Source organism: Mastigoproctus giganteus, chromosome 13 (genome assembly GCF_048544385.1).
Source record: "Mastigoproctus giganteus isolate SK-2022 chromosome 13, ASM4854438v1, whole genome shotgun sequence".
NCBI classification, from domain to species: domain Eukaryota; kingdom Metazoa; phylum Arthropoda; class Arachnida; order Uropygi; family Thelyphonidae; genus Mastigoproctus; species Mastigoproctus giganteus.
In genome coordinates this window covers 149,225,316-149,501,316 of record NC_143587.1, presented here as the reverse complement: position 1 = coordinate 149,501,316, position 276,001 = coordinate 149,225,316, and the positions used below count along the sequence as shown (strand labels likewise).

General features: G+C 38.4%; 1 protein-coding gene across 7 annotated transcripts; it reads left to right on the top strand.

The window, feature by feature from the left end:
- The first annotated feature begins 68,791 nt into the window (after positions 1 to 68,791).
- LOC150076515 (carboxypeptidase D-like) lies at positions 68,792 to 187,333 on the top strand. 7 transcript variants are annotated; one of them, XR_016547828.1, is made up of 11 exons: positions 134,265 to 134,359; positions 144,879 to 145,071; positions 150,227 to 150,324; positions 160,921 to 161,093; positions 165,011 to 165,198; positions 168,144 to 168,317; positions 169,243 to 169,395; positions 169,561 to 169,703; positions 170,184 to 170,378; positions 180,160 to 180,288; positions 187,056 to 187,167. XR_016547828.1 is itself a non-coding variant. In XM_090387792.1 (10 exons), the coding sequence occupies exons 1-10, from the start codon at positions 134,309 to 134,311 to the stop codon at positions 187,182 to 187,184; spliced, it is 1,497 nt and encodes a 498-aa protein (XP_090243918.1). In that variant the 5' UTR covers positions 134,265 to 134,308; the 3' UTR covers positions 187,185 to 187,333. The 7 variants fall into 7 exon arrangements, 6 of the variants coding, with proteins under 6 accessions (XP_090243914.1, XP_090243915.1, XP_090243918.1 ...); XM_090387792.1 differs by lacking the exon at positions 180,160 to 180,288 and having other exon boundaries at positions 187,056 to 187,333; XM_090387791.1 differs by lacking the exon at positions 180,160 to 180,288 and having other exon boundaries at positions 187,053 to 187,333.
- The last annotated feature ends 88,668 nt before the right edge of the window (positions 187,334 to 276,001 follow it).

Below are 276,001 nucleotides of genomic sequence, written 5' to 3'. Positions count from 1 at the left end.
AGACATGACTCATTTTTTAATGATAGATTATTGTTATCTCAAAATTGCAAAGATCTGAGGGAGTTAGGGATGATTTCAGAAAATGGAATATCTGTTTAAGTTAAATTGATGAATCAGCATTTTTCAAAAGAAAGTGTAATTTAGGACGACAATGGTTTTTTGGTGCATTCGAAAGAATTATCAAACGATATTTTTTAGTTACAGTAGAAAATAGAGATAAAAACAACTATCAATTATAAGAGAGGATATTACCAGGTACAAGAATCATCAGTGATGGATGGCCTGCATATAAATATCTCTACCGATACATTAATTATACCCATGATGAGGTTATTCATTGTTATAATTTTGTTTCTCCAGATGATTCAAGTGCTCATACTCAAAATATTGAAAACACAGGATAGTCTACTAGAAGGTTATCTGTATGAGTTTCTATTTAGAAGAAAAATTATCTTATTTTAGAAATAAAAAAAAGGTAAATTTTTGATTTTCCCAGCATATATTTTTTACGGCACCCATTAATAGGATTTAAAAAGTATATTATATATTTATTTATAAATAGAAGCCTATGGTAAGATATAAGCTGGTCTATAATCAGATTGGTCCAACTGTTGTTTCTGCTCAGGTAGCTAACAGTATTATATTTACACAAAGTTATTCAAGGAGGGGAAATTGTTGAAGACAAACATAAGGAAGAACCCATGGACTGGAGATGTACAATTGTGATCCTGTTTCATAAAGGAGGATCAAAGGGTTACACAGGTAATTTCAGACATTTGTTCTGGAGGCACTTGCAGGATCCTCTAGATAAGACTGCAGTAATAGTTCAGACAAATTTCATTGGATACTATGATGTGGTCACAAAAGAACTGGATCTTAGGAAAGCTTTTGATACTGTTGCACATGGAAGACTACTGTAAAAATATGGCATAAAGGCATGGTTGAGTGGAAATCAATGGACACTGCTCTTTGTGGAGTTCAGTTTTCTGATGGTATATCAGGGTTAATTTCTACTACTGCAATAGAATCTAGACAAGTTGAGCAAAGAGGTGGCAACTGAAGTTTGACAAATGTAAATACTATGTATAGGTAACAGTAACCCATCAACTTTGTGGTACAGCTCATGGTGTCTTGTCAATGATATTCAGGAAGAATGTAGAGCTAGTGAAATGAGTAAAGAGAAGGGCACAAAGGCTTAAATTTTGCAAATTAGTGTCTGCAGACTAGGCACCTGCAAAGTTTTTTGGCTGATGCCACATCATATGTGTGCTAAATTCTTGGTTCTCAAACAAAGAGCTATCCATACAGCCCAGTTCGACTTCAAGATAAATACCTAACTCCTTTAAAGAGCAACAGCCATGATATGTAGAACACTCTCCGGCAATTAAAATGATTTTTGTACTTCAAGTGGATGGGGCTGTGTGATCTTAAATAGAGATTATTTGTCTTTGTAAAAGACCACAAACATTAATAGTGTAGTATATAATTACATTGGCCTTGTTTAATAAAAATGTATGGTTTTTGATGTTACTATTGTTGGCTATCCTTAGCTTGTACCAAGGGGATAACTCCTGTTTAAGAAATTGATTAAAAATAGGCATCCCTAGTAAGTGTGAAATTATGTCTTGAATATTGCAACTATCAGTGATAAGAACATTTTCTAAATATCTCCCATAATATGGGGTTGAAAAGGAATCAAAATGTAGACCTTTGATGTTAACCCACACCAAGAGTTTAATTAAGTAAAAAATTTCTTTAATAGGAAGCTTTGTATAAAACAAGGTGACATCCAGTGAGAATAAATTATTACTGCCTGTAAGAAACATTGGGCACATGGGAAATCTGGTTTCGTGCAGTTTTACTTGACTGAAAAGTGCTGGCCTTCAGTCAAGTATTACAATTGTACCTCCTCTCTGAATAAAGTCTTTTCCTGAACGTCACATGCATTTTATGTTATTCACCACTTGGTTAAATAAATGTTTTTGTAGAATATTATGAAGTCCAAATTCAATCCTGCGATAGTGTATACAAATAGAAGTTTATAACTGTTTGATATGTAGGCACATTGTGCCTACAGAAATGTAGCTTTTTATGAATCTGGTTTGATACCCACAATAATGTGTGTTTTTATTTCTGTGGCCTTCAATACAAACCATAATAATTTAATTTGTAGTGAAATTTCCTAACCTGGGTACTGTTGTCTCTATTAGAATACTGAGAAGTGGCAAGTGCTAGTTACTTTATGCCCAAAATTAACTGTCAAGTTCTGGAACAATGAAGGCAAAGTATTTTAGTACCAAGATGTTATGCTATTAGAGGAAGAGAAGTGGATGAAATTGGCAACAACAGTTTAAAATAGAGCTATAATGCTGAACGTGATATGTAGAACACTTCCTGACCATGTCTTGGTCTTAGGGAGGAATTCGTTTTGCAAAATTTATGTTAAACATTTTTTAATTGCTGGAAAGTGTCACACAGAAATGCTCTATGTATCATATAGAGATAAATTCTCATTTTTCTACAAACTGCTGATCATGGTCATAGATAAGTTGGTGCAGCAAGAATTGTCTCTACTGCTACTTGGATGGAGGTTTGTCCAAGTCTTAATTCAGGTGAGGTTACTCTTGTGGAAACCCTCATGTTGGTTGTAAATAGAGTGCACTGTTTACAGTGAGAGGTTGCTTGGTAATGGAGTTTACTTTAAATGGCAAAAGGACAGTGTGAATCCTACTTGAACTAAGAAAGAAAACCCAAGTTGTGTCATATGCTTTTTCCATACTAGTTAAGTGGACCTGTTACTTCGGAAACTACTTGTTTCAAATACCGCACCATAAAAGAAGAGCATTCACCATTCTCTCCAAGGCAAATACTGTTGTATAGAAAGAACAGGTGGGTGATGTTTTCAGCTTATAGATGGTAAACACCCTCAGATGTAAAATTCAAGACCAGAAACTAAGATGATGCTGCTCGAATTTTTAAAAATGTCTTCCAAGACTGATGACAGGTATACCATGTATTTTCCCAAACCACTTTAGGGCTGGTTTTCTTGGTAATAGAAGGTGTAAAAACAGACCCATGGTTCCTTTTGGGCTCTGAAGAAATATCATCAGCATATCCCCTAGGCTTTGTTCTCTGACTCAACCTCACTAAAATGCCCAAGCAAGAAAGGGAGGCAATTACATGACAGGCTTGGTGCACTGTTAAAATGTTTTACATTTAACATCATGAAACAAGTAAATACATGGGCTGTGTTAAGGTAACTAAGAGTAAGAACAGGTGCACCAATGCTAGGAATACAGTAAATAAATTGGAAGTGCTAGTCACAACATCAGAGAGGCAGAATTGGAATTGCTGTTAGTTAAGAAACATAAAATCATTTCCCAGTGCATATTTCGTCAGTTTGGTGTGAAATAAGCACTGGGAAACCAAAAATGAGGGTAGGAGTGTGTTACAAATGACTGATCAACTTCTGAGATATCGAGTGATGCTACTGCAATTATCACTCACTAGAAAGACTTGTGGATTTACTGGAGCATGTCTGCTGATGAGGCTAGTGGGAGCCTCATCAGCAGACATTCATGAGTAACAAATAAATGAACATTTGTTACTCAGCCTTTTAATTGCATAGAAAACCACAGTTGATTATAAACTATAGCACTGCTTATGTGTCTTTATAATTTAAACTTGTATGACAGAGCTTTTAGAATCAATGATTTGGCAATAGATAGTTAAATACAAATGTAATATTTTTAATTGAATCAAAATCATGCCTCAAGGTAGCGGTTGCCCTCTGAAATGTACTGCTTGTTTTATGTAATTAGTGTTAGGAAATTAGGTGCCAACTCAGCATTATGGGCCTTTGAGAGCTTGAAGAACAGGGTAGATGCCCACAGGAATTAGTTGTTGTCAGGTGACTATTGTGCAAAAAGGATATGTGGAACAGGACCAGAGGCAAAAGTTGATGACATTGTTTTACATATTGCCAGAGAAAGGAAGAATTACTTAGCAAGTACAGGCCAATGTTGAATTTGTCTGCAATTCTGCCCAGACACGATAGGAAGGAGTATATGAGGAGAGCCTTATCAATTTGGCCCTGGCTCATGGGATAGAATTTTTTTTCAGCCTGGTCTGTGCTTATTAACAGGATCTATCCAGTTATATTTAAGGAGGCACCAAAGGAAGAAAGCATAGTTGGACTAAGGGGAGGTCCACATTGACCGAAGATGTGCAAATGTCAATGAGTAATTACAGACCTGTTACTTTAACTTTGGTTCCATGGAGTCATCAGTTAAAGAAGCATTACAGGATCATCTAGACAAGACTGCAGTAATAATTCACACAGCATGGGTTTGTTAAGAGGAAGTCTTGTCTGACCACTTTGATATTGTTGCACATGGAAGACTACCAACAAATTGGAGCAGTATGGTTGAGTGGACTTCAGCCCATTATTGTTTTGTATATCAATGACAATAGTATCTGGAAACGTTGGGCAGAGAAGTGGCAACTGAAGTTTAACAAGATGGGTTGAATTGTGCAGTCATGTTAATTATGTACAGGAATAAGGTTATCATCCCCTTATATAAAGAGTTGGAAGAACAGGGAGTGATTTCTGAATGGTCTCGTGGAGAGTTAATTGGCATTCCCCCAATCCAGGTGGCTCAGAAGAGCTGTTTGTCACACTGTTTCAATTTCCAGCACACAGCCATTTTACATGAGCCTACCAACCCTCTCTGGCAGGGATCATGTTGGAGCAGCAGAAGAAAAGTTTTGATTACCAGAATTCAGTGCTGGGCTCCATACCCACCAGGATTCCAACAATGTTAGCCTGGAACCTAGACTGTTGAATACCAGTAATGGCTAATCTGCAGCATCACCATTCACAAATGGTGACCAGACTAACCACTGGTATGTCAAGTTTTAATAAAAATATGATTCATGGAAAATCAAATTACAGTAAACTTTAAAATCCTGCACCTACTGATGGAGAAACATTTTAGTGAATACATGTTTACTTTGACTCAAATTTAAACAAATGACAAATAATTACAGCTTAAAAGAAAAAGGTAAACAGTTTAAGGATGACAAGCCATTTTGCTTTTTATGACTTGAGCAATTCAATTTCTCGCATTAATTGCCAAGTGAATACCTCTAGCTGTCTGTTTTTGTCATGTACGACTAACTAACGGCAGCGTGGAATTAAATTATTGTTTGTGCTCATCAGCAAGTCACTTTTTAATGGATGAGCTTAACCATAGATTTTTTCTAGCTGTACCCACCCAACCCTTGGTGTTTAATTTCTCATTGCCCTCAGCTATCCTAGGACAGAATTTATGGGCAATGCAGTCACCCCACCACATTCATAGTAATTTGTTGTCAGTATGGATAACTATCACGGAGGTGGTACAGAAATTGCACTAACACGGTTCGACAATATCAGGAATATGCCATTGGCATCTGTCTTGCAATGTTTCAGCCAACCAGAGAGGTGCCAGAAACATCACCATCAACTGTGTTAAGCTATGCACCCATCCAAGAATGAGACAGCCCTTATCTGTAATTTTCAAGAGCTAGCACCAAAAGAGAAATCCAAAGCTATATGGTACTGATAATGGAAGTCTTAATTCTTACAGCAGAGCAAACATGCATTTGTTTTAAATAGAGACCACTATGACAGTCCTCATCACATAGCAGATGGTCTCTAGTAACAACTTTGAAAACTTCACAACTGTTTGGTTTGCATTTTGCCACCTGAAGTGAAACATCAGGACAACTTGTTTCATTGTGAGATTTAAAACTATTGCATTACCTGTTCAGCTGAAATAACATTTTATAAAGAAATGTGATCAAGTGTCAGATTGTTTTCATAATATATTATCAGATCCAGTAAAGGGCATGCCACATAATAAGTGACAATTCTGTTCTTTCAAAAAGCACTGGGCTTCTCTGGCTGGTCAATTAGCAGTCATTTCCAAGATGTCAAAAACTTTGTCTTTAATGAAACTAGTATTAGAAATGATGTAAGAAATCATCAGCCAAAAATTCCCACATCACTTCTCTATCTCTTCCTTGAATTTCTAGAAGAATAAGAGAAATATACCCCAATATGATACTGTCCAGAAATTAAAATATGATTCAAAATGGTTACAGTAAAAAAATTCTTTTTATTTCTGGAGTAAATTTCTCTTATTTACTATCAAAGGAATAATTGCCTCCTTTTCCTTGCTGGCAAAACCTCATGAACAATCACCAAATAGTGCGTTAATCTGAGATTACAGCTACCCATATGGAGTAACTTACATTGGTCAATGTTAAAATTCAACTGCTATTCAATTTTTGTAATATATTACCTGTACACTTAAAAACAATAATGGGCACAGCACCAAACCCCTGTGAGACTTTACTAAACAATAGTCTACAAATAGATGGGTCACATCAAGATCGCCCCTTAACAAATCCATTCTGTGACTAAAATATAACTACAATACTGTTTAGATGGTCCTACATTATTTTCTTTGTAAAAGTTAAGCTAATTGGTCTAATTACTTATCTCACCCTTGTGAATTAGAGATACAGCACCCTTTGATTATGAAAGCGTTTCTCCTGAATCGAGAAACGCTTTCATATCTCCCTTAATATAATTCTATAGATCCTGTCTGACCCAGATGTCCTTTTTTTTTTTATGTGCAACTTTAATCTTTCACCTCAGTTATCAATCATTTAGCATTCCATCACCTTCCTTCTACTGTTTGTAAGTCAAAGTCTGCTACTTTCTTTGCCAGAGACATCTCACAATCTGCATGCAGTAATGCATATAAATTTACAGTTGTTACATGATCATTTGGTCCCACTATATAGAATTTAAAGATATCCAAGACCATAGTCATATTTATGAAAGCAAAAGCCCTTCCTTTTACCCTTGATGGTAGTTCCACATCAATATAACAATCATTACCACCAACTGGTTCTTTTATCTGCAGATTATTAATGCATGAAAAATCACTGCTCCCTCATTAATATGCTACTAGAGAAAACAGTCATCCAATAAATCTACAAAGTGACCAACCCACAAGTTCCAGTGCTAACTAAGTGCATAATCCCTTTTGTCTTTCCCATACTGAAATTCTCTATCCCCAAGTGGCACCACGATATCTGCATTTGATAACATTGACCACGTAAAATTTACTATGAAACTAGCATTTGTGTACATGCACCTGTTCTTACTCATCCTAACACAGCCCATGTGTTTGCTTGTTCTATGGTAATTCCCAGCAGGCTTTGAAATAACATACCTTGCTGCAAGTTCCACTTTCACCCATGCTTGTTAATATATCAGGCAGTGTATCCCCCCCCTCAGGCTAAAAGTTTTTTTTACCCACCTGACACTTCCTTGATAAAATCAGTAAATATTCTTGCATCCCTTTTATTGAGAAAAATTTTACCACATGAGACTTAGTTTCTCCAGGGACAAATTGATTTACAATGCACTCTTATCATATATTATTTTATCTAAGCAGAACTGCAAACTTTCAAATTTAACCCAAACTCATGTTTTTGAATATTGCCCTGTACTCAGATTTCTTGCTCTTAATATCAGTGTCTACAAAAATATCTGCTCTATGTAGTCAACCCCAGGGTCCTGAGCTGGATATAATCATTCTTCTCTTCTCTCTCAGGGTAACTCGGGAATTTTTTTTTTTTTTTTTGGCTGGTGCAGAATAAGCCTCAGGCTTCCTTGCACCAGACATGCCATAGTCCATCTTTTTTTTTTTTTGCACAATATTCATTGGCTTCTGACAGTAACTATAGGACAGCAAATTCTGTCTATTCAATGCCAGAGAGAGAACTTGATGAGCCACCAGTCTAATTCCTTGGAGAATATACACACCCAATTTCCTCAAATTTGGTGTGGAGTACACCAAACAACACTTTGTACAGCCATGATTTGAGTTGATGTCCCGGATTGGACATGTAGCCTCCATACTTAATGGCAAACGATTTGCATCACATTTGCTGGGAACCAATGGAAAGAGTTTTTTCTATAGTAAATAAGCTGTGGACATCAAGAAAACTGACCATAGAAATGCTGACACCTAAGTCCATAGGTGTCAAGTCGGGTGAACATGATGGCCATTCAGTGCTGCTACGTCGCCTGAGTCAAGGTAGCTCTATACCGTCAAAGCAAATTGAGGAGGGGCCCATCTTGTTGAAAGAACAGTTCGGTGAAGTCAGCCCTGATTACGAGTTGCAGCAGCACCACCACATTGTGCAACATGTTTAGGTAATTGTTACCATCCACAGTTTTTTCAAAAAAAAAAAAAAAAAAACCTGCCCCACACAGTGATGCCTGGCTGGTTCAGTTCAGTTGTGAATTTCACACGAGGATTTTCATCTACCCTGTACACGTGGCCTGACAATTTGAAACAGGATTCATCTCACCAATGATCTTATCAAGGTCTGGTTGGTCATGCATTATCCCACAGAATTGCAACCAACGGTCTAAATCGTCCTCCAAAAGGCTGTGTAAGAGTCTTGGACGGTACAGCTTCAATTTACGCATTAACCGTCACAAGAATGTTCTCAATATGGATAGCTCCAGAGAGACATCGTGTGGACTGTTCATGAATGTCAGGGGGACTCATCTCTTTCTCCTCTGTCACAGATGTCGGCGCATTACCCACTAAACCCGTTGCATCAAATTTATCTGATACAATAAATTGTCAGATGTGTTGGTGGACTAGAGTCAAATGCCTCTTGCCATGCTCTGCACACCTTTTCAGTCTTCTAATACTGCTTCAGAATCCACTTTCTTTGTCAATACCTGTAAAATAAAAATACCATGACCTGATCAGTACTGTATACCTACTTTTGGCCCACCCTCTATATATGATAAGTTTTCTTTGAACTAAATTTGTATGTGAATATTTTTTTATAGGTTACTAATTCCAATCAAAAGGGACTATGAAGCCCAATAAGTCCTATTATTATAATAATCTTAAATTATAGGTGAAAACCTCATACCTTTGAGTAGGACTGTTAATCTCTCAACCACGAATGATTATAATCTTGATTTAACCCCCCCCCCCCCGTGTATTGTCATAAATGAATCAAGCTAAAATAACTATGTATTCAACTCATATCACATCAAGGGAATCGGAAAGACTGCGGCCACCAACCTCCAAAAATCAACCAACACCACCATGAGAATTGGAAAACAATTGTCATGAAATTCTAAAAATTACGACACTAATAAATTAATTCACACATAAATTAAACTTTAAAATCATTATTAACTTCTTTTAAGAGACCACTTTATTCTGTTTGTTACAGTGTTCACAAGAAGTACAAAAGTGACAATTGTTTTTCAATTCTCATAATGGTTCGTGGTTGTGGCTGCCATCTTTCTGATTCCCTTGACATGATATGAGAGTTGAATACATGCTTATTTTAATTTGATTCATTTATGACAATACACGGAGGGTAAATTCAGATTATAATCATTCACAATTGAGTGTTGAGAGATTAACAGTCCTATTCAAAAGGTAGGAGGTTTTTACCTATAATTTAAGATTACTGTTTATAGAGGATGAACCCCCTGTGGAATGCTAATGATCTGATAACTTTAGTTTCAATTCTGCATTAAACTAATAGATACCCAAATGCAGTAATAACTACTCAGTTCACAGGTTATTATTAACCATATGTTGCAAGGAAGCCTGAGGCTTATGCTACACCAGCCAAAAAAAAAAAAAAAAATTCCCTTCGTTACCCTGAGAGAGAGTCAGAAGTAATAAAGAATGATGATATCCACCTCAGGACCCTGGGGTTAATGTAGCAGTAATACATATAGCTAGCAAAGCTTACAGGTGTCTCAAAAATATTGGTACAAACGTTTAGGGGAGGTAGGTAACATCTAAAGGAATATGAATCACATAGGAACCCATAACCAGAAATGTCACAGGACAGTAATTAGTGGCAAACATTTATCTGACATAACATTAACAATGGAGTATGAGATGGATGCATCTGTTACAACAGATGCTCGAAGGTTCCACCATGAGATGTGATCCATGTGTGACACATGGATTGGCGGACACGGTCGAACACACCTGGAGTTTCTTTGACAGTAGCAGCAGCGCAGACGAGTCTTGCCACGAGATCCATACATGATAGATTTGAGGGTCCCCCACAGAAAGAAATCAAGGCTCGATAAATCAGGTGAGTGTGGGGGCCAGGCAATGGGTCCACCACGGCCAATCCATCAACGCCCAAAACACCTGTTCAAATGGTCACGAACACACCTTCCATAATGGGAAGGTGCCCTGTCATGTTGAAACTAAATGTTGTGCCTCGCATTTGCTGGAACATCAAGTAACCCTGGTACAATTTGTTCAAGAAAGATCCGGTATTTAGCAGAGTTCATGCAGGATGGTAACAGGCATGGGCCGACTAAGCAGTCACCGACCATACCTGCCCAACATTTATTGCGAAGCGATGTTGTGCTGCACGGGGGCACACACATGAGCATTGTGCTGATTGAATAAGTCTCATCCATGAACAAAACATAGGCTGGAAAATTCAAATCTTGAACACTTTCTTGGAGAAACCACTGTGCAAAAGCCACACATGCAGGATGATCTTGGGGGAGCAGTAACTGAACCCTTTGGAGATGAAAGGGGTGTAAGGAATCGTCGTGCCAGACATGCAGTACACTGACAAGACACTCCTAAGGCAGAGGCAACGGCACATGTGCTGGTAGTAGGATTATTCTGGACGGCATTTGCGTTGAACATGGTCTGCCTGCACTACTCCTGTTACCTCTAAATGGCCCATAATCGCACTAATTTTGATGCACACGTGCAAACAAACGGTGGTCCGGTACATGTCTGTCTGAGAGGCGTTCTACATACGCTAGGTGCATGTCTACCAGCTCACAGTTCGTATATCAATGCATGCCCTTCGTGCACAACTATTGCTTGAATTAGTAAACCAGAAATTTTCCCTCTCGCGAACTGATGAACAGCACTGTCTTACCGACTTATGGTGACGTTTCCAGTTATGGGTTCCTATGCGATTCATATTCCTTTAGATGTTATCTACTTCCCCTAAACGTTTGTACCAATATTTTTGAGATACCCTGTATATAATAAAGGTATAGCCTAAATAGCATTAGCAGAGGCATACGTTGCAAGCAAGCTTATGAAGCATCAGCAAAAAAAAAAAAAAAAACCCTCCCATTTCACTCCTCCATTCGTTCCAAATGGCTGTCCAGCTCAGTCTTAAATTTATTTAGGCTATTAGCTTCCACAATAAAAGATGGAAGCCTGTTCCACCAATCAACTACCTGCTGGCTAAAGGGAAATTTCTGAACACACCTATTCTACAACTATCTTTCCTCAATTTGAAACTGTGTCCCCCTCAGGTTCTTAGTCTTGAGCAAGTGGAAGAATCCCATCAGCATTAAGCTTGCTCAATCCATTCAATCTTTTTGTACTCGTTCTAGCAACTCTACATAAAATGAGGCCTCCAAACCTGTGTACAGTAGTGTATTCTAGGTGTGCAGGTCTGGAGGCCTCATTTTAGGAAGGATATAATGCCATAAATTATTATAATATACAGTATAGTAAAATTACTATTAACGCAAACCTACATGATTAAAATTGTATAGCTACTTATTTACCATAACCAAGCAATTCCACTATGTTTACTTCAAGTTACGATATTCGCGCCAAATCGTCGATACAAAAGCTCCAAGAACATCAAGCAGTGACTACATCTCTAACTAAATTTAAAAATAAGCTAACGAACGTGACTAGGAATGTTAAAACTATTTTTGAAAGAAATTTAGTTAATACTAACTACAGTTTATGGGTACATCTCCGAACTTGGGCTAATCCGTACACCTCCTACTCACTGCTTTCCCTCTCTCCTCCTCGCTCGCACGTTACGGATGAATATCATGACACCACAGTGTCGGAAACATCAACAGGAAGCAAAAAATAGGTGAATATAAACACCAGATACAACCATAATACTTTTCGTCAATATATTACTAGCCAATTTCGAGTGCATTAACAATAAGAATTGCTCGTGCACGTCTACAAAAATTGGGGGGGAAGCCTTGCTACTATCAAACACCCCTGCTACTATCAAAAGAACCTTACACTAACTGCGAAGACAATCAAATCGTCAAAAAAATACTTGAATACAAAGAAAACTCAGTTGTGGTATGGAATTAAAAAACAAAACACGGATAACAGATAAAAACAGACTTCGTTCTGTTTAAACTGAAAGCAAAATAAAAATGGGATAATAAGCGTACTAACGACAACAAATGTTAGCTTTCCATGAAAATGTCTAAATAAAGTTAGAATATCCAAAAAGGAATAAAAATTTATAGATGAAATACATTCAAAAACCAAACAAATTCACAACTTACAATCAAATTGGGTTTCGTCCCACCACTATGACGAAGGATATTAAAGATGACTCCTGAAAATGATCTCACTCCCCACAGAAATTCATGGAGGTGGCTGGGAAATATTTCGGACGTTGTTCCGTTAATGTTTTTTGAAATGGAATTGGTAAAAAGTTTCCTACAAAATGAGTGCGTGCCTGTTGTAGAATCCTCAAAGTTCGCTGTTAAATCACGATAGCTAGTTCTGGGAAATACTTCTATTCACAATTATTTCTTATTTTTCATATATCATAAAGGCTATCCATGCATCATATACTGTATTGTTTGTTGCCGTGCCTTGAATGAATAGGAAGTACTGCGGATGCGCAGAAACGAAATGTTCTCAGTTAGAGCAGAGTGTTATTGCTTCTTATCCCCCCCCCCCTTTTTTTTTTTGCTTTTACTTGCTCGTTACTTTTTGTTATTACGCACTGCGTACATTAACTAATTTGTTTTCTTTTTGCTTCTTCATTTTCTTTAAATGGATAAAATTTTAACATTAGACTGGCTAATCATTAACATAACATAACATTTATAGGCATTAATTACCCGTTATTTTTTGTGTTGCTTCTCGTAGTATTTGTAATACCGTCCAGCTCTCCCGAATTGCATCTCCTTTTGCTGTTTCAATGGGCGGTACAAATTGACCTATTGGCACACGATACACGTTTTGCTCGGCTTCGATTAGTATGAACTTTGGTCGTTTCGAGTTCAATGTAGCTTTTTTTGAAAATCTGGCATAGTTTATGACAATTAAAATTGCAATATAATTTCCCACCCCAGTTCGCAGAATTCGCTATAACTGGCCGGGGGGGTTTCTCAAAACATGTGGTCTACAGCTAATGAATTTCCTATGGCTGTAGCCTGTGCGGAGCAAGTTCCTTTGAGGAATTTTCAATGATGTTATTGTGAAAAATCAATTCATAATTTAAAAGTGAGAAAAACCATGAAAAAATGTGCATACTCATAATTTCAGCAGTATTTATCTTCATTCCTGACATTTCTTTCTCAAATCAAGAGGCAGACCATTTATGCCTCCACTGTCATATTTCAACATTTCGTAATTTCATTCCATCGTATACATACCAAGGGTTCAATCCTACAGCAGATAATTTTTTTTCCATACATAACTTGAGATTTAATCGACCATTGATAGAAAACCCACAACTGAGCGAACTCTGCTTCAAACGATAATCCCCTCCCACCTCCCAGTTTAGACACTGCAACGGACGAAACGAAGGAAAGTGGAGCAACTCTGTGATCAAACGGAATATCCCAATGGTAGGAATCTCAAGACTCGGACGAAACTTACGAGGATTCCAAACAGAGCCATGCCAAAGATGAGGCAGACGAAGCTCTTGCTTCAGATTAAAAGCTGAAAGGGGCGCCAAAAGAAAGATTAAATAATTGCTAACGTTGATTAACAATAAGGCACCGTATATTGGAGTATAGCGTTTCATTCTTCCCTCGGTACGGCCCAGTTACTTGCCTTCTACTTTTGATAATTGCATTAAAAATAAATAGTACACGATCATAATGAAATTGAATATCAAATGCGTTCAAAGTAAGTTGAAAATGGAGCGGGAGAAATGAAAGTAGAAATAAAATTACAACGAATTCACTTACCGATTGTCAACTTAACATCAAATTTATTTACCTATTTAAGTCGAAAATTGCGGAATTCGTTAAAATCGAGTTAGTTTTAATCATTACTTGCATTAAAGAAAAACTAGAATAAACATACAACAGGAGAAACTACAAAATTCACAGAGCCCTACATTTATTAATATACAGAAACAAAGAGGAATTTACCTCAATTCTTTTTTGTAGAATTGCTTCTCTACAATACTCTCTCAAATTCAAGCAAACGTAAAATTATTACTCAATGGCTTCCTTCCCTCACAGACATATGAATGGTCCAACGTATCCACGATCGTCGGTCAAGATCTCCCAACCCGACCACCACCACCACATAATCCTGAGAGTCAGAAGACATCTTGTCTAATATTAAAATAAATGAAATGATCGCGGCTTATAAAAGTTAAAATAATTTCTCTTCCTTACGAGGCAGTCCCATTAAAATTTCACAGATATAAACTACACGAACAATTTATCAATTCCGTATATCAATTGAACGCTTTTCAACAAATAAGGGTGATTTTCGAGTAAACTAGTGCATGGGTTTGAATACAAACATAATGAAAGGTAACTGAACGTATTATGATTACTGACAAACTATTCGTTTCTGAATTCGATTAACTGGAGCAAAAAACTAAGCGTAGCAGGCAACTTGTAAAGCATGCGTTTTATTTCCGATTAGTACTTCGTTCCTCAGTTACTGTTTCATTACGTTAAAGTTGAAAGATATGCAAAAGCATGTAGTCAGCAAGCAAAATTGCTTGGATTTTTTTTCGAATCGGCAACGGTAAGTAGTAAAGACGAAAATTTAATGCTAATTATTGTTTGAAGTAATGACTATCAGTATGAGGAGATGGAAAATTACAGAACCTTCAATACTCGTACAACTTAAAGTAATGACTGACTCTCTTTTTGCTAATGGAATCAACTTACCAGCTTAAATCACAAGCTACAAAATGCCAGCCGTATCAAAAATGATACGGCTGGCATTTTGTAAATACTAGCTCCACCCAGCACAAAGTAAATTCAAGATAATTGAACTCTGTGCGCCCTCTATTGACTTTCATAATAAGTATCTTCAATTCTGTGCACCCTTTATTGGCTTTCATGGTAGGTAGCCAAGACCAAAGAATGGTCTCCCACCCAATGCAGAGAGTGCATGGGGTGGGGGTATCACCCCATGTGTACCCTCCCTTCAACATTCCTCACACGGGGAAAAAACCCCGTGTGGCGAATATTGAAGAAAAGTGTGTTTGGGTATGTCCCCCTGTATGTTCTAAGGTCGGTTTTGGGTCTGTGAGGGAAACCGGAGTGCCCGGAGAAAACCTCACGACCACGGCCCTGAGACCGACTAACTCAGGATGCTGAGCAGAAAACCCGCGAATAATTCTCAATTACCGAAAGCCGGGCTCGAACCCTGGCACTCTACTCAGCACAGCCTAGCAATCTTGCTAACATGGCTACCGGGCCACGTTGAACTTTGCTTCGAAAGTGTTATTTATTTTTTCAAGAAACAGCCAGTATTATTTGTCTATTAAGTTTAATACACATAAGTCTTATGTTTGTTGACTTTGCAAACTGGTCCTAATTTTCAGATCTAATAATAAAATCATTGTGCAAATTATTTTAACTTACATACTCACCGATATAAGCAAGTAATTTTTTTTTTAACGTGCAGTTTTAAAAATTCTTTAAAAAAACTTATTGCTACATATATACTGTAGCAATAACTGCTTTACTCTGAAATTTATTTACAGAGAGACGCATCCAGCAAAAAGATCAAAAATGAACATAAACTGAGAGAGAGAGAGAGGGGAAAAAAAAAAAGTTTGTTATGAACTTATAAAGTCACGCTAACAACTGTGGTAAGTAATAAATTAATTCGCCAACAGATGGTGCCACTATGAAATTACAAACTTCAACCACTCACGTCCAAAAACAAAAATTCCAACACTTCTTAATTTTAAGGTGCAACGTGATTGATTTTTAACACATTACGCACTACTGTTAAAAAACTGATTATATCCCTCATCAGATACTAGTCATATCACGCTTTCCTAATTATTAATTAATAACAGTTCATCATAGCAGCCACGAGCATCGATTTTATTTTATTCCTTAAAAAAAAAAAAAAAGAAGTGAATTCTAAACTTCAAAATTCAACTATTTTTAAAATACTACCTTAAATTTGGTTACAGAAGTATACCTTGTGAAGAAATATTATCGTGTATGAAGTTATGGATACAGCATTCATTTCATGAGTATGGAGGAGACTCAAAGTATCTATCGAGAATGCAGCTCTCAGCGATAGGGTGAGGGTGGGGGTGGAATCCTTGGAGGGTCACTTGTGCCTAATTTAGGGAAAAAATATTTTATACGTTTGGTTTCTTAATTCCTAATTTCAACTATAATTATATATTGTAATATCTTGTTTTCCCGCATAAAAATGTATATGATGGTGTATTATTATAATGACCTTTTCCCACTTAATGTTTCTAAAAATATAGAAATTCTTTATTTTTATATTAAAAAAATATTAAACAATATAATAATTTTGGTAATCGAACAAGTTAGTGCATAACATCATTTTAGTTTGTAGAAATCACCGAAGTAGAAGGAAATCACCAAGAAAGAGAAAGATGATATCAAGTTCAGGACCCCGGGTGTGCCAAGTCCATACTCATTGAGCCCCTGAGGTTAAATGTATAACTGAAATTCACTTGAACTCCAAAAACAGCCTGCTAATTACTGAAAATTGTACTAATAGTTAACTGTCCGTTAACTCTCGGTTTTGCGCATGTGGTGTTTTGCCGCTTTCGGCTTCTAAGACGCAAGGCCATGTTTTAAGGTACTGTATTATTAAGGAAAAAGTGCATCTTTTACCCGACAAATACGGTAGTTCAATAATTTCATTGAAATCCACACTTAATAATTCCTTTCAAGAAAACTGGGCGGGAAGGGGATAAAAATGTCATGGAGAACGCCCAGTGCTATACAGAACCAGCAAAGAGGAAAAAGTAAATTATTAAACTAGCGGGTCTGTTTTAATAACTTGTACTTAATCCGATGGAAGACGCCAGTAACTACAATCAGATATATCAAGTACTGATCAAAGTTACTTCATCAAAACTGAAACTTTCTACCGCTGTGCGAAACAGGGCCAGACTGGGAAGTCTCTGAGGAGGCTCAACCCCAGTATTTTTCTCGATATCTTTCCTTTTCAGTCACACTGCTACTCAGGGCAGACAGAATGGGTTATGCGTAATTTTTCATAGAACTCTCACACCTGATAAACGTTAAATAGAATTATAAGATTAGGTTGTCCTCACTTTACCTTCCAATTAGAAAAGCTGGTAACGTAGCGCTAAATCGAAGTTACAGAATAATCAGAATAATCTCGTGCTAAGTTATGCAGACCGAGAGGAATTATAACTACATTCACTTGAAATGAGGACAGAGTTTACATGTCGAACCACAAGAAACATCCTTCACGCTGGGACTGCTTGATTCATCTCCTTCCACTGGGTATTCTTTCTCCAGATACTCGATTCTCGCTTTCTTTCTTTTTTTTTTAACGGATAACATCAAAATTTCTATGAATAGAAAAACAGCGGCAAACATTTCTAATAATTTTGCGCAACATGGGCTGTCTTATTATGATAAACTAAATATGAACATATTTAGTATATCAACAGGTATTAGCAGGAAAGGCGAAATCGTTATTTGTATGATCTGGCAGGGGCTGACTTGATTTTATTTTAAGGAACATCTTAAATGGAAGATTGAATAGATCTTCCCCCCCCCCCCAACTCTGATCCCCGAGATACAGGATCCCAAAATTTTCTAAAGTGAGAGGAGGGGACTAAAGCAGTGTTCCGTGGATCATTATCAAAAAGAAAAAAAAATCTCATTATTTTAAAGAAAAGGAGGCTATAGCTCCTTTAGTCCCTACGTGTGACCGCTCCTCCCAATATATGTTTGGCTGCATTAATTACAACCGCAAACCGGGTATGATAATTACACACATTTAAAAAAATTGTGTGTGCCCAGCAGGCATAGCGAAAGTTAACTGAAACTTCTTCAGGCCAACATTCCTAGGGCTTGGTGTCAAATAACGTTAACTACAAAATTACATTTTCATTTTGCTATAACTTCAGTTTACTTTATACAAATAACAATGCATATCTTGCCATAGAACTCGATCTCTCTAATAGTTTAAAGTTAGCTTGGGCTGTAAGTACATTTCCAGTACTTACAGTACTGGATTACAGTACTTTCCAGTACACCAAGAAAGCGTCAAATGACTTTTTTGTTGGTTAATTACAAAAATATCAACTACAAAATAATTTTGTACTTAATGTTGTCTGACACTAAATCCTCGATTTATCACTTTACCGAGGATCTCGTATTGACCATATAAATGTCGCAAGCGACGAATCTGCATGAACGGGAGCTTCGGAGATAGGAAACGTTTCGTTACCAAATCTAGTTTTGGCAAGTGCTGTGGCATCAGATGATATTTAAAACCATTTTACTTCGATAGAGCCGGAAACACTTTGTTCTTGAGAGAGCCACGACAGCTATTACAGGCCGACATTTGACTTACATCCTCATTCAGAAATGCTGTTTCAAGAAGAGCGTCATCTCGAGCTGCAACAATTTTCACATCGTTCTTGAACCAAATACACGGAACAGACAAAACCGAAACTCCTCTGTGAACTCCTCTGACCGTGTAGTCGTCCCGGAGTAAAACAGAAATTTTATTTATTTATTATCCAGGGATGTACGTTTAAACTGTGCGTGGATGCTTCACTGTTTCTTAAAATGCTGTTGCTGCTCCTGCTGTGTATAACGTGTTGAACGATTTGATGGAGTGCTTCTGGCAGTCGCTTTTGGCTTCTTCGCTTTTCATTTACGACTGGGCTACGAGGACTGTTCATCATTTTCCTTTGCAGTATCAACTTCCACGATTCCTTCTTCCAAAATCCATCCACATTTCTCTGAAGATGTGGATGGACCTTCTCTCGTTTCTTAATTGAACTCCATAACACGCTGTAATTTCTTCCGCTGTCGAATAACTTGGATCTCTCCTTTGTACTCAATGGAGGTGGTTTAGGTGGTCTTATTGCACGTGTACGTGCGCTAATCGCCTTACAATGCTCACCACAGTGTCCCCCGCTTCACAATTGGTTCACTGTAAGATCAAATCACTTTACGATGGACACTCTATAACAAAATAGCGTTCACTATACGATAAGTCGCAAGCGCCGATCATTGTGATCACGTTTACGAATTGAATTTTAATTCTATTAAATAAAGAAAATAAGAGGAATATTATTCACAAGCTATAAAAGTAAACATATAGAACACAGATTTATATTTTTTACCATGAACCTGAAAATCAGAAGAATATTTTCCACAGGTTAACAAAAAAAAAAAAAAAAAAAAAAGGAAGGCAACTACACCAGGTATTCACCCTCCCAAGTACTAAACATATAACTTCGGTGATTCGACCAGAACCGGTGCATTCAACGTAGTTCTATTTTATTGGTATCTTTCTACCCAGTAACCTGAGAGTTGTCGGATAAGGGTTTTTCCGGAATTCAGGCAACCAGGCCTAAAATGCACGAAAAACACAAGAAGAAATGCAAGAAAATAAAATATGAATACTTATTGACCTGAGTTGATTCATATCAATTACATGGCATCTTCAGAAGAAATATCTTGACAGTTTTGGGAAGATGTAGTTGATGGGATAGGCATAAAGAAGTTGAAGGCTGGGATTCAGGCGTAGTGCTATACATGTGCCTGTAGAGTTTACCTTGGAAGCCAGTTTCTGAAATATATCCTTTAAACTAAGTTGTTTTAGATATTTTGGTCTTTCTTTTATAAGCAATTCTTGAATTTTATAAAGAAAAATTATGTGATGCTTTGTGGTAAAATTCCTCCGTTCCAGCCCACGAATCAGTTCTTCTGTAACTCTTATCATTCTTTCAATCCCGATTTTTTCTTCGACAGTATCATCATCCTCACCATCACTCTTGTTATCCTCGTTTTCCTTTATTACCATGTCACAGATTTCACTGTCTGTTGGTTTGAGGGTAACTGGAGCATCATCATCATCAATATGGAGGCACTCTTCCACTGCATCATAATCAAAGAGCTGGGCCTCAAGACCTGACAAACCTTTAGCAAAATTCATCAAGTCATCGACAATTTTCTTCCCTCTTGACACCCTAAGTCCAATGAAATCATGTTGTTGTTCATGATCATCATCAAAGACTGATTCTTTCCATAAATAGATTAGGCCAGCCGTGTTTTAAAGTGTCTTCATCAGCCCTGCCTCAGGCTTTTGCAGCAATCCAGATTGCATCCTTGATATTAAAATCTTTTTGAAATGTCTTTATTCCAACACCCTTGTTGCATTCTGTAAGCATTCTATGCATGAATTCATTCTTATAGATTGCTTTGAATGATCTCAGTATCTCTTGATCTATTTGCTGGACCAAGGACGTACAGTTAGGTGGCAGATATTCGGCAAACATTATGTTTTATAAGAAACTGTGCGCCAGGATGTGCAGCACAATTATCAAGAATTAACGTTATCTTGCTGTCACTGGGAAGCCCTGCAGATGTACAATGTGCTTTGGCCTCTAGTACAAAATGGTTTTCAAACCAATCAAGGAAGATTAGTTTGGTAATCCTGACGAAGCCGAGTGGTCAGGAGCGCGAGTGCAGTAGCACACGCTCTTTGAGTGGACCGGGGTTCAAGCCCGTGACCGCTAAATACGATTAACATTTGTATTGATTGATTTATTGTAAACTCCACTGACCTAGTGGTCGTGCTCGTTTGTTTGCACTGTAAATAACTGGAAAGACACTTACTCCTTTGAAAGCTCTTGGATTTTTGCTTTTACCAATAACAAGCAGTTTCATTTTATGTGATCCAGCAGCATTTGCACAACCTGTTATCCTTTCTTTTGAGTCTTTAAACCTACTGGGTCCTCGAATGCAACAACAGTTTTTCTAGGAATATACCTCCAATATAAAAAAGCCTCGTCAGCATTATACACCTGCTCTGCAGTAAACTTATTATCATCATCAATTAATTTTGCAAACTTGCCCAAATATGCCTCTGCAGCATCATAATCAGCTGATGCTTTTTCACCACACACTGCCAAGATACGAAGACCATTATGTTTCTTAAATTTTGCATACCAGCCTGATGTATACTCACAAGCTGTTGTTATGCCTAACTACACACGGAAAAGTTTTGCGTGGGCCATGATAATAGAACGGCTGAGAAGGTAATTGTCGGATCCATTCCATTAACACTTCGTCTATTTCTACCTTCTTTGACTGGTATAATGTCTTCTTGAGTTCCATTAACTCGGGTAAATCACTATCATCATAAAATTTTAACAGTTTTTCTTTCTCTTTCATCAAATCATAGGTGGCAGATGAACCAATACCTTACTCATCACACAAAACTTGACTAATGCACCTTTGTCCAGACGTTTTAGTAACTCCACCTTATCCTTAATGTTTAGAGACACGCGCTTCCTTTTCGTAGTCTTATCACCCAGAGGTTTCTCTGTAGGCCTTCTTGACATAATGACTATGGGTATAAGCGAACAGAGTTAAAAACTACAGTAGCAAGAATTTTTAAAAATAACTTTTATATTAATATTCTTAGGACTTTTAAAGCAGTTTCTTTTTCTTTCAGTCGTGTTCGATATTACCAGTGCGTACGTCATCAATCGGTTGTTTCCTAATAGCAGATCAATATTTTTAGTTCGTATTAAACGGGAAGCGATTGCAAATTCTGAGACTCGCAACTTCACAGACAATAAATTTTCTTTCATTTATCTATAAAATAGTGTTTAAATAAAACTAAATGCATCTAGGCATAATATTTTAAAAGTTCAAGATTCTATATCTATATAATATCGGTGTATATACACTATATTATTGCACTATCTTGAATAAGTAACTCTTCACTTTCAATACCAGGGTACCTGCCCACCCACCGATGAAAAGCCAACTAGCTTTGAAACGGTGCCGTCTGGGTGGTGGTGTCCATCGAGAATAAGTGACGACAGTCTTCTCTATCCGTTACTTATTCGAGGTAGTACAATACATGGCCAACTCGTTGTGAAGGATGAGCACAATATGAGATCCGGATGAAATGATGCCTTTCACACTACTACCGCAGTTATTCTTTAAGAGTTGTCTATGGTGTATCTGCACCGATATTATGTAGATATAAAATAGTGTATAATAAAATTTCCATTTGCCGTCCCCTTACAAGGTTGTTCCCTGGGCATGTTCCTCGGTTGCCCTGCCCTCACTACTGCTCTGTATATACAGTATATGTATATATGACTAAGTTAATATAAAATTTATTAAAAACACTATTGTGAGAAAAAATACCGATAATATAAGCTTTTTAAATATTTCACTTTATTGATTTCCGGTTTTTGGAATTTCTGGATACTGGGTAGCCGGATAAATGGTCCCACACTGTATATTGTTTTCCCCCTAAGAAGTTTCCCGGGTAAAAAGTTTTGCAGCATAAAAAAGTACGTGATAAAAAATAGACGGTGTATTATTATAATGACGTTTTCCCGCTTAATATGTTTCTAAAAATATAGAATTTTTTAATTTTTATTTTACAAAAATGTTTTAGTTTGTAGAAATCACCGAAGGAGGTGAAATGGCGTCGTTTTTTTTTTACATCTCATATTGTGAGTGCCTTCACAACGAGTTGTGGACATGTGTATATGTAAAGGAAGGATCCTAGAACGTTTGTTCAACTCCGCCTCGTATCTCTGTGAAGAACAGTATCACTACAAATGGACCAGATATGTGTGTAACGTAGGTCTGTGTGTGTGTGTTCTGTTCTGGCCTCTTGGCTACCCAAAAGCATTAGTCACCTGGACAGATGATTCTGGGTAGCCAAGAGGCCAGAACAAAACACACACACACATAATACACACAGACCTACGTTACACACATGTCTGGCCCATTTGTAACACAACGAGTTGCCCTAATATTGCACTACTCCAATAAACAACGCTTAGCTAACGGGGAATACAATACGATCTAAGCCAGAAGGCCGAGAAGCGACAGCCAATGGAAAAAAAAAACAAAAAAAACTAACCTATTATATTTAGGCCACCCGAATAATTAAATTCATGTGCCGTGCTGTGTGTCGGCAAGAATCCACTGGTGAAGTGTTGCCTATTGGAGAATCCACTGTCGAAGGTTGTTGAAAATCAGGGCAACTCGTTGTGAGGACATTCACAATATGAGATATAACAAAAACGATGCCATTTCACTTACTTCTCTGATTTACTACGAACTGAAATGATAATACACATTAACTTGTTCGATTAATGAATTTCCCATAGTCTGGGGCTTTCAGCGCTAAAACCATTTTGATTTTAGTATAAACATTTTGATATAATGGAAGTGACATATTGCAATTGTTTTCATCGATATCCATAATTGGATACGTCGACCACATTAAGTTCTGATGGTTGTGAACAGTTCTAAATTTGTCGATTGTTGCTCTGGCTTATTGAGACCTTTTAAGGTACGTTGAACCTCCAAAGGAGCTCATTGTTTCAAATGAGTTTAATGAACAGAGTGTTAAGCAATTAGAAATCAGTTTAAAAATTTTTCCTACAGGCACAGAGTAATTATAAATTCTGAAATAGTACTTAAAAATCATCTTTAACTAATATTATTTGGGCAGTTAATATTTCGTACCCTTATGTCTTTTTCCCTTCTAAGAAGTTTTCCCTCGTAAAACATTCTGAACCTCCAGTCCCTCGGAAAACGTCTTATCCGGGTTCTACTGTACTGTGTTTAAAATATAGATTCAAAGTGCTTACTAAACGAAATATCAATGTACAACGAAGCTTTTATTTGTGTACAACGTCAAATATTCGTCATTACTAAAGTTATGGTCTGAAGTTTCGCTTTAATCTTAGGGTGCATCATATTCAGTGCAATCAAGCGCATTTTTCACTTCCATTTTTTGAAAGGGATGGATACTCTCTCTCTCTCTCTCTCTCTCTCTCTCTCTCTCTCTCTCTGTCGAGTTTCAATACCAAACCCTAGAAATTTTTCGCCCATTCACACAACATTGCACACCTACGAAATTGTTGATTGCCTCATTCAATCTGTTAGTGATAAACAGATTGAATAACTTTTTTTATTTCTGTCTGGTCAGTCTAAGGTAATTGGGGGAGGGGATAATTTTTTTTTTTCTTTCTAATAATGATTCAGTGTCCTCAAAATAAATGGGACACCCTCATAAAATTCACATAGCTCAGTTTCTAGTTTACAGTTCAATAATTTCAAAGATCTCTTCATCAATTAATGCTTCTGATTTTGTTCTTTTATGTACATTTTAATGCTTTAGAATAGTGATATTCAAACTGGGTTCCGTAAGACATTTTATGAACTTTCGCTAAAATTATAATTTTCGTTCTTTTTATAATTATATTATTTAAAAAAATTATTAAAATTTACAAGCAACTGTAGAAATATTGTGCATTGCTTGATTCCAGTTCAGTATTATTACAGTATTGGTTTTCTGATGCGTATAGACAATTTTGTGCTGCAGATTGTGACAAAAAGTGTATTTTTATGTAAATTGACCTGAATTTTGCGAATTAGTACACAGAAATAAAATTAAACAACAAATATATAGTGTAGTTTATTTCACAGCATTTACATTGATGCTTCTGCTGTGAAACGAATGCCAGATCAGTTAAAAGAAGTACACTTAAAGGACAGAATTCATGGGATACCTGGTTCCTGGGCAATGCAACGCAGTCACCCTTCTTGCTAGTGAACAAACCAACCGCTTGGCAGATATATAGGTACATATACCTATATATCTGCCAAGATATATAGGTATATATTAACTTAGACGGTAATTCGATGTTAGTATGGATAAACGTCGTGAGTTAATCGACTTTGAAAGAGGGATGATAGTAGGTGTCCCACGCGTGGGTCACTCTATCGCGGAGGTGGTACAGAAATTGCACTATCACCATTCGACAGTATCAAGAGTGAATCGGGAATACGCCATTTCCGGAATAACAACTCATCGTGGACAGCGCTGTGGGCGGAGAAAGGTGGTGGATGAACGTGGCCGTCGACGTCGTTTCAGCCAACCGGAGAATGACAGTGGCACAAATCATCACCGACTTCAACGAGGAAGGTGCCGGAAACGTTTCCACCAAGACCACCACGATCATTAGCCGCAATAGATTATGACAGTTGCCGACCCACCAGAGTCCCATTGTAACACCACGACACAGGATTCTATGCCTCAACTGGGCGAAAGAACGTCGACATTGGACCTTGGATGATTGGAGGCGGGTCTCCTGGTCCAATTAGTCCCTTTTCCAGTTATTTAGAGCGGACAGCAGGGTGCGTTTCTGGCAGAAACCGCACAAAACTATGCACCCGTCATGACAACAAGGAATGAACTGTTCAGGCAGGTGAACGGTCGGATATGGTCTAGACGTGTTCAACAGGCACGTCTAGACGCATCTCTGAACGGTCCAGATTACTTGTCTATCCTTGCAGACCATCTGCATCCCTTCATGGTCATCGTGCACCCACGAAGCAATGGACTCTTCCAGCAAGACAATGCGCCTCCCCACAGAGCCGTGGTAACTAGAACATGGTTCTAAGAGCATTCCACAGATTTTACCACCATGGATTGGCCTTCCCGTTCACCGGACATGAACCCTGTGGAGCACCTTTGGGATGCTGTAGAAAGGTCTGTTCGAGCTTTGGATCCTCTACTCAGGAATGCAACGGAATTATGGACAGCGGTGTAGCAAGCATGGATGGAAATACCTGTGGAACGCTTTCTGGAACTAGTGGACTCAATGCCTCGCCGTGTGACTGCCCTTATTCGAGCAAAAGGCGGGCCTGCCCGTTACTAGCTAGGTATCCCATGATTTCTGTCTTCTCAGTGTACTCAACAATGTAGTTAAAATCGTTAGTTTTATTAAATCAAGAGAATTGAATTCGTGATTATTTACATTATTTTGCGAGGAATTATATGGTGTTCGTAAGCCATTACTCTTGCATACGCCGCGGTCCAATGCTTATCACGTAGAAAAGTTTTAAGTAGATTTTATAAATTGAGGGATGAGGGATTAATAAGATTATTTTTTTTTTCAACAAAATGATGACTTTGCATCAATTTCATTGCAAGGAGCAAAAATACGTATCTTTAGAGTTAATAACAGAATCGAAGCAATGTTTTTGAACCTGAATCTTCCAAAAAGTATATACATAAAAGAGATGAGCAATGTTTTGAAAGGCTAAACGATTTTTTAGCATTCAACGAAATCAGTGTTGATAAGACTGTACAAAAATACCTTGTGCAACACTTATCACAGCTTCATGAAACGTTCCCGGAATATTTTTCACTCCAAAAACTGGGTTCAAAATCCATTTCGTTAATCCGAAGAAACTGATTTACCACTGAAGGAGAGAGAGAGAGAGAACAACTGATCGATTTATCAACTGATATGACATTCAAATGAAGAACAAAAGCTACTGGAGTTTTGGCTTCGAGTGTACAAGGAATATTCGGAAATTTCTAAATGAGCAATAGAAATTATTTTGCCTTTCGTTACGACGTATACAAGTACAAAACCAAGTACAGAAACAAATTAGATGCCAAAACAGAAATGCGTTTGAAAATAACCTCAATAACTCCAAATTTTGATTATCTTTGCAAACAAATACAAGCACATCCAAACCATTAATTTGAGACTATTGTGCTGAACAACGATCAATTAATAATTTTAGATGGTAATAAAAAATTTACAGTTTCCAATAGGGAAACGTCTAATCATTATTTATCGATTTTGCATTCTATATTGTCAATTATTATTATATTGAATAAATTTATTGAAAGGTTAATTTTTATACTATTGTTTCTAGTTGCCTTTTATGCAGGCTAAGCTGTTATCGCCATACAGACCCTTTCTATTTCTTCTCCTCACTATTATAATAATAATTAACGTTTAATAAAGATTCTAAACATCTTAAGTCATTTATGTACTTAAAACACGTATTAACTGAGTAGAATTCCACAGAAATAATATTTAAAGACAAGGGTTGCGTAGATGGTGAAAGTTTCAAGACCAGCTTTAGAATGTATGTCCATTAGCAGATTATCAATATGCATTATTTTCTCTTTTAGATAAAAGCTGAGGGAACGGAATATTTAGATAGAAGCGTCAAGTCCAAATTCCTGAGCAGCACCGAATTTGTTTATTATGGCGCTAACATTCATACTGTCCCTGCCTTATACATGTACGTACAGACGTAAATTCCTTTCAGGAAAATTAGGAGGGAGGGGAGAAATAAAAATATCGTAGTTGTAAGTACCCAATAACAGAGTGGCACTTTTTGAGAGTTTCGAGGGCAATACAAAACCAGCGTGGATGTTTTAATAACTATGCGATGGAAGACTGCAGTAACTCCAATCAGATATCAAGTACTGATCAAAGTTCCTTCATCAAAATTGAAACTTTCTACCGCTGTGAGAAACAGGGCCAGACTGGGACGTCCATGAGGAGGCTGAAGACCAGTATTTCTCTGGATATCTTTCCTTTTCAGTCAGACTGCTATTCAGGGCAGACAGAATGGGTTATGCGTAATTTTTAATAGAACTCTCACACCTGATAAACGTTAAATAGAGTTATGAGATTAAGTTGTCCTCACTTTACTTCCCAAATAGAAAAGCTGGTAATGTAGCGCTAAATGAAATTTCCAAAATAATCAGAATAATCTTGTGCTAAGTTACGCAGACCAAGAGGCATTTCAAAGTACATTCGTTTGAAATGAGGGCAGTGGGCTTAAAAAGCCAACGGATTTACATATGTAACCACAAGTACCATCCTTCCGGCTGGCACTGCTTGATTCATCTCCTTCCACTCGGTACTGTTTTTCAGGATATCCGATTCCCGCGTTCTTCCTTTTTTTAACGTAAAACATAAAAATTTCTATGATGGGAAAAATAGCGGCAAACATTTCTAACAATTTTGCGCAATATGGGCTGTTTTATTATGATAAACTAAATACGAAGATATTTGGTACTGTACATCAACAAGTATTAGCAGGAAAGGCGAAATCGTTATTTGTATGCATGGCCCGACTTGATTTTATTTTGAGGAACATCTTAAATGGAAGATTCAATAGATCTGGGGGCCGCCAACTCTGTTCCCTGGGATACAGGGTCCAAAAATTTCTAAAGTGGGAGGAGGGTACTAAAGCAGTATTCCGGGGATCATCATGAAAAAAAAAATTAATTCTTATTATTTTCTTCTTATTATTTTTTTATTTTCTTATTCTTATTAATTCTTATTTTTTTCTAATATTTTAATTGCTATTTGCCCTTTACAGTCCCAACAAGTCGAAGAGGGGCTTATTAACCATTCTTCGTGACTACTCAGCCTCCTTTGATGAATGTCAGATCCCTTTTAGGCAGCAAATCCCTACAGAATCTATATACAATGGCATCCGGAGAAGAAATTCCCGCATAAGAAGTTTTCCCCTATACTAGGTTTGTTTTCTTAATTCCCAATTTCAACTTAACCTAACCTATAAATTTTGTAATGTATTATAGCATATTCCCCGGGGAAAACGTTTTCCCACATATTAAGTTTTTTTAATGTAGAAATTCTTTATTTTTATATTAAAAAAATATAAAACCTTTTAGTAACCAAATAAGTTAGGGCCAAGAATCGTTTTAGTAGTAAATCACTGAAGGGTTAAATGGTATTGTTTTTGTTACATTTCATATTGTGAATGGAATGCCTTCACTACGAGTTGCCCTGATATTGCATTATCTCGAACAAGCAATGCTTCGCCAGTGGAGAAGATTAATCTTACTTATTCTCGGCGAATACCACCACCCAGGAATACCACCAACACGAGAAAGGTATATAACAACAATAAATTATTCGAAAACTAAACAAAAAAAATTCTTGAATAAAATATTTAAAATTATACTTATAAAATAGGTGTATAATAATTACCTTGCAACTGCCTCGTCTCCAGACACTGCAATTTGCAGAATTTAAGCCTTTCTTCATAAGGGCAACCCTTTGTTACATTCTCCAATCTCGTTGCCCTTCTCTGTACTCGTTCTAGCAATTCTACATCCTTCCTAAAATGAGGCCTCCAGGCCTGTATACAGTACTTAAGGAGTGGCCTGACCATTGCCTCACATAGGGGGATAATCACCTCCTTATCCCTGCTAGAATAATTCCTGTATATCATTGACAAGACCCCATGACTTATTCTGGCCACCTGTCTGCACTGCTCAGAAAACTTCTATCTGACTGCGCAATTACCCACAGGTCTTTTTCATTCTCCACTACCCTGAACGTAGTACCACACAGTCGATATGTCACTCCGGAGTTACTACTACCCACATGCAGTACTTTGACAAATGTAACGTTAAACTTCTGTCGCTATCTCTCAGCCCACCTACTCAACTTTTCTAGATCCTGTTGCGGTATCATCTGTCATTAACAACCCAGCCAACCTTCGTATCATCTGTAAACTTGGAAATTAAGCCCGATATCCCTTCATCAATATCATTGATAAATACAGAAAACAACAAAGGGCCCAACACCAAAAACTTGGGTACTTCACTAATAACATTTGTCCACGAACAGCAGTGTCCATTGATTACCACTCTCTGTCTCCTCCCACTCAACCATCCCTTTATCCATAGTAGTAACTTGGCCTTAATGCCATACTGCTCCAATTTGTACAGTTGTCTTCCTTGTGCGACAGTATCAAAAGCTTTCCTAAATTCCAAGAATTAAAATTCACATACGCAGTTAATGAACATAATGAACTTGAAGTTGGAAGGAGGTGGTGCCATGGTCTAAGACTGTTTCTTGTGTTATGGACCAGGTACCACAGATCCGATATGCCACCCAAAAGAGGTTTACAATAACGAAACTACTTTAAGTACAACTATTCAGATTCAAACAGCACAAGGAGCTCGTGCTATTGCGAAGTTGAATATTCTAACTGCTTTTGGTGGCATCGATGTGCAAGCACTTTTTTGCCTACTTAAGCCCATCCTGTGGTTCATAACATAGCTTCTCTATGATAGGCTAATACAGTCTGTATTTGGTGTTTTTCTCTCTCTCTCTCTCTCTCTGGATCATTATATATTTCACCCCTCGATCCACGACAATCAGAATATCAACACTTGGATAATATAAAATTTCATCCACTGTTCCTAACGTTGACCATTAAAGTATATGGTCCACACTAAGAGCACATTAATAACAGCCTAATCCGAATACCATGCATTCAACAGTATGGTTTGTCAGTAAACCTCAAGAAAATAAAACAAAACTTAATGGTCTTTATCCTAAGATCAACCCAAACGCTAATAGTCCCAGTAAATGGCGTTCGTTGCTTTCTAAACACCATGGACTGGGGCGTTGATTTCGGAAGACTGCAAAGCAGAATTAGTTCAAAGCCAAGATGACCCTTTTCGTGAGTGGAGTTCACGAAACTATTAAGGATGTTTGTTAAGTTAGGTGTATGTGTTAAGCGGCAAAGCAACTAAAGCTATGAGCCATCAATATATTTTGTCTGTCTTTGCTATTTGGTTGGACTTAAAGTTCGTTTGAGACCGACTGACTCAGCCGAATCACTGACGGGATTCGAACCCGTCTTTTCCACATAGTTTAGGTATATGATGATTATAAGCAGCGAGGTCTTCAAATCAGCAATAAGGTACCTAAAGCCACGAGGAGTAAGTATATAAGTTCTTTAGATCTGAATTTTGTGTTGGATGAAAACCTGAAGTGTTCGGTGTTAGTATACATGCAATCATCGCCAGAGATCAGGTAACTATCGCCTTGCGATCAAAAAGGCACATCCCCAAATAAGGAGTTGCGCAGCGCATTTCTTAAGGTTTTATGAGTCGCGTATGGTTATTCTTTTCATACCGTGCTTGTGTTTGTGCTGTTTATTTTAAGGGCTACCACGCGTTTCTTGTGTACTTGTCCTGTTTTCTGGGAAAATAAATTTTAAATGGACATCTGCCTCTGAAATCGTTACACGCGTTGTTGGTGCACAATTTAATTTTCCTTACGTTGTCATCGGAAAATGTCTCCCACATCACGAACTGCTGCAGATTTTTTCATTTAAGTTTATTGTTCTTGTGGACTTGATCATAAAGCATAAGGTAAGCAAGAAAAACTTGAAACAAATGTGACTTGGGTCACGGGCGAACATGCGCAGAATGATAGTTGCAATGCGCAGTGTCACCCGTGACATCACGTCCAACGTATTTTCAGGTGTGTTCTTTCGCAAGTTTCTTACCATGGTCAGTTTCTTGAAGCTTATGTTAAGGGCGCCCATGCAAAGAATGATAATTGTGGTGCGCAGGGTTGCCGGAAATTCCGTGTTGTGGTTGTAGGGTTAATAATAAACAAGAAACGTGCTTTTGTAAACACATCTGCATCAAATTGCATTAGATACTGTTGTTGTTTTTGTCCAAAAGCAACCTACGCTGTAAAGTAATGTTAAGAAGAAATAAAAACATTTAAAAATTTCGTGTTAATACAATGGAAATTTAAATTTTAATTTTAATACGTTTAAGCCATAATCAATGGCAAGGGTCATTGATTAGGGCTTAAACGTATAACTGGAATTCACTTGTTACTCCAACAGCAGCCTGGTAATTACTGAACAGTGTACCAACGTATAGTAATAAGAGATCGCCAATATGGCCGCCGTTGTGAATGGACACGCTATTTCGTGCTCCTGATTTCTGTGCTTAATTAGTAGTTTAAAATGTGCAATCTAGCTACAAAAGTGTACCCATCGAAAGAACGTCACTTGAGGATTCCCTAGGTGAGATCCTTTTAACGTTTTCCTGGGATTTTAGCAAACTATCAGCTTAATTATCCGTGCCTTTGTTTGTCAGACTACACTGGTCACCATGTGGCTGGCAGCAGAGCCATAGAGAGGCACCGATTACTACGCGGAGGCCATGTTGGTACTTTATACTTGACTTGGGGAGACCCAATAGTGTCTTTATCGGGCTGAAAGAGAGCTCCAAGAATTTGTGCATCTTACTATCTTAAACAGCCGAGAAATGTTTTTAGTGATTCCCTACCTCCTCTGCCATAGACTTAACATGGACAGATCATATCATTGCGTAGCGAGTGAAAAAACTAACTTCGGCATCGTTACTTGCGCAACAGAAAACCCCAAAAGAAAGTACCTCGGTCTCTCTAGGGCTATTTTCATACCTGGTGTTTCCCCCCATCCAAACTTACAGCGGGGAAATACCAAAACTTTAAAGGCCTTCCTACAGCCTCCAAATTCAGCTACAAACTTATGGCCGGCATCATTTGCCATAATTTTATTGAGCACTACTCCACTGGGAGAGAACAACCTTGATAATCTGACCGAGTCTGTTTATCCGAACATTCTTTGAAATAACACTGTTCTTGCAGATCTTTATGGTTCGACTCTACACAAGAAACTATCCATTAGTGCTTCGAAGACTAAAATGATGATTTTTGGCTCCAAATTTAACATTCAACGCCCACTACAAGTCAAAGTTAACAATGTTCGACTACAATTGCCACGGAAACGAAATATTTGGGTGTGATTGTGGACTGTCGATTAAATAATTTTTTCTCACACCTTAATCATGTAACTGCTAAAATTAGAAACTTTACTGGTGCCATCGTGAAGATCTTCAGAACTGACTGTGGTCTCTCGCGTCGGACCATGCAGGTTTACTACAACGCCATATTCCTCCCTATGGCACTTATGCCCTGGCGCATGGTTCCACAGGGCAAAAATACTTAAATTTCAAGCAAAAATAGCTAGTTTACAGAGAACTATGCTGCTTAGTATGCTAAAAGTATGCAGAACAGTATTTACACCGGCATTACAAGTTATCACGTTGCCCTTGGATCTATATCTAATATACAGAGCTCTGCTTTCGCATTAAGAGACAGATTCCAAATGAATTTTCGAATATCACCATTGATCAAACAGATGTTAAGTGTGAAAGAGCTAGGTGTTGGAACGAACTTTTAAATATATATGGCAAAGACGTTGGGACACCACATTTGTGGGATACGGTGGAACGCAACATCCGCCAGTGCCTCCTTCCGTTGCCGACCTCCGGACGTTCTTGTGTCCATCTGGTCCAGGATACCTGAAAACATCTTCCATCCTCTTGTGGAGTCGATGCCACGCTGGGTGCAAGCGGTTTTAACGGCGAAATGCAACCCAACACACTATTAGGTAGGTGGTCGCAATGTTTTGACTCATGAGTGTCGAATGTAAACTGAAGTGCAAGAATTCAAGAAACGCTGTACAGCTTAGAAGTTATTTTTCAGGAACTGTATAATAGAATAAACAGAATGGAATTCTTCCTTTTTCAGTTAGTCTCCTTGGTCTTGACTCATTTGAATTATAAACCAAATGTGAAGAATGGGTGGCCCAGTGTTAGCAGTTTCTCTTCTTTCTGACGATCTCTTATTTCTTTAATGAAGCGTGTAAAGTAGCGGCAATCAGTTTGGTTTTAATTAGGTAGGTTTAATTATGTTTGCATTTCACGCAAACTGAAGTTGCTTTTTTCGCATGTTAAAGTTAAATCATCATCCAATAAATCCATTGCCCATCTGTATAACCATTTGCCCCACCTGTGATAACTAGGATATTCCAAATGGAAAGTGAGTTTTTATGTGCAAGAGACCGGTCTATTGCATTTCAGATGATCTGTGTATTTTTAAAACGTGCCCTCGGAGAGATAACGTGATGCGTGAACTTTCTAGAAGAGAACAGTTCACGCATCACGTTACACCATAAAATAGACTGCACTTGTAATTCTTGTAAATCATTGCAGTTGTGAACTCCTCTGACCGTATCCGGGATTAAAAACAGATATTTTATTTATTTCCTTTAAAGGAATGTTTTTTTTTTATTAGGACCTGATTGCACTACTTTCCCTTCCACCACCTTACTACAGTAAGGAGAAAAACAATTAGCGGTTTTCACTGTCATTCATTATGCATAATGAAAGTGAGGAGTGAGACGAAGGAGGCCTCGTCAGTGATCGTGAGCCGCCTATTGCTTTTCACTTAACTGGCCACTCGAGTGAGTCGGCAAGTGCGGTTGCATTTTTACTGTGCTCTGTGTTCAACATAGTTTTTTTGGTCGGATCTAGGTCGCCAACGGTGTTGAAAGTTTCCCTATCGTGAGGACACAATGCACACTTCATACAATGTTAATCTCCATCCTCTAGGACAAGTATAACAGGTAAAATCTTTAATAATTGTTTTCGAAAATTCTGTTAATAAATTACTATATTCGCATAGACTGCTCAAGGTACGTCGTCAAGGTCGCGAGCCTCGCAAGGAGTAGGCACGGAAGTGACCCCCCTGCAGGTTAATCTTTGCCTGAAGCTTCTCCACTGCCTTCACATAAATAAGGAACTAGAAACAGTATGGGAAAAACAATTGTAGTACATTCCTACTGTAAAACGAACCATATCCGGATAACATGCCAAGCAAATGCATGTGGGTCAAGTAGTCCTACTCGAACTGATCTCACCTTGCTGGACTGATTGCAAGGACAAAGACAGTGACTGCTGTACAGCGGAGCCAGAAATAGCTTAATCCTAATTCTCCTTGTGGACTGCTCCTGGTGTGACCGAAAACTCTCACGACTAACTGGACTTAAGTTAAAATCAGGTGTTTCTTCCAGGTGTGGTTTAGTTTTGTAACGGGAAAACTGTTAACCAGTGTAACGATGTCTGATCATTATTCTTTATGCCTGGAGATCTAACATTAGCACCAGACTTTCTAAATACTGGGTTAAAAGAACCTTTAGACGAATTTATGCTAGGGAAGGAATTACCCCAACTGGGATCACTTGAAGGTACAGCTGATTCTCAGTCGGTAAATAATCCGGGATATTCGAACTGTACGCTTAATTTAGATTACTTAAGTGCCCTGAAAAATAATTTTCTAGATATTTTTAAGTCACGATCCACCGTTCACACCTGATGGTGGTGGAAACTGGTAAAATCTGGAACAGTATGGAACGATTGGTGATTGATCTCACCATTGATAATGAGAGGTTAAAAACAAATTTAGATTTATGAGTTTTGCCTACGTCCACCCTTGTGGCCACTTATGCTAAGGTGGCTGCAGCGAGCGCAGGCATAAAGACCGGTGCTGACCTGATTTCCTCGGGGACTCAGTCAAAGTTGTAGTGTTGATTAAAGCTAGTGAATTAGAATTAGAAAGCGTGAATTAAAAACGAGTGAAGAAGTTAAACAGGTGATTGCAATGAATTTTAAAACCAAACTTGAACAGATTAAAAAGGGTGTTGTAATTGAAACTGCCAATGATGAAGACATCACTAAATTAAAGAACTGCCCGAAATTTGGGGAACACAAATTAATTGTAGACTATCCCCGAAAACTAAATCCGACTGCGATACTCTATGACATACAAAAAGATATGTCAGACCAAGAATTCTAGGAGGATTTGTATATCAAAAACTTGGGTGAGCACAATGTTAGTGAGGAAGATTTCAAAAAGGGAGTTAAGGTAAGATTTAAGATTAACGCTAAAAACAAAAACAATAAACACTGGATAATTGAAGTTCCTGCCTATAGCAGGCGAATCATATTAAAAGAGGCCCTCGCGTCTATCTGGGCTGGTCGGTTCACAACGTGAAGGATTTTATTATCGCTTCAAGTTTTTTAAATGTTTAACTTATGGGCATTCGGCTAAGATATTGTAGACAGGACTACACATGTGGGCATTGTGAACCGTAAGGTCATCAGTCGGAATCTTGTCCCATTCCTGAATCACCCGTTACATGCCCAAACTACAAAATTAAAAATAGGAAATCAGATCACTCATATCGTGACTCGAAGTGTCCTGAGTTCTTGCGAGCTCAGGATGTCACCAAATCTCGCACAAGTTACATTCAGTAAGATAAAAAATGTACAGCATGGTCCGAGATTAAAAATATTACAGTTAAACTTACAACGTTCTGCATCTGCAATGAGTGATATCTCCAAAATAATTACGGATCATAAAACTGACATACTAGGACTTCAGGAATTATACTCCTACAAAGGCAAAGTTAAAGGGATTACCAAACGTCCGTAGGGTGGTTCAGTCTTATGTATCTGTTACAGGACAGGGTGCAAATGCTGTGGCAAAGATGTGGGCACCTCTTGTTATGGCGGACAAGCAGATCATAATCACAAAGGTAAATGGCCTTTGCTCCGAGCATGCGGCATGTGCATGCTTGGAAGGTAGTTTTGGACAAATATTCTTCATCTCAATCTACATGCAGTGCTCACAGCATTCTCAACAAATTGGGCCTTATCTAAACTTCCTTGAGACAGCTTTAATTAGGTTATCAGGCAAAAATATAGTTACCGACGCAAATGCTTCTTCCACCATGTGGAACAGCCCCATAACGAATAATAAAGGTGAATTACTGGAGGAATTCATAATAACTAACGAACTGATTGTCTGGAACTCCCCTGGGCATCTGTCTACTTACTCATCCCCTTTTGATCAGTCTTACATAGATGTCACTCTGTCGAATGCAACATTCGGGAGATGCATATAAAACTGGACTGTTCACTCCTCTTGGTCGGTAAGCGACCATTTTGATATAATATCTAATGAAAACGCAGCAGCTTTGAGAGTCACTCATGACTTCCCCAGATAAAACTCGACTAATCAATTGGAATCCTTTTGATAAACTACTTAAGGAAAAATTCAAGGATGGAAAACTGGCAAATTTGACAGATCTTACTTTGGACCAATATCTAAAAGAATTGATGCCAATAATCACCGAAAAAGAAGAAACAGAGAAGACAAAATTCGGTTCCATGGTGGTCCCAGAACCTTTCTACTCTAAGGAATCGTACAAAGAGCACAAAACGGGATGTTCAGAGAGCTAGGAGAGATGGTAGACCTGAAAATGAGATAAACCGATTGAATGAAATATACAAAAATGCGAGGACATATTTCAACAATATTTACAAAGCAAAATGCTCCGCATGGGAACGCTTAGTTAAACAAACTATGGATCGGGATCCCTGGGGCTTGATCTACAAGCTGACTCTTGACAAAATTCATCCGAGGGAAATCTTGTCCTCTGTACTTAGACCTGATAACTCCGAAACTCTGACATGGGCAGAAACTATGGAAACAATTTTAGATGAATTTATTATGCAGGATGAAACTGTACCAGAAAGTCTGGTACAAACAGGCATTCGTTTAGAACATCTTTCCTAGGTGGGCCAAAGCCACGAAGATGATTTTGATAGGGACGAGGAAAGTCTTGCTGTTGCGACTTTGCGTGATGGCAAATGCCCTGGACTGGACCTATTAGAAGTTACCATTGTTAAAAGAATCTGAAGCACCTGCACCTAACTGATGATGAACCTCTTTAATGCCTGCCTACAATATGGATCCTTCCCCTCTCCTTGGAAAAAAGGAAATCTTAAATTACTCATTAAGAATCGCAACAAAACAGCAAATTAGGCAAGTTCATACCGCCCAATCGCTTTACTTCCGGTCTTCGGAAAAATACTAGAGAAGCTGATTGTAGCGAGATTCCAAAAGCACTATAAAGAAAGAATCCTAAACTACAGATATCAGTTTGGCTTCACCGCTGGGATGTCTACAGCGGATGCCGTTAACCTAGTTATTAATAATGTTTCAGTCTCCAATGAAAAGTACGTTCTCGGCCTCCTTGTGGACTTCAAAGTGGCCTTTGACACTTGGTGGCAAAGTGTGCTGGAGAAGTTCCGAGAGGCTGGGGTCTCCATGCCTATTTATCTTCTCATCACGGATTATTTCCAGAATCACTCACTTGTAGTCTCCAGTGGATCCTGCTCTGTTGCGAGACCTGTGACTCGCGGTTGCCCTCAGGGATCAGTTCTCAGACCAGTATTCTGGAACGTGGTCCTTGATGGGTGGCTGGCTACCGAACATAATTGCACTACTAAGATCGCTTACGCAGACGATTTAATTATCCTTGTTTCTGGAAACTCCAGACTACAACTTGAAATCCGTGTTGATGAAGTCCTATCAGACCTAGATGAGTGGTGTAGTAGTACACATAAATTAGCTATTTCTGTTCCCAAAACAAAACAAATTCTTCTCAAATGAAAATTAGACCCGAATAGATCTCCAAGTATTAAGATTAAGGAACAATCAATAAAATTAGTAAACTCGTACAAATACCTAGGAATTATGTTAGATAACAAATTTCAATTCATTACCCATGCTAAATATGTCCTAAACAAAATCAAGACTTTGACAGGCAAAATAATCAGAATTACCAAACATCAGAATTACAGAACATCAAAGGTTCTTGGGGTCTGAAACCCTCCACTCTCAAGCTGTACTACAAATGCATATTTATTCCTATTGTCTGTTATGCTGCGGGCGCTTGGGGCCCCCAGTATACGCACAGTCATGGTGGAAAAAATCTTGACTCAAGCCTAGCGCTTTTTCCTGATTGCAACTTCAAGAACTTGTCGCACGATTTCGACTTCGGCACTAGAGATAATCAACAGCAAACTGCCAATTAAATACGAAGTACTGTGCAATTACTTTCAGTATTGTAGAAGGAAGGGTATCGCAGCACAGTTCAACCAGTTTTCTGTTAACCTGGACGTGCCAGTGAAAGAAGACAACACTAGATTAAGAAACCAGTTCCTGCAGGAATGGCAAAACGAATGGATTAATGCCAACACTGAAAGAATTACTACCCTTTTTATATCTCAAGTTGCTGAATTTGACAAAAAAACATTGGCCCTGGTTTAATCCAGGTCTTCACCTGACTTTCCTTCTATCTGGGCATGGCAGCTTAAACTCAAAGTTATTTACTCTGGGTTTGGCTGCGTCTCCTCTATGTAAATGTAGCTCAGAGGAGAATGTCTGACGTGTAATCTTAGAATGTCGATATTATGTAGATATTCGATTTGAACTTCAGGCATTGTTTACTTTCGCATTTGCTGGCCTCCACTGCTTCAATAGGTCAAGCAGTTCCACCACGTTGTGAGTTTGCCCTCAGTTAATCACTTCAAATGTGCAAATTTTACAATTCTGACCTATTTTTCGTACAAGTGCAATTTCGTACAAGTGCAATTTACAATTCTGACCTATTTTTCGTTGGCAGCATGATGCACAGGTCAATCTTACCAGACTGACCTGTGCATCATGCTGCCAACCTACTTGCTTCAAGACTGTTTCTCTCTGCCGCTTCTCCTCCCCGGATAATGTCTTTCTCGACTTAAAAAAGAGGAAAATTCGTGTGTGCCACTAATTGAGTTTTTTTTTTTTTTTTTTTTTTCTCAGAAAATAAGCAGTCGATATTCCGGAAAATTTGGAGTTTTTAGACAGGGTACAGCCCAGGACTAGACTTATAGAATTATTACTGATTCGGTTTGATTTATATTGATTGTGCAAATAATGACGTCTAATGACAGCTTCTCTTCATCTGGTGAGAATGAATCAGATAATTTTCTCCCTCTTCCGCCTAAGACGCCACGGAAGACTCCCTGTCCTTCACATAAGAAAAAAAAAAAAAAAAAAAGAATAAGATCAAGAAGAAACTTAAGCTCCTTTTGTCCCAGTATGAGACTGCTGCTTCTGCAGAACAAGTTAAGCTAAAGCCTTTAGGGGCAGTGGAAAGCCCTTCTGGATGTCCTGTTACTGACCGCCGTGGTAACAACTTTGTTGCTTCCGAGGATCTCCCTACAGCTACTCCTGTTGCAGCATCTGTTTTGGACCGCGCATTTGTTTCTGGCCTCAGTTCTTCCTCCAGGCTGGGGATTCCCTCCGATTCTAGGAATGTAGAAAATAAGTCTTGAGGATGCTCCTCACCGTAACCAGATAATCTCTAAGCTGCATTAACTGCAAGAGGCACAAGAGGGCTTCACAGCACTCGGTGAGAGATACAGCCTTCCCTGAATACCAACGTGCCCTGGAAATGATACGGCTCAGAACTGCTGATGGAGAGTAACCCGAACAACTCTGCATTTCAGATGAATCAGAATAAAACGTCTTCTGATGGTTTTCACTCAGGTGCTAAATTTTTATCTTACCCTTAGACGTAGAATACCCAGTTACAACACTGCATAAAAAAATTGGTCATACATTGTATGATACCGGCATTTCAACGTAGCTTGTGGAAGTTTCGGCGTTATGCTAGTACCTCCATCAGCATCATAAATTGATCATCATTTTAGCGTAGGCTGGTTAAATTAATCTGTTATTTTTTTTATATAAAAAGGACTACTGACATACCGCATAAAAAAAAAAAAAAAACTGGAACAGCTAGATAAACAAATATCCGCTAATGTCAAATGACAGACACGCAAGGATAAAGATCACGCATCCATCGGTGCGTGTGGCGAAAAAATTGCTTGCATCTGATGTGGTAAGAAAATCTTGCGCAATTGCCTCGCCATAAAGTGAATTTATGGCGCGGTGAATTTATAGAGGGAGTTAAAGTGAATTTATAGAGGGCCCAATTCAGGGAGCCATCAAAGTCTCAACATAAATAAACAAGGCCCTTTAACCCTTTTTGCATCCGGGCCCCCAAGTACCTTTGCACGGCATTGCATTTCACCTATTTCGGTGGTTTTCTACGAACTAAAATGATGGTTGGCACCAACTTGTTCGGTTAGCGAATTTCCTGTAGTCTGATGCTTTCAGCCCTAAAACCTTTTTAGTATAAATATTTTGATATAATGGAAGTGACATATTGCAATTGTTTTAATCGATATCCATAATTAGATACGTCGACAATGTTCTGATGGTTGTGAACAGTTCTGAATTTGTGGATTGTTGCTCTGTCTTATTGGATTTTTTAACCTTTTAAGGTACGTTGAAACTCCAAAGGAGCTCATCCTTCCAACTTGGTTATGAGTTTAATGAACAGAATGTTAAGCAATTAGAAATCCCCAGTTTAAAAATGTTTCCCATAAGCAGAGTAAAATATTTATAAATTCTGAAATAGTACTTAAAATCATCTTTAGCTTATGTATGTGTATATTTTCATTTTTATTTGTATAGTTAATATTTCAATCCTTTAGGTCATTTTCCCTTCTAAGAAGTTTTCCCTCTTAAGAAGTTCTAAACCTCCAGTCCCTTGGAAAACTTCTTATCCGGTTTCTACTGTATACTTCTTGACTAAATGTTTAAGAGTACGGGTAATACCCTTCCATCATTTCTACTACCCAGGTGGTATGCATGTATCTTTAACCGTATCTCGCATTGTGAATACCTTCACAACGAGTTGCCTAGGTTTGCACTGCTATGAATGAGTAAGTTCACCAGTGGAGAAGACTGCTGTTACTTATTCCAGATGGTACCGTTTCGAAGTTTTTTCGTTTACTCATCGGTGGGTGGGCAGGTACCCTGTTACAATAGTGACAACCCAGTTATTGTTTATTATTATTATTTTTTAAAATTATTATTTTTAAACATATTTATATATTATTTTATTTTATAATTATTTATTTCATATATTTTTTGTTTATTAAATTATTTATTTGTTTATTTTTTTAATTATTTTTACTATTTTTATTTATTTATTTGTTATTGTTATTTTTTTTAGCATATTATTTGTTGGCATGGCCTGGTGTGGGATGTTTTTTCTTTATTAATCATTTTTAATTAATTAATTTAATTTGTTCATTTATTATTATTTCATTTTTTTATTTTTATTTATTTATTAAATATTTTTTTATTTTTTGCTGGCACTTGGGTCTGGGCAGCCCAAATGCAGGAAGCAGGCACCCACCTGCATTGCACTACCTCAGGTGGGTGAGGATTAGTGTTTTCACATACACAGTTAGTAGAATCATGGCCGCCTCCTCGTTGCTAGGGCGGGGGGCACCAGGCAGCAGTTGCCCAAGCGTCGACTGCTCCTTGGTGGCTATGGGATCTGAACCAACACATACAACACACGCATTTGCTACACAAACATTCATCCCCTTCCTTTTAGAGTTTATATAAGTAAAGAAGTCTTTGCTGTTTTTCTTTGCATCCATTGCCAAGGATTTCTCATAATCTGCCTTTGCTTGCCTAGCCTCCTTTGTTGACTTGATTACAGACTAGCTAATATATACCATAGAATTCTGCGTCGCCTGATAATTTATTTGCATCCCATGCATTTTTTTCTCTGTTTGCAGATCTCGTGTCAAAAGAGGCGGCTTGCACGGTCGATGTTCAGTTTTAGGATTTCCAAAGATTAATTAGACCGAGGAATGTTGAGATGATCTGAAATCTTTCGTTTGCTTAGTCCTGCCCCTGCTGTCATTATCCGCAAATCTAAACGCGATTGGATATCCTATTTCTAGAGCCTTGAATCAAACTTGGCTATTGTTAATTCAAACCAGGAATCTTCCGCATATTCTGTTATTTATGTTCTTCATACTAACAGTCTTAAAGAAATTTAAACACTGTAGCTCACTAGACTGGGGATAAGTTTATGGATTAGCTTGTCGAGAAAGTTGATAGCTGAACGATAGCTAAACCTCTGAAAGAAAAAGTTCCTTTTAAGACACGCTTTTATTTGAAGGATGGACGTTACAGGTTCACACATTATCGCCAGCTTTCACATAAAGCAATTTATTCCAAGTTCTTTGCTGAGCCATTTTCACAGCAGGATTTGAGTGTTGGGCATAAATGAATAAGTGCCAAAGGTCAGCTAAGATGAGGCGTCAGTATATGTAACAACATTGGTGTGTGGCTGCTAAACGCCAAAGCAGCTAAGGTCATTGGGCGTCTGTAGATTGTCTGTAAGTAATTGTATGTGTCCATCGTTCAGTTTTCTGGATGAAAATCCAACTTTCCATGATAAAAAAATAAAATGCGACGATCCCCCTGAGGACGGCTAACTTTGGCAAGTTGTGAGGCAGCGGGGGACGGTATAATGGAGGGGGTGTTCCTAGAACTCTGGCTTCAGTCAAAGCAATTCTATTATTAAATAAAACTACTCGCGATTTGTATGTTTTAAGAACTTTTTTTCGTTTATACTTCGAAACAATCACATAAGTTCAGAGGAGAGCACAAGATAGACAGAATACAAGAACATTATTCTGTATTTAGTAGTCACGTAGCACGAACCAAGGTCACTCGAAACGCGTACAGTTTTGTACCTTTCCATCCAGTCACGCAGACGGAAAAATTCGCAAAAATTGGAACCACGTCCTTAAATTAGGTTTAAAAATCGAGGGATTGTACAGACACCGACGAAAACAAATTAAGTGGTAATGATTTTTAATAGCACGGGATTGGCTCATTGGTTCTTAACGTGTTTGGTTTCAAAAGTGTTCGTGCGTGCGTGTGTGACGATGTCTAGCTGGAAGAGAAAGCAAGACTTAAAATGTTATCTGCGTGGATATCTTAAGAAAAAAAACCTTATGGTGAACAAAATCGATGTGACGCGGTACAGTGTATCCAAGCGTGAAATACGTCCCACATTCCACAAAATATTATTCAGTTTTCCTTCAGTATCGGCTGTCTTTGTTCTTACGTTTCGATTACACTGGACTACGAGCATTATTTTATGCATAGCGTGGAATATTCCACAGATCTGCAGAAGCATCACCCGCGTGTTTTCATTATTGTCTTGCAGGAAGGCCAACGTGAAAGGAACAGAGGATCGGAGAAACACAGGGCCCTCTTTTATTACTGGATAATTCACAGTTAAAAATGAGACCTGCGGGACTCTGAGGGTGTGTGTATGTACTGTAAGTACTACAAGATCAATGACTTTTGACCCTCCAACTGCAAATATACTGACTGATATGAACTCGTTTCTTCCACGAACGCTATGACAGCGGTGGAATCGGTGAAAATAGTCTAAAAGCCGTTTATCCACTTGCAAACGTTACGGGACACTGCCTTGTTAGATCAGTCACTAACCTTATTTAGCTTGGCAGTCCTTTACGTGCCGGGGTGCGATGTTCTTGGGCGATAGACGAGGGGGGGGGGCTCAATGACGCAACACTAAGAATGATATGAAAATAATATAAAAGAATGCGTGCAGGGCTATGGAGAACAAACGCTGCCGTGTCAACGAACGGGATTTTCTTCTTTAAAGAGAGAAACTGCTGTCTCCATTACGTTTGACATGTACGAAACCCTCCCCCTCCCCCTCTTCATATCTGTCTTATTCGCTTTCAGTTGGTAAGTTCAAGAGGTACAGGTTTTCCTTACTGCTGTACCAACGAATCCAATTGGTTATCAACAAAGCCCCAATGAAAGCCATTCTACGCAAAGTGGAACTGGGTTGTATTTCGCTATACATTTCTGTACACCGGAGAAAAACCCATGACCTCGAACCGAAAATAAATTACAAGTTCTGTCACCTTGCACCCAGTTTCAGAAGAGAGAACTGTGGTTTCAAGGTTCTGTTAAATATGTATCAGGTTCAGGATGGTTGGTTGGGCATTTAAATTAATGTCAAGGCACCTTAAACCATTATGTCTAACTTGCTTGTTCAAAGACCGGCCTGCCTATTTTCGGATAAAACAAAAAAACACAGGGAAAATCCCTAAAAATCCTACATTAACTCTGCTGCTTAAACCCAGCGTGTTTCAATAGTTCCAGGATAAGGCGTCATAGACTGCATTCGAAGCGGAACTTTTCGGTGGGGATGACAAGCAAGAAATTCATTCAGCCATAGATAGTGAAAGGGATGGGTCAAACTCATAGATGATACGCAAAATCAAAAAACGATTATTCCAGCTAGAGTGTTCACACTTATTTTGGGCCTGATGATAATTTCCCGAGACTGAAGTTCATTATGAAGTTTAGACGAGCTGTTTGAGGCAATATCATTTTAAATTCTTTTCTTTTGAGAGCGACCAGTGATAAATCCTCTGAAATTGGAATTGTCCAACTAGTGGACAGTAGCAATACTACGTTCTGCGATGTCACACAGTTCAGTTAAACCCAGTATGGTGTACTTTTGTTGTTCTTTCAAAAGCCAGAAACCGCTTTTTTATAGGTTTATCCTTTGTTCCAGAGATGGTATTCATTGGTCATTCTAGACTGCTGTGTCCTAGTGCGTGGCGCGTGATATAACCACCATCTTTTCCACACCGGGTGAAAAAGACCTGAATTTGAATCTCGTCAATGACGGGAATAATTTTTATGGTTTTTTTTCACACAACGTGGCTGAGTCTGTTATCCAGTCTTAGGCAGTTGTACAGTTTTTTCTCCCCAAAATTTGGGTTTTCGTCCAGCAAACCGACAGAAGAATAAACGCAATTATAGATAAAATGTGCCTCGTAGCCTTACTTGCTTGGGTACCTAACATAGACCTAAACCTTTGTCCATTTTAATGCTTCTGCATAAGTTATGGGACTCAGAATTGTTCAAGTTTAAAAATTTATGAACAGTGGAATGGATTCTGTTCACGAATTTCGCTGTGCTGGTGTAACTAAGGAAATTCCACTTCCATCGGTTTAGATGCGGCCTCAAACGTTTTGTAATGATCAGCCTAACCGTTTTCTATTTTTTAAAGAAATAATAACAGTTGCATTGTCAAGGTTTGCGTATGGCATCAGGAAAACGCTTCTAATGTAACAATTCTCGTAAAATGTACTGATAAAACAAGTTTGCTAATTGCAAAATTACATTAGTATTAATAGTGGAAAATGATGAAAGAAAGCCAGCTTATACAGCATCGGCCAAAAAAATAAAATAAAATAAATAAATAAATAAAATAAATATTTCACTTATTCATCCCCTCCAATAGTTTGACTAGTTCTTCCTTGAATTTATTCAAACTATCCACTCCCAAAATCGACCACAGAACACTCAATTTACAGAAGCTTCTAAATCCTACTGCTACAACAACAACCTCAATAAGCTGCTTTCAGTCAGCGAGTGGCTCATTGCTGAAAGCAATGAGCCACTCGCTGACTGAAAGCAGCAAACTTCCTCACGTCTATTCTGCAACCTTCCTTCCTCAGCTTGAATTTATGTCCCCTTAGTGTGCGTAGTCTGAACAAGAGGAAGAATGCCACCAGCATTGAGCTTGCTCAATCCATTCACAGCCTTAAACACCTGAATCAGGCCCTCGTGGGTAGCCCAGTTGGTAGGATCGCTGTTTCCTCCCTACACCGGGTGGAAAAGACCTGAGTTCGAGTCCCGTCGATGACGTGAGGAATTTTTATGGGCCTTTTTCGCAACGTGGCTAAGTTAGTCTGTCTCAGACGAGAGTAGCATAGTTTTTCTCCCGGGAACTCGGGTGTTTCGTCCAGAAAACAGAAAATCGACCACAGAACACACGCAATTTACAGAAGCTCCTAAATCCTACTGCTACAACAACAACCTCAATCAGATCACCTCGCAGTGCCTAGTTTCCAGACGCTGCAATTTGCAGAACTGAAGTCTTTCTTGGCAAGAGCGTCCCTTTGTTCCCCCCACTCACAAATCTCGTTTCTCCATACCCGTTCCAGCAGCTCTGCATCCTTCCTAAAAGGAGACCTCCATACCTGTATGCTTTCGGTAATGTTGTACAGTGTTGTCATTAATTGCTTGTCTAATTTTGCCATCCTCTGGTATATATCCCGTTCGAAGTGATCTTATCTTTTTTAATTAGCTCTATGTATTCCCACCCCCATTTTTTACGTTCTGTTCTGCTCTGCAGTTTCGCGTTGTATGCAATCTCTATGAGCATGCGCACATCTTGGCGTTAGTTGCAGTGTATATAAAACGTTATTCTGGGCGTCCAACGATTGCAGGTTTTCTAAGAAGGTCGTGTTGTTTGAAGTGGTAATACTTTCGGTGTATCAGGATGGGGACGTTCTGTACTTGGTCCTGTAACAATTATTGGGAAGCATCAAATTTGTTTGTGGTACCATTTCTTCCCAGAAGGAAAAAAAAGCGCTACAAGCGTTATGTAAGTGTTTTCTTCTATGTATTTAGTAGATATAGGTCAACCCAGCGTGGTGTTTATAACCAAGTGGAAGAGTTTTTACGATCTACCAGTGGAAGAGTTTTTACGATTTTTCTCGGATAGCTTATTGTGAATTCCTTTGGTATGAATGCTTAACTTCTGTTGTCGTTGGTTTCCGAATAATACAAAGTAGGTCTCAATGCTGACTTTAGCGGTAGCTAGAGTATGCCTCTTACTGATATTGTGATTGTACATTTTAAATAGAAATATATCTATTGAAATCTCTTATGGTGTTATGTTCCGAAGCCCAGTTTGAACTATCACCTTTGGAAGTTCAATTTGTGCCGATTCCACTTATTCTCGTAACGAGAATACTTCATCACAATGTAATATATAATTGCTATTTTCAGTTATAGTAACTCAATGAGTAAGATTAAGTGCGATACTTAGCTCATTCCACGAATTCTTCTAGCACTTTTCAACACAATACCTTTTTGGTATTTGCCGTATGGTGCAAGTAACTTTTTTGGTGCATCAGCCAAGCTAATAAACATCTAATTGACTACTCTCTCCACATAGTTCAGCTCAAGCTGAACTCTGAATTTCCTGAAGTTGTCAGTCTTCTCTACCCCTAGCGCCATTCTCTTACAAGTAAACTTACTGGCTAAAGAACTTCATACAATCTCGTCTAAACCTCTCGACCTGTACTTTAGAATTTATAGTCCCTACCCTGGAATGGAATTGCAGTGAAAACATCACCCTCTATAATATTTTCACCTCTTAGCCTTCTAGACCTAAATTATCTAATGTGTCTAGTTTGAAAGCTTTGCAGCTTAACTTTATTTCCTCATAGGGGTACTCTTTAGCAGGCTCGTAGCTAAATCATTTCAAACAGCTGTTTGTGTGTGTGTGTGTGTGTGTGTTGGTCCATGGCTGTAGAGTATTCCAAGTGTGGTTGCGCACTTGGCTTATCCAGGGCTATCTCGTCTCTTATGCAAACTTTTGTTTTGCCTCTCCTAAACATGATTTAAGGAGTGGTCTGTCGGATATTTAATGAAGTCTCATTGCCTTCTCTCCTCTGTGAAATGGTTTAATACAACTGAGTAAATGGCAACATCTTTTTATAGATAATTTCTGTGGTTCGTCAACGTGACGTTGTAATACTCTAAAGGACTGCGTCGGTTTTAGTGACATCGATTGTTTCAGTACTATTGGTTGTGATTATGCTTCAAGTAGGTATCTTGTGCGACAGCTATTTAAAGAAAATCTAGTTAGTAAACAACTTTATTGGCCAATTCAGTGAAGTTTGATACCAGTTGAAGAATGAGTGTTAAAATGTAAAATTTGGATATTAGTTAACTACTAAATATTCAAGCTTAATCAATGTTAAATCAATGAATAAAATTGTCGCTCTTTCCTGCCAGTTGTACAAATTTTTATTCGACGTAATAAAGTTTGTTTCAGACGTCTTGATTATTTAATCTAAGCTTCACACTACGCATTACAATCCTGTCTTAGTTTTCTTAGACTGTATCCTAATAACACTGAATTTAGTTCTTCGGCTCTTCTAGAAAGCGATTTGGTTGGAGTAAATTATTTCTAGCTGAAATCCTACTTTATTTACTACTAGTAGGCTGGGTTAGTACAACGCACCAAAAACTTTCTCTATGCGGATCCCTGCGATATAATTTTGTTTGATGCTTTTCTCTTAAAGTATTTTACTCTTTCCTCTGACTACGTTTCTTTTAAGAACGTTTGTACTTTTCTTTCAGACTGGTATAATCTTAATTGTTGGAGACATCATGTATGAGAAATTTAAATCCAACTAAACTACAGTTCCTTCACTTATTAAGCGCCACAATGTAAGAGGATGATGAATAAACTGTTCAATGACAGATTGGTCTAGTAGTAATCGACGCATCTGATGCAAGAAAGCAAGCTTCTGTAGCATCAGTCAAAAAAAAAAAAATTGACATCTATTTCCACAATGACAGATGGAAGTTTGTTCCAGCAATAAACTACCTGCTGGCTAAAGGCCAATTTCTGCACTTCTATTCTATAACCGTCAATTTTAATTTATGCCCCCTCGAGATTCCCATCAGAATTGATGGGACTGAATCCTGCTCAACCCATTCAAGGCATTGTACGCCTCGCAGGTGCCTGGCCTCCAGACGCTGCAATTTGCAGAACTTAAGCCTTCCTTCGTAAGACAACACGTTCCCCTCACCAATCTTGCTGCATTTCTCTACTCGCTCAAACAACTCATCTTTCCTAAAACGAGGCCTCTAGAACTGGTACTCAAGGTGGGGGCCTGACCATTGCCTTATACAAAGGAATAATCACCTTTTCCCCTACTAGCAAAATTACCCATGACCCATCCTGGCAGCATCACTGCACATCTACTCCAAGGTCTTTCATTTTCTACCACCGTAATTGTACTACCACACAGTTGGTAGGTTTCTGTGGGGGGGGGGGGTTACTTCTACCCATATGAAGTACTTTGATTAATGCAATGTTAAATTTCAGTTGCCACTTTTTAGACCATCTCACCAAAAATTTTAGATCGTGTTGCAGTAGAGCACTGTCATTAACAACCCTGCCAACCTCCTTTGTATCTCTCTTCGACATTAAGCCTGATATACCTTCATCAATATCATTGTTAAGTATACAAAACATCGGGCTGAACACCGAAGCCTGGGATACTTCACTAATAACATTAGTTCACGAAGAGCAGTCTATTGATTACTACAGATTTCTCCCACTCAACCATCTTCTTATTCATGGTATCAACTTACCCTTAATCTTCCTTCCTTCGTCGACGAAGGAAGTCTACGTCGAACGTGATATTAATCAGTTGAATATATTGCCCGATACCACACTTGATGTTCTGAGAGCAGTAATCTGCTTGAAAGCAGATTACTGTTCTTAGAACGTTGCTTTGTCTCTCACACGCCTGGGTTTTGGACTATAGATATTCTTTATTTGGATCGGATTAGATCCACTTCAATAGTAATTAGCAAGAAAGCTCTCACAGCATTCATATTTGAATATTAATTTAGCGTATACTACGTTACTTAGCTGAAGTTACACTAGCGGTTGTCCGCTCTTAAGCAATCTTTTAGAGGACCATCCTTATTCGTAATACAGTATTAGGAACTTTGCAGTTCTCATAGGAGCGAGTCCTGAAATGAAAGGCAATGTAGCTAACTCAAGAAAAATCGTGTAATTCAATGTTAAATTTTTACATACTAGCGATATTATTCTAAAAGATTACGTCCTACAAGTGTGAAAAAAAATTTATAAATCTTGCTCCTTGGACCGTATTTCAAATCGATACTACAGTAGGCTTCACTTATATATTCACATTTATTTGGCGATTGGAGGAACTCTAACAGTCTCTACAACTGAAGCAATCAATTTCAGGGGAAGAACAGATCACTGTCTCCTGAAATTTCCAGTTTGCACAATTCGACTCCTATGATACGTGTGCGCTTAATCGACCAACCGTATTAAGTCGCACTGGATCGATTCATAAAAAACGAATACGCCTGCTACTAGCAACAATTACGTAATTATTAGAAGGCGCCGGCTCTTGGTGATTTTTTCTTTGGAGAAACATTTAAATTCATATCGCTCAGTTAAGTCTTTTTCTTTAACCTTTTAAATGGATTGGAAAGTGTCAATACATAAAGGCGATTCTAAGAGTCGCCGGTCAATGGCAGGATTCTCGTGGAAGCAGTGATCAAGAGTGCAGTCCAGGATAATTTTGAAGGAAGCACAGCCTGATTTGGCGAAAAAAAAAATGAAGTTTAACCAGCCTAGTTATGTTTTTAACAGCCAAAAGCAAGCCTTATACACTTCAATGAGTTCACTCTACGGAACTAGTTAGCAAGCTATCTAGCCCAGATATTCGAAGTCTTTCTTTGTGTAGTCGTCCATTTTCCGATATCACCAGGTCGGAAAATGAACGACCCATTTGGACCTTAAAGAATTTTTTTTTTTGTGCTAAATCTCTCCAATTAAATGTTTTGATAAATCATTAATAGGGCATCATGGCCCTTTCTTACTACCTTATTTAAGAAAATCGAAGTGGTCCCAGAACGGTATCATTGGGGAACGCCACTTACATTAGCTTAATCGGAGGAGTAATCATTTTCATCCTCTTACAGCTTGTAGTCCAATGCTTTGCGGAAATCAAGTAAATATCGAAATTACTTCCTACATCCAGTTCGTGATGCTGTTATTTCAGTGAAACCCAATGTATGATTCAATCGAAAGATTTTCCTGAATACTAAATTAACGTTGTCATTCCTATTGTATAATTATTTTCGAAGTTCTTTTTCATTGAAATTGGAAACAGCTTTTCGAAGCTTAACAGGCAACGGAATTCTTTATGTATATTCAACTGATATCATCCGTCTAATAGTTTCCTGTTGCTGAATCAAACTGTTAGATGTTGCACACAGACTCTACCAGTGCGGAGTTTGGTTAGGATGTGCAGCTTATCAAAATTATTTGGTCCAGGGAGTGATATGAAAATATCGTTGTGGCATAATTGGGAATAAAAACAATTTACATAAAAGAACTAAATTGTAAGACAAGTGGACGGTGAATAATTTTTTTAAAGATTGTTTCTGAAAATGAACACAACCTAAATCTTCAGAGGTAAGTGACGTAAGCGCAAGTAAATATCAGCTCTTGTCTTCCGCTCACTTAGATGGCAAGAATTGGTCATTTTGTTTCCTGTCTGTCCAATTTCCTACTCCACTGCTGTCACAGTGACGCCAGAAATTATGCTCCGCATTTTAAAACAAACATTTTTGTGATGTCTTTTTATGGAAAGAAAAATAAGCTAGAATAAATTTCTTTAAATAAAATAAAGGGCTATAAATGCAATAGCATGATCATAGAAAATAAAAATGGAAATAAAGCAATAAGAGAAACAGAACTTAAGGTCTCACTAAATGTGGAAAGGATAGGACGAAGAAAAACGCAAATGAGGTTATTCTTCATAAACTTCTAATCCAGGAGCCAACTTGTGTTTAGTCACTAAAGTGCTTTAATATCCGAAATCATTTATCGGAATCAATATTAATGCCATTTGAGTTTCTGACATTTCTATATATTAACGACATTGCTAATTAAAAAAAAGTGTTAAACGTGTGAACAAAACTTGTTGTAGCTTAAATACAAACTTGTAAAACTGTTCCTTCTATTTCATTAAAATATCAAAGAGGAAATCTAGAAAATATCTTTCTATATAGATAAATTGCAGAAGTGTCCATAAACACCACAGGTAAAAAGTGCAAGATTTTCGAGCTCAAACAGGCGGCCAACGTATTTTTTTTTTAATAGAAAACTGAACAGGAGACGAATCACGCGAAATTTGTCTCAATGTGCTGAATGACCAACGCATTAATGGGTGCAATAATCTCCCGAAACACAGGCACGAGTTTACGAGCGTGATCCAGAAAAAAAACTGCCTTCTCAGCTCATAATTCAGCAACCCAAGAATTAACTCAATTATGTGTATATAATTACAACTGTAAATTGAAGTTTTAAATTGTTCTCTGGTCTGGCTATCTATTTTGCTGGATGAAAATTCTTACTATCTTCGCCCGAGACCAACTAATTCAGCCACGGAGTGAAAAAAGCTCCATCACTCACGGGCTTCAACTCAAGGCCTTTTCCACCCAACGTTGGGAAGGATAGTGATTTTAACTGCTGTGCTACTCGCGAAAACATCCGGCGAAGGCCAAGTAAGTCTGCTCGAATGTTCAAGAACATAGTGATGGTGTTTTGTTTTTTGATAGCGACGGGTGCGCGCACCATGGGTTTCTCAGAGATTATATGTTAATCTTCGCAAAGATTCTGCGGCGTTTAGAGACTATTTACTGCCTCGTGGCAATGGATGTGCTCGCCTCATTCTTTCTGTACAATGATTTCAATTCCATAACAACATGGCCACTGTCAACAGTCTGCGCCAGCTATTGAACGAAAACTCAAAAAAGGAGATTTAATGCTATTTTGGAGATTTAACTTAAATTAAAAGGAACTGCAGCAGAAAACGAAACAAGTTCCATAAGTGCTTCTAGCAAAGGAAAAATCATTGCACAAGATAAACAAAGGGGCACTAGGAATAGCCACTAAGGGATATTTATTTTTTTATTACCGTCCAGGTACGGCATTGAATTTTTGATTATGACTGCGGCAGGAGATGGATTATGGCGCAATAATATTAAATTAGAGTGCAAGCTTATCAGTATGTAGTCGAAGCATCCTCAGTTTTCGAAAAAAAAAACTTCGACTTCGGATTTCTACTAAAAACGTTAACCTTTTCTTCGGCTACTGGAGTCTTGCTGTTAGACTCTAAAAAATGTGGCCAACATTAACTTGGAACGATGTGCTTAAACTTTCATCCGGTCATCGCAGCAGCGAACACAAAAGACTGAAAGAATAAACCATGCTGCTCGTGATAACGCATGCCATGCAGATTTAGGCATTGTACGAGTATTAAATAATGCAAGGACTTGGACGCGCTCACTTTCCATATTTATGGATTTGATTTTGAAAGCTAGCGCGATAGAAAACTAGACTTCCGGTTTGGAATTTGCTATTCCACCAGAGACTGGCTGACCTCAACCCAAGTGAAAAAAAAGCTTTTATAAATTTCCACGGAACAGGAATCGTATCCGGACTTTTCCAAACAAGCTGCAAAGATGTTTCACTCAAAACGTAGCTCGGGACAAGGAACGTTCTGAGATCTAGTCTTTCATCCCGCACAACATGCAGTAGAATAGTCGATGCGCCAAAACAAAAATAGCTGACTCACGTGGTACATAAAAGTTTTAATGCAGTCCGTAAGCCAGCGGGCGTTCAATGAATGCGCAGAAAGAATTACAGGAAATTACAAAATAAAAACAATCCAATGTAATGTAAATTTGTTCGTTATGCTCCAGGAGCTGCGCACTTGAAGGAAATAATATTGCACGATTGTAGTCGGTCGACCGGTGTTTCCAGCCTATCAGTGCAGTGTTTGTACTTTTTTGCTGTGTTCGAAGTTTCAAATAAAGCTGGGCTTCGGACAGGTCAAAAGAAGTGTCAGACAACCAAATCATCAGTATGAACGCATGAAACATTCAAGTAGAAATACTTGAACTTCAAGTGCTCTTTGTGCAGCCTAAGTAAAGGAAGATGAAAGAACAAATTATTAGACCACTTAGTTGTGAAAACAAATAAGTTACTCTTAATTTAAAACTTACTCCAGAAAGCAATCTTGCGAACGACAACCTGTCTTTAATTGTAATATGGTTCGTGTGCGTGTTTCTATCAGTGTGTTCACGTGCTCATTTGAATGTTGTCGCAAATAGACCTGGAGTAGCTCACGTGTTAAAACCCTCCCCCCCCCCCCGTCTGAGTTCATCTAAATGCAGACCACATTCGAGGGGATTCGAATTCAGAGTTCTCCAAACGGGCGAGAGAATGCAGATGGAAAGAAAACCATCTCTTGAGGAACTAAATCGGCAGAAGTCAATTCCCCATCAAATTAAAGTGTTGAATGCCACATGATTCTTGCTCACGAGTGGTCCACTATTTTTTGGATAAGCCTTGAAATTTAATCGCAACAGGAAAGGGTAGGGGGATTTAAATGAAAAATATATTTTATTTATTTTTCAATATTCACAAAAAAAAAAAAAAAAAACATTTCAGCCCTATATTGTTTGGACAACAAATTCCAGAATAAACACAGAACCACATCCGCTCTGCACTTAGCGATTATCAATTCAAAATTTATATCGTCAGTTATATAAATCACAATGACAGCATTTTAAATCTCAGACCTGAAAGTTTCTTTTATATTTCAGATTTTGGGAAAACATTTTTCCCATAAAAACAGCCTCCTTTCTTTGTATTTTTTGTTTCCTGGAGTGAGTCAGTGATCGCGATGTCGGAAATCAAATCCGATAAGCCTGTTCAGCTTCCACATGTTCAGATGAGATGCATCTTCATTCTTCGCATCAGTGGCCTTGAATGAAACATCAGGATTTACTTATGATAATTACAAAGAAATTAATGGCGTCATGAAGCTGATATCACGCATTACTTTAGACTTGATGTCCTTCTTGCGTAAGAAGTGACGAAATCTTTGCAGCTTTACAGCTGTATATTTGTATTTACCGCTTTAAAAGTTCACAGAATTCAAGCCAACTTCGCAGTTAGTGTTGTGCAACTTTCTTATTGAAGCCACTTGGAAATATGGTCCAGAGCCGGTTTATTTATCGAGTTCCGGCTGATTTTATTCTTGATAACTATTTCTATGAATAAGACGCAGCATTATGAAACTTAGTAAAGTTTAGAAAATATTAGCAGATGTAATTTTGTTGATAAAACAAACAGATCCTCTAATACGAAGGGTACGTATGTAGAAGATCAGTATAAAACAACAGGAAAAAAATTCTTATGGTTTTTCTTTTCAGTGTATTCCCAGAAGTTCGACACACATAAGTGTATTTAATCTGCAAAGAATTTAACTCTTCAAAAAAAGGGGAAAAAAATCTTCAGGTTGAGCATCACACAAAGCTTGAAGTTTGTGAACATGCATTAGCCACTTGGGGCTAGATCTGGCCATGCGTGGGGGGAAGGGGAAAGGGGCTTAATTGGTTTTAGCGTACTTCCTTTCTGTAGAGCTGGTCCTCACAGAACTTATCAGGGTGGATGCCTAATTTATTGTAGATCTGAGGGCAATCGGCCGAGAACATGTCCCTATGGCAATCAATGTTCGTAAGTTTAAGCCGCAGAGGGAGGCAGGAATCAGGGTGTTTTCCTCATGTCTTATTTGGGCCAGAGATTGCTGGAGATATAGACGGAGTATCAATTCTACCTGTGATAAGCCGAGCCAGCGTGAGTGTATTTCTTTTTCGTGATGAGAAGTCTCCAGGGAAGGGTGCCTAGATTAGTTTGGATCATCTTGTATCATCTCAACTGACTTCTGTTCTCTTTTGAACTCTGCTGACCATCTTGCAAAAGTAGCATAACTGGGCCATACTTTCCCAAACATTGTAGTCATTATTTCATTGATTCCTTTAGCATTTCTGCCCTCTTTGTTCAAAAAATTTAATTACTGAACGGTGCTCAATTTGCTGTAATATTCATTCTTTTACTACCACAAATTTTAGAAACTGAACAAGACACTGATGTACAATTTTTAATGTTATTTTATAAGACATTAAACTATCGAAATAACATGAATTAAAACATTTTATATACCCTGTTCTCAGAATTTTTGACCACCCCTCGTAAAGCAGTTTTGATCACTCCTCATAAAATAGTTCCCTAAATCAAGCAGTTATTCAGTGCCGAAAATGTTTGATGCAGAGTGTAAGAAAAATTGGTTCACTCGAGAAAATGTAAAAACGAAAGTTAATACATAATGTGTAAGAGTTGTAAGACTCGAAATATCCAAAAAATTCTACGTAATTCTTATGAAACAGCTCTACTAAAACAATTTATTAGAGCAGTTTCATTGACAAGTAGCATCGCACTAGTAAATTCTAAAGATGTGGAAAATTGCAACGTAAGAAGAATTAAGATCGTTGTTGCTGTTTGTTGAGATGAGAAGTGAGATTTCGCTTATCGACTCCGACTGAGATGGGTCAGTCGGAGCCGAAAAGAATAGTTATCATTGTGATAACTATTCTTCTTGGCTTATATAACTGATCTCTATAATAGTTATATTATACAGCATATCGGACGTTAGAGGGCTATATTGTCAGAGTTTTACATAATCACCTAAAACTATAAATACAAGAAGATATCGTAACGAGATACCTAGAAAGAGACATTTTGATATGAAAGGAAGATTCAAATCTGGTAGATACCGTCGAAAGAATACAATATAACTCATCCAAACAAGCTCAATGTGATCAATTTAAATTTCGAAGGTTTTAAACGCATTTCAAGTTAATAGAAAATCATGAATTACCACCAACACAGCCTTAAGAAAAGAATATTAGTCCTTCCAATCTCCACAAAGATATACTTCAAGAAACTCCAATGGTGTATCTCAAAATTGTTTCACGAACGTAGCGTTGCATCTGCAAGACCGAAATCTTTATCTTGACGTGGACAAGTCAACCAAATTCTTTATCTCGAGTGGACAATTCAGCCAATTTCTTTTTTTTTTTTTCGAAATCCAGAAATTCCATACCACAGAATAACGAATCTTGATATGATTCAATGGAAACTTTGGTTAAGAGCGTAAAAATGAACCCAGTGGAGCTAATCATTGGCCTGAGCAGTGCCTTGAGCTCAGTATTCTTTACAAGAATTGCATTACAAATTCCCAGTATCAGAATAGTGACATATATTTATTCCCATCAAAGTTATTAGTTTTGTAACATCTTTAACAATTCAAAGGTTAGAGTAAATTCAGTTGCTTTTTGTTTTTGTTTTTTTATTAGCCAAAATTTGGTCCAAAGTAGACACTCCTAACCCACACTGATAATCTTTCCAACCTTTAATGTCATGGTATAGCATACACTTTAAAAGTATTCGTAGGAATTGCTAACATTTACTTTTAACAGAATTTATCAAGATAATATTAAAACTTCCATATTACAAAATGTAAAATTATTAAATTAATATGTGGACTACAAAATCCCTTAGAGACCTTAAAGATTGTCGTGTTGGTTTTTTTTTTTTTTTTGAGGGGGGAGAAGGGAAGAAATCACTAAATGAGCATTAACTACGTCCACGCATTCTGTTTGGCAAAATCTTTATTCTACCATATATTCAGAATTCTTTTCTGTGCCTCTGAACAATTGCTAACAACACCATAACTCCCGCCTTAATTTGATGCATCCACGTACTTCAGGGGAATATTCTATACTTCCAGGTCACGCTCACTTTTCCATTAACGCAGCACGAGCATAAGACGGAAATTACCTGTACTGTACTGTATGTCCTTTGAACATTAAAACTTTTTTCAATTATTGAAAGCAATGGGATTTTCCCAATAAATTCAAAGAAGATGACATTATAAACCCTGGGAATGGCAATTTTCTGTTCATACTCAAATAAAATTATAGAAAATAACAAAATAAAGGAGTGGATTGATAAGAATAAATATTAAGTCAATAAGTACAGGAGCTGCTATAAAATGCCATACAATCAATTGGTCTCATGGTTCAAGGGTACACTTATTTGATCATCAACCACTGATAACCTAATTCTTGCAGCGATTTTTAATAATAACCCCAAACCCCCACGAAACTCTTGCCATATATGCAGCGGGTGCACAAAATAAGGAAAGCGGTCGATATGAAATTAAAAGTTTTTGTAATGCTGTATGACGTATTTATGAACATGCAGTGATGATTTATTTTGTTTCTCGCAGTAGTACTTAGAAGGAAAGACCATGAAAGCCAATGTTTATTTAGAAATGACAAAGAGGTCCATGATGAAAATGACCGATCTTTCTGAATTCCTAAGAGATCAAATTGTTTTTGCACGTTTAGCAGAGGAATCGGTAACTAAAACTGCTGATTATCATCACCCTGAATGGGCGACTTATTGCCGGAGATTGATATTCTGCGTGAAGACGTTCAAAGTATCGTTTGTGTTTCTCACAAACGATGCCATATTTCAATATACACAGCCGAATGCGTCCAATCTTGGGGTGGAGAGCATGAAACTGAGGCAAATCATCTCCAATGGCCTCACAATCACCAAACTAAACGTTATATAAACACTGTGGGCATATTTGGAGAGGACAGTGAGAAGCAGATTTCCTCCACCTTTATCACTCAAGGAGCTTGAAATGTTCCTCCATGAAAAATGGTCCCGACATTACATTCATCTTTAAACAGTTCAAGATTTATTTGAATCTATTCCACTGAGAATACAAGCTGTTTTAACAGCAAGGGATAGTCCAACACCATGGAAACCTCTGTGATAAGAGTTACACCTGTAACTCTTATGTTTCCATTATTTTGGAAATATAAGAGTCGCAGGTGTTTCCATTATTTTGTCCGTTCCCTGTAGTTTGGAAGCCACATTCATTTCACATTCTCGATTGTTCTGAGATGGAACAAAGTAACAAACTCTGTCACGAAATGGATAAATAACTTCCTCAGTAATTCTAAGGAGAAAGTTTTTCTGAAAATCCTTACAATGTCGCGGTTAGCTTCTACATCGATACCGGCTTTGCTCTACTTGGAAAAACAAATATAGAAAACTTAAGTTTTTCACTGTCTCTCCGATTTGAGCAAACGTACTACACAGAATACATTCAGATTTCAGACTCAATACACACCTGCTCATAGCTATATTAATTGGCTCGGTGAAACCTTGGCTTTCCTGTTAAATCTCATGGAAAAGACAAGAACTTATAGTTTCGTCTCAGCCACGGTGTGAAATAATTTTAAAAGTTCTTTCAGGCTAGAAAGACGAGACGTGTGCAATGTAGTCAGAAAAAGCAGGCCTTAATTAAGAGTTCAAATCAAAATGTAATGTTGAAGCGTTATTGCTAGACCTGTGATTGTGTTCAGCGTTCCTCGGATGTTTTGTGACTGAGTTTCCAATTTGCATAGGCACCTTGACAGTTACAAATTTGTCCATTACACTGACATTTCCAATCCGAAAAAGAGAAAAACCGGCCAGAATATATGCAATTTACAGAGGCTTCATGGCCTTGGTTGCCTAAGCATAAAACCAGTCGGGAAGGTCATGTTTAGGAAAATATAAGTGGTTATTATGTTTGTTACCACTATAATTACTTTAATGTAATGCGGTTGTGTTGACACCAACGTAGCTCTGTACACAAAAACAAGTTCAGCAATCCATCACTGGGTGTGGCACTTAAGCGATCTCTGATATACCTAGACCTTAGTGATACTCACGATTCGACCTTGTCTATTGGCAGTTGTTCAGAATTTTCGACCTCAAGATTTAAACAGAAAATAGCGTATAATTATACCGGCTTTATTTCAATCCTTCCCCCCCCCCCAATGGACAATCAAAAATCCTATCAGGAAATTTGTAAATCTGAAGATTTCTAATAAATATCAATACATGAATTTTAACGAGATTAATTTTAGAAGGAGTCAGGATAGCTCTCAAAGATAATCTAGTTATTTCCTTTACCCCTCCCCATTTATTTAGTAACAAAAACAAAAAACCGAGATCAACAAAATGATGCCAATTCTACATTAGGTTCCTTGTTTTTACAATCTAGTTTGTCATTCTCTCGTCATCTTGCGACTGGATCAGAGGGATAAACAAAACTGTAATTTTACATACTGAGTGAAAAAGGTTCACACTCTTTAAGTAAGCAAGACACCAAACTACAAACAGAATAGCACGAAAAGATTAAGAATAGATTAAGAAGAATAATTGAAAGAAATAATTCAGCGTCTTTAAATTGCGTGCATTCTGTACAGAACTGCATGTACGTGAATGAAAAAATCAGTTTTGGTGGAATAAAATAGGCTACTACAATGCCAAGTACAAAAAAAAAAAAGAATCTTTAATTTTTTGAACAAAATGCACACTATTCTACAATGTTTTCTGCACTAAAAATAAAAATTTAATTTTTAACATCGTGCATCATCCCCACTGTCTTAAACATCTTTCCCCCACAAAGTTATGGCCAGTTTTCTGCGTCATCTAAAATGTCAAGTTCCAGAGGGGGAATTACGAATTCTGGACCATCGTGAAAATTTCGAACGGTCCGCGTAATCTTTAACAACAATAACAAACCAGCCATCAAGCTCCCTAATTCTTGATGCCCCAATATAGTAATTTCTCCACTGTTTTCTTCTTGATCTCTATGGTATTCCAAAAAATGGGACTAGTATTTGGGTTGGAAATGGCAGACTCCATTTTAGCGTAATTCATCACTCCATATCAGATAAATGCATTATTAGCAAACTTATCGGGACATGCAAGCAAATATAGAGAAACGTAAATAGATAATGATTTTGGTAGATCACGAGGTCTGCCACCGAAGAGGACGAGGATGGCACCCTGATGGCATGTTAGTACTGTTCTAATGTGATGTATGAAAGACATACGTGAGAAATTTAATTTCTTAAATTTGAAAACAATACACACAAACTCGCTTAAAATTATGCTTAATGGTTAGTTTAATGAAATTGAATGGTTATCCTACACAAATTTTAAAATTAAATAATAAAGGTACATATTTGTCAACATCTTGGAAGACTCTTTGTTCTCTAAATTTTCAAAACATTGAAATCACATTGCGAAATCGTGCTGAAAAATCTGGGATAACTCTCGGCAGAAAAGTCTCATGAGATCGACTAATTACAGCCCAACGTTGCAATGATATATACCAGGGGTGGCCAACAAGTCCATCGCGGCTTTAATTTCGGTCGATGACGACGAATTTTAAATATAAAAAAAGATCCCCAGGAGCTCACATCTAGTGAGTATGGGCTTGGCACATCCAGGATATCATCATTCTTCTCTTTCTTGGTGATTCCCTTCTACTTCTGACTCTTGTTTTCTCTCTCAGGGTAATTCAGAAAGTTTTTCTTTTTTGCCTGGTGCAGCAGACGCCTCAGGCTTCCTTGCACCATATAGCTATTAATAATAATAAATAAATTAGTCAATCTAAATGTTTTATTATTATTTAAGGGCCCCCACTGCATACGATTATCACCAATAAGTTGAACCACGTGACTAGTCTTGTCGCCGCGCAGCTTGTCTAGTGAAAATTCACGTAGTTCGTTGGGGAGAGCATAGTAAGTGGGTAATTCTTATTTAGCTTACTTAATATTAATAACTGGACAGTACTTATAACATTGATTTGATTTAAAATGAATACTACGAAAAAGAGGAAAACGTATTTTCATCAAGAGTGGGAACTAGAATACTTTTTTGTAATGATAAAAGAAAAATGTTGTTCGATTTGCAATGTTTCCGTGGCTATACCCAAAAAAGGAAATTTAGAAAGGCACTTCAACGTACTCCATGATAAATACCAATCGGATTTTCTGCCTAATAGTGACCTTAGAAAAAAACAAATTAAAAGAACTTAAATGCAGATTATTCGCACAACAAAATTTCTTCGTGACAACTAATTTACAATCTAAAGCAGTAACTGTACCATCATTTAAAGTGGGTCATCTTCTTGCAAAAAATACAAACCATTTTCTGATGGTCAATTCATCAAAGACGCATTTTTAGAAATAACAGATTCTCTTTATGAAAATTTTAAGAACAAAAATGAAATTAAAAGTGCTCTTCAAGATCTGCAATTATCTCGAAATACTGTGACGCGACGCATTGAAATGATAGACGCCAGAAGAAAAGATCTTTTGTTCTGGTGGTGTCGTCGTGATCATTCAGAAAACCAGACTACATCAGTAACTGTTCTGGCAGCAATGCAAGGGTTATGAATCTTGGCACTGAGTAAAACATTGCCCCGCCGAATGTCTCTCCATTTTTCTGCAATTTGTTTCGTACTCCGACTCAGTCACCTCACACCTGTGTGTAATATCAGATCTGGTTCATTTTCATTGAGTTGCAGTTTCAAAAGTCTCCTTTGAAGAGATTGTCCTCTGATGGAATTCACGATTTCGAAAGCGATGTCCATAACACTTTTAGTATTTAATCTTTTGCTGGCTAACATTTCTTGGTGGATGATACAGTGGTAACTCAAAATATCTGGGAATTCATCATCCTTTTGGCACAATGCGATGAATCCGTGAAGCAATGATGGGGCATCTTCACGGATTCATCGCATTGTGCCAAAAGGATGATGAATTCCCAGATATTTTGAGTTACCACTGTATCATCCACCAAGAAATGTTAGCCAGCAAAAGATTAAATACTAAAAGTGTTATGGACATCGCTTTCGAAATCGTGAATTCCATCAGAGGACAATCTCTTCAAAGGAGACTTTTGAAACTGCAACTCAATGAAAATGAACCAGATCTGATATTACACACAGGTGTGAGGTGACTGAGTCGGAGTACGAAACAAATTGCAGAAAAATGGAGAGACATTCGGCGGGGCAATGTTTTACTCAGTGCCAAGATTCATAACCCTTGCATTGCTGCCAGAACAGTTACTGATGTAGTCTGGTTTTCTGAATGATCACGACGACACCACCAGAACAAAAGATCTTTTCTTCTGGCGTCTATCATTTCTTGTATTTACACTTACCAATTTGTCTACCAAAGTTCAGATAAACCTCTACCCTTTTAGCGTGGGGTATGGAATTAACTTTACAGTCTGAGGAGCCACAGGCAGCACGCTTACAACGGAACCCTCAGCTGGGTATAATTCCCCCCCCCCCGCACCAACCTGTAAACTTTGAATGGAGGATTATTTTCTTCGTTTTTTTTTTTTTTTTTTTGCTAAAATTTCGTTTGAAATGAGCGAAAACAGAATTTTCAGGAGTACTGTAAGGTCACAGCAGAATTAAACTTAAAAATGGAAAATATAAAATTGTATACAGTTGATATTCTAGGCAAATAATTTTTAAACAAATCTTAGTGCAAAATCGACTAAAACTTGGTGATTGTCTCTTCTCCAATGGAACCTTTATCTCATGGCTATTCCCAACCTCGTGTTGTTTGGCATTACAAGAATGCAAAATGGGATGACCCGCGAGACTTCTTTTCATCTTTTCCTTGGTCAGACTACTGTTTCAAAAGTTCTGATGTCAACGTTTGCTCAGATCGTGTCAGCGAAATTATTCTTGCAGGAATGGAATCCTTTATCCCACACTCACTTTAAAATCTCGTCCTTTATCTAAACCTTGGTTTTCCAATAAATGTGCTAAGGCTGTCCAAGAGAAGAATGTTGCATATCGTAATTGGCTTGTCTCTAATTCTTCAGTTTCATTTTCTGCCTACACCAAAGCTCGCAACAATTGTAAAGCAGTTATTAATCAGTCCAAACTAGAGTTTGAACAGGCTAAGAGCAGAAAACTTGCTTCTTGCCCTAATGGTAGCCGAGCATTCTGGTCTCTTGCCAAAGCTGTTGGCCGCAACTTTTGCCCATCTCTGCTCCCACCTCTGTCCAAACCAGATGGTTCTGTTGTCACTTCAGCCAAGGATAAAGCTGACCTGCTAGCATCCCATTTTTCTTCCAGCTCATGTATTAATGATCTTGGTAAAACACCTCCCACCATTCCCAACACACTCCATTCAATGCCTCCTGTGGTCTTCCGTCAAAAGGATATCAGAAGGATTTTGATGAATCTCGATGCTAAGAAAGATCCAGGTCCTGATGGTATTTCTCCACTTGTTCTCAAAACCTGTGCTCCTGAACTTACTCCTATTCTTTGCCGCCTTTTTTTACTTTCTTATTCCAAAGGTGTTTTTCCTTCTGCTTGGAAATTTGCTCATATCCAGCCAGTTCCTAAAAAGGGTGACAAATCCCTCCCATTGCAATTACTTCTACTCTTTGTAAAGTAATAGAGAAATCAATTAACCGCCAACTCTTAAACTACCTAGAAACCTTCCGTCTGATCAACGATCACCAGTATCGATTCCGTCAGTGTCGATCCACTGGTGATATTCTGGCTTATGTTACCCATTTGTGGACTAATTCAATGGAAAGGTTCGGTGAAACACAAGCAGTTGCTCTTGACATCTCAAAGGCTTTTGATCGTGTTTGGCATAAAGGTCTTCTAAACAAGCTTCCATATTATGGTTTGCCAACTGTTTTTAGGAATTGGTTATTCTGTTTTCTCTCTGATCGGTCACTGAGGGTGATGGTTGATGGCTCTCTGTCTTCTAACTTCTCCACTAATGCCGGTGCCCCCCAAGGTTCAGTTCTTTCCCCCACTCTTTTCCTCTTGTATATCAATGACCTTCTTCCATTGACTGGAAATCCTATCCATAGTTTTGCCGATGATAGCACATTGCATTCAACTTTCCATTTTGAGAAACCTTGTCCTGCTCAATCAGCTTCAACTTCTCGAAAATCTGCTACCAATTCCTTAAATGCCGATCTTCAGGTAATTCTCCAGTGGGGCAAAGACAACTTAGTTGATTTCAACCCTTCTAAAACTCAGTCTTGTCTTATATCTCGCAAAAAGGATTCTTCTGCTCCTATGCTTATCTTTAGTGACACTCCGATTTCTAGGCAAAAGGATATATCTCTTTTGGGGATTACCCTGACTTCTAATCTCTCTTAGCACAAGCACATTACAAATATTGCTTCCTCTGCATCTAAAAAACTTGGTTTTCTCTTTCGCTCTCGGCGTTACTTTTGTTCCAAACAGCTGCTCACTCTGTATAAATCGCAAATCCGCCCTGCCATGGAATATTGTTCCCACATCTGGGGTTGTGCCCCCAAAACCTCTCTCAGGCTTCGTGATTCCATTCAGAAGAGGGCAGTTAGGTTAATTAATGATTCATCTCTAACAGATACTCTCCACTCGCTTTCTCATAGACGCACTGTTTCTGCTGCATGCCTCTTCTACAGATACTTCCATGGGCACTGTTCTTCTGAATTAGCTTCTATAATTCCCGCTCTCTCTTTCAAAACAGTCCGAACACGTGCCGCCACCAGCCAACATCCATTTACTGTCCAACTTCAAACCCACAGAACCAACTTTTCATCTTCCTCGTTTATTCATTCAACTGTCGTTTTCTGGAACAACCTTCCTTCATACGTATTTCCTGAAAATTACAATCTACAGAAGTTCAAGAGTCCAATGTCAACAAATATCTTCTTTCGTCTTCTCAATCTCCAACCCAAGCACGGTACTAAGTACTATAGGTTCTAATACCTCTCGTGTTTGGGGTTCACATAAAAAAAAAAAAAAAAAAAAAACTTGCTACAGGCCCTTTCGCTAACAACGCCATTTTTAATCAACAAAGTATCTAAGTTAATTCACGAAGCATCGCTGACCGCATGTAAATTTTTGTAAGATTTGGTTTCGAAAGGAGTTCTTTCTCCTAGATGTAACAGTGGCAGGAACAGTAAGGAGAATTTTGAGAGAAATGTGTTTGTAAACAAGTCATGGAGCACAGAATGGTGACAATGCGTTTCCCTTACAATACATACAAGTTTCCCTTACAAAATCCCTGGCCGCGAAGGGTCGTATTATTGCAAAGTAATTTAATAATTATCTTCGCATTTAGAATTCGGATTTCTGTCCCTGAAGCTGCATTTCCATTTCTTTTTTGTCAACTAGGGTGCGGGGAATTAAGATCTTGCTCGCCTTGCCCAAAGACCGGACCTGGTGAGTCAGTTTTTCTGATACTGAACGCAGATAAAAATATTAAAACCTTGTAGTGTCAGTTAAAGATAAAACAAACAAACAAACACCCCTTTTGAGAAGGGACAATTTGTTTTTAATATTTTGGCACAAGTTTTACATTTTTGACTTTTTTTTTGTTTTTTTTCTAATGAAACAGTTTTATTTTATAAAGTAAGGTTCTATCGCTGTTTTATTTGATATAGATTCAAATTTAATTATTAAGAAGCGAGCCTAATGGTCAATTCGACATCTTCTGATCGTTTTGATACTCCAGGATGATCGTGTGGTCGTCCCGGAGTATCAAAACGATCAGAAAGTTTCATTAACGCTTAAAACAATACGGGCTTAAGGATTAAAAAGATTGGGATTTCTCATGAACCTAGACAATAATTGTGAGCAGATAAGTTGCAATGAGAGCCCGATATAAGCACTTCTTTCGAAGATATAGCGACCGTTAAAGCTCGTGTTCTGTCATGAAATGCGCCGTTCGTTCAGTGACCTAGAATGCTCTCAATCACGCAGCATGCTTCTCCTTCGCTGTCAGCGATATTGACAGGTTATGGCGACAACTGCACTCCTTTATCTTACCTTTTCTCATGTAAAGGAGTCCAGTCGTTCGCAGGGAACCGGATTGAAAAAGGGAAACGAACACGTTACCTGTCATTCCATCCATCCATCCATCCATCCAGGGAACTACGTACCACATGCCTCTTGGTTGGCAGCATTCCAGGCGAATGGAATAACGAATGAATTAAAAATTCTTGAAATGCAAATGCGTCAATTTTTATTTATGCATAGAGTCAAGAACTTAAAAGTCTGTGCTTTTTTGTGACAACAGAGTTTGTCATTACACCAGCTAACCCGATTTGTGAAGTCAAAAAATAAAATGAATGAACTTAAAGGCTCCAAAGGATAATGACAAGACTAAATTTGTGAACAGCAATCATTATTAAAAAAATACGGGGAGTGATCTTATTTTGAAGTATTACATCCACTCGCGTATTTATCGAAATCACACAATTAAATAAATTAGTATTTATAATTATTGTAATATTAAGCAACTAAGAAATTGGAGGGAAAAAATATGTTCACCAGTATTAACCATATTCCTTGAGTATTCTAAATCACATAACTATTTTATTTTATATTTTAATGCCCAGCTGTTTCCCGTTAACTTCTGGTACTTAGAGGTTTCTAACCATCATACTCAGCAATGTTATCTTGTGTGTTTAACAAGTCATTACTTAAATGTGGCCGATGGTCGCTTTTTAGACCGGAAGGATAAACAAAAGCTTCCCCAACCAGGTGGAACCAAATTATTTTTGCTGGGTACGACTGTATAATAGTATTTTGAAGATTACTTGGTTTGCTTTTGGGGTTCCTTATGGGGGCCGCTAAACCATGATGATAAATGTTCAGGGAGCAGAAATGTTTAAGTCTTAGCTTCGAATATTTTGCACCAACTGCTCCTTTTTGGACCTTTGGAGACGTTAAGTGCGATGTACTATTTATTTATATCAGATAAAATTTCTTTCCTCTCGATTTGTTATGGTATGAGCAGATAACGGAAAACCATTCTTTTACACACATGAACGAGGTAAATAGAAAATAATTTAAGTATATATCTTCGTTCATGCGCATACAAGACGCTTATTAAGAGACCATCCTTTCAGTTTCCCGTATTCAAAATGGTCATGGGACACTGAGATTTTGAGATTCAATTGTTTCTTTGTTTCCCCAATGACTTGCATTTATCTGTCTCAGGACCATGACTCTACCTGCTGAAGTTGCACTAATCGAGTCCCATTTCCATTAGTATATCGCTTACAAAACATGCGCGTAGTCGCGAATGTGACTTCTTAACGTATTTGATAGTGCAATATTTGATCTGAAGAGTCTAACTACGAGTACAGAACAACAACATTATTATTAGTAACTTAAGGTTGATAATTTAAGAATAAATGTAAATGTCGCAAACACTGTTAGGTCTTCACGATAAATAATTCCTAAGCTTTGATGCTAATAAATTCATTCAAAATCTGAAGAAAATCATATCTCAAATTCTTGTTAACATCAAGATCACTAACTTAATCTCCGATTTAAAGTAACCGAGAGCGAAAAGGATTCCAATTTGGTTACAAAGAGAATGTGATGTCAACTCTTGCTTCCGTAAACCTTACAGCGTGCACAAAGAAAGATCGAACCGGTTCCAGTCGATGACCTAGCTTTCCCCCTCGGGCAGAATGAATTTTCTTTTTTTGTTCGCTCGATTCTCAGTGCGTGCGTGTGTAAAACTCCTCAGCTGTTGCGGCAGTTCATCTTTCCCGTTGACCCACTAAACGGCATCCACTGGCGGGAAAAGACCTACACCCTGACCTATATCTGGCTCAGAGACCATGAAGGTATCTGGACTTTTACCTGTTCACATTTCACAGCCGTACAGTCTCGCGCACAGCCAAGGAGTGTGTCGCTCTGCTCCGAGGGGAAACTGAATATGAAACGCTCGGGAATGTATGAGGTAAGTCAGGCTTTGTGTTCCCTTAGAAAGCTGGCGCGGGTTAATGCTGCCGTGCCTTTGGTAGATAACTCCACGTTTTAATACGTGGAGCGTTTTAAGTATAGTTAACGTTTAGTAATGTTTTATCACCTTTCAGGGAAACGTTTAGACAAACTTTTGATATTAGAATAATAATCTATTCTTATTCAAATACTCAGCAATTCACCCTAAATTCACTCTAATATTCAAACTACTTCGCTTATTTATTGCAAACGAAACTAAATTAAATGAATTTTCTGTTTATACTCTTCCCGAAGTATAAACAGAAACAGTCATAGACGTTCACAAGATGGAGAGAAAAAACTTATTTAGCAGTCATTGAACCAGTCAACTGAAACGCATGTACTCATATATCCTTTGGATTAACAACTCGGCTAGGGCAGCCTAGTTTTCACCAATTTAAAAAAAAATTGCAATCTTTATGCAAGAAAACGTGATAACCAAGGTTTATTTCGGTACCTCAATTCACATAGCTACAAATATTGCTTAATATTATTCCCTCAGAATCAATAACAGTTCCAATTCGAGTAATGATATTAAAAACAGTGGAGGAAAGATAAACTCGGGCCACATTCATTATCTCTGTTTGGATAACGTTTCTTGATGTAGTCTTTTAGATAAACCAACAACCAATTGTCACCAGAGTTCAAATCTGCACTGCGAAGTCTACTCTGTTTCAAAACTCGACAGAAGTTACTGCCACCAAAATGTTAGGGAACATTACACTCTTTCAGTGGTCAGCTGTTTTTAGCATGATTTCGCATCCATTTCAGCACTTTTAGTAGCAACTATGAGCTTGGTTTTTAGGACAGTACCACCACCACCAGACTGTTTTGAGATCTCTTATCAAAATATGCAGTTTCTCTGATCAGAGCTAAATTTTGGCATGGCCAATGGCATTCCACTTGAATGGGATGTTCCAAGCGGACATCTTCGGAAAGTTGAGAAGCTCAAAGATTTCTATGCAAAGTGTCGCCCTATGGCTTTCAGCCACAGATTCGTTGAGCTCATCTCCGCACGTATGACAATCATACATTGACACTGCTTGACACCTGCTGAAATGAATTAATAATCATTTCACAAACGTAATCACCAAGTACAAAAAGAGTCTACAACACAAAGAGAAAATATTGTATAATTTTGCTTATAACTTATCAACTCTAAATTGATTCAGAATTAGTATTAGATATAAACTAGTCTGTAATCAAGTCACAAAGGAGGTCTGGCAAACTAAGGTATATTACAAGAAGTTTCCCGCAAAGAATGCAAAGAAAAGCAGCAAAGACTTCTTTATTTGTATAAACACTATAAGGAAGGGTTTGAATCATATTGGTTCACTTGATATCCATGGTTCGATTGTTGATGATCCTGCTCAGGTTGCTCACCAATAGAATGGACATTTTACATCACACATGAGAAATTCTATGGGGAAGTGGATGCCAGAAGTAGTTTATCAAACTCTAAAGGGAGATAAATTATTTTGTGATAACAGAGAGGAAAGTGGAAGAGAAACTTTTGAAGCTAAATATAAAAAAGGCACCAGTGTCGATGGAATCTATCCAATTATATTAAAGAAGGCAAGAAAAGAGGCAGGAAAACCCTTTACCCTTAATTCTGAGAGCATTTTTTTGATTCAGGGGAGGTCCCTATGGGACTTCCCTCAGTTGAGCTGAGAAATGGCAACTGAAGCTTTAACCTTCTATTACCATTTCATACCAACAAAGAAATATTGTTCAAGTCTATACCTTGAATAGTATTTCTTAGTCAGTATGAAAAGCCTAGGAGCATTTACAATTACCACCCTGAATGCTTCCCATTTAGAATTTGTTGTTAGTAGTAACATCATCAATTGATCCCACTGTAAAGAATTTAAAAAGTATCCGAGACCTGTAGCCACCCTTACGAGAGAAAAAAAGCCTTTACCCTCGACAGTAGTTATGTCCCTTTATCAATAGCAGTAACTTGCCCTTAATGCCACATTGCTTTAGTTTATACAGCAGTCTGTTAGTGCAACAGTATCATACTTTTTCATGAAATACAAGTATATGATAACAAAATTATTTTTTTGCATCCTGTAACTGCGTCATAGTAACCTCTCAGATTGGTTAGACAAGATTGCCCCTTAACAAATCCATGTCGTGACTGCAGTATAATTGCATCTCTATCCAGATGGTCCTGCATTACTTCTTTAACCGGTGACTCAATTATTTTTCCTGGAACAGATGTTAAGCTAACAGGTCTGTAATTACTTATGTCACCTTTTGATCCCCCTTGAACTGGGAATACATTCCCACATCTCCAGTCTATAGGGTCCTTCCCTGAATCCAAGAATGCTTTCATAATTATGGCTAAAGGCATACTTACCTCATTCGCTACCTCTACTAATATGATTGGATAGATCTCATCCACCTCAGGTGCCTTTTTTATGTTTAGCTTCATTCAACAACTCCTCTTCCACTTTCTTTTTAGTTACCACAAAGTCATTTAGCTTGCCGTTGGAGTTTGATAAACTTCTGACATCCCCACCCATAAAGAATTCCTAATGTGTGAATGTAGATGCAAAATACCTATTCAATTTGTCAGCAACCTGAGTAGGGTCATCAACAGTTAACCCATTGACATATAGGTTAACTACTGATGGTTAAGTAGCCCAGTGTGATCCGACTTCCTTCTACTCTTAATATAAACATAAAGCCTTTGCTGCTTTTCTTTGCATTCTCTGTCAGAGACTTCTCATAATCTGCCTTAGCTTGCCTAATCTCCTTCGTGACTTGATTACCGACTTATTTATATCTATCATAGGCTTCTGTATCGCCCGATAATTTATATGCATCCCATGCACTTTTCTTCCCTGCCACGAATCTCATTAGTTCACCTGACATCCATTTCGATCTAAGCCTTGAACGGTATTTCTTCGTTGGCATGAAAAGCCTAGTAGCCTCTATGATTACTTCCCATTTAGAATTTGCTGTTGGTAACATCATCAGTTGATCCCACTGTACAGAATTTAAACTGTCTGAGACCACTGTAGTCACAATTACAAAAGCCTTTACCCTTGACAGTAGCAGTGTCTTTAAGTAAATCGCACATCAGTACACTGTGATCACTGCCACTTAAATAAATCTTTATATTTCCTATCAAAATAAATAAAAAAAGTGTTACATTGAAGAGAAAAATTCCCTTCACGGCATTAAATGCCAGGGGATGTAGTAGATCTTTTACCTGCAGATTCTTAATGCATGTAGAATCTCCGCTGATAACCAGATCAAAATTATTGATTCCTCTTGTTGCCTCTCTGACATGCTGCAGTGGAAAACAGTCATCCAATAAATCTATAAAAGTTTTGCCAATCCACAACTTCCATTCAATATCTGGGAAGTTAAAATCCTCCATTATAAGACATTCTGATTTACTGGCCCACGCTCTTTCTCTGTACAGTTCATTGTACTCATCAGAGTCATTAGGTCTATAACACACTCCTACTCTCATTTTTGTTTTTGCAATGCTTATGTCACCCAAAACTGACTGAACATTGCACTGGCCATGCATGTTCACTGCCTTAGATTTAATATTATTCTTAATTAAGCGCATAACCCCCACCCTTCCTCTGTATACTCCCCATATAATTCAAATTGTGAATCCTTTATGCCTGAGTACCACCTACAATGTCTGCAGTTGACGCCTTAATCAAATCTTCAAATTCACTTGATCTTACGACGAAATACAGGACGTGTTTTGAATAACTACTGAGTAAACCAGTCATGAAATGAAGAGGAAAAATCAGTGCTAAACTCGTCATGTGACGGGAAGATTTTGAATACATATAATTCGATGTCGAATGAGAAAGTCCTTGTGATCCATCATAAAATGACAGGTTACAGCGAAGCCACAGTTACTGTACTATCGGGTTGACAGTAGGAGCAGTGGGTCATCAAATAATCTCTCCGACTCGGCCGTTCTCGTTTCAGCATAGAATTTGGCAGTCACAATAAGTAGCAAAATAATTTTTTAATCGGCAATTGTGTCTATTGTTTTTTACATACAGACATTTATTGTTCTCCAATATCGGGGGGAATTTTTAAGGGAATGTCGCGAGGAAATTTTTGCTGATGCGCATACGACAACCAAAGAACCTGGGCAATATGCGACTAAGGAAATAGGCTGGTCACTTTTAGTAAACTTTAATAAAAAGCATGACTTTACGCTTTCCCCACCCCCCCATACGCAATTAAATTCTTCATTCTCTGGAGGGCAGTAAGTGCCCATTAGTCCTAACATATTAGCACTGGCTGACCTAATAAAAAGATCATTTGTGACTTATTTACAATAATCCTGGAAGTACTATACAGAAAAATTAAATAGTAAAAAGTACGTTTTTCTTTTATTAATATCCATAATTAAATATAAATTTAAAAAGCTTTATTGAGCTTAAATGCTCAAGTTATTTTTCGAAGAAGGTACTATGCGTCTTTATAGTCGCCATTGCGTTAACTGTGGCAGTCATCTATTCAGCTACTGCTTAAACTTATAGTAATTCCTAAAATTCTATGAAAATTGAAAATGACGTTGCAACGACTGATTTTTTTCAAGAATTCCAAAATACTGTTTTGGCATCGATGACTGCTGTTGTCTACAAAGGTACGCTGTACTGCCTCTACTAAACTGTGGAAAGTAGGCTAGGCTGCTAAGGCATTCTCCAGTTTTATTCCCCCCCCCCCTTAAGGGCTTTACTTTTAAGTATTTTGTCCAAAGTACCCTTATCTAGATTAGTGACTGACCTTACCTATTGTAAATACAACAAAAATATGTCCATCAAAACGGATAATTGGCAGTGTTTGCCTGAAATCTCTCAGCATCTGGGTAGTCTGTACATAGTACAAGGCACCCTGAACAACAAGTCACTCTGCCCTGGAATGTAAGCCAATCTTTTAGCTGCATATCTATAATTTCACCATTCATTATAAGCAAATTGTCTATCATCTTCCGTACACCAAAAAGCCTATGATCTCAACTTCCATGTACAGAATGTATGCAGCCTGAACAATAAATTCCATACTTTACTATGTTAATTGACACTGGCAATCACTTCATTTGTTTTGTCGAATCATGGACAAACTCTACTCTTAAGGACACTTTGCTCCTACCCACTAATTCAACTACTCTCCCTTCATCACTTCACAGAAACCTCGTAGAAGAGGAGGAGGATCTGCAACCTTCATTAAGAACGATCTCGCCACCAATCAATCAGCTCCGGTTCAAATAATTTTGAAAGAATTTCAGTAATTTTGCTTGTCAGTGGCTTTGTTCAGGAAATCTTTACTGTCCGCCCAACACAACCGAGTGAAATTCATAACTAGATCACTTCAACAGATAAAGGAGAAAGCAGTGTAATCATTTCAATCCATTTCAGCTATTTCAACCTCTCTCTCCCCAAATTCAAAACACACTTACATCTACTGGTAAAATGCCCTCTCCGGCCCCGGAATACACAGAATTGGCACTTTATGTAATAGAGACAACAAGAAACTGAACAAAACCAGTGTCTCACTCTTAAATCTCTTTAACTGACTTTATTAAATCAAATAATACACGTAAATTCTCTTCAAAAGACAGCCCTCGCTGGTAGTAGTCATAACATTTCCCCAAACTCGGATTCCTCATTTTCACATCTAGTTCTAAGGATATCACAGTCACCACTCTCGCAGGCGCACCTCAATGAGAAGTACTTTTAATACACTCTCAACACCATCCCATATGCAGATCATTCAAAAATATTTATCACCTTCATACCGAGTGAGAACATAAAAAAAATAATCGGAGACGCTAATCAGTGGCATCCCCAGTGTAATATCTCCAGACCCTCAACTTAACGATCAATGTGAAGAAATTTGGGCAAAATACCTATATTTTCCAAAAGAACCCCAATTCAATGGATAATCTCATTGAAAGAAACTCCGGTACTGAAAGTGGACTCTCGCTCTTTGAATTTGTTTCGCGCATGTGAAACTGTTCCAAAAACCCAAATGGCTTATCAGCCAAGTAACAATTATAATATGTACAAAAATCCATCCCAACTTCACATATGGAGCAGATCTACGTGCAGGATCCCCACAAGCGTAAACAGAAATCATCTCCCTTGAACAATGGGTACTCAGTTGGCTAAACTAGAATTTAAATTCACAATATCCAGGCACAAATGAAGCAGATCCTCAAGCTCAAACCCCTACTCTGACAAAACAGGAGAATATAGCTCTCCTGTGCAAACTACTCCCAAAAGTGGTTTCTCCCAACACCACAACCAGAGATACAGCAGTTCCGTCCAAATAGAGCACAAGAACCAGGAAACATACATTTCTAAATCGAACAGTCTCCAGCAGAGGAAGGGGTGCCCCTCCCCAGCTTTGTACTTTAAAACAGCTGAACTCCAAGTCCTGTCAGAAAAATATCACCTTAATTACACTACCAACAACTACAAGCTAATAACTAAAAGCATATATACATTAACTTTCGTTCATTAACGGATATTTGCAAAGTAATTGAACTATATGAAATGCCACCGAGATATGCACCTAAATGCTATGTATAAAATATCTTCAAATACATGACGTCTTGGGTGCCAAAGATCGCCCATTTGTTATTAATCTACGATTCTAGCCATGCTGTGAAAAATGCCCACAAAAAGAGGTATTAACCTTCGATTCATTTTCCTAAGGTCTGGTGACTCTGAAGGCTCTAGTCTTGAACCGCTACTGGTTCAAAACTAGAGCCTTCAACTGTGTAAAAATTGTCAGCTGTGTTTTGACGAACAGTTCGTCAAAACACATCTGACAATTTTGTAAAGCAACTAAGTGCGTGGCAGGTTATTAGCAAACATGTTTATGGAAATATATCGTTTATAATGCGTTTTTCGTAGTGCTACCTTTATATTTGGATCATAGGCACTCTCGGGGAGTTGGTGGGATAAAGTCCTTCTCCGCATTAAATTAAGCCATTTAAAGCATTCAATGCTGCAGGAAGACTTGTATTCTCCCACCACCACCTTCAAACGTCAGTGCTGGTAATTTGCCAAGTTCAAACTTTGTTATTCAGTTTCTGTTATGAGACGTGTTGTGCATTCAAAATTATCACTTCTCACCCAAAGTTAGTCACCCGAACCATAAATTGAACGTACGTGCTAATATTTTTGTTTTTCAACATCGCCTGCTTGCATTCGAACTACAATAACTTGTCGGTAATTACCCTTTGATTTAAATGAAGTTCTAATGTAGCTTCCTGCACTGCTTTAACAATAGTAACTTATAAATTCCATTTGACAATTAGCTCCGCTTGGGGGCATCTATTTGCGCGTTGTTGAATACCCTCGTTCCGGTCCACTATGTATTTAAACGATCTGGACTTTTAATACAAAAATATCAAAATATTCCTGAAACACTGAAGGCTGTTTTTGCAGAAAGAGTAGAAATGATTCACGAATGGAAGAAACAGCCTGAATAACAATAATAATACTAATTATTATTATTATTATTATTATTCCTGCTCATGAGTGGGAGGCTCTTCCTCGAGATAGAAGGATCCATGCTCGCCATCCAAGACCAGTTAATCAATAGAAGGAACTACAAGAAATACATCGCCAAGGACCCCGGAGTGACAGATGACACTTGTCGACGATGCTACCTAGCCCCAGAAACAATCCAGCACATCTCCGTGGGCAGGGTGATCATCCAGACGGAATACACTCATAGGCACGACCAGGTCACCAGGATAATATATGACAAACTAGCGCAAAATACCAATTTACCAAAGAAGATGTACCATATTACAAGTACTGACCCTAGACCATACTAGAGGCCCCTATTCACAAACTCCACTGGGACCATAATAAAGCACAAGATGATCCCGCACAACAGACATAACCCTCATCAACAAGATAGGAAATGGCTGCCTACTTGTTCGACATAGCGGTGCCCAATATCAGCAATCTCCAGAAAATCTACGAGGAAAAGATCAGAAAGTACGCAAAACTATAACAGGAAGTCAAAGAAATATGGCATATGGAACAAATGATGACCATCCCGATCACCGTGTCAACCACTGGCATGCTGCCAAAGAGCTTTCAAAGAACCTAGCAGCAATAGGCCTCCCAGAGAACACTCACATGGAACTCCAGAAAGCAGCGATCCTGAACACCTATAGGACAGTCAGAGAGTTTCTCGACCAATAATAGTAACTGGACATAGCAATCACTCCATTTTTTTCTTTGTGGGTTTTTTCCACCTCGTGGGGGAAAAAACCCACAAGGAGATAAAGTCATAATAAAAAAAAAAACTTGCTGGTCGAAATATGAATGTTTGACCTCACTCTCAAATCAAAAATCACACCAATCCACTGCTGCTTCATATATCGATTGTTAGATGAAGTTTGGAGTTGGCCCGTAGTCTTGTACTTCAGTATCATTAATTATACTACTTAAAGAGATTCTAGGAACTTTTGAATTCTCCACGAAACAGTGATTTGGTGAATAATCGAAGTTGTTCACAACTCTTCATCAATGATAGAAAACTCTCAATGGAACTTCACATTTCGTTTATGATTGTTTTTATTTTGAGAAACTTTAAACAGTTAAAATGCACACTCATCCAAGTGAGGACAAGAAAAAAAAACACAAATTTATTTCATTTTTAAATATCATAAACTCGAGAGTAAAATCGTGAAAAAAATATTATTTTAGGATATTTTATTCTAGCAAACACATTCAAGAACGGGTTTGATAATAAACTGCTTGACCAGTTCATGGTCCTAATGAGATAGATCAGGGCAATGATTCTGGCCAAAACAGAATCATTGCTCTGATACGAAGTCACATGGAGAGTCCACAAACAAGGTGTTGAAAAGTGACACGAGGAATATTGGACCATCCATATAACAAAACTGATCAATTCCTTGGGTGATGTGGGTATGCTAATGACATGCCTCCGGTTTCATCTCAAAGATGTTCAGTGGGATCTCACAATTGCCTGGCCAGTGAAGTCTTCCTCGTGTTCCTCAAGACACTGTTTTGGAACAGTGGAGAGCATCCTTGACCATAGGGGAAAAACATGCAACATTACCGACCGCAAAGGCTCAGATATGCTCTGCCTTTACGTTGCAATTCAGTGGGATCAGTGGACCACGTGGAACATTAGACGTTTTCTAGCAGCTTGTACACACGATGGTTCCAGTGTCTCCTGTCGTTTTCCTATGTGTGCGCTCTTTCATCGGTACTGAAGACTGCAAATCGGAACCACATGACTTTCTTCCAGCCCCCCCCCCCAAGCTTCCATACTTTACGTATTTCTGGATAGTGTCCGAAAACAGTGGCTTCTGTGATGGTCAACTCTCGTAGTGCGTATTTTTTTGGTTCATCACACAATGCGGGAACTGATGCCTTATGTTCCGTATTAACGTCGCTTTACGAGGGCTGTACTTGATAACCCGCTTCGGGCTTCCAGCACCTCGTTTTATTCACTTTAAATTTTATTTGCTGTTGCGTTTTTCACCAATGTATCTGTGGCGTTTTTCCATTTGAGCACTCAATGTCAATGCTAAGCGTGCTCTCATATTCGGAAATCCGTGAAATCCTGTCCATTCTCATTTTTAATGAACTGATTTGGGTACTGTCAGGTCACGTGACTTTGCAGCGCTTTCCTGAAACTTTAGCCAATTTTAATTGCATACAACGCAAACCTCCATGGTCCTAATGACGTATCCAGACAACGTGGACTTATTGGTCGGTCATTTTGTTTAAACATTGTACAGTATTTTGACGAAAGTAACAAGGACATGTTACTTAATGTATTGGTAATATATTACATGGCGTCACCCTGTTCGAAAATTAATTATATCTGAAATTTGTTACTACACGTTCTCGACCTTGTTCCATATTTGGTGATGATCGGCTCTCTCGTTTTTCAGAGAAAATACCCACACAGTTTTACAACATATCATGATGACATCACAACAGAACACATTTTAAATTTCCCAACAGGATCCACTTAACATTCTCCGAAGAAGAATTTGATGACGATTATGATAAAAGTGTAGAATAATGTCATACATCTCAAGATGAAATATGCAAAAACGAAGTTGGCAACAGTCTTTTGTGAAGTAGCAAGAACAAAAAATCTTCTTGCTGCTCCAAAAAATCGAATTAAGGATAACGAATAATCTGTTGCCTGGCTACATACAAATGAATCAATCACCATTCACGACGCCCACCAATACTGGCATCAAGTTGCAGTAATAAGTAATCTTTATCATTGGTAATGTGCTTATATTGGTTACAACATATCAACAATTTTATTCATCACGGCGACAGGGCCAGCTTGCGTGACCTACACGTCGATTACTCTATTGCGGGCGCGTGTATGATGCACTTACGAACGCTGCTTTTATTGGTGAATATCACGTGACATCGCTTTTCCTCAGTGGTGTACACACTTCAGTTTATTAAGTTAATTTTCTCGAAAGTGAAGCATTCACTTACTGGAATGAGATAAGAGTTCTAAGAAATACTTTAAATCGCAAAAAATGGTCAGATTGCTAACTAATAGAGACAGAATACAACTGCTGTTTCTGGGTGAATCAGTAGTATGAGGGACTTTGAAAAACTTGTGGCCTGAGTATGAAGGGTTTATTTGAGGAAGCTAGTAACGTTACTTTTCAATATAGTTCCCTTTAGAATAAACGCATTTTTGTCACCAATGCTGCAATGCTTTGATGAAAGTTTTCTCTTGAGCCTCTAAGAATGCATCCACTGAAACAGGAACTCCACTGTTCACGCACAAACTGAAAATAAACGTTAAATTAAAATAACCAATAGCTTCCAAATTTCATTAATATTGGACCAATAGAAATCAGGAAAATATTTTTGTATTTTTATTTATTTTTTCTCTCCACACGTAATTAACTCAAATACCAGGAAATTACTGTTGTTGTTTTAGTAGGGTTTTAGGCGCGTCAGCGACTGAGTATATACTCCGTATATACAGCCTGTAAATTGCATGTGTTCTGTGGTCGATTTTCTGTTTCCAAAAATCTGAGAGTTTCCGGGAGAAAACACCTGTTTTCTCCCGGAAACACCTATCTCCCCTGAGATTAATTAACTTAGCCACGTTATGAAAGAGGACCATATATTTTTGTGTTAATGACCACTCTTGTTGCTATTCTCTGCACTGATTCCAAGAGATTCACACACAGTATTTCATAAAATGAGGCTTTCGGACCTGTATGCGGTACTTAAGATGCAACGTAACCGCCTTATGCATAGGGAAATAACCTCTTGTTTTTTCTTGAAAAATTCCTGTATATCATTGAGAGAACCTCATGAGTTTGTCTAGTATCCTGTCTGCACTACCCAGAGAACCACATATCTGCCAGTACCCGCAGAATTTTTTTTCTCCACCACCTTGAATAACAACCAAATGTTGTGATATTCTGGGATGACTGATGCAAAAGTAAAGGATCTAGCAATGAACTGTGAGAGATTCCACTCGTAACAACAGTCCAAGAAGAGTAGTGCCCATTTATAGCCACAGATCTTCTGACGCTCAACTGTCCCTTTATCCATAAATATTAACTTACCCCTGATACAACACTGTTATAATTTGTCCTGCATCGAAAACTTTACTAAAATCCAAACCTGTGATGTCAAGATTATTTTTTGGATCCAGATTCTTTGTCATAGCGTCAGAATAGCTGATTAGATAGATGACACAAATCTCTCCTGAATAAATCCATGCTGTGATAACCGCATTTATATCAAGATAATCCTACAATACATGTTTAACCCCGACTCCATTATTTTTCCTGAGCAAATACAGTAAAATTATTATTATTTGCTAGCGTGCTTGAAATGTGGCCCTCGTGAGCAGTACAGCACACTTGATTACTCTCCTTGCCACACCGGATGTAAAAGACAAGTTTGAACCCCGTCGATGAAGCGAGGAATTTTAATATTTAAGGGTTTCTCACAACGTAGCTCAGTTAATCAGTCTCAGGCGAGAGCAGCATAGTTTTTTTTTCTCCCGGAAACTCGGGTTTTTCATCCAGCAAACACCAAATCGACCAAAGAATACACGCAGTTTACAGATATATTATATATGGCGCAATATGGTCTAAGTTGCTGATGCGCCTAAAACCCTACTGCAACAAACAAGCGCCTGAAATGTAACGCACTGCGTAACATTTTTAACACTTTCCGTCAGATTTTATTACTTGTTCTTTGAAAATATTGGCAATAAAATCTGACTGCAAGTGGAAATCATGGAGGCGTGAAAACTTTGATGGTGGGTGATATTCATTCAAGCCACGAAAACTTCAAGGAAAGCGTCTACACAAGAGTCTCTGAGTTGTCTTAATATGTTTCTGCGTTTATAGCAGCCTGCCACAAATGACTAAAGTTTGTTATGACTGACCGTTTTTAATATTTATTTTTTAATTTTTTTTATGTAAACCCCAAACACGAGAGGTATTAGAACCTATAGTACTTAGTACCGTGCTTGGGTTGGAGATTGAGAAGATGAAAGAAGACATTTGTTGACATTGGACTTGAACTTCTGTAGATTGTAATTTTCAGGAAATACGTGTGAAGGAATGTTGTTCCAGAAAACAACAGTTGAATTTATAAATGAGGAAGATGAAAAGCTGGTTCTGTGGGTTTGAAGTTGGACAGTAAATGGATGTTGGCTGGTGACGGCACGTGTTCGGACTGTTTTGAAAGAGAGAACGGGAATTATAGAAGCCAATTCAGAAGAACAGTGCCCATGGAATTATCTGTAGAAGAGGCATGCAGCAGAAACAGTACGTCTATGAGATAGCGAGTGGAGAGACTCTGTTAGAGACGAATCATTAATTAATCTAACTGCCCTCTTCTGAATGGAATCAAGAAGCCTGAGAGAGGTTTTGGGGGCACCACCCCAGATGTGGGAACAACATTCCATGGCTGGGAGGATTTGCAATTTATACAGAATGAGCAGCTGTTTGGAAGAAAAGTAACGTCGAGAGCGAAAGAAAAAACCAAGTTTTTTTAGATGCAGAGGAAGCAATATTTGTAATGTGCTTGTGCCAAGAGAGATTAGAAGTCAGGGTAATCCCCAAAAGAGATTTATCATTTTGCCTAGAAATCGGAGTGTCACTAAAGATAAGCATAGGAGCATAAGAATCCTTTTTGCGAGATATAAGACAAGATTGAGTTTTAGACGGGTTGAAATCAATTAAGTTGTCTTTTCCCCACTGGAGAATTACCTGAAGATCGGCATTTAAGGAATTGGTAGCAGATTTTCGAGAAGTTGAAGCTGATTGAGCAGGACAAGGTTTCGCAAAATGGAATGCAATGGGCTATCATCGGCAAAACTATGGATAGGATTTCCAGTCAATGGAAGAAGGTCATTAATATACAAGAGGAAAAGAGTGGGAGGAAGAACTGAACCTTGGGGGACACTGGTATTAGTGGAGAAGTTAGAAGACAGAGGGCCATCTACCATCACCCTCAGTGAGCGATCAGAGAGAAAACTGGATAACCAATTACTAAAAACAGTTGGCAAACCATAAGATGGAAGCTTGTTTAGAAGACCTTTATGCCAAACACGATAGAAAGCCTTCGAGATATCAAGAGCAACTACTTGTGTTTCACCGAATCTTTCCATTGAATTAGTCCATAAATGGGTAACATAAGTCAGAACATCACCAGTGCATCAATACTGACGGAAACCATACTGCCAATCGTTGATCAGATGGAAGGTTTCTAGATAGTTTAAGAGTTAGCGGTTAATTGATTTTTCCATTACTTTAGAAAGAGTAGAAGTAATTGCAATGGGACGATAATTGGATGGGAGGGATTTGTCACCCTTTTTAGGAACTGGCTGGATATGGGCAAATTTCCAAGCAGAAGGAAAAACACCTTTGGAATAAGAAAGTGAAAAAAGGCGGCAAAGAATAGGAGTAAGAATAGGCGGCAAAGTTCAGGAGCACAGATTTTGAGAACAAGTGCAGAAATACCATCGGGACCTGGAGCTTTCTTGGCATCAAAATTCGTCAAAATTCTTCTTACATCTTTTTGACGGAAGACCACAGGAGGCATTGAATGGAGCGTGTTAGGAATGGTGGGAGGTGTTTTACCAAGATCATTAATACATGTGCTGGAAGAAAAATGGGATGCTAGCAGGTCAACTTTATCCTTGGCTGAAGTAACAACAGAACCATCTGGTTTAGACAGAGGTGGGAGCAGAGATGGGCAAAAGTTGCGGCCAATAGCTTTGGCAAGAGACCAGAATGCTCTGCTACCATTAGGGCAAGAAGCAAGTTTTCTACTCTTAGCCTGTTCAAACTCTAGTTTGGACTGATTAATAACTGCTTTACAATTGTTGCTGGTGTAGGCAGAAAATGAAACTGAAGAATTAGAAACAAGCTAATTACGATATGCAACATTCTTCTCTTGAACATTCTTAGCACGTTTATTGGAAAACCAAGGTTTAGATAAAGAACGTGATTTTAAAGTGGAGTGTGGGATAAAGGATTCCATTCCTGCAAGAATAATTTCACTGATACGATCTGAGCAAACGTTGACATCAGAAGTTTTGAAACAGTAATCTGACGAAGGAAAAGAAATGGCGCAGGTCATCCCATTTTGCATTCTTGTAATGCCAAACAACACGAGGTTCGGAGTAGCCATGAGATAAAGGTTCCATTGGAGAAGAGATAATCACCAAGTTTTGATCTGAAGTGCCTAAAGAACCTCTCACTTCGACAGTGTACTTAGAAGGGTTGTTTGTGAGAAAAAGATCAAGCGTATTGGCTGTATGATTAGGAATGTCCTGTATTCTTGTAGGTAAATGAACAAACTGTGCAAGGTCATTAGTAATTGCAAAAGCCTCAGCATCTCGACCAGAAAACGGAAGCCAGCTGGAGTTGTGAACATTAAAATCCCCAAGGAAAATTACCTCACTGTTAGGAAAGTTGGACTGGGGAAAGTCAAGTTGCAAAGAGAGGAAGTCAAAGAGCTCCAAGTGATTAGTGGAGTTGGGAGAACGGTAGAGACAACAGATGAATTTGACAGAATGAGGTAGAGAGATTTTTAGCCAGAGAAGATCAAAGAGAGGAGATTCCAAATTGCCAAATCTCTGACAGGAAATATCAGAACGGACATATGCACAAGTACCACCTTTGAGGCGAAAGGAATCATAAAGCGAATAATTTGGGCATCTGAGATGAGCAGTAGTTGAATCAACCGATAGCTGAGATTCTGGCAGAAAAAGTACATGGGGTTTGGCAGACTGCAAGTGGAAATGGACATCGTTGAGATCAGAATTGAGACCATGTATATTTATGAAATGAATTAGGAAGTGCTTGGGAGGTTTAGATCTTTTCGCAGATAAGCTTGCTCTATTAGTTTGACAATTCATGGTGTATTGAATAGTAAAAAAAAGTGGGTGGGACATGCTGTATGAAGTAATGAAATTTTTGAATATGACGTACACACGGTAAGAATATACCCAGATCCTTGATATAATGTGGCCTCGACAATGTGCTCCCGCATACACACTACTCGGACTCCCTCCAGTCACCATCTGGCAGAGTAGAGGTAGCAAGATTATATACTAGCTGATCCGGAAGCCTCCTAGAGAGTTACCAATAGGTTCGGTCCGGTGTACTAACTAGCGGCCGGCCTACGAACACCGTTTTAGAGCTGTACCCTCGAAATGTAAGGAATATTGGATCTCGCCACGACGTTCATCATAACCTCAAAAGTCATCAATCATACTGCATGATGGAAGAGATAGGGAAGGGTTGACCGGAACCTAGCTCTAGAGACTAAACATAGGTTCCACCACTTCAAGCCTCGAATAAGCAAAGTGGTGGTATTGCACCGGTTGATGAGAGTCATCTACCACCTAGTACTGCCTGGTACCAAAGAGGGGCGGCATTCCTCCATGTGGTGTGGTCGGTATAACCTCCATGCACAAGTATATGGTGGGTGACCACCCAGGTGTGAAACAACGTAAGCAGGGGTCGAGGTGTGGCGCCCACACCACATGGAGGAATGCCGCCGACCGTCCAGACAGACCGTCCGGACTTCGCCGAAAGTTGGTCCACTTAACTTGAGTGTCACCCCAATATCAGTTCCATCAGCGTTTTAGACTCCCAGGCAGCAAGTACAGCTTGTCTGGCATATCTGAGAGAATGTCTGAGACAACCTCAAGGACCAAATATGCATGCAAACGTTTAAAATACACGTACAGTATTTAAGAGATGGTAGGCCGATTCCTCCTCATGATTTTATTTGCCTTGAGCATTGCCATGAACAACTCAAAATGAAATGCAATAATGATTATACTACGTAATAAATTATCAAGAAGGTTCTGTTTATCTATATTTCTTGGTGTTTATGATTGTGCGCATGAATTTGAACGGTTCAAACTAAACATTTTTGCGTAATATCAACAAAAAAGAAAAATAATGAAAGAAATAAAATTGCAGTAAATATGCAATGGTACTGTATCATATTTACAGTAAGTGGCTATTTATTACGTACAATTGCTTAAAGAGCGTAGGTTTCTTTTATCTAGCCTGGATTCGTCGTGGACTGAACGAGTGTCGAAAGCGTGCCGCAAGGATGCTGCTCCATGTTGATCCAACCGCTTTCCAAAGTTTGATGGTTGCTGAACGGTATTCGACGAACTTATTCCGCCTTGTCCCATAGATGCTGAACTGGATTGAGACCTGGCGACTTTAGGGGCTATTGCAACGGACTGAATTCGCACTCCTGTTCCTGGAACCAGTTCTGTATATTCTGCCCTTGTAATATGGATCATTATTCTGTTGGAAGAACCCATTCGTAGATGAATATGCTCCAGCCATGAAGGGATACGCTTGGAAACAAGTTTCCAGATAATCCGTGGCATCCAGATATTGCCGCACTGCTATAAAGGGGGCGGCTGAATGTGGGCCACGGAAATGCTCCTCTTTCTTGGCAGGATGGATCCACGGACTCGTGCTGTTTTAGCTATATTCTGGTCCTCCCCAGTGTGAATGAGCAAAAATTTAAATTTGTCGGACCAGACAAAGTTTTTCTAATCCTTCTCTACCCACTGTCAGTGTTGAGACCACCATGACCATATTTTATTGTGTTTTGTGACAGATGCATAACCCGGTTCGCTTCATCCGAGCACTATAAGACGAGTTGAACATTCTGAAATACTTCTTCGGTTACGATTGTTTGTACTGGGTTGTTGTTTGAGTGACTGTTAACCCCACACAAGTCTTGTCAGCCTCATTTGCCAGTAGCATCAACAAGCTGTTCCCAACCATAGAAACGCCGTGCTTGATGTTATTTCGTTATTGGACCAATCTCGACACACCTGAGACACAAATATGAAAACCACGGCAGCGTTTCACTTTCCACGGCAGCAATTCACTACAACAGTCTTACCGACTGTTGTAGTGAATTGCATTGTACACATGAAGCATCCCTACGTATATACCAGGGGTTGGCCGTGATCTACTGATTAGAATGTGCGGCCACATATGAGGAGGAAAGCACAGCCCACTGTGGCGCTGAATTCAAATTCGACTGTACAAGGTAGGTGTTTCTAATAAAATGGAACCCATTGTATTAGCAATGCGTAATTTCTGTACTAAATAGAGCCCTCTACATGGAAAAGCGCTCTGGCCCAATGAGGCGTTTTAACCAGGGCCCGTGACAGTCTTCGACTTTCCTGACTAAGGGACAGTACACCATAAAAGACAGTTACAACCCTCACAAATATAGGTTGCTAGAAGAGTTTTTGGAGTTGTCCGTTAATGAAAAAGGAACCCATCTTCATTAACTTTCTTTTCCTGTGGTTTCTGTGAAAATCACTTTCTTCTCACTTCCCTCAACCAGTCCATTTTAGTATACAGGAAGGATAGACACAGGACAGGAGGGGGTGGAGGGGTTATGTTCTTAGTTAAGAAGCATATTAAATCAAAGGCAGTGCATCTAGCCGACATGAGTGAGATGTTGAGTTAGTGATATAAGCACAGGGATAACAAAATTGAGAGTAGGAGTGTGTTATAGGCCCAATCACTATGATACTAAACAGCTATACTGAGAAATAGTGGCCCAGTAAATCAGAATATCTTATAATCGGGAATTTTAACTTTATAGATGTTGACTGGAATTTGAGGATTGGTCATTTACACATTAACACGGCTTTTGTAGATATAATGGATGACTACTTTCTATAGCAGCATGTTAGAGAGGCAACAAGAAGAAAATACTCTTGATTTGGTTATCAGCAGTGATTCTTCATGAATTAAGATTCTGCAGGTTTGCTGCCATCTGACCCACTGGATGACAGCAAACATAGTGCACTAATGTGGAATTTAATTAAAGACACAACTGTTAAGGGGAAAAAGCTTTTGCTTTTGTAAGGGTGAGTACAGAGGTCTCCGACAGTTTTTAAAGTGTGAAGTGGGACCAAATGATGATGTTACCAACAGCAAATTCTAAATGGGAAGCATTCAAGGAAGTAAGCAGAGAAGCTACTAGGCTTTTCATACCAACTAATAAATACTGTTCATGATGCGAGAAAAGAAAAAATGCATGTGATGCATATAAATTATCAGGTCATTCAGAAGCCTATGGTAGATATAAATTAGACGGTAATCAAGCCACAAAGGAGGTTAGGCAAGCTAAGGCACATTACGAGAAGTCTTTGGTAAAGGATGCAAAGAAAGGCAGCAAATACTTCTGTGCTTGTATTAAGAGTAGAGGAAGGGATGATTGAATCACACTGGGCCACTTGAAGTCTATGTTTTAACTTTTGATGACCTTGCTCTGGTTGCTGATAAATTGAACAGGTATTTTGCAACAACAATTCACACATGAGGAATTCTTTATGAGAGGGGGTATCAGAAGTTTATCAAACTCTAATGTGGATCTAAATGACTTTGTATAACTAAAGGAAAAGTGGAAGAGAAATTGTTGAAGGTGAACATAAATAAAGCACCTAGGATGGATGGTATCTATGCAATCATATTAAGGGAAACGGCAAAAGAGGTAAGCAAGTCTTTAGCCATAATTATTAGAGCATCCTTGGATTCACACTATGGACTGGAGTTGTGCGAATGTATCTCCAATTCATAAAGGGGGATCAAAAGATGACATGGGTAATTACAGACCTGTTGGCTTAACATGGGTAATTACAGTTAACATTTGTTACAGGGAGACTTTTTTCTAAATTTATTTGACTTAAAAGGTATGAAAAATTGGTTTTCTTTTCCAGCTGTTTTTTAGATGATCTGCCCAAAATCAGCGCACTTCAAAATATCAACGCATATAGGAGGTAAACGAATGTTTTAATAATGAATTTTAGATGCTGTACTTCTTTTCGCCAACAACTAGACTATCACATTGAAACTCTAATAAACAGAGCTGTACTAAGATGAAAGCTTGCAAGAGATCGCATCAAGGCGCCAGTTGTTAAGGGTGGCAAAATGAGTACTATCAATGGTATCTTTTCATTATACTGGATTGACAACAAAATGAATACAGTGTTCAAGTAGTGTAGTGGGGCAGCATTTTCATTACCAATTGTGACCAAAAACAGATTTTGAACACTATTCTATAACAACTCATCAGATCTATCTACTCACATTGTCCAGATAAACTAAGATGGCTTAAATATCTTTTGTCGAGATGAAGTTGCAAAACAACAGAGTCAACATTAACGGATTTGACATTACAAAAAGTTAAAGCACACAAATATGCTAACATATGCTAAGGCTAACAGTCCAGGCACACCATCTACCAAAACAAAGCCGTGGAATGGAGATGCTAGACTGATTTCTTCTCTGTCTCTATATGTATCAACCATTTGGTCCCCTGCAATTACAGGGGACCAAATGGTTGATATATATATATATATATATATATATATATATATAGAGAGAGAGAGAGAGAGAGAGATACATATAGAGACAGACAAGTCCTTGGGTCGTGAATATTAGCTCCTGAAATGGCCCAATCAGCTGAGTGATGACCAAAATATACACTATTTCTAGAGATGAACTGCTCATCAACCTTTGAAACTCACAGAAAAAATAAGTACAATTTGGCCCTGGCAGCCCTTGTACCATTCAACACCTATTCCACCCCCCACCACCGCCACCACAGAAACAACAGATAGTCTCAAGTAACTTTCTGATACTGACCAGACTTATCATGGACGCACCTGATATTTCAGACCTAATCGAAATAAGCAGGATTGCAGGAAGAGATCAGCCTAACCCTAAGTTTCTGTTCTGAAATAGTCATAGCAATGAAAAGGTCTTGGGTCTCTCCTGGAGACACAGCGGATTTAATCAATAATTTGACTATTCATGTAGAAAAATTCGCCAGCAAAAAACGCGCAGAACCTTGAGACTGAGAGAAGCATACACGAGTTTATAGCAATGGGTTCAAGGACAGGGGAATGAACATCCAATGCCAAAGCTGCCTATGACAGCCAGAGCAGGCGATACTCAATATCCAACCTCATATCTACGACATTACATGATTTGTCTCCGCTTGTCGTGTACATATAAGAACTGAAACTTCAGACGACTGTTGTGACGAACTATCAAGATATGCTAAATCTAAGGATATTTTATCACCAGGATAATGAAGTTCTCATTAAAAATAAGTTTCATAAGCCAGCTGTTCCGAGGTGGCTTATGAAACGAGAAAAACAGATTAATAATTTTATCCCGGATTTTAAAAGTCTCAAGAATTGTGTTAAAAGTCTCAATGTATTTTGGCGATAATCGAAACTAGAACATAAAGACGGCATGAACTTGAAGGAGCACGTAACTCCTCTGCAACGCCCGGGTTATGCTAGCGAACTTTATCCGGTAATGGTGTTTTCCCCACTCTCTCTTTGAACTGGAGGGAAAACCCACCCTCGCGGCATTTTGCCAGGCGAACTGGGTGAGTGGGCGTGAACTACAGGATGAAGGAAAGTCAACTTCGAATTTGACTTTAACAAACTTACGGGCACAACAACGAATAGTTGATTGAACTTTATTTATGCTTAAGTTTGTTGAACTGGAGTAGTATTAAAAGTACCTCGACCGCGAATCATACCAGCAAAAATATTTATTGTTATAGCCTGCTCACTGACGTAGAAATCTTTTAAAAATATAACTTGGACGACAACTATTTGTCTCCTTTAAATTAGCGATGAAATATCGATATCTTTAAAGAAGGCGAAATAGAAATCCATTCAAAGACAGGGTCAAAACACTACGAAACCAATGCCATTATCCATCAACCGGGCGAAACGTTGTCAGTTAATCGTGTGACGTGTCCAAGTTGTGGGAAGTCGTACACTGCGTTACAGCTATCAGGTTCCATCGTCATCCAAACAGGACCTTCGTGCCCGTATACAGGTTTTAGGTGCAGACACTTGTCAGCCAGCGAGCAGCTAGACGATCGAATGCGATCAAAACTGGGAGCATTCCGAGTCCACTCTACGAGGAAGGTATTGAAATACATTCATAGTTGATTGATTTCGGGGGCTTGTACTTTTAAAGTTGATAATCCCAGTAGAACGAATAAGGAAATTCTTTATTCTATAAGGAAATAAAACACAAGAATTTTTCAATTACAAAAGTAAATATTCTCGGAATCGATAAATAATTAAGCCATAAAATTCTTGGAGAATATTATCATCATTCTACCTGAACGTTAAGAAAAAATAACTCCCTTTCACACATACACTTTTGCAAATAATTTGGAAGTTTTCGCCCTCGTGAGTAGCTCAGTGCATATGAGCTTTTGTTTTCCCCAAACAGGGTGGAAAAGGCTCGGTTTCGAATCCTGTCAATGATGCGAGGAATTTTATGGGTTTTTTCACAACGTTCCAAGGTAAAATATATATAAAAAAAACAATATGTTGTCATAACGAACCATCAAAAGGAAGTCAGGGATGGGGAGTTGGACTTGTTACTCATTTAGCATTAATGATTAATATTATTATATTAATGAGCTGCCACGGAGAGCTTTAGCTTTTGGATCCTTGCGGTATAATGGCAGTTCGACCTCATTATTATTTTAAGTTTAAATTGTTATTTTAATGGCATCAGGTCATGTCACACATATTCGTATGTCTATCTTGCTTTAGAAATGTGGGTCAATTTACATGTTCTGCGGGCTGAAAATCCTGAAATAACTGAGAGCAGGAACCCTGCTCCCACCGCCTGAGACGTCTAACTACAGCCTCGACTGAAGAGGATCTCAGAAATTCCTCCAGGCTTCGATGGAAATCCAACCCAAAGCTCTTCAAATAGTTGTCGGACAGCCACACATTGTGATGATTAAGCTGCCATTGAGAACTTCTGATGGTGGATCTTCACGGTATACGGGCAGTTCACCCTCCGACAAAATGCTAAATGGACCTGCAAGTTCACAGTACGGGAAGAGGAACAAGCCTTCCAAATGTTGCAAATATATCTACACGAATTTGGCCTGGTGGCTTGTTAAAGGATGCCATCGACGTTGGAAAACAGCACGAACATCATGGAGGTAACTGTGATCTACAACAATGTTCAAGACAGTCCACAGCTGTCAGACATTCTTGCGCTTCTGTTAGAAAGTTCAAAGATTTCCAACACGCATTCACTAGACCATAGCATCACCAACTTGTGTCTGTATCGCCTGAACGCACCTAGGATCCATTTCCTCACATTGTATTCGCCATATTGGGTATCTGTTATCGACACTGCAACAAGAAACATGATTCGTTAGATCAGCACTCTTCTTACTTTTCCTAATCACTGGCCTGATCGTGAAATTTCTGATAGTAGAGATATAAACTTAGGTGTCTACTGTTGTATACAAATTGGTGGAGCGAAAATCGCAATAGCCTAAGAAAGAGGTTTCTCTTAGCCTGGAGTGTCTTACAGTTTTGGAGACACCCCAACCATTGCTAGTAATGATTGGTTGTCTTGCCCTTAGTTTGCCAATCTGTTATTGCTGGTACCGGTCTCTGCGCAAAGGAAACTAAGACCACGAGGCCTCAATACCCGTATATTGTGCATATGCTGTGAAATATTTACTTGTCTGATGGACGAGAAACCTGAGCTGCCGGATGATAGAACCAATGCAATCCTCGCCTGATGCCGCCCAACTCAGCCGAGAAGTCATATTTTAATGGCCACTCAGCGTGTACGAAAAATTGCATTCGGAACAATTTCCTCCCACTCTTCACTTATCACAATGTTTAGTACAATATTTGAAATGAATATTACCAAATTTATTTATCAAAAAATTAATATCGACAGGAATAAAATCTTTTAGTAGTATCGTTTATAGAGAAAGTTGTTAAAAGTGTCAACTGCGAAGAGACTTAAATTTTCTAGATTTTTAAGGTTTATTCCAGATTAAAATTTATTCAGTCTGCACTTGTTGCTAAATGCCATCAGACAAAAAGTTTACATGGTGGGATTTCCATTCGGTTCATTTGTTTTTCGTTTTAAAAATAGACGCATATAAACTGCATTTTATGTGCATAAGTTTACTGGAAGGTAGTTTACAGAGTCATCAATCAAAACTCAACAACGAATCCTGGAACCAAACCTCTCCAAACATAGAAGCTTGTCCTTAGGGGAAGTAGATATAATCGGTTCGAAACGTGACTGGAAGCTGACGTTTGAAGGCCATTGCCTTCACAGTAACCTAACCCTATTTATTTATTTTCAAAACATTCACTTCTCCAAGACAATTACAGAAAGAAAACAGTAGCTACAAAGGTCAGTCTAAATACAAAAACCGAATACGTAATAAAGAGAAGAAATTCAAGGAAGCAAAACTAAGAAAGTGATCCACGACTTACTTAAATAAAATTACAAAAAGCTTAAGAGGGACTTAAATATTTAAAGCAGCGAATATTATTGGTTTTACTTTTCGGTACGCCGTTTATATAAGGTTTATGAAACATTTTAAAAGACTTTTAGTTGTATAACTCAACCACATTGTGAAAAAAGCCCAAAAAATTCCTCTCGTCATTAACGGGATTCGAACCCTGACATTTTTCATCTAGTTTGGAGGAGAGCGGTGATTATATCAACTGTGCTACCAGAAAGGGCAGAAGATACAGTAGTTTAAGCAAGCCTTAGCCTTACAGGAAGATTGATGCCACATTAATCTCCGCAAACTTGCGGAAAATGTTCCCTAGAGAGTTACTGACGTAACTCATTAAAGCTCACTGGGGTTATGCTAAATAACAAATTTATTTTTTCTAAGCGCATTTTTTTCTAATCACTTCGAATCAACTCATTCTACAAAATGAAGTGTGAACGAATCTTTGGAATCGTGTTGGGCTGTGATAAAACATTAACGTAATCCAAAAGCACCATCGGATTGCTTTCTGTAAGTGGGTTCCTTCCGGAAATTCTGGTTCTCTCGCAGCTGAACACGCCAGATGGCCCGCTGATAACAGTAATAAGGTCGGGTCGCAATCGACGAAGCGCGTCAGACAAGCTGTCCCAATGATTCCTGACAAATCGAATTGTAAACTGGTTGTTAAATAGCTTACAGGTTGCTCATTCTCGTGGGCATTATTATACATTTTCTAGAGAAAGGCTTAGGACATTTTTAGGAGTGGGGAGGTTGCTGTTGGTTGGTTCTGTTATTTTTGTAAGTTTTTAGGCACATCAGCAACTTAAGCCATATTGAGCCGTATATATTATGTCTGTAAATTGCGTGTTTTCTGTCGTTAATTTGCCTCTTTGCTGGACGAAAAAGCCGTTGGTCTCAGGCGAGGCAGCTCGCCTGAGACCAACTAACTCAGTCACGTTTTCAAAACGGTCCATAAAAATTCCTTACGTCAGCGACAGAATTCGAACTCAAGTCTTTTCCAGCCAGTGTGTGGGGGAGGAAATTGGTAATTCTATCAATTTTACTGCCTGCGAGGGCGTTGGTTCTATTCGCCATGAGGTGTCAATGTATTCTCTCTCTAAATCGTTTCTGTTTTCCCTCAGTTTGAGACTTCATCTTTACGAAAAAATTGGAATTTCTGGAGGTTAATATCAAATGCAAATATAAGCGGCACACCGACTAACCTGATCACAGTGTGGGAAAAACTCAAAAATTCTTTGCGTCTCGGCAAGATTCGAACCCAGGCCTTTTTCAAAGTCATAGTCAGGTACATTATTGAGTGTGTTTAATCCATTTATTGCCGTTTGGTAACAGGGTTTCTTCCTTAATCTTACAAAGGTTGTTCAGTTATTCGCAGTTCTCAGCAGGCCTGGAAGGGCCGAATAACAGTTCGCATATAGCGCACATGCTACAACTGCACCATCCTCCAGACATGTTGATTTCACATTAACACTTGCTTCATCAGCCTGTCGGTTCCCCTTTAACCATCATGAAACATTCCACCCTCCTCGGTGAATGTGTGATGTCGTCAAAGAAAGATAAAAGACCAGCAGGTACATTTAGTATTTAGCTAGAGTTTGGAACAGTTTCGCTACTGTTGTGTTAAAGTTCCCATAGGTGTTTCACAGAGCACGAATTGCTAGGTCATACAGAACATGACATGGTTCTCCGAGAAGCAGCAAAGGTCCTCCGCCATAACATTAGAAAATGCGCAGCATCATAACCCCGTCCCTTATAAAATTTATTGCACAATGCACTCCGACAGCAGACATTCCCCATCTCACACCTCCCCATCTGATCGGAACAGTGTAGTGAGATACGCCGCTCCAGAGAACACTTTCCACTGCTCTATGGATCGACTATGACGTACGCTGCACCATGCAAGACAAGGCTTCTGATTGCGGTTGATGATGTTTGGCTTATGCACTGTGTTCTTCATTTGAAAATCACCGCTGTGGAGCTCCGTATGTAATGTGTTCGTATAGACCTCAATTCACTTATCCTGGTCGATGTTTTTCAGGAATGTCTGATGAGATTGTCGCACTACTCTTCGAGCATCCTCTGGTCACGTCTCCATGTACGCTGCTGGACGGTGGTGGTACCGTCACCCTCTACTTGATGATAATATTACCAACGGTCAGTGTAGGATGGATGGTGTAGGCTGCCAGAAACTGGAACAATCGACAACCAGCAATGTGATATCCTATAATGTGACGTCCAAAAGACGTCTGATTGAAGTGATTCAGCATCAAGAAATTCAATCCACGCATAGCTGGAGATTAAACAACTGACCATTGATTCAACAACATTTGGTGTCAGTTGTAAGTTTATTCAGGTGGACTTCGAGATTTTCGAGGGATTAGATCGCTGATCATCCCATCCAATAATGCTCATTGACTTCTTTCTTGTGAATACAACACTTCTGTCTGTAACAATAAAATATTATTGTCGTAATGATGGTAGTTTTTTCTTTATTTCCGCAATCTAAGTGCTCAAAAATGAGGTTTTTTTTTATATACCACCGTTCAGAAGCTCGCCTATGACTATTTCTAAATGAAGTAATTGTTTCCTGGTCGTTAAGGTTATGACTTACGTCATAACCTTAATATAAACGCACTGATGGGGAGAACCAATGAGGCACTAACTCAGGCTGGAAAAATTGTACGTCAACAAGTGTGAAAATAAATTGTAGGGTTTTAAGAGCATCAGCGACTAAGGCCATATTGCTCCGTATATACTACCTGTAAATTACGTGTGTTCTGTGGTCGATTTTCTGTTTGCTGGACTAAAAACCCGAGTTTCCGGGAGAAAAAACCATGCCACCCTCATCTGAGACCGACTAACTGAGCCACGTTGTGAAAGAGGTCCATAAAAATTCCTCCCGTCATCGACAAGACTCGAACTGAGGGCTTTTCCACCTCAGGTGGAGAGGCCGGCGATTCTCTCAACTGTGCTACCCACGAGGGCTGAAAATAAATTAAAATATATGAAAATATTCCTCAGACTTCTTAGCATTTTACACTTATGTCTCTCCCTATCAATTATGTTAAATAAGGATTTTTTTTTGGAGATGTATAGGCAAAAAACTATATGGATGAATTCTTAAATAATAGGAAAAATTCAGATGTAAATCGGGTGAAAAAATATCCTGGAGCTCATGCTGTTGATAAACACAACTTTTTGAAATTTTCCCATTCTTATAATCACTTTACAAAAATAACTTTCAAATTAGTTGAGTAGCACACGCAATTTCTCTAAACTGTTCGGTGAACATCACAAAACTCCTCTAGCTGATTATATTAGAGAATCCTAGAATGAACAGTTGAAAAGGCAAATGTCACCTGAATCGAGAGAAGGTTATTCTTTTTACTAGTCCACTCTAACAGCCTATATTCAGATTAAAAAATTACATTAAATATATAGTAAAAAGGGACAAAGTTGAATGAGTATTAAGAACGTCAAGAACTCGTCAATCCTCTAAGGCATAATAGTGTCAGTGGCCCCTTCAATTCTGATGAAGCCTGTAATGTCGATGCCCGGATACTTGATTAATGGACACAGTTAATAAGGATGTGTTTGAGTGTAGGAAAACAAGTGTCATATGTGTACGGCCAGTAAGTGTTCGACCAACTACTACTTCCTCCCTCAATTTTGTCGAAAGAAACTGTTCTCAGTTGTGGTTCGTGTTAGATTTATATCGTGCTGTTGTTTATATGTGCCAGACAACATTGTTTTTTACCGTATTTTCCGGACCATAAGACGAACTCACTTTTACGCATGTCTCACAAGAACTCGTCCTTTATTCTCAAGGAAATATCAATAAAACCCTACTTATTCTATAAACCCGAAGTCATTCATGAAATGTAGAATCAGCAGCACACTTAAATGCAGTACTGTTCCTCAAATACCATTGCTGTCACAATGAAATCACCTTCTGCCACATCTCTAAAAATTCTCACTGCTTACCATCAAATATGGAGTGATATATTCTTAGAGCTCTGCTGCTATAATTATCTTTATAAACCAGTACTGAGGAGTACGTGAAGGTGCAAATTACAGTTAAATTATGACGCAAGGAACAACACTTCTTTTACCCTTTAGCTAATATTTCTTGGCAATCCACACCAAGAATGAATATGAGAGATATGAAAGCAGCCACGTGTGATACTTGTGGCAAGTCAACGGGAACAGTAAAGAATAAAAGCACGTCAAAGTGAAAGATGAACTCATTCGGAGTTCCCTGCGTACAGAATAATATTATTCTCCTGGATAAGCTCATGTTACGCACTTCCTGTAATTTTAAAAGCCCCAAAAGAAAGGATGCGTTTCAGTAGGCAAGGCACGTAGTGGTTTTAGGTCTTACAGGTCTATTTTTGAGAATTATATTAGAATTCCGCATGCAAATATCTATCAAATCTATCGTGCAAATATCTCTCAAACCCAGGCCTCTTCAAAGGAGTGGCAGATGGTGTAATGCCGACTAAGGAACAGATATTTGAACACTGGCTGGGTATATTCAGCAAACGAACTACACACAAAGTCTTATAATGGCTAATAATAAAAATAGAAGTTGAAAGAAGGAAAAGACTTCGTAAATGTCATTACCTTTACGCATGTGCGTGCCTTCCTGAGAACAGAAAACGTTTGCCCAGCTGCATCTACAAAGGAACAATTTCCAGTCAGCTCCTTCTGTCAACAAATCTGTGAGGTGCATTCAGTCACCGTCATATTAATCAGTTTATCACATCCTGGTTCGTTTATAAGTCGCATGGCTGATAGCTTCTTTCCAGGAATATTTTTCTGATTGCGATGGTCCAAGGTGAAGATGTCTTTTATATCGATGTTAGTTTATCAACTGCACGATTTCATTGTATTTCGTGGCTTCTGCTCTCCAGCACTGCTATCTATTCACGAATTCTATTTCATTAACGAAAAAGAAAGGAAATGGGTTTCCTAATATTATTGTTGGAGTACTAAGTCTATCGAATATCACTCATTTCGAAAGTTGTACTGGAAGATTATTGCACAGAAGGAACTGTGTATTTTTCGTGTAGATTTATAAATAAAGTGTATGATAGTAAACGAATAGGACTGATCAGCTGGGGGTAAGGAAGTTATCCCTGACACGGGGGTAACTTAGCCAAGTTCTGAAAAAGACCCATAAAAATTCGAGGATTCGAACTCAGGTCATTTCCACCCGGTGTGGGAAAGACAATGATTATACCAACTGCGCTGCCCGCAAGGGCTATTGGCTACTGGAATAAAGATGCAGTCGTGTAAAATATTAAGGGATTTCTCTTTTATACTTCAATCCACTCGTGACATTCTCCTTAATTCAGAGCTTAATATCTTTCATGAAGGACAATCTTGCAACGTGATTTTGTAGTGAATATCTTGCAAGAGTGTTTCTCGGTCCACTCTTCAATTAGTCCAAGGGCATAGTTTGATCTGTTTCCCAACTCCATTCGAGAGTTGGCTTGAGCAATTACCATCAACTTGTAAGCATACGTAATTTCCGTAAAGTCACTCAAAATAACATACAGCTCATATAATAGCAGAAGCTAGGCCCTTCATTATGGAGATATGCGGCTGCCCTCGTATTATTTTATTCTTCGTGACCTGATGATATTGAACTGGTTGTATTCCAACAATAACAGCTGTGATAACTATTCTTGGAAGACTTTATAATCAGTATTGGAAAGATGCACGGAAACAGAATTTTTAAATTTCCCTCCATCATTAGAAAAGAATTCTACATCTGGCAAAAGACACGTTATTCTGATAATCAACAACACACTGCCCAGAGGCAAGGAAAACTAGCTTTCTGTTGTTCCCTAAGATACTCCCTTTCTGTTACTCCTAACAATGAAAATCGACCTCCCTCCTTCATTACACTCATCCACCATTTTACAGACCTTATATACCTCAATTACAAATTACCCCACTCTCACAAGATATCACGCTTTTCAGACAGCAAAGCTTCGCAGCTTGACATCGATTAGCGACCCCACCAATATGGTTATCCATCTCTGACCACTCTATAGAGCTCTGTCTTTTTTAGGTTCTGCTTTGCCATCGTCTTATAAAGAGGAACAATGATACCTACAATTTACAAAACCTTCTCATCCATACTCTCAGGCTTCCTTGCTAATAATAATAAAACACCGAGTGCTGTCCTTAACTTTTAATATCCAACAATATCATCATCCTTAAATCTTTTCTTTCTGAGCCACTTTTAGCTCTTCTACCCCTACATTATAAATAACTACTGGATTTCAGTTCCTCAGGTGCAAAATTTTACATTTATAAGAATTAAAGTTTGGTTTCCATTTTCCAGACTTGCAACTGATCCAAATCATTTCGAAGCAACACAGCCCTGATTCTGATCATCAATCACTCTTCCTACCTTCGAACCATCAGATAATTAACAGCTTCCCTTGTAAGCCCTCGTTAAAGTTAATAAGGCAGATTAGAGAGAGGAAAGACCCAAGAAATATTTATTGACAGATTCCACTTGCTATCCTCATCCATCCTGAATAATGTCCATTTATGAGTACCCCATGTATTTTATCTTTTATCCCTGATATAACCAAGGATCTTATCAGTAATCACAAAGTGCTCCAGTTTTTATAATAATCCTCTCATGAGGAACTACAGAGGAACTACATTGTCTGATTACAGTCATTTTGTTTGTCGCAAAGCAAAGGTATTGCGTCAGGTAACGCTTCTATTGCATCAGACAGTAATTGCAAGGTATTGCATCAGCCGTTTCTATAAATACAGCGATGGAAGGGTACACATGCTCATTAGTATCCTCTTTTGCAGAGATGTAAGCAGGGCTCCATATGTTCAGTTGACACTAAGAAAAAAAAGTGTAACTGTTGCACTGTTCCAAGAAGGGCTTTCTACGAGTGCTATCGCTGATAAAATAGGCTGCCACCAGTATCCCGGGTGCTGAAATTAAAGCGTGAAACCGGTGATGTGAGGAGAAGACCTGAATGAAGCCGTAAGAGAGCGACTACGCCTTCACAAGATCGATATTTGCCTAAATAATCGCCATGCTAGTGCTCCTGTTCTAAAGCTGGACTTTGAGATGGGCTCTGGTGTTGAAACAAGTGCACGAACTATCCAAAGACGACTTTCGAAATGTGGCCCAAGAAGAAGCGTTTGTTGACTCAACAAATGAGGAAGAAGCGACTTGCTTGGGCTAAAACGCATGTTTCATGGACAAAAGAGCAATGGGACACCGTCATCTTTTCTGACGAATCGATATTCAACCTGCATGGCTCGGGTGGGAAGCGAAATGTCAGAAGGCGAAAATCGGAGACACCTGATTGCATAACACCGACTGTAAAGTTCCCCGCCGGTCAGATGGTCAGGGGATGCATGACAAGCAAAGGGGTGGGGCGAATTAAGTTTATTAACGGAACGGTGAATGCAGAAACCTACCTTGGAGGAGTGCCTGAAACCCATTATTAGGGATCACCACACAGATGTCCAAAACTGCATTTTTCAACAGGACTCAGCACACAGCAAAATTGGTAAGTTTTATGCTATTTAGAATTAATGATGAGTTTGCCTTCTTCTCTCACGAGACTTAAAACATACACCAATATTGTCCCGCGTTTTTCTCCCTTAAGGTGCAGTCATACCTCAGAAATGCTGCATTACTTGTTGGACTGGTCTCGCAACGGTCCACCTTTGAACCCTACTGAAAATTATTGTTACATAATGTCGTCTAAAATTGCTCAGAAGAAGCCAACAAGTAAGATTCAGCTGCAGGAGAGATTTTTATGGGTGTGGTACCATCAATTTGGACAACCGTATATCCAGAAGTTGATTAACTCTATGCCAGATCGTTGCAAGGCTGTAATTGCAGCTCGAGGAGGAACAACAGAATACTGTGGACTTATTTTGCTGATTTACAGTACATAATACTATGACGTTAACTTGTCATTTCAGTTTGTACACGTAAATGCAATAAAATATATGTTTGGTTGTCTTTATTGATTGCCATTTGCATGATTTCTCATATTTCCATTAATTACGCATTTTACTCTTTGGGAAGATATTTATGGCAATTAGTTACATCAGGTGGAGTCTTTTTATTGGATTTCATTCACAAAGGTGCAAATCACATCTAACAAATGCATTTTGAACATTTCTGCAACCCACAATGCAGCGCAAAACACATTATTTGCAAAATTCACAAGTGATGCAGTTGCTTTGTTCGCCACTGTATATCATGTCAAAGTAATTTCTTGCATCCATTTGTTTTATGACTTCATAATAATTAACTAGATCGGTCAGCTTATAGACACCATTCCTGCTGAGATGGTCCTGTATTACATCCTTAATCACAGACCCAACGATCTAACTACTTGTCACTTTTTTCTGGTTGTTCAGAGGATTCTTTCAATTGTAAATATCTTTACAAAGAATCTATTCTGCTGGGCTTTCGATGATTCTTCTTTTTCGATCAAGTGAGGAGTCCGTCTGATGTATTCTTTCCTTTCTAAGCGCGTTAGCATATATGCGAAATGCGCCTATTATCTTCACAATGACCGTCCGTCCGCGTGTAATAACTCGACTTGTAATGCAAGGATTTTTTTACAAGATTTTATATTTGGCTGTTTTAGAAAAAATTGCCGAGCTATCCCATCCCAAATTTCATTAACATTGGGCTAATAGAAATCTGGAAATTATTATTTCTTTGTCCTTCTGTCCGCGTGAAATAACTCATCTCCCATTAAAAGAATTTCCAGGAAATTTTTATATCTGGTTCGTATGAAATGGAGAAAAATGACGTGAGGCGCAGCTCTCTCTCTCTCTCTCTCTCTCTCTCTCTCTCTCTCTCTTTCTCACACACACACGGGAGTATATACGGTGCGAATATAAGATTATACACTGCTCGATAAAATTAACAGAACACGTAGAAAACGTAGAAACTTTGGATAGGTATAAGGGACATTTATAGGGGTTGTACAAGTAATACCAAAAATATCACATTAAGAAGTCGATACAAGATGCTCGAAAATATTGACACATGCCATCAGTACGGCGTATGATCCCCTCCGAAGGCTAAACAGGCCTGACAGCGGTGAACTGTATTCGATAAAAGGGCGTATATAAGATCCTGTGGCAACAAATCCCATTCTTCCACCAGCTCAGACTTTACTTCACCATGTGGAGAAGTTGGCTGTCGGAGTGCAATGCGACGCCTAAGGGCGTCGCATTGCACTCCACTATGTGGAGTGGCGTTGTCGTTTGGTATTACTTGTACAACCCCTATAAATGTCCACACATGTTTGTTCTGATTTAAATCTGACTGACTGTGCTGGCCACGGCAATCGTTGAATATCTTCAGTTTCAAGATATTCCTCCACCACTTGAGCTCTATGTGGAGTGGCGTTGTCGTGCATTAAAAGAAAATCTGGGCCAACCGCATCCCTAAAGAGTCGCACATAGGGCTCGAGGATCTGTTATCAGTACCTCTGCGCAGTTAAGGAACCCCTATCAAAAACATGGAGGGGTGAGGCCGTTGATCATTATTCAGCCCCACACAAGAACACCGCCTCCACCGTAAGTGTCCCTTTCTCTAATGTTGGAGGGATGGTAACGCATTCCTCGTTGTCGCCAGATGAAATAAAATCTAGAATCTGTTCGTAGGTTAAAACGTGACTCATCAGAGAACAGAAACCTATTTGTCAGAGCTCCAAGGCACATGTTCATGGCACCAGTTTCGACGAGCTCTGCAGTGGTTTGGGGTTAATGGAATACAAACCGCTAGTAGAGTCCACTTGAATGGAGCCTTCTTAACACAGAAGGTGTTAAGAAGGCTCGATTAACACATTTAACAGTAAGGTTGGAAATGTTTTCACCTGTGACCTCAGCAATCTCAAGAGACAGTTGATGACAGGACCTCGTAGGGTTCCGTCTTGTTGTTAGAACCAGATAGTGGTTTGTTCTGGTTAAAGTAGCCATAGGGCGACCTTTACCAGCTCTTCTTGTAATGGTTCCTGTCTCCTGAAACTGTTTCCATAGTGCAGAGACGACACTGCGTGACACATAAACTAACCTGCAACCTCTGCCTGCGACTGTCCGGCTTCAAGTCGTCCAACGGCACGCCATCTCAACGAATCATTTAAACGACGATGACTTGCCATCCTGAGTACTGGAGATGTGGCTATCCCACTGAGCAAGCCAAAAAACGGGAATGAAGTGATGTGCTCTCAACCCGTGTTGTTATAAGCATAAATAATTTGCATAGCGCGAGACTCTGTAAAGCGTTAGATCGATTTCTATTGGATACTCGGAATTTGCATGCTAGGATGTCTATTATATCAAATATGCCTTCGGCGACTGTTCACAATAAAATATTCATGAAAAACATTTTGTTCTGTTAATTTTGTTGAGCAGTGTGTTATGCGAATCAACAACGAAATTTTTAGCACATAAAATAAATGAAGAAGCAGGAAATAAATATGCGTAGCCATGTTGCAGTATAACAGTGAGGTAAAGACGACAATAGGAATGCACACCAATCAAAATAGAATGTTTTATCCCATTTATGCAGAGGATGATATTTGTTTCCACAGTGCCAGAGTATGGGACAGCTCTGAGGTGACCAAGAGGAATCTCCCAACCACATTTATCCCACATATTCGGCGCGAAGATCATCCCATCATTGTGGTAATAAGTCTAAGGTCCTGCATCTTGTCTAGAAGCCTCGCTATGAGAAGTGTGAATGATATTATGCCACCCAGCAAAGAAGCCAATGTTCTCCAACATACTGACGCTTTAAGTTAGTGGGAGCTGCCGATCTCCAGATTTCGATGCCTTACAGAATTGCTGGAAATGTGAATCGTGAAATGCAATTCCTAGTGTTTGCAAGATCCCCAGCCTATAGTAGATTTTGCTTCACCTGCCACTTCAAACCATATAGCTTGAGGTACAAGCCTTCCATATAGTTATCAATAAGACCTTACATCCAAGTAAATCTATTTGGACGTTTGAGAAGAAGTTAAGGTTATTTAACAGAACCTTCACTCTTTTGCTGCTAGAACGGCAATTTTTCCTTCTTGGAAAGTAACGCATCTTTTCTCCTCACTAAAACTTGGACCTTACATTCCACAGACTATAAGAAACCACAGATCTGTGTGCGTAATTTACAGGCATAAAATACATCTATTCATGACGATTACAATGGTTCTAAATAAGGGGGAGGGGATAATTGAAAGAGTCAAGGCAGACCATGCCAGTCAAGCAAATGACAGGGGTAATCTTGTAACCGCCAACAGATAGAATCGTTCAAAGTCACCAATTTGTAGCCACAGTATAACTTTACGCCTGAGCATCCTATTTACATTAAGGAAGAGGTGGGCAGTTTCGAACAAACCACAGTATCACCCCCCACCGGATGGGAATACGCAGTCAAGGTCAGGAATTAAAAAAAAAGCCAAATAAAATAAGGGGAAAAGGGAACTGAAGTTGACTGTATGCAACTATTACAATCGACGTTTGCACACTCACTTCCTTCAAGTTCCAAGTGAATGAGCAGCTCTGTCACAGTTTTCATAGCAACTAAAACAAAGATGTAGATATGTAGTACACCGGCAGAGGGCGATTAAAAAAATCCTAGCCCATTAGGCCAGGATTTCTTCCCCCGTTAGTTTAAAAACTATTGATCTAATTTACAGATAGTGCGAATATACCCAGGGGACTCTGGCAGCGCTTATTCCAGGCAAAAAGACATTTTTTTCAAGATGCATATTTTTTTTACTTTGATCTTATGCATGTCTTTCGTAATAACATTCTATTGAAACGAACTGCTGTGGAAAGAAACCATAAAAAGATGTTAATAATAATACTGTGATTATTGTCATAATAAAAGATTGACGGTTTTTAAGTAGGGATACGAGATTTTCAAATCTACAAACTGGGACACATAGTGGTTCTGTGGAAAATGTGTCAGAATGCGCAAGCAATTATGTACCAGTGTGACACGAATTAAACGATTTATGAATCATATCACCGGCGTATCTAAAAATTCAAGCGGGTGAAAAATTTGTGTATTAAATAAATGTGTTAATTTATACCAGCGCAGCTATTCTTTCAACAAGTTAATGTACGCAGTGCATTATATTTCCGGTGCGTTAACAAATAGTAATAATACATGTTTTATTTAAAAAAAAAAAAAAAAAAACAATGACAAAAAAACAAAATTTATGCGCAAAATGACTTTTATTCCTCCAACAATGACTTTTATTCCTCCAAAAAATGACTTTTATTCCTCCAACTAGACAAATCTTTTTAAAAGGCCCTAAATATAAAATTTCATGAAAATCCATCCACTAAGAGCCGAGTTATTACATGCAGACGGACGGACAGAGATTTGAAAGGGAACTGAAAGTAGACCGTTGACTAAATTACATTCATTGAGTATATGCTTTACAGTTAGAGATTTCAAGCGGTGAGTACACCGCGGAGGATCATTTCCTGTCAGCAGAAAGAGATGAGGGAGGTGAGTACGGCCTATTCGGATTTTTGGCTAAGATTACTTCTGATTTTTACTGAGTCTAGAAGTCCATAATTGTGGTTCAGGTTTCAGTTGAAACAGCTTGTTATGTGCTCGATTTTTCCACAGAAATGTCCGTCGTTCCATAAATATTCTCTGTACGTTTCATCTATAATCAGGATATGGGACCGGATCATTTGTTGAGACTATGCTGGGGGGGGAGATGTTTTGTAGCATCATTGCACATGGGAGAGAGCACTGATCGGGTCCACGTGGCCAGAGATATATTCGGGGAAACAGACTTGTTTGAATGGCAAATGTTTTGCAGCCTTTAATAATGGCTACACAAGAGCGTGCAGGTATACTGGATATGATTTGTTTCCTTGATACTGTTTTCGACCTTGTATTTTTGAATTTTTCCCTTGTTTTCATAATTCAAGTCTTAGAGAAGGCCGAATGATTTCCTTTGCAGTTTAGATACAGAGGAGGAGGCAGTGCACTCTGATTGGCGTGTTCTTTTGACCCACAAAGAGAATTGCCTGAGAATGACCGTACTTTTGGTATTTGTGGCATCTGATAGTATATATATACGGATGAATCCTACATAACAAATATCCTGCTTTAATTGTTTGTGGAAAGAAAGGATTACTGAAGATTAGTGTGATGCTGCGTATGGGTATTAAATGCCATCCTTTTTAGTCATAAATCGTTTGGCACGGATGCTTTTCTGATCTTTACGGTCCTCAATACTTTCTTCCTCTAAGACGGGTCAGCAAGTCCCACTCCGTTATCACTCCCCTCGAGGTAATCAGGGTAGCATGAGGAGTGACTGAAACAGGGAGCCCACCAAAGTATTTTGTTTGAACAATTGCTCTGAATGTATTGGTTGAGATGTTTCTATTAAAAGGTTGCCAGACTGAAGTCTCTTAGCCATTTTTGGAGATCCAGCTAATGCCTCAATACTTCCTGTACAAGAAAAAGGAGACAATTTGTTTAATGGTTGTGCACTGAATGCATAATGAGGAAAGATGGTGGAAAGGAAAATGGGAAGATAAGTCTTTAATTCGTTTAGCCTGTGAAGACTCATGATCCTTTTCATTTAGGCTTCATTGATTACAGCGTGTTGGCATTATTGGCTGATAATTTGTGAATCCATGTTGTGCTCCTTGGATGTTGTTTTTTCACTCACATGAAGGCATCAGCAGTGCCAGAAATGGCTATTGAAGTCAGTTTATTAGTAAAAAAAAGTTGAATAAATATAATAAGAAAAGAAAGGTGTATACTCGGAACCTTTTAAACGTAGAACCATAATAAACTGAGGAGAGAAAAGCACTAGAAGCAAAATCACTTCGAAAGAGAACGCCATATATGGCATTAAATAAAAAGCTTGGACAGTATCGCTTGGTACTCGGGGCTGAACCATCAGTATAGATTTTAGTAAAGATATTCGGATTACCATCACAAGAAGTGAAAGTAATCCATGGGTTATCCGGATCACTTAAATCTCTGATGATATTGTGAAAGTGAACATTCCAGCATTCTGTTAGGTTCTGTAATCTGATACTGGTAGGTCGGATTGTTGTGGGTTTATTTCCATAGTAGTGGTCAAATAGGAATAGTGAGGAAGGAGGCTTTTAATTTTCGATGAGTACTTCATCAATAACATCTTTCTTCTAATACTGAGTAGAGGTTCATGATCTTCAAACATACAGACTTTGAATTGGGGTTGTTCTGTGTATCCTAAGAGCAGAGTGTTGTATGGGGCAAGACGTGCTAAGGTGTTTGCACCTGTTTGCTAAGGACCTTAGCAAACAGGTGCTCCATAGACTAGCCGAGATCTAGTTAGGGACCTGTATAAGTGAATCACGGACGGACGAATAGACAGACAGGCATGATGAAAACAGTATATGCATTACTCATATATGCTAACGCATCTAAAAAATTTTCAGACCAGAAAAATTGTTTTAGGAACAAATTTCTGTAGAAATAGTAGTCACAGACGTTATTAAAGTGACCAATACCTAATTATTTTACATTAAAATATAAATACACACTAGAGAAATTGTGTGAAAATAAACATGGATAAAAAAAAGGGAAAAAACTAAAACCATTAAATTATATTTAAGTTGAAATGTGAGAAGTAATAGTGAAAGATTTTTCTATTTTATTTTATTATTTTTTAATATCTACATTAGCGCAAAATTACTTTAAAATCATCTAAATGTCAACAAATTAAATTAAAGGGTTTCGGCAACGTCTTTTTTTGAACATTAAAACCTCTTCAACCCGGACGGTGCAACACCACTTTTGTTGAAAGCAATGCAGATTCCAGACTCTAACACAAAAAAACTCCACCTGGACATTTCCAAGAGAAAGGCTAACAGGATATCACGTAGTCAGCCGCGAAAATAAATATTTCCGAGCAACTCCCAACATTTTTTTACGTTGTTTCTCCTCTCACTTCGCCGCATTCTCAGGGGGCGTCTACAATATGGAAGTCATTATAGCGATGTGTATTTTACGCCAGCAGCCGAGGGTGTTACGCACACAAGACAACGTCGTGCTGGAAGTAGAAAGACACAATAAGAGACAGATGGCTTCTGAGAAGCCACAAGCGTGAATGAACAAGCAGATGCTCGAGAGTGGTACTGATTGCTTCGAGTAGGGGAGTGGAACCGCAAACCCAATTACTGCATGAATGGAATTTTAATGAAAGGGCAGTTAAGAGGTTCATGGTTATCTCAATGACGTCACCTCCAACAAGGAGAAACGTTGGTCACATTCAGATTAATTGAAGTCTTAAGAAGCTGTAAGCTTTTAGGGCCGTACGCTACAAAATTTTTGTGTACAGGGTGTTTAGTGTTTTTGTTTTCTTTATTGTGATGAGTGTGCGCGAGATTTTTCTAAAACAATTTAAAAAAAAAAAACTTCAAATTTACTACTGGGGAGGAGTAAAGTGGCTGATATAGCAAAATACCATAAAGCTAAATTCCTCGCGAATCTTTATTGAAGATCAAATCACCTACACGTATCTACCATTATTTGAAAAACAAGGTGCGAGGATTTCAAAGACTACTAGTAGTCATCGTCGCAATACATGGGCTTGTTTTACATGGGTTTGTTTGTCAAGACAGCAAAGGTGGATATTGTTGGGATATCAAAGACATGGTGTCACTCAGACATAAGGGATGCAGACTTTGATTATGGGTAGTACAATGTGTACACAAAGAACTGGACAAGGCGGAATGAGGGGTTATGTTCTTAGTCAAGAAGCACATCAAATCTAAGCTGATGCATCCAGTTGACATCGGTGGCCAGTACGATGTTGAGTCAGTTTGGTGGGACATAAACACTGGGAAAGTAAAACTAAAAGAGGAGTGTGTTATAGGCCTAATGACTCTGATAAGTACAATGAACAGTTGTGCAGAGAAATAAAATGGGCCAGTAAATCAGAATGTTTTATAATGGGAGGATTTTAACGTTCTTTTGTTGTGGGATTTTCTTAAAGATGTAACTACCATCAAGGGAACGGTTTTTGCTTTCGTAAAGGTGACTACAGTGGTCTCAGACAGTTTTTAAAAATTCTATACAGTAGGACTAACCGATGATATTACCATCAGAAAATTGTAAATGGGAAGCATTCAAGGAAGTAATCTTGGAAGCTACTAGGCTTTTTGTCCCAAGGCTTAGTACTAAATGGATGTCAGAAGAACTAATGAGACTCTTTGCAAAGAAGAAACATGCATGGGACACATAAAATAGCAGATTATACAGAATCCGATAGTAGATATAAACTAATCTGCAATCAAGTCGCAAAGGACGTTAGGCAAGCTAAGACAGATCATGAGAACTCTTTGGCAGAGGATGTAAAGAAAAACAGCAAAGACTTATTTTCTTATGTAAACACTAAAGTGGATGTGGATGAATCATATTGGTCCACTTGATATCGACGGTTCAACCGTTGATGATCCTCCCCAGGTTGCTAACAAACTGAATATGTATTTTGTATCTATATTCACACATGAGGAACTCTTTAGGGGCGTGGATACCAGAAGTTTATCAAACTCTGGCAGGGAGTTAAATGATTTTGTAATAACTGAGAGGAAAGTGTAACAGAAATGTCTGAAGTTAAATGTAAGAAAGGCAGCTGGGGTGAATGGGATCTATCCAGTTATATTAACAAAGGCAGCAAATAAGGTAGGCAAACCTTTAGTCATAATTATGAGATCATCCTTGGATTCCGGAGAAGTCCCTGTGGACTGTAGATGTGTGAATGTATCTCCCAATTCACAAAGGGGGAATCAAAGACATGAGTAATTAAAAACCTGTTAGATTTACTTCTATTCCGGGGAAAATAATGGAGTTACTGGTTAAAGAAGTAATGCAGGCCATTTAGATAGGAGTGCAATTATGCTTCAGACAAGCATGGGTTTTTCAAGGGGCGATCTTGTCTGACCAATTTGATTGTATACTATGATGCAGTAACAAGGGAACTGAATGCAAAAAACAATTTCGATGTTATATATTTCGATTTCAGGAAATCTTTTGATACTGTACACATAACAGACTGCCGTAAAAATTTGGAGCAGCGTAGCATTAAAGGCAAGATAATGCTATGGGTAAAGGGATGGTTAAGTGGGAGAAGACAGAGTCGTTATCAATGGACTGTTTTTCGTTGAATAATGCTATCAGTGGATTCCCCCATGTTTCAGTGCGTGTCCCATTTTGTTTTCTGTATTTATTAATGATACTGATGAAGGCGTAGCAGGCTTAATGTATAAGTTTGCAGATGATGCGAAGGTTGGCAAGATGGTTGATGACAGTAATGATGTGGTTTGTTGTACTACTGCAACAGGATCTAGAAAAGTTAGGCAGATTAGCTGATAAATGGCAATTGAAGTTTAACATTGACAAATGGAAGTACTGCATATGGGTTGCAGTAATCCGAGATTAACGTACCAACTGTGTGATACTACACTCATGTCAGTGGAAAATGAAAAAGATCTAGGGGTAATTGTGCAGTCACATATGAAATTTTCTGAGCAGTGCAGACAGGCCTCCAGGACAGCACGTGGGGTTTTGTAAATGATATACAGAAAGTTGCTAGCAAGGATAAAGAAGTGATTGTTCCATTGTATAAGGCAATGGTCAGGCCACACCTTGAGTACTTCATATAAGTCTGAAGGCCTCATTTTAGAAAGGATGCAGAGCTTCTGGAGCGAGTACAGAGAAGGGCAACGGAAATGATGAGGGGAAAAAAGGGGTTGCTCACCAAGAAGGCTTCAGTCCGGAAAACTACAGCGTCTGGAGACTAGGAACCTGCGAGACGATCTGATTGAGGTATTAAAGGATTTGAATGGATGGAGAAAGCTCAGTGCTGATGGGATTATTTCTCTTGCTCACGGGGGGACATAAATTCAAATTAAGGAAGGATGGTTGCAGAATAGATGTGCGGAATTCTTCCTTTAGCCAATATCAAACTAATGTCTAATATTGTGGAAGTGGATAGTTTGAATGCCTTCAAGTAAGAACTAGGCAAACTGTTGGAGGGGATGGATAGGTAAAATGGGAAGTTTTTTTTTTTTCTTGCATCACTTGCCGCTACTAATAGTAATACTACTATTTTCTAATAAGTAAATAAGATGGGACATTGTTTTCCATAGCTACCTTCAAAATTTCAATGTTCACTACCTCCAGACGAATTACATCTTCAAATCTGAAAGACTGAAGGAAAGTCTCTGTAAAAACGATGCTTCATATATTTTTACAATCAAAATTCTGCTGGAGTTAGGTTAAGTTAGGCCAACCTGCATGCAGGGGTGTAGAATAATCGTTCCAAGCCTGCAAGTTTATTATGAGCGATTTAAATTTGCGTCTAATTGGTTGGAACAAGTGAGAGGAAACTCAACATGGAGAACAAAATTTTTATATAAACTAGATGATTATTATTTGTACCAGTATGTTAGAGAAAATACAAGGGACAAGAATATTCTAGACTACATCATTACCCACTAATCAGATGACATTCTTGGGCTTACGGTACAGGTACAAATAGCTGATAGTGATCACGCAATCGTCAATAGGAGGATCAAGAAAGTGGGTCTGTTCAAGCTGTTGCGAAGCAGTAGTTAAATGTAAAGGCACAAATATTAATTGTAGAAAAGTGGACTATAACAGTTTAAGATGCTACATGGCATTTATTTTGTATTCGAATGGTATTTAGTATTTGAACTGAGCGCTTTGAATCGCTACATGGCATCTAGTATTTGAATTGGGTAAATTGCAGAGGAAGGGCGAATAACATCAGAATTATGGAATACTTTTAAACAAAGATCAGAAGCCATGAACGCATGTATACCATTAAGAAAATATAGCACGAAGAGGATGTCGATGGATGAAGGAGCTGGCTGGTCTAATAGAGCAGAAAAAGATGGCATGGGGAAAGTTACAGAGCAATGTAAATACTGAAGTCTACCACAGCTACAGAGATTATCTGTAATGGTACCACAGTTAAGGTTAAGAGGCCAGGTGTGAGTACAAGAAAACACTGGCTAAGAGAGCAAGAATGGAAGATTTTCTATGTGAACACAAAGAAGAATAAAACTTTGTGTACTGTGGGTGTGGGAAAGTCTTAGATACCCAGCTGAAGTTGTTGATGAATTGGCATCGGTCTTTACTGAAGAAACACCCTTCATGATGAGGAGAGGTTGTTCGAGTGGAGCTATAAAGCATGAAATTAGGATTTTGAAATTTCAGATTATTTATTAGAAAACTTTCGAGCCTAAAGCAAGTAAGGCTCCCGGAGTTGACGGCATATAGCCGATTATTTTAAGGGAGACGGTCAGAGAGTGTATTCAACCATTGAGGTTAATTATGAGAAAATTTATGGACTCGGGAGAGGTTCCTTTAGATTGGAGAACTGCCAGTATGTCGCCAGTACATAAAATGGTTCTAAGACGGAAGTCGGTAACTACAGACTAGTTAGTCTGGCTTCAGTAATAGGGGAAATCTTGGAGGCAATGATTAAGAATGCAATCCAGACTGAATGACATTTAGATAGAAATGGCATTCTTCAATACACGAGGGTTTTTTTTTTGTTCATAGCCCACATTTGACAATTTGTGCAAGTCATACATCCATGTGAAAAGCACTTCATTCTCCCATAGGACGTTAAATAACCATTCTGGAAATCGCCACTCTTCCATCATCCACTGGATGAAATCACGATGATTGAGTAGTTTGATTATACAAGGAAACAGGTGAGGGCCCATCTTAAAAGGCTTCACCTACCACGTTCTTGGGAATATCAGACGAGTACTAGATAATCGCAACGAATTTGATCGAACGTCTGTACTTCATCGATCCTTTGAACGACTTCTTGTGATACTGATGGGCGGTGACCAACTAGCGATGACGCAAAACAGATACATTAGGTACCTCATAAATCGTGGACCAATGTCCTACGTCAATACTAAAATAAGTCAATACTTAAAAAGATCTTAGCACTTCTGAGAGCTTATGGTCCTCTTACTCAACGATAGCTTTGCATCACACAGCATTGATCCCCTTAAAACACCACGTACGAGGTTCAACAGCATGTTTTCACAGGAACGCGATGCAGTGAAGTGACATTTACCCTTCAAAATGTGCTGGGTGGAAAACGATGTAGTGTCGACCAAAATTCTTCCAATGTTAGATCATAACTAAAATTCTAGTTTCATTATTAATTGCATTCTGGTACTTCTGTTAATGTCGTTGGTACCACTTACAACCTGACAAAAGAAACAAAAGCCGCTATTTCCATCATATCTTATGCTCAATAAGGTGGACCAGATGTGATAAATAAATAAAAGTAATTTAAAAGGCATCACTAGCTGCCAATTAGAAGTTTATATTAACTTGACGTTGTTCAAACTGCGAAATTGCCCTCCCCCCAGGAGGGCAATTTCGAGATATCAGCTTAACTTAGAATTCCCCGTCTTGTTCTCAGACCCAGACATCAGTTATTAGAGTTATTTTCTAAGAGAGTGTGGGTATTATCATTTAAGACGCTTCTCTAGACGCAGAAAGAGGAAAACTTACAATTCCCACTGACGTCACAGTAAATTCTGAGTAACAAGTCTGCCACTGTTTAAGAGGCAGTTATTGTGCGGAAGTAGATAGGCAGCATGTGAACCTCCGGTGTTCCTGCCCGCATGTCGACCCCATGTAAACAGAAGCTACTTCAGCCACTGTTGATCAGGTAATTAGGTCAGCAATTTATTCGAGTTATACCCTCTTAACCCGATTTAATTGGCAAATTTCGATGCGATAATTGAACATTAGGTTTGCAGTACACGACTTGTAGCTGAGCCTCGTTGTAGGTCAGAGAGGGTGGGGGAAGACAGGTGAGGGAAAACACGCAGTGAGATAACACAAAAGAGCAGTTAACTCTGGACTTTCAAAATGCTGCTTGTTAATATATAAAAAAAGGAGTAATACTTGTAAATAGAAGAACTCAATATAATTCAACAACACGTTGCAAGATCAATATATACATTTGAGAATGATACCAGGGTGATGGTGACGCCCTTAATCATGCAAAATTACAAAGAGATGTACACAGAAATTGAAAGAAATGTTAATAATGAGAGTTCGAAGGCAGATGGCACAGGCCACCTGCTTCTTGTATAGATACTTCTGGTAGAGAACTGTGGACCAATTTGAAGTTAATCAATAATTGCAATAATGCACTTGCGCTGGCCTCATTTATACATAGCTAAAAGCAAACTAAGTTTATTACAAAACACATCAGTCTCATATTGTGAAATAAGTACTCACGAATTGCCGCAGCCTTGTACATAATACAAACAGTACTACTATGCGAAGTATATCTAAAGCCTGGTTAAATCGCATGGACCTGTTTGGCACTTTCACGTAGACAAATGTCTATCTTTCCGGTTCACATGAACAAGGTACGGCTAAAGTCTACAACCTCTTTTTAGTTAAATTATTTTGAATTAATTTTCGTTTAATTAATAATATTATTATCATATTTTGGTCTCCATCAACATCTAAATGAAAGAGGATTATATGTCGAGCCATATAACTCCGCGTGTACTGTCTGTAAATTGCGTGTGAGGTCGATTTTTTGTTTGGTGAATGAAAAACCCGAGTTTCCGGGAGTAAAAACCATGCTACGACCGACTAACTCAGTCACGTTGTGAAAAAGGCCCATAAAAATTCCTCACGTCATCAAGCGCTCGAATTCAGATCTTTTTCATCCGGTGGGGGAGGATGGCGATCCTACCAACTGTGCTACAAATTTTGAAAACACATTCCTGAATCTGGTGAAGACGGATGTGTAGAGTTTTCTGTTTATCTGCGAATGCAAACCAACGTAGGACACAATGTCTTACAGACACTATGGGTTTGCTTTTCAACAATCCAATCACATCACAATTGGCCAGGTTTAATAAACATTCACCCGAACAGAGAAATAGATATATGAGGAAAAAGTAGCACACATAAAAGAAGAAAAAGTCTCTGTAAATTTATTTTGGCATTCAGAAAGCATCCGAACTTTATAATATAGAATCGTTCTCAAAGATGGCTTACTCTAGTCGAGCTTTCAAAGTTCGTTTCGTGCCCAACCACACTTTTTCCTCAGTGCAATAAACTTTATCCTTTTTAGCGCCGCACGCACATGATAAAGCAAGGTTTTTCGTGCGCGTTTTATTGACCATCCATAACGAAGATATCATTTAGTAGAGAGCACATTTGCTGGTACAGTGGTTTGGTGTTCTAGATCAAAATCTCCTTGCAGTGAAAAGTGCGACCATGTAAAAGTAATTGGGCTATGTTCTTTTCAGCACATCCAACTGGCCTTATTCCATTCACTGTCCACACAAATTTCTCATTTCAAAACTTTATTTCATTTCAAATTACATTGGCAGATTCTTTTTTTTTTTTCCTTCTTTTCGGGTGTGCAGTATGTATTAGTTTCAGCACATCTGGTTTTTTCCAATTGAACTTTCATTAAGCTGATTTTTGTGAAATTTTACATTTCGGTCTTTTAGAAACATCTGTTCAGCCGTTCTGAATTTCAAATATAAACACCAAACCACTGTACCAGCAAATGTGCTCTCTACTAAATGATATATTCGTTATGGATCGTCAAGGATAAAGTTTATTTTTCACACATATCTCCAATTATCCATAAGCTTATACACTGTCCAGTCAAAACATTATGGACTATCCCCGTGTTTTAGCAACCGGCCGTTTCCTCCCCCCACTTCCTCCTGGTGGCACAGGTGTTGCGACGAGAACAGCTAAAATACCGGCAGGTTCATGGCATGTGGTCCAACGAAGTACTTGTTAGACATGGGCAAGAGACGTGACTTCGAAAACGGGATCATTGTTGGCCAGCGGTTGAAGGGTGACAGTATGACAGTCGCCGGTCCATTGGTAGGCTCCCACGCCTCATCGAGGGTCGTGGCGAACGTAGGCTGTCCCGCTTTTTGTGAGGCAATAGATAGAAAAAGTGGAACGGCTGACCATGGAATTTGAAGATGGTATGACCAGCGGTGTTTCCAAGAAACGAAACTCTCACATGCCAACGACGCCTGAAGTTTGCATCTCAACGGCGTCATTGAACCACTGGGGGTAAAAAAAAAGTTTCCCTTTCTGATGAATCACGTTTCCTGCTATGCTGTGTGGACGGTAGATGGAAGGTATACGGCAAAAAACTGCGTAGAAGAATCACTCCGATGTTCTGGTCCAGAAACAGGCAAGTGGCAGCAGTGTTTTGGTATGGAGGATGTTTTCCTGGGAATTTCCCTTGGAGAAATTCCCAGGGGAAACATCTTTCTTCCGGAGCCATCGTATCCCTAGACCGCGCTCTGTATGCTAAATACTACCTATCCATTGTGGTTGATCACGCACTTCCGTTCGTGGAGACTGTCTTCCCTGGATGGCACAGGTGTGTTCCAACAGGATAATGAGTCTTGCTACGTTTGCCGGTATTGTTCAAGAGTCGTTCATCAACAAGAAAGTGATTTCCACGCGCAACTTTGGCTGCCGAATATGAATCACATAGAATATTCTCTGGAATTACGTGGATCGACAGATCCGGCGTTTGGATACTCTACCACGAACTGTCCCAAATCTATGGGACGGAATCCGGGCGACACGGTACAATATACCTCCTGCAATCTTCAAAGGCTTTATAGAATCCATGCCTCACCGTCTGGTGGTGGTGGTGGTAGTACTGGCGGTATGAGGAGGACATGCCCGCTATTAAATAGGTAGTCATAATTTTTGACTGGACAGTCAATTTCTCACAGACATATTCGCTAAAACCTGCCACGCACTTCGGTGAATTCCAGACCTGTCAAAGTACTACTAGTTTCTTGAATACCAAACTTAAATCATAAAGCAAACCACATCAGGAGTTTAACTTTCATTTTCAATTCATTCAGTCTGCTACCTCTGAGTTGGTTGATTAACACAATATATCTGCGGGACTAATTGGAAAGGTGAATTGTACATATGAAAAAAATGAAACTTCTCAATGTAATGTTCTACAAGTACAAGGTAGGTCATCAAATTTAGTTACTCCTGAGTCTTCAGGTTGCATTTATCCACATTCAAAAGGTAAATTTTGTATTTGCCGATGTCAATGTCACTATTTTTTATTTTGAAGTTAATCCGAGCGGGTAGAACACGCGTTTGAGTTGACCTTGCATCTAGTCCACATGACTGCTAAATTCGGCGATGTTCTTGTATTCGCTCTATCTTGTATACTCCTCTTACCCTATATAGCCGTCAAGGAGTGAACAGAAAATTTATTTTATCCAAGAGTTTGCGTTTTTCTGAACCAGGACTGCAACAGATAGAAGAAGCATCAGCAGTCAAAATTTGGCCATGCTGCTGGTGCAACTGGTTATTTATCCATTGATCGCGCAAACCGCTGGTGTGTATGTACCGAGGTAACTATGGTAACAGAGCACACGATTCCACCGGATATGGAATGAGATATTTATAGGTAGGTGGCAGAAGAACTTTCATTATGACAGCAGTAACATTTGAGGCGCAGTACGGTATTTATTAGTGCGGCGCGTAATATGGGTTTGTCCGGAGAACATATATTTATTTGGAACATTAACATTGCGTTTAAGTCGTTTTTGTATATTCAAACAAATCTGTCCCAAATAAGAAGCAAGGTTTTGAGAACGACATTCGAGCCTTTACAGTTGCATGTTTACACGAGGAAGACCACTACTTCTGGCACATTCTGTAAGAGTTTAAATTTCGTGTTTGCAATAATTGAAATGTATTGATGAGTTTGTTACCCATGAGGAAAATAATTACAATTAAGTAGGCGTGCTAAGTTTTAGAGGATGAATCTTTATTACTATTCTTTATTCTTTTGGAAGGACAGGCCTAAATTTTTAGGCGCGTTAGCGTGTATGCGTAAAGCACCTTCACTATGTCCGTTTGTCTGTCTGCATGTAATAACTCGACTGACCATGTAACTGATGGTTACATTTTCATAAAATTTTTCGCTTGGCTCTCTTAGAAAGATTCCAGCCATCCCAAATTTCAATAAAAAGTCTCATCCTTCCTTTTAACACATTCCTACCTCTAAACTCTCTCTCTCTGCCATCCTTCCAAACTAAAATTTTTGACAAAATTTTAAAAAAAGAAAAAGAACGCAACAAAACATTTTTTGGTTGATATCATTTATTCTTGGTTTTTAACATAACAAAATATTGACACATTCGGGAATCAGAACCAGAATGAATTTGCAGGTTTTATTGAGCGCGCCATGACTTCCGTTCAGCGATTTCATTTCGTTTCAGGTGTGCGATGTGGGTATTTCGGTTACGGTAGTCGATGTTATGTGTGACCTTCCACAGCCACAGCTTCCGGCGTTAAGTTTTATCGCAGATTTTCAACTGTTTCCGTTATTGGTCGTTGTCACGTATCGGTGTGTGGCGAAATTGCACTCGAACAAAAATTACTGAAATGTCAGAAAGGAAGTGTGCCTATCGAGATGAATTTGCCACACAATTTCGATAAAATTGAGAAAAAGTCGATCATTAATGATTTCACATTTTGTGAGCGTTGCACTGCCAATTAATATTTAATTCAGTGCTCTTTCCTCCATGTCGTATTAAAGAGAAAAGTCCCATAATTGCCCTGCCACATCCAATTTCTCATAATCCGGCTTCCAGAGCGCTCTCTGTTTTAATCTTTCTAATTCTCCTGATCTTACTACAATCCAGAAGAGGGTACTCAGCAATCAATTACTGCTTCATTCAACACAGGAAAGATGGCTTCCGAGTACAATTCTAATTTTTGGGCAGCTTTATAATACGGGTGATAAACTTGATCCGGTTTCTTACTGGCCAATCTGCTTAGTTAATTTTCTAAGATATTGGAGTCGATAGTCTTTGCTCGACCAGCTACTTTTTCTCTTGGGGGATATTCTTTCTAAAGATCAACTTGGCCTTACTTATTTTTGACAGTGGGCTCTGGACAATCTCACGAAGTCTGCCTTTATACATCTGTGATATTGAAATTTTAACACTCTGAAGGAACACGAATACAGGGAGGATACTTAGCGTAATGACAGCTAAGGAGTTAAGGAACAAGTGATAAAAGCTGCAGACGCTATAATGCGAACAAATTTAATGGCACAAAATGAGGCTTACAATGGACAGATCAATATGATGTAAATACTCCACGGTTACGGATATATTGAACTAAGCCTCTTGGAATTGAGTCGTATAGGTGTCGAACAGCCTATTGCAGTATTTCCCACCGAGCATCTTGTATCTACTCCAGCAGAACATCTCTGATGTGTGCAGGCTGCGAGTGGCTCTGTAGATGGCGTCCAATCATGGCCTGCACGTGTACCATGGGGAAAAATCCATGAACCTGGCTGATCAAGACAGCGTCCACATCAGAGGCACCCAGAGGTAACTCCAGCAAGACAACGCCCTAACACAACCCGGAGGTTGCGTTAGGACGTTGTCTGTGGTAGGAATGTACCTCAACGATCTATCATTATTTTCTACCTTCTTAAATGGCATCTTTAAAGTGAATACAGATCCTAACATGCAACTATTAAGTTAGGATGGTCTGTTTTTGTGCTATAAAAAAACTAAACAAACGCTGATAGCCTGAAAATGTATAGTTCGGTTGACTTCTTTGCAGATTATTCATCGCTTGGAAAGTCACGAGCAAATATATCCATTGATTTAATAACATTGACTTAGCCTAATTCGGAGCTTAACCAAGACAAATGAAACTTCCGTTTTCCAGAATTTTCCTCTTCAACAGCAAAACAGATTAAGCTTATCAACAAATAAACCTAACCTGTTTGCACCGAAGATTCGGTGGTGACTTTTCTTAGGTCGATCTCATTGTTAAATGGCTGTTCTGCCTATTTTCTAGAGAGTCACTCAAATGAAAAAAGGAGCCAATCTTCTGGAGAAAATACAAATTAACGAGATTTCTGCGGACTGAAATTTCAATTACTTTTAAGTATTGGAAAATTAAGGTTGGAAAACGTGCAAACCATCCATATTATCAACTAGATGTAACACCTCGGCTCTCGGATTTCTGTTCAAAATTCTGCACTCCTAATTTGGCTGTCCTGATCTGCTTGCTGCTGTCAGTTTTTACTGTCCAGTAAGGTCACTCCGAAATGTTATGCTCATCGAAGGCACATACGTTGCAATAACTATCTTTATCACCACTTCTTCAACAAGATCATGATGGCTTGCTAATGATCTCGGTTTAAATATCTTTGGTTCCTTTCTGAACTTAAGAAGCTCTTCTGAGCTTAAGAAGACTGCAAAAGATAGAGAAATATCTTGGAGTATTTCTCTGTCTTTGGCAATCTTCAACGTGTTTATAGCAGCATGTAACCTACCATGGAAGCGCAGAAATTTTTCTATTACTTCCGTATTACTAGTGAAAATTTATCTCAGAACCCTTTCACCTGGGACACATTTACCCATCGAATCGAAACATTTACACATCGAATCTTGTTTTCCGTCCCACTAGCAGGTGATTTTAATGGGATAAATGTTCTGTCATAAATTTCAGGTTCAAGGTCGAATATAATTGCTTAACATTTTTTCTAAGAATACTTTTTCTTTTAATTTAGACACTGTATAGGATTAGCGATTATAACTCACTGTTGACCGGTCTGTTGTTAAATAGAACAGTGAAGAATGAGTATAATCTCTGATCAATTAATGAAGAAGTTTCTTCACAGCGTCTTTAGCTACACATTTATAATTTATGTTTGTTTGAAAAAGGGGTTTGAGTGTCTGTATTGTAGGAACGACCTGGCTTGAAATTGGGAATCGGATTGTTCTTCAGCTAGTACATTACTACAAGTGATTTAGCTGGTTGGAATTGGTCGAAGTTGTCTTTGGTTGAGCTGGTAGTTTATTCTTTCCGTGACATGTTGGGAACTGTTTGTTGTTTTAGGCGCATCAGAGACTTAGATCATATTGCGCAGAATATTATGAATTGAGTGTGTTCTGTGGTAGATTTGTTGTTGTTTGTTGGAAAAACCCGAGTTTCCGGGAGGGAAAACCATGCTACCTTCGCCTGAAATCGAATAACTCAGCAACATTGTGAAAAGGCTCATGAAAATTCCTTACGTCATCGACGGGGTTCGAACTGAGGTCTTTCCCACCCGGTGTTGGGGGGGGGATGACAGTGATTATGCCAACTGCTCTATCCACTAAGGCTGTTGGGAACTATCTTGCCGGTGTCATTTATGAGTCAGTTGCTTATTTTCGACTTAATGTTGTATTGCTGTTTGAATGGCGTCGGCAGAGAGCAGAATGTTGATCAATTCCAAAATATGGCCCGATAAGCACTACTTGTGACCAAGAGGAACGTTGGCTGTCAATTTTAAAAGAAGTATATGATGGCCATTTTGTAGTTAATTTAGTGGATATTACGCTGATGGCCTTTTTCTACAGTGGCTTCAATTTGTTCAGCAGTTGTCCCGTAACAAAGAGGCTTTTGATCCCGAAAATATGGGTTAGCCACTCTTGTGAGATAAAACAGGTTCAAATTGCGTGCTTGCTCTAGAAGTGGTAGTTTTGAGTGATTTGTCCTGGAAGGTTAGTCTCATCTCTCCATGCAAATTTGCAGATTTGCATGGAGAGATGAGCGGCTGTGTTTGCCACAAGTTCTGTTCTGGTTGGGCATTTGGCAAACCAATGGCTCAGTTGGTCTTTAGTCCTTACAGTGCTCCTAATGCGCCGCGGTGGGAAGGAGCTATCGTGGGGGCTTTAACTTCCTTCTGTGTCGGCTCACTATGCTTTGGCTGGGCCTCATTTGGTACATTTGTGGGTGTTTTCCCACGACCTCTCTTGTGAGAATGTCACACTCGCTTTCCTGGAGATAAACGACCCTCTCCTACGACAGAATAACTCAGCTACGTTGTGAAAAAAGGCATAAAAATTGTTCGCGTTATTGACGGGATTCGAACCCCCCATGTCTTTTCCACCTGGTGTGGGAGAACGGCAATTATAGCTATTCAAATAAGGGAAATTGCGACAAAAAGAAAATTAAAAGTTACGCATTCAATGGGAATGAAATTATAAAACTATTGATAATTTCATTCCCATTGAATTTGGATGCGTAATAAGTCTAAGTATTAACATGTGATTGCAATGAGTGTGTTCGGTACAGGAGCTAATTATAAAGCAAACGAATCGTTAATAATTACCTGATCGAGTTTATAAACTCGATAAACAGGTAATTATCAGCGTGTGTCCCAAACGTAGTCTTCTCGCCCATGAGGGATTGCCGGTTTTCTGTTGCACTGCCAACAGGTAATTTAGCGCGAGATTAGGGTTCTGTAATTATCCAAGTGGTAATTGTGCACGAGCTAAAAATATATGTTATCAGCAACCTTGATCATGATGGAAAATGGATTTAAAAGTCAACAGGAAGAATATAACAAGTGCTTTCTGACCGCGATGTTTATAGGGAGCTTGCTGAAGGTTCGTCATTACCTACTGCTGTTAAAAAAAAAAGGGAAAAAAAGTTGGCTGTATTTTGTGAAACAACCAAGCGGAAAGTAAACCCGGATTAGTTTAATTACCATGCAAGGACAATATTGGTATTCATGACGCGGTACCAACAGCACAAATGATGAGCCACCAAGTACTTCAAACCAATTTCCAGCAAACAAGCTGAGCATGGGGCTGCTGTTCCTAAAGTTGGGGTACTGCCTGGAAAGGACAATACTGGAACTGGCAATTCTGCTCGGCGGAGTGTGAGATGTGAGCAAAGAATACGGTAGCTGACATTTTATCAACCTTTTTTTATTTTTTAGTTTAGCAGACTTGTACAGGGTAATAATCATAACATAATCGGAGTCTTTCCTCATATGGTCATCCTGGTGATCTCACCATTCTAGCTGCCTGTCTTTGGACCCTTTCAAGAAACTCAATGTCTGTTTTCAGATGAGATCTCCATATCTGGACAAGGTTTTCAGAATGTGGCCTTACAATTGCCTTATACAGTGGGACTATGACCTCCACATCTCTACAGGATAATGTTCAACAAATCATCGATAGGACACCATGAGTTTTCTGCCTCTTTACCTTGCTCGAAAAACTTAAAACATTCAGATTTGAAGTTTTCCGTATTATAACTTCCAGATCCCATCCCTTTCTCTTTCCCTTTCTCTACTGTTTTTAATCCAACCCTACCAACTGTATAATTTATTTTTGGGATTAGAGCTGAGACCTCTATAATTCACTTTATGGAGATCTCAGCCTGCTTTGTAATATTAGAGACTTTTCGAAATGACGTATGATTTATCTTTGTAGGTGCCAAATTGGAGGCCAATAATATTAAGAAATGGGATTGATAACGTATAATACATTATAATCATGCAATTGTGAATGAGCAGTAGGCACATCAGATGTATTTTTTATGCATATTGCTCAGTAAGTTTATTTTATTAATAATAACAATGAATCGAAACAGTCAGATCTAGTAGTTGGTATGGGGTACCTCACTGCGTGCTTTTTTAATTATTATTATAAAAACACCAAAGGTATTAGAACCTATAATAGTTAATACCGAGTATGGGGGTGAAGGCTGAGAGAGAAGATACCGGTTGACATTAGACTTGAATTTCTTAGACCGTAATTTTGGAGGAATACATATGAAGAAAGGTTGTCCCAGAATTCAGAAATAGAAGGGTTAAATAAGGAAGAGAGAAAGTTGGTTCTATAAATTTGGAGTTGGATAGTAAACACGTACACGTACTTGCGGCACGTGTTCGGACTGGTTTGGAAGAAAGTGTGGGGGGAGATTATAGATGCCAATTCAGAAGAATGGAAGTATCTATCGGAAAGGCATGCGAAGACCATGGAAGTGACCATGGAAGTATCTATAGGAAAGGCTTGCAGCAGAAAGAGAACGTCTATGAGAGACTTTATAAGAAAGGGGCCATTAATTAACCTGACTGCCATCTTTTGAATGGAGTCTAAAAACCCGAGAGAGGTTCTGGGGCACCACCGCAGATGTGGGAACAAATTTCCATGGTAAGACGTATTACGTGGAATTTGTACAGAATGAGTAATTGTTTAGAAGAACAGTAACACCGAGATTCAAAAAGGAAATCTAGCTTTTTTGATGTACAAGAAGCAATATTTGTTTTGTTTTGTTTTTCTTTTGCAATGAGAAATTAGAAGTCAGGTTAATCCTTAACAAAGATATCTAGAAATCTGGGTGTCATCGAAGATGAAATAGGAGTAAAAACCTACTTTTACGAGAAATAAGACTGAGTTTTAGAGGGGTCGAAGTTAACTAAGTTTTTTTTCGCTCCATTGAAGTATTACCTGGCGATGGATATTTAAGAAACTGGTTTTGAATATTGGAGAAGTTGATGTTATTTATGCAGGGTAAGATTTCTTAAACTGAGAGGTGGAATGTAATGTAATATAATTATCAGCAAAACTAGGATAGAATTTCCATCCAGTCAGGGAAGGAGGTCATTTTATAGGTACATTTCATTTTCATTTCATTTGAGTGAGCTTCCATCTCAGTTGCCACCCGGATTTTCATCCATATGCAACCAATTCTCATTTAGTATATCAGTCTCAACCTTAGTTGTAAAACCAATATATAAAGACCAAAATGGTCAACTCAAATCAAACAAACAAATTAACATTAATCGACCATTCAGCCTTGTGGTGGGGATGGGCAATCACACCTCTCACCACAAGTTACCGTCCCCACCACGAGGAGGTAGGTCTCTACTACCACCCGGGCATCGCCCGGCAGCGACTATAAGCCAACTTAGCAAATCTTAAAAAAGAACAAAAGAATTCATAATTATCAAAAATATACATCAAATTAACTTCAGTGAGAGCCAGTGTCCCAAAGTCCAACCTCGCTCTTAAATCCTCATATAGAGGACAATATAGCAAGATATGAGGGCCAGTCTCAGTCTCTCCACACTCACAAAACTCTGTAAGGGTCAACCCCAAACGAAACAGCCTTGACCTCAAGCCATGCCCAGTAACGACGGCAGCAGCTGCAAACCCAAATTGGAGCCAGGAGCATCGCTCCCTACTCACCATATGGACCAAGGGCATAAAGGTATACAAATGACGACCTTTCTCAGAGTTTGTCCATTGGAATTGCCATATGGTACTCAACTCATCATTGATTCGCCCCCGTTCCGCTGTTATATCAGGGAAACCAGCCAACCGCCCCACCGGGCACGACCGGACACCAAAAATCACTCTGGTAATCCCCCGCTTAAGGGCATACCGTAAAGCAAACTGTGCTACAACCAACTCCGCAGGCATCTTCCCTGCAAGGACACACAAGGCATCTGTGGAAACAGTTCTGCAAGCCCTGGTTATACCTAAGAGAGCAAACCTCTGTGCCGAAGACAAGATTCTACGAACATGAGAATGTTCTATATACCCTCCCCAAGCCCCAGCAGCGTAAGTCAGAATCGGGATAAAGATGTTATCATAAAGTAAGTGGAGGGCACCACCCTTTATACCCCATTCAACACGCGTAACTCGCTGGAGCTTGGCATATAATCGTTTCACCTTATCTCGGACAAAGGCAGCATGAGCTACCATAGAAAGTCGCTCTCCCAGGACAACACCCAGGTACCTGGTCTTATTAACCACTCTAAGCGAGAGATCACCAGAACAACACAAAGGAGGGCGAGTTCCACTGAGGCGTCCCCTCAGAAGCACTGCTACAGATTTCTCTGCTGAGACCTCCAGCTTATGCTGAGCAGACCAATTCAACAATTGGCCTAGAGAAGCAGCTGTACGCTCCTCAAGCATCCGGCGGGACTCTCCACACACCAAGATGACTAAATCATCAGCATAAGCTATTCTGGTCGTACCTTCCACAGCTTGCATTTGTAGGAACTCATCGAGAACCCAATTCCAGAGAGTCGGCCCCAGAACCGAACCCTGTGGGCATCCTCTATAAACTCTTCTCTCACACTTCATGAAAGGAGTACAAATGAGCACATATCTCTCTCGGAGATAGTCCTCAAGAAGACGGTATAAATTTCCTGGACAGAGGGACGCCCTAGCCCTGCGTAGGACGCTGCCCCACCACAGAGCATCAAACGCCCCCCTAAAGTCCATGAACAAGCCCAGGACATATCGACCAGGCAGCTCATTGACGCCTTTAATCAAATTGTAAATGGCATCCTCAGCAGAGGAACCAGCCTTAAAACCGTACTGATTGTTAGCCACCAGCCCCTGACCAGCGTAATGAACCATCAGCCGACCAAGAACAAGCCGCTCCAACAACTTTCCGATAACTGACAAAAGAGCTATCGGGCGATATGAACGAGGCTCATCCACAGGCTTCTCAGGACTCTTGAGAATAACCCTCAAGTTAGCCGTCTTCCATACTGCCGGAAACACTCCTTCACGAAGACACGTGTTGAAAAGGTCTAGGTACACATCAGGACTCGCCTGACACGTTTTCCTCACCACAGCGGTATCAATATTGTCCAATCCCGGAGCACGACCTTCTCTGGTCTGCTGTAAAGCTAACTCGAGCTCAGCGGGAACAAAAGGAGACTCGCTCCCACTAGTAACATAATCTAAATTCTCCCGAACAATCTGACTCTGCAGCAAATTATCAGGAGAATCTTCAACTAAAATTGAATTGATCAAGCAGGAGACAGAGTCAGCCCATCCCAAAGTCACTCTGTCCGTCGCCACAAACGTGGACATAATTTCACCACCACAGATTTTATCGGTGACTATTTTATACACAGAAGACCAAGGATCAGCCGACCCCCTCTCCTGCACATAATTTCTCCAAGAAGCCCGTTTTAATAACATAATCTTATTCTTATATTCATTCCTTTTAATCTGATACTGCAACCGCAACTCAAATGATTCTTGAGAGTAACACCTCCTCTCATATTGATACTGCTTACGCGCATGTTGAAGATCTTTCCGCATACGCGTAAGTTCTGGTGTCCACCAAGGTACCGATCTTTGCGGCCTTCTCTTCTTCCGCAAACACTGTTTACATAGGTCCTGCAATACACTAGTTAATTTCCAGGCTTTCTCTGACGCAGTCAGATCATGCCACATCTCTAATTGATCAATTTTGGAATTCCATAGAGTGAGAAACCTGATCCAGTTCACACCACGCATAGAATATCTACCGACATCACTCCAGTGCCTCATTGGCTCCCCTGTAGTAATATCAAATGTGATCACTCTGTGATCACTAGTTGTGAGACAATCCCGCACCCTCCAATTTTTAACCATCCTCAAAATGGATCTAGAACAAACAGTGATATCAATAAAGGACTCACCAATTACAGAGGAGAAAGTTGGCAGTTGTTCTGAATCATTAATCACCTCCATGTCTGTAGTAGCCAAAAACTCTTCCAGCTCTATACCTCTGTCATCAGAGCTCTGGCCACCCCATAGAGTAGATCCAGCATTTGAATCCATACCAACAATTAAATGAACTGATCCAAGTGTACTTACAACCTGCTCAAGATATCTTATAAACACCGCCATAAATTCCGATGGTCTACAATACAAGGACACAAAATACACTCGACCAAATCCCCCTATAACCTCCGCACATACACCATATGATGTAATCAGAGTAGACACAACAGTTACTGTCAACTGTGGGTCAGCTATTATTATTGCAGCACAGGGAGATCTGGAAGCAGCCACAATTCTGTATCCTGATGGATAACAAACCACCTTATCTCGAAGCACATAAGGTTCTTGAAGTAACACTAAATCAGCTCGTTCCTCCTCTATAACTCGTGTCAACTGCGAGGCCACACTAATCGCTCTCTGACCATTTATCTGAATTATGGAGTAACTATTCTTACTCTCCATAATCTATTCTGCGTTTCAAAATATCTATAGCCCTTGCATATTCTGGGCATATCTTATCAACAGCAGAATGGTCAGAGGGAAGTTTCCTCCTCCAGCAGTTAACACATTTCGGAGAGAGTCCCCCCGCTTGTCACAACTTCTAAAGGAGTGCCCCCTCTCAGAACAGTGACCACAGAACGACTCACCTTTACAATGTTTAGCAACATGGCCAAAAGCCATGCACTTATAACACTGCGTAGGAACAATAAGATCCCTCACCCTATGGACACTCCAATCCACAAAAATTCTTTCCCGGGCGATCAGAACTCGCCTGATCAAGCCCGAAGTTTCAATAATAAAATTATAGCCAGTTTTACCTCTGGCTTTATTTTTAGTCACTACAGCTGTCTCACTACGAAACTGCTCCTCCGAAACCTCAGATCCACTAAGATTACGGGTCCAAATCTCCTGCAGGAGATGTTCTTGACTGACCTCCTGATCTAAGTCAAAAATAACAAGTTTCGGTCTGATCTACAAAGATTTTTCCACTACCAAGCCTAGTTCACCAAGCCGGGAGCACTCTTTGATCTTACGAATGTCTTGTTCTGTGGCCGCCTCCAAGGCAACTCGACGATCCCGAATAGGCCTCACGCCTATCACTTTCGTGTCACTCAAAGCCGGACGGATAGTCTTCAGGAGCTCCAACTTCACGTCTTCACTGGTCCTGAATTTCTCCGTCGTAGCCTTAATGATCACAGTCTTTGTTGCTACTCTTTGTTCGGTAAAAGCCTTTACCGCATCAGAATATGTTCTTTCAGCTGATAGTCCACCAGCAGTCTTCTCTTTCAATAAAGCCTTCAACACAGCATTATCTACTAGAGTTCTTTGAACCACCTCTTCGAGGTGGTCCCAAAGCGTTAACATCTCATCTAACGCCGTTATTGGCACCTTATGCCGCAAAACTAAAGTTCGTAAGCTTTGCCTCGCTTGCTTGAGGTCCTCAAACCCATCACGGGAAGTACACTCTTGACTTTCTTCCTGAGTACCCACTTCCTCAGCTGTTTCTTTTCCTTTAGCCCGAGAGCGCAAGGATCTTGTGACACGAGATTCACTCACGTCTTCTTCATCCTGCACCTTTTTCTTAACCTTATGTTTTCGCTTTTTCTTAGGGACAACTCCCGCACTATTTTATATTTTATAGGTACAAGAGGAAAAGAGTGGAAGAAAGAACTGAACCTTGGGAACACCAGCATTAGTGGAGAAGTTAGACTACATAGACTATCATCATCTGCCATCACTCGTAGGGAACATTTAGAGAAACAAACTGATACCCAATTGCTAAATACAGCCGGAAAATAAGCCACAAGTTAGAACTCATTTAGAAGGCCTTTACGATCAAAAGCCCTGGAAGAAGTAATAGTGTGTAGCAATAGCCAATATATGCCACCAACAGCCAATATGTCAACACATTGAGTGGATCTACAGTAGAGGAATCTGTACTGATGATCACTGATCAGATGAAAGATTTCCAGACAGTTTAAGAGCTGGCAGTTGATGGATTTCTTCATTACTTTGGAAAGAGTAGAGGGACAGCAGTGGTGCGATAATTGGATGGGAAGGATTTGTCACCCGCTTTTACGATATGAGCAAATTTCCAAGAATAAAACAACAACAACAAAAAAAACACCAGTGGAATAAGAAAGCGTAGAAAGGCGACACAGAACATAAGCAAGCTCAGGATTACAGATTTTGAAAACGTGAAGCAATGCCATCAGGACCTGGTGCTTTCATGGCATCAAGATTATTAAGAATTCTTCTATCTTTCCGTCGGAAAGGAGGCATCAAGTAGGGTATGACAGAGGGGGGGGGAGGTGGCTTGCCAAGACTGGAACTCAGAGCATGTATATGTGCCAAATGAATGACGAAGAGTTTGGGAAGTTTCGATCTTTTCGCAGTTTTCGGATATGGCGTAAACACACACTTAACTCCTCGACTTAACGCGGCCTCGACAATGCTACTCTCCCACCTTGCATACGTACTATTCAAATTCTCCCCTAGTCTCTAGCTGAAGAATAGAAGCAGAGAGATCAGCACTGGCTGATCCGGATGCCACCTGGAGAGTTGGATTCGACTGGACTATCCAGCGACCTGCCTGTGAACGCCGTTTTAGAGCTTCCCCCCCACTCCGGAAATGTAATGAATATTGGACATCTTTTGAGGCTATGACACCTATCATAAGCTCAGAAGGTATTAGTCATACGCACTACATGATGGAAAAGATGGAAAAAAAATTACACAGTATATTATTATAATGACGTTCTCCCACTTAATACGTTTTTTAAATATACAAATTCATGATTTCTATATTTATTTCTTCACGCGTCAACCACACGAAGCACAGTAAAGCTCACTGAAGAACAGTGAGAACTGGCCGTTAACTGTTCTGAATTACTTAATGGTTGTTGCTGTGTCTTATCGTAATTGTCTTTCAACAAGCTTTCAACATACCTCCTTGGCAGTTTTATTTTAACGCTACAAATGTTAATTATACTATAATTTTCTAATTTGTAAGAGTAAACTCCAAAGGAATAAAAAGAAAGGCTTTGACATTAAAGGGAAAACGATGTCATGAAAATGGTGGAATAAAATCTCTCTTGTACACGAGTCGAGGTGGCAAAAAAACTTAATATGGTAGTTTCTACAGTAAATGGAATTATAACACAAAAAGAAATGTTGAAATCAAATGCCGTTAATGTTTCATACAAAGTTAAAAAGACGATCTGGAAAATATGGAGATGGAGAAGGCATTAGTGATTTTGTACAAGTAGATATCTGTTACAAATGTTACTGGAACATATGTAAAACAATGAGCACTTAAACAATGCCCATGTGGAGTTCTTCCCTGGGGATTCCACGTTAGTTGTGCAACCGATGGATCAGGGACTGACCAAAGTTTTAAAGATGCATTTTCGTAAGGTACCTTGTACATAAATTACTCACCCTTGTAAAACTGAATGGAAAAACTGAAAAGTTGTTCAAAATTTATTTGTTAGATGAAATGCGTTATTTAGAAGCATCATGGGATACACTGAACCCTACTGTTATAATTAATTCCTTTAAAAAGGCTGGATGATATAGAAGAAACTGTTGATCGTGATGAACAGGAAGGATTCCTTTTGACGAATGGGATTTCCTAGAGTAGTTTGGGATTTACAGTAAAGTTTTATGATTATGTTGATGTAGACAATGATGTTATCTCACATGAATTGCAAAGTATTGAAGATAAAAACATGACTGATAGTGAGTCTGAACAAGAAGATGAACCTGCTGTACCAATGTTCCGAGATGCAATGGTTGGCTTCTCTTCACTGCAGCAATTCATTCATAGTGTGCCCGATGCATTAAATGACAATTTTTATTCTTGATAGTTTTCCTACAATTCAGATGATCATTCACATGTATATGTATCTATTCAGTTTTATTTGTGTAGTTAATATTTCATATCCTTAGGTCATTTTCCCTTCTCAGAAGTTTCCCCTCGTAAGGAGCTCTAAACCTCTGGTCCCTTGGAAAACTTCTTATCTGGGTTCTACTGTATATAATACATTTATTATTTAAATTTAGGTTTTTATCATGACACCTGTAAAAGAGAAAATTCTTGCTAATGAAGAACAAGAAATACACATTGCAACAACAAGAAAACGAAGTAATATTTATAAAACATTATCATAAAAAAGGAAGGGAAAATCTCGTAGATATCTATGAATGGACTCAACATTTGTTCCTACAAAAAAGTATTGGATTAATAGCGTGTATAGGCGCGTCCAAGAAGGGAAGAAGTTATGGGGCCAATTCCCCCAAGAACGTTTTTTGTTTCTTATTATATACTGTCATAGTGTTGACGTGTCACTGCTATAATGACTAAAGCCATCTGGAATATTTGGAAGAAAGAAAGAATTACACTTCAGAATGGTTTTTGCAAAAAAAGACCTGCTCTTTGATTGCAAATGCTAGACTAATAAATTACCTTCAGGAAATGAAACTGATGAAATAAGAAAACCAGCAAGAAAGCATAAAAACCAGCATAAAAATTCTAGTATCGTTAATGGATCCCAAATTTGGTCATTTTCTTTTATTTAAGAATATTTAACAGCAGTATGTGTTTTAAAGAACCACTAAGCATATTTATTAATTTTTATATTAATAAACGCAAAATAAAAGACAAGATAATTTCTTTTTTAAAATTAATGAATGCTTTTGGTGTAGGGTTTAATGGCTTTGAATTAATTTTTTTATTTCCCTTCAATGCTTTAAGCCCCAGTCTTCTGCTTTTCTTATCTAATGTCAAGAAATTAAAGGAAACATAAAGTTCTGTTTGAATTAGCGTTTGGTCCACACTTCAATCCCGGTTACTACTCGAAAAGAGCAAGTTTTTATCTGTTACACACACACACAAATCCCTCAAGAAGGACTGCACTAGAGGGATTCCATTTCCCAAAAATAGACTGCTCTTTCACACATTTTTATTAAAAGTCTTGGAAGAAATAATGCTCAAACGTTACATACAAGATTTTCGAATACATATAGTTTGTGACAGTTTTCCGTTCATCTGTTTATTTTATATATATTACATAAACATTAGCCAAAAAACAAGGATTTTTATTCATATCGAGTCGGGCAACGTTTGTTTCTAATAACAGCAAGGGCGTGGCATGGATTCTGTAAGGTGCTTTACCGCTTTTTGGTCTAAATGTAACCCTTCTTCCACAAAATATCGTCGCGTAGCTGTGACAAAGTTCAAGAAAGAGGACTTCATTGCTGAAGCTCTCTCCAGCAAATCCCACACCTTCTCAATAGGGTTAAGATCAGATAGTGGAAAGCGAAGATGGTGGATATCTGGGTCATGTTCTCCGAACCATTCTGGCACGATGCCCTATTGCATTATCATCCGTAAAGTGGCTATCACCTTCAGGATAAAAGTAACATTGCAGGGTGCAGTAGATCTGATCCAATGATCAGGTACTCTCTGGATGACATTCGACCTTCCACCAGTATCACCAGTTCCATTGTTCCACAACGTTATCGGCACCACTGCAAGCGGATTTTTCTGTTTTTCTATGAAAGAAGTGGCTTCCAAATAGATAGGAGCTTCCAGTACCCGATTTGTTCATTCTCTGCGCATGGGTTTAAATAGGGCAGTTCTGGGTTTGGTTAGATTCAAATGTTATTTGCTGTTACACGTCGTACTTAGAGTACGACAGCTTTGCTCTTGAAGTATTGTTTTTCTGCCACATTTATGCCTTTTTGCTGTAGAAAAACCGCTGGCTTTCCAGTCATTAAAAACTTTTGAGAAACGACAGCAGTCGAAAAGCCTGTGAAGTCTGTATATTCAAAGAGGCAATACGTCCGCACTCCATCTCACAGTTTTCTTTGCATCTGTCTATTTGCATTTCTTCCTTCTGTCATGACTGTTTTAATACAAAGGTTGTTTATTTATATATATATATAAATTATTTGGCCAATCTGTGTTTATATGGAATGTTTCAAGCCTAGAGATCGAGATTAATATTTATTTATTTGTAGGGTTTCTCTTCAACGTTCCACGTAGTTCGGGAGCTATTCACACTCTTCAAAGAGTGCTTTTAAATATCTAGTCTACTCCTTTATTTCTTAGAATGTATTCTTACAACGTCTTCGAACATAAAAATATATACTTCCGCTGGAAACACATTTTTGTATTCAAACACAAGGTTTAGAATATATTTTTTGAGAATGTTTTATGATCAAAGACAAGGTTAGAATGTATCTGTAACTAATATCAAAAGCTTCAATGTAGGTGTGTACGCCTAACAAACTATGGAATTCATACAGCTCCTCGCGGTAGACGATTCCATCATTTTAGATTATTATAACCTGGCGAATCCATGGGTTAATCCGTAATTAGTCGAGGCCAATCACCATCAGAACCCGAAAAACTGGAAGTAAACATTTTTTAAATAATGGTGCAGACTGCAAAAAACAACTCTTGGACTGTGATTTACGATAAATAATGCTGCCTTTTATATGTAAGCAATTAGATAATGGAATTTTCTTCCTTTTGGCAATGAAGAATAATATATATACGTAAAAGGATGTTTGAAATAAAGCTGAGCATCTTCTCCTATAATGGGAAATATCCTTGGAATAATGCCAGTTACTTTGAGAAGGATCATTTTAAAGAAAAACACCAAAGTCGGGTAAGAATTGATTAAACACACATGTGGTTGCAACTTCGTTTGTAGTTGCTAACTCTCGCTTACTCAATATGCATACATAGGGGCGAAAAGTTGCCAGATTCCTCACGCTTTTTTTTTTTTTTTCTTCTACCCGCAGGGCGATTTTGTACACTTTCCTGTTGCGACCGGAATTGTTTCGCGTATTTCCGGTTACTCATCGAAAGTGACGTCACCACCTGTATATACAGGTTCGAGTTATCACTGCACAGATAAGCGCAAATTTCTTCCTTTAAAACTGTCAGCAGTCCACACGCGCATTCATTTGAAAGTGGAGAAGATGGAACATGGTGGTGTCAGCGGGACTGCGCAGCCAAGTTACCTAAGTAACGTGAGTACTCCACCTCTTAGACATGTCTAAAATTAAGAAGCCCTAATAAGCGTCCCTGATTCAGAAATAAAAACAAATTATACAGCGTTATAGTACCCAAGTTTGTTTTCTTATTTCCAGTTCAATAGCAGTAAATTAGCCGTTTGTAATATCATCTATGGTCAATTAAACGAGAGACGAATTAAACGATTTAAATTAAATAAAAATTAATTGGTTAATTATAAATTCTTAACTGCGAATTAATTAACAGTTCAGACTTTACAAAACAAATGTAGAACCCCTGAAAGAGAGACGACCAAATTGTAACCTTGACTCCCATCGAAACGATTTCACGTGTACTTTCATCCTGGAACGGTAATTGGCTCGTTCATCACTTCGAGCGTTGAATGAACTAACCGAGGTCTTTGTGGTCACAGCTGATTTAAATCAATGAGATCAGCAACGCAACTGAATGGTTAAAACTGTTTGCCAAACAAAAGAAAAGTGAATAATGAAAGTAATGGCGTATAATTCAAAGACGGTGGATGTCATAAGAAGGGAAGTAGTTAGTCACACTGTCTGAAGCTTGAAATTACCGAGGTATATAGTGTGTATCTGCGCGGGCGTATACAAGAGAAGACAGAGACCTACTTTGCGTTTATAGCACTTCCCCCCCCCCCTACGTTATTGAATGAATATTTTAAACTGAGACCACCGACTGCTGATCAGATGATTTTAAGTGTTGCGAAAGGAGAGGGCAAGTAGATTTTGCAGAGAAAGAAAGAGAGCATTTTTGCAAGCAAAAATTCCATTCATTCCTTAAAGGGAATATGAATATTTTACAGTGGATATTTTTCGCTGTTTGTAGTCAAAAGTATTACTTGATGAAAGAATTTACTCTGGTTAAAATGAATTCTATCTCTTCTTCGTGGCTGATCTGGCAACCGTTTTCTTTCATACTGCAGAAATTGTCCTCAATACCAAATCGAAATACTCCACTTCTGTGGCTGACTGAAGTGATTACGCTGAGAAAAGTTTACATGCAAGCTGTTAGGAGTGAAACTGGGTTACGAGAATAATGGAACGGCGAATAATCAGACAAGAGAAAAAAACCCAATATCGGTTTTATTTATTTTATTACTATTATCTGATATAAGACGGCGAAACCTTGGACTTTATGGTCATGGAATGAATTATTGGAGACGTACGTAATGAAAGATAATGTCCACACTTGTACCCACTGGACTGTGGAGCAATGCTAGTTCTTTGTGTTTCAAAAATAATGGAAGTCGAATTGTCAGTTGCTGTGTGGAATCCTACTTTTCTTTAAATTAACACGATTTGGTGAAGTAATCGAGTCCTCTTGTGAGCGAAATATTTTCTTCTACTGAATCTTATTTAAAAGAGACATTTTTTGTGGTAAGTAAATAAAAATTAAGTGAAAAGCGCTTTATCTGTGCATTGGGCGATCCTCTCATTTATCTTACTTTAACTTCTAGGAAATTAAGAAAATGCTCAGATTATTTCTTAAAGGTAATGGCAATTTCGGGTTTTAAATAAACTAGCAGCAAAGACGATTGAATTCAACGGAAAACTTAATATTACAAGTTCAGCCATATTTTATCGCATAAAATAAATAGTTTAGAAGTTTTATTCTATGTTAGCAATTTTTCTCTTAAGATATCTATTTATTCTTTTCTGATAACAGTTGTATGTTCCTTTCTGGCCCCTCTTGGCTGTAGCCGGGCAATGTACGAACGTGAAATACGAGTGGCATAAAAAACGAAGGTGTTAAAACGTCATTACAGTATTCATATGTTTCCTCCCTGTGATAGCAATTATTTTCCTTAATCTTGGATTTAAACTTGAATCATTAAAATATCATAAATCAAAGTATGATATTATCAGTAGTATCAAAAAAAGTATAACTCATAATATAATAAATCATTGTGTTTATTTATTTTTTTCTGAGTTTTGTCTTGCTATTCCTGGAAGATATTTTCTATGGAGTATTTGGTGTACTTTTTTAAACTCCTACCTTCCTCGTTTGCTATATACTCCATAAAGTTGTTTGAATACCTGAAATCAGGGCCACATCGAGACTTAAAAACGCCCGGATGAAAAATAAGAGCGTCTCATCTATCCCTACTACACAGAGTCCCAGTAATTCTTTATTCATTTTGCTGTCCCTTCCCCAAACTACATGAGGGGATTCCATTTATGTTATTCATTTAGTAGGACCGTTTGGAGATGGAAGCTGGATATGTTGTCATAACATCCAGCTTCCAACTTAACGCGGTACTGCTCAAATTAGAACCATTAGCCAGTCATTCCATTAATAGAAAGTTTACTGTTAATTCACCATACCCAATGGTTTATAAAACTGGGATAATTACCAGCTATTGCCAGAATATAGGTTTTCTGAATACGAGAAAATCACCAGCTAGGAAATACGAGAACTAAGTTGAATCCGAGAGCTATAAGGGGAGCGCAAGAAATTCTACTTATGTATAGAGAAACAGAGTAAATGGTCCGCTTACGTGATTGAAGTGGAAAGGGCATATTTGCTCTCTTTATTTAGTCTATTAGAAAAATTACTGAGGTTGTGGTAGGGCAAGGCAAGGCTCTACGGGTGTGCAGTGAGCGTCCTATTACGCTAAAAAAGGCTGCATGCGAGTGCATCAATGCGCTAGAAATATTTGAGTCATTATTACATTCTTGAACGAATCCCGTGGATTGGAAAAGTGATAATTTCCCCATTCCTCAAAATGGGTGAAGAAAAAGGTAATGAGCAACTACAAACGGAGAGTTAAACTTTTGCGTAAAATCATGAAACCTATGGTTATACAATATAGGACCATCACAATAAGAATTGTCCTTAATGGATCTCAACATGGACAAGGTCTTACCTGACCAAACTGTGCAAAACGACTTGGCTTAAAGAATCGAAAAGTATTTGAAATAAATACTATGAATGGGTCTGAAAGACCAATAGTTTTTTATTGATATAAAGTAAATTATTTATTATTGCGCCAATTTATTCGCGTCATATATATTTTACCAAAGTATGTATAAACTGTAGATAAGTTTGGCGAAATTAAAAGGAAATATAAATAGACATTTAAAATTATAATATATATAAATAAGTAAAGAAAGAAAAAAGTTACCCCTATTTTTACTGGTTCTGTACTTTTTTTTGCAACAGGTGCTGGTATGCTTCATACAAATACCTGTTGTTCGTTGGCCATGTGCATAAAACATTGATACTGCGTGCGTTTTTATATTTTTTCAAATATATTTTCAAATTTTTCACCAATAATTTTAAAATTTTCATTGAGTTGAACCTGCTTCTCTTGTTCGCGAAGGGAAAAAATCCTTCTGGAATCTCTCTCTCTCTCGTTTGATTAAGAGTTCTCCAAAGTAGACAGTTCATCCCTGACTTCCAGTGAAGAAAACCAGTTAGCCGTTATGTTGCAATTTAAAACTAACAAAGGTTTCAACAAATACTTGCATTAAGCTGTGGAAATGGTTTTTGGGAACCAGGTTGCTTTATTTAGAAAGACAGGCGCAACCAAATTTAGATGAACTACATCTCACAAGATGCATCCCTCTGTCTACACACAATTCTTTCAATGAAAACATATTTCAAGTTAAATCATACATTATAAAAATGCATCCATTCTGTAAACAGCTGACCACCCAGCTACAGTTAATTGAGAGGTGAACATTAAAATTCTTCGAGAATTAATCGTTCCTATCTCTTTTCTAAGAATACCTTTTTAGTCTTTTAATATAAAAATATTTGACTGCAACAATCACAAATAAAGCGCCTCTACCGACCGTTACAAATACAGACATCCTAGAAAGGATACTATTAGAATTACAGCCGAGTAGCTTCTAGTTATTGTAATATCAATATTAAAAAATAGAGTTGCTTTCTAAAGATAAGAGTAACTCACCAGGATAGTTATTGAAGAAATACTGCTTCATTACGTACAAAAGTATGCATTCATTCTCATATAAAGGAATTTCGATTCTCAGTCACGCTTGCACGTGACTGAGTTAATTTAGGGGAAAGCAAATAACCACTTTGGATTAAAAATATGTGTACATACTGTGGCACAACCACATAGGTCTACTGAACAAGAATATTACCAACCATATTTAGCGGTCACGTGGATCGAATCACAGTCAGCCAAACTTCGCATATCCCATAACTAAGTATCTTATTTGTGTATATCTGTAATATACTAGTTTGATTTTTTTCAATGCTACATAATGAATCTAATGTATTCATACATTGGTATTAATACTTAGTGTGTTTATGAGCATTTATTTTCAATGAGTATTTATTTTTGCCTAGAAATATTTGATTTAGGGATTTGAAACTTGGCTGACAATTTCATTCTTATCTAAGTAGCTACACATTTTCCCCAATTTGTGGATAAGCTCTTTCACGCCTTTTGATCAGAACTCCTCACTTTGAGCAGAAAACCAGGCTTCCACTTCATTAATTAACTTCTCATTGGTCTGTAATCTGCTGTCTTGTAATGGCTTTTTCATTTTAAGGAAGAGGAAGAAGTCTGAAGAACGAGAGGTCTGGAGTAAGAGGTGGGAGCTACAGATTTTCAAAGCCATACCTGATAGCATAGCCCACTGTGAGAGCACCTTTGTGAGCATTTGTACGCTATGAGGAGAAAACCATTAGATAGCTTCCCGCGTATCAACACTCTCTCTCTCCAAAGCTCCAACAACTGTGCGGAAAATGCTTTCCTATGCATCTTTTGATGATGTATCAAATCTCGGAACCATCGTGCTATCATCTGTGACATGTGCAGGAAGTCGTGCATTACGATGCAAACAAACCAATGGCTAATGTTCACTTCATTTGCTATAAAATTTATAGTCACACTTCTGTCTTTAAAGACCGGCTGTTCCATTCGCACAGTGGCAGGTCTATGGCTGAGATGGTTCTTCCTTCTCTTGGATCATTGTGCCTCGCCCATACCTGAGCTGTCATTTCCAATTTTTCACAATCTGATATGATGGGCAATCCTCCCCACATACAGCTTAAATCTCCTCATGGATCTGTTTTGCTTCGTTGCCTTGCAAATGAATAAATTTTATAACGGATCGGACCTCAACCTTCTCCAGCATACAACCTCTCGTTGTATTTATGGCTGCAGTTCAGTAACCGATGGACCTAGAAAAACAAATGTATATTGACTTATGACACTTAGGTATATAATATATACCTAATATATTATATACTGTATATAAATAATGTCAAATCACTAAATAAAATATTTGTAGGTGAGGATAAATACCTATTGAAATTACGTATTACTAAAATTTCCAAATTGCGTATTAATTACATAGCAGTTGGATGGTAGATTGTATTACTAAACGTAAATACCAAATCATTTTCCCAATGATGTTTTTTAAGGTTCTTTGCCAAGACCGCTCCTTTATCATGTACAATAATTTGATATACATCCCATGACTGTTTGGTAATCATTTGCACATAAGCTGACAGCACAAAGGTTCTTTTTTCAGGCATATTAGCATATATGCATTTGTCTTCACCATATCCGTCTGACAGCATGTAACAACTCGACTCCCAGCGGACAGAATTTCATAAAATTTTATATTTGGTTCACACAGAAAGATTTAATTGAATAAAACTACCTGAGAACCTGGCTCTCGGGGTAACTGATTCTGCCATAAACCTGACTGTAGTTTTATTATCTACTTCGGATCTTTCTAAAGTTAAATATTATATTGAACATCTGGGGTGTTTTAAGATGCTGTGTAAACCTGTTATTTATTTGCATGCAATAAATAGGTAAATAAATCTGCTTGCTCATTCTCTTCCCGGATATCAGAGTTGTAAAACTGATGGATTTCCTGTAATTTTTAAAGTAGTGCTAATAATTTAAATAACCTGTTTTGCCACCCATTAAAGTCTTTCAAAGTTAAACACGTTTTAGGTTATTTTATGACGATTCCGATTTATTACTTATTAGATGGTACGAATCTGAGTTTAATGTTATTGAAAATTCTGGATATATATACACAAATGCGCAATTTTAAATCCTGCTACAGAGAAGGTTGAGAACAAATATGGCAGACTGAAAGAAAACAATCAATTGGCTTAACCGAAGCGTGTCTAGAACTCCAGTAACTCATTTCCTTCGAGAAACTGGGCTCCACGTAATGTTACGTCAACACGACGCGCTTGGAGTTTTTTTTTTTTTGTGCATACCTAGAAAAATGGGTAGACGATATCACACACATCTCTCATTTCCGTTTAGTTCAAAAAAAATAAAATGTTTCGGTCTACCAGTTGTAGAATGAACTAGAAAGTTGCAGTTACCTGTTATATTAGGTCAACGTCTTCGGTTAACAGCACAGCGGTTTCACCATTCATTTGGAGGTGTGTGGGTTCAAATCTGGTCGGCGAAGAAGTTCCTATAATTATTGTAATAAGTTAGGAAAAAATTTGTTTGAAAAATTAGGGTAAAGGAGCTTCATCGTGTATATGTATATATATATATATATATATATATATATACACATATATATATATCTCAGTGACTGTTTTATCTCGGAAAAAGGAAGGAGGGAATGGATGGTGCCAAGTCTGGTGAAGAAGATGGTGCTCTAACGCTGTTATTGCGTGTTTAACTAAAGTGGGCCTGTGTGGATTGGATTTAAGGTAATTATCATTACCTTAAATCCAATCCAGTCTTAATACTGATTTCATTTTTAACGGTAAGACACTTCAATGTATAATTCTTTAGTCATGGTTTCGGCCTTCTGGTACGAATTCGCGTTTCTTTCGAGTTTTGAATTTTTCGAATTTGTATTTCGTATTTTCAATTTAGGATTTCGTTTTTTGAGTTTTGGAATTTAAAATTTGTGTTTGCGCATGTGAATTCGATTTCGAGTTGCGTATTTGCAAATTCTGATCACCCATCTAATCCCTTGTGGGTAGCACATTTGATAGAATCGCCGTTCTCCCCACACCGGGTGGAAAAGACCCGAGTTCGATGACGTGGGTAATTTTTATGAACCTTTTTCACAACATGGCTGAGTTAGTCGGTCTCAGCGAGGGTAGCATGGTTTTTTCCTCCGGGAAACTCGGGTGTTTCGTCAAGGAAACAGAAAATCGACCTCAAAACACGCACACAATTTATAGACATTATATATGGAGCAATACGGCCGTAGTCACTGATGTTCTTAAAACCCCACTACAACAACAACAACAACAACAACATTCATCTAAAAATGTCGAAACTTGTGTATTACTTCCACGTAAGCATATCAAACGCAACGTAACGCGTTATGCGTTGGCCTTCTTCGGGAGATTTCATTATTCCTGGGAACGTTTTCAATCTTGGTTTAGGGAAAATTGACAAAACTATATGACTCAAGTTTTGCATTTCTTTAACCTTTCCTTCTGCTATATTTGTATTTATCTGAAGTTAGTAATCATATAATTCTTTCTAGGTTTATGAAAAGCTTTTATTTAAGAAATTTTAAAAAACCGGGAAGGAATTATATTATTACTAACTATACTCGTTCAGCTGTTTCAGTTAAGAGTAGACAACGAAATTTTAATTTTTCCTACTGCCTTACCCCACTTCTCAGACCCTTGACGAGCGTGTGGGGAATAATTCCATCGTGCTATACTTCCGTACATCAAGTCACGTAACATTTATACTCCTCGCTGTCTTCTTATTAAAGCAAAATAAGGAAGTTACTTAAACTTACCCGTCCAGTTTTTGTTTTAGTATGAAACAAAAGCACTGAATGCGAGCAGCTGCTGCAGTAGGCCAGACCCTTCACTTTATCTCTGAGGAAAAGTAGCTCTCCATCCAGAGCAAGCGTGCCTTTGCCGGAAAGGGAGTGTGTGTTAGTTTCTTTGTGGATGTACGCCCTGAACTTTTTGAACTTAAAAAAAAAAACATAAAAAAAACCGAAAAGGTCTAACAATTATTGTTTACATAATGTATTGGGGGTTATGTGAGCCTACTTTTGATTAAAATTAATTGAAAGGTATGAATTCGATGCAAAATTTATACGAAGATCGTTAATTTGATCTTGAAGAATCTGGAATTTATAGTCGTTTTCTTTCTGTAAAAAAATCGAAAGATTCGACAAAAGCAATGCCGCCAATGCCAACAGCAGAGACTGTTTAATAGAGGAAAAAGAACACTTGGTAAGACGAGTCTCGATTTACACTTTTTCGCAGAAAATGGTAGAGTGGAAGTGTGGCGTGAACCTCATGAAGCCATACATCCAGACTATCTCGTGTCCACCACTTAAGCAGCTGATGGTACCATGCTATGGGGCATGTTCCATGGCCCGGACTAGGTCTGCTCATACCTCCAATAAATATCTTTCTGTCGTATGGGCCCAATTTCACCCAACAGTAGTCTCTTACTTGGATTTCGATGGATTTTGTCACGATAACGCAACTATCACCGTACAAAAGTTGTATTTGAATGGTTCGAGGAACATTCCCAAGATTTCCAACATCTATCCAGGCCGCCAAATTCTCCAGATCTGAATCCATTTGAGAATGTGGTAGGTATGTTGGAAAGGGTATTTCAGCTTCCCATTTCACTGCAACTTACAGCACAGCAGTTGACAAATGTCCTAATAGAAGAACGGTCAAATCTAGAGCTAGACTCTCACAAACATCTAGTGGAATCCACAACGTATACCGGCTGGAATTCTGGCAAAAGATGGTCCTAATAGATTTGTATAAAGGTTTATAATTTTTTAGAAACAGTTATTGAAAAGTTTCTAAAAAGTGAATGTAATTTTCAGCAAGTAATAACCAGCAAGGAAAAATTACTTTGTGTAACGCGGTACAATTGGAGTAATTTTTGAAAAGAATACCACCAAGATGTCATATTTTAGTCATTTTACGTCGTTTAGCAATATGGCCACAGCATTTATCTACAAGCAATCTTTCGCGATTCGTAAGAGACCTCATTGCCTTTCTATTTCTTTTAACATTTCTTCGTATAGAAGTAGCCACATCCATGGTTCGAAGCAAAAGTCCTTCCACTGACTGCGTTTTTTTTTTTTTTTTTTTTTTCTGATGCATATGTCCACTTGCTTTCCAAAAATATCAACTTTATTATTTTTAACGATATTTTTGAAAATAACTTTAAAAATTCCTCCAGTCATCGACGAGAATCGAACCCAAACCTTTCCAAACGAGTGGCAGACTTTGGTGCCGCTCAAGCTTTCACGGAGCACGTGCCCTTCTTAGTAAGAATCAAGTGAGTCCAGTGACCTTTGTTGCCGGTTTGTGGGCTGCCACGAGTGGCATGGAGTAGTATGCCAGAATGGTGAAGCCATATTCATAATCTTATGCGCAGAGGAACATCTTATAGCTGACGTGACAGTTTTCTCTCTTAAAAAAACTACAATTACTTCTAGTTTTTGAATTCTTTTTAGTGAGACCAACTAATGTTGTTCCCAACTGTAAATTCTAAAATGGGAGCATTCAGAGAAATAATCGTAGAAGAATTCAAGGAAATAATTGTAGAAGCTTCTAAATACTGTTCAAGGGTTAGACCTAGTGAAAAACCCTGTAAAACTGACGTGTTGATGGGAAAAAACTTCCAACTGGGACGGGAAGAACTATGAGCAATCAGTATATTGTCTCAAAAACACCTATATTCTTCGGTCGATTTACTATATTCGATGAAAATTCTGGAGTTTCCGAGGGGGAGAAAGGTGGAAAACTAAACTTTGCTACGTTGTGAAAGAAGTCTATAAAAATTCCATGCGTCATTAATGGGATTCAAACTGAGGTCTTTTCCTCCTAGTGTGGGAAGATGATGATTGTGGCCACTCGGCTACTCGCGAGGGCTATATACAGGATACCCTGACTGATATGAGCGAGAACTCGGGTGCCACAAGTAAAATAATTTGAATCATCTGGAAGGTGAGATTCTGAACAAATACCTCAAAGCACTTTTTAGCATTGCTTCTTCAGGACAGGATGAAATATGCCACATATATCCAATAAACGTCGCTGGACCTTGATTATTCACCGGAAAGTTCAAGAAACTTCCACCTAAAATTGTACATAATTAATTCACAAGAAACTCGAATTGACATTTAGGTTTATCAGGAGATATTTCGCAAAGGTTTTCATGAATTAACTAATTTAATTTGCAAAATATAATTAAAATATATTGCAAATAGTAGATGACTACCAGTCTTTGTTAACGAAACAAGGAATTTAATTTCCTTTTCTTTCATCAAATACAAGAAAACAGTTTTATTTTTGCCTTTTATTTTATCGTACATCAGTTTTGTCCGGATATTCTTAAAGTGAGGGGAAGAAAACTTAGACTTTACTGTGGACAGCTTGTATCACATAGAAAAGCATGCTGCCCTTTCAGAAACAATCAACCACTTTATCTTTCGTTCCTGTGGAATTGTATGCAATTTTTTGAAACTCGTTTAGTGATTCACTGTAAGCTATTAAATGGTGATTTTTATTTTACAGGTTCTCAGCATGATGCTGAACTCTATCGTGGCCAGTGTAATCCTGATGAGCACGTGGAAAATACAGCATATTACAGCACTAACTATTCCATTCAAGTATCACAATCACAACCAGATGACAACACTGTTGCAAAATATTAGCCAACATCATCCGGAGCTGACACGACTGTATTCCATCGGTACCTCACAAGAAGGTAAGTGATTATGCATGACCTCAGAATTTCGTTGTGGTAAGGTTTAATTACGAAGTATTGTCAGTTACCAATTTTCTTCAAAGGGGCAAAGAAAGATGTTCTTCGGCTATTCGATAAACGAATAGCCGAATTACCATTAAAGCGGATTGACTGGATCGCTTACCAATCTCCACTATTTCTTTTGTTTCTATTTGCTAGAAAACCCGAGTATCCGGGAGGAAAAACAATGCTACCCTCGCTTGAGACCGACTAAATCAGATCAGCCACGTTACAAAAAAAGCCCATAAAAATTCCTGGCGTCATTGAAGAGATTTAAACTCTGGTCTTTTTTACCCGGTGTGAGGAGGATGGTGATTATACCAACTACATAAGTATAGATGTCTTCCCTGTTCAATTTAAATTTTACAAATGAAATTAAAAATGCGATCTGACAATATTTTTAATCGCGTGTCTTCTGTGATAACAGTTGGAATCGGCATCCAGAATTTTTCAATGTCCTACAATATTTGTACTGACACGACAAAAAAAAAAAAAAAAATGATTAGAATCAGACACTCTCACAATATGGTCACGTGGCAACCTGATTTTACAATTCAGAACAGGTGACAACCACAGCCCGACGTCAATGGCAAAAAATGCGGAACTGGGACTTGTATCCACCGAAAGAGAGAATAGGTCAAAATATAAAATAAATAAATAAATTAATGAAATATTTTAATAAGTAATATATAATGATGTAAACATACACACTAAAAATTTAAAACTTTTTATTAATACTGACTGTTGATTGACTAGGTTAATAAACATTAATTTACAGTATGTATTTAGCAAAATAAGTGACGATAATTCCGCTATACTCTTTGGAAATCAAAGTCCTTTTAACACAGAAATAAGTATCCTACTTTCCTTAGTCGACAACAGATACAGTATTTGCTTGTTTGCACAATCAATGCTGATGTGATAAAAGAAATATCTCCCAAGTATGAAACTTTCCAATGAGTCTATAAGTAAGATAATTGTTTAGAATTCCTTAATTAGTTGTTTGCTTATCAGTATTAGAAAAAAAATTCTCCTTTTTTCTTTCTGTAGGGCCCGTTCATGAATGTTTTGCCTAGGGCCAGTACGTTACTGATAAAATAAACCATAAACTCATCCAGATGGCAATCGCCTAGTTCGGGCTGAAAATGCATCCATCCAAATCACCTGGTGATATACTCCCTCAAGAACAATCCTTCGCAAGCAATGCCCATTCTGCAAAGTATTCGGATTCCAGTCTTCGAAACCTATACCGATTTGATGTTAAGTTTTACCCAAAGTTCCATTTTCATATCTATGTGGAGGGCTTGCACCTCAATTTATATGGTTTGAAGCGGCAGATCGACTAACTACAGCAGTTCTTCGAAGCTGCTGTACATTCGCGATCTTGCAAATACCAGAATATTTAACGATTCGTGTATCCAGCATTTCTCTATGGCTCGAAATCTGGAGTTCGGTAGCTCCACTACCTTAAAGCATCTGTATTCTGGGGATATCAGCTTCTCAGGTGAATGACATAAAAATATCGATGTCACAGTCCCCATAACACTACGAAACTGGCATTCACACTTCAGATAGCCAGACTTCCAGAGAAGATGCAAGACATTAGGCTTATTACCGCAGTAAAGGGCTGATCTAGGCGCCGAATATGTAGAATAAATGCGGTTGAGAGATTCTCCGTGGTCCCCCTCAGACATGGTCCACATGCTATACTGTGGAAGCAAGGCTTCACTGAGTAGATTAGTTTCTGCCGAATCAGCAATTATACATTATGAAAAATTTGTTACCTATAAGGTTGTCGTTGTTGTAGTAGGGTTTTAGGAGCATCAGCGACTAAAGCAAGACTCATATTCAGTTGTTGTGAAAGCCCTGGCACTTACTTGCCGTAATGGGTTTATACTGAATAAAGTTTCAACCCCTTCAGGCAGTAAAGATTTCGAAGAAATCTACCCCATTCCCTACTATTTTTAGACTGTTTTCCAAAGGAAAAAAGTCAAATTTTATATACACAAGGATTAAAGAACGTGGACACAAAGATTATGCGTATATAAAAAAAAACGTGTTCCCTTAAGAGTCAAGCAAAAAAGGGTCGTGGCATGAATTAATAATACGAATACGACTATCCATCGAATTAGGTCTATTAGAGAAGCAAAAGAAGAAAGAGAAGATGAAAAGAAAGAAGGAAATATGAAGCAGAAACATTCAGTCATTCCCTCCTCCCAATTCTAGATTTGCACCACAATGAAAATCTATATGGAGAGCTTTAGAACTTTGTATACAAGCGTCTAGTCCGTTACTCTCATCACTTAAGGAAGTAGAGAAATTGCAGACGCAGTCATGGCTTAAAATTGCTCTAAATACCATTCGACCACTAGCTGACCTATGTCACATCGAATTTCAGCATGCGATGATTTTATTTCTAGTATTTTGGCACTTAGCGGTGCAACATCATTGAGCGACGAGATGAGAAAATCCTTGAAAAGGCGAACTTGAATTGATTCGTCCTTGGAAATCATTAATGTCAAAGAAGGCCATTCGCTTTTTTCCAGCTTTGAAAATGGTTAGATGCAGAATCAATCGAGTATAATACCACTCTCAAACTAGAGTAATCTTTTATCAGCAACTCATGCGTGGAATTAGTAGTAGCACAGTTCCATGCAGTGAATGGCCAAGCAGTCAACAGAAAACTTACAGTAAGGGATTAATTAATAAGTACCTAAATATCTGGTAGAGCTGAACTGAAATTATTATTTTTTAAAAATTTTTTTTATATAATAATGATAATTAACAATGCTTGCAAATGACGGATTTTCAAGCAATTTAATTCCAATGACACAGTACCCCACTTCAGATTGATTTCAGATTATTATTTGAAACTAGATCACTCACCTCTGAACAGCATTGTGCCATACTGCAAGAACAAAGCAGCATTCAAACTGTTTTCGGCGTAATAATAAAGATTGGCCATTGTATACGGTGACCAATACCTAGAGGCAAAATTATTCAGTAGCCGTTAATTTCTGGTATTGTCTAATTGAATTCATTACGAGCTCTTTCTGTCGGTCGAAATAAATATGCCGATTGTTTATCGAATCTATCTAATTACAGGGAAACTAAAATTTATTAATTTGGTCTTAGTAGCTTTCAGTTGTGTATAAACCTTACCATTAAATGTCTTTTCTAATGTTAAGCTTTAAGTGATATAAAAATCTTATTCCGAAAGTTGTAAGAACGAGTTCAAGAACATTTTCGCTTTCGGTAGTCCCAAACGGTCTCTATACGATTTAAATCTGGAGATTAGGCTGTCTGATTTAAATGCCTTGCCAGTTTAAAATAGCAGAAGCCCTGCGAAACGAACAGTTACTGTCCTAGAATATGGGAATATCGAAATCATGAGTGTCCTTCAAAAATTCAGCAAACGGAGCAACCTGATCATCAAGTATATTTGTATAACCAGCCTGATTCATCCTGGTTGCGATTTTAAGAAGGGGATTCATTTTAATAGTTAAAATAAAGCGAAAACCATTTCTCAGCACATCTGCCTAATTTTACTAGACCTTGTTGCAGTTTCTTACCTTCATTACTGTCATTAACCACCCTGCTATCATCAGTAAACACAGATTTTAAGCCTGATATATATATATATACCTTCATCAAAATCATTAATAAGTATAGAAAACAACAATGGGCCCATCGCTGAACCCCGGGGCACCACATTAGACCTCGAAATGCAGTGTTCAATATAACCACTCTACCTTCTCTCACTTAGCCAGCCCTTTATCCATAGCAGTAACTTGTCCTCAATGTCACACTGCTCCAATTTATACAGCAGTCTTCCATATGCAACAGTATCAAAAGCTTCCTGAAATCCAAGTATATGATATCAAAATTGCTTTTTGCATCCAGTTCCTTTGTTATTTCATCATAGTGTCTAATTAGATTAATCAGATAGGACTAATTTGATGAGATACAATACATGCGATCTTGTCTGACTAATCAATCAGATTAGTCAAAGATCGCCCCTTAACAATCCATGCTTTCGATAGTCCTGAATCACTTCTTTAATCAGTGACTCCATTATTTTCACCGGAACAGAAGTTAAGCTAACAGGTCTGTAATTACCCATGTCACCTTTTGATTCTCTCCCTTTATGAATATTCGCACATCTCCAGCCCATAGAGACCACCCCTGAATCCGAAGATGCTCTAATAATTATGTCTAAAGGTTTGCTTGCCTCCTTTGCTGCCTCCCTTAATTGGTAGATCACATCCAAACCAGGTGTTTTTTTAATATTTAACTTGAACTATTTGTTTTCCACTTTCCTCTCAGTTATCACAAAATCATTTGGCTGCCTGTTAGAGTTTGATTAACTGCTGGCTTCCTCTTCTCTAAAAAAACTCTTCATATGTGAGTGTAGATGCAAAATACCTATCCAGTTTGCCAGCAACCTGAGCAGAATCATCACCAATCAACCATCGACATCAAATGGACCAATGTGATTCAATCTCTTCCTTCTACTCTTAATATACAGTGAGTAAAGAAGTCTGCTGTTTCCTTGACATTCTTTGCCAGAGATTTCATGTAATCTGCCTTAGCGTGCCTAAACCTCCTTTGTGACTTGATCACAGACTAGTTTATATCTACCATAGGTAATGGTATCACTTGAAACTTTATATGCAGATCCCATGAACTTTTCTTCTCTTCCACAAGTTTTTTCAGTCAATCTGACATTTATTCAGATCTAAAACCTTATTTCTTTGTTAGTATGAAAAGCCTAGTAGCTTCTACGATTACTTCTTGGAATGCTTCCCATTTACAATTCGATGTTGGTAACATTTATCAGTTCGTCTCACTTCACAGAATTCAAAAACTGTCTGACACCACTCTTCAACTTTGCAGTCTTCAATTGGATTCGAACCCAGACCTCCTTAAGCTGTTAGTAAGTGTTGAAACCATTTATACTATAACGAAGACAAAATACTACTCACAGCCTATAAAACATATTCGATTAAGGGGAAATACTTTGCTCGAAGTTTCTATATTATTATTTTTGTGTTAAAAATAGTATTTTGTAAGTAGGAATATTTCTTAACAGAATTCATCCTTTGTGTTTTCACAGGTCGAGAGTTATGGGTCATGTTGCTGTCACGCGATCCACAAGAAGACGCACTTCTGGTCCCAAATGTTAAATACGTTGCCAATATGCACGGAAATGAGGTAAGAAACCGAGCTTTGAAAGAATCCATTCTGAAAATTAATATATTAAAAACAGCTTCACCTTATTAATGACTTTGGACAATTCGCTTTATTCGTCAGCATTTTCCATAAAGATCGAGCCTACGTGACCATCAAATACAATTAACTATAAAAGAAATTAATACGTTAATTATAATTATTAACTAATTACCCTCGTTAGATAAACAGATGTTTGGGGAGGAGGGCTTCCAGGAAACATCACTTTTAAGGTCGACTACACCCGAAATTTCGAAGGACATCACAAACTTTCTGACCTTAAAAATAGTCATTGTAGAAAATTCAAACAACATTTCCATAAGGAGAATTTTCCCCGAAGCAGCAACTCGTAAATTGCGTTGTGATTCTGTTAAAAAAAAATTTCTGTGCTAGTTGATCTGAAAATGGTGTCACTTCCTGTGCTCAAACCTCTGTTTCCGTTGTTCTCGTCGTATCTAATCTACGAAGTTTCCTCTTCAAGGTTACGGACAAATCGTGAGCATAATACTTATAATTTTATCGCAGTTGTGAGTTTTTCCACCCACTACTCAAATAGAGCATGCTGCCCTGACTAGACATCTGATTTTTTTAACACCTTGATGATACTATATTAACCGCAATCTCCAAATTATTCATACTTACTTAAAATTTCCCGGTATCACATGTTGCTATTTTTTTTTGTCTGAGAAATAGCTACTAAAACAACCATTGGTAAAGAACTATTTCGGGAGGGTTAAAAAAATAAAAGTAAAGGAAGGCGATTTACACGAGTGATGTGAAACCCAGGTTCGCATAACTATTATGAGTATAAAGTAAATACAGTATACTGTACTGTCTGTGCGTTCACTTATAAGAAGGATTGGTCCCTTCCGCCAGGATGGCCAAGTGGTTAAGGCCCCAGACCCTGCCAAGATGGTGGTCTTAAAACTTTAAGATGGTGGCCTTAGATGATATAATCATACTGATGTTAAACTGACTATAGATGTTTTTTGACAATGTTGTGCATATGGTATTCAAGTTGTGAAACGTTAGGCCCTCTTAAAATATGGCTATGAAATATGGGATCATATTAGGGGAAAAAAAGTTGCGCACCACTGACTTCGGTTATTATCAATGACGATCTGACCTTAAAATAGTCATTTTAAGCAATACATTCGCTCCAAGCAGCAACTGTTAAATGCGCTGTGATTTCACGAAAACATGCTGAAATCATGGATACACGATAATCACGAATGCATCCTGAAATCGTGGATACCCAATAATCATGAATACAGATTGAAATCATGAATGCAAACATTAATGCTGAGTTTAGAAATGTTCTGAGAATGTTTCCATCAACTACGGCTTTGAAAAAATTTCAAAGGGGAACTTTGAGTAAAAAAGGGATACTTAAACTCAATATTTTTTGTTATTATTATTTAATATCAGAGCATGTAATTCTTAGCTACAAAATGCATCACTCGATGGCGTCTCAAACCTTCTTAGGTCGTGTTTTTATGATTAAGTAAAATAAAAGTCTGAAACAAAATTCTTTTACAAATACATATCTTTAGTGTGAATAAATGTGTATGAATAACATGTTGAATAAGTGCGAAAAAGGAATAAAAATGGAATTATTTAAACGCGAGTAGTATTACCAAATTTATGATTTTAATTATTTAAGGACATATGGCAAGCGAATGAGCAGGAATCATTCATTGTACGAGAACAGTTATTATCGCACTATATTTATACACCTGTCATTAAACAAATACAACATCCAATTCAAAGTGCTTTTTTTATATTAACGCATTTTTAAGCTCAGCTGACATGTGCAACACACTTTCAAAAGGATTGAAGCTAGAGAGGACCTTGTTTCGATTAATGAAGATGGATTAGAAAACTCCTGCTGTGTTATAAATTTAGTAATCGTGGGGTAAGCAGAAATCATTATTTTTCACGCGCAGTTTCTCTGGATACTTCAAGATGACTGACATTTCTAACCGGATGTAAATCATGAATCTAGCACATCCGGGTATGTACGAATGAAATCATTACAGGAAACTTGACCGGAACTTTTAAAAACATTACATAACAAACTGCTGTCGGGTAACGTATGAAAACATCCGGAAACTCTTTAAACTGTTACAAATCGAATAACTATAAAAACTTTTAGGAAATTCCGTGCAAATTGCTAAAAAAAAAAAAAAAAAAGGGGGCCAAGAGACCAAAAAGGTCTAACGGGTAGGTGAAATATCCATCGCATCTGTTTTGACGGATTCTTCACGTGGTTTTTCCATCGAGAATTCAAAGAATATTGTAAAATGTTGGAAGAAGAATATGGAGAAGTGATAACTGCATCAATGGAACTATTTCACATAAAAATCCAAGGCTTAAAATAGAGTATCACATAAATTAAGCTTTTCTTAAAAACAATGGTATACAAAAACCATGGACAGCGCCATGGTAAAATACGAAAACCGTGGATAACACCATCGCCAATTGTAGTACAGTGGATTCATCATATTTCACGTATTCAAATAATAAAATAAACGGCCTTCCTGAGGGGCAGTTTTGCAATCTTTTTGCCAATTGAGTGTTTTTGAATTTTTATCAGCAAAAAATGAATTTATCAGAGAACAGATTCTTGTTACAAGACCAGGAGTGGCTTTCTCATCTTGCCTTTTTACTCGACGTAAATACTAATACAAACGCATCGAATGTTAAATGAGAAGGCAGCAACAAATTATTTACCAACTTAAGTGATATTTCATCATTTAAAATGAAATTAGGATTATTTTGTACTCAAATAAACGAAGGGAAATTGGATCATTTCGAACATACATCTGAAATTACGAATTGAAAATCGCACTAATTTTTCTAAATATATTAGCAAGATAAACATTAACAATAGTAAACAATTACTAAAAATAATACATTAGCAAAATAAGGTCAGGGGGTTTACAAGATAAAGAGAATACAAAACTGAAGTTTTGTATTCTCTTTATCTTGTAAACCCTCCGACCGTATTTGGTATTCACGCGGGTATAAACCACTGTTAGTCTGGTACGTGTACTTCTGTATCCTCACTCTTGACTACTTGCTACCTGATTGGGTAAACTGCAAACTGAGTATGTAAACTGCAAGTATTTATCTTCGTGAAACTAATCAAGACCAAACAGTGGTTCGACTAAGGCAGTGTAATCGTAAAAACCCGTGAAAAAAAATAATTACAACCTGACTGGGGTGAAATAACAACAAAAAGACCCAGAAACTCCTGTAATAAACCTTTTTTTTTCTCTCTATATATTTTTTTTACCAAATTTATTGATATTATTACCTACTCTCTGTTTTGTACAGCGAAGCCTCTGGAAATCTTATATGGACGTGATTTAGATATGGAAGCGGTATTAAATTGTTTTAATTAAATTACAAAAAAATTTAATTGTTGTAAACAGTAATTCTAGTAGTAAATTAATAAGAGGAGTTTACCTCAATATAGTACGTGGAACACTTCCGTATGATACCCTCCAGAAATTAAAACGGAAAAAACGAAAAAATCGACAACTTACCGGTACATTAAAGTAAAATATAAATAATTAAAGTAAAATATAAATAATTAAATAATCAATTTAACACAATTCAAAATCAATTCAAAACAATTAAAATTCAAATTAACGCAATAACAGCTCTGATTCATACTATCAAACAGTAATTTTGTACTTCACAATATAGATTCATTGAAATGAGAAAGCAAAGACTGAACGAAAAGACTGAACAAAAAATGCAGCCAATGAAAGAAAGGCATTGATACCATATTTCAAGCTATTCCTAACTGGTCACCTGGGCCGAAGCCCATCTACCAATATTTCATAACTGTTTATTTGTTACAATTCTTAGGTCGATCAACCTTAACAAAAACAACAATTACAAAGTCTAACTTGACTTATGGCAACAATTAAGAGAGCACAACCTTTAGCCTCGCGGGGGAGACGGCATCTCCGCCCCCCTCACGAGTTTCCGTCCCCACCGCGAGGAGGTAGGTTGCCCTATCTAGCAAAAACATTGTCTGACACCTCTCAGACTAAATAATAAAACAAATTTCATTCAATACAATTGATCTTACTAATTTACTCACAATCATTGCAAACACACACCTGTCCGGTTCCTGCAGACCCCAACACTGACGCCACTGTGACTGACGACCCCAGTCACTGCTGGGAGAAGTCTTTTCCAATTACTGGGAGAGGAGAAGCCCCCCGCATGACACCGCTAATCCTATTCTGTACGTCTCTTTAGGGTATCAACCGCTTTTAAGTATTCTGGACATATTCGGTTATTAGCTTCATGCTCAGAAGGCATCCTCCTCCTCCAACAATTTACACACTTTGGAGCTTCTGCTCTCTGCGTACAAGACTTGAATGTATGTCCACTCCCAGCACAGTGACTGCAGAACTCGCCTGCGTCACAGTGCCGGGCCACATGGCCATACGCCATACATTTGTAACATTGTGTTGGAGTCCACAATTCCCGGACACGGTGCGAACTCCAATTTAAAAATACTCTAGAACATTTCAACAAGTATCTTCGTATACGTGGGGAGACCTCCACCACTACGTTATATCCTGAAGAATTCCTTGCTTTATTCTTTGCTAGTATTTTTATTTCAGAGAGCACCTGATCCTTATTGTCAAATCCATCTACCAAATTCCTTTCCCATAGTTCGTTATTAAAGGACTCACGATCTACATCCGAACTAACGTCAAAAATAACCAATCTGGGAAGTCGGCGAAGGGGCCTTTCTACCTCCATTCCGAACTTCTGCACTTCAGTGCATTCTTCAATTTTCTTAACGTCCAGCTCAGATGCAGTTTCAATCATGACCCTCTTGTTTCGTATGGGACGGACTGACACCACCTTGACATTAGTTAGAACCGGTGCAACTCGTGCCATTAACTCGGTCTTTACTTGGTCACTGGTGTTATATCTCTCCGCATTAGCCTTCACTATAACTGATTTATTCTTGGATCTAATCTCACTTGCACTCGCCGCCTCAACATATGATCTTGGTTCAGGAACTTGTTCTGCTTTACCTTTTTCCATTAAAGTATTCAACTTGGTTTCTAAACTCGCACTAACCGCCTCTGCATATGATCTTAATTCAGGGACTTGTCCTGCTTTCCTTTTTTGTTCCTTTAAAGTATTCAGCTTCGTCTCTAACCGTACATTCCGTATAGTCAAAGACTCCACATACAGTACCATCTTGTCCCAATATCCCATTACTACATTCAAAGGCATTGATACCAGGAGGAAAATAATGGATGAAAATACTATAGTAATAGAGAAATTGGAGAATAAGAAATATCCATCTGCCTTTGCACGCAGAGAGCAGCCGGAGAAAGATGGCACAGATTCTTCTATATTTTAGCCAACCACTAAAAACTTCGATATAAAATAGGAAGAATGGTCCTGAACTGAATATCATCATTCTTCTCTTTCTTGGTGAGAGGGGGGGAAATCCCCCCCGGGTAACTCGGGAACTTTTTTTTCTTTCTGGTGCAGCATAAGCCTCGGGCTTCCTTGCACCATATGGCTAATAATAATAAATAGAAACTCTGGTACACAGGTTTTATGAACTGAAGAAAGGTCTCCTGGACGAGCTAACTTCAAATCATCAAGGTTTCTTAAGAATTCTTTCAATCTCGTTTTCCAAAAATTAAGCGATGTCTGAAACCGCAAGTGGTTATCCAATATGGCTCACGATTGCAGACGGGTTGTATAATCACTATCCTAGAGTGCTGCTATCAGGATCGAGGTGATCTCATCTGTTCTTCAGCTTCATTTCAGAGAAAGCTACCCTCTTAATAGGAAGGATGTTAGACCTTACCATAAATGCTCCCCCCCTCAGATCCTCAAAAGGTAGCACTGATAATTATAATTCTCTTGGGAGAAAGCTCAAGAATTTGTTAGTCCCGTCCTGCAGAGGGTTGTGTCGAGTTGGAAGATGAAAATGAAGTTTTTCTGAAAGAGATCGGGTCTTTCCTCGGTGAGACACCATATTTTGAACCCTACCTCAACTGGTTCACACCCATGTAGTGTCCTTCACTATGGTAGACACTGAGCGTAACGCCTTTCGTCCGAATGACACAATAGATAGTGTAAATGGAGACTCTTGCTGCCCGTAGACTAATCATACTTTTCTGAAATTCTCATTACACAACGTCCAAGTTCGTCCTGGCTGGAAAACTAGCTCCGTTAGCGTTTATTTTAAAGTTAATCAGCGAGCCTTTTTTTTATACTTAGGGAATCTGGTGAAATAATAAGTAGACTAGACTTTTTAATTCAGTTCTGGTCATAGTTTTAGCCATTTTTTCCTTTTCTCACTAAATTCGTTTCAGTTGAGAAATATTGCAAAATAAAGGTGCCAGAATGGATGACAAGAGAGCTGAAAGACTTAACTGAGCAAAAGAAAAAAGCATGGGGCAGTTAAAATCTATCGCGTGACACTAGTTCATACGATAACTGTAAGCAGATACGGGGGGGAGGGGAAGTTCAAAAAATATTTGTATTCATCCATAAGTAGTTGTGACAAGGTTGAAGCAAACACCATATATTACGCTTTTTAAAGACAGTCTCCAGACAATATGACACATTTTGCCACCTCTCAATGCACTTCCGCAGGCCAGTTTTGTAGAAGTTCTCTGACTGTCCTTCAAACCACGACACGGCAGCGGAAATCACCACATCATCAGCAGCAAAGTGTTTTCCACGAAGAAGGAACCTCAGGACAGGAAATAAGAAGAAATCCGAGAGTGCAAGATTAAGTAAATAAGCAGGATGCGGCAATATTTCAAACCTACTTTCGTGGGCACACCTCGCTGCAGCATGCGAGGAATGCGCAGGGGAATTATCGTAGAGCAGGCGTACACCTTTTGACAGCTTTTTTGTTTTATAAAGGGGTTGGAATAATACTTCGACGTCAGAGTACAGTCTTTTTGAGGCAATCTGTTGGTATTACACCAAGCTGATCCCAAAAAAGCTGACATCATCATCTTGCCAGCACCTTTGCCTCTTTGGGAATTCTCCTAATACCACTGAAACATGAAGGCTAAATGTTTTTTCTCCTGGAAATTCAGAAGAAAAAAACCAATAATCAGCCAAAGATGAAAAAAGAATCAAGTATAGAATATACACAATTTACAAATACAATATATACTGGGCAAGGATTGCAGAAGCTGGGTATGAATAATCGTTGGTGAAGAGAGCTAAGAACGGAAAAAGTGGATATTGTTTGTGGTAGGTCCTGCGTTATTGAATTCATTATTATGTTAAATAGGGTGGCACTTAACGCTGAACCTTGTGAGATCCCTTTTTCCGGGATAAAATTAGAAGATAAATGATTGTGAATTCTAACTTGAAACGAGCGTTGATGTACGAAGTTTCTAACTATGGCAGATGTCCGTGTAGTTTCTGATAAACCACGACAGATGTTCGCATTACACTCTATCTCCAATCTGTGTCAAAGGCTTTTTATATGTCAAAGAGAACCATGGCGTCACGGATGTTTATTTCTATCCTTATCAATAGGCAAAGAGTGGATCCACCTTCACGGAAGTGAAGGCGGATCCACTTGCCCTGAGTTTAGGAGGTCATTTTGAACTAGAAACCACGTTTTTTCATGGAATAGGTAATATTATAGATTTGTATGATCTTTTCCTAGTTTCGGATATACCAAGATGATGCTAATACCAAGCATGACTATTTCTCCAGAAAGGTATTTTCTTTGAATATTCTGTTGTTGAAGTAAGTTGTTAAGGGCTCATTCAGTAAGTTGTGTTCTTCTGGCCCTGCTGCACTGAGTTTAGTGGAGGTTAGAGCACGATGACATTGTGAAGTGTGACAATTATGACATTGTGAAGTGTGTCTGAAAATGGGGTGAGTATCATGTCGTAGCTGAAATTTCCATGTATGATTTGCCCAAAATATTTGCAATCTCTTCTGGTTTTGTAACATCACAATCGTGGACAGTGAGCATGGGAAAGCTGATGCATGGGTGTTTTTAGTACATTCGTTGTATTTTGAACCGCATCGTTAGTGTTTTTTATAATCGTGGAAACGAAACGCCTCCATGCTTCCCTTTTGCTAGTCTGCCCAATACGTTTTTCTTTTGCCCGAGCTTGTTTAAAGCGGATGAGACTCGCAGTTCCTTACAATGTTCCATGCTCTGTTCCTCTTTTTTTTTTTTTTAAATTGCACTACATTCACTATTCCACCACAACTTTGATTAGGCTGATATTTTTGGAATTGCTTGGTTCACTGTCTGTAGTACTTGGTTAGACATACATATTCTACTACCAGGTTTATGGATGTTTGTTGTTCCTGCTTTTTTTCCAAGTACAGCTAATACATCCCATTTAGTTTTTAAAAAAATTCATTTGGAAATTGATTGATTTCCTGTAGATAGAAAGCAATAGTGAGAGGAGATCTCGGATATCAGTCAAATTACTACGATAGCCTTTACAATTACACTGCTAGAAAGCAAGCATTATCTGGATTCAGTGAAATCGTCGATTTGTTTTCGAGTGGCTGAAGGTTTATATCGCTCATATTTAACTTTCTCCTTCTTTGGAAAGTATGGTTTCGCTGTGTCCATCTCTTTATTAGTGAATAATTCTAGAATCTGGTCATCTTGGTGTGACTTATCTTTCTAAGTCGATGTGGTCTTTTGGTTTGCACCAGGAATAGCAGATACTGTAGTATTATGCTGTAGAATGGCATCTGGTTGTATACAGAAGTCGGCGTATTTACAGCTTTACTCTGCTTGTTGTTTTGGTTTATTGGTACGACGGACAATACATTTAGCTAGTGATTCGCTTAGTAGTATGGTTACCTCCGTTTGGATAGCAATTGATATTTGTTTTGTGGTTACTTGGGCATAAGTTAGCTTGTTAGTATTCGGGAATGGTAAGGGTTTTTTGGCCTCTTTGGCGGGTTAAATTGTGTTCAGTTTTGTTACGCTGTATCTTCTTTCACGTTTCCAAGGGGGACACTCCTTGGAATAGGCAGGATGTGCTTCTTTGCAATTAGGTCAATTGGGTGTTGTTGCTTTGCACTCGGTATTGATGCGCAGTGAATCAACGTGTGGCACAGGCAGATGCTCCCCTGCAGAATGTCTGTGAGTGCCCAAATACCTGACTAATACCAAATAATTGACCTGAGCGTAAGGGGTTCGGAATGTTGGCTTTAACACGGCAGTTAGGTAACCTGCTTTGATCATCGTTGGTGGTTTGGGATTGTCAAAAGTAGGGATTATGTTCCGTGGAAACTAGTATACTGTCCTTTTTTTTCATAATTCGTTATACATCGATGATTCCTTGATATCGTAGTTCCTGTTTTAGTTCTTCATCTGACAGACTGATGAGGTTCCTCCTTCAGTGATAACACCCCTTGACGCGTTCAAAGAAACCTATGGTGAAACTGTAACAGAGGTTCCACCAAAAATTTTTAGTTATTGTTGTTGCTCAGACTGTCGAGGCAGTAACAACTTCAACCAGTAAATCTCCTGATCTTAAACGATCAATTAACTATCTTGGGGGAAGGGTACCTCTTCTGCTCTATAGGCATTTCTGCACTAGAAATAGAGTTTTCCAATCCAGTTTATTGAGTTCTTAAGTTGAATGGATAATGAGGAATGTTGGAGTTCGGATTCTGTATGTTTTGCTGAGACAGACCCAGGCTCCTCTTGTTTTAGTCCTGTCTGGATTTGATTAGTGGATTTCTGGGGTTTTGGAAACTGTTTTCTCCATTTCGGCCCGGAAGGGAGAGCCTTTCCCTTCAGATTACCACGATCGTCACTTGGAGGCAGGAGCAGCGCAACCCTATGACCAAGCGGTTGTGGGGTAGTAATAAAATAAAAACAAAAAGAAGAAAGAAAGGAAGAAGGTAAATTTTTCTCCTGATTTAGTAAAATGATTTCTTTACTGAGAATTGTTTAACTGAGTATTAGTGTAACACTGTAAACAAAGAAACGATTTAATTTCTTCAAGAGAGCGCAAATCCCTTGGCAAAGACACTTGATCACAAAATTGCTTAGCACGAGGGGCCGGATAGTTCAGCAAAATTGAAGGACGAATTTGACAGGCACTTTTGGACCAAAGGAATAATATGAGAGTTTTATTTTGTTTTCTCGGCAGATACAGAATAAGTTCGCTTCCTTGCAGCGTTATTCTATTTTAATGCTATTATTAAATTATTCTCAAAATTAATGTAATTATGTTGCTTTGATGAATATCCTTATGTTAGCAGTCGTAGTGTTAACTATTCTGCATATTCTGAAATAAAGTTCTCAGATAGTCACGTAATATTAGCAAAAGTATGGGGAAGGGGGAGATTGGTGTTTACCTCGCCAATTTAAGACTAAAGGATCTTCGGTATATTTGTCCAATAATTTTAGAAGATAAACATTATTTTAAATAACGTTTGTGACTTACCATTCACCACTGTATGGAATACGAATATAATGAAGAAACTAGCATTAATGTTATAAGTTAAACTTCGAATTATATGACTCTAAAAAATTAATGCAATGTTGTCTTTATGTAGGCAGTTGGTAGAGAACTCATGCTCCAGTTCATAGCTCATTTAGTCAATAACTATTACAATGATTCCACCGTTCAAATGCTATTGAACACCACTCGCATCCACATTATGCCATCAATGAATCCTGATGGGTTTGAACGTGCTCGAGAAGGGGAGTGTTCTGGAGTTAGAGGAAGGTGAGTATAAGACTTAAGGAAAAATGTACTTTTTCATCTTGTGATGCTTTTTAGGCACATTAAGTATCTGGCCTGTACCTTAATTGGCGAAATAAATTTCCCTCGAAAAAGAATGGCCACTTCAGTCACTGTCTTCTTCCCCAAAATGTGACTTCTGATAAGGATCGCGTTCATCTCAGAAATTCATTCATTACTGACACCAGAGAGTCAATACCAGTACAATCTATCTATAAATTAGTTGTTAGTGGGAAAAAAAACTTTGTTTTAACACATGAAATTTATGTGTGCTCCAAAACTGTAAAATAAATAATTGTGGATTAAAATATATAACACTGTTCATTTAAATTCATTAAGGAATCACTGAATTATGACCACCTACCTAATACTGTGTTGATACACCGTTCGCACGGGATAACAACTGCTATTCGCCTAATCATTTGACTCCACTAGATGTCTGAAGACGTCCATGCTACCTTCAATGTTTTCGGTTGCCATACGCTTTACTTCCAGTTCCAAAATTTTCCACCAGTATATAACTTTATTGAGGTCAGGCGAATTTGAAGCCAATAAACATGGGTGATATCTTCACTATATTCTTTGAACCACTCGTACACATTGCAGCCCGATGACACGGTGCATTATCGGCTTGGAAGGTTCCATTTCTGTCCGGAAAAAAAATGCAACATGGCAGGGTGCATATGATCTCCTAAGCGCTGCCGGAAGACCGCGCCAGTGGAACATTGGTCCATGTGCATCAGTGGTATTAGTTATTTCCACAAAAATGTGCTCCATATTAAGCAACCACCGCCGCCACCTGCTTGGAGAGTGGGTACCATGAACGATGGGGGCCATGGACTCGAGTGCTTGGGCCACACACGATGGCGTTCGTCGTCGTGTTGCACCAGGTATTTAGACTCATCCGACCAGCACACTCGTTTCCAGTCCTCCAGTGTCCAACGAACGTATTCTTGACACCACAGCATTCGCCGTCGATGATGATGAGCGGTGAGGAGACGGTGTCCCTTGGGTGATTTGCTGTGGAAGCCCATACGTCAGAGTGTGTGGGACATCGTCATTTGGGATGTTGTTTTTACATTCTCTATATTGTGTTGCGATGCCAACTGTCACACAGTGACCTGACGTTGAGCCTGTACAACGTGTTACACTCTTCGCTTACCACGAATATCTACCGTGCGAAATCCTTTACGATTATGTCGGTGGTTCAACCCGTTTGACATCATTCTTTGTATACCTTAACCATAGTGGCCGTGGGCAACCGAAAAGACATGCCGTTTCCGATATGGAAGAACCCGACGCACGAGCTTCCACAATCATGCCCTGTCAAAATTCCTTGATATCTTTAGTACGTCACATAGATGTTACACAGTACAGAGTATTTTTTGGGTCTAACGGCACCAGGGATTTACCCCATCTCCGCTACCACTTTGATTTGCACGATCAGATGCAAATTACCACTGCTCTAGCGTTCGAAGCTGTTCGACTTTTTATACTGCGAGCTACGCGGCACAGTCCATTGCAAATGGGGGGGTGGTCATAGTTCAGTGATCATTGAGTGTACATGAACAGTGTTATCTGAGAGATTAAGATATCAATCGCTTTCACCATTAATTTGGCTGCAGATTTTATCAGCGCCTCGCTAAGCACTTCAGCACTCTGCTACTGCGATACATTCACTATAAGAGGTTTGCAACACTTTCACTTTCCGCTCAAACTCTAAATTTTCTTCCGTCCTTAGATACCCTTGCGCTTATTTTGAAAGAATTCTTCTAGTTTGTCAAGGCATTATGTTTACTACCGATTTGGTTTTTCTTTTGTTTACTATCGAAGTGCTGGAAATTGAATAGTTTGTACTATAATTTGTGAGAGTCTCTTAACAAATCACGCACAGTGGAGTTTGTTCCCACTCAAACTCCACTACAGAAAATCTCAATTTTAGATAATCTTCATACATTCGACATCTCTTTTTTCCTTTGCCGACGATACTTTCAGTACACTCACAGAGGGAAAGGTGTTCCATCTTTGTGTTATAGAAATGCGTTGTTAATGCTTGATATTTAAAACGAAATTACTGCCGCATATATTTCAAACTTTATCGATTTACCGAATACTAAATAATAAATACTGACGTTTATCGAAAAAAAAAAAAAAATTGGTTGTAACAAAAATAAGTATTTTTAGTAAAACGTGTTGTGTTCGTTTTAATTAGTTCAACTTTTATTTGAAACATTTTTCAATTTCTCCAAACATGTAGAAAATATTCATAACAGTTGACTTTCACATAAAAGCATACTATAATAAATGCTAATTAAAATAATACAAGTAATCTATGGTTCTCTTTTAATCCAGTAAAAGACCTAGTATTGTGTATGTTAAGCGCCAAAGCAACTAAGAGTATGAGGCGTTGGTATATTGTGTTCTGTGGTCGATTTGCCTGTTTGCTGGACGATAAACCAAAGTTTCTGGCAGAAAACCGCCTGAAACCGACTAACTCAGCCAGATTGTAAAAAAGCTCATAAAAATTACGCGCATCACTCATGGGATTCGAGTCCAGGCCTTTTCAACCCGACGTGGAGAGAATCAACTGTGCTATACGCGAGGGCTAAACACCCAGAGCAAGCTTACATTGAATTACAAACACTTTCATAGATCGCATGACATAATAATACAAACAAAGACCGGTTTCTGGTCAAGCCAAAATTACAAGGAACAAACTCGTTCAAATTTATTTAGAATATTTCCATCCAGGAGTTGTAACAGAGTTCATCTGACAGCAGGTAATTCCTATCCTTTCGCGTACCATTCTTTGGAAACCACAGTAAATGTACGATGCTTTGGGAAACTCTCCTATTCAGCGATGAATATCGATCAGTTATATACCGTTTACATCAGATGGAAGAACTTGTGACGACACCACGAGTTTTTCCATCTGATTTAACTCTTTTCCAAAGTATTCACAACCCGCGAACAACTTGGGAATTTTCTGTCCTTGCTATGTGGACAGCACGGTGGCGACAGTTTATTGTTTTGTCTTGACCACTAAACTGTGTAATATTCATGATATAGTATCGAACAGGTAATTTTTCTGGACGGCATCTTGCAGAATGAACACTATTATGCATCTTTAATAATGCTATTTTTCCAAAATTGATACAATTTCATTGTGTGTTCACTGGCCGATTTCAATGTTATCCAGGCTGAAAATCCGGAGATAACCGAGTCGATTTCAGTCGTGGGAACTCTAATCCCCCAACTGAGATCGACTAATCATAACTCCCATTGCAGAAGTCTGGGATGAGGTTTGAACCCAGCCCTCTCCAAATGAATAAGTTATGAATCCAACTATACTGCCACAGAGAACTTCTGGAGAATTGGAGTAATATTTCCATCCAGGAGTGTCAAATTAGTGGAAAGTAATCGATGGATCGTGTGAATTACAGGCCAAAGGAGAGCTCACACCATATTAAGGTTTGATTTGGAAACCACTGTTTTCTCTTAGTATCTCAGTACGTTTGATAATATGATAAATGTGTTCATTTCCAATTTTTTTAAAATTGCCTAATTATTTTTGCATTCAAATACTGGTACTGTTTTATGTACCATCGCTGTTATAGAGACTTAAATTTTTTTTGGAGTGCATTTTGTCCGCTATTGTGATTTCATCTTTAAAGGCTTTCACGCAGTCAGTGTAGGACGCTAAGAAATCCTAATCACTTGCCCACGCGAATTTTTAATATTTTAATTTAGTATTATTCTGGAAAGAACATTACATCTCAATGAACAGAACAGTGTGCGTGTTTCTAAATTCATTGTCTATTAAAGTAATTTAGATGGTTCCCTGTTTACATTTCTTGTGTTTCTGTAATATTATAATTAGGAGAAATTATTTCTCGTTCTAGGAATAATGCGCGTGGATACGACTTGAACAGAAACTTCCCCGATTATTTCGTCAATGTTACAGTTGTACGCCAACCAGAAACAGAAGCTGTAATCAAGTGGATCGATGACATCCAGTTTGTCTTGTCCGGGAATCTGCACGGAGGCGCACTCGTTGCCAGTTATCCATATGATAATTACAATTCCCCAGGTAAGAAAACCAAGAGTTCCAAAATATATGTTATAGAGAAAAGTATTGAATGTCAAGATTTCCGCTGTCACGAATCATCAAGTTGTTATCGTCGGAACGCGAATCTAGATGAATCCTCTAAGGTGAATATTTAAAGAGACAAACCAATAATCTCTTGTAAGTGTCCAAAAGTTAAACCATATACTAAGAGAAAGAAAAAATACTTCATGGAAATTTATGAAATATGTTGTTAAGAGTATTATTGTAAGATCCAATTATGTTGGATTTGGAAAGAAATATGATTAGATTTTCACGAATCATAATTCGATCCTATATAACTCGGGCGCTTTTATGGTCTTGACAGAATCTAGGTGCGCGTTCTTTAAAGTTCTCTTAAAGAGCTTTCATGTTTTGCAGGCAATAAAAAAATTTAAAATTCCACTCCTCCACAAGAGCCCTGCTTATCTAACAGACAGTTTGTTAAAGGGTCGATGTACTCCAAAGTTTGTATCCTTAAAGCATTCCAGTATGTTCAATCAGATTCAGAGACCCAGCTGGTCTTTCTATCTGACCTCAATCTGAAGGAAATTAACTGGCTGAACCCTGTGCGAAAGACATTATCACCAAGAAAATAAATTTGTGACCTACGGAACTTCTGAAAGACTTCACATTGGACTCAAGGGTCTTGTCCCCATTTAAAATGTCTTAAATATCATCCTTATTTATTAATTGAAAGGCTTCTTGCTCAGATAAACCTCAAATTTAATAGATTATTTTCTGAAAAACGAGAACACATGTAAATCAGGATAACCTTGGGGATCTTTCAAATTTACGTAACTCAAAAGAAGGGGGTGAATCCAGAGAAAATATTGCGATACGCACTGTGAATGATAACGATCGCACGAATAACATAAGTTTCTTATTTTAATTACAGGTGGCAGCATTCCTCATTAAGTTAGCTAACCTGACACGAGAGCAGTAGAAATGGAGATTATGGACCATGTCCGTATTTGGAGCTCGCACAACTTTCATAAAACAAGGAGATTGAAGGCGATAGCTCTAAAGTTGACATGTGGTTCGCAATCAAATAATTCAACCACTCTGCATTGTTTCTGCAGAGTGGAGCACTTCCGCATTGGGCCAAGACTGTGAGTTACTTGTTCAATAAGAAATTTTCGGGCAGGTAGATTAGCAGAGATGATTCTGAGATGTCCTGAAATGTCTCGCTGGATTTTTTCTTGTAGGGTTATGTTAAGGACAGTGTACCACACTCCTGCCAATAATTTGTATAATTTTGTATAAAAATGGTATAATTTGTTATTCCCTCTTGCATAAAGGACTGTTGCCATCCCTTTTTTCTTTTGTGAAAGTTAACGTTTCCTTCTTCAGTGTGAGTCTGAGGTCACCGTAGGGTCCGTGTTTCTTTTCTTTTTATAGAGTGATACACTGTTCGTTGTAGTCTATGACATCAGGTGAAGGTGACTGATCCTCTCCATTGTGTCTGTGTCGGTCACTGAACCATGAGAAAGCATTGAAACAGTAGCTAATTTAATTCGTGTAGAAGTTATATTACAACACCAGCTTCTGAAATGCTGGTATGACACGATGTGGTGGTAAACCATTATATTTTAATGAGCTATTCTATGTAACAAAGGAACAGTATTTAATTTTTACTCGGGACATTGTGTATATAATCTGATAATATTAAAGATATTTTTGACAAACAAATTACTTAGCTTATTTACTGTGACGTATCTGTTGCTACCTTTATCAAAAGGGATGAAGCACCACCTATTTCACCACCCAAGAAACGTTTCCCCCCTTATGTTTTTACATCCCTTAAGAAGAAACAATTGTCTTGTTCTGCTAACTGCTTCTCAACCACAAGAAAACTACTTGACAAAAAACTTAAAAGAAAATAAGAACTATTTTTTTTAAAAAACTGTTATGAGAGCCCCCTGAAACAGTCAAAATAATATATCTGTGGAAAGAATTAATAGAAACAGCAAATAGTTATAAAAAAAAAATGAAGTCACGAGTTTATGGAGAAGTGCAAATTTTTTGGTACAATCATTAAAATTTAGAGCGTGTTTGCGAAAACGTGGCAGATCGAAAACGTTCCATTTCCTGAACTTTATTTTTCTCCGGTCTACGTAGTTTTTCAGATGATTTACTGGACGTTTCCTACTCTGATTGGGTGCTAGGACGGGTTACCAACCTTTCACTGACCAAAGTTTGAGGAATTTGACTACGATTCTTCAATTTTCATCGCATCAGTCTCCAAGTTGTTTTGTTGTTTGTTATTTGGTTTTTAGGAGTATTAGCAACTAATGCCATATTGCTCCATCAGTCTCCAAGAAAGATTGGGTGCTCATAGTTTGTAGATTCAGTTAAAACTGTTCTGTTAAAATAAAGCTTACTGCTTGTAGAAGCTTACAAATTAAGAAATCATTTTAATGAAAGCTGTAGAACAACATAAAGAAAAGAATTACGGAATTTACACATATGCAATACGTTGTAATCTGTCTTTAAGATCTTCTGCGGCGAAATGGTTAAATTCTGACCAAAGAACTTACAAACGCGTTGCCATGTGCTTCCAATCTGTGATAGGCCTGACAAAAGAAATGCTTCTGAGCATGTAACATCAGTGATCCTAGCATTTTCCAGAATAAAAGTTCTATTTCGTTTGTAAATTAATTTAATAAACTTTGTTATTAAAACAAAATTCAAGATTTCGGTGTTCTCATCAGTCCTTCGAAAAAATCTCTTTTCGACAGTCTCCCAGTGGGTAATTTCGCTTATCCATACCTACAGGGTGGTTATAATTTAATTACAATTAAATATTTTCTTGTCTTCCGTTAGTGATAGACAGATAAAATATGGATTGGGCACTGTCCAACGCACGTAGAAACATGCAACTGTGGTGTTTACACACTGGATGATTCTTTTCGCTCTTCCCCTTCTAGGCTTTCGAAGGACTAATCAAGCTTCGCCAACGCCGGACGATGATGTAATTCGTTACTTGGCTGCAACTTATTCCTTCAATCACAAGACCATGCATCTTGGAGATGTATGTCGAGATAATGTCGGTGGATTTCCCAATGGAACCACAAATGGAGCTCAGTGGTATCCGCTTACAGGTAATTTACACCATTGTATTTAACAATTTTTTTTTTTTTTTTTTTTTTTTTTGCTAGAGGCCATTGGGCCTCAACAACTGTTTTCTTTCGTAGTTTCAAACCCATCTGCAAAATCTACTATAGTGCTGCATATAGAGATACGAGAAATCTTTCATAGAGGTACTAGCTAGAGAAATATAAGGTTAATTAAATGATATCCGAGAATATATACTTTCTGCAGGAAGGTGTTAACTCCATTCAGCAAATGCGACTCCCGCTCATAAAGTTAAGGCATCGTAAACGGACTTTTACTAAGTTTACTAATATGAGGTTTAAAAATACATCTAAATGAGTTTTATGTTTTAAGCTGGGATGGATTTTTAAACCATTCCATGGATGGAATAAATTAATCAAGCAATGTATTTTTAAGTGCTCTGATAGAAAAGCAGCCTGTCCAAGAGAAAATATTCTGGCCTTAAAATAAATGCACTTTGCAGCAATGTCGGGAATTTCATCACGAGGCTTCCAGAACTATTCTGAAGAAATCGGAACGGTCTTCTAGGAGTTTGAACTGAATTCGTTGGACTTCAGGTTACGAATATGATGATATCTCTCGTGGCATGCCACGAAAGATATCCTCATATTGGCGTCTGAGGTGATCACTGGTCATGATGAATTGCGGACAGCCCGCTAGCTCACCTGAACGTTGGCGCAGGTTAAAGTGCGTGGTTCCCGAGATCACTATATGGTAAAATAAGGTAGAGGGAACATGTTTGATAAATTTGAATTTCGAATGGCTGCGTCGTAAAGTTTTCGGAACCTTGAAGAGTTTAAATATTATATTAATCACAGTGCCGATTTATCTAATTTCTTTTTTCTTTTCGATTCTCTATATTTTAAATAATTGCATCCTTCTTCTTTGCGAATTTTTTTATTATACTTCTAGGAGGTATGCAAGACTACAACTATGTATGGGGAGGTTGTATGGAGATAACCTTTGAGATTTCGTGCTGTAAATATCCCTATGCCCACGATTTGCCAACTTACTGGAGTCAAAACAAAAATGCTTTGGCCAATTATCTGTGGCAAGTTCACCAAGGTACGTAACTTTTTTTTTTTTTAGCAGGGTCTTTTGAATCGACGTTTCGTAATAATCCATCCTCAACTGCATTTGTTTTTCATAGGTATATTTCTTAAAAATAATTTAAATTATTAAGGCACGTTTATTTCTGCGCATTCAGAGAATTCCTAATCTGTCTACCAGGTGTCAGAGGAATCGTTACGAACCATGAGAACAATCCGATTGCAAAAGCCACGATGAAGATCAAAGGACGATCGATTGGATTTAAAACTAGCAAGAGAGGAGAATATTGGCGAATACTTCTTCCTGGGACTTACGTAATTGAGGTAAAAATAAGTTTATTTCTAGCTCTTAAAATAAGCGTGAATAAAGTCTATAGTAGTGAACCTTATGTAGTGCCTATTGTTCTGCATGACTGAATGTGCAAAATAAGTTTTATTCGAATAAATGAATAAAATTTATGTGGCGCCTGCGAAAAGATGCGATCTTTAATTTTTATTGAGAGAGAGAGAGAGAGAGAGAGAATCTTCCTGAATGGAAAGATTCGATTTAGATAAAAATTCCCTAATGCAAACAGACTCCAATGTGATTGAATTTTTTTTTTCCATAAAGTTTCATGGGTTAAACGTTTATAATGTTTATTAAGTTCAGTTCAGCGACTATGATGATTAAAAAATTCTACAATCAACAAAGGAAAACTGCTAAAAAAAGATTTAGAAAATTATGAACTCATGAGAATTATCGAATTTGTTCATGTTCTGGTTGAATTGGTTATCACATAAGTTTACTGTCTTTCTTTCTCGTAGGTGTCTGCCAAAGGATATGAACCAATGAAGGTGGAAGTTAAAGTGGAGTCCAGACGCATTACGTATCAAGATATCAGTCTTTTTCCTGTTGGCTTTACTAGCAGTAGCGGCACCAGTCGACTACTTTTTACCACAGATGTCTACAGAACGCCAAGTAAAAGCAGCGGTTCATCTGGTATATGGCCTGGACAGACGGTAAATCCCCTCCCTTCTGAGTCTAATAGCATCGTAGATAATACCACCTCTGCTACAGATTACCCAAATACCGAAAAAGAACTCTTAGTAACTATAAAAATAGACGGAATCCCCAATACTCTTTTTACTGATACCCCAACAGATCATGCAATAGCAGAACCGGCGACATCTAGTGCACCAAATACAAACTTTATAGTGCTATTTTTTCTTATTACCACAACGACATGTGAGGTAGTGTTATTATTAAGTTAAAGAATCTAAGGCGTATACCGAAGAGGGGATGATATGAGACATTTCTTAAAGCGTTATTAGCTAACCCTTCTTCAGGAACTCTACCATCTATTCCAAGTACAAAACTGGTTGAGAGTTTAAAAACTCTTCCTCTCTAGATTTAAAAGGAAAAAAAAATACAGGTTATTTAAGTAAGATCACCTGCGCTGGTTCATATTCTGAGATCAGTTCGTTTTAGTATTCAAAAAGAAAAAAACAAATGCAGTCGATAAAGTAGAATTCAATAGTGGATAGTATTTATAAAAAGCTTTTGCATTGAAAAGATAAATGTTGCTGAAGCATGGCTGTTACACTGGCATAATTAGGTTACCTGTGCTCGAATCCCGTGCTGTAAACATAATTTTACCAGTAATAAGACTGCTACGATCGTTTCTTTGCTTGGAATGTTACGTAGAGTAACAGAAAAAATTCCGGAAGTTTTAACTAATATATCTTATCAGACATGATTAAAACCAAGAGTTGACTAATAAGTTAATGTAACGTGTGAATATTGTTCAAATACCAAACCTGAGATTTCCATGACAGGTGATATCAACTCATATTAGATCCAACCATTTATTGTACAGTCTCTTTCAGTTTAACCTTGCACCGTTTCAAGGGCAGAGAGCTCAAACGGATGAAGATTTCCACAAGTAAAGAAATAAAGGAACTAGGTTTAATTCTAAATTTTTTTCGTTATTGGTCTTATAGAGAAATTCCGCTACAATGAACTTCTCTGGAAGCAAAATAATTTTGATGTACCTCATTTTTCGTCAAAACGAATAAGTCAGAAATTTTCATTTTTCGCAAGTCTCATTACTAATAATAAGAAAAGTCGTATGGAAATATATTCCTAATAGTGAAATTTTTCTTAAAAAGATATTAGATTTAACTGAATTTTACTTTTACACCAAATGGTAGAGTGGAAGTGTGGCGTGTACCTCTTGAAGCCATACATCCAGACTCTTTCGTGTGCACCACTCTAGCGGCTGCAGATGGTATTATGGTATGGGGTATGTTCTGTTGGTACGGACTGGGTCCGTTCATACCGTTTAGAAGGTCATGTTACCTCGGATGAATATGTTTACGTCGTATTGGACAGACTGCAACGTGCAGTGATTCATTTTTACCAGGATTGCAATGGATTTTTTCAAGACGACCACGACTATCCACCGTGAAAAATTGTATCTGAATGGTTTGAAGAACGTTCTCAAAGTCTCCATGACAGGTGATATCAACTCATATTAGACCCAACCATTTATTGTACAGTCTCTTTCAGTTTAACCTTGCACCGTTTCAAGGGTGCAAGATTAAGCTGAAATTCATATTTGGTATTCTCCAGATATGAATCCATTTGAGAATATGATATAATATGTGGAAAGGATATAATGTACATCTGCTTTGGAATTCTCCACCGACCACAATACAGCAGCTGAAAAATATCCCAATGGAAGAATCTGGAGTTAGACTCCCTCAGATACCTGGTGGAATCTACGTCACAACGAGTAGGGACTGTAATTCAGCCAAAAGGTGATCGTACTAACTAAATAAAGGTTTATTTTTTTTGGCCAGTAAGTGAAAAACCATGTTAAATCACTTTCCCCTCAGGACTGAGTAGAAATAAAGAGGACAGAATGTCCTTCTCTTCTACATGCTTGCAGATGGATTGCGAGTCTAAATCTTACGTTGAAGGCATAAGAGACGAGGTGTACCAATCCTATCCTAATAATTTTTCTAGTGTTTTTTCCTTGAAAGAAAGAAAAAGATTTAGCCTTGAAAGAAAGAAAGGATAAAGAAATTAATCATTGTCTTATACTACTTATGACGACAGCAGGCTTACAGATTTTAAATAGATATGATAACGATTTCCAAAATAATAAGGGCCTCGATTATCTGGTTAGATTGTAATCTTTTACAGAATATATATGTTTTTAAGAAACCAATAAACTATTTAGTTTTTCCCAAAATTCTAGAATTGTATTAAATCGCTGAAAATAATAGCGCGGGATCTATAGGTCTTTAAATGGCGTTTAATTAAAGAGCAACCTTTCATAATAATTATGAATAACTGTTATAAGTAATTTTGCTCCTATCATTTGTAGTGCTAATCAGCAATTTTGATAGACAACTCTGTATAATTAAAAATGGTGCCAGGTTAAACTGAAATGGAGTTATTAAATTTCTGTGATATTCGCTGTTTTTTTTAAAAAAAATTGCCAATATTGTAATGTTGATTGCGAAATCACAGCATATTTTCGAGAATGTGTTTGTGATAAGGATTAATTATTAAGGATTAATGATTAAGGATTAATATATCTGTAATCTGATGAAACGACAAATAGAAGATATCTGTGCCAAATATGCTACGTCATAACGAATACCTCGCTCATTTTATTTGAATCATTATCATTATTATAGTTTCGTGTATGAGGGGATTCAAGGTCATATTACATCGTATCACACGGATGTGAAGGTAGAGAAGAACGGACACTAATACGTTCCTTAGCTACTAGCCAAGTCGAGGTCTAAAATAATTTAATCGCGATTGCCCTCTGTGTGGGTCAATATTTTTTAGACACGAATTCCTGTGGAGACAAGCAACTGGCATATGATCATACGACCTGTTTTCCTAATAAGTGTTAAATCTAGTCATTTACTAGGGACGGATTTACCAATAGGACGAAGTAGGCAAGTGCCTATGGGCGACTGCCCATATTTTCAAATATCTTATTGGGTCATATGAAGTTGGTGAAGGAAAGGACAGTCAGCCGGCTGTCATACGTCCAAGGACGATAAGTTCGCCCATGCCATTTTGATATTAGATGTTAATAATACATTTGCGCGAGAACAAATCAGTTAACAACTATGTTTTCTCGTTTCATCTCCAACACAATGTATGTTTTCTATTTGTCGAAAAGAATTAATTATTAAATAGCTTAATGAATTTTTTCTGATGATTTAGTCTAAGCAGACTTTGAAACTTGGAAATAAAACTAATGGAAGTTTCATTGGTTAAAAAATTCTTTAGATTATTTTTCAAGCTAAAGGTAGACAAAATCTGCACTTATCTGAACAAATATTTCAGTCCTTCAGCTGACTCTCTCATACCACTCAAATGCTTGATATTGTACATCATCAGAACGGCTGTAGTGACGGCTGGTTCTTTGATTCTGCGTTTATTCCTATTTGGTGGGTTAATTCTCGGTACCATGAAATTATGATTTCCATTGTCCCTAAGGCTTTCCTGCAAATATAGAACAGAAGTAGTGCGTAAACGCTAGTTCAGTCGATATTAGATATAGGAGGAAGAATCTGAACTACATGAAATTCTATAACATTTGTAAATGAAAGTAGCCTACTTGGTGGAGCATTTATAGTTGCCACATTTCCCTAGTTGCTGATCTCGAGTTAAGACAATTTAGCCTTTGTTAACTCTTAAAACAAGGGTTCAGAATGGACTAAACTGTACCTGAACGCGGCCTGGTTGTTCTTTTATATCAGGAAAAACAAATAGAATTCCTAGGAATTGTTATAAGAATAGACCAAGACATCAAGGTGGAGAAAAAGCGCATCTGGGTGGAACTACGCACGATTTGGCAAAACAGATGGACCCAGGAATCCAAAGGAATGATTACCAGGAAATTCTTTCCAGACATCGAAGAAAGACAATTTAGCCTTTGTTAACTCTTAAAACCAGGGTTCGGAATGGACCGGACCATACCTGAACGGAGTTTGGTTGTTCGTCATATGCATAGAATATGACATAACACATGTAATGTCATGTCATTCTATTAAGGGTAAGTTATGATAATTAACAAACGTTTCGTTTGGTAAATTTTTCCATTTAGATTCCCTGCGTAAGAAGCATTTAAGGGAATGAGTTTAAATCTTGCCTTAAATATGGCTATGCTTTTGTCTTTGGAATATTTATTTTTATTATTTATTTATATTATTATTGAATCTCAGAATGGTGGAATAATCGTGCAGTAAATGTAGGGAACCCTTTTGAAATTTTCAATTGTTACTTGATCCAGAGAATCTTGGTCATTTGGAAACTTATTATTCGTGTGACGACTGATTTTTTTCAAATGAAATAACTAGAAATTACAATCTCTAAATAAGAAATAATTTGAGCAATTATTAACAAATAATTTCAGCATCAGTCGCACTGATTGTTTTACTGATTCGCTCTTCCTCTAATCACTTTACTTTAGCTTTTTCATGATAGCATATCCTTTCTAGTCTAAGGGACACTCCTCTCTCCTGTGTCTTATGAATAGAAACTACAAAGGGAAAGGGTAGAGAACTCTTACACATTTGTCCGCCTACTCCACACAAAAACCATTACTTCATATAACAAATCCTTTTCGAATCGATTCAGGATGTTTAATTGTAATCACTACGTGAATTTATTTTCCCAACCAGCTGGTTTATTACATTTTATTTGCTTGCTCACATAGATTTGCTAGAATTATTTATGAAATGCCTTTTGAGCCTGTAAATCAAATGCACTTATGGTTTTGGTTGTAGTTTTACAGTCTGTGGGTTCTTTACCCCTTGAAGTAAGTAGACGATTAGACCGCTTCTAGTCGGATAAATATACAAGGTCTTTTATGTAGTATTAATGTCCTATCAATGTAGTATTAATGTCCATAAATTAAATTTTTGTCCACGTGTATGTGAATTATTTTATCCATACTTAGTTTGGATTTTTATTTATTTTGTTTAAAAAAAAAATTACATTAAAATCAGACACCCCACCGTCTCTTTTTTTTCTTAACCGTACACTACATTTTTCCTACACTTTAGTCGACTTCCCTGGATAACAATTCTTTTTAGCTATATTTGTAATACGAGGGATGATCTCTACATGTAAATTTTACTTCCTGATGTGGTAAAGGAATCTTACCTTGAAAGAATACAAGAAATTATGTGAAGACCTCGATTAGTTTTCGTAAAAGCAAATTATGTTTATATATGTAGACTTATCGTACTGTATATACGAATTCTCTTAATGTAAATGTCATCGAATAAATATATAATTTAGCCATCAAACATTTATTTATACGTTCCTATTTATAGCAATAATGTTATAATTGCAAAATAATTTCAGCTTCATATTCGTAAATCATTTCACTTTTGTATTCACACCAAAAGAATCAAGAATATTAAGATTAAGAATTATCAAAACAATGTTTAACTATTAAATAAAATCGAAGGTGTCAAAAATATTCCTCAATCAAAGCATATAAATTAACATTAACATTTCTGACTCTAATCAAAATAATAATATATATTTAATAAAGAGGATTTATGTGGAAAATTATATCGAGAAAGAAAATGGGAAAAGAAAAAAAATTGATGAGAGACGACAAAAGAACACACGCTGAATCAGGGCACATAAAATGGAGTTTCGATCCTCTCGTTCCCATTTATTCTATTCTAAATGGAATCTAGGGTTTTAGGTGAATCAGCGACTTAGGCCATACAGCGCTGTTGTATATTGTAAATTGCGTGCGTTCTTTGGTGGTAGTCTGTTTTCTGGATGAAAAACCCGAGTTTTCGATGAGAAAAAAAACCATACTGGTTGTATGGTTTTTTCTCACCTGAAACTCGGGTGATTAATACAATCAGGGTGTCAACTTGCTCGATGGCAGGGTGGGCCCCCCTTGCAATAACATTAGACAATATGTTAAAAATGTTAATGACCTTTTAGTAGCTTGAAAATATAATAGAAATTCCAATATTATTACTGTATGCAACTAAATTTACGTTGTATTACTATTTTAATAAAATTGTTTAATAAAATCATTTTTATTAAAAGGTGGGCTCCCTTTGTCTCCTGGCAACCAATATTTTTAGACCCAGTCCGCCACTGCATACAACCCTCCCCTGAGACCGATTAACTCAGCCACTACGTTGTGGAAAAAGTAAAAATTCCTCGCGTTATTGATTAGATTCGAACCCCGGATTTTCCCACTAAGTGTGGGGAGGACGGTGCTTATATGCAATGAGATATAGATGTTATACCTAATTTGAATGCGAAAATTCAGTTAGGTATTTTTGATGACCTTTAATTCAAGTAGTACTTCAATTTACACCTGAGACAAAAAAAAAAAAAAAAAAAAAAACATTCCGAAAATATAAGTGATCGTAGAAAACTAGCTTCTAAATTGATTTGGGGTATGCTATTAGTGTACACAAAGTTTTGTATTAGTACGTTTTCATTTCTGATTATCATTTCATATACAGTACTTCTTTGTACCAATTTAATACTGCACACATAGAAGTGTGCCTTCTTCATGCTTACTAGAAGAAATCAATAAATCCTTTAGTCATAAAATGAGCATGTTTTCTTTTTATATATATTTCATATTAGTAAAAATAATAAGAGGAGTATACCTCAATATAGTGCGTAGAACACTTCCGTATGATACCCTCCAGAAATTAAAAAGGAAAAATCGACAACTTACCGGTACATTAGAGTAGCTATATGTGTATTTGAACATTAGAGTAAATTATAAATAATTAAATAAACATTTTAACACAATTCAAATCAATTTAAAAACAATTAAAAATCAAATTAACGCAATGATTTTTAATTGTTTAAATTGATTTGAATTGTGTTAAAATGTTTATTTAATTAATTATAATTTACTCTAATGTACCGGTAAGTTGTCGATTTTTTCGTTTTTTTCTGTTTTAATTTCTGGAGGGTATCATACGGAAGTGTTCTACGCACTATATTGAGGTATACTCCTCTTATTATTTTTACTAATATTATTATCAACGTAGAACATTGAGTAGTACAGCTCTGATTCATACTATATATTTCATATATATGCAAGGCAAATATCAAAGCAATGGCGAGTTGGGGGCCTACTTGAAGAGGAGTGCATCTTGATAATTTTTTTATTAACTCGATTATAGAATTAGTGCGTATATTTATAACATTGCCATGTTTTTACAGAGCAGCATAAGTTTAAAAATCACTCAAGCTTATAAAATATGGCATTGTTAAATTCGATTTAGATTTTCCATTCATGTAAATGGAAAATCTAAATGGTAAAATATAGGTTTCATTTAGCGTTTCTATGCACCGAAAATCACAGTCAAGCTTTAACATTTGAAAGCCACTTATGGCCTACGCAGCAACCAGTTTCCAGTGGTACCTGGAAACCGTTGCTGTGTAGACCATAAAAAAGTGCGATTTACTCTATTAAAGAAAACAATTATTTTTGCGAAAATGATACTCAAATTAGGAAATGTTGGGAACCATATCCTAGAGTTTCCACGTGTCGATCGGTTGATTTTCAACAATTCTTTCTTTCAGACATGTCATGGACATTTTTTTTACAACAGCCCTAACTGGAAAGCCCTCTGTTGTGTCGAATGTCTCCTCGTTATCTAGTATTTTCTTAGTACAAAGTTTAAAAGTTTGCCCTTTCGTCTTCAAAGTTTCATTTCATACCTGTTCATTAATTTTTTTCGTTTTAATGTTAATTATAAAATATATAACGAAAAAGTGATTCTTAATATAAAACTGAAAATATATTTACCATATATGATTAAATACAGGAGACCAATAGCAATATTTTCTCATTAGATCTTCCTACTCCTGTGACTTTTTCACAATTCAGTTAACTAGTTATGCATTGTTAATCTTATTGCATTCACATTTGTTTGTGCAGATTTATGTGCAGGCTGCCCAACATTAGATGATGGAAGTGTCAAGATTTAAGCTGGACGCTTCAATCTCAAGCGTATGATACAAATTCTGAAGAACATTCGGTGGACGAGTCTACGAAGAACATTCAGTGAACGAGTCATTACAAGCGCCATTTTTATGTACGAGAACAAGATAAAGAAACAGATGTTTGATGCAGCAATATGCTCTCAGTTAAAGTACGTTAAGACACGAAATCTGTAGAAGAGTGTTCTTTAAATCCCTTTACAGCATATCTGCATATCGAATTCTATTTTTATGGATGACGCAGATACATTTATCTATTTCGATCACAGCCGAAGAGCAACAGAGTTCGTTTTCTGCCATTCCAGGACATAATATCACCATATAAACAGCACAACATTTATTTCATATTCTGACCTTTCAGGTCACTAGTAAGACTAACTACAGTAGACAAAAGCGACATGGGCATTGAATAACAGCGGCACCACAACTCAGGAACGTAATGCGATATGAAAGAAAATTCACTATCAGGAAGATTAAAAAAATACATTTACCAATTCTACCATGTAGGAACTGTTAATGCTATTGAAAACTCTAAGGATTGCATTGACAAGAGGATGAACTGTACTACAAAATGATATCGAAAGGATTTTCTATAAAATTAAGACATTCTATATTTGCTCCGGGACTCCCATGTGGTGCCAGAGAAACTGATCCACATTCAGTACTCCTGACTACAAAAGAAAATCACAAGAATTCCTTCAAAACGCTAGAAAAAGTTAAAAGGTATTTCCCCATTCGTTGTCCTTTCTATACCCAATTTTGAAAACATGCGCTTTCAAACTGGTTCTTCTTGATGGGCCCACTCATTTGGAACCCCCCCCCCCCTTAGAATATAAGCTGTTGACATATATGCCAACCTCTGGACAGTATCCCGAGGATAAGGAAGTGACTCTTCGAAAGCTTGAATTGCATTAAACCTCAGCAAGGGTTATAGCCACTCCAGCATCTGTTCCTCTCCAATTTACTTTGATGCTAATGCTGTATTTAGATCAACTGCCAAGAGGCGTATTTCCACCGCGTTAAAAGCATACGAGATTTTAAGTAATCTTTTGGGTTTTGCTCACCTAGTAAGACAAAAGTGGGCTTCCCACCTTCGGCTACCATATGGTCATGTGGCTCTTTACACTCTTTAGCCACTTATTACAAGTCTCTGACAAAATCTGCACCAATGTTACTCCCATTGTTGCCTTTGGGGATATTACTACTGCAGGAGAACCGATATAAGGGAAGTCACTCTCGTGAACTCTCAAATATCGGTTCTGCTTTCGAAATCGGCACATTTTTACACATTACTACGAATATATTTGACAAGGGATGAACGATAAGCAGACATTTGATTTTCTAAAATTTTGGTATGGCAGCTTATTTAAAAGGCCACTTTAAGATATCTTTTTATATATTTATTTGTCATTACAATGGCTGGGGAAACAGCACATCCCCCCCCCCCCCCAGTAAATGGGCATTTACAGTTCGAACTATTTTATGTCGGAACATTTTTTAATTAATGCATTAAATTTGGAGAAAATGACCGAACTGTAAATGGAAGTTATTACTGGTATTGCATTTTTCTTTTCTTGACATATCTTCCTAATTCTAACTAATATAAGAAATATAAGCGTGGGATCCATCTAAATATAATCGTGTCTCCCTATTATAACAAGAACTAACATTGGCACTCATCTCTTTGCACTCTAACGCTGCACCCAATTAATGGTTTTGGAATCTATCATAACAGCTAACCCTATTGTTCTTTGGTAGGCGAGCAGCAGACTGATGGTGATGGTGTTTGTTTTGTTGCTTCTAGACAGCTTTCACCCTCTAATCATAAAGAGTTAAAAGAGAGGTAATTTTCCTGTATTCTGACAGCTATCACTGCCATTTTGTCAGGTAAGTACACATCACCTTGTGGATGACGTAATTCCAATGAGCACTTTAGTTCCAGGAATATCCTCTGTATGTCTGTCTGTTTATTTTACAGGCGTTGTGTTAAAAATGTACAAAAAAAAAAAAAAATGTGTTTAAAAATGTTAACATTCTTCAAGGGGCAAAGGGAATCGGTTTTAAACTAAGAATGAAAGAACACTGTTCTACCACTTATTAATACTTAAACATGCTGTTTATATTTTTCAAATGAATTGCGTGGAAAAGGACGAAGTTCGATATATATTTAAGCAGACCACTGTTTCTCCAGACTGTGTTTCACAAGTTACATACACACATTAATGAATATTCATTGAGCCATATAATTATTTATAATTACAACTGCCATGTCTGTCTGTGGTGGTCATAGTGATTACCTTAAATACTAAATAATATCTTTAAGTTGTATTAGTTTTAGATTCTTTAAAACTAATACAACGTAAAGGTTGAAATAAATTATAATTCTATCAAATAACTTCCCTGCCTACTCACTTACCTTCTCGATTAAACCGTTGCTTGTGAACTGAACACTAAACACTTATTAAATTATTAGAAAACTACTGTTAAAAAGGGCACTATTGAAAACAATACAATGGCTAAAACTATTGTCAACAATCTCTAGAAACAAAAGCCACTGGCCTAAAAAATGATTATACAGTATTTCTATTATTAAGTATACAAACTTCAAAAATCTAGGTGATACTACACAGGGTAAGACATATATCCTTTTAGAGAGAAATAACTTTTATTATTTAATTCTTAAATATTTTCCTTGTGGGTGGGCCTCCAAAATTCTTCGTTTTCAAAAGTGACTCACTGGGCAACTTGCGTTGTTGAATCGAAAAGAACGTAATGCTCCTGAACTATAAAAAATAATGCCAAACCCAATGTTGCAAGAAGTGCAATCAAAAGAAGTGGAAATTTTCCCAGCAGGTAATCAAATTGACTTTTTAAACAGGATTATGTCGAAAACTATATTCTTGATGAAGAATATAGTTTTATGATTCTACTTATACCGAAAATATAATTGGCAAAATCCCCTCTCTGCCCTCCTTTGAAAGGGAGAGGGGGGGCGTTGGGGAGTTTTCACTTTCAACACAAAGAGCCCCACTTTCAAGTAGCGCCCTTTTGTAGTACTGGGATTTGGCTTAAAGGTAATGTTCCTTAAAATTGCGGCACTATCATAAGAAGTTGCCTCAGTATTGCACTGCAAATAAACGAGACATAATATACCATTTCGCCCTTTCGAGACGTATAATATAGCACGAAATCTTTAATGTCAATTAAAGAGAAGGTATGTAGAATTATTTTTCATCACAATATAATTACTGTTGAACTAAAGTCCTTCAAGAAAACATCATTTTTACTCTTCATGAAAGAGTTTCAACCCCATATTTTTACGGATAGCAAGGGGAAAATTTATGGGCAGCTATATTTAAGGACGCTTTCTTTTCGTAATATCAAGGTGATCCAAGAAGTAATATTAAGTCCATATATAATTTAATAGCCAATTCGTTATTCGAGTAAAGTAAAAACAAAATTACTAAAGTAGAAACGAACAAATAGGTATCGAAAAAAAAAGTAATGGGACTGGGACTAAGTCATGCAAATAGCGCATTCCAACTTGTTAAGCTGTACACAAAGAAGCCTACCGTGTTCGCGTATTTCTCATGTCTCCTTTATATCCACTAAAAGATCTTCTAATCCATATTCTTTTTAACCCTAGAAATTTTCGGCGTTATTCGAGTATCAAAAACATTGACATCGAATGGTGGTGTCACTGATCCATTTGAATACTGGAAAAAAAAAATTCCAAATTTCATTTCTAATTAGAGTTTTAAAATGTAATTTCTTTCATATAATTCAGCACACTTTGGTTATCCTTCGCAATATCAGGACTCGCACAAAATCACCATAACAATAAAAACGAGTAAATCGTCTAATTATTAAAGCAATGAAAATACTTTACACTTACATTGCTTTACCCACGAATACGATAAAAATTAGCTGAGATATACAAAGACAAACAGAGGTGGAATTAAACGGCGTGCCAATCATTATGGCAATGGACGTTGGAGATCCATGACATCACTGCCCATTACCCTTCCTGATATTCGAATATCGCCGTATTTTTATATCATTCAAATAAGATTTTGTATTGTGGTAAAGTATCGGAAATGAATGGCTGAGCAAAGGTAACTCCTCTTCCCTCCCCCACTGATTTAGATTGATCAGTAATTTTTTAAGTATACTTGAATGTATTTATAATTTTTATTTTCAAGATTTTTAAAAAAATTGTCCAAATTTTTTTAGGACAAAAAAATTGCCTGTTAATAAGAAATTTCACGCATTTTTCGTGCACAGCAATAGTATTTTGCATTCATAATTCAGCTGGAGCCGTGAATAGATGGTGTCTTCTTCTGATATTCGCGAAACTTCAGGATCTGTACAATAGAAATGTCACATAAGAAGGAAGAGTAGTGCCTGGTCTAATTACCGTAACATTCGACTTAATAACTGCCAAAATTGAGTCGAATGTTGTTTACGTTTTTTTCAAAACTTAAAAGAAATCATTCAGTACAGTATACCGTTGAACTGGTCCACAAGGAAAAACTGGCCTTGTGGACCAGTTCAATGGCGTAACTGCTGGGTGGGTGGGGAGGATGGTCTGGGGCTGCGAACGTATAATGATTTGATATGGTGCTAATAAAGAATGAGAGGAGCCAAGTCCTAAAAGAAATGTTTAATATTTAAGTAGGTGTGCCCATACTAAGATTGAAGTACAAATATGGCATTCACAAACTTCAATAATGTCTTGGTACGCTATATATATATCACAACTGTTTCAGGTGGGGCTATTCCCTCCTCCAAAATTCAATCAGCTAATTACCTAAACTTCCAGTTTTCTCGAAATGAACGAGAGGTAGTGAACTCTCTATATCGTCATGGAGGTCCTGGCGCACATTTGACAAATTTTTGGTGAGTTTTCATTCGGTGGATTCAGACCATCTACAACTACTTTCACTGACGTCTCATAGCCTTTGTTGCTTTGGCACTTAACATACACATAACTATCAATGCAGCGGTCGTGATGCTCACAGCCGAACAAATAAGTTTTCCTCCACAAAGAGATGCCTCGGTATTGCGATATCATGGCAACTCGTTTTGAAAGCAAAGTTTCTTCTGCTGTGAGCATTATCTCATTTCATTAACTAAGCAGTTTAAATCCTGCTAGCTACAAAACACAGAACAGTCCTCTAACTGCACATAATTTCAAAGTGGCTAAAGCGCGTCAGCATTTTATAATTTTGACGATCAAAGACTCTTTTGGTTTCGAGTCAGAGAAGGTGAAAAGTTTGATTTTGACTGCCTCAATATCTGCAATCATCAAAATTGTTGCAGATTTTTTTCTATCAAAGTGATGTGTGTGAACTCAAAACCTCGAAATAACTCGTAGCGGAAAATCCTATTCCCTCTGCCTGGGGTCGGTTACCAGAGCGGTGCCGAAGGTGAGGCGAACGAGGCTTTTGCCTCAGGTCAAAACCTGAAAGGGGCGCCAAAAGAAAGATTAAATAACTGCCAACGTTTTCGATTTTATGTTTTGATTATTCCAATCCGTTTATCATCTTGCTTTTGCAAGACGAAAATCTTTGTCGTGTACAGATACCGAGCTCTGTTCGCTAGCGCTATCTGGGGCGCCACCATGGTTGTTGCCTCACTGGTTGTCATTTTTATAACCTCAACTTTAATTTTTTATTAAAACGTATACCAGAAATGTATTTTAAATTTAATTTTTTAATAATTTTTTTAAAAATATATTTTAGGGGAGGGCCCAATTTTTCATTCTTGCCTCAGGTACTAAATTAGCTTGGCACGGCCCTGTCGGTTACCTACAGCCGAATACATTTGGTCGCCATAGTACTCGCACAGTTTTTTCCAGTGGTCACACCATAGCAGTGACATGCCAAGAAAACTTCAATATGGAGGGGAAGTTGATAGAAAATTGGTTTACCATTATGATAACCAGACGCCCTAATTTCAAAGTCTCAGTTCAACAACAACAAATATATATATATTTAGAGAGGTTGACCCTCAAAATAAATTTAGAGAACTCTTACTTCAAAAAGACACATTACACAACATTTTATTATTCATTTGAAACAGCACATATTTTTATGTATGACGCATGCGACATAAAGGACAAACCCTTTGCTCCAAATATAAGATATACGCACCTAAAATATTCCAGTAGTCAGATAAGGAGCGCAATCCACAAAATTAACCATGCACGTTATCTGGAGAGAGAGAGAAAGGCAAAGCATTCTCGATGCTCATTGGCTGTTTTTAGTATTAGTCGGCAAATTATGCTAGAAAGCAAGCTTATAAAGCAACAGAAAAAAAAAAAATTCCCACATCACCTGTCCATCTACTCCGATAATTTTTTTGTTTACTTATTAAATGGAAAAAAAAGAAACACCTTTTTAAATACCGCTTTCATTTTAGTCTATAAAGGAAAAAAAATTCCATGGTTATTTCAATTACATGATAGGGTTAAGGGTTACGAATAAACAGACTCATACTTAATATTGGATTACTTTATGACATCCAACATAATAATCCTTTCGTTATGCTGGTCATCATTCAGATTTTGCGATTAACAACTCACGTTTAGAAAATGAAAAGAGTTAACATAAAATCATTCTTTCTTTCATTCCATGCATGTTTTTAGAAATGCGTTTTGCAGAAATGTGGTAGTTTCTGTTAACATTCGCTTTGTTCGTTCGTTCGTGTGTCCATTCGTATGCATACACAACAGCGCCACTGTACCGACAGAATTTTGATAAAATCTAATCTTGGAGGTCCTTAATGAAATTCAGTTTTGGTCTACAGTGGACAATGTGGACTTTATAAAATGCACCAATTTTTGACATAACAGGAAGCCGATTTCAAGGACATGGACCTGAAGGTTGTTAGAAGTGACGATGCCATCCATATGTAAAGAATGCGTAAAGGAAATACAATCGTCATTTTGGATAAACAACTGAGCAATCATCAGTACCTACTTTAGGAATACACATTGAATGCCATCCTGACTAAAAAGATGGGACTAAATCATTCTAAAAGAAAAAAAAATCAGGGTTTAATATTTCGCTAAAATCTCTCATTAGTTAAATTTTACCGTTGGAAGGGTACAACAAAATAACTGATCAACATCTAGAAATTCCCAGAACCTCTGAAATCGTAACCAAGTGGTCAAACGATAGTACAAACATTTGAATTGACCGTGGTTCGAACTACGGAACTGCTAAATACGGTGCTGATCTTTTTTTAAAATCTAAGTTCTAAAATTCTCTTGTAAACAAATAAAAAAATTATCTCACGACCCTCGCCTCCACCTTACTGGCTGCAGCAGTCTGAAATAGAAGGACCTGATTTTTCACTGATCTTACCACTGTAAGATCAGTGACATAACTCCCAGTAATACTGAATTGGAGTCCAAAGCACTCAAAATCCCCCTCTCCCAAAAGTTCTCATCTGGGAAGATGGCAAAGCATGCCTAGTACTCTTCAATGAATAAAATCAGGGACACCTTTGCTTGACAAGCTAGAAGCAAAATCATGCACATTTTCACCGGATTCCACAAATTTAAACATGTGGAAAGCATCCCCAGGAACCCACGACATGATGAAAGGCCCCCATTTTACTGACAAGTTTTTTTTTTTTTTTTTTGATTTGGTAGTTGTTGGCGCATCGGCTTCTGTGGCCATATTGCACCTCCCAAGGTTTTTGCAGTATTTTGATCCAAGCCCGAGGCGGGAATCGAACCCGCGACCTTTGGGTTGCCGGGCAGGTACTTTACCCACTCGGCTAGCCCGGTCGGCTTTACTGACAAGTATACGAAAATATACGTTGGCTAATCTTTCGGTGCAATCACACGATGAAAGAACAAAGTAGAAACTTTCTGAAAAATGAACACGCTTGATTCGGTGGCTAGAGTCATCATTGTCGACGAAGCTTTAATTTGATCTCAATTATGCCATAGTTCTTTTCTCCGACCATAATCGGAAAAAGAGGAAATTCATTGAAGTCCAGTTTTTCGTATGAATTCATCTACAAGCCACAAATAAGAACAGATCCTTAACATCAACCTTTCCATGAATCAATAAGTTCAAAGATTAGATCATCAAACCTATTCACACACAGTACGGAACTCCCAGGAACATTCCATATTCTACCCCGACGTTGCAAACAGTGTTCTTCCAACGCGCGTTCTGACAGCCTTCGAATAACTTCGTAACTCAACGCGACTCATGAGGATCGTCAGCAAACCACTTCCAGTGCCTCTTAAACTACTTCGCGGCATGCATTCATTCCCTCTTTCACGCACGTTCTGGTACTGGTGTCGTAGAACAGTCGCTTTTTGTTATCATCATTCCTTGCGTCTCATATTTGAACTCGAATGACACCTAAGAATAGGAATAGAATAATCCTTATTTTGTAATGTCCGTGGCTATTCGTTATATATTTCGAAATTAAATACCACGTTTTTCTCAATACAACGAACGGTGATGTAATTTTCCTGTTCACATTATTTTTAACACCATTGATAATTGGCAGAAAAATATTTGATAAGTGATTAACATTACAAAAATTGAATTCACTAATCACTAATCTTTAATTTGTGTTTCAAAGGCAAATATCTAATGGGTGCATTTGTTCTTTTTTTCCAGCAGGGCGAAAGGAACTACGGAAATGCGATCTTTTTCCCTAAAGATCCCAGTCGATCCGAATGGACTGTTCTCCCACTGTTTTATTATCGGCCCAAGTCCACATTTACCTATAGTCACGTTATTTATGGTTAACGTAATTAACCTATGTAAATTGTAAAGAATGCAGCTATTTATATTGAGACAACTATTCGTAATTGTCTTTACTGTGCCACAACAAACCTTTTGTGCCAGGAGGAACCTTTTTCCCTTTGAGAATTGTATTAAAGTATTTTGGTTTTGTTGTGGTAGTTTTTACTGTGGCTTATTGAAGTGTAGATGGAAATTATTTCCGATGGAGTACTCCGAATATTTAAGAAGGTTCTAAGGGATTTAAGTTATGATGCCAATTAAAATTAAGTACAATGAAATGAATAAAAATCAATGTGTTAATAGATGTAATAAACGCTTTGTATATTTATTGCTTTTATAAGCTGAGCTGTGCAGTCGAAGTTAATCCCCCTTTCTGTAAACTAGAATGGAACGACCTTAAATCTCTTTTTTTTATGTTAATCACTTTTCTGTACACTAGATGTAGAATGGAACGATCTTAAACCACTCTTAGTGCGTTAATAGACGAGAATTGGTTGCTGAGAAAGCGAATGATGCAGAAGGAAACCGAGACTCACTAACTGGTGTCTAGTGATATGCCGGGGGGAGGTAAGATGTATTACTTATTCAGTCATCACGAACAGATTGTTTTGGTTCAACAGGAGATGGTATTATTAAGGAATTTTACGGATGCGAATCTTGTTGATTAATTCTACACTTGAGAGGCGATGTGAAGCTTTAAGGGGAAGATTTTATCAATATGGTCCACCCTAGTCAGAAAAAGGATTTTATTTTGCAAGGATAGAATACATTGAACAGAGTAAGTGAAGGACGTAATATGTTCAAGGCAGCTGCTAGAGGCGATGTGAAGCTTTAAGGGGAAGATTTTATCAGTATGGTCCACTCTAGTCAGAAAAAGGATTTTATTTTGCAAGGATAGAATACATTGAACAGAGTAAGTGAAGGACGTAATATGTTCAAGGAAGCTGCTAATGGCGACGGGGAGACAGATATGAAATTGGTAACTGACATAAATCAAGCTCTGATTTGCATTTACTTAAAGACTCGAGCGAAAGTTTTTAGAGTCCAAGGTGAACCATAGCTCGGGGATGATAAGTTATCGGTTAATTATGTAAAAGGATGGGACGAAATCAATATACAACAGGATAGCAATGGCATAACATGTTTCAGTAATTACAAGGAATTCTGTAGGACATCGAACAACAAGAAACTTCAATTTAAAATGCTTATATAAGAATATTAGTTGTACTGTAATTGAAATGGATAAATAGATGTGTGAATGTTCGTGTGAGAAGAATAACTGGGGTTTGATGTCTTATGTAAGGGATAACGAGTTTCATTTTGTAAGGAGAGGCAGCAACGGATGGGGAAAGGCATGGCTTTTAAATAAAATATCACTGCGATAAGCATTGAGTCTGCGTGGTTTAAGAATGTTTGACAAAGGAAACTTAAGAGGGACATAATACAACTCGGGTAAATAACACAGTGCCTTAATGGGAGATTTTAAAAGTACATTGATTGCAAAATGGTGAACTGGTACCTCGATCTACGGATAAATTTTTTGAATCAATTTGATGACCTATCTGCATCCACATTCGGGAAGAGTACTGGAGTGTGAATATTTTTTGTCTGATCATTGCTAGCGATCCAATATGATGTCTCAAGAACCATTATTAAGGGGAAACAGTTATAATTTCACTAAAGTAGACTGTTGCAGACTATTAGAATGGAGACTATTGCAGACTATTAGAATGGACCTCTGGTCCATTCTAATAGGGGGTGCCTCAAAGTTTGGCTCTGTAGCCACTTTTGTTTATCATTTTCTCTGGATGATAGCGACGAGGGAATAAAGAGTATGATATTGAAATCTGTAGACGATATAAAAGTTGAGAGGGCAGGTAACGTACAAGTTAAGCTCATCTCCTGAATGATTGGGATGTGCTGCATGGGTGGTCTGAAAAGGAGACAGTTATGTTTTAATGCTGCTGAATGTAAGGTTCTACAAGTTGCAGCGGGGGTGGGAGGGGTGGAGAAAAGCTGAAGGGTTTAAATGAGAAAACAGAATTCGGTATTATGATACCATAAGACTTGAAGTTTACGATGAATTGCAAGCAAATGGCCAGAAAAGCACGGTGTTTTATCAGTGACTTACTGTACTTTTGCATCCAGAAAGTATAGTGAAGTTACAAATAAATGCCGAGACCGCATTCGGAATATTCTGTTTTTTTGGAGCCTGCATTCACATTATTTAAGACCTTTTCAAGAAGGGTCCAAGGAGGCGACTCATCTGGTGAGAACAACTAAAGAACATTCTTAGGAAGAAAGACTGCGAAGACATCAGTTAAGAGTTTAGACTACTCATCTCGAACGAAATCCGATTGAGCTACATAAGGCATCTGGTGGGAATTGGGGGGGAGAAAGTGCCTTATGCAGCTGAACATGAACGATGGTAAGATTTCTCTATTAAAAGCGGAGGCTTAAATTCAAACTGTCAGGTAAAACTAATAGACTAGATCTCAGGAAGTTTACGTGTGGCATATTGGAATGTGATTCCCTCATTGGTTGAGGGCACAGTCTCAAGAAATTTAAAGGGCAGCTGGATCGGTACCTTCTGGCAGTGGGAAGAGTATAATTAGAGCAGGTACCGAGCGTTTTTTTAATTGACTTTTAAGGTGATGGGCAAAAGCCTGGCTCCTAGCGTATTTGACTCTTACTAATTTTATTTACAGAGACTTACTCCTATCCCCCATACTGTAATAAAGAGAGTTGCAAGATCATGAAGCGAAATAAAAGTTTCCCATGTGTGTGTATGTGAGAGAGGGCACCCCTGTTTTCTTGTTTAACATATGTGAAGATAAATTTAAATTGAAATGTCTAGGTTAAAAAAATAACTAAGTAAAGTTTCTGGAACAGAAATGTGGACTCATCTCCACCCGCTAGCAGTTTTTAAAACATTTATAAGAGGAGTTTTCCATAAAAAGTTGCTTGATTTCATGTTTAATCACGCGCGCACAACCTAGAAAAGGACTTATGAAAATATCCATTTAAACATAATTAGTTTAAAGATCTTTCGAATGAAATTGAAATAATACTCCACACACAAATGATGAAAAAGAAAAAGTGTAGCTACGAGGGTGACCTTTGAAAATGATTTTTATGAACATTATGGAAAAAAGTATTTCGGATTCAGGGACACATTTTTATGTGATATTAAGATGCAACTTAAAAGAATATAAGTAAAGAAACAGCTTTATCACTCGCTGCGAATACAGCAAGGCAAAAAAAAAGTCCGTAAAAAATACCGGAAGAATTCCTAAACAAACAAAAAGTGATATAAAAGCAGCACTGATACTCAACCGAATGCTTATCAACTGAGATTTGGGGACTAAACGAGTATAATTTTACGAGAAATGTATCAATTCCCAGGATTTAAAATCGGAAAATGAGTTCCCAATTTTAAAACAGTCGCAAAGGCAAGGAGGGAAAAATAAAAACACTTAACTAAAACGGGTACCGTATACTGAAGAGGTCAGAGCTCCCAATCATTGCGAGGAAAGCAACAGGCAGAAGGGAGCTAGACCTGTCACTCACAACGATCCATCGGAAGGGGTACCAGGTTGTAAAGAATACAAGGAATAAAATCAGTAATAAATGTGTGAAAACGTAGTGTTTCAAGTCACATCTCTAAATCATTGAATGAGTTATTCAGGAGTGCCCTCTCCTCCCCAACTAAATACTTATATCATATGAACTTACGCCATTAATCTCCTCAGCTTTTGCGCTCCTCCTAACCTTGCATCCATGGCAGGTTCCACAGTCGCTACACCCTCGTCTCAGCACTGTTAGGAAGTTAGATGTAAAGTTTTAAAAATTTCAGTTCATAATTCTTACGCTTTTCATTATTTTGTGAGTGGGATCATTCTCAAAATGACCCACATAAGTGTTCTTGTCAATTGCCACTGGATAAGAAACTGAACGTCACCATTGAAAAGCAAACAACGAAGGACAAGTGGCTGTTCATCGAACCACAGATACACTGTGTATAAAACTACGATGGGAAAAACTTTGTCAAATGTTTGTGTTCGCACTGTATGTGTGTCATAAAGAAATCAATAAAAAAATCAGATTTAAAAGCATTCAGTTACTTTTGTTTTAATTCAGTTCATAAAGTGATCACATCGGGGACAGTTTCTTGTAAAGCTGTTATAATCAGTGAATCAAATCAAATAATGATCTGTGAAATAAAAACCTATTACACCACGTTGAAGAGATAATCGCAAACTGCAACTAGTAAAGCTCAAAAGGTAACAACTTCCATCTGCATACGAACAAAAATTAAAAATTAGTAAAGTACAAAAAAAATCTAATAAATAAGTAGAAGCCAACACTCGCCCAAGGAAGCACAACGAACTGTCTCCTGTTTAAAGTATGGTTCAACTGATGGGTTAAGTGGAGTTCGGAAACTCCATTTCACCCATCATGCAAAATGCAGCACCCATAAAAGAAAATAACCTAAAGAAAGAAAGTTTAAGGAACCATGGGGACCAATTCTTCGATGGGTATCTGCCCTATGGAAATTCCCAAAACACTCGCCCATGGCTTGCTTGACGTAATTTGCAATTTTGCTCTTCGCTATGACAGGAATTCCAATTGGAAATTTCCGCAGTGCCGATGCCTCTTCAAAAAGTGGTCAATTGGTTCCCCTAAACTTTCTTTCAGGTTTTTTCTTCTTTAATGGGTATCTGCATGGCCTGTTGAGTTGAGTTAAGTGGAGTGGGAAAGGGATTTCCAATCTTATGTTCGGCAACAGTTGCACCATACTTTAAGCAAGGTCTCCGGCTACGCTTACCGTTTTTAATCTCATAATTTTTTTATGAAAACTCCAAACACGAAAGGTAATAGAACCTATATTATTAGTACCTTACGTGGGTTGAAGGCTGAGAAGACAGAAGATACTTATTGAATTTCTGTAGATTGTAATTTTCAAGAAATACGTGTAAAGGGAGATTATTCCAAAAAAGAGAAGTTAAAGGGATAAATAAATTCTGCTTATGTTTTGAAATGTAAACTTATTTTTGATAAAAATGTAAACTGAGGTTAAAAATGTTTTATGTTTTTTGACTTGAAAAATGAAGTAATAATAAAAACAATTTTAATAGAAACTTTTAACTTATTTATTGTACAATAAAAAGGTATAAGAATAAAATTTAAACGCTTAAGTTAAATTTAAGAATGATTTTATATTACACGTTTTCTTGGTTTGCTAGCAATTATACTGGGTGAGGCAACCCCAGCCATGGTCGGTTTGGCCGGGGGCCTCACACAATTTTTCTTTATTGCATAACAATAGCGTTTTAATTTCAAAAATCATTAACTTTTATCATTTACCTAGAGCATTTATGCAGAGTTCTTTTCATTTTTACCTTTATATAGTTTCTGACAGTTGTAATTTTAAAAGAAACTTCGATCAGCTTCTTTTTTTATTATTTATATTTTTACCAGAAGTATTGATAGTATAAAAATGCATATAAAGCAAATTTCGTAAGCACACATTAGTAATATCATTCGTTAATAAACTTTAATTTTGTTCTTCTACCTCCAGTCACATAGCTCCCTTAGGAGCTGTTGTGACCACTAACAAATTCCTCCAACTGCATCGATCGTGTGCTATTTTAGCAGCATCGTAAAGTGTCATGCCCAGAATTTCACTGATCCACCTAGTTGCAGGTCTTCCTCTGCACCTCTTCCCCTCGATTTTTCCTTCCATCAATCAAATGCTTTTTCATGATCTATAAAACACAAAACGACTGGAACATTGAATTCTTTGCATTTTTCAATAATCAGTTGTAGACTTAAGATCTGATCTGTAGTTCCTGTAAATTTGTAAAATTTGGGAAACGGAACGGTGGCCTCAGATTGAAACCTGCTTGCTCTTCTGGCATTTCTTCTACAAGTTTTCTTGAGATTCTGTTTAATATGATTTTAAGAAGAATCTTGCTAGCGTGAGAAATTAGTCCAGAAGAGCAAATTTTCAGATGTCCTTTTTTTTGGTAAGGGGATGAAAATTGATTTCTTCCAATCTGATGGCCACCGTCCCGTTTTTCCAAATTTTACAATCATTTTATGAAAAACCTCGCGCCCTTCACACATGTAGTTTTAATCAATTCCGCTGAGATTTCATCAATTCCACGTTAGTTCTCTGATGGCTTTTTCGACTTCTTCCTTCAGTGGAACTGGTTCATGATCACACTCCTGAAAAGGGGGTGGCAGATCATTAGTGCCAGCAGGTGCTCCGAAGAGCTGCTCACAGTATTCTTTCCACATTCCTTTGACTGTGTTCTTCTCTGTTAAACTCTCCCCTTTGGAGTCTTTAATTACATTAAATTTTGGTCGGAACTTTTGTCTTAAGGATTTAATTACATCATACATCGTTTTAGGGTTGTTTCGTTTGTTGTGGTATTCGATTTCTTGATACTTTCGATTGATATAATCCTGTTTGTCCTGGCTTAAACAACGCTTGATGACTTTGCTTAGTTTCTGATACGTTTCGTTTCCTTGTATACCCTGAGCTTTTGCAGTTCTTCTCTGTTCAATAAGTTTAAAAGTGGCTTCTGTAATCCAAGGCTTCCTGATCTTTGACCTTTCTCTAATGTGTCTATTTGCTGAATCCTTAATAATGCTTTTTGTATTTTTCCATATTTCCTCAGGCAGCATATCATCATCTGGTTCTAATAGAGCTTGAAAACGATTGCCTGTTTCAAACATATAATCGTTTGGAATATTTTCTACATCTAATCGTCTAGAAAAAACCGTATTCATGATCTTTTTCAGCTTCAGCTTGAGAACGATGTGGAGTAGCTAATGCTCTCTGCCACAATCTGCTCCAGGAAGTGTTTTTGCTGTGATTACACTGGAACGCCACCTTTGCTGCATAAGGATATAATCAATCTCATTCCTTGTTTTATGATCAGGAGATTTCGATGTGTAAAGCCTTCTCGGGTTCTGCTGAAAGCAGGTGTTACATATGACAAGACTGTTCAGATGACAAAATTCAATTAAACTTTCATCCCGCTGATTTCTAGTGCCAAGAACAAACCTACCACATTCCGGACTAGAAGAAACTGTTTTGCCTACTTTTGCATTAAAATCACCCATGCGTATCAAAACATCCTTTTTTGGGACCAGATCAAGAGCTGACTGGAGACTTTCATAATAAACGTCCATATCTTCGTCTGTGGATGTCGGTGCATATGCAACTAAAAATGTGAGATTTACTGGCTGGCTCTGAAGTTTAACCGTCATCATTCTACTATTAATAGGATTGTATCCAAGAAGAGACTTTGAACATTCCTTATTCCAAATGACAGTGACACCATGTTCTTTTGATTATGATCTTCTATTCCGATTTTATAGTATTTCGATAATTTTAACGAAATCCGGGATTGATCGAGTTCGAATCCCAGTCTTCTGGTGTTCATATAAAAACGGAAAATGAAAAATCCTAGTACGAACCCCTAGTATAATTTACTCATCCCAACAGATGCCTGACATCACAAAGAAACAGAAATACCATCTCTAATGGGCTGTCAACATCTGTTTCATTCTAGGTCACACCGTGGGCGAGTTAATCGGTCTCAGGCAGGAGATGCTTATTAAATTTTAAAATTTATTAAATGCATTTTGGAAATATGAAAACCAAACAATATCGTGTTTATATCGATAACGAAGAAACAATCAACATCTCTTCAATGAAAAGGAGTTTTTGAATCTAGGCGAGCAATGCAGGTGTAAGTTTTACAGAGCCTGAAGGTGTATGACATTTGGCTAATTATCTTGTATTTTCAAGCTGATTAGCCCTAATCAGTTTACTTCAAAATATAATAACCACCTTCCTAATACATAATACCACACCGATCTTCCCCAAACCGGGCTAATTCACAATTATGATATACTTAGTGGATTTTTCTAAATTGTTTTACCACAATGACTGGGCTGGTCCCAGAGCTGAAGCAGGCTACACATGGGAGCAGCCGCTAATGGGCCTGCTGTATGCTGGCCACCAAATTTTGATTAAAACTAATAAGAATACCATCTCCTATTGGGACGGGGAATCACTTAACCTCCTGCTTACACAGCATCAGCCAAAAAAAAAAAAAAAAAAAAAAATTCACCCATTCATTCGTTCCAAATGTTTGTCTACTTCTGCCTTGAATTTATTTAATTTAAGCTATCAACCTCCACAACTACAGATGGAAGTTTGTTCCAGCAATCAACCACCCGCTGGCTAAAGGCAAATTTCCGCACATCTATTCTATAACTGTTTTTCCTCAGTTTGAATCTATGCCCCCCTCAGTTTTGTAATCTGAGCACGAGAAAGAATCCCATCAGCATTGAGCCTGCTCAATCCATTCAGGTGCCTGGTCTCCAGACGCTGCAATTTGCAGACCTTGAGCCTTTCTTCATAAGAGCGCCCCTTTTGTGCTTGTTTGTTTGTTTTAGAGTTTTAATGCGCATTAGCATCTAAGGCTATAATGCGCCAAGTCAACCCCTTTTGTGCATGAAAGGTTAAAGGCAATATTAATTAATTAATGTAAAGCTATGTATGAGTACTAGATAAATTTAAATTGTGCGAATAGCATGGGTTCCTTTTGTCTGTATGTGAAACTGTAAGCGTAAATGTCTGCGTGCGTGTTTAAGTGTGTGCGAAAGTTTCTTGTGTTCTGTTGAAAAAAACTAAAAGAAAGAAATTCGAAAATGTGAGTTTATATCCTGGAAGCGGTGCATGTTCTGGCTATAAACACACAAATGTCTGCGCGCGTGTGTGTGTGTCTGTAGAAATGGGTGAACAAATGGGGCGTCGAAGTTGTATTCATATAACATGTCTATCCTTCAGATGTCTATATAAATGGGATAACGCCTGTGTATGTAGGTCTGTTGTTGGTTTATGTGTGCGCGAAAGGGAATAAGTATAGTCAATGGTGTAATCTTTGGTATTCGCGCATCTTTTTGTGTACGGAAGAATGAGGCACTGTTCGCTTAACTTTGTGATGTTGTGAAATGTTGATGACGAAATGAAAGATGACATTATGAAAGTTGATGACGTTGTAGAGCAGATATCACCTTTTAAGGGCACAAAAGGTGATATTGTTGTACACGTTGGAACTAATGGCATTAAGAGTAAGAGATCTGTAAATTTACTCAACAAGTACAGGTCAATGTTGAAAAAAGTTGCGAATTAGAGTTGAATGTGAAAGTGTATGCAATTCTGCCCAGACACGATAGGAGGGAATATATGATGAGAGCCTTGTCAATCAAATCGGTCCTAGAAAGATTGTGCAAGGCTGATTGTGCATGCTGATGGGATTCTTCCTCTTGCTCAGATTAAGGACCTGAGGGGACATAGTTTGAAATTGAGGAGGAAAGACAGTTGTAGAATAGAGGTGCGGAAATTTTCCTTTAGCCAGCGGGTGGTTGATTGGTGGAACAGACTTCCGTCTTTTTTATTATCTTTATTTTCTCCTAAGAGATACCCGCTTACGGCTATTTAACCAGGGGGTGCACATTGTGGAAGTTGGTAGCCTAAATAAATAAATTGAAAGAGAAGCTGGACAGGCATTTGGAACGAATGGAGGGTTTTTTTTTTTTTTTTTTTCTTGACTGATGCTGCAAAAGCTTGCTTTCTTGCATCGTATACCTTTACTAATGCTAATGCTAACTTGTTTGTTTCTGCTGGATACGCGTTATATAAAAAAAACTTGCATGATTAGAATGTCTGCGTGCGGCTAATCTAAACTAATAAAGCAAACTTATCTGCGAAAAGATCTAAACCTTCCAAACACTTCCTAGTTCATTTTACAAATATTAGTGATCTCAGCTGTAATCTCAATGATGTCCATTTCCACTTGCAGTCTGCCATGTACTTTTTCTCACTGAATCTCAGTTATCGGTTGATTCAACCACTGCTCACCTCAGTTGCCCAAAATATTCGCTGTATGATTCCTTTCGCCTCAGAGGCGGTACTTGTGCATATGTCTGTTCCGATATTCCATGTCAAAGACTTGGTAATTTGGAATCTCCTCTTTTCGATCTTTTCTGGCTTAAAATCTCTCTACCTCATTTATCTGTTGTCTCTACCGTTCTCCCAACTCCATTAATCACTTGGAATTCGTTGACTTCCTCTCTTTGCAACTTCACTTTCTGCAGTCCAACTTTCCTAATGGTGAGGTAATTTTCCTTGGTGATTTCAATGTTGACAACTCCAGCCGACTTCCGTTTTCTAGTAACACCGACCCAGCTGGTCGAGATGCTGAAGTTTTTGCAATTATTAATGACCTCGTACAGATTTTTCATTTACCTATCAGAACACCGAACAATCCTAACCATACAGCCAACACGCTTGATCTTTTTCTCGCAAACAACCCTTCTAAGTACACGGTCGAAGTTAGTGGTCCTTTAGGCACCTCAGATCATAACTTGGTGATTGTCTCTTCTCCAATGGAGCCTTTATTTCATGGCTATTCCCAACCTCGTGTTGTTTAGCATTACAAGAATGCAAGATAGGATGACCTGCGAGATTTCTTTTCTTCTTTTCCTTGGTCGGATTACTGTTTCAAAACTTCTGATGTCAACGTTTGCTCCAATCGTGTCAGTGAAATTATTCTTGTAGTAATGAAATCCTTTATTCCACCTTAAAATCTCGTCTTTTATCTAAACCTTGGTTTTCCAATAAATGTGCTAAACTGTTCAAGAGAAGAATGTTGCATATCATAATTGATTTGTTTCCAATTCTTCAGTTTCATTTTCTGCCTATACCAGAGCTCGCAACAATTGTAAAGCAGTTCTTAATCAGTCCAAACTAGATTTTGAACAGGCTAAGAGTAGAAAACTGGCTTCATGCCCTAATGGTTACCGAACATTCTGGTCACTTGCCAAAGCTATTGCCTGCAACTTTTGCCCATCTCTGCTGCCACCTCTGACAAAACCAGATGGTTGTATTGTCACTTCAGCCAAGGATAAAGCTGACCTGATAGTCCCATTTTTCTTCCAACTCATATATTAATGATTTGGTAAAACACCTCCCAACACACTCCATTCAATGCCTCCTGTTGTCTTCCGTCAAAAGGATGTCAGAAGGCCTTTGACGAATCTTGATGCTCAGAAAGCTTCAGATCATCATGGTATTTCTCCACTTGTTCTGAAAACCTGCGCTCCTGAACTTACTCCTATTATTTGCCGCCTTTCTTTCACTTTCTTATTCCAAAAGGTATTTTCCCTCCTGCTTGGAAATTTGTTCATATTCAGCCAGTTCCTAAAAAGGGTGACAAATCCCTCTCATCCAATTATCGTCATACTGCAATTACTTCTACTCTTTCAAAAGTAATGGAGAAATCAATTAACTGCCAACTCTTAAGCTATCTAGAAACCTTCCAGCTGATCGACGACTGGCAGTATGGTTCCCGTCAGTGTCAATCCACTGGTGATATTCTGGCTTATGTTACCCATTTTTGGACAGATTCAATGGAAAAGTTCGGTGAAATACAAGCAGTTGTTTGTGTTCCCCTGAATCGTATTTGGCATAAAGGTCTAAACAATCTTCCATCTTATGGTCTGCCAACTGTTTTTTTTTTTTTGTAATTGGTTATCGAGTTTTCTCTCTGATCGCTCACTGAGGGTGATGGTAGATGGCTCTATGTCTTCTGACTTCTCAACTAATGCTGGCGTCCCCCAAGGTTCAGTTCTTTCCCTCACTCTTTTCCTCTTGTATATTAATGACCTTCTTCGATTGACCGGAAATCCTATCCATAGTTTTGCTGATGATGGCACATTGCATTCCATTTTCCAGTTTGAGAAACCTTTCCCTGCTCAATCAGTTCCAACTTCTCGAATAACCGCTACCAATTCCTTAAATGTTGATCTCCAGGTGATTCTTCAGTGGGGCAAGGACAACTTAGTTGGTTTCATCCGTTCCAAAGCTCAGTCCTGTCTTATATCTCGTAAAAAGAATTCTTCTGCTCCAATGCTTATCTTTGGTGACACTCTAATTTCTAGGCAAGTTGATATATCTCTTTTGGGGATTATCCTGACTTCTAATCTCTCTTGGCACAAGCACATTACAAATATTGCTTCCTCTGTATCTAAAAACCTTGGTTTCTCTTTCGCTCTGTAAAATTCACAAATCTGCCCTACCATGGAACAGTTTCCCCACATCTGGTGACTCATTAAAGACTCATCTCTAACAGAGTCTCTCCACTGTGTCTCAGACGTTCTGTTTCTGCTGCATGCCTTTACTACAGATACTTCCATGGGCACTGTTCTTCTGAATTGGCTTCTATAATTCCTGCTCTCCGTTTCAGAACAGTCCGAACACGTGCCGCCACCAGCCAACATCCATTTACTGTCCAACTTCAAACTCACAGAACCAACTTTTCATCTTCCTCATTTATTCATTCAACTACCTTTTTCTGGAACAGCCTTTCTTCATACGTATTTCCTGAAAATTACAATCTACAGAATTTCAAGTCTAATGTCAACAAATATCGTCTTTCGTCTTCTCAACTTTCAACCCATGCACGGTACTAAGTACTATAGGTTCTAATACCTCTCGTGTTTGGGGTTTTCATGAAAAAAAAATCTGACCCCCTCCATACATGACACAGTTGAGACCCCCATCTGGGTGTCCCCCGATGATGTCCATCTGGCGTGGGATGCTGATACTGACTGCTGCTGGTCTGCACCAGTGTGGGATTACAGTGGACCCTGCAAACAGCCGCAAGCCAAATGCCAGCCGCGGCTCGCTCTCATATAGGAAGTCTTGTCCCTATAACTATACTCCCAAACTCCAAGGGTAACTAACTCCTACCTCCTCTCCCATTATAAATATATCGCCTTATGCTTTTCATATTAGTCACCCCGTGGAGGTGAGTTCCTTCCACAAGGATGCCCTGCTATACCTTATCTTCAAATTCTTGGTTTATGTCTCCCTATCTCCCACCCCCCTGTCACTTCATCTTTATCCCCAACTACTCGTATCATCATCACGCTCTCTTCTTAACAAAAACTTCCTTCCTCTCTTTTTGGACGGTCAGGCAACACCTAGGGTTCGCCCCACCAGAGCTCTCGAACCTACTGACCTAGTCTGCCTCTCTCTGGCCGTTATCTAGGGGACTACAGTGTTCCACGAGCCCTTAGGCTAAGTGGCCAGATGAAAAACATACCAACGTAATCATACACTAAGCCTTCACAAACACATACCAACCCACACTATCTGGCCTTTACAATTTGTATTACGTCACAAGGCATTACGACGCGTAATTGGGGGTCCTCAGTGATTGAGAGCACTTGGTATCCATACCAAGTGCTCTCAATTACTTGATCCTGTCACTTTAATTCCATTTGTTTTAATTATGCTAATGCATATTGCAATTTATTGGGGATGACAAGACATCTGGCACACGTTATTTAGAAGATCATTATATGAAACACTAGTTTCATATAATGATTAGTTACATTAGTTATTTGAATAGTGAATATTATAGCTGGTCGTTTTAGTGATGGTTATATAAACATATACAGTTTTAAACGTGTTTATCTGTCCCTTTTTTTTTGAAGATTACTTCCTGCTTTCATTACAAATGCTTAGAGAAAATGACGTTTGACCTTCTGGTATCTTCTATGTCATGTCAGGTGCGTCATTTCAAAACGAATATACAGCAGCTACAGAAACATGAAACTGGATGGGGAAGGGGGAGAAGATAGATTGGTAAGTTACATGAGCTAGGCTCCAACACTAAAACTTATAAAGGACAGCTGGAAAGAACAAACTGTTCTATTATTGAAAGAAGTAATTTTTCATAGCAATGTTTAACATAGAAATTTCTGGAACCTTGCTTCTGCTGAGAGCTTCCTTATGTGGAAATTATTTCGAAGGTATGATAGTTACAATTGAAATATTACATAACATACTACAGCAACTTCGATAGCTAAATTAAAACACTAACTGCTAAATTGAAGTAATGTATTAATTGCATATATTGAAAATCTTTAAATCTTGTCTACATTTATAATTGCTTTATGGTCTTCAATGGTAACTAATTCATTTATTATTAAACTCCTTTAACTGTTGTCTGTAGGCTGAAATAATAGTTATCATTTATTCTACTTATCTTTGTACAGTGTACTGATTATATATTTTGCTGTACATATTATGTACGTTACTTTAAATCTTATTTCAACTCATGTGTAATATAGACGGTTTAACCTAATTGGAATTTTAATTATACATAAATTACTATTCAACCATTTATGAATGGCGCTTATTTTATAAATAAATAAGCATGCAGTTGTTTCATTTTTTCAAGGGTGTCATTCGACATGGAATTCTCTATGGATTATGGGAAACGTTCATATCGTTTTCGATCGTCTTTAGGTTTCCAAATATTTAAGTAAAATAATTTTGTATTTATTTTATAAACAGAGACTGTACAATTATAATTTTTTTTTTGACATTTCTCATTTCGACTGTTTTATTACTATTATTTTTTCTTTTTTCTCCTGCCCCTCCCCCTCTATCGATATGGCTGACACCTGTAATGTTTTTAAACATAGCTATAGTGTTTGGAATTCTAAACTTTAATATGTGTACCGATGATTAGAGCTTTTACTCTTCCGATTTTCGTTAATCCATACCTAATAAGTATGTCAATATGTACAAAACCAAAACAATTTGGGATTAACAAAAATCAGAAGAGTAAAAGCTGCTATATAAACATCCTCATTAATTGAGAAGTGCCCAATAATAGCTGTCCTCATTACTGGACTCTACTTACAATAATCGCAATTACAGTGAGGTATTCAATAGACGCTTTATCCTCAGATTAAGGCCCTGGTAGGTAGCACAGTGGATAGAATCATCGTCCTTGCCTTTTTTATGTGCCTTTTTTCACAATGGATGAATTAGTCGGTCTCAGGCGAGGGTAGCATGGCTTTTTCTCCCGGAAATTCGGGTTTTTCGTCCAGCAAAAAGAAAACCGACCACAGATTTTCTATGGTCGATTTTCACGACCACAGAATACACGAAATTTATAAACAGCATACACAGAGCAATATGGCCTTAGTCGCCGATGCTCTTACTACAACCACAACCTCAGTGCATCTGTAACGATGAAATTTACAACTTAGGAATTACGCCTTACAACTCCTAAGAGGTCTGCAAGTGGAGAAGCCCCATCATTGGCTTTTAGAATTCTCCACAAGATTTCTCAAAAATAAAACAGCTGGAAATTATATAAATCTTGAAGGTGCTCTGGAGCGATGGGTGTTTAAGAGCCCACCTTTCTCAACGAACACTACTTTATTCAAATTAATATTTTGTGGCTCCTACTGTACTTCTGAATTAAAGACATTGTTCTCAGAACTGAATATCGCAACATGTCTAGAAAATCACAATGGGCGCTCCACAAGGAGTCGTCGTTTCTGACATTTTATTTACTGTTACTGCCATTATTTTTCTCTATTCTACAGAACACAGACATACTGCAATATTCTATGCCGATAATATGAAAATGGTAACTGGCAGATATCAAAAGTAGCAATCAATATTAATTAAAAACGGTAATATATGAGTACAAATTAAAAATATCAATCAATGATAAAAAAAAATAAAAATAAGGAATGTTCAGAACAACTGTTTTTCAAAACATATTTTGAAAACAATTGTACTGAACAGTTCTGAATCATGGCCGTTTCTTAATATATTAAAATACTATCAGCATATCTCAAAAACCTTTATATCAGACTTTTTTCTGTCTCATTTACCCTTCTTTCAATGAAATAGGGTATAAAATCGTCTCTCATTAATAATCTCCCGGAACCCAGTTGTAAATAAAACTTATGTCTTACAGAACTATCTCAGGAACTTCCGACTTAACCTAAACTTGGAAAAATCGTACCTATATTTTCTATAAACCAACTCCTTATCTTCCACATAACATTGCTTTAGGTACATGTTGTTTAAAATTAGTATCAGGGCGCCAGGTGTCGGTATATAAAGTGCGTTATTCTAAGGTTGATTTGCCTTTTATTTTTATTAAAAAAACAAATTATCAACCTTAGAATCCAAGTGGACAGATGACGCAGCCCTTGTATGAGACCGACGAACTCGGCCAAGGTATGAAAAATCTCATAAAAATTCCTCTGCCCTGACAAGATTCCAACCCAGATCTTTTCCACACACGGTGTAGGACTGCAACTGTAATCACTACTAATGGTGAAGTACCAGATACTGTCGCCTGTAATGGACAGCTAAGCCGCAATTTCTATTCGCGAACAATCTATCTCTGTTGAAGATTCATACAGTGAATCATTCGGATGTACTTCAAACTTCTGAAACCTTCTAATCAGTAGCACTCATCAATAGCAGAAAACTGTTTCCATGGCAGAATTGCGGCTCCCTGCAAAGGACTTATTTAATTAGTATTAAACATAATCTTAAGCTGCAAAAGCTACTGGGGATTTTCGTTGACATTTTTTAAAAAGGTGTCAACGCAAGTTCCCAGCTTCTGAAATGTTTTGATCTTTCCCGACGTGAATATCTCTCATTATACAGGGTGTCTCAAAAATATTAGTACAAACGTTTAGGGGAGGTAGGTAACATCTAAAGGAATGTGAATCGCACATAGTAACCCATAACTAGAAACGTCTCCGTAACTCGGTACACGGCGCTGTTCATAAGTTCGCGAGAGGGAAAATTTCTGGTTTACTCATTCAAGCAGTAGTCGCCGCACGAAGAGCATGCATCTATATACGAACTGTGAACTGGCAGACATGCACCTAGTGTATGGATTAGCAAGAGAGCAATGGAGGAGCCGCTCAACGCATTTATGGAGAACGCTTCCCAGACAGACATGTACCGGACCACCGTTTGTTTGCGCGTATGCATCAAAATTTGTGCGATTATGGGTTATTTAGAGGTAGCAGAAGTAGTGCGGGCAGACCACGTTCGACGCGAACTCCCGCCATGGAAGAAAGTGTGTTGAATGCCGTCCAGAATAATCCTACTACCAGCACACGTGCCATTGCCTCAGGAGTGTCTCGTTGCAGTGTACAGCGTGTCTGGCACGACAATTCCTTACACCCCTTTCATCTCCAAAGGGTTTAGTTACTGCTCCCCCAAGATCATCCTGCACATGTGGCTTTTGCGCAGTGGTTTCCCCAAGAAAGTGTTCAAGACTTGAATTTTCCAGCCTATGTTTTGTTCACGGATGAGGCTTATTTCACTCGGGAAGGCTTATTCAATCAGCACAATGCTCGTGTGTGGGCTCACGACAACCCACACGGTGTGCGCCCCCATGCGGCACAACATCGCTTCGCAATAAATGTGTGGGCTGATATGGTCGGTGACAGCTTAGTCGGCCCATACCTGTTACCATCCCGCATAAACTCCGCTAAATATCGGATCTTTCTTGAACAAGTTCTACCAGGGTTACTTGACGATGTTCCAGCAAATGTGAGACGCAACATTTGGTTTCAACATGACCGGGCGCCTGCCCATTATGGAAGGTGTGTTCGTGACCATTTGAACAGGCGTTTTGGGCGTCGATCGATTTGGGCGTGGTGGACCCGTTGCCTGGCCCCCACACTCACCTGATTTATCGAGCCTTGATTTCTTTCTGTGGGGGCCCTCAAATCTATCGTGTATGAATCGCCTGTGGAGACGGAAATGGATCTCGTGGCGAGACTCGTCTGCGCTGCTGCTACTGTCAAAGAAACTCCAGGTGTGTTCGACCGTGTCCGCCAATCCATGCTGCGTCGGTGTCACGCATGCATCGCATCTCATGGTGGAACCTTCGAGCATCTTTTGTAACATCATGAAATGCATCCGTCTCATACTCCATTGTTAATATTATGTCAAATAAATGTTTGCCACTAATTACTGTCTTGTGTCATTTCTGCTTCTTGTGCCTCTGCTACTACTTTCCCTTGACGTTTCCGGTTATAGGTTCCTATGCGATTCACATTCCTTTAGATGTTACCTACCTCCCCGAAACGTTTGTACCAATATTTTTGAGACACCCTGTAGAAGAGAATGAAGACTTCTTGAAAGCCATCAGAAATCAATGTACTCAACTGACTTTAGCAAGAATACGCTAAAAGAAATGGTAAAATAATCCAGGGAGAATGCATTTGGAAAAACAACAGGGACGAATTATTATTCGTCCCAGTTTTCCAGGATTACTTGGCACCTCTAAGTTTCACCCAGTTCAGCGCACCTATCGGTTTCCTTCTGGCAAATAAATATCACCCATTCCAAAGAAAACGCAACCACTTTTCATGACCAAGAAATCGTCCAATGATGGGACATTTAAAGGAAATAGCTGATCTGGTTGTTTATGCAAAGATAAACGAATTAGCCGTTCTCCTACAGGTCGATCACAAGCTGTCACAAATTGCCACTGTCCCTGTATCACTTTCATTTAAAAAAAAAACTAGCCAAGTCTGTCACAAACTAGTCACAAACCAACCGAAACTAGTAACGTCAACCTCTTTTGTCACTAACAATACTAAGTCTGCTCCAAGATGCCTAAATACTATTCTCAGTCCTCCTCCCTGGACGATTCATGCTACTGGATCTCAGATAACAACTCAACTCCCTCATTCCTCTAATAGAGATAGTTTCATTCATGGAATGGCAGACATTTCTCAGTTACACTTCTCGAAATTAGTCAGTTTTCTTACCAATACAGTATACTGATTTTATTTTTCTGTAAACCTCTGGTACCTCTCGCTACTAAGGCTCCTGCAATAGACTCAAGTGCAATTAGATGAATGAACTAAAACGTGGACTCCAAAAAAATTTAAAAACTGAAGTGCAAATAAATAAAGCTCCAAAATTCTCAGTAAATTCCCTTTACGAAATTATATCTAATCTAGACAATGTTTCCTAACCTATATATACTAACCTCGAAAAAGGTATCAGGACACACGGTTGTTTCGCTCTTCAGATTGGACTGACATATGAAGTGGCCCCTCAAGATCTGTACTGGGACCACGGTTGTAACATCATGAAATTTGATTTTCTTAAATGACATTGACGAACAGACAGAGGATGTGATGTAAAAATTTTCAGATGATATCAAAAGCGGTAGAGTACTTCTTGATCAGCGCCAAGAAACGATTATTTAGAAAGACAAGTAGACTTCGGGGACGACTAGAAAAGTTGCAGCTAAGTTTTAATGCAACAAAATGCAAGGTGTTACACTTCGGGAATAGCCACCCCAGACTAACGTACACATTCGGTTGGAATCAGTACTACTTTAATTGGAATATTTCGGCTAGTATCATTGGTTACCACTTGAATGGCCCATTTTTTCTGCCACCTTAAATGGACCCACACTCAATTGCCATAATTACAGGCATTTCTTGGTAGAGCAACTATCCACATTACTGAGAGAAGTTTCATTGGAAACACTATCAAATATGGTTCCTGCATGATCGAACTCCAGCACGTCTTAGCCTCACTGCTCGAGAATTTCTTGATAATAATTTCTTGGTTTTCTTGGCCAAGATGACCAAGAAATTCTTGGTCATCTTGGCCATTCGACTGGTAGAGAATGGACCAACTCCATGGCCTGCAAATCTTCCCATTTATATCCACTGGATTCCTTCTCATGGGGTGACCTCGAGGCTCCTATTTACTAGAAACACTCTGGAAATGAAAAAGCGTGTTTGACAATGTATGAGAAAATGCTTTACTGCGCACATTGCTATTCAAAGAGTCCATTCGAACACTTGATCTAATCTAGAAGTTACCCTACGTTTCAGGAGTTTCTCTTTACATTATGGTTGTCTAATGCGTCCATAAGAGTAAGTCAAATATCTCATTCTGACAGTAATTTGATAGAGCGAAAGAGAAAGTTCCTGAAAAATATATAAGGGCATCTATGATCAACTCTTCAGCACTCCGTATATAGGAAATTAATACGGTCTCATGCGTTCCATGGATTTCATTTATTATTTTATGTAGCTTCTTTTTCTCTTTCCCTTTTTAGGTAAAAAAAGTTGATCTGGTCGATTAGCCGGTTTTGCTGAACGAAGACAATGAGTTTCCTTGAAAGTGGAACTTGATATCCACACCTAAGAGTAACTCAACCACGGAGTGAAAAAAGCCCTTAAAAATTCCCTGTGTAGGGAAGACGGTAATTATAACCGTATGGACCCGGTGAAAGGACAAATGTTTTTTGGGTACTTCTCACAAGTAAAATCATTATCCTCCGGAAAAAGGACAAACCCTTTTTGGGGGTAATATTCAGGGGTCTTTTGCGTTCGTTGGTTGTTGTTAGGTTTTAGGAGCAGTGGCTTCAATCATCGTCCTTCCTATACCGCATTCCGTGAAAAGGGTGAGGAACTTTTATGGGTTTTTTCACTCTATCGCTGATTTTACGATTTCCATCAGCCGGTGTAGAAAAAATGTATATTATGAAAAATAACAATTTTTCCCGTCATGACAGGATTCGAACCCAGGCCTTTTCCACTAGGCGTGGAAGAACGGTGATCTTAACCGCAGTTCCAGCCAAGAGGTAACAATGGCTATAGCCACTGTTGAGGACTCATACAGGATAGAGTCAAAAATTACAGCTTTAGAATTAAAAGCGACTTTTACGGTGGTATTTCGATTTCTTTATAAATAAACTTCTACTACTACTGCTACTCGTACTTGCTTGGACTGGTTTGGAAGTGAGGGGGACGGGAAGTTCTTCTAAATTCTAAGCCAGTTAAGAACAGCGCCCATCTAGGTATCGACTATTACAACTAAGAATAATAAAATGATTAATTTAAGAAAAATAAACATTTGAACGACTAAAAAGGAACACAATGCATACACTGAATTATCTGACTTACATTACCTGTTTCTTCAGTATTACAAGAAAATTTGAATATCTTACCCGTTAATCTTTAGACATTCCTGCTTCAAAATATACGGATTCTTAATTGAACCTAACTTTAATAACTAAATACACCATAAAAACAACTTTACAACAACCAGGTTGAATGTACCATTTCACCTCATTTCTGATATAGTGGAGAAACATGTTATTTCTTCTATTTTGCACATTCTCTAAATAACGAAAGCGCAATTTCAAGCACGTTATATCAGTCAGGTAGATACCTATCACTCCTTCAAATAGTGCGAATCCTTAAACATGCAAATTACAGCTAAACAGCTAAGGACAAGTTTCTAGCGCTTCTTATTAGTAATTTTAGAAAGAATTAACCTCTTCAGATAACATTATTTAAAATTACAGGTTATACTGGACTGTTTTCTTTATTTATTTTTCCAATATAAGCAAAACACATTGAACGCAATACTTGCAATTTCTCCCCACCCCAAAACTTTAATGGATAACTCTTGTGTAAACAACGCATAATGACTGACAAAATGTCATAATGTTGTGACTTTCCCAATCTTATCAAACTAATAAGCACTTAAAATCAAAACTGATAAAAACTGAAACAATTTCAAGTTACATCAGGAGTACTCCATGCACGGGCTTCGTACTGCCCATTTTTATATTCATCACGTAAGCCCATCTCCGAAGTCGCTGTCCTTCTCTCCCTCAGCTTAAAACTTTTTATGAAAACCACAAACACGAAAGGTATTAGAACCTGCAGTACTTAGTATTATGCGTGGGTTGAAGGTTGGGAAGATGTAATAAGATTAATATTAAACTTGAGTTTCTGTAGATTGCAATTTTCAGGAAATACGTGTGAAGGGTGGTTGTCAGAGAAAACGGTAGAAGTTGAAAAAATAAATGATAATACGAATAATCAGGATAATAAATAAATGATAATCAGGATAATCCATAATAGAGATATGTGACCTTGTCCTAGAAATCTGAGTGTCATGGAAGATAAGCATAGGAGCAGAAGAATCTTTTTTGCGAGTTATAAGACAGGCCTAAGTTTTAGAAGTATTGAAATTAAGTTATCTTTGCCCCACTGGAGAATTACCTGGAGATCAGCATTTAGGGAATTGATAGTGGATATTCGAGAAGTTGAAGCTGTTTGTGCAGGGCAAGTGGAATGCAATGTGATATCATCAGCAAACTTATGGATAGAATTTCCAGTCAACAGAAGGTTATTAACATACAAGAAGAAAAGAGCGGGAGAAAGAAATGGCCTGATGAAACACCAGCATTAGGGAAGAGCTTAAAAAATAGAGAGCCGTCTGCCATTACCCCGCAGTGAGCGCTCAAGAAGAAAATTAGATACTCGATTAAAAAAAACCCATAAGACGGAAGCTTATTTAAAAGACCTTTACACCAAACACGATCGAAAGCCAATGAAAAAGTTAAGAGCAACTGTTTTGACTTTTCACCAACCTTTTACATTGAATTTGTCTATAGATGGGTAACATAAGCTAGAATATCACTAATGGACGATCTTTGATCAGATGGAAGGTTTTCTAGATAGTTTAAGAGTTGGCGGTTAATTTATTTTTCCATTATTTTACAAAGAGCACAAGTGCAATGGGACGATAATTGGATTGGGGGATGGTGGAAGACTTAAAAGAGAACAGATAAAACTTGAGGCTGCAATATGATTGGTCGACACTTTAGAAACACCTTGAAGAAACAGCAGCTATTATCTAAAGACTACGCTTATCTATATATCCCGAAACAATATTTTCTAATTGTGAGGAAATTTGCTAAAGATATTGAAACGAATCATGCAGCCTAGGCATCTTACACTCGTACATCAGAATCTTCAGTGGTGTACCACCATGTCTAGGGGTACAGAAGACCTTAACGGAATGAGACAAACCAAACCTGTAAATAGCAGCGAGACGACACAGAGGAGCCGACTATACAGACCTCGGACTGACTACAAAATGCACTGGAAAAAGACAAGTGACAATATATTGTCTAACCACAAGAGGCATAATTACCGCCAATGGAAGCGAAAAACACCTTTAAATTGTCATGACATCAGAACAAAGGGACACTGCCGCAAGACTTTGCAGCATAGACCTACTACATAACGACAAAAGGTAGTGTAAGGACTAGTAAACATCACGGAAGGGATAAATCCCCATAGTGACAACCAGTAGACTTGATTATGACCCCAAGATAATGACCAGAAAATAGGATCCAGACTATATGTAGTCTGGAAAGATGACATCCCAGATTTAACCCCCCTATTAGTGTCCCACCTGGATGAGACTCAACGACCAGCTTTTCAGGGCCTGCAAACTGACGGAGACGACATACAGTGGCACTCTCCCACCGGGACAGCCCATTGGCGACCCAAATCCGCACTCTTTTGAGCGGATCTTTCTTTCTCCCTCTCCCCGCCTCCCCAATTTTCTCACTCTGGTGGGGCACGGACACGCTTCACTGCCTACAGGGGCCATCTACTCTGTCGGCCCCTTACTTCCAATTTCTTCTTCCCAGTCTTCAGCCTCCCCCCAAACTTCAGTCTTGCACAGCGTTTAGCCCTACACGTCAAAATTAAAAGAGAACAGCAAAATTCTTGCCCGAACCAATTTGGTTTTTAAAACTCACTTTTACCGTACAGTCCCACGTCGCATACCATTAATACTAACTTGTTAGGTATCACTAATTTCGACCGCGATTTTTTTTATTTTTATTTTTTTTGTTCCTAGCCACTGAAATCCCAGGAAAGTAAGTGGCAGGACCCGCCAGAGTACAAATATTGGTAACACCCGGCCGGCCTCCCCGTGGCTGGTATTGGTAACGTCGGGTCTCACTAGGGGCCCGTCGGCTAACAGGCCGAACCAACAATGGGCCCAACATACTACATACCCCACACACTTTTAAATCTCTGGCTTGTCCGATACAGAGAACATATTTGGTTTTTAGGAGCATTAGCAAGTAACGCCATATTACTCCGGGAATATGCGGTGGTCATTCCCTGACCTTTCCGCATTCTCCGTATTTGATGGTGACGGGCTCGAACCGCCGAATAGTGTGTGTGTGTGTGTGTTTTAAATTTTATTTTAGGATCAAAGAAACTAAGGCTGTATGGCACCAGCATATTGTGCCTGTAAATTGTGTGTATTCTGTTCTTAATTTGCGTGTTTGCTTGACCAAAAAACTCGAGTTTTCTGGAGGAAAAGTAGTCCTCATTCTCGCTTTCATTTCGGTTGTTTGCTGTAGAAAGGTGTATCTTTACAAACTGGAAACTATTCAGAGAAACTTTCTCAGATATTAATTATGCTGTCGCTATTGGTTTTACAGCGCATCTTTGTATTAAATTATATCACTCCAGCGTATTATGTCTGTAAGGGCGTGCGTTCATGGGTTATTTTCATATTCTGGAATTAAAACTCCGGAATAACTCACGGGTAAAACCATATTGCCTGAGATCAGTTAGCGATAGGCTTTAATGAAAGAGACCTTCAAGAATTCGTGCACTCTCCAGTGGCATTCAAATAAGTTAGTTCTAAATGAACAAGTGAAAAACCCATACTGTTATAGTGAAAAGCGTATGTGTGTAACACCAGTAACGTACCTAGCCATAAAACACAAAACAGGTAAAGTGACTATAAAATGCCCATCAACTGACATACAATACCGTCAACCATGGCCTAAGGCCAGGCATTAACAATATAAAAGAGAGAAAACACAGAGGGTTACAGTACTGAAACATTCTACGCCCTTAAAATACCGTACACGCAGTTTTTTTTTGTTAGGCAGTAAAATAGCTTTTCATGACCCTTATTGACTTGGCATTACTATGAAGCAAACTAGTGTTTAAAGACAAAAGTAAGCCAGAATAATAGATTTAATATAATTATTAATTAACCACACTTAATTTTATTAATAAGTACTGTAATTGTAATGACATCATTTGATCAATTTTTTTCATTCTTGTAGAAGTCTCCAGACTTCATAAAGATCTATTGCAAGGATATGACAAATATTCACAACCTGTGGCGACTCATGACGTCGCTGCCAACGTGTGTCCCTGTGGTTTGAGCTAAAACACATCGAAAGGCTGGTAAGAATTTATTCAAGCTGTTTATTGTTGGTGTGCTTCTGCGCAGCTAGAGACGAGACAGGGGACAATCAAACTCGCTTTGTCTCCCCCCCCGGTTGCTAAATCGCCTGATGCCTGTCACTCAACACAACAAAACATCACATCTTTACATATCCAAACACTACACGCAAATGGCTGGCAATGGCGCGTACCTCACCACAAGATGACAAAGCAGCGAAAGGGGGGACTCTAGAATCCTAAAAAAAACACTAATAATAATAATTGCCTTTTTATTACACAGTCCGGTGGTCAAGTACCTGGAGATGATGCAGGCTCAGCAGTTACAGCAAAGGAAATCAAGGCTTGCCTGACCGAAAGCCTGTTGAGAGCAAAGCTAAATGGAGGGAACACAGTTGAAGCCATAAACACCTATGTAGCCCCAGTGCTAACATACTGCTTCGGGGTCATAGACCGGACTAACACCGAGCAGGAGGATATCATGAGAAAGACAAGGACAATGATGACCAAGAGCCGCCAACACCACTCGAAGTGACAATAGCTCGGAAAGAGGGAGGAAGGGAGCTGATAGACCTCATCGAGTAACAGAAAACAGCGATAACTAATCCGAAGGATTACTTCCAGAAACACACAGCAGCACTCTACCAGGCCATAAGGAAGATAGACAAGCAATATATCCCAGTCATCCTAAGCGAGGAGTCCCCTCCCACTCAGAAGGCACAAATGAAGCTAGAAAAATGGGCAAAGAAGATACTCCATGGCAGATGCTACAATGACCTCTATCAGGGTCACATAGATAAAACTGTTTCCAATGCATGGCTCACCAGCGGACGCTCTTCCCCGAGACTGAAGAATTCATGCTCGCCATCCAAGACCCGGTAGTCAACATCATAAACTATAGAAAATAAATTGCGGACGCTCTTCCCCGAGACTGAAGAATTCATGCTCGCCATCCAAGACCCGGTAGTCAACATCATAAACTATAGAAAATAAATTGCCAAGAAGCCCGGAGCATCAGATGACACACGTCAATGAAGTCACCTTGCTCCAGAATTGATCCAACACCACACTGCGGGATGCAAGGTGATCACCCAGACTGAGTACAATCATAGACATGACCAGGTAGCCAGGATAATACATCAGAAGCTAGAGAGGAAATACAGCTGATCAAAGAAAGTGTACCGTACTACAAGTACGAACCCCACGCAGTACTAGGACCCCAACCCACAAGCTATACTGCGACTGCGTCATAATGATGGATAAGACAATCCCGCAGAACAGACCGGACATAACCCTTGTGGACAAGAAGGAAAAGGCCACCTATCTGATTGACATAGCGGTACCCAACACTGGCAACCTGCAGAAAACCCATGGGGAAAAAATCAGGAAGTATACGAACCTAAGCCACATCTCCTAAGACAGGAGATCAAAAAGATGTGGCATATGAAACAAGTAACGACAATCCCAATCATCGTGCCAACTACCGGTATAATGCCAAAGACCTTACATAACAGTCTAGCAGCAATAGGTCTCCCAGGGAACACCTACAAAGAACTCCAGAAAGTCGCAATACTCAACACCTGTAGGATAATCAGAGTTCCTCGACCAACAGTAACACCAGACATAACAACCACTCTGTGTACTTGTTAGCAGTACCCTTCACGAGGTGGAACTCCGAATCAGGGAGAAACAATATAAGAGCAACAGTAATAATAATAATATTTGCCCTATTTATTTCATAGTATTAGTACAATACTAACATTGTGTTAGTATTAGCACCAGCCATACAGCGCAAGGAAGCCACAGGCTTTTGCTGCACCGGCTAATAAAAGCAAAAGAGTAGATAAGAAAATAAAAGTTATGCTCTTCTCTCCTCACGTAATCAACAATTCGCTAGCTAAAAGAAAATTTTCTACAGTCTATTCTAATCTATCACTGTAATTCGAATTTATGGTTCCTATTTCTAGAGTTGTTTATGACACTGAATATTCTTCTTTCATTCATTTTACTAAACCCTCTCAGAGCCTTATAAATATCAACCAGGTTTCCTCTAAGATGCATGACTGCCAAGCTCCACAGCCCACATAGTTTCCTCGTATGATCGCTATTTTTCCGATCTTACCCGTCTTTGGACCCTTTCAAGAAGCCCGATTTTTTTTTTTTTTTTTTTTCAGATGAAATTAAGTGTACACAGTACTCCAAGTGCGGTCTTACTATTGCCTTATACAGTGGGATAATGACTTCCCTATTTTTAGAGGATTATGTTTGATAAATCATCGATAGAATACTATGGGCTTTCCTGGCCGCCTGTTTACACTGCTCAGAGAATTTCGTATCGGCTCGTATCGTAACTCCTGGTTCACTTCCTTCCTCTGTTGTTTTAAATTCAGCTCCACAAAGTGTATAAGTTATTTTGGGGTTGATACTCCCCAGTATAAGAATTTCCATTTTGTTGCATTAAAGCACATTACGACTTTTCTGACCATTCTTGAATCCTGTTCAAGTCATTCTGAAGGAGTGCTGCTTGGCACTGATCATTAATGATTTTCCCAATTTTTGCATCGTCTGCAAATTTTGACATCACGTCCCTTAACCCTCCGTCGATGTCGTTTATCAAAATTAGTAACAACAGTGGTCCAGAACCGATTCATGGGGGACCGCACTTCTGATATTTCCCCAAACTGAAGAATATCCATTAAACACAACCTTCTGCCCTGCAGCCGCCTTGCTATCCATCTTTGAATCTTTCCAGTAATCTCAACATGTTCCAGCTTATACAGTAACTTCTCAATAAGGACTGCAAAGTATTTTGGTTAGTTACTGGCGGCTTCCAGGGTTACCCCTATATCCGCCGTTTGTTTAAGCTTATTTTGCCAGCAGGATCGTTTATAATTTCTCTAATGGGGAAGAAGAAGGAAAGTATAGAAGGGAAAGAAGGGGGGGGACGAGAGGGGGGGTAAAAGTTTGAAAGTTTAGATTTTTGATTCCTCAAAATTCTTTGATTTAGAAATTTAGATTTTCAGTTAATTTGAATTAGAGGTTTAACTAATGTTATTTTAATGTGTGTAGTGTGTTGTTTTGTGTTGTATGTGGCTGGCTTCTGGCATTTAGCAGCAGGGGATCGAGGGCGATATGTGCCCCAATCCCCCGCTCCCATCCCTAGCCACGAGGAGGCAGCCAGATTCTACTTTACTCCAGATGGAGTAGCAGTCTACATGTTGATTTACTCAGTACCCTAACTCTCGCAGGGCTCAATCCTGACCGAGAGCTGGCATTTTGTTACGTTTGGAGAGGCTGGGACCCCTTACACTCGCAGGGCCCAATGCTGTCCTAGTGGGTGCCCAGCCCTCCCAACTATTTCCTTAGTAATCATAGTTTGACAGGGTTTTCCGCTGGGGCCTCTGCACCCGCGGGGCCCAATCCCGTCCTAGTGCAGAGCCCAGCACCCTTGCTTATTTTCCTATCGTTCCAAGTTTTGACAGGGTTTGCTGGTGGCGCTCCTCCACTCGCAGGGCTCAATCCTGGCCTAGTGGAGGAGCCCAGCATTCTTATTATTATTCTGGGTTTAAGCAGTGTGAATTACACTATTGCATTCACATGAGATGTTGGTCTTCTTTGTCCCTTACATTCTCTGCACTGTTTACTTTATATACATATAATATGTTCTACTTACAAAAATCTGGTTGTTTAATCAAAATAAGATAGTCGATACTAGCCTAAATGCTATTCAGGTTACAACATTTGTGATATAGTACCTTGTAAGCAATTTTGTGAATCTCACACCCATTGCATACCACCCTCTCCAATTATGTTGCATTACATTCCATGAATCCCTGGCAAAGCCCTTGTGGCAGCCAGCACACAGTACTGTGCGCACAGTCAGCCTCCAAATTCCAGTGGGCTGTATGACCAGTCTGGTTCTCCAGTAGCAACTTGAATATTTGGTAATCTTACCTAAGCAGCATTTTAACCTTACATCCAGCAAACTGGAGGTTTGATTAAGATTAGTTATACAGGGTTTGCCAAAAGTTAGGTTATGGCATGCTTTATTTGGTACTTGTATCCATAAGTTTGTGTGTTTCTAAGCTGTTTGCCCCTTATGGTCAGTGTGCCGTTTACTTTGCATGTCTGGTTTTCCTGTTGTAACCTACATGTTACAATTTTTCCTACATATATACCTATAATATGTTCCTACTTACAATATCTGGTTGTTTAATTAGAGTAAGATAGACAATACTAGCCTAAATGCTGTTCAGGTTGCAACATTCATGAAATGGTACTTTGTAAGCAATTCTTGTGAATCTCACACACATTGCACACCACCCTCTCCAATTGTGTTGCATTACATTCCATGAGTATCAATTTAGATAATTATATTCATATGTACAACTTATAACTTTTAACCCTTGTAGTCAGTATACTGTTTACCTTATCCAGTCTAGTTCTCCAACAGCAACTTGAATATCTGGTTATCCTACCTAGACAGCATTTTAACCCTACATCCAGCAAACTGAAGGTTCGAATAAGATTAGATATACAGGGTTTGCCTAAAATTAGGTTGTGGCATGCTTTGTTTGGTACTTTGTATCCCTAGGTTTGTGTGTCTCTAAGCTGTTTGCCCTCATGGTCAGTGTGCCATTTACTTTGGCATGTCTGGTTTTCCAGTAGCAGCCTACATGTTTCAGTTTTATCCTACATATATACATATAATATGTTCCTTCTTACAATATCTGGTTGTTTAATCAAAATAAGATAGACAATACTAGCCTAAATGCTATTCAGGTTACAACATTCATGAAATAGTACCTTGTAAGCAATTCTTGTGAATCTCACACACATTGCATACCACCCTCTCCAATTATGATGCATTACATTCCATAAGTCACTGGCAAGCCCTTGTGGCAGTTAGCACACAATACTGTGCATACTGTCAGCCACCAATTCCAGTGGGCTGTATCAGCATTCAGATGAGTAACATGTTTTAGGATTTAGTTTCAATTTAGATAATAATATTCATATGTACTACTTATAATTTTTAACCCTTGTAGTCATTATTCTGTTTGCTTTCGCCAGTCTGGTTCTCCAACAGCAACTTGAATATTGGGTTACCCTGCCTAGACAGCATTTTAACCCTACATCCAGCAAACTGAAGGTTTTAATAAGATTAGATCTACAGGGTTTGCCTAAAATTGGGATATGGCATGCTTTGTTTGGCTATTTACTTTTGTATCCATAAGTTTGTGTCTCTAAGCTGTTTGCCCCTCATGGTCAGTGTGCCGTTTACTTTGGCATGTCTGGTTTTCCAGTAGCAGCCTGCATGTTACAATTTTATCCTACATATATACCTATAATATGTTCCTGCCTACAGAATCTGGTTGTTTAATCAAATGAGATGGATAATACTAGCCTAATGCTATTCAGGTTTCAACATTCATGATATGGTATTTTGTAAGCAATTCCTGTGAATCCCACACAGATTGCATACCACCCTCTCCAATTATGTTGTGTTACATTCCATGAGTCCCTGGCAAGCCCTGGTGGCATGTACAGCTTATAACTTTTAACCCTTGTGGTCAGTATACTGTTTACTTTAACCAGTCTGGTTCTCCAACAGCAACTTGAATATTTGGTAATCTTACCTAGACAGCATTTTAACCCTAGATCCAGCAAACTGGAGGTTTGATTAAGATTAGATATACAGGGTTTGCCCAAAATTTGGTTATGGCATGCTTTATTTGGTATCTTGTATCCATAAGTCTGTGTGTTTCTAAGCTGTTTGCCCCTTATGGTCAGTGTGCCGTTTACTTGGCATGTCTGGTTTTCCAGTAGTAGCCTACATGTTACAATTTTATCCTACATATATACCTATAATATGTTCCTACTTACAATATCTGGTTGTTTAATTAGAATAAGATAGACAATACTAGCCCAAATGCTGTTCAGGTTACAACATTCATGAGATGGTACTTTGTAAGCAATTCTTGTGAATCTCACACACATTGCACACCACCCTCTCCAATTGTGTTGCATTACATTCCATGAGTATCAATTTAGATAATTATATTCATATGTACAACATAACTTTTAACCCTTGTAGTCAGTATACTGTTTACCTTACCCAGTCTAGTTCTCCTACAGCAACTTGAATATCTGGTTACCCTACCTAGACAGCATTTTAACCCTACATCCAGCAAACTGAAGGTTCGAATAAGATTAGATATACAGGGTTTGCCTAAAATTAGGTTGTGGCATGCTTTGTTTGGTACTTTGTATCCCTAGGTTTGTGTGTCTCTAAGCTGTTTGCCCTCATGGTCAGTGTGCTATTTACTTTGGCATGTCTGGTTTTCCAGTAGCAGCCTACATGTTTCAATTTTATCCTACATATATACATATAATATGTTCCTTCTTACAATATCTGGTTGTTTAATCAAAATAAGATAGACAATACTAGCCTAAATGCTATTCAGGTTACAACATTCATGAAATAGTACCTTGTAAGCAATTCTTGTGAATCTCACACACATTGCATACCACCCTCTCCAATTATGATGCATTACATTCCATAAGTCACTGGCAAGCCCTTGTGGCAGTCAGCACACAATACTGTGCATAATGTCAGCCACCAATTCCAGTGGGCTGTATCAGCATTCAGCTGAGTAACATGTTTTAGGTTATAGTATATCAATTTGGATAATTATATTCATATGTACAGCTTATAACTTTTAGCCCTTGTAGCCAGTATACTGTTTACTGTAACCAGTTTGGTTTTCCAACAGCAACTTAAGTATTTAGTAGTCTTACATAGACAGCATTTTAACCCTACCTCCAGCAAACTGGAGGTTAGATTAAGATAGGATGTACAGGGTTAGTCTAAATTTAGGTTATGACATGCTATATTTGGTACTTTGTATCCATAAGTTTGTGTGTCTCTTAGCTGCATCATCCTGAACGCCCGGTGCGCGCCCCAGCACTCACAGGGCTCAATCCTGACCAGCGAGGGGGGCACCCAGGGATACCAGGAAGACAACAGCAGAATGTCACTCAATACAGGGGTTCTCTTTTGTCCGTTTCCAGCAGCATTTTAATCCAGTTGAATGAGTGTTCTTCTCCTATTAAACACTTTCCCCGCAAATCAGAGAATGCCTGAAAGTTTAGGTCATTTGATGTCAGCTTGGGAAACTCCGTCTCATCATACACATTGGTTATCAGTTGAAGTGATAGACGAATGTCTGCGTAGTAAGCGCACTTTAGGATCAGGTGTTGGACAGTTTCCTGTTCTCCACATTTGCACTGGGAGGTTGCAGCTAATCCCAAGGCATGTAGTTTCGTGTTTATGCTCCCATGTCCCGAAAGCAGGAATGTGGCATGCAGGCTCGGTGTATACCAGGGCCTGTTGGTTTTGTCTGTTTCCTGTGCCACTGGGAAGAATAGTGAAGTCACTTTCCCTTTAGTTGTACTTTCCCACTGGTTTTGCCAATCAGCTAAGTAGAGTTCCTTTAGCCTTTCTCTGTCCTGTTGTTTGGTGAGAGTATTGTTTATCTCATACTGTGGAAAGCCGGATGGCCGGTTCCTACTTCTACAGTATTGCAGGTATACATCAATTATGTCATATTGTATTGGTCTTTTCCCACAAATAATTTGTAGGGCCACCGTGGATATGGTCCTACAAGCCCTCGAGGTCGCCAGCAGGAAAAATCTCTGTGCTTGTGTCAAAAGCCCAATAACTTGTTTCCTTTTTATACTACTGGCCCAAGCTCCTGCAGCATAAGTTATTATTGGGAGCAGTATGCAGTTGTAGTAAAGATTGAGTGTGTGTGGTCTGAGCTTCCAGGTTGCTCTGGTCACTCTTACTAGCTTGCCTGTTAATGTCTTGACCTTCTTGATAACATATTTTGCATGTTGAACAAATAGTAGTTTATTGTCTAGTACTATCCCTAGATACTTGATTTCTGTTACATGTGCTATATGTTGGCCAAGTAGCTTGAGGGTAGGAGGTCTCTCTATATTTAGTTTGCCTTTCAGAAGCATCTGCTTTGTTTTGTCTATTGAAATAGTTAGTTTGTTGGTGGCACTCCATTCCTGGAGGTCTTCTAATATGTCGTTGGCATTGGTTTCCAGTGTCCGCCTGGAGTTGCCCTGCAGAAGGATAACAAGGTCATCTGCAAAGGCTATTTTTTCTGTCTGTGGGTGCTGCCTGTTTAGCCACCCATCAAGGACCACGTTCCAGCAAAAGGGGCCAAGAACGGATCCTTGTGGGCAGCCTCTTGTAACCTGCCTTTTGACTACGCAGTTACCTGAGCAGTTACCTAACTATATTCCTATTGTTAAAGTAGTCTGTGACTAGCTTGTATATGGGAATGGACACCTCGGCCTCTATGAGCCTCTCCAGGACACTTTGCCACCATACGGTGTCAAAGGCCCCTTTGAAGTCCACAAAGAGGCCGAGGACATATCTGCTGTCAGAGGAGGATGCTGTCTGTAGAACCTTGTCTATGGCATCTACTGCTGACCTACCAGGGGTAAATCCATATTGGCAGTCTGCATTGAGATTTTTGTGATTGTAGTTAGTCTTCAATCTTTTGACAATTAATTTCTCCAGGGTTTTACCTAGGACTGAGAGCAATGCTATCGGGCGATAGGATGATGGGAGATGCACTGGCTTTTCTTGGTTTTTCAACAGGATCTTGAGATTTGCCTCTTTCCATGGGGTGGGAAACACACCCTGGCTGAGGCAGGAGTTTAATATTGTTTTTAGTAGCTGTGGGCTCAGGTTCCAGAGTTTCTTCAGGGTTTTGACTTCTATTAAGTCCAGGCCTGGGCATTTCCCATCCTTAAATGTGGCAATTGCTTCCCCAATTTCTGGTTCTGTAAATTCACCTTCTTCTGGTGAGGCTTCATATGACAGGTGGTTTAGTCTCATTAGGGTCTGTCTTGGGCTCTCTGGAATGGGATTGTCTTGTTGGATTAGCTCGTCCAGGATGGTGTTCACTGATTCAGCCCAGGTGATGCTTTCCCCCCGGCCCGGTGTTCTGATTGAAGGAAAAATCTCCCCTGGGTTCATTTTTTCAGTGACTAGTTTATAGACCAGTCCCCAGGGGTCGTCTCAATAAGGACTACATCAAAAGCCTTGCGGCCGACCGGGCTAGCCGAGTGGGTAAAGTACCTGCCCGGCAACCCAAAGGTCGCGGGTTCGATTCCCGCCTCGGGCTTGGATCAATGTACTGCAAAAACCTTGGGAGGTGCAATATGGCCACAGAAGCCGATGCGCCAACAACTACCAAATCAAAAAAAAAAAAAAAAGCCTTGCTAAAATCCAAATAAGTTACGTCGAAATTATTCCCTACATGAGTAACTGAAAAAATAGCTTACCAGATTAGTTAAACATGATTTTCCCTTTACAAAACCGATGTTGTGTGTCCTTCTCAATGCCATTTCTATTTAAATGTTCATGGATTGCACTTTTAATCATTGCTTCCAGGGTTTTCCCTACCATTGGAGACAGACAGGCTTGTAGTTACCGACTTGCTTAGAACAGCCTATATGTATTGCCGATACGTTGGCACTTTTCCAATCCAAAGCAATCTCTGCTGAGCCCAATGATGCCCTCCTAATTAACCTCAATGGTTCAATGTCATCTCTGGCCGTCTTCTTCAAAATTAATGGGTATATATCCCATCAACTCCAGGAGCCTTACTTCTAGAAAATAGCCGTATACAGTAATTTGGACAGTAACACATTCGCCAATAACTGAATTCTCTTGAAGTTTGGATTAAAAGGCATTCTGAGTAAGTTAATGAAGAAATACGACATTGGTATAGACAAAAAACAACAACAAAAAAAAAGAGAAAAACTCATATAAATCGATATTTATTTATTACTTTCTGAACGTCCTCTGTAAATATCAAGATCCACGAATCACTATTTTTCACGTTTGTAATGTTTTATTGAAAAGCACTTCTCGAATACCTATTTTGATGCTTAGTTCACTTTTGATACTTGGTAACTTGGCATTTGGCAGTTCACTCTCACCAATTTTCAAGTACTTTCAATGAAAGTATTTGAAAATTGGTGAGAGTTTTCATTACAAGGAAAATTACAAGAGAATATTCGACGATTTGTTTTTAAGGAGAGACTTACTAGCATTATGAAACAGCTATTTGTTATATGTAATTTATTTTATTAAATGGTTATAATTTTTGCAGGATTACTGATTTGAAAACAGAGATTTTCAAACTAAATTTCACTATGAAAAGTATGCTTATTATAAACATATTTATAATACAAACGCACCCTGGAATATCCAGTAATAAATTACATAAAACGCACTCAGGTCTTTATTTTGTAGGATGAAAAGGCACAGACCTTTAGTGTTCATGGACAATTGTATATGGTACGTATCAAAAAATTTTTATTAATCTATGTAAATATATTTATATATATTTTTTTTAATCAGAATTATTCCACGTAAATTCAGGCTGTAAATAACTGTTTGAAGCGAACGTTTCTGTTTTAAGAGAATTTGCAATGGGCCAAGTCAGGGTCTAAAATCTAATCAACAAGTTTTTAGATATTTTTTATATTCAAATTTTCAAAAAATAATTCAACTTCCTGAAGAATAGTCAACGTATTAAAACATCCCACTGATTTTACTGAAACATCAGTGAAATACACTGCCCGTTATTGAAGTTTCCCCACCTTAAAGGAGTGCATGCTTTTCTTTCTCAATGTTCATCAAGATGACATTCGCCACTCTTATGACTCCATGAACTGCCATATATGCAGCCAAACGTGGCAATAGGGAGTAACTTGTAGTATCACTTCTCAATGTTCTAACCCTCATAGGCGTGAATACGGGAAACAGTGAGTTCCCAAAACGTAGCTATAAATTGTTTAACTGGTCGGCATTGAGTTGGTTCAATTCCTTTAAACTGTATGATTTCAATAATAAATTACTTAATCCACCACGTTGCTTCTTCTTTAGATTAACAATTCACTATACACAAACACGGATATATCTCGTATACTTAAAATTATTGACTAAAAATGGTTGGATGAGTAGTACAACTTTTTTTTATAAATGATCTACAAAAAAATTTTAATATCTATCACAAATTGGAGTTTTTCATCCAAGAAACGGGCAGACTAAACAAAATAGACAATACAGACACAACATACCGGCGCCTCGTGGCCTAGTTACATTGGCGCTTAATACACACGCATACCACTTTGTTTAAGGGAGTGCTTTTTCTAAACTTTCAGGAATGGAATGATGATAATCTGGTATGGCAACCTGAGGATTATGGGGGAATCCAACAAACCACTTTTGCTGATCATGAAATATGGCAGCCAGACATCAACTTACTCTTCAGGTAAGACCCTGTGGTTCGTTCTTAATTTTATTTTAGTAGATACCAAGGGATTTAGAAAAAAAAGGGAAAGAAAAAAATATGTCTACAGTTAATGTGATGTCAACTGGCGTAACTCACTCTCGATATATGAAAAATATCACCCCTTAATAATTACAAAAAAATAATTATCACTGGCTGACTTCAGAACAGTAAGTAGATATGTGTTGAATGTCTTTTTGAAATCTTTACAGCGATTTTTTTTAATTTTTACATATTAAAATACAAACAGTTCAAAAACAGAATGATTTTCAGTCTGTTCCTTTTTATTTCTAACATAAATTTCTGAAATTCTGATTACAGTGCAGGAAAGCCTTACCTCGACTCCGGTCAAACAACATACACAGTCGTGTCATCAACAGGACAAGTGAAGTGGAATCCTTATGCTAGCTACGTTGCTCCTTGTTCTAACCATCTCCGGAAATATCCTTTTGATGATCATAACTGCACACTGCAATTTGGTACTTGTGGAGCTTTTACCAATAACATACGTTTAGAAATGCTTTCGCGGTAATAATATATTTGTGTGTGTGTGTGTGTGTGTGTGTGTGTGTGTGTGTGTGTGTGTGTGTGTGTGTGTGTGCCAGTGGTGCACAAACTGTGGTCCGCATGCCCTGTGCGGATTCGGACTATGTGCGCCATGAACGAGTTACAAAGCAACTACAACAAAGTAACAACACACACACACATGCACCTTGAAGCTCTTTTTTTTTAAAAAAAACACTGTATTTTTATAAGAAGACCCCAAGCACGAGAGGTATTAGAACCTATAGTACTTAGTACCATGCGTGGGTTGAATGTTGAGAAGTTGAAGAAAATACTTGTTGACATTAAACTTGAATTTCTGTAGGTTGTAATTTACAGAAGATACGTATGAAGGGTGGTCGTTCCAGAAAACGGAACTTGAAGGAATAATTAAGGAAGAAGAAAAGTCGGTACTGTGAGTTAGAAGTTGGACAGTAAGAGGATTCTGATTTGTTGTGGTACGTGTTCGGACTGGTTTGGAAGGGACAGGGGAAATTAAAGAAGCCAATTCAGAAGAAGTGCCCACGGAAGTATCTACAGAAACAGAACGTCTATGAGACAGAAAGTGGAGATACTTTTGTAGGAGACAGGTCAATCGTTAACCTAACTGCCATTTTTTCAATCAAGTCTAGAACCCTGAGAGAGAGAGAGAGAGAGAGAGAGAGAGAGAGAGAGAGAGAGAGAGAGAGAGAGAGAGAGAGAGAGAGAGAGAGAGAGAGAGAGAGAGGTTTTGGGGGCACCACCCCAGATGTAGAATAATTTTCAATGGTAGGGCGGATTTGAGATTTATAATGATTGAGTAGTTGTTCAGAAAGCGAAAGAGGAAACCCAGTTTTTCAGACGAAGAAGTAATATTAGTGATATGCTTATGGCAAGTGAAGATTAGAAGTCAGGGTAATCCCTGATAGACATATATGTGTTCTTGTCTAGAAATTTGAGTGTCATCAAAAATAAGCACAGGATCAGAAGAATCCTGTTTTCGAGATATAAGATAGGACGAAGTTTTAGAAAAAACACATATCTGAGTTCTTTGAATATTTGAGAAATTGAAGCTCTTTGCGCAGGGCAAATAGAATATAATGTGATATCATCAGCAAAACTATGGATAGAATTTCCAGTCAACAGAAGGTTATTAATATACAAAAGCCTCAACTACCTGCGAGGGCAACGTTTTCCAGCTACCAATAACCCACTGGTTAAAAGAAAACTTCCTATAATCTAATCTAAATCTCAAGCCCTGATCTAATCCTCTAAACCTCAAACATAAATTTATGATCCCTAGTTCTTGAATTCTTTAGAACAGTCAAAATTCCACCTTCATTCATTCATTTTACTAAAACCCTCTCACAGCCTTATAAACCTCAATCAGATCAACTCTCATGTGCCTGGTTGCCAAGCTCTGTAGCCGACATAATCGGAGTCTTTCTCATATGGTTGTCCTCCTGCCTATCTCGACATTCAAGTTGCCCGTCTTTGGACAATTTCAGAAGCTCAATGTCTTTTTCAGATGAGGTCTCCATACTTGAGTATTCCAAACGTGGTCTTATGATTGCCTTATACAGTGGGATTATGACCTCCCCATCTCTACAGGATCAGAAGAATCCTGTTTTCGAGATTACATGATTACATGATAGGACGAAGTTTTTAGCGTTCGATAAATCATTGATAGGACACCATGGGCTTTTCTGACTGCCTGTTTACACTGTTCAGAAAACTGCATCTATCAGTACTGTAACTCCGAGATCCCTTTTCTCCCCCATAATTTTTAATTCAACCCCGTCAAGTGTATAATTTATTTGTGGGTTGCTGTTCTCCAAATGTATTTGGGTTGCTGTTCTCAATATATTTAGCAGCATTAAAACATAGCTTGAAGTCTGTTCAAGTCATCCTGAAGGAGCGCTGCTTGGCACTGTTCATTAACGACTCTGCCAATCAGTATGTCATCTGTAAATTTTGATATCACGCCTTCTACACCCTTCGTCGATGTAATTTATGAAAATGAGAAACAACAGTGGTTCAAGAATCGATCCTTAAGTGGTTCAAGAATCGATCCCACTCCTGACGCACCAATCTGAAGATTTATAGAAGAATAAAAGAAATTTACCTCAATATTTCTGTAGAGCACTTCAATTCAACACTCTCCAAAATTTAAACGAATATAAAACTATATCAAATGAATTCTCACACCCAAAAAAGTTGGACAGTAACATTAATAATTCGACATACCCAGAATCGAAAGCCAAGGCGCCCCAAAATACATCAAATCACCGAGACACAACCACAAGTGAACGAAGACATTATGCTCATTAAGAAAACCAAGCGAAAAAATGATTAGGGCGATGATATAAAATAATTTGAACTTTTACTTTCCTTCCTGAAGCGGAAAGGGTTTTACGACAATGAGTCTTGATTACAGGATAGAATAATGCAGAGTGTATGCCGGAATTTTAAGTACAAGTTTTTATTCATGGACATAATGTCTTCTTTCACTGGTTGCTTATCGGTGGTTTGATGTATTTTGAGGTCGGGTTGGGGCGCCTTCGCCATCGATTCCTGGTACGTCGAATCATTAATGTTTCTTTGGGTGTCTGAATTCATTTGATATAGTTTTATATGCGTTTAAATTTTGGAGAGTGCTGAATCGAAGGTGTTCTATGGACAATATCGAGGTAAATTTCTCTTATCCTTCTATAAATTGATATATAACGTAGAACTTCTTAAGCCTCGTAGCTCCGTCTTTTACTAATTACCAATCTGAAGAATATTCATTAATCACAACCATCTGCCTTCTGCCCTGCAACTATCCATCTTAGAATCTTACCAGTGATCCCAACCTGTTCAAGCTTATACAGTAACCTCTCGTGAATGGCCGTGTCAAATGTTTTGCTAAAATCCAAATAAACTGTGTCGAAATTATTCCCTAAATCCATGAGTAACTCATGTAAATCCATGAGTAACTGTGTTAAAATAGCCTAGCTGTTTTAACACAGATTAGTTAAGCATGATTTATACATAGCTTAACACAGCTTAGTTAAGCATGATTTATCGTTAACAAAGCCATGTTGTGTATCCTTCAGAATGCCATATCCAAATGAATGTCCCTGGATTGAATTCTTGATCACTACCTCTAAGATATTTCCTACCGCCGAAGTCAGACTAACAGGTCTGTAGTTACCAGCTTCAGTCTTAGAACAGCATTTATGTATTGGCGATATACTGGCACAATGGGAACAATGAATTTTTCATGTAAAAAAAAAGTAAAGTGCAGCCATTATCAAACCCACTGCAGGATGGAAGCCTCCTCAACAATTCATGCTGAGAGAAATGGACCATAATCTGCCACGCTGGTCCAGTGCGGGTTGGCAGATCGACCGTATTCAGCAGTCAGGGGCTTGAACCCCGGTCTACTCAAAGAGCATGTGCTACTGCACTCCCGCTCCTGACCACTTGGCTACGGATTTTTCATGTATGTGAATACTACCTCTACAAAATAGATTCCTACTACCTACAAATGCGGGCCACGCTAATAAAAATACCCCCCCCCCCTCAAGGGAACCTTGCAGGTTCCCTCACGTCTCGAGTTAATCCACAAGGCTTTAAATATATAGTCCATTCTATCATGTCTGGGAAAAATTGCAGACACATTCTGACCTAACTTTCGCCATTTTTTCAGCATAGTTCTATGTTTCTCCAACAGATGGTCAGATCATGTACGTTTAACATGGTTAGTCCTCCATATGACTAATGATTCTCTCTTTACCTCCCTTAAAATCCCCCCCCCATGGGGCTCACACCAAGTGAGTATGGGCTTGGGACACCCAGGGTCCCGAGCTAGATATCATCATTCTTCTCTTTCTTGGTGATTCCCTTCCACTTCTCTCTCTCTCTCTCTCTCTCTCTCTCTCTCTCTCTCTCTCTCTCTCTCTCTCTCTCTCTCTCTCAGGGTAACTCGGTTTTTTATCTGGTGCAACATAAGCCTCAGGCTTCCTTGCACTATAGAGTTACCCAATAAAACTAGATCATCTTCGATCAGAGCAGTCTGCGCTTGACTATTCTTTTCTGGGTCCCGAATCGGGGGTGCATCACTTGGCAGGTCAGGAGATACGTGAGTTCCTGAGAGGGGCTCCCAGTTACATTTGTATCTAGAGCAAGCACTCGTTTCTTTAGTGACTCAAATTCTTCTCGTAATGCTTCAAATTTAAATTTGAGATTGATACATTCCTTACATCTGTTGCAAAGAAAAGAATCGCCAGATATGCTAAGTATGTCTACTAGACCAGCCTTAGAATACATTCCACAGGCTATGCAAACGATGAAGTCGTAACTCACACCCGAAATACCAGCAGGCATTTCCGCTTGATTTCCGATATCTCTGGACTTTATATTGTAAGTGGATCTTGTATAAAACATAATAAAACTAAACTGTAGTTAATATATAGTTTGGATTCCTATAGTCACGTTGGTCAGTACTTAACTAAATACAAAAATAAACTAACCAACGTGACTATAGGAATCCAAACTATATATTAACTACAGTTTAGTATTAAACACTTCAAAATTATTTAAAGGACTGACCTGCAATTAAGAGCTTCGTAAATACGCAGCCACAAGCTGTAACCTCGATTCCAGACTCCCTGTCAGTCTTTCTCTTTGCGAGGATACTGTACTGCTAATGGATCAAGTTCCAGCATATTCTGACAGTTTTGTGTCGATATATGCCATGTGAGCGATCAGCAAGCTAGAAAAACCCTGCGCTAATCTAAACAGCTTTTTCCACACTTTACAGGAATGTGCTAAAATAAAATAAAATAAATCACTGATAATATTTTCGATTTCCAGCATCTGTCATTCAAGATTAGCATTAATACGGGAAAGCGATGCAAGAAATAAAGCTTAAACAGCATCAGCAAAAAAAAAAAAACTTCCCATTTCACCCATCTATTCCATTCCTGCTGTTATTCCATGAATTTATTCAAGCTATCAACTTCCTCAACAACAACAGATGAAAGTTTGTTCAAAAATCAACTACCTGCTGGCTACATGCAAACTTGTGCACATCTATTCTGCAACGGTCCTTCCTCAATTTGAAATTTTGTCCCCTCGTCGTAGTATGAGCAAGAGGAAGAATTCCATCAGCATTGAGCTTGCTGTTCTTGCTTCAATCTATTCTAAACCTTAAACACAGTTAGTAGGTGCTTAGTCTCCAGATGCTGCAATTTTCAGAACTGAAGCCATTCTAAGAGCACCCCTTTGTTCCACTAACTAATCTCGTTGCTCTTGTCTCTACTCGTCCCAGTAGCTCCACATCCTTCCTAAAATGAGCCCTCTAGCTCTGTATGAAGTACTCAAGATGTGGTCTGACCAATCCTTTATTCAATGGGACAGTCATCTCCTTATCTCTACTAGCAAAATTCCTGTACATCATTGAGCAGTGCAGACTGGCTATCTTGACAGCCAGTCTGCACTGCTCAGAGACTTCATACCTGACTGCACAATTAACCATAGGTCTTTCTCATTTTTCACTACCCTCAGTTTAGGTACTAAGTGTATTGGTACCTACTCTGGGGTTACTGCTATCCATATGCAGTACTTTGCATTTGTCAAGGTTAAACTTCAAATGCCATTTCTCAACCCATCTGCCCAACTTTTCTACACCCTGTTGCAATAGCATACCATCATCCTGCCATTAACATAGCATCCTGCCTTGCTAACCTTCGTATCGTCTGCAAACTTGGACGTTAAGCCTGATATACCTTCATCAATATCGTTGATAAATATAGAAAAAAAAAATTGGTTACCACTCTCTGTTTTCTCTCACTCAACCATCCCTTTATCCATAGCAACAACTTGCCTTTATTGTCACGCTACTCCAATTTGTACAGCAGTCTTTCACATGCAGCAGCATCATCAAAAGCTTTCCAGAAATCCAAGTACTGTATACAGGGTTTCTCAAAAATATTGGTACAAACGTTTAGGGGAGGTAGTTAACATCTAAAGGAATGTGAATCGCATAGGAACCCATAACCGGAAACGTCACCGTAAATCGGTACACGGTGCTGTTCATCAGTTCGCGAGAGGGAAAATTTCTGGTTTACTCATTGAAGCAGTAGTCGCCGCACGAAGAGCATGCATCAATATACGAATTGTGAGCTGGCAGACACGCACCTAGTGTATGGATTAGCAGAGGGCCCACACGATGTTCGCCCCCATGCGGCACAACATCGCTTCGCAATAAATGTGTGGGCAGGTATGGTCGGTGACTGCTTAGTCGGCCCATACCTGTTACCATCCCGCATCAACTCCGCTAAATATCGGATCTTTCTTGAACAAGTTCTACCAGGGTTACTTGACGATGTTCCAGCAAATGCGAGACGCAACATTTGGTTTCAACATGACGGGGCGCCTGTCCATTATGGAAGGTGTGTTCGTGACCATTTCAACAGGCGTTTTGGGCGTCGATGGATTGGCCGTGGTGGACCCGTTTTCTGGCACCCACGCTCACCTGATTTATCGAGCCTTGATTTCTTTCTGTGGGGGGCCCTTAAATACATCGTGTACGAATCGCCTGTGGAGACGGAAATGGATCTGGTGGCGAGACTCGTCTGCGCTGCTGCTACTGTCAAAGAAACTCCAGGTGTGTTCGACCGTGTCCGCCAATCCATGCTGCGTCGGTGTCACGCATGCATCGCGTCTCATGGTGGAACCTTCGACCATCTGTTGTAACATCATGAAATGCATCTATCTCGTACTCCATTGTTAATATTATGTCAAATAAATGTTTGCCACTAATTACTGTCTCGTGTCATTTCTGCTTCTTGTGCCTCTGCTACTACTTTCCCGTGAAGTTTCCGGCTATGGTTCCTATGCGATTCACATTCCTTTAGATGTTACCTACTTCCCCTAAACGTTTGTACCAATATTTTTGAGACACTGTGTATATCAAAATTAATTTTTGCATCCAGTTCCTTTGTGACCACATCGTAGTATCCATTCAAATTAGTCAGACAAGATTTCCCCTTAATAAACCCATGCTATGTCTGAAGTACGAGTATAACTACAGCCTTGTCTAGATGACCCTACTCCTTTAACCAATTCATTACTTCTTTAACCAATGGCTCCATTATTTTCCCCGGAACAGAAGTTAAACTAAGAGTTCTGTATACTGGTGTTACACTTTGGTCCCCCTTTGTGAATTGGGGATACCTTCGCACATCTCCAGAAACAGGAGACCAATATCTTATAACATTACGTCGTTTGATCGAACAAACGCATAAGAAAAAGGTCGCCATGGCCACCAAGAAATTAGGCTTTGCGATCAACATTATTAGGTCAGTCTGGCAGCTGTGACGTTAAAGTGCTACTTCTTTGTTTTACAACCGCTATATCTTACAAAGACTGAAGGATTTCCAGCAAAGGTAGAGCACAATGGACTCTTTGAACGGACAGTAATGTATTACGGTGATGGAACCAATCTTATTTCATGATGGAACGTGACAATGAATAGCCCAATCAGTCATATATGGTCTTCGTTAGGACAGCACGAAAATTAAAATTGCCTAGAGGGCATTTAATAATTGGTTTCTTATTTAATGTCTGTATAGCAATATTCCCCTCCCCGGCTGGCAACTAACGACTAGATCTTGAATAAATTTATCGATGTGTAACTGATGATAATCAGTTACACATCGATAATCAGTTACACATGAGAGAATGTGTAGAATTTTCTTCAGAGTGAGGATACTTCCTGAATGGAATGTTTCTCAAGGTCTCCATAAATACTTTAATCATGCAGATCATGTACAGGGGGCTCTAGGGAGGCTCATTCTGAGTCGTCAACCGCCACTTTCTCTAGAACCTTAAATAAGTTACGAATTGCTCTTTGCAAATGGTATTCGACTTAGTCAGTTTCGAGCTAGGGGTGCACTTTATTTATTCTTGATTATTATTTACAGTAGAGGAGGAAAGGGATCTCGGAATTATAATACGGGCAGATAAGTTTTCTGAACAATGTAAACAGGCAGCCAGAAAAACCCATGGTGTCCTATCAATGATTTGTTGAACGCTATCCTGTAGGGATACGGAGGTTATAATCCCACTGTATAAAGCAATTGTAAGACCACATTTGTAATACTGTGTTCAAGTATGGAGACGTCATCTGAAAAAAGACATCGAGCTTCTTGAAAAGGTCCAAAGACGGGAACTCGAATGGTGAGATCGGCAGAAGGACGACCGTATGAGGGAAGACTGATTATGTGGGCTAGAGAGCTTAGCAACCAGGCACTTCAGAAGTGAATTGATTGAGGTTTACAAGGCACAGAGAGAACAGTTGAGGGGTTAGCAAAATAAATGAAGGTGGAATTTTCACTGTTAGCATTAGCATTAGTAGAGGCATTTGATGCAAGAAAGCAAGCTTATGCAGCATCAGCCAAAAAAAAAATAATAATAAATAAATAAAAAATAAATAAATAATAAATAAATAAAAAATAACCACTTCCACTTCACCCCTCTGTTCGTTCGAAATACCTGTCCAGCTGAGCCTTAAACTTAATTAGGCTATCAACTTCCACGACAAGGGATGGAAGTCTATTCCAGCAACCAACCGCCCGCTGGCTAAAGGCAAATGTCCTCACGTCTATCCTACATCTGTCTTTCCTCAATTTGAATTTATGCCCTCTCAGGTGATTATTCTGAGCAAGAGGAAGAATCCCATCAGCATTGAGCATGCTCAAACCATTCAAGGCTTTATACACCTCTATCAGATCACCTCGCTGGTGCCTAGTCTCCAGACACTGTAATTTGCAAAACTTAAGCCTTTCTTCGTAAGAGGCCGACCGGGCTAGCCGAGTGGGTAAAGTACCTGCCCGGCAACCCAAAGGTCGCGGGTTCGATTCTCGCCTCGGGCTTGGATCAAAGTACTGCAAAAAAAAAAAACCTTGGGAGGTGCAATATGGCCACAGAAGCCGATGCGCCAACAACTACCAAATCAATCAATCAATCAATCTTCGTAAGAACAACTTATCTGTTCTAAACAATTCCAGAATTAGGGGGCATAAATTCAAATTACAGGGGAAGAGGCTTAGATTAGATTGTAGAAAGTTTCCTTTTAGCCAGAAAGTCGTTCATAGCTGGAACAAGTTGCCGTCGCAGGTAATTGAGACTGACAGTGAATAAATTCAAAGGTCAACTTATCTGGGTGAGTAGTGAAGCATATAATTTGTGTTTTCTTATCTACTTATGTGTATTTTTTTTTGTTTTTTTTTTGCCAGTAGTGGCAAAAACGTGGCTTCCTTGCACTACATGACGAATACTATTACTATTTTTTTCCCCAGAAACTCGGATTTTTCATCCAACAAAAGAGTTTCAGCATTAGTAGAGGCATTTGATGCAAGAAAGCAAGCTTATGCAGCATCATCCAAAAAAAAAAAAAAAAAAAAAAAAACCACTTCCACTTCACCCCTCTGTTCGTTCGAAATACCTGTCCAGCTGAGCCTTAAACTTATTTAGGTTATCAACTTCCATGACAAGGGATGGAAGTCTGTTCCACCAACCAACCACCGCTGGCTAAAGGCAAATTTCCGCACATCTGTCCTACATCTGTTTTTCCTCAATTTGAATTTGTGCCCTCTCAGGTGATTATTCTGAGCGAGAGGAAGAATCCCATCAGCATTGAGCATGCTCAAACCATTCAAGGCTTTATACACCTCTATCAGATCACCTCGCTGGTGCCTGGTCTCCAGACACTGTAATTTGCAAAACTTAAGCCTTTCTTCGTAAGAGCACCCCTTTGTTCCATTCACTAATCTTGTTGCCCTTCTCTGTACTCGTTCCAGCAGCTCTACATCCTTCTTGAAATGAGGCCTCCAGACCTGTATACAGTACTCTAGATGTGGCCTGACCATTGCCTTATACAAGGGAACAATCACCTCCTTATCCCTGCTAGAAAAATTCCTATATATCATTGACAAAACACTATGAGCTACTCTTGCAGCCCGTCTGCACTACTCAGAGAATTTCATATCTGCCTGCACAACCACCCCCAGGTCCCTTTCATTCTCTACCACTGTCAGTGTACTACCACAGAGTTGGTACGTTGCTCTGGAGTTGCTGTTTCCCATGTGTAGTACTTTACATTTGTCAATGTTAAACTTCATTTGCCACCTCTCAACCCATCTGCTCAACCTTTCCAGATCCTGTTGCAGCAGTGTCAGTAGTGTCAACCCTGCCAACCTTCGTATCGTCTGCAAACTTGGACATTAAGCTTGATATACCATCATCAATATCATTTATAAATACAGAAAACAATAATGGACCCAACACTGAGCCCTGAGGGACTCCACTAATAACATTAGTCCACGACGAGCAGTGTCCATTGATTACCACTCTCTGTCTTCTCCCCCTCAGCCACCCCTTTATCCACAGCAGCAATTTGCCTCCAATGTCACACTGCTCCAATTTGTGCAGCAGTCTTCCATGTGCAACAGTATCAAAAGCCTTTCTAAGATCCAAGTATATAATATCAAAGTTATTCCCTGCATCCAGTTCCTTTGTGACTGCATCATAATATCCAATCAAATTGGTCAGGCAAGACTTCCCCTTAACAAAACCATGCTGTGTCCGAGCTATAACCGAAGTCTTGTCTAAATGATCCTGCAGTGCTTCTTTAACTAGTGCCTCCATTAATTTTCCTGGAACAGAAGTTAAGCTCAAAGGTCTGTAATTACTTGTGTCAGCCTTTGATCCTCCTTTGTGAATTGGGGTCACATTTGCACAACTCCAGTATGTGGGTACCTCCCCTGAGTCCAAGGAGGCTCTCATAATTATGGCTAAGGGTTTGCTTACTTCCTTTGCTGCCTCCTTTAATATAACTGGATAGATCCCATCCACCCCGGGTGCCTTTCTTGTGTTTATCTTCAACAATTTCTCCTCCACTTTACTCTCAGTTATTACAAGATGCTCTAGCTTACTGCTAGAGTTGAATACACCTCTGGCATTCCCCTCGCTAAATAACTCCTCATGCGTGAATGTCGATGCAAAATATTCATTTAGTTTGTAAGCTACCTGAGCAGGATCATCAACAGTTGACCCATCGATATCAAGTGGACCAATCTGATTCATCCCCTTCCTTCTAGAGTTTACATAAGTAAAGAACTCTTTGCTGTTTTTCTTTGCATCCCTTGCCAAAGATTTCTCGTAATCTGCCTTCGCCTGCCTAACCTCCTTTGTAACCTGGTTACAGATCAACTTATATCGATCATAGGCTTCTGTGTCATGTGTTAATTTGTATGTATCCCATGCATGTTTCTTCTCTGCCATATGCCTCATTAGTTCATCTAACATCCATTTAGGCCTAAACCTTGAACAATATTTCTTAGTTGGTATGTAAAGCCTAGTAGCTTCCAAGATAAGTTCTTTGAATGCTTCCTATTTTGCATTTGCTGTTGGTAACGTCATCAGTTGGTCCCACTGTATAGAATTTAAATACTGTCTCAGTCCATCGTAGTCGCCTTTACGAAAGCAATAACCCTTCCCTTTACCCCTAATGGTAGTTACCTCTTTGAGTAAATCCCACTTCAGCACATTGTCATCACTGCCACCTAGTTCATTTATCTACAGATTCTTAATGCATGAAGAATCACTGCTGATAATCAAATCAAGAGTATTATTCCCTCTAGTTGCCTCCTGAACATGCTGATGTAGAAAACAATCATCCAATAAATCCACAAAAGCCTTGCTAGTGTGTGAGTGACCAGCCCCTAAATTCCAGTCAATATCTTATAATGGGAAATTAAAATCTCCCATTATAAGACTCTCTGATTTACTGGCCCACTCTATTTCCCTGTACAGTTCCTTATTATACTCATCAGAGTCATTAGGCCTATACCACACTCCTACTCTCAATTTTGATCTCCCAATGCTTATGTCACACCAAATTGACTCGACACTGCACAGTCCAGCGATGTAGTAGTAGTAGTAGTGGCATGTGATGCAAGAAAGCAAATGTATGAGCTTATGCAACATCAGCCAAAAAAAAAAATCACACCATTCCCTCCAAATGCCTGTCCAGTTCCTCCTTAAATTTATTCAACCTATCAACTTCCACAACGACAGATGGAAGTTTGTTCCAGAAATTAACCACCCGCTGGCTAAAGGCAAATTTCCGTACATCTATTCTACATCTGTCTTTTCTTAATTTGAATTTATGCCCCCTTAGGCTCGTAATCTGAACAAGTGGAAGGATCCCATCAGAATTCAGCGTGCTCAACCCATTCAAGGCCTTATATACCTCAATCAGATCACCGCGCAGGTGCCTAGTCTCCAGCCACTGCAATTTGCAGAACTTAAGCCTCTCTTGGTAAGAGGATCCCTTCATCCCCCTCACCAATCTTGTTGCCCTTCTCTGTACACGCTCAAGTAAATCTACATCCTTCCTAAAATGAGGCCTCCAGACCTGTACGCAGTACTCAAGGCGTGGCCTGACCATTGCCTTATATGTCCACTGGCTTCACTTCCTTGGATTTTATATATTTCTTAACTAATAGCATAACACCTCCTCCCTTCGTATCCAGTCTATCCTTTGTTACTGCCATAGAATATATATACGATTTACAGATACAATACAATATATGACCTTAACAGCTTTGGGGGAAAAAACGAAACAGCCAAGTGAACAATCGCGGTAGAGTGTGCTCTTCAGGCACATTCTACAGTAATTGACCTTTGTTTGTTATGTCATGTATAAATTTAATAAATACAGTGAATAACACCAAGATCCTCCCGAACAGCCATGAACACATATTGAGGACTAATAATATCACATTGTCGTAGTAGTAGAGATTTTTAGGAGCATCAGCGATATATTGTATGTAAATTGTGTGTGTTTTGAGGTCGACTTTCTGTTTGTTTGAAGAAAAAGCCGAGTTTCCGGGAAAAAAAAAGAGTTAGTCTGAGACAGACTAACTCAGCCAGACTAAGACAGACTAAATTCTCCCATCACTCCCATCTCATCACTAAGACAGACTAAATTCTCTCATCATCGACGGGACTCAAACTCACGTCTTTTCCACTCGATGTGGGGAGGATGGCGATTCTACCAACTGGCTAATATCCAATACCTAGATCTGCAACCTCTCTCCTTGAATATTCATTTTCGGATACAAGTGAGCTAATTTGCATATTTTCATATATCATGATTTACTAATAAGTTGATGCAGGTACTGTTGTTTTATAACTTAATGCCTAAATATCGCACCCGAATTTTATCTTGTTTATTTAATTACTAATAAATATAGTAAGTAACCCTCACTTTAAGCATCACTTGTCTTTTGATAAACGTTACCAATTTAATTTACTCTACTTTATACTAAATTACGACGGAAACAACCATTCCATAGAATTCTATTTTTTATTCGTTCCATTTAGTTGAAAATAATGGTTTAAGCATCTTATACAACGGTAGATGAGCCATGAAATAAGAATTTACAGTACAGTATTTATTAGTTGAAAGGCACAAATTTTATTTTATAAGTTTCCTTTTGAAATAAAGCTCATGGATTTACTTATTTTTCAGCAATTATTTTAATGCTGTTATTGCCACGGTGGCTGGATGGAAGCTGGAGAAAGTGACCCATAATCTTCATAAAAGTACTTTCGTAACATCGACTATGACGTGATATGGGTGGTGGTATGATTGCGAGGGATATCAGGAATGTATAAGTTTGTCTATCTCATTCCTGGGGTATTAACAGTGCTGGCAACGTTGTTAAGTATTAGATGAATTGTAGGATTCCTTAAGGTACCAATTTAATTGACTTAATAAATTGTAGCAATAGCTTAATTTTTAGTACTCACCTTAATATAAACTGCAGTTGGATTTAGAATAAGTGGGGTGGGAATTGGCTAAAATTGAGGTTAATATGGTTGAGCTTAATTGTTTTGAACGGAATTAAAATGTGCTCAAGGAAGTAGAAGTGCACGTCTTAATCCTTGGTTGTCATGAAATGAATTGAAAAAATTTGAAACTTGATTACATTCTTGATTACATTCTCAAGTTTCAAATTTTTTCAATTCATTTAAGCTTCTTTACTTAAACCTAAGTTCATTAAATTTTATTTACTGTTTCGATTACTTAATTAAAGTTATACTAATGACGCAAGCATTCTGGCAGAAATTATTAATAAAACATAGTAACCAATTTACTATGTCAATTTACAAGCCGAATTGTTTCAATCTATGGTTAAAATAGATCTTCAGTTGGTTGTTGCAAGACGAACAAGACGTTGCCTAAGTATTTATTTCTTTAATCCGCGCATCTGTGGATTCATCTCTGACCAAAGCATTTCAAAATGTGTTTGGAAAGGCTATCAGGTTCTTAATAAAGTAGAAAAAGCCTGACTAACTTTTAAGGGTCAAAGACAATACATACGATCTTATTCAGGAAGCATTTGCGAGATGTTTATAATTGTAACTGATCTTCTTGTCTTCCGATTCCTTTATATACAGGGTAATCACAATTAAAGTTCGTATTTTTCGCTAGAATTCATTTTTTTGTTCTTTGCTTTATCAAATTAGTATTTTCTGGGAACGTCAGTTACTAGATTTCATTTTATTTATTCTTTTATAAGCTAACCTTGGGGGTGAGGAGCAGTTACAACAACCACAATACTATTTTCATGTCGAGATTTTTTAGTTGCTCTGTTTCGTATTTTATCTACTGTTGGCTGTGCTTTCGTTTAAAGCAGCTGCTTATCTGCTAATGCATTGTGCATTGGTTGGTTTTATGAATATGGCAGAAGATTGTAAGTTCGTTATCTTAACATTACCAGTGTTTATTGGGCACTGCAAGTGCCACCTCAGTATTAGTGTTGTCAGACTTTACAGCATGAATGATACAATATAATGTAATGATCTGTACTCGGTGCATTCACTACAAACTGCGTTGTTTACTGGTGCAGCCTTATACTTTAACAATCTTCTACAGTGATGGGATATACTTAAATAGAAAGGGTTCAAGAATATTTGCTGAAGCTATCAAGGCAGTGTTAGCTGGGTCGGAAAACTGGTAGCTTGTGTTAATTCACAGACTATTAGATTAACAGTGGCCGCAGTCAGAAGTGAAAGTGATTCTCGCACTGCTTCTATTGCAACGAGCAGCAGCCTGGAAAGCAAGTTTCTAGGGATTTCAAGAACTGCTGGAAGTCATCATGAAACAAGTAAATACATGTGCTGTGTTAGGATAACTAACAGTAAGCACAGGTACACTGAGTGGACAGAAATTATGGGATGCCTACCTAATAATGGGTAGGCCCACCTTTTTCCCGGATAAGAGCAGTCACACGGTGAGGCATTGAGTCCACTAGTTCACGAAAGCGTTCCACAGGTATTTTTATTTATGCTTGCTGCACCGCTGTCCATAATTCTGTCACATTCCTGGATGGAGGACCCAAAGTTCGAACGGACCTTTCCACAGGGTTCATATCCAGTGAACGGAGAGGCCATTCCATGGTGGTAAAATCTGCAGAATGCTTTTCAAACAATGTTCTAGTCACCACGGCTCTGTGGGGAGGTGCACTGTCCTGCTGGAAGAGTCTATTGCTCTGTGGGTGCACGATGACCATGAAGGGATGCAAATGGTCTGCAAGGATGGACACGTAACCTGGACCGTTCAAAGATGCGTCTAGACATACCAGAGGTCCGACGTGTGCCAAGTGAACACGCCCCAGACCATTACCGACAGTCCACCTGCCTGAACAGTTCCTTGTTGACATGACGGGTGCATAGCTTAGTGCAGTTTCCGCCAGATACGCACCCTCCTGTCCCCTCGAAATAACTGGAAACGGGACTCACAGGACCAGTAGATCCGCCTCCAATCATTCAAGGTCCAGTGCCAATGTTCTTTCACTCAGTTGAGGCATAGAGTCCTGTGTTGCGGTGTTATCATTGGGATTGTGGTGGGTCAGCGGCTCTCATAACCTATTGTGGTTAAAGATCATCTGATGGTCTTGGTGGAGACGTTTCTGGCACCTCCCTCGTTGAAGTCAGCGGATATGTGTGCCACTGTCGTTCCCTGGTTGGTTAAAGCAACGCGAGACAGACGTCGACGGCCACGTTCATGCACCACCTTTCTCCGCCCACAGCGCTGTCCACGATAAGATGTTATTCCGGAAATGGTGTAATCCCAATACACCCTTGATACTGTCGAACGGGAATATTGCGTGACCCATGTGTTGGGAACCCACCATCATCCCTCTTTCAAAGTCGGCTAATTCACGACGTTTATCCATATTGATATCGAATTACCGTTTACGTGAATGCAGTGATGTAATGTACCTATATACTTGCCAAGTGGAGGGGTTCTCCACTAGCGAGATGAGTGACAGCGTCGCGTTGACAGGGAACCAGGTATCTCATGAATTTTGTCCTTTTAGTGCATACCCGCATGTACACCAATGCTAGGAATATAATAAATAAATTTGATGAATTTGAAATGCTAGTCCAGACATCAAAAGCAAATATTGTTGGAATATAGAGACATAGCGTCACACAGATATAAGGAATACAGAACTGGAATTTGGGGAGCACGATGTGTACAGAAAGAAGAGACAGGATATGAAAGGAGGAGGGGTTATGCTTTTAGTTAAGAAACACAAAAAATGTAAGGCGATTTTCATCCAGTTGACATGGGTGGACTGTGCAGTGTTGAGTCAGTCTGGTGTGACATAAGCACTGAGAAGGCAAAATTGAGAGTGGAAGTGTGTTACAGGCCTAATGAATCTGATGAGAACAACTCTATAGAGAAACAGAGTGGGTCAGTAAATCAGAATGTCACATGATGGGGGGGGGGTTAATTTCCCACATATTGATTGAAGAAAAGTGCATGAGATGCATATAAATTATCAGGAGACACACATGCCTATGGTAGATATAAGATAGTCTGTAATCAAGTCACAAAGGAGTTTAGGCAAGCAAAGGCAGATTACGAGAAATCTTTAGCAAACAATGCAAAGAAAAACAGTAAAGACTTCTTTACTTATGTAAACTTTAGAAGGAAGGAAGGGAATGAATCAGATTGGTCCACTTTATATCAACGGTTCGGTTGTTGATGAGTCTGCTCTGGTAGCTGACAAAATACATTTGCATCTACATTCCCACATGAAGAATTTTGTAGGAAAGTGAAAGCCAGAAGCTTAACAAACTCTAATAGGGAGGGAGTTAAATGATTTTGTAATAACTGAGAGCAAAGTGGAGAAGAAATTGTTGAAGTTCAAACATAAGAAAAGCACTGGGGATGGGATCTATCTAGTTATATTAAATGAAGCATCAAGGAAATAAGCAAACCCTTAGATTCAGAGGATGTCCCCATGGACTGGAGATGTGCAATTTTTTCCCAATTCATATATGGGGATCGAAGGTTGACATGAGTAATTACAAACCCGTTAGTTTAACTTCTGTTCAGGGGAAAATAATGGAGTCTTTGGTAAAAGATGCATTGCAGGATTATCTAAACAAGTTGGAGTTATAGTTTAGACACAGCATGGCCTTTTTAAGGGGAAATCTTTTCTAACCAATTCTATTGGATACTAATAGATTGGTCATAAAGGAACTGGAAGCAAAAAATAATTTTGATATATGCTTGGATTTCAGGAAAACATTTGATACTGTTGCATATGGAAGACTGTTGTACAAATTGGAGTAGTATATCATTAAGGGCAAGTTCTTGCTATAGAAAAAGGGACAGTTAAGTGGAAGAAACTAGAGAATGGTAGTCAGCGGACACTGGTCTTCGTGGACTAATGTTATTAGTAGAGTCCATCAGGGTACAGTGTCTGGCTCATTGTTGTTTTCTCTATTTATCAATGATATTGATGATGGTATATAAATAAGGCTTAACGTCCAAGTTTGCAGATGATTCGAAGATTGGCAGGGTTGTTAATGACAGTACGCTACTGCAACAGGATCTAGAAAAGTTGGGCTGAGAGGTAGCAACTGGAGTTTAACATTTAAAAATGCAAAGTACTTCATATTGGTAACAGTAACCCCAGAGTAACATACCAACTGTGCAGTACTACACTCAGTGGAGAGCGAAAAAGACCTGGACAGTGAAGAACAAAAAAAAAAAAAAAACCTGGGAATAATTGTGCAGTCAGGTATGAAGTTTTCTGAGCAGTGCAGACAGGCTGCTAGAGCAAGTCAATGGGTCTTGTCAATGATATACAGGAATTTTTCTAGCAGGGATAAGAAAGTGATAATCTCCTTGTATAAGGCAATGGTCAGGCCACACCTTGAGTACAAGTAAGGAGGCCTCATTTTAGGAAAAATGTAGAGCTGCTGGAATGATTACAGTAAAGTGCAACGAGATTATTGAAGGGAACAAAGGTTGGTCTTACCAAGATAGGCTTAAGTCCTGAAAATTGCAGCGTCTAGAGACTAGGCACCTTCGAGGTGATCTGATTGAGGTGTATAAGTACTTTTATAGTTTTCTCAAGCTCAGTGCTGATGGGATTGCTCAGATTACGCACCTGAGGAGGCATAAATTGAAATTGAGGAAAGACAGTTGTAAATTAGATGTGAGGAAATTGCCTTTAGTCAGCGGGTGGTTGATTGGAACAGACTTCCATCTCGTTGTGGAAGTTGATAGCTTAAAAAATTCAAGCAAGAACTGGACAAACGTTTTGAGCAAATGGATGAGTGAAATGGGAAGGTTTTTTTTTTTTTTTTTTTGGCTGATGCTTTCTTGTATCGTATGCCTCTACTAATGTTAAATGCTGTACCAAACACTTCTCAAATTCGAGACGTAGAGAATGGAGAAAAAGTGGAATGGAAAAAGACTTAAAGAATGAAGAAAAAGTTGTCAATCCACATGGAAGCTTTCTGATAATAAAATGCTTTCAGCAGTTTAAATACAGAACATTCATCTCCTCTAAGTGATTAGGGAATATGAGTTGTGTATGGTTGTGTATGAGTTGTGTAAAATCAAACTCAGCAACTTTGTTTGCCACAAAGGAGCTGAGTTTGATTTTCTTGGGAGTATGGTTGATAAGAAATAATGTAATAGATGTGTTCATCCATAATCAACAAACGGCTTTCTTGGTTGTTTGTGATTGAAGAAGTGCTTGAACTGTAAAAGGGAGGCAATATAATATTTGTAAATTGACTTGAAGATGGAAAAGAATCAGTAAATTCTTTAGGTAGTACTGTATAAACCATACTATCATATCAATTTTCAAAATACTTCAAAGTTATTACTTGATCTATTTTATCCATTGCAATTTGACCTGATGTATAATTCTGATATTTAGATTAATACCAAAAAAAAAAAAAAAAAAAAGTAAAAAGAAACGAACCTGCATGGTGAATCTTCCTTTTTGTGAATACATGTCTCCTCCACAGCCCTTTCGGTTTTAGGTTTTCACCTACCTATATGAAACATTTTTCAACAGAAGTTTGAGATTAAAAAAAAGAAAAAAAAAACAGTGCGAAATTGCGAATCTAATCATTCTAATACTCAGGACTTAATCACTCGAATCTAATTACTGTAATACTCATTACCCTCTGGTGAGAAAAATAATTAAGCTATTATATAAAAAAAGCTCTTATCCTGCTGGTCCAATATTAACACTTGTTTTCGGGAAGGCGGATATACATATGATATCCATCACTGAACAAAGGTACATGTACTTTGTTCTGCTCTAATGTCTTCTCTTTGAGACATTCTCGTCTCTTGGTGTCTATATTATCAATATACAAAAGGAAGTCGGAAACTGTGCGATGAAATTGTCTACATTTCTTCATATTGTACTTCTTTGTTTGGTGAACAGATTGCAGCATAAATATCAGTTACTACTCGATCAGCAAATGCCTCCAGAGGGCAGTTTAAGTGGACTTTCTGAGTGGCATATATAGGTTGACTATTATTAAAACAAATCCATGAATTGTAATGCTACTGATTCGATCTCTCCAGAAGGTAACTGAGTACTGTATTGGAGATGTCCTGGAATTTGAAATATCCCAAGCAGTATGCTCTAAACCAAATATACTGGATTCTTCAAATTTTCTAGTTCCATTAGATGTATCTGTGTTTTTTCTTCACTGAGCCTTCGGTCTTGTTCCGAAGGGTTGAGGTGTTGCGTTTGACTACTTTGAATCTCTTTTCTTGGGGAGGTAGTCTGCTGGTGTTAATTTTCTCCTCGCCAAATATCACGAAAGCTAATTCATCTGATTGATTCTTTCTGTCAATTTCTCTTTTATCTTGAAAACTCGAGTCTGACGGGATGCGAGTCTCCTTATTTTTCTGCTTCGTAGAAAGACCAGTTTTGAAATGGGTGTGTCTGTGGCTTGTTCTTGTGCTTTGTCGAGGGGTGGGGATTTTTGCGTGCCTTATAGGAAAAGGATTTACTTGGTATTGATATCTGTTTGAATCTCAATACAGTGATGCTTTTTGTCGTAACGTGCATATTGAGGGTCTGCTTGTATTGGCTGGGATGAGATCATTCTCTTTGCTTCGAAATAGGTAGTATTGATTTCAGCTTTTTTATTTCTGTTAAGACCCTTTCTTTTTTCCATACATCGCAAGACCTTTGTGGTTTGGACAAGTGGTGCAAGCTGCACAGTCTTCAGCGACATGGTCATCAAAGCTAAATTTGACACAGATTGTTATTCCCATACATGTCATCTGAGAATAACATTCTTCTGGCAGCGCTGAAGATTTGGAATATAGGTTTCTATATGGTATACCGAGTACCCTGCTTTGTTATTGGACTTGGTGAATTGACCGTTAAAATGAGGTTCCTTATTGGTGTAACACATCTCAAGGAAGTATTGGATATTATAGAAGTGTTGGACACTCAACTCTTTCTATTCTTCAGTATTTCTTACACTATGGCACTCAGGAGATCCAACTTACTATAAGCTAATCTTACTATAAATCCAACTTACTATAAGCTGATCTTACTATAAGATTACTCTCGACCACGTGTTGTCTTTAGAGGTTACTGTGACTAGGCGATCTTCCAAGCTGGCAAAATTTAGTAATTTTTCAGACTATTCGGAGCTAGCAGTTTCTGCTAAAGTAAAGGTCTACGTTTTACTGATTTAGGATTTATTGTTTTTGCTTCTAGCCCTTTAGGAATTCGAATAGGAGAGAGTTTCCCTACTAGTAGCATGGATGTATGGTAGGTAGACATGACTATTTTGTTTGATTTTTCTGGGTGAATTTAGAAAAATGAAGAGGATCTGATAGATAGATCTTAAGGATCCACGCACTAATTTCGTTACTTCCTATAGCTCTGGAGGATCATTTTTCCTTCCAGGTTTCCAGCCCTGCTACGGAACTGCAGGAAAAGTACCCCAAGCAGTGTAACCGACTAACTTCTACACCAAGCGGTGTGAAAGTTAGTCGGTTAGCAGAAAAGGTGAGGTTTTCTTTTTTTGAGTTTGCTACTACTTTGCAAAGCTAAATTAGGAGAAAGTTCTAAACAAAACAAATCTTCTTTTAGACGAGAAAACGCTACATTAATCGTTTTCGGAAAAAAAAAACAGCTGGTTCTTCATAGTGCAGTACCCAGGGCGTGTTGAAAATGTGGTCTGGGACAATATCTATGCGCATGACGGACAAACTTTTGTCTGTGGGATGTGTCAGATCAATCAGGCAGTTCGAATTGAACAGCGTGGTTAGCCTACAATTGAAGTATATTCTTTTTACTCTTTATTTCACAACTATACTTACCACAATTCGCAATGTTACCACAATTCACAATGTTGTAAGTATAGTTATGTAAGGAAAATTTACAGTATATGGAAATTATAAATTTTTACTTACCTTTATTAATAACTTTAATTTAATGTACCCCAATTCTTACTGCGGATGGCAGTATCTCACTTTGAATGAATTTTTTTTTTTTTTTTTTAAACTGTGAATGACAAAAATAAATTATCTTAATCGTTTTATCTTAGGTTTCTGGACTCAGCCTTGGGAAACTTCCCGTTACATAGCTGGTTGTATGAATTTCCTTATGACAGCATTACTATTACTTCATTTGAGTTCAACTGTTCCAGCTGGAAACGAAGTTCCATCAATTGATAAGTTCGACAATATCATGAATGCGAAAACGATAAATTTTTGAGTTGGTACATGAAATTCGGTTGAATTTCAAGTGCTGATGCATGCTTCTAATTTGTCACGTTATTTTTTGTTAAGTATATTTTATTCATACGTTATATCATTAAATTAGAATATGAAGTGACGTTCTGAACTCAGTTCTGTTTTAGCTGTATTGTTTGAAATAACGATAACGTTACATAACATTATATTCTTTAAATAAAATCTCTAGCCATATTGAAGTAAGTAGATTAGAACTATAATACATGTTGTTATTTAATAACCAGATTTGGTTTTATAATTTAAATAACTTTAACATTTACTGTTTATAATTAAGGTTTCCAAATTATAAATGGTAAACTTAAATACATGAAATTCAATATGCTAAATGTGTATTATTATTTTCAGCTGAATATTATGCAGGTGCCCTGTGCATGGCAGTAGCTTTCATAATATTGACAGTAGCTGTGACAATCATTTCAAGATGCAAGGCTTCACTTCCTTCCACTGTGGCTCAACATTTAACTGGACATAGAGGACGATGGTTGTGTTTATAGCTGTTGAATAATCCAGCTGCCGAGTTGGAACAGAGGGTTATGACAACAATTAACAGGACCGACGACAGTGCCTCTTTTGACAAAAGAATTAAAAAAAACTGGATACTGGTTTATTTTGGGACTGGCAGTGGACAGAGTGGCGTTCATAATTTTTTTAGTTTATGTAATTCTCATTTTGGTCCTATTAACTATTTAAATTTCTTGTGGACAGGAGGGAGCATAAGGTAGGAAGAATGGATAACATTCATCTTTTTAAATTAACATTTTAATTATTATTTAAGTTTTGAATTAAAATGGAAATTTAATTTTTGCAGTAAAAAAAACTTGGCCTTTCGATCAGAAAACAAAAGTTAACAAGTGCTGACCCCTCTTTCTCTCTGATATAAAACAAGAAAAATTCACTTTTTTTTTTTTTTTTCGCATGGGCTATATACCAATTTCTGGAATAAATACTATGTATTTACTGATTACTTTTTTAGTTTGAACAGCTATGATGGTTTTAATTAATGAAAAAAAAATATATATATTTAATTAATTAAATTCTTCCATTTGGGTTATATTGCAGAAATCCATCTACTGTCCAATTCTCCAGAATTTTCATCTTTAAGACGTTTTCGATATGTTGATTTGTTCAACTTCATCAAGAAAAAAGTGTTCACAATACATGTAATCTCTAAGTTCAATGATCCTTCAACCTTTCAACCTTTTTTTCTGGCTAAGAGCCGAAACAGGATAAAATAAAGAAGGTAGCAGGCTACATGGGTTGTTCGCCGCAAGATCAGTTCCTTACTAATTACGTATTTTGCGACCCACAACCCACTTGCAACAACCCATGCTGCTTGCGACCTTCATTTTATTACATAAGTTCGTATTTAAAGGGTTTTTTTTTTTTTTTTCATTAAATAATTAAATACGAAAATCTACCAGTTACTACATAATACTGATAACAATCCTGTTATATGGTTATAATAAGATTTCTAAATTCTCAGGAGGATACATAAAACATGAGAAAGCATAACCCCAGGGGCTTGGCACACCCAAGGTCCTGAGCTGGATATCATTATTCTTCTCTTTCTTGGCGATTCTCTTCTACTTTTACTTCTCTCTCTCTCTCTCTCTCTCTCTCTCTCTCTCTCACACACACACACACACACACACACACACACACACACACACACACAGGGTAACTCAATTTTTTTTTTTTTTTTAGTTGGTGCAGCATAAGCCTCAGACTTCCTTGCACCATATGACTAATAATAAAAATATAAAAAAATTGAATATTATTAAAAACGGATAAACTAGGGGGATGTACAATATTTGAATGTTGCCTCCAAGGCCTCGGGCTTGATATCCGTCATATTTTGAAAATTAACTATTAAGAATCAACATTTAAGTTAACTGCTATTCTGAAGGTTCGTGAGCATAATGAGCACTAGCCTAAATGACGCTAAAAGCAAGATTTAGTTGGGGTGTTAAGCGCCAAAACACCTAAGCGATGAGGCATTGCGTATATTCTGTGGTAAATTTGTGTTTGTGAACGAAAAATTCGATTTTCCAGGAGAGAAAAAAAAACAACCATCATCTGATACCGATTAACTGAGCCACGTCGTGATAAAAAGCCCATAAAAATTCCTCGCATAGTTGACGGGATTCGGACTCATGCCTTTTCAATACGCTGCGGGGAAGACGATGATTATATCTACTGTGCTATTAAGAGGTCACAAGCGAGCAAGTTTGACAAAAGCATTTTTTGTACCAAATCATCCAAGGCTATGAGGCGTCCGTGAATTGTACGTAAACTGCGTGTATTCTATAGTCGAGTTTCCGGGAGAGTGAACTGTGCCATTCTCGCCTGTGCGGAATGAATTATTGATGGTGCTTAAAAATTCCTTCGATCTCGCACCCTCGTCTTTTTCCACAGAGTGTAAAGAAAGTGATCGTAATGACTGTGTTAGGCGAAGGGACTCCTAAGAGAATAGAATTTCCTGCATGTAATGTGTTACTAACTGTAACATACACCAATGAGCCAAAACATTATGACCACCTACCTAATATGATGTTGGTCCTTCACGTGCAGCCAAAACAGCTCGTACACGGTTTTGGCTGCACGTACCCAAAACAGCTCGTACATTTAACTCCTGTAAGGTCCGTGGTTGAGACGCCGCAGATCGGAGTTGTTGTTACAACACAAACCACAGATGCTCGATGGGATTAATGTCTGCGGAATTTGGAGGCCAGGACAATACCTGGAAGTCTTCCTCGTGTTCCGCGAACCAGTGTCGAACAATTCGAGCAGTGTGGCATGGCGCATTATCCTGCTGAAAGACGGCACCACCAGAGGGGAAGACCGTTGCCATGAAAGGGTGTACCTGGTCAACAATGATGTTTAGGTAAAGCAGTGTCTTTGGGATCAAACGGCACCTAGGGTTTCCCCCATCTCTGCATAGTTTACATTGTCAGGTGATACAGTACGCCATAAAGGCCAGAGATTTAAAAATGTGTGGATAAAGTTTAAGTGTGGTGTTGTGTACCATTGTTCCTCTGGCCATTTAGCCGCCAGACCTCTGTTGAGGCCCGATGTTGCCCCACTTTCGCCCTGTGGAGGCAGATCAGGTACGCCAGTATTTTAAGTTCACTCTGGCAGGTCCTGCCACCTAGTTTCCTGAGATTACAGTGGCTAGGACCTAAAAAAAACGCACGCACGCACGCAGCTTAAATTCGATTGCAAGGAGATGGCGCTGAGCATGAAAAGAGGTCGAATATTTTGCGAAAAAGTTTTGGTTCGGATTAAATTTTGGCGTGGGGTGGTGTATGCTAAGTTGCAGGTAGAGGGGGAGACTGAAGACTGAAGAGGAGACAAACCCAGCAAAAATCAGTGGGGCATGCCCATGCCCTACCAGAGGGAAAAAGAGAGGGATGGCAAGGAGACAGGGAGGCCGTCACCTTCCCCTCTCGCCAGGGTGGGAAGAAAGTGGTGAGCGCGGCAAGGGAGCCGGCTCAGATCGCCAAAATGGCACCACAGCTGCTGGTCAGCAGTTTGTCTCATCATAGGTGGTGATGCCCAGCAGGTACTGGAGACTAATGCCAGCTGTCTTTCAGTGCAACTGCCATTTGTGGGATCTAGTCTCTCCATGATCGACGCCTGAGATTATGTTTTGTCTCATGCCGGCAGGTCAGCATTTAGGCGATTTCTGGGGAGCTGCTCCATCCTGGGTGGCTGTCATTTCCAGGTGTCCATGTGATGATATCTTTGCCAGTTTTCTGGCCCATGAGTTCCAAGTTCGGGAAAAGTTTTTTCTTTGGGTCTGTCTCTTCAGTGTTCTAGTTTCTTGAGGTGTGGTCAGTTCCAGTCGTTGAGTCTTATATCTGTGTGAGCGAAATGCTCTCTAGGTCCGATGAGGATACGAGGGTTACGTTTTTTGCTGTTACCTTGGTTGCTGCACAGGGAAGGTCCTTCTTCTGCCGAAGAGGTCTTGCACAAAGTAGGTTAAGACCTTATAGCTGTGTTCTTCTTCCAGTACACGGTCCTCTTGATTTAGTAGTATGTACTGGGTTTCTGTAATTAGCCGGCAGAGTAGGTCATCATATAGATCACAGTGATGCATCAGATGCGCCCACGTTTCTGTTTGTCCACAGTGGCATAGGGGTGTATCACTTAGTCCAAAGTCTGATGGCATCATGGCCAGTGAGCAAATAAGTGTTAATAGTCCTGGTGAGAGTGTACTTTTGGATATACAGAGTGTACTTTGGGCACAAATTTTCTGGTGATTGCACCCTTTGGTGAATTTCCCTCGCGTTTGCCAGTTTGCTGGAGGTGCTGGGTAATTCTCCTTTTTTTATGTTTTGGTGTCATTTTTGAGGTGTATCGTAAAGTTCATGCAAGTGGCAGTTTGTCCTTTGGAGAGATGATAAAGGAGTCTGAAACGAATGACTTCCATGTCCCGAGAAAGGGCACCCATGAGGACCTGGAGTACGTGGGTGCTAACTGTATTGCATGCTCTGGATATTGCGAGCAGACTGTATCGTTGCGTAGTTTCTAACTTTCTTCTGTTTGTTGCAGTTATTGCTTTTGGATACCAGACTGCCGATGCATATAGGATGACTGTTTTGTGGTAGAGGGTAAGGGTCTTCTTTTTCAGGCCCCAGTCTTTGCGAGTTATTCTCGTGAAGAGAGAGGAATATCTTCTTTGTTCCAGATTTAGTTAATGAAGGGGGTAAAGAATAAGTTCTTGTTCAGGATGACGCCAAGATACTTTAACTCTGTTGTTAGTTTAATTGTAATCGTTTGGACTTTTATTTAGGAGGGCCTCCTAATGTCAAGTGTCCCCCGAAATAGTATTGAACTTGTCTTTGTTGGGGATATTGTTAGGTTATTTTGACTGATCCATTGTTACAGGGCAGCAAGTGCCTGATTTTCGGTGTTTTCTAATTGTGCTCTAGTGTCCTCGGCGAGCATCAGGACAAGTTCGTCCACTTAGGCCTGTCTTAGCATTCCCGAGATCGAGGTTTAACAAGCTGTACAGGACCACGTTCCAGAGAACTGGGCCTAGGACAGAGCCTTGTGGGCATTCTCTATATACTGATGTTGAGAGTGGGCAGTACGGGGCTGTGATAGTGATGGATCTATATGACAGGTAGGTGGCAACACATTTATAAATATTGGTTGGCAGGTTGGCCTCCCAGAGCCTGCCGAGGATGCTTGGACGCCAGGGATGTCAAACGCCCAGGCAAAATCTACTGAGATTACAAGAAAGTATTTTCTGTGTGTTGTTGGGGCTGCTTTGATGATATTCTCTAGGGCATTAACAGTTGAGTGTCCTCTTCGAAAACTGTACTGGTTTGGTGTAGTGATTTTCAATCCTGCTCTGCAAGAGGTGTTTCAGAAGCTTGCTTAGCACTGTCAAGAGTGTTATCGGTCGATAGGACCCCCGGAAGGTCCTGTTACTTTGTAGGGTTTTTTTTAACACAAGGCAGAGCGTCGCTGTCCTCCATGCAAGGGGGAAGTTTCCTTCTTTTAAGCACGTGTTAAAAAATCTTCAAATAGGCCTCTGGGGTTGGGTATATTCATACTATGATTTTTTAGCGTTTCTCACCAACCATTGAAGTAAAAACGAAAACTAAAATCTTCATAACTTTGTATTTAAATTTACAATAGATTTACAGTAGATCAAAACAAGTATAATTAAATTTACAGAGGATATACAAATAAAATGATAAAATATTGATAATAAAATACTAAATTAAAATACAATAAAATATACTAGATTAAAAGCGCTAAAATTACTGTAGCTTTCGAAGGCTTCTGCCTTCGTCCTAAAGTTATTTTAGCGCTTTTAATCTAGTATATTTTATTGTATTTTAATTCAGTATTTTATTACCAGTATTTTATCATTTTATTTGTATATCCACTGTAAATTTAAATACAAAGTTATTAAGATTTTGGTTTTCGTTTTTACTTCAATGGTTGGTGAGAAACGCTAAAAAATCATGGTATCTGTTAAAAATGTTTAATATTTGATCGGGAATGACCTCAACAGCCTTTTTTACAATCTTTCATTCCAAGGGGTTCATGCTTGGTGCGTCTTTTTCAGTAATTTGGCGACTGCATTTTCCAGGTCAATCCTGGTGAAAGGCTCCTTTACTTGGGCCATGATATAGGTGTATTTTTGATGGCATAGTAGCAGTTGTTGTGGTGTTGTTGGGTCCTTGTGTTCCAGAAACATGGAATCCAAGATGTTATTAATGGAGTCCTTCCATGTCTGGTATAGTCTCTTTGTGGCTTGCTGGTTGATGGGACAATTTCACCTCTTGGAAGCTTGCTCGTGGTCACTCGAAAAACCACTCCCAAGCATCATTGTTTCCTCTTTCTCGGATACAAGGTTTTCCCATGTGCGCTGTTTCGGCTCCCAGATCTTGGCTGTGTATCGATTTCTAATTGTGCAGTATTGCTTTCCGTGGCACGTCCACTTCAGCCGCAGGCCATCTGTGCCTGACACGTTGAAAGCTTTTCCTGGAGACGTTCATCTCCTGTCTGAGTTGTTGGAGCTCTGTGGACCACCAGGGGTTGGCCTCCCCCGAGATCAGTATTTTCTTTTTGATAGCTATCGGGAGCTTCGGTGATTAATTTTGTTGTTAGTTTGGTGTTCATCCAGATTTAGTTTATCCGTTTCAAGTGCTTGGGCAGTCATCCGCAGCGTCTTCTGGAACATGGCCAGTCAGCCTTGTGGATAGCATATCTAAATTGCTTTTGCCTAAGTATTATTGTTCTGGTTATGGATCGGTTTAAGTGGAATGTAATTGCTCTATGATCAAACGTCCAATCTTCAGTGACAGTCCACAAGGTAATGTGGTCAGCAGTAGATCTTGAGGCCAGTGCAATATCTATTGTGGCCTCCCACATAGTGCTGGAGGTTGGTAGATTATTAGGATTGTTTAGAATGGTGAAGTAGCTGTTTGCGAGGAATTCCTCAAGCCGCTGTCTGTTTACAGCACCAAGCCTTTCCTGGGTTTCATGTGTCGTGCAGGCGAGTGGCAGTTTGCATCTACACAAATGATTATTTATGCGTTTGGGAAGTCTGTACATATGCTCTGCAGATATGTTATAGGTATAAGTATATTGAGGGTTAGACGGCTCCGGGGATTTCTTCCATCTCCGTGTATGTTCTATGTATCGAGTGACAGTACCCTGTCAGCTTTCAAACCTCTGTCTATGCCAGAGGTTTAAAAATAATGTATGGGTCATGTGGTATGTAGTTTGTCGTGCCCATTTTTTCATCTGTTGGCCCCCGGGCCAACAGGCCATATGAACACTTCCCATACATGTGCGGTCACTGCTCTGAGAAGGGCCATTAATTTAGTAATGGCCCCAAGACAAACGAATCTGTGTGCGCCAACTGCAAGTCTCTCCAGTTGGATCACGCGCACTATTTGAGATGCCAGGTTTCCTACCTACCTACCTACTTAAAGGCCAAAAGCACATACCAACTTCGAATCAATTATGGGGACAAGGCCTCAATAATACAACTATGGAGTGCTCAAAATGCACAGAGAGCCAGAGCAGTGGCTGTGCAGGTCCGCATTAAGGCGGACGAGGAAAATGCAGATGTAATCTTGCTTCAAGAACCATATACACATGTGAAACAGGTAAGAGGATGCTCCCTGGCCTACAAAGTGATTCACACTGAAGATACACCGTGGGCAACTGTTGTTATCCACAATCCAGACAAAGGAGGTAAGCAAACCCTTAGCCATAATTATGAGAGCTTCCTTGGACTCAGGGGAGGTACCCATTGACTGGAGATGTGCAAATGTGACCCCAATTCACAAAGGGGGATCAAAGGCTGACACAAGTAATTATAGACCTGTGAGTTTAACTTCTGTTCCCGGAAAATTAATGGAGGCACTGGTGAAAGAAGCACTGCAGGATCATCTAGACAAGACTTCAGTTATAGCTAGGACACAGCATGGTTTTGTTAAGGGGAAGTCTTGCCTGACCAATTTGATTGGATACTATGATGCAGTCACAAAAGAACTGGATGCAGGGAATAACTTTGATATTATATACTTGGATCTTAGAAAGGCTTTTGATACTGTTGCACATGGAAGACTGCTGCACAAATTGGAGCAGTGTGGCATTGGAGGCAAGTTGCTGCTATGGATAAAGGGGTGGTTGAGGGGGAGAAGACAGAGAGTGGTAATCAATGGACACTGCTCATCGTGGACTAATGTTATTAGTGGAGTCCCTCAGGGTTCAGTATTGGGGCCTTTATTGTTTTCTGTATTTATAAATGATATTGATGATGGTATATCAGGCTTAATGTCCAAGTTTGCAGACGATACGAAGGTTGGCAGGGTTGTCAAGGACACTACTGACACTATGCTGCTGCAACAGGATTTGGAAAGGTTGAGCAGATGGGCTTCGAGGTGGCAAATGAAGTTTAACATTGACAAATGTAAAGTACTACATATGGGAAACAGCAACCCCAGAGCAACGTATCAACTCTGTGGTTTGGTTTGGTTTGGTTTGGGGTTTATTGGCGCATCAGCAACTGAGGCTATAATGCGCCAAATACCAACTCTGTGGTACTACACTGACAGTGGTAGAGAATGAAAGGGACCTGGGGGTGGTGGTGCAGGCAGATATGAAGTTCTCTGAGCAGTGCAGACGAGCTGCAAGAGTAGCTCATGGTGTATTGTCAATGATATATAGGAATTTTTCTAGCAGGGATAAGGAGGTGATTATTCCCTTGTATAAGGCAATGGTCAGGCCACACCTAGAGTACTGTATACAGGCCTGGAGGCCTCATTTCAGGAAGGATGTAGAGCTGCTGGAACGAGTACAGAGAAGGGCAACTAGATTGGTGAATGGGACAAAGGGGTTCTCTTACGAAGAAAGGCTTAAGTTTTGCAAATTACAGTGTCTGGAAACTAGGCACCAGCGGGGTGATCTGATAGAGGTGTACAAAGCCTTGAATGGTTTGAGCATGCTCAATGCTGATGGGATTCTTCCTCTAGCTCAGAAAAATCACCTGAGAGGGCATAAATTCAAATTGAGGAAAGACAGATGTAGGATAGATGTGCGGAAATTTGCCTTTAGCCAGCGGGTGGTTGGTGGGTGGAACAGACTTCCATCCCTTGTCGTGGAAGTTGATAGCCTAAATAAGTTTAAGGCTCAGCTGGACAGGTATTTCGAACGAACAGAGGGGTGAAGTGGAAGTGGTTATTTTTATTTATTTATGATACATTTTTTTTTTTTGGCTGATGCTGCATAAGCTTGCTTTCTTGCATCAAATGCCTCTACTAATGCTAATGCTAATGCTAACTGCAACCCGTATTCCACAATTATGTACTAGCTGGGAAGCGTGCGCCCATATTGTCACCTCAATCGGCAATCTCTACGTGATCGCACTCTACCACAGGCCAGGGGGAAGACATCCAACAATCTATAAGATACCTCCGGGCTGTCCAAGACATCCTTTCAGGTCAAAAGATAGTGGGAGCGGATGTTAACTGCCGCTCGCCAGTCTGGCACAGCACAACCCAGGACCGGCAAGGCACCTCAAACGACCAGCAACTGTAAGACTATTTGTCAAACTGTACCTACACAGTGCAGAACCAAACCTTCAAGCTCCCAACCTTCTGCAATACGCTATGGAAAGCTACAATCGACATCACACTAACAAGGAACATAGCAGAGCATGTCTCAAACTGGGAACTCCAAAGCACCTGGACCACATCTGATCATCTCACCATAACATACCAAATTGACAGAACCATGACGAGACCTACCGTCAGGCTAAAGATGAACAGATTTTCAATAGAAAAAACAAATTGGCAGCTGTTCCAGGAGCAAGTTATAGCTAAAGCAAATGAACTGAGGGATGAAAATCCTGACTAGCAGGGAAACCCAGACATCCTACAGAGAAAAATAACCCGAATAATTACAACAGCGGCAGAGGCAGCAATGAGAAGAAAGACCCCGACGTGGGGTGCGGAGCCCTGGTGGACCCCGGAGCTTCAGGGGCTGAGAGAAGTCGAAGCAATAAGGAAAGAGTTCCAGCAGGCCCGTAGATCATGGCCTGCTGCGGTGGGGAGTATCTGTGCCAGTGCTATAGGGAAGACAGAAACAGATACACTGACAGAATCAAAAAAAAAAAAAAAAAAAGAGGGCAGATCTTGGGAACGGCTAGTCTCCACGACAGGGAACACAGTCCCCTGGGGAGTGGTTTATAAAATAACCACAAACAAACTCCCCAGGGGAGAGGTTGAAACGGAAACTAAGATGCCACAAGGTACTATAACAACTAACATACTGAATACAATTTGATGGGAACCACCGAACATGCTGACACTTGATTAACAGACCATCTGGCAGGCAAACGATGCATATAATACGCAGAGGATGGAACCACTATTTACAGTTACGAACTTCAAGCTGCAACTGCGAAAATGAGAAGCGAAAATGTTCTGGCCCAGAGGTTATCAGAAAAGTGGTAGGGATAGGCCCAAACCTCCTACTCTAACTATTTAACTGCTGCCTCATAAGCCAAAAGTAGTTGCTAGGAAGCTGAGTTCCATTCAAAGAGTAATGCTACTTAAGATGTGCATGGCATGCAGAACTCAAAAAACCTCAAACTATTACGGCCACCCATAATTTCTTGCATGTGTTCTCTGGTCAATTTGCCTATTTTGCTGGATGAAAAAAAAAAAAAAAACAGTTTCTAGGGAAACATTTTTGCTATCTATGCCCGAGACCAACTAACTCAGCCACAGAGAGAAAAAAGCCCATTAAAGTTCCTCGCATCAACAACGGGATTTGAACCTGGGGGCCATGCAGGACCATCGACCCCAGCTTTGCATGTTGTGACTGGCAAATTCCCTATTGATCTGCATTTGGTGTATTGTGCGTTAGCTTACTCCGTGCATACCCAGTTCTTTTTTGAATATAGTGGACATCTTAGTAGATCCCAAGAAAGAAAAGGCAAGAATCTGGGATGCTCTGGTAAATGTCTAGCAAGAGGGTTGAAGTATTTGTGATAAAGGGCAGATTGCACAAAAAGTTTTCCCACATATAAGAAATGCAGCCCCGATAAAAGTTTAAATGGTTTGCATCAAACTTACAAGCTATGTTTTTATTGACTGATCATGGTCACTGAAAGATCTAGTTGGCATTGTGGAAAAAGGAAATCATGGGAACATATTTTATGTACAACTGTGAGTATAACGATCTAAGAGTTGAATTGGTATCTCTGGTGAGTAACCTAACAGCAGAAGGCTGTGAGCGATTCTACTCGATAAACAGGAGAACTTCTTGGCTTTCCAGGCCTTGGACTGCTATATGTTATGTGCTACACCATACAGCATTACCAATCCAAGGCTTCCAGATGCAGCGGCGGATTACCTAGAGTTCTGTGCAATCGTTCTGAATGGCTTTGCTTTGGTGGAGACATTATTAGCCATATGGTGCAAAAAGCCTTGAGTCTTTTGCTGCACCAGCCAAAAAACATTTTTCAGTTACACTGTGTGTGTGTGTGAGAGAGAGTCTGAAGGAGCCCCTGGGGGTAAAGATGAGTGCTATATCCACTGCAACTCCAGCTGTCTTTGTGCTAGCAGTTTTGTTCTCAGCATCTTATATTGCTGGCCTTCCTAAACGGAGTTCATGGTACTGACAGACTCTGAATAGATGTAGCTCTTTGCAATGAAGTTTGGACTATCTGATATTTAATTATATTTATTTTTATGCAATTTGATTATTTTTAGTTTTTTCCTATGTATCTGTTTTAGTCATGGCAGTTGTTCACTCCCTGTACTTAGGCAAACAGGAGAGGGAGTATATTAAAGTGCTGCTAAATTATGTGTAAATGAACTTACTATATAAAATGTGTTGCCAAATGGCTGGGACCGCTTTAATTAATAAATAAAAAAAAAAGTACAAATGCTTTGTACATATGCAGATAGCTTTGCACTAGAAGGTCAGTGTTATATATGAGTCTACCATATATTGCAGTTTATATATATGGGCACAGCCTAGAACTACAGCATTCAGCAGTGCAATTCCACAAGAAGAATGTACTGGAGATGTTTGTAGTGCTAGGTGTATATTAAACAACAAAGCAAATAAGGTTATATGGTGTTTGCAACTGCATGTATTCTTTGGTCAGTTTTCTGTTTGCTTGACAGAAAATTAAACAACAAAGCAAATAAGGTTATATGGCGTTTGCAACTGCATGTATTCTTTGGTCAGTTTTCTAATTCTCTAAATATTTACATATAGTATGCAGTGGGTACATGCACTAAAAGAGAGTGCAAATAGCAATGGATGAATGAATCACATCTTGCTCTATTTGAATGTGGAGGCAGAGAAAGTGTATAAGCTATGTGCCATATTTTCAGTCACTCCTCGATGCCTATGGTTAAGTTTGACCCTATGGTTAAGTTTGTCACACTGAGGCATTCTTTCAAGTGTGATTATCAAGGAAATGAGTTATGTACATTAATTGCTACTTGTTACCATGTACTGGCTACTCAAGTTGCACTACAAAAATTTAACATCACTCACAATATCATTTTCATGCAGGATAGGTAGTATCTACTACAAATTTCAATTTATGATTATAATTGCATTTGATTTCAATCATGGTGATATGCTCTCTCCTATTAAAGAACAAGTTTTCAACACTAAGACTTGGGTTTATGTTAAACTTAGAGACAAATTGAATTATCCACAGTACTGCTTTTCTGATGTTTATATAAATCAAAAAGCATCACAGAAATAGTGATGCAAATGGTGATACACTGTGATCACTGCCATCCAGTGGGTCTTTTACCTGCAGATTCTTAATGCTTGAAGAATTGCTGCCAATAAACAGATCAATAGTACTGCTTTTTCTTGTTGCCTCTCTAACATGCTGCTGTACAAAACAGATAGGAGATCTGAGTGAGTCCTCAGATCTCCTATTCTTAATGTCATTCAATAAATCTACAAAGGTCTTGCTAGTGTGTGAGTGACTAACTTACAAATTCCAGTCAACACTGGAAAGTTAAAATTAACTATTATAAGACATTCTAATTACTGGTTCACTCTATTTCTCTGTATATCTGTTTGATGTACTCATCACAGTTATTAGGCCTATAGTACACTCCTATCTCCTTTTTGTTTTTCCAGTGCTTATGAGAACACCAAACTGACCAAACATTGCACAGTTAACCGATGTCAACTGAATGTACTGCCTTAGATTTGATATGTTTCTTAACTAAGAGCATAATCACCCCACCTCTCCTGTGCTGTCTGTCCTTTCTGAATACACTACTCCCCATGTTCAAATTCAGTATCTCTTATAACTGAGTGACACCATGTCTCTGCTATTCCTACAATATCTCCATTTGATGACGAATTTGTACTTCAAGTTCTTCAAATTTATTTGCAATGCTCCTAGCATTAGTGTACATGCAAGTATATAAGCATCTGTTCTTACTCTTAGTTACCTTAATGCAGTCCATGTCTTTACTTGTTCCATGATGATTCCCAGCAGTCCCTGAAATCCCCAACACCTAACTAATCAGGCTGCTGCATGTTCCAATAGTAGCAGTGCAAGAATTACTTTCACATCTGCCTGCTGCTTTAGTTAATCTATTAATCTGTGTATCTCTTAAACCTAGAAGTTTTCCAACGTTCCTATCAATTCTTCAATAGCATCAGCAAATATTCTTGCACTTCTTCTATTTAAGCGTACCCCATCCCTATAAAAATAGTTTCTCTTGTTAATAAGCACAGACCACGCTGAGAAAAATTCTACCCCATGAGCCGTGCACATTCTCTCTAGGGTTGAACTAATTGACAAGGCTCTACACTTGTGCTGCCTCCTATCATGTCTGGGCAGAATTGTGGAGACTTTTAAATTCAATCCTAACTTGTGGATTTTTCTACATCACCCTGCACTTGTTAAGTAAGTCCTCAGATCTCCTATTCTTAATGTCATTACTGCCAACATATATAACAATATCACTTTTTGTCCTTAAAAGATATCTGCTCTACAATATCATCTACTTTTGCCCTTGGCAGACATACCCTGGTCTTATTCCACCTATCCTTCTAACATAATATATTTTCTGTTTCCCTGAGAGTATAGTCAAGAAATATAACAGAACAAAAAAAAAAAAAAAAAAAGGGCAATAACTACCTCCTGTGAGACCAGCACATTCTACCTTGGGAATTGATATTCTGTTACCTGATGCACAAGTGTGAGCTCTGGTGTTGAGTTGGGCATCTCAGGGCTTAATGGGCCCATTTTAATTCCTTCGAGGGCATCCACCCTACTCTTCAAACTCTCAAAAATGCCCATCAGAACACAGAGTTGATGCCTAATTTCTTCACACTCTGCAGTCATTATGAAGTAAAATGTAGTCAAAAGAGAATTAACGCAATGTTTTGGTTAGTTGTTATGCAAAATTCGTGAATATCAGAGGGAGGGAGGGGAGGAGAGAGAGAGAAGAGAAAAAAAAAATAAGTATATGGGAGCAGAGTAATAAATATTATACTGTTGTAATAAAATGAATAGGTAAGGTTTTTAAAGAATGTAAAACTATAGAATTTCATTAAGTATTCTATGAAGTTAGAATCTTGGTAATTAATTGATAAGGAGATAACTATATTTACTTTTCATTTCTATTAATCACAGAAAAAAATCTTTTAATTTAAGAAAACAAAAATCGAATGTGCCTGAAATGCATTGCATACATTAACTAACTTGTTTTATATTAAAAACACATATTTTTAATTATATTTTTGAAAATAATGCCTCTTCTGCCATGCTTTAGACTTGTTTGTGAGAAAAATGTAAATTAAAAATCCCGTACACTTCAACCACTGAACACCAGCAAGGCACTGCACTGTCAAAAACCCAGAGAGTATAACTACCAGAGGTCAATAAATGCATGTGTAAGATATGTTGCACAAGGTGCACATACAATTAGGCACGTACAATTTCATCTTACATTTTTTTTTCCTGTTTGCATCTTAGCTAAACAGATTTATGGGATTTTAAAAGGAGAAATAAATGAGGACACTTTTGTTGACAATTATTGGGAATTTCAAATTGTGCGGATGAAGTAGATGAAGAGGTTTTATTATTTTTTTTAAACCTTGAGCTTGGGGTTTAAAAAAATACAGTCAGTCCTCATATAGCATGATAGTTGTGTTCCTAGAAATCCACGTGCAATGCAAAATCGTGTAATGTAAATGACAGGCCCTATGGGAAAAATAGGGTTAGGTGCCAACCACCCAAGATTGAACACACGTTTTTAACCAAAACATTACCAAACACAATAAATAATCGTAATAAAATACGTAAGTATTTTATTACGACTTTTAAGTAATAAAATATTGCTAATGCTTTTGCTTCTATTGTAAGCAAATTTGTTCTTTGTTTGATTTTCTATCCAAACTGATGACAGCCGTTCCATCTGTGCCAATTCTTTGTGTCTTGATCTAATGGATTTTATTACACTTTGAGTTGTTCCTGCTATGAAAGTTGTTTTTATTTTCTCTGCATTCTTTCTAATTCTCGACATTGCCTCATTTATTGCATGTGCAATATCACATGGTCTTTTATTTCGCTCAAAGTGCTTCACAATTTCATATTTTTTCTCTGTCGACAGAGGTGGACTGGCCATAAGCCTTATCGGGGAAACCCCGGTGGGCCGGAGGCCAGTGTGATTTTGGTCATAAACGCTAGTATGAGGATGCTACAAATTTTCCCGGGTAAGAATTTTTGACCCAGTCCACCTCTCTCTATCGATATTGCTTTTCTTTTTCTCTCTGAATCTGTAGTGTCTTCACCAGGATGCTTCCTTTTCTCACCTTTTAAGTATTTTACTCATTTTTAGGGAATAAAGCACAATTACAAAATGAGGAGGCACGCTTGATACACATAAACAAAGATGCGCACGTGGGTAGCAACTGAATAAACAACACCATAAAGGCAGAGACACACATTAATAATTAACACCTCACTAGCTCACATTTTGCTAAAGCACATTTCTGGGGGTTACTACCATAAAACAATGAAAACAATTTCCAGTTGTGTTTCTGCTAGTGGAATCTGTTATAACTGGAAGTAAACTCGATCTTATTGCATTTGCAATAATACCGATAGCTGGAATTGTGGGTTTTCATGTTATTATGGTGAAATGTGTTTCCCCTTCACTGATATAAAAAACAAATACATTTTCAGAATCTTTTCTTCATTCCTATCATGTTGCGTTCAGTTGGGATGATTCTGCGTTTGACTGCCATTTCTTGTAAACACAAAGGCGAATTGTGCATAAGTGAATTTGGTTCGTGTTATATACGACATCATTCCCCTATTTATAAATCGTGTATGATCGGATTCGTGTAGTGTAAACACGTGTTATACGAGGACTGACTGTACACACACTTATTTTACATTTTACTACTAGCATATTCATTTTTCTTGCACTTGCTAATTTCAATGATATTCACTGTGTTTATTGGCCAATGCAGCACTGACAACGGGCAGTGGCACTGATCACTACCCATTGTCAGTGCTGCAATTAGTGATAAAAGTGTGTACAAGGAGAGACCTTTTCTTCTGTACACGGAGATACAGTGATTTTAAGAATTAGGTGAAACATAGTGTTAAAATGGAAACAATAACATTAACTTTGTGTAATGAATTCACCCGTTCAAGGTTATAATATCCAACTCCTAAACTATCTCAAACCTTACTTCTGACAAAACTCCATGAGCCAGTATGATTCTGTCATACTAGTTCATGGATTGCCAGTATTGATTCTGTCACAGAAAACTAAAAATGTAAGTAGAGACATTTTCTTATGATTTTAAGTAATTTACTGATAACTACAAAAGAAGTTAATTTCATTCAGTAAGAAATGAATGAAGTAACATCTTGCATACATTTAAAGGGAAGAGCAATGGAAAAATTACTGGAGTTGATAAAAAACAAAAAAAAATTTAAAGTTTTCCAAGGTACTCAAGGGTACTGTTTTCATATTATGGAGTTACTCAAGGTTCAGTTCTAGGCCCATTGTTGTTTTAAATATTTATCCATGATACTGATGAAGGTACATAAGGCTTAATGTGTAAGTTTGCAGATGATAAAAAGGCTGGAAGGGTGGTTAATGACAGTAATCAGATCAACTGCAACAAGATCTAGGAAAATTAGGTCAGTGGGCTGAGAAATGGCAATTGAAATTTAACACTGATTACTGCATATGGGTAGCAGTAATCCCAGACTAACATACTAACTGCGTAGTACTATACTCAGGGTAGTAGAAAATGAAAAAGACCTGGGGGTAATTGTGCAGTCAGATATGAAATTCTCTGAGAAGTGCAGACGGGCTGCTATGACAGCTCATGGAGTTTTGTCAATGATATACAGAAAGTGACAGCAGGGCATAAGGAGGTGTAGAAGACCATGATTAGGCTGCATCTTGAGTATTGTATATAGGTCAGGAGGCATCACTTTAGAAAGTGATATAGATCTGCTGAAACAGGTGCAAAGAAGGGTAACCAGATTGGTGAAGGGGACAAAAGGATGCTCTTAACAAAGAAGGCTTCAGTTCAGCAAACTGCCAAACTGAAGCCTTTGCAGCATCTGGAGATTAACTACCTGTGGGGAGATCTAAATGAGGTGTTTAAGGTCTTGAATGGATTGAGTAAGCAAAATGTTGAAGATTCTTCCTCTTGCTGCGACTACACATGAGGGATGCATAAATTCAAGTTGCAATGGGTGGTTAATTGTTGGAACAAACTTATTCTGTTTTTGTGGAAATGGGTGATTTGAAAAAAAATCAAGGAAGAAGTACACAAATTCTTGGAAGGTATGGATGGATGGAATGTGTAGATTTTTTTTTTTTTTTTGCTTTATAAGCTTGCTTTCTTATACATATTCCATCATTATTTGTATTAGTAGTGGCAAATGTTCCATCATTTGCCACTACTAATATTAATGAAAGATGAAAGCAGCAAGAGACATTTTTTTCTTGTGTTACATCATGAAAATGGAAGTGGATTTTAATGAAAAAGTGGTCTTTTAACACTTTTGCTGCTGGCTTTTCTGACAACCCTTTTCATCTGGGATTGAGCCAGTCTGGATTGGAGAGGACAGACATTTTTGAGGTTTCCTCTCACTATGACTAAATTAGTCAGTGAAGGTTTCTCGACAAAAATATCCAGTTTTTCTTCTGTCAAATTGGAAGAAAAGTTCTAAAAGCAGGGTGGTTCCCCTCCAAGGGGATTAAAATGATGCTGCATATTTGCATAAGAAAGGGGTGAATGTGTTAACAGTTTAATGTCTCAATATACAGAAGAAAATAGATTTTGGATTGATTGCATGTATTTAAATGGAAAATCAATATTTGTATATTACCCATACTGATAAGAACCTATGATGGTTTACTTGTCTTAATATTAAACTGTTCTTTCTAGTATGCTGTTAATCCTCTGATTATTGGACTAGAGTTTTATGTGTTTAATGATGTGTTTGTTTCAGAATCTTGAGTGTACCTTACTGCAGTGTTTAACAACAAACTTGTCAAATGATTCTTGGTAATTTCGTTTTGTTGATCACAACGGAACCTTTGGCAATGGCAGACAATTTTTATTTGACTTCAACTATTGTGTTGAAATATAACCCTGCACACATTCATTATGAAAAAACCAGAATCGCAAGAAAACCTTTACTGAACTTTTACTCAAATGTGATTTGAAAAAAAAAAAAAAAAAGAGGGAGAGAGAGAGAAAGAGTGTGGGGGGGGGGAATTTTACACCAGCTCTGGCTATATCATTATATAGAAAGTTGCCAATGCAGTGCCTAAGTTCTAAGTTGACTAGTACTACTGTGATTTCATATATGCAATGCCTCTCGAATAATAAAGGTGTGTGCGTGTAAGCGCAGACACAGCAAAGTTATGAAAACTTCCAATGTGTGTGCAATGGTTACCTCTCTGACAACCACATCCAATAATTATAGCAATAAAATACTGAGAACCCATGCTTTTATCTAAAAGCATGTTTTGGCTTCTTATGTCCAGTGATTTACAAGATATAGCTCTTTAAACCTATAAATTTACTTTATAATCACCTTGTGCTTATGATAATTCAAAAGTTTAGAATAATACTAACATGAGTAATGCATTCCTGGAAAAGCCTTTACTAAATGAAGTCATGCTAACTGCATGATTTCTTCCCATAAGCAAATATTGCATTCCCGACAGAATTAAAAAAAAAAAAAATCTATCATACAAAATGGATTTCGAAAGTAAATTAATAAACATTCAAACAAATAAATAAAGTATAAATAAGTTCTTCCTTGAATTTATTCAAACTACCTACTTACGCAGCAACAGATGGAAGTTTGTTCCAACAATTAACTATCACAGGCTGAAGGCAAACCTCCACACATCTATCCTGCAACCATCCTTCCGCAATTTTAATTTATGCTCCCTCTGTGTGTAGTCTGGGCAATATACAATCAGCCTTGAGCTTGCTCAATCCATTCAAAGCCTCATTCAAAGCCTGCTTGGTCTCCAGATGCTGCAATTTCAAACTGAAGCCTTTCTTAGTAAGACCACCCTTTTGTTCCCTTCACCAATCTGGTTGCTGTTCTCTGCATCTGTTCCAGCTGTTTGTTTGTTATTTGGTTTTTAGGAGCATTAGCAACTAAGACCATATTGCTCCAGGATATGCGGTGGTCATTCCCTGACCTTTCCGCATCCTCCGTATTTGGTGGTGATGGGCTTGAACCCCGGTATAATCAAGAAGTGTGTGCTACGCACTACTGTTCCTTCCAACCTGGCTATGGAGGCGCCCTCTGTTCTGGCAGATCTACATCCTTCCTAAAATGGGGGCTCCAGGCCTATACACAGTATTAAACATGTGGCATAACCATTGCCTTGTACAATGGCATAATCGCTGCCTTATACTTGCCAGCAAAATTCCTGTATATCATTGACAAAACCCCATGAGCTGTCCTGGTATCTTGTGTGCACTGTTAGAGAATTTCATATCTGACTGCACAATTACCCCCAGGTCTTTTTCTTTTCCAATATTCTGAGTGTGGTACCACACAGTTGGTATGTTAATCTGTGATTACTGCTATCCATATGCACTACTTTGCATTTGTCAATGTTAAACTTCAGTTGCCATTTCTCAGCCCATTTGCTTAATTTTTCCAGGTTAAAGTTAAATGATACTGTAGCCTACATTTACTAAGGGTACATGAATATCAGTGTGTCATGTATTTAAGGTTATTAATCAATATAAAAGTTCATTTAACTTATAATTTCAGTCTGATGACATAAATGTCTTGTGTTCCATTTAAGAAAGCATTCAGTAAATGAAACAGAATAATCATCATTTTTACAGAAGAGGGAACCCCATTTGGCATAAAAACATTTGTGCATACGACTGCAGACTATTTCCAATGTCCCAATAAGAATTTGCATTAGTCAAAAAATACTCGCATTAGTTGAAGAAGGGGTATTTGTATTTTTATGTATAAATGTTGGAAGACATTCAAACAATTACCCTCAAAGATAATCAAAAAATTAAACTGTTCTTTATTTAAGAAACAAAAATTATCATGAAAAATATACACTACTACCACATCATTCCTTCAGGTCAATCTTCCAATTTTTTCTGCTATGTTCTTTCCTTGAGGCTATATAAAATATAAAAACATATTCAGTATATAAGACAACTGGAAACTGATTTCAATTCATTATGATCAGTTATTAAAAAGATGATTAATTCTTTTATAATTAAAAAAGTATATTTTTTGAAAATATCTTTATTAACCCCTTTGTGAGCAAGTTTCTGAACAGTATGCAAGCCCTGGAGTGAGTTGTTGAGGAACCCCAGGGGCTCACATCTGGTGAGTATGGGCTTGGCACACCCAGGGTCCTGAGCTGGATATTATCATTCTTCTCTTTCTTGGTGATTCCCTTCTACTTCTCTCTCTTAGGGTAACTCGAGAATTTTTTTTTTTTTTTTGGATGGTGCAGCATAAGCCTCAGGCTTCCTTGCACCATATAGCTAATAATAATTTGTAAGCTCTGTGAAAACTGAAACTACATACATAAATGTTTTAAATATTAGGTTTTTCTATTTTCACTTTACAGCTGGAGATCTAAATGAGATTACTGTCAAAAATAAAATTAGGAGTAAAAATGAAAACAAAACAACAATTAAAACTAGGCCGACCAGGCTAGCCGGGTGGGTAAAGTGCCTTGCCCGGCAACCCAAAGGTCGCAGGTTCGAATCCCGCCTCGGGCTTGGATCAAAGTACTGCAAAAACCTTGGGAGGTGCATTATGGCCACAGAAGCCAATGCGCCAACAACTACCAAAAAAAAAAATAATAATAAAAAATAAAAACTAGTCATCACTCTTTTTTTGATGCTATAAGCCTCTATATTTACTTATTTATTCAGTTTCATAAACATCTGTAATTCCAGAGAATTCCTTTGCTTTTGGCTTGGTAAACCCATATCATCTTGAAATATCAGTTGAAACTATCATAAATATAGATAGAAACTATTCCTTGTAAAAACAATGAAAGGATGTCACCATGTTTCTGTGAAGTTGCAAGATAATCTGTACATAGAGATGTAATTGGTTGCACACTTTGGAACAACCTTCAAAAGGTATATACAAGATGTGATCAAAAAGTTCGGGAACTGTACTAATCTGGAAAATGAAACCTATGATATTTGGGGGATTTCTCTGAAATAGTCGCCTTGACACTGTATATACTGATTCTACTGCTTCTGCAACTTCTGAAGCATTCTTAATAGGCTTCTTTTGTAATTGCTAACAGTTCCTGTGTTGCAGATCTATGGTTGTCAAAGGGGAGAGGGAGGGATCATAGGGAGATAAATCTGATGCACATGGAAGATGGGGTCCACAGTGATGGAGTTGTTGTTGTTTGGTTTTTAGGGGCATTAGCAACTAAAGCCATATTGCTCCGGGAATATGCGGTGGTCATTCCATGACCTTGCCACATCCTCCGTATTTGGTGGTGACGGGCTCGAACCCCAGTCTAATCAAGAAGCGTGTGCTACGCACTGCTGCTCCTTCTCACCTGGCTACGGAAGTGCCCAGTGATGGAGTGCTTCACAGGAAATTCTTGAATGGAAAGTGCTGAGTGCGTAAGGGCATGTCACGCCGCAGACACCAATTCCTTGAAGCAAACTTTTCTGACCATTTTTCTCTGAAAACCATTGAGCAATCACATAGAACTGTTAGGTAGTATTACTGGTTCACTGTATGACCATGTGGGACAAATTCATAATGAACAATACTCTAAGTCAAAAAATATGAAAACCCTCATGATCTTCATATTTGATCAAAACTACTATACTTCTTTTTTGGGTCTTGGTGAAGACAGTTTACTGAGAGGATTGGGCTTCAAATTCAGAGTCATAGCCAAATCAATCCAAGAAGGTACTGCGGCAATCTTCCCATCATTCACCACTTCTTTCTCATTACTAGTAGAATGCAGTATCTTCACTGCTTTTATGCTATAAACATAGCTCTGAATCAGATTACAGAACATTTAATTACACCTGCTTTAATATACACTGACTCACTCAGTACCCTCTCTGCTATTAGTGGTAATACCAACTCCTCTCACCTTGTAATAAAACAAATACATTCTAAATTACTTGCTTGTAATGAGTCGAACCAAACTGTGACATTCTGCTTTATCCCAGGGCATTCTGGGATAGCAGGAAATGAAAGAGCAGATCTTGCAGCCAAAGAACCAGATACTACTATGGGAAGTATTCAATTAAGTAATTTTGGAAGCTTTTTTTTTTTTTTTTTTTTTTTGTTAGTTGTTGGCGCATCGGCTTCTGTGGCCATAATGCTCCTCCCCAAGTTTTTGCATTTTACTGTGATCCAAGCCTGAGGCGGGATTCGAACCCGCGACCTTTGGGTTGCCAGGCAGGCACTTTACCCACCAGGCTAGCCCGGTTGGCATTTTGGAAGCTACTAGGCGTTTTGTTCCAACTAAGAAATACAGTTCTAGGTTTAGGTCCAAATGAATATCAGATGAACTAATGTGACTTGTGGCAGAGAAGAAAAATACATGGGATGCACATAAATTGTCAGGCGGCACAAAAGCCTATGGCAAATGTAATCAAGTCACAAAGGAGTTTAGGCAAGCAAAGTCAGATTACAGGAAATCTTTGGCAAAGGATGCACAGAAAAACAGAAAACACTTCTTTAATTATATAAACTCTAAAAGGAAGGGGATGAATCAGATTGGTCCACTCGATATCAGTGGTTTGACTGTATGTATGGACGTGTTTTTGTAAAGGGTGGCTCCTAGAATGTCAGTTCAACTCCGCCTTGTATCTCTTTGAAGAACAGTATCACTATAAAGGGGCCAGATATGTGAATGAGGTAGGTTTGTGTGTATTATGTGTATGTGTTCTGTTGTGTCTGCATGGCTACCTGGAAGCATTACTCACCCGGAGAGATGATTCTGGGTACTTGTCCACACCACGGGAAGGTGGGCCAGTCCCACAGTGCCCGTACTGCCTCAATTTGAGACTCTGACCCACTTGATGTTGCCAAAAAGTGGGCCAAATTCTTCTGGGGGGTCCACTCCAGAAGAGGAAAAAAATAAAAATTTACAAAAAAAGGAAAAAGGAAGAAAGAATAAGAATTCCCATGGTGTTAAAAAATAAATAAATAAAATAAAATTATTAAAAAAATAAAAATAAATAAAAAATAAAATAATAATAACTAGGGGGCTTGCCCCTGCTCGCCAAACCCTATGCATGCTTTTCTACATAATACGTAGAGGTATGACAGAGTAAGTCAAATCTTTTCTATGTAAAAGACACCTGTCGAAAAGCACCAATCGATATCTAACTGGCCTCATGGTTATCCAAGCTGACACCATGTTGTAGCTTTTCCTACCTGGCATGGTATGGGATGCTGACACTGGCCATTAGGGTAACCCCCAGGCCAGTGTGGGACTGAGCTGCAAAAAGCATGCTCCACCATAGGAATCTCTTTCTCTATGTTCTTTTATTCCTACCACCTGGGGTGGTTGAATGTCCTTCCCCCATCCTGGGGGTCTATCCCCTTTTGCACAGTGGCTCACTCCACCACCCACTTTCAACTCCAACCTTCTGAACCAGGATGGGTGTCCTGTACCAGGGGTCCCCTTTCAAATCAAGCAAATGGCTCAACTACTGCCCCCTCTGTTCTCTGCCCCTTTTTATCCCACCCTCTTCCTATCTCCCCATTATCACCCTTCCAATAAATTTTTTTTTTTTTTGGGCTCTCCTTGGATGCCTAGGCTACACCAGAGTTCAAGCTGCCACAGCTTTCTCTCCTAATGTGGTCTGGCCCACCTCCCCAGGGTGGTAATGGAAATGGGAGGGGGGGGTGTTAGTGGCTCTCCACAGCTCTCCCCCTAGGCTAACACTAATACTTCACAAAATACACACACTGGCCTTATGCAAAGTATTGTATTCTAAACAGAGTAAAAATGCAGAGTTGGGGGAGACCTACGGTGCCACCTGGCAAAAAAACACTATGCCACTATGATCGATATCTAATCAGGAAATAATCTGTGTAATTATTTACCTGCATTTACATAGGTCACTTAGGAAAAGGCCTTTTGCTTCGGGTTTCGTAATACATGAGGAATATTGTTGCATCTCAAAGAGCAGGACTAAAATATTTAACTGAAATATTTACAAACTATACAATTAAATATTTACAAAATACTAAAGTACTGTATTTACAAATATACAATATTCATTAATATACAATGGAACATCAAATGTTAGATGGTGAAGCATGAGGTTGGTGAACGTTATGGAGGCAGTTGTCAATAATTAATTGCATTTATAGTGACGTAATTACCTCGCCCTCTTCTCCCATTGGCTCAAATAAATATCACTAGGAAGAAAACTTTTTAATGTATAGAGAGTTAATAAAAAATAACAATAAAAAAATAAAAAATAAAATGAAATAAAATAATTATAGATTTAAATTTTAAAAAAAATCTGCCGACTCCCACTTCAGTATTAATCGTTTCAGGATCTCAGCAAACTACCTGTCATCTTTCTTTAAATACTATCTTAGCAAATTCTTGCAATTTCTGAAAAGCTGCATGGGTGGATAGAAGATTCTCTTCCTCCCCAGGAAGGAAATTAGAAACGCAGCCCTGCATTTGCAATCTTAAATCAACATAAATGGTTTGACTGTAGATGATCATTCTCAGATCCATAATTATGAGAGCATCCTTGGACTTGAGGGACGTCCCCTTGGACTACAGATATCCAAATGTATCTCCAATTCACAAAGGGGTATCAAAGGGTGACATGAGTAAGTACAGACCTGTTAGTTTGACTTATGTTCCAGGGAAAATAATGGAGTCACTGGTTAAAGAACCATTGCAGCATCATCTAGACAAGACAGCAGTAATAATTCAGACACAGCATGGGTTTGTTAAGGGGAAGTCTTGTCTGACCAATTTGATTGGATACTATGATGTGGTTAGAAAGGAACTGGATGTAAAAAATTATTTTGATATCATATACTTGGATTTCAGGAAAGCTTTTGATACCAATGCATATGGAAGACTACTGTACAAATTGGAGCAGTATGGCATTAAGGGCAAGTTGCTACAATGGATAAAAGGATGTTTGAATGGGAGAAAACAGAGAGTGGTAATCAATGGATACTGCTCTACATGGACTGATGTTATTAGTGGTGTCCCCCAGGGTTCAGTGTTGGGCCCATTGTTGTTTTGTATATTTATCAATGATATTGATGAAGGTATATCAAGCTTAATGTAAAAGTTTGTAGATGATACAAAGGTTGGCAGGGTTGTTAATAACAGTAATGATAGTATGCTGCTGCTGCAACAGAATCTGGAAAAGTTGGCCAGATGGGCTGAAAAGAGGCAACTGAAGTTTAACATTGAGAAATGCAAAGTACTGTATATAGGTAGCAGTAACCCCAGAGAAATGTACCAACTATGTGGTGTTACACTCAGGGTATTGGAGAATGAAAGAGAACTTGGGGTAATTGTGCAGTCAGATATGAGGTTTTCCACACAGTGCAGACAGGCTGCCTGAGTAGGCCATGTGGTCTTGTGAATTATATACAGAAATTTTGCGAGCAGGGATAAAGAGGTGATTATTCCCTTGTATAAGGCAATGGTCAGGCCACACCTTGAGTACTGCATACAGGTCTGGAAGCCTCGTTTTAGGAAAAAGCAACAGAGAATGGCAACAAGATTGGTGAGATTTGCAGAACTTAAGCCTTTCTTCTTACGAAGAAAGGCTTAAGTTCTGCAAATCGCAGCTTCTGGAGACTAGGCACCTGTGGGGCGATCTGACTGAGGTGTATAAGGCCTTGAATGGTTTGAGCAGGCTCAATGCTGATGGGATTCTTCCTCTTGCTCAGATTACAAACCTGAGAGAGCATAGAGTCAAACTGAGGAAAATAGATGTGTGGAAATTTGCCTTTAGACAGCGGGTAGTTGATTGCTGGAACTAACTTTCATCTGTTGTTGTGGAAGTTGATAGCTTGAGTAAATTCAAGGCAAAACTAGGCAAACATTTGGAATGAATGGATCAGTGAAATGGGAAGGGGTTTTTTTTTTTTTTTTTTTTGCTAATGCTGCATAAGCTTCCTTTCTTGTATCATATACCTCTACTAATGCTAAATTACACATATATTTGCCCAAGGTGGATCTGATGGTGCATTTCTTGAAATAAATTAACAATTTCTATATTCCATGTGTGAGCCAGTTCTCTGAGTCTAATTGGAGCAGGTCAGTTTCAGTTGGTTTGCTATTTTAAAATTGCTCCTATTTGGTTTTGTACAGGCATCTCCAATTAGGGTGAGAAGGAAGACTATGGATTTTTATTACATACAAAAGAAGTAATGTTTCTCTGAAGAGATGTAAGGGAGCTTCTGAAAGCCCCTAAACAAACTCTGAGAGCGCTGGATGGTATTTAATTGGTCTAAAGTACTTTTTCTCGCAGAGTCGTTCACTAGAGAGCCATAGTCCAAACGGCACCTGATGAGAGTTCTATAAAGGTGGATCAGGGTATGTCGATCAGTGCCCCATGACATAGATGACACACACACACACACACACACACACTGGAGAATATTCAATTTTTTCAAGCATATGGCTCAAAGATAGGCAACTTATCTTTAAGATATAAGCTGGTCTGTAACCAAGTCACAAAGGAGGTTACGCAGGCAAAGGCAGATTATGAGAAATCTTTGGCAAAGGATGCAAAGAGTTCTTTACTTATGTAAACTCTAGAAGGAAGGGGATGAATCAGATTGGTCCACTTGATATCGATGGTTCAACTGTTGATGATCCTGCTCAGGTAGCTAACAAACTAAATGAATATTTTGCATCGACATTCACACGAGGAGTTACTCAGCGAGGGGAATGCCAGATGTGTATTCAACTCTGGTAGTAAGCTAGATAATCTTGTAATAACTGAGAGTGAAGTGGAGGAGAAATTGTTGAAGATAAATACAAGAAAGGCACCAGGGGTGGATGGGATCTATCCAGTTATATTAAAGGAGGCAGCAAAGGAAGTAAGCAAACCCTTAGCTATAATTATGAGAGCTCCCTTGGACTCAGGGGAGGTACCCACAGACTGGATATGTGCAAATGTGACCCCAATTCACAAAGGACGATCAAAGGCTGACACAAATAATTATAGACCTGTGAGTTGAACTTCTGTTCCAGGAAAATTAATGGAGGCACTGGTTAAAGAAGCACTGCAGGATCATCTAGACAAGACTTCAGTTATAGTTTGGACACAGCATGGTTTTGTTAAGGGGAAGTCTCGCCTGACAAATTTGATTGGATACTATGATGCAGTCATAAAAGAGCTGGATGCAGAGAATAACTTTGATATTATATACTTGGATCTTAGAAAGGCTTTTGATACTGTTGCACATGGAAGACTGCTGCACAAATTGGAGCAGTGTGGCACTGGAGGAAAATTGCTGCTATGGATAAAGGGGTTGTTGAGGGGACAAAGACAGAGAGTGGTAATCAATGGACACTGCTCATCATGGACTAATGTTATTAGTGGAGTCTCTCAGGGTTCAGTGTTGGGTCCATTATCGTTTTCTGTATTGATAAATAATATTGATGATGGTATATCAAGCTTAATGTCCAAGTTTTCAGACGATACAAAGGTTGGCAGGGTTGTTAAGGACACTACGCTGCTGCGACAGGATCTGGAAAGGTTGAGCAGATGGGCTGAGAGGTGGCAAATGAAGTTTAACATTGACAAATGTAAAGTACTACATATGGGAAACACCAACCCCAGAGCAACGTATCAACTCTGTGGTACTACACTGACAGTTGTAGAGAATGAAAAGGACCTGGGGGTAATTGTGCAGGCAGATATGAAGTTCTCTGAGCACTGCAGATGAGCTGCAAGAGTAGCTCACGGTTTCTTGTCAATGATATACAGGAATTTTTCTAGCAGGGATAAGGAGGTGATTATTCCCTTGTATAAGGCAATGGTCAGGCCACACCTTGAGTACTGTATACAGGTTTGGAGGCCTCATTTCAAGAAGGATGTAGAGCTGCTGGAACGAGTACAGAGAAGGGCAACAAGATTAGTGAATGGAACAAAGGGTTGCTCTTACAAAGAAAGGCTTAAGTTTTGCAAATTACAGTGTCTGGAGACTAGGCACCGGCGAGGTGATCTGATAGAGGTGTATAAAGCCTTGAATGGTTTGAGCATGCTCAATGCTGATGGGATTCTTCCTCTTGCTCAGAATAATCACCTGAGAGGGCATAAATTCAAATTGAGGAAAGACAGATGTAGGACAGATGTGCGAAAATTTTCCTTTAGCAAGCGGGTAGTTGGTTGGTGGAACAGACTTCCATCCCTTGTTGTGGAGGTTGGAAGCCTAAATAAATTTAAGGCTCAGCTGGACAGGCATTTCGAACGAACGGAGGGGTGAAATGGGAGTGGGGTTTTTTTTTTTTTTTTTTTGTGATGCTGCATAAGTTTGCTTTCTTGCATCATATGTCTCTACTAATGCTAATGCTAACTTGTGCTGAAAGTTCAGTTTCCTATCTAGTATCAGGCCAAGAAAACAGACAGTGTGAACAAGAGGATTTGGCACATTTACCTTTAGCTCAGGATCAGGATGAAGTGACTGTAGCTTGCAAAAGTGAGTGGTGGTGGATTTCTGTTCAGCAAGATGGTATCAATTGTGTAAGGTCCAGGATTCTATGCTGGCTAGAGCAATTTATAACTGTCTTTCAACAATACTCATACTTTGAGATTGGCAGGATATCGTGAGGTCGGTCAGCATTCGTGTATACTTCAATAGTTTTTGGAAGATCTTCCAATATATTGTTGACCCTAATTGCAAATAGGGTTGAACTCAGTATAGAATCCTGTGGGACACCCTTTTCCTGACTGTGAGATGCTGACAGCATGTTTTGATATCAGACTTGAAAGGTGCATAACTTTAAAAAGTTCTGGATTATTTGAGGGAGGTAGCCTCTCAGCCTTAACTGATGCATATCTTTAATAATACTATGACACTATGTGGTGTCAAATACTTTATGAATATCCAGGTTGACCATCACTATATATGTGATGGTCAACAAGGTGTTACATATGTTGAACAAAGTGTTACGTATGTTGGATTCAATTTTGGCAAGTAAATCTAG

Excerpts from the sequence above, each read along its gene's own strand:
- LOC150076515 (XM_090387787.1), top strand. The coding sequence starts at position 134,309 with ATGGAACATGGTGGTGTCAGCGGGACTGCGCAGCCAAGTTACCTAAGT. Across the intron at positions 165,199-168,143 it reads TGATAATTACAATTCCCCAG|GCTTTCGAAGGACTAATCAA; the intron begins GTAAGAAAACCA and ends TTCCCCTTCTAG. Across the intron at positions 168,318-169,242 it reads TCAGTGGTATCCGCTTACAG|GAGGTATGCAAGACTACAAC; the intron begins GTAATTTACACC and ends TTATACTTCTAG.